The sequence below is a fragment of the Pelodiscus sinensis genome, chromosome 6 (assembly GCF_052426305.1).
Source record: "Pelodiscus sinensis isolate ZL-2025 chromosome 6, ASM5242630v1, whole genome shotgun sequence".
Classification (NCBI taxonomy): domain Eukaryota; kingdom Metazoa; phylum Chordata; order Testudines; family Trionychidae; genus Pelodiscus; species Pelodiscus sinensis.
In genome coordinates, this window is record NC_143057.1 from 110,731,277 (window position 1) to 111,019,634 (window position 288,358).

General features: G+C 43.7%; 2 protein-coding genes and 2 long non-coding RNA genes across 15 annotated transcripts in view; 2 read left to right on the plus strand and 2 right to left on the minus strand.

Moving 5' to 3' along the window:
- Positions 1 to 25,805: 25,805 nt before the first annotated feature.
- MALT1 (MALT1 paracaspase) lies at positions 25,806 to 146,573 on the minus strand. Of its 8 annotated transcripts, XM_075932620.2 has the most exons (18): positions 124,284 to 124,571; positions 117,157 to 117,323; positions 87,084 to 87,205; positions 85,642 to 85,792; positions 76,599 to 76,777; positions 75,906 to 76,008; positions 75,128 to 75,160; positions 73,006 to 73,032; positions 62,149 to 62,184; positions 56,314 to 56,517; positions 43,189 to 43,366; positions 40,214 to 40,288; positions 38,615 to 38,742; positions 35,680 to 35,829; positions 32,754 to 32,911; positions 31,100 to 31,225; positions 29,200 to 29,338; positions 25,806 to 29,103 (listed from the first exon to the last, which is right to left on the minus strand). In XM_075932620.2, exons 1-18 carry the CDS (start codon positions 124,421 to 124,423, stop codon positions 28,892 to 28,894), a joined length of 2,328 nt encoding a protein of 775 aa, XP_075788735.1. In that variant the 5' UTR covers positions 124,424 to 124,571; the 3' UTR covers positions 25,806 to 28,891. The 8 variants fall into 8 exon arrangements, with proteins under 8 accessions (XP_075788735.1, XP_006116610.3, XP_075788727.1 ...); XM_006116548.4 differs by lacking the exon at positions 124,284 to 124,571 and adding an exon at positions 146,497 to 146,573 and having other exon boundaries at positions 25,806 to 29,338; XM_075932612.2 differs by having other exon boundaries at positions 25,806 to 29,338; positions 124,284 to 124,564.
- On the plus strand, positions 130,478 to 213,422 carry ALPK2 (alpha kinase 2). Its single transcript, XM_006116549.5, has 12 exons — positions 130,478 to 130,781; positions 147,448 to 149,148; positions 173,877 to 174,099; positions 174,886 to 177,432; positions 179,058 to 179,205; positions 182,180 to 182,307; positions 182,406 to 182,441; positions 187,828 to 188,102; positions 188,225 to 188,313; positions 192,696 to 192,913; positions 198,798 to 198,846; positions 211,768 to 213,422. Exons 2-12 carry the CDS (start codon positions 147,808 to 147,810, stop codon positions 211,982 to 211,984), a joined length of 5,271 nt encoding a protein of 1,756 aa, XP_006116611.2. The 5' UTR covers positions 130,478 to 130,781; positions 147,448 to 147,807; the 3' UTR covers positions 211,985 to 213,422.
- Positions 213,423 to 234,885: 21,463 nt separating this feature from the next.
- LOC102458974 (uncharacterized) lies at positions 234,886 to 247,686 on the minus strand. Its single transcript, XR_331582.4, has 3 exons — positions 247,422 to 247,686; positions 243,065 to 243,171; positions 234,886 to 238,372 (listed from the first exon to the last, which is right to left on the minus strand). It is a non-coding gene; the product is annotated as an uncharacterized LOC102458974 (long non-coding RNA).
- A 24,818-nt stretch (positions 247,687 to 272,504) lies between these two features.
- Positions 272,505 to 288,358, plus strand: part of LOC149524204 (uncharacterized) — a 60,155-nt gene continuing 44,301 nt past the window's right edge. For all 5 annotated transcript variants that reach the window (XR_016349953.1, XR_016349950.1, XR_016349952.1 and 2 more), the window contains exon 1: positions 272,505 to 272,818. This is a non-coding gene — a long non-coding RNA (uncharacterized LOC149524204). The remainder of the gene's footprint in view (positions 272,819 to 288,358) is intronic.

Genomic DNA, 288,358 nt, shown 5'->3' on the forward strand with positions numbered 1-288,358 from the left:
TTCTGGCAAGAGGCCAACTCAGCCTGTGGAGGCAAAATGCATGTGCTGCTGGAGTGAATAGCCACCTACTGTGCTTTTTAGACAGGTTTCAATACAACCGTTTTCCCCGTCTTATTCTTCAGGAGGTAGAGGATGCAGCTGCATGCTCACACTGATATAACTATTGAGTTCTATGGGGTAGGTAAAGGCAGATGCAGATTCAACATTTCTACTGTTCATATCACTTTTACCCCTTTCTGCCCCTGGTTTCCATTCAGAGATTTTCTATCTTTACCTCCCTCTCCTCTTAAGAAGCTTTAAATAATCAGTGATGTCAATATCTAGTCTGGATCATAGCTCAGGTTTGCTTTGAGATACACTGAATGCCCTCATCAATTGGACTCAACACCTTCATAGAGGCACCTTACAGGATCAGACCCTTTGTTAGTAAAACTGCTTCTGTTTAGTCACTACAGGGAATATGAATGCACAAAATCTCTGTCCTACACACACAAATCAAAAATGGCTATTTTTAAAGGGTGTTTACAGATTTGTCCAGGGTTACATGGAAAATGTGTGAGAGAAATAGGAACAGAATTCAGATCTCTTGATTCCCAGAATTGTTCTCCTATTTTTGGCTTGAGTGTTAAAATTCTCAAATTTAATATTGGACTTAATAGACCTTTTTTGCTAAAGAGCTGCTTCAAACAATGAGGCTAGAAAATTCTAGCTTTCGGTGCATAATCTTGATATTGGAATAATTGGGCATATGACAATGGGAGGCAGTGTTGCATCAAAATTATGTTATGGTGGCTTGCAACACGGTGAGGCGGAATAGTGAAATCTAAAGTTAATATGTATCTAAATTTGCTGCATATAATATCTATGCTATTTGCATCTAATTTCCTTCTAATTTGCATATATGCATACAAAAATATGCAGCCCTCACTGACATTAACAGCAATAGCAGTAGGTGAAAATTAGATTTTTCAGATGACAAATGCCAAGGAAAAGGACGAGCTGTTAAATTATACATTAGATGAGATGGAACAAAATAAATCCTTTAGAGGGAGTTTTTTTGGTGCATGTGAAGCATGTCAGATTGGCAGAAGGAAAAGAATGTGCTTCGTTTAAACCCTCTGCAGATTAGAGAGCAGCATGAACTCTCCTGTGCTGATTTGCCCTTAACTTTGACCTGGATGGATCTGGTCTCCACTTCCATTCACTCCTTTCCCGGTGTGCTAATTGTACATTCTATGATAGAGAAGCCACTCAATTAGGAACTGAAGAGAGGTCACTAACATTTCAAACAACCCATCTTTCGAGCTGTCAGATGATGACTTCTGATGGCTAGCTCCATGAACCAGAGGCCAGAAGTTCTGTGTATATGTGCGAGAGGTCCCAGGTTCAAATCCTGGATGAACCCCACTTGTAACTACCACCAAGGCACATTTGAACTTGGGACCTGACTGTAGGAGTCTCTACCCTCTGAGCTAAAAGCGAGCTGGCTCCCAGCCCATGCAGTAGAGGTCTCTTGATCTTAACTGTTGCAGTGGTCTAGGTGCCACTTGCAGTACTCAGTAACCACATTAGGTGTGTGGGTTACAAATGCACCAGTGCCAGTCCACAGAAAACAGAGGATTCTGGTATGGTAGTTCTTGTGTTCTTTCTATTCCTTGCAGCACACTGTGTTCAATGGCCCAGGTCTGCATCAATTCCCCACTATGTCTTTTAGGCTGTACAGACACTCAGGAAGACATGATTGTTGCTTTAAAGAATTAACCTAGACAACCAACACTCTGGTCATCTGAAGAAGTGGACTGTGCCCACGAAAGATCATGATACCATCTACATGTTTTGTTAGTCTTTAAAGTGCTACCAGACATTTGTTGTTTCTAAATAGCTCAGTGCACTATTACAGTGTGCGTGTTACACAAGTTGCTATATCACCTACTCATCTTGCATTCCAGATTGATAGAATCATTACATGTGTTTTTCTTCAGCAACCATAGCCTGGGAAGCCAGTACTTTTTTGGGTAAGATGCCAACTTGTTCTCGGGGAATCTCAGTGTTCACTGAGGAGAGGAACAAATGTTCAGTACTAGGTTTTCCTCCATGCACATGCTGTTAGAGCACAAGGGGCCTGCAAGGAGTTAGTGGTGCACCAGTTGGCCCAGAGATAAGTTGGAGCAGTCATTGGAGAGCAGGCCCTGTTGTGTTCTCTTATGCCACGCATGGGGGGAATTGCAGCTGGCACAGGAAAGGGATGGCAGGTCTTCTCAGTTTTACTCCACCTGAGAGTTTCCTCCACAAGGAGAATTCTGTGTTGGCCACAATACAACTACTTAGCACTGTCTATAGTATACAAATCTAATTGCCACCGGGCAGAGTTGAACCTGGGACCTCTAGAGCTAGTGCAAGAGCCTCTACAGCTTGATATATGAAGCCAACTGGCTCGCAGCTTAAGCTGTAGAGCTCCCTTGTTCTTATCTCACTGTAAATGGTCTAAGGGCCACTACATGGGACAGTGAACCACACTAGATGTGTGGGTTACATAAGCACCCATAGCTGACTAGAAAAATACAGCCCTTAGCCTCTGGAACTGCAAACAAACCTGATCTGTGTGCAGATGATGCAGTAATAACTTGCAGCAGCATCTCAATAGAGGCCAAGAACAGTCATTTAAACCTCAATATTGTGAACTATTTCATTCCTGTCTGAAGTGCGAGAGGCAAGAGGAAAGATCAGATTATGAAAATCTGCCTAATTTGCTAAGTGCTGTGTCTTGTTTGGGTGCCACAAGTGGATGGAGCTTGCAATACACAGAGCCCTTGTGAGAGCATCACAATTCCCCTGCTCCACTCCACAGAGTGACCATTAGAGCCAGCAAGTCACAGGAGAGGAACAGAGCTCTTGGAGGGCATCTAAAGTCACCACTGGATAGCAAAGCCCAAAGCACCCAGCCAAGCAAGGGAAGCAATCAAGCCTCACCAAGATGGAGCAGAGCCCAAGTTGCCTACTGGAGCCAAGGGTGCATATCTGAGTCCCACTGCATGGGAGCCAATCTCAAAGAGCCCAACAGAACAGGTATGGCCCTATTTATGATAGCTGCATAATCTTCATGCCCAATGCAGTGCAGTTCATGCAGGCAGGGCTTTGATAAGCACCATTGGGGTTTTTAAGTCCGATCCATGGACACCAGCTTTATGCTTGCTAGAACTGATCAGATTTTTATATTCTGAGCTCTCTCCATCCCATCACACTTGTTTCTATTGCTTCTAGAGGACTTTATAGATGCAGATTACTCTCCTTCTCTCTCACAGACAGTCTCTCTCTCTCCCAATTGATTTTGAGTATTTGTTGTGAATTTTAATAAACATTTCAATTGCATTTAAAAAATACCTATGGTGAACTCATCACTTTATAAAAGAGTGTACTAGGCCATGTGAGGTCCCGTGCCCCAAATTCAAATTACACCTTCCTCCAGAAAGGAGCAGTGAAAGGAAGTTCTCCAGGCCTGACTAGAGAGGCTGCACAGAAGCAGCCAATCCAAGCCCAGTAAAAAGGAGTTTCAGGGCCTTAACAGGTCATTTTCTACCTGGGACCAGAGGAACAAGGAATGATGCCCCTGCCTGGCCAAAGGGACAACCAGAGATAGATTCTGGCAGAACTTGCTGAAGCTGGGAGATCAAGTACCTGAGAATGAGGTAAGGGATGACAGTAAAGGGGCCATGTGGGTAGAGGCCCAGAGAAGCAGCAATCCACGGGAGGGCATGGTATATATGACTATTGTGTACAATGTCTCTGGGTTGAAACCTGGAGAAATGGGCAAAACTGGGTCCCCACACTGGCGAAGTGGTATAAAACTCAAGTCTAGTTTGGAAGCAAGGGCTGAATTTAAAGGACCCAGGGCTGGAGAAGAAGACCCTGGTCAGGGGAGATAGTTTTGTTGGACTCTTTGCTACTCTGAAAGCATTGTTGCATGACCTGGTTGGAGGGATGAGTCACTGAAGGCCCCCCAAACAAGACTGGCAATGTAAGGGAGGACCAAGAGCTAGAAGAGGCCTGCAGAACTGCATGCAGCAGCAAGAGGTGCTCAAGAGGTGACTGTCACCTGTAACTTACCTGAAGACACAAGAAAAAACTGTTCATCAAAGACATGGCAAACAGCATATACAACTGTGTGAATTAGCCAACAAATTTAATAAAGCAGAGGGGAAAATATAGACACCTTATATTGTTAAGGAATTAAGTTCCCTTCCATTATCATCCACCAAGGAAAGAAAATGGACTGCCAACATCTCTATTACACAGAGCACAAAGGGATGAATTTAATCTACAGCAGCTCCCTTGGAAGAAACAAACAGCCCTCCTTGCAGTTCAGAAATGAAGCATGCTAAGAACAAACACAAAAGTGATGGATGTTAAGGGACGTATTCTTTTCAAGCAAGATAAAATTGTAGACAGGATATTAAAGGTTAAAATGTCCTGCCCATGTAACTGAACACCATGTTGTTGACATCTTCCAGCAGTTGTGTTCATGGATCAAGACTAGTTGGCTGGCAGTTGTTCCTGTTGAGTTTGAAATGTAATTTTAAACAGATAGTGCGAACCTTGGGCCATGATGCACCCTTTGAGAGAACAAGTTGCCAGGCACATACACTCTGCACGTTACTGCTACGTGATTTTCCTCTTATTAATTTTAGTCAGCCACATGGAATTTTTTTAAACACTCACAGGTGGGTCATTTATCTTCACTTCTAAATGAAAACTTACAAACTTACAAAAATCCTAAGCAATGTCAGTATCATACTGTGATAAATGTGGGGCTACCTAGGCCTTCTTGACATCTTGCTGCACAGCAAGTAACTCACATCAGCAATGAGGCTGGAACTCAAGTTTTTCCGTTCTAAGAACACAGGCCCTTATGACAAGCTAAAAGAGAATCTCCCATTAGCTGTGTAGGGGCTATGAGAGACGGATTCACAGGTCCCATTCCCTCCATATACACTGCCTAGCTCATTTCAATACAGAAAGTTAAGCACCACATTTTCAAAAGATTTGAATGTGAAACTTTGATGCAACTTCAAATTCTGGAAGGTCAGAGCAAGCAATAGCTCAGAGCAGCAAAGAACTTTAATTTAAAAGATCTTTTTAGATTTGTACTCCTGGAAGGTCTGACAACTCTGTCCCCTACTGTCCACTGCCAAAACCAATGTCACAGTCATTAAAGCAACACAGCGTCCTTGGAAATAGGAGGCTAACATTGCTACCTCTTTGACGGTCTCTTGAAAAGCAGAGAAAGAATGTGCTTTAGCCATAGCAAGTGTAACATATACAACAATTTACTTTTAGACCAGTTGGGGCACTACAACACAACTCAAAAGTTTCTCATTCCACTCATGCTCTAGATTAGAGAGCACTCACTACATTTTGGGAGAGAGTGACTGAATATAAGACAAATGTCTCATGATAGGTTAAATTCCTCCCTTTGCCCTACCCCATATGTTTTAATAACTAAGAACCTACGTACATGTAAGATTCTATAGCTGCAGTCACAGCAGTATCTCTGGACATAATTATGCTGTAACTAACACCATCTTGAGACACACATGCCTTGCTGTCACCACACAATGTTTCAAACAGCCCCATCTTGGGCCATAAAGGGGGATCAAATTGTATGTAATCATGTTCCTAAATCATGCTACAGACTTACTAAAAGACAATGCGAACAATTCAGAAACATGGTTAATTTGTCATTCACACCTGTTTACACCCTCAGAGCAGACTGTGTTAACATGTCAGTGCCTGCCATGTTGTAGCCACAAGTACAGCTATTTTCTAATCAATTATTTCCACTCCGACCAGGTCTGCTAATCAAAGAGCTCTTTCGAGCTAATTTCTTTGTAGATGCAGTGTGGAAGCAGAGGTTACAATAGTCTTTCATATAGCACACAGATGGGTATAAAGCAAAATCTGTCAGGCTCTGAGGGTCAGCCAATCTCTGTTTAATGGGCTGTAGAGTACTGCCTAGGGGGCTGTAATTAACAGTCCTTATAAAACAGGTGTAGCATATGCTGATAATCTCAAAACACTCTTCCTGCATCATTCGACTAAGCCCTGGGAAGGAAGGTGTATTTTGTAGATTTCTCACATTTCACAGAGGGGAAACCAAAGCATGAGAAATAAAGGTCAACATTTTCCCATATGGCCTCTGCTTTTGGGTCCTTTGATGTTTTGGTGCCAGTGGTAGTCTTTCGAGGGCTGTTTTTCAGAGGTGCAAAGTACAGCTGCCACTGCCTTCAGCTGAAAATAGAGCTGGTTGAGCACTTCTGAAAAGCCGGCCCTGGGTGTCTAAAACTGAGCATCCAAAAACCGAGGTCCTTTTTTAAGACTTTGCCTTAAATGACTTGCCCAAGATCACACATTAACTCAATAACAAAGCTCCTGCCTCCTATTCCCATGATGTTTTTCCTAAACATAGGTGGGCCTCTAATAAGCAGAGGTTTCTATTACCTTGGAAACAATACATCATATAGGAACATAAGCCAAACAACAGCTAGATGTTACAAATGGTGCAAATGTGTACTCTGGGAGTTACTTAATGATGAACGAGTCTATACGCCAAACAGATCATGTTCAATTTTTATTCATAACTGTAGCTAAACTAACAAGAGTGTCAGAGGTTTCAGAGGGGTAGCCGTGTTAATCTTTAACTGGAAAAACTTAAAAACCAACAAAGAGTCTCTAAGGTGCTGCCGGACTAACAAAAAATGTAGATGGTATCATGAGCTTTCGTGGGCACAACCCACTTATTCAGATGGAGTGTGTCTGGCAGATTCTGTCATGAGGTAGGTAGCCTGTCCCCCCTGGGACATTGGGCAGGGTGCCTCACCCCATAATCTGGCCCCGGCTATAGCCTCTATCAGCCAGATGTTATGACTCAGGGGCCTGGTCTCTAGTGCCCTCAATCAGTAAGGCCCTATGCTTAGTCTCTAGTAACCCCCATCAGCGGAGCCGTAAGACCAAGTGGCCAAGTTTATAGCACCCTGGTCTGCAGGGCGGTAAGGCACAGTGGCCAAGTCTCTATTACAATAGATTCACCCCTCTCTGGGGATCAAGTGAGGTGGGGGTAGGGAGGTCCAGGCCATCCCTCTCTACTGGGCCCCAGCCCAGGGCCCTGTCAGTAATAGGTGTATCCCACCACTGGCTCAGTGGGAAATCTGCCTGAAACATGCCAAGCTCATCGGGAGGCCTCCAGCTCCCTGCCCTGGGCTACTTCCTACCCTGGCTGCTGGCCAGCATGTTCCCTACCTGTGTCCTCCTGGTTAGTTGCTCTCCTGGTCACCTGTTTGCCATGATAGCTGCTGTTGTTGTGGTGGCAGTGGCTGTTGCGGAGGTGGTGGCGATGGTTGCTGCTGCTGCAGCGGCGGCAGTGATTGCTCCTGGGTTTGGGCAGGAGTTCCTTCCCCTCCCATGGTCAACCCTGACTGAGCTGCTCCCCTGGCTTTTATACTAGGCCAGTAGTTGGAGCATGTCCAGCAGAGCTGTGGGGGAGGGGCTTTCTCAGCCCAGCAGGCCTGGTTAATCCCTCCCCGGCCAGTGCGGAGTTGGTACACCCCGTCACAGACTCCAATTGTGTGGTCACCAGGATTCCATAATTTTATCTTCATTTCTCCTGCCAGAATTGTATGGGACTTGGGCATTGAAGTTAATGGATCCAAATCTGTTCTTGATACATCACAACTGAAGTTAGGAGTTTTACAACAGGGATTAATCTGGATCATTGAGACAGCAGCCTGGGCAGTACCTTCCAAAACTTAACTCATGTAAAGGCAGTCACTTGAGTGAGGTTAAAAAAAAAAATTATGCGTGCTGAGATGCAGTCAAATTTTTCACCCAATTTCACTTAGTGGCAGCGTGACTAATTCAAAGGGGCTGCATGAAATTCAAGTCCATATAAAATATGATCCAGAAACAGAAGCATTGATGTTTGAAAATGAAGTACTAACAAGTATTTAAACTGCTCTTGCAATCACGGCCAGGCCAAGGCCAAATGGCACCCTACGCAAGGAGCACCTTCAGCGCCTCCCTCCATTTGTTAAGCTTTTGAACACCTTATTTTGTATTGCATTTGTAATTCACTTCATGAATTTCATACACAATTTATCCCTGTCATATAAGAAGGTACATTTTCAGGCTAGTATCTGTATATCTGTATTCATGGGAAATATAAACAAATAAAAAGCAATAATTTTCTCAAAGCTCATAGAAACTTTTTAAGAATAACAGAAATGTACTAACATCAAGAAGTTGTACAGTGTACCAACATTGGTGGGACCAATATTAAATAGCATAACAGTAGGTGACAGCCTTCAAATGTTAATCCTAATGCTTTAGTTCAAAAGGTCTCTTTTCTTGGTTTTGCCCTTGCGAACTGAAGTACAACATCAGAGAGCTCCAAAGCCTGGCCAATGGCATTTTCCAGTGACAAAATGAATCCATATACAGAATACCTGAAACATTTTACTTCAAACATTTTATTTTCCTCACTCCCACCAAGCTTGGCACTGCAGAATGTTACATGGGTCGCCTGCCCTGAATCTAACCCGCTTGCACTGGGAGTTCTGCCATGCAGCCCAGCAATATATATTGTTAAATTTTAATAAAACAATAATACATAATCTAAGAACATTGTGGACTACTGGGGGCGGAGCGGGAGAGTCAGGGGAATGGAAGAATACCTGTTGAAACTCAATCAACTCTATTGACTATTCCCCACACCTAGTTAAATACAGACATAGACCACATTGCTGGAATAAGTACAGAACTCCTTGGATTATGTGATGAAACCAAGTAGAGGTACATATTACTAAGAGATTCTTCCTCCCTCTGGCAAGCTTCCCTCCATTTTGGGCTCAAAAGCAGACACTATATATCATGGCAATCTTGAAAGACATCATGACTTCAGACAGCACTTTCATTGGTTAACAAGGGAGCTGGTCCCAGTATGCCCAGTGTTACATTTTCCACACTCATCAAATAGCAGCCACACAGTTTCCATTATTATTATTTTAGACTAAAGGAAAACAACTGAGAAATTCAAACTCTAATGGATCGGGAATTCTTTGTGCACATCTCCTCTGTCTGAGGCTGCCTCAAAACAGCACAGAAAGTGGAGGCCAAGGCGTAGATAGAAGCCTAGTGGAAATTTAAAAGTGCAGTACACAGAAAAACACTTATATCACAGTGTCAGTTTCACACTCCACACCCAAAAAGGAATTAGGATTCTGAGAAATATAGCTGGGCAAGACATGGTCAACAACACCTTGAGTAACTGAGCCTAATTCACTTCTGTAACCCCATTCTATGCTGGCCTAGCCCCACTGATGCAATGCAATTCTTCCTCATAATGAACCAGAGCCATCCCTGGGGGGCACAGGGCAACTCCCCAGTGCCTCAACTACGGGGCACAGGCCAAGCCACCCTACTGCAGGTCCTCTCCCCACCTCTGCTCCACTCTTGCCCTTGGTTCAGACCTTCCCACGAGCTCCGTCCTTGCTCTGCCCCAGCTCCATCCTCTTACCCACTCTCCCCAAGCAACGCGAGCTGGGCATTACTTGGGGGAGCCTGGGACAGGGCAGCAGCAGGGTTCAACCCCTCCCCCTGCTCTAATCATGGGAGCAGGAGAAACCCTACAGCTGGCTCCTCTCCCAGTCCACTGCACTTCACTTCACTGTGGTGGCAGGAAGCAGAGCATCCTGGGGCCCGGGCCGGCACGTTCTGCTTTCTGTTGCCATGGTGAAGACAAATGCAGCAGGCCAGGAAAGGGCTGCGCGGTGGAGCGGAGCAGAGCAGGCTGCTGGGTGGCTCCATCTCCAGCCACTGTGGTGGGGAGGCGGCCCCTACTGCTATCCCCCACCAGGCCCTCAGGTTATCCCTTAGGTCCCATCCACTGGATGGTTGAGATGGCAATCTGCGCCCCCCCCCCCCAAGCCTGGGGTCTGGGGTAGACACCCTGGACCATCCTTTCGATGGGACAGCTCTGTAGAGAACTATTTGAAGCATTAGCAAACCCCATTGGTGAATGCAGAGAATATTCAGCTCATCAAAACTCAGCTAAGGAAAGAAGTTAAAGTATGTAGGTTCAAACACCAATATAACCTTCCAATATAGCGAAAGAAAAAGTGAAAGAAGATTGAATTATACAGATGCCGTCATCACTGCCTTTCACACTTCTTGAAATGAAATGTTCCTCTTTTTTTAAAAAAAGTTCCTTTTTGTTAAAGTAATTATTTTCCCTTCCACCTGTTCTGCCTTATAACCATCTTGCTTGTTCCTTAGAGCTTGTTTGCACTTGAAATTCTGTGATGTACCAGTGTCGCTCTCAGCTGCAAACCCTACCTGCGCCTTTGGGGGGTGTTCTCTTGTCAGTGCAGATCATCCATCTTCCTGAGAAATAATAGCCGTGATTCAGAACCTTGAAGGAAGGGATAACAATGAGGGCAATCTTGTAGAAAAGGTGCCACTTCTCATCAGAGCTTACGGGTAACTCTACCCAGCTTCATATTTCATGCATGTCTTTCCCACCTACGTTTGTGGCTTGGCCCATTTCCCAGCATCAAGAATAAATGTACAAAATCTGTTTATTGGAACTATGACTTTTACCGGCTAAGGGTTTCCCTCTCAGTGCAGTGGGTGTAGCTCTAATTCTGCATAACAATAAGCAATAATAATGATAATTTGCTCCATTACAGCATCTTTTATCTGAACATCTCAGGCTCTTGTGGAGTAGAGAAATATTTACAGATATTCTGTGGGAGAAAGAGAAACAATTTGTTCCTGGGAATGAAATCAGTATCATAGCTGGGGACAGATCCCAGAAATCCAACACCTGCTGTACCAAAAATAATCACTGTATCATAAAAGTGCCTCTTCTTCCACAAACCATTTGCAGTTAAGATACAATGATGACTTTCACAGGCAAGTCAAAAGGGGCTTTGATACTGGATATCAAAATTATATCACTATTGTTGGTGCATATTAATTAATTAATTATATTATATTTTTTATTTCATTTATTTTTTATTTTATCATATCATATCATATCATATCATATCATATCATACATTTAGATTATTTAAATACTTAGTATCTGGAAGCACATTTTATAAGTCAGCTTAGTATCAGGAGGTATGTACAGTGTCATATATTAGATACGTGTCATACTTGTTTCAAATGATAAGAAAATCACAAAGTTGCCAATATGATGAGTAAATTATTTCTAAGTAAAATCGGAAAAGGAAGTCATAGTCATTTCCTCCCACATACTTTTGTTGCTTCTCTGTGTAACAAAAGTATGTGTGGAGAATGGTTGCTGTGGTAACACAAACCCCACACTAAGAGCGGTTGCTCATGTTGGCTGTGCATGGAAACAGAAATGATGGGAAAGGGTTGTGGGTTTTTTAAAATGGTTTTTAAAATAAACCTAGTGCAGATAAACTGGGGGCAGCAATACAATATAAATAAAAGCCATTTAATACAACGAATGTAGAAAGATGCTTACTGTATCCATAGTCAACTGCACTTAAACTGAAATAGCTAGCAAACTAAGTAAAAAAACCAGAATATCAAAAATTAATAAATAATCCCTCCAAAACCTACCATCATTCAGAGACAAACTATCATTGTTTGCAATGTATTCTAGGAAATAGATAGAGTTGACTTTGTACTATTTGAAACTGGGGTTTTGCATTGAAAGACAATATGCCCATAATATTCAGTAATTAGTGACAATGTAAAAGAAGTTCTGATGCCTAATATATGGAAATTGCTACAAAATTTAACTGGCTGAACAAGATGAACGAAAACGGTGACAGCTATGCAGTGGAACCTGGCTGAGGCAACCACTGAGGGATTGCTGAACAGAGGCAGCCCACTAAAAGGGAAGACAAAATTGTACTCGTATCGGAGGAGATTTTGGGGCAGTCTCTAAAAGAAGGAGGTAGATTAATAGCAGTGGTTGCTTGCAGAAATACATAGAGAGTAACTGTGAAATGTACATGGGGGTGAGGTTTTTGCAGAGATTCAGATGATCTCTCGTTAAGTAGGGAGAGCACGTGGGTTGTGTAGTAACACCTTGATGTTGCAGGAAATAATATCAGTGATTCAGCAGGTGTAACTCTGTCCTCTGACTCAGTGCAGTACCAACACCCCACAGTGCGGGAAGTGCCATCTTTTGTCTTGAAATGAAACTGACGTCTGTTTGCCTGAGGCCATTAAAAACCCACAATATCAAGGAGGCTCAGCTGGGAAGAGAATCATTTTCTGTATTCCAGTAACTCCAATATTAATTCATACCTACTGGCTCTGTGGCTGTGTCCTACACTAACTGGTGCTTTACGTAAGAAGCCTCCCAGTCTGCATTAAACCAAAGGTGAGATTAAAGCAATTCTTTACCCAGTCCCTACAACCAGACTTAACCTCTAACCAGACTCCACCTGTTTTGAGTTCCAATCAGACGTTAATGACATTTGGTGCCTTTGCTAGGTGGCAATTGTTTTGCCATCTCTCCTGGTGTTAAATAGTTACAAACACCATAGGAGAGATCAGTGATGGGCAGCAAGAATCTTTCCTGTTAAATCTTCCTATAGCACCATAACCTTAGATGCCATTCTATGGAGGATTCAAAATGACACATATCCTACCCCTGCCCCAGAACACATGTCTAAATTAGAGAAACCAGGAACACTGAGCAAAGTAACAGCGAAAGAGGTGTACATAGTCCTAGCAATGACAGGCTAATTCATTGCTGGTGCTCTAAGTTATTGTGCTTCCCATTGGCTACTTCTCTCCTGTACTAAGGTATACAGAAGGAGGCAGGGAAAGCAGGACTAAGCACCAGCATTAACATATGTGGATAAGACAGGGATAAGCTAAGGCTGAGGGTACCTACAACTAAAGATCCGAACTCCATGATTCCCAAGCCATCCACTTCCAGGAAGGAAAGGAAGTAATAAATATTCTGAGAGATTGGTCTTGCAGAGTTTATGAACTCTGTCAGCTTTGCCCAAACAAGCTTGAATTAATTTATTAAACCCCCTATTTTAAAACTCTAAGGCTATGTCTACACTGCAGGCTTTTTGTGCAAGAATGGCTGTTCTTGTGCAAAAACTTGTAGAACGTCTACACTGCACGTGCATGCTTGCACAAGTAAATGTACAGTACAGTGTCAGAACAGAGGGCTTCTTGCGCAAGAGTTATTCCTCTCCCCATGAGGAATAAGCCCTCTTGTGCAAGAAGGCAGTGAGGATGGGCAACAAGGGTTTCTTGCACAAGAAACCCCTATGGCTAAAATGGCCATCAGAGCTTTCTTGCACAAGATAGCGTCCACACTACCATGGACACTCTTGCACAAAAGCACATCTCTTGCGCAAAAGCACATGGCAATGTGGATATGCTCTTGTGCAAGATCTTTTGCGCAGGAACTCTTGTGCAAAACAGTTCTTTTGCAAGAAGCCTGCAGTGTAAACATAGCCTAAGTGCTTTCAGAAACACATAACATACATGCTTTTAAAATAAAAAAGCAAATGCTATGACAAAAAATCAGCTCCAACTGTAGTATAAAATTCTATTGTAGCTATATTTAAGTTAGGATAATGTTGTAATAGTGGGGGAGGTTTACACTTCTGATATTAGGAAATACTATTTCACTAGGAGGGTATGTCTACACTACAAAGTTAATTCGAACTAACAGGCGTTAGTTCGAATGAACTTTAATAGAGGCTATACATACAAACCACTAGTTCGAATTTAAATCAAACTAGCGGAGTGCTTAATTCGAATTAGGTAAACCTCATTCTACGAGGAGTAACGCCTAGTTCAAATTAAGTAGTTCGAATTAAGGGCTGTGTAGCCACTTAATTCGAATTAGTTGGAGGCTAGCCCTTCACAGGTTGTCCTGGTGGCCACTCTGGGCACCACCAGGGAAACTCTTCTGCCCCCCTCCTGGCCCCAGAGTCCTTAAAGGGGCACGGTCTGGCTACAGTGCTTGTGCCAGGTGCAAGCCTGTCAGCACCCAGCCAGCAGACCCTGCACCTGGCACGGCATGAGCCAGCCACCCGCTGCCACTCAGCCCTCCGCCTCTTCCCAGGACCAGGCTGGCGGCTCGCAGAAGTCTGCCCAGGGCTGCAAGAGGCAGGTGTCCGCCTGGCCTACTGAGGAGATCGTGGACCTCATCGAGGTTTGGGGGGAGGCCTCCAATGTCCACAATCTCTGCACCAGGCACAGGAAAGTGGCCGTCTAGGGCAGGATAGCTGCCAGCCTGGCCACCAAAGGCCACATGCGAACCCAGGAACAGGTTTGCATGAAAATCAAGTTGGTCTAGTGAGACCCCCCTGCCCCTGAACCCTGAGCTTAGAACATAAGAACATAAGAATGGCCGTACTGAGTCAGACCAAAGGTCCATCTAGCCCAGTAGCCTGTCTGCCGAGAGCGGCCAACACCAGGTACCCCGGAGGGGATGGACCGAAGACACTGACCAAGCAATTTGTCTCGTGCCATCCATCTCCAGCCTTCCACAAACAGAGGCCAGGGACACCATTCTTACCACATGGCTAATAGCACTCCATGGACCCAACCTCCATGAATTTATCTAACTTCTCTTTAAACTCTGTTATAGTTCTAGCCTTCACAGCCTCCTGTGGCAAGGAGTTCCACAGGTTGACTATGCGCTGTGTGAAGAAGAACTTCTTTTATTAGTTTTAAGCCTGCTACCCATTAATTGCATTTGGTGTCCTCTAGTCCTTATATTATGGGAACTAGTGAAGAACTAATGAAGAACTTTTCTCCACACCACTCATGATTTTATAGACCTCTATCATATCCCCCCTCAGTCTCCTCTTTTCTAAACTGAAAAGTCCCAGTCTCTTTAGCCTCTCTTCATATGGGACCTGTTCCAAACCCCTAATAATTTTAGTTGCCCTTTTCTGAACCCTTTCCAAAGCCAAAATATCTTTTTTGAGGTGAGGAGACCACATCTGTACACAGTACTGAAGATGTGGGCGTACCGTAGTTTTATACTTCCCCTCCTCCTTCTTCCCCTGGCTTCCCCCTTCCAGCTCCCTCCTCCCAGGTTTCCCCCTCCCCTCTCCCACCCTCTCTCTTCCCCTCTCCCACCTCCTTTTCCCAGTCTCCCCAGAGGTTAATCCCCTCCCCCCCAGTTTTGGTAAATAAAGAGAGTTTCTATTTTTGAACACACGTATCCTTTATTTTTTGCATCAGGAAGGGGGGCTAGGGAGGGGTAAGTGGAAGGAGGTGAGGGAGGAATGGGGCACGAGCCCCCAATGGGGAGGACTGGAGTGGCTCTGCGGGCTGCTCGGGGTGGAAGCTCTCCTGCAGGGCCTCCTGGATCCTGACAGCCCCCCGATTGACCCCCCTGGATGGCAGCCTGCATCAAGTGCAGCCGGGCTGATGGCCGAGTGCTGTGATGTGCCGAGTGTGGGCACTCTGGGCACTCCAAACCAGGACTGCTTTGCTGTCCCTCACTGAGGTAGACAAGCAAGCGGGGAACCCCTGAGAACTGTCTGTCCGGGGTGGGAGTCGGGTTCCTTTAAGCACAGCCCTCGGCTAGCCTGAGGCAGCAGCTCCACGCTCTAAGTCCTAACCTGATGCTCTGCTGGCACTGTTTCCAGCCAGCCTTAACTTCGGTTCAGGGTCCGCTCAATGTGGACATTCTATTTCGAATTAGCAAAACACTCATTCGAATTAGTTTTTAGGTCTAGATGCACTAATTCGAATTAGCTTATTTCAAATTAACTAATTCGAATTAAGTTAGTCCGAATTAGTGCTGTAGTGTAGACATACCCAGAGAGTGGTGAAGTACTGGAATGGGTTGCCTAGGAAGGTGATGGAATCTCCATCCCTAGAGGTTTTTAAGTCTCAGCTTGACAAAGCCCTGAGTGGGTTGATTTAGTTGGGATTGGTCCTGTCTTGGACAGGGTGTTGGACTTGATGACCTCCTGAGGTCTCTTCCAGCCCTACGATTCTATGATTCTGTTATTCTAAATTGCTTATATTTGTATCTGTCATTAAGGACAAGAACAGACCCCTATGATTATTATTTTAACTCAGACTTGACATGACTATTGTGCAAAAAGATAAGCATCTGTTAAAACTGTAACTTGATGTCCTTGCCCAAAGGTTTATATTGTTTCTATGTTAATGAACGCTCCCTGTTGTATGAATGTGGAATGTGTGTGTTAGGAGATAAGTAGGAAAGCCATCACCAGATATTCTAGGGAAGGACCAGGACAGATGAGTTGCCTCATCAAAACATGAGAAGGGGAAATATTGACGACTCTGAAGGAAGAAGGCAGGCAGGAAAGCTACGCTCAAAACCAGCAAAATGGGTTGATTTAGTTAGGATTGGTCTTGCTTTGGGCGGGGGGCTGGATTCGATGACCTCCTGAGGTCTCTTCCCGCCCTAGAATTCTATGATTCTATAATAGATAAAGGATGAGAAGAACAACTTGAGAAAACACGCACTCATCAAGACAGCATGATGATGCAAAATCCACTGGTACCAATGGAAAAAAAACAGCTATAAGAAAGGGCTACACTGCCACAGACTACATCTGCCACTTCCACTGGGATCTCAGCCCATGCTGAAAGGAACCCGCTCCTGATCCTTGTACTTCCTTAGCTTGGGCGACTAGTGAAGGCAAGCAATAGACGGGTACAGTAGACTTCCGATAATCCGGAACCTACAGGATTCAGGTGGTGCCGGATTATCATATATGCCGGACTATCAGGAGGTGCTATAAACTGGTTATATATATACTGTATACATTATATACTGTATATAAAGCGTTCTTAACCCTTTTTATTGTACATACTGTATACAGTATACTGTAATGTTTTAGTTTTTTTAAGCCTTTTTTACCCTTTTTGCTCAGTTCAGCTGCTGCCGCTGTTACCTTGTGACTCTTTTTTTGCCGAAGCTCACTCACTAGGCTCTTGCCATTTTGATGCCGGACTATCAGGAGTGCCGGACTATTGGAATTTTACTGTAATTATAAACATCAGCTGCTGAGAGAGAGAGAGAGGCTTTTCTACTGTATTCTTAATAAACTCGGCATATTGCCTTTTCCCCTGAAAAAGATCCCAAGTGCTTCTTATAAGCAGGGCTCACCAAGTGGCGGTGAGTCCCACTTGCCAGCCACGCAGTTTCGCGCAGTTCTGCATTCTACGCATGTGCAGATCATTCTATCCTCTTGCCATAATCACCAGATAGCTTCTACCCCATAGTCAGGGGGGCAAAAACTACACATTGCCACCAACCAGAAATCCCCCTTCAGGAAGACATTCCTATTCAGGAAGTGGACTTAGGCACATGGTTCACATTGTGTGTATACTTCACTCCCAATTAAGTCATTGTGACTTAAGCTTGGGTTTATAGTTAAGTATATGTTGAGGAGGGGTTGCTGTTTGGTTTTGTTTAGCTATTTATTTAGGAAGTATTAATAGGTTTGCAAATCTTTGACATGCAAATATGAGATACAAAATAATCATTGCAACAGTAACTTTTGTTTTAAAGATATTATACAGGAATAGAGTCATCAGATATCTCTTTAGCAGAGTATTACCATATTACAACATGAGTACCATTACCACACCTATGAAATCAAACGTTAAGATATTGAAAAAATGGGCAGATGTTGTAGTATAAGTATACAATAAACGCTACCTTATTGATTAAGGAAATATTTGTGTGTTGCAAAGAAAGGCCCTGATGAGCAAACAGAGTGAAGGCCTTGAAAATAAGTAATAAGGCCAGAAGGAATAAAGGAGGGAGGATATCTGCTTCAAAGAATAACTAATGAAATAAGGGGAAGTTTCTAAAAAGAGTGCCTCTGACCAATAGGGATGACTATCAAAGAGAATCTATTTTTAAATGAGCCCACATTGCTCTTTCTGAGCCCACACACCAGTGATAAAGTCTATGTGAACTCAGGTATTCTTCAAGGACAGGGTCCGGTTGCGGCCCCACCCTGCCTTCCGAAGGTGGTGTCTCACTTTCATGTGTTTTTCACCCCATTCCCATGCTTCAGGTAAGGAACAGGTGTTACACATGTTAGATATCAGGAGAGTCTTAGCCTTTTATGTGAAAAAAACAAAGCCCTTCTTCTGTAGGTCTCCACAGCTCTTTGTAGCAACTGCAGAACAGCCGAAGGGGTAGCTGGTCTCTGCGCAGAGGTTTTCCTCTTGAATTATGTCCTGTATCAAGGAGTGGCATGGTCTGGCTGGGGTGCCAGGGCCTTCCCTCACAGCCCACTCTACTAGGACCCAAGCCTTCGTAGCTCAGGTCCTGATCCTGGACATCGGCAGGGCTGCCATGGGGATCTTTGATCCACACCTTTGCCAATCATTATGCACTGGCCCACCAGGCTAGGGAGGACACAGCCCTGGGTAGGGCTGTCCTCCACTCAGCTGAAGGTTAGAACTCTGACCCCACCTCCTGTGGTTTCTGCTTTGGAGTCACCTACATGGAATGGACATGAGCAATCACCTCTGTAACTGTTGTTCTTTGAGATATGTTGGCTCATGTCCATTCCATGCAAATATATATGGAAATATATACAAATAGCTTCTTTCACACTGATGGGCATGTGAATATAAAGCAGTGGTCCCCAACGCGGTGCCCGCGGACGCCATGGCGCCCACCGGGGGATTTCTGTGCGCCCGCTGAAACATCTGGGCTGGCCCCACCCCTGGCGAATGGTACATGCATGGTGCCGGCTCCAGGCACGGGACGCATGGGTGGCCCCTCCCCTGGGCGCGCGGCACATGCGCAGGGCCGGCCCGGGGCGCGTGGGCGGCCCCAGCCCCGGCCCCAGGGCACATGTGCGGTGCCAGCCTGGGGCGCGTGGCTCGTGGGCGGCCCCGGGCGCGCAGCACATGCGCAGTGCCGACCCCGGGCGCATGGCTCGTGGGTGGCCCCACCCTTGGGTGCGCGGCGCATGTGTGGCTCTGCCCCCGTGTGCCCGGCAAGTGAGTGGCTCTGCCCCCGGGCGCCCGACAGCCACGCAACGTTGGGGACCACTGATATAAAGCATTTCCCACAATGCCCCGGCACTCCCGGCACCTCCTCCCTGGGGCTAGAAATGCTGACACCCTGTACCCATCTGTCCCAGCCAGCCTGTCTGCTTGTGTCTTTCAATGCTCACCCTGCCTGGGAGACACCGCACCATTGTGGAGCATGTTCCCAGAGGAGGCCATGTTTAAAAGATCCCCCTGCGGGCCGCGTGTTGAGCCCCCCCTTAAACCCAAAGTGCACCACGCGCTGCAAATAAATGGGCCATGGACCGCAGCCCTGTACTAGATGAATGATCCCTTTAAGACATAGCTGTTTATATCTTTTAACAAACAAGCAATGTCGTTGCCAATTACTGACTTCACCACCTCCTCCCGGGTCCACCAGTCCAGGGATTGAAGAACGCGTGGAGGGACTGTCAGCACCTGTCCCAGGAGAACCTGTTCTTAAATGAGTCCAGATTGCTCTTTCTGAGCCCACACATCAGTGGTAAAGTCTATGTGAGCTCAGGTGCAATGGGAAAACTATCAAAGAGAATAGTCTTAATCCAGATAAGATTTACCACCACCCTTTTCCCCACAAGACCTTTCCTCCCCTTCTTGCTGTCCCAGGAGTGGAGGGAGGGGCTGAGAGCCCACGCCAGCCACAGCTACAGAGGGCACATACGGAGTCTGGTGTGCTGAATCACGTGTGTGCGGGCGGCTATGAACCCCAAGAGGTGCGTGCAGATTCTGGCTGTGGTCATAGGGAATGCCCTTAAGGCCAGGATGGCTTCCCTGATAGTCAGGAAATGGGATCTGGGTAAAGAGGTACCAACATAGAGTCCAGACGAGCGCCCACAAAGTATGTCCTGAGTGGGGACAAGGGAGACTTAGCCACATGCAGGAGGAGGCCCAGCTCCGAGAAAAGTTCCTGCACCAAAGCAATGTGTGCTAGCACTTGATTCAAGCATAAGGCCTGCACCACCCAGGTCTCCATTTCTTCTGAGGCACTGGTGACTGGGACCAGTGCTGAGGCCTCCACAGCACTGGAGAGGCATGTGAATGGGTTGGTGCTTCTTGCACCGAAGCTGGTGCACTGCGGGTTGTCAGTGCCAGGTCTGATGCCAATGCTGGGCAGAGAGCAGTTTCTATGAGTATGATCTTCAAACGAGACTCTCTTTCTTGCTTGGTTCATGGTTCCAGATTTTGCAGGATTCCGACGCATGGGCTTCTCCGAGGCACTCATGGCAGGCTTTGGGGGGGTCTCCACAGGGCATAGGCTTCTGACATTTAACTCAGGGCTTGAAGCCTTGGGGCCCAGGCATTCCCTCCTGAACCTGCTGGCACAAAGCAAAATTCCCACCTAAGTAAACTACTAAAACTTAGCAGCTTACAACTGAATGAAGGACTAGAAAGCTAACTAACAACAGAACTATAAAGGGGTGAGTACTGCAAGGAGTTCTTGCTAAGCAAGAGCAGAGCAGGTTCCAAGGACTGTCAGGAGCAGAAAGAAGGAACTAAGGGGGTGGAGGGCCAGCAGGGGTATATATTATCTGATATAGTGGCGCCACTCCTGGACATTCCCCTGCTGGCCTAAGGGGGGTTGCTAATGGAAAAAACATCCGATGATGCGTGCACACCCACATGGAAGGGACATGTGCAATCACTTGAGGAACACTGCATTTTTTAAAAGTAAAATTATATAAACCAAGTATGTACATTTTCTTTTTATTTTCCAAAAGAGCCCCTAATTGAACAAAGGACCTGAGCAACACCAGATAAATATTCTAAGTATTTAGGTATTTACTGATACCTGCCTGACCATGTTGAAGCCGACCAATATGGTTCTAAACACCCCAGGGGTTAGTTATTTCTTGGTCAAATGCATGTAAATGTTTGGTTAGTGTCTGGATGTGGTACATTGCCTATTATTGAAGCTTTTTAGGAATGTTTAGAGCAACCGTATGAAGTAGCATTTTGACTTAGGATTTAATAAAAGAATTGATGGTTAAATTGGCGATTCCCCATATTAGTAATTTCAAATATTAACAAGGGGGCTATGGCCCCTGCTCACTATGCTCTCCAACGTCCCTCTCTCAGGAGGTAGGCAACCCTGGCTCTCCCCCCAGCCATTGGGTAGGGCTGGGTTGTGGCCGCTCTGGCCCTTTCTCTCCCTCCTCCCCCGGCTGTGCCAACATGGTCCCTTTCTCTCTCTCCGCCGCCCCCCCACACCCTCCTAGACCCTTTCCCTTCCCCTCGGCCCAGGTCCTTTCTCTCCCCCTCCCCACACCTGCCCCGGCCCTCCACCCCGGCCTAATGCAACCCCCCACTCTGTATGGGGAGATTTCAGCAAATCCAGTAATGTGCCTGAACCACTATTGCTTACTGCTTGAACTTTAGCAACTAAGCTAACAGGCCCAAAATAGGCCTAGACATCATGACCAAGTCAGGGAGGGGGAAGAAGGGAGAGTTTGGGTGCCACAGAGGCAGCAGCTTGACCCAGTATCCTTCCTTAGGCCCAAATCTCTAGTGAAATCGCTGAGCTTTACATTAAGAAAAACAGGAAGTTTGTCTAAATGCCCTAAGACATATATCTGTCAGGGCCCCCAAGCATGGAGTCTCTGAAAAAGAAAAAAATACATCTGGTTAAAGTGATGATCAGAAGAAAACCTCTTGCCTAACCTCTAAAAAGTGCTTGCCTAACAAGTTTTTGAGTGACATGTTATTGTAATATTAATGGATAAATAGGGAAGGAAAGTTTGAGTTAGGGGGGACAATTTTGGGAACACTTGGAGGGACGCCTCGAGGACTCTTCACATCTGGATGCATCTTTGTCCCCACTGGCAGATGGAAGACTGGCCATTGGAAGCCTGCTCGGTGTCACTCGAAAGCCAAAATCAACTTCGGTAATTATCGAGGGTGGGAGTGTTTTACTAACCTGTTGAGGACGTGTGTAAGTGCTTGAGACTAAGTAAAGTTTAGCTTTAAGTGAAAGCACTCTTGTGTTGTCCTGTTTGTACCATCCATCCATCGGTTGGACGACCGTATCTCCCCTGAATTATTTCCTGACACCACCTCACAGAGAGTAAAAGTTACCAAGAGGTTTGGGTTGAAAGAACGCTGGGTAACAACTCCTGCCCCCCGGCTGAGGCCACGCCAGGCCCAGCTCTGCCCCCAGTGACCGGAGAAGACCAAGGCTGCAGCACCCCAGCCCCAGCTCTGCCCCTGGCAGCCAGAGAAGGCTGAGGCTGCAGCACTCAAGCCCCAGCTCTCCTTGTGGCTGCCAGAGAGGGCTGGGCTGGCACTGAGTGAGGCTTGGCTCCAAGGACAAAGGAGAAGGGTTCGGGGCTGAGCTTTCCCCGGCCATGCCCATCCACCAGCCTGTGGATGCTGTGACGTGATATCACTCTGTCATCCCACAGGAAAAAAATTTTCATCTAGAGAGAGATTACAACAGATGCCCTTTTAAAAACTTTGCAAGTGAATGAATTTAGATGTCTAAGTAATCGTACCTTAGACTTTATTTCCTTCTGTGCTGTTGACACATTGGACAGTCCAGTTCCGTCAGAGATTAGTCACTTATTCATTGTAGTACTTCCTAGGTGGAGCAAGCATCTGTCAGTTCTTCCTTGAGTTTCCTCGCAAACTCTTTCCTCCCTTAAGTACCCAATTCAAGGCTTTCTTATCATGTCTCCCATCTTCCATAGTGTTTGTCCCACCCCCCTGAGAGCCCACCTCAGTGATTTAAAGGTAGCATGTACATTTTCATTTTCCAAACAAAACCATTAAGGACATGAGCAAAGTCGGGCAAATCTTCTAGTATTGAATAAATGGCAACCAACTATGTGTCTATGAGTCTTCTGTCTGTTTTGCAGAATATGTAATTAATGCATAACTACCATCTCCTCCATTCATTGAACCATTCCCTCTACAGTTGAACTACTTGCAAGATGCCCTTTGCAAATCAAATAATCTTGCTCTGTGGGACCAAATAGGTCATTTTCTCAGTGAATCCTCCATCTGGAGACTCTCTTAACTCTTCCTCGATCTATTACAAGGCTCTCCTCTCTCAACTCAGGATGAGTAGACTGCAGCATATCACGCGAGGGAAGTGCTGGTCTACCAAGCAGGTCTACCAAGCAGGAGGACTTAAACCAGCTAGAGCTTGTAAATTCTTTGATCAGGAGGCATAATGAAGCCAAATGACCCTAACTCCAGTCTCCATAACCCATTAGAGTTTCAGTGATGTACCACAACCTGAATAAATTTTTCAAACAATTTGAGGGTTTTACGCTTCTTGGGCACTAGAGTGAGTTAACAGCTTCAGTTTAGACTGATTACAAATTAATGGATGACAGTTTGGAAAGTGGTAAAGATCAGATCTTTAAAGATATTTAGTTGTTATTCTGCCCAGCACTGCAGAGCCTAACTGATTTAAGAGCCTAAATATAATTTCTTCAAAGGATTTAGGTACTTGAACCACAGTTCCATCAACTTCCAATGGGATTTTGGCTTCTAAGGCTGTGTCTAGACTACATGCCTCTGTTGGCAGAGGCATGTAGATTAGACACATAGGCAAAGGCAAATGAAGCCGCGATTTAAATGATTGCGGCTTCATTTACGTTTACATGGCTGCCACGCTGAGCCAACAAACAGCTCATCAGCTGTTTGTCGGCTCGCGCGCTAGTCTGGACACTCCCCTGCCGACATCAAAGCCCTTTGTCGGCAGCCCCGTTATTCCTCGTGGACTGAGGTTTACGGGGCTGCTGACAAAGGGCTTTGATGTCGACGGGGGAACGTCCAGACTAGCGTGCGAGCCAACAAACAGCTGATCAGCTGTTTGTCGGCTCAGCGCGGCAGCCATGTAAATGTAAATGAAGCCGGGATCATTTAAATCGCGGCTTCATTTGCCTTTGCCAAAACAACAAATCTACATGGCTCCGTCGACGGAGCCATGTAGTCTAGATGTACCCTAAGTGTCTAAATCCCTTTTGGAAACTGTATTTAAGTCTAGTCAGTTGAATATTGCAATGCTGAGTACAATAATAGATAAATACTTAGACCTGGTTGGAGGTTTCCCAGTGGAATATTTTCCCTTTGGATAATGCCCATTTGAAGTCAAAATGCTGTGTAGGAAGATGCCAAATTCAATGAGCCTTCTGATACATTTCTGGCAGGTTTCCATCTAGCTTACCCAGCTGCCCACTGCCCTCCCCAACAGCTATAGCTGTGCTCCTGGAGGGGAAGCTTGAGAGGCATCCAGGGAGCTTGGGATAGCATATTTCATTTCAGAAACACCGAAAAGCATCCCCCTGCAGCAGCATTTTCATGGTTTTTAAAATATATTGTAGAATTTCACTTCTGAAATATCTCTCTCCCCGTCTGGATTTCCCCATGTTCTTTACTCCTTGTCCTTATTAAGGATACAATGTTTTCCAAAATATCAGGTGTTTTTTTTTCAAATAGACGTGAAATTCAATTTCCAGCTAGTTCTAAAGGTAGTTAGTTACCTTTCCTCCCCACATTTCCCTAGTGCAAGGAAGGATCAGAAAATGAGGCATTTCCTGTGGAGAATTTAGACTTTTTGTTCAAAACCTGGCAAACAATCTTCTAGCTTTTGTGAATAAAAAACCAAATTTCCATGGAAAGCTGACATTTTCCTCCAACATTTTCATTGAGTTAAAAATCCAAGTTTCCGTTCAGCTCCACAAGTTACTACCCTTGTTTTAAAGAGGTGGAAACTGAGGCTCAGAGAGATTATCTCACCTGTCCAAAGTCATACAATACCCACAAATAGCTGGGAATAAGACCCAGAACTTGACAATCAGTTCTACTTTTACATTGCTAACTGGCACAACCTCTAAAGTGGAAGAAGCAAATTAATTCTGTACCTAATCCAAAATACACATAAGATGTTAAAAAAAGTCAACATTTAGAAGTTGAAGCTAGACAAAGTCAGACTAGAAACAAGATGTAAACTTTTAAACAATGAGGGCAATTAACTATTGAAATAATTGATCAAAGTTATGGTAGATTCTCCAGTATAGACATTTTGCTCCCCATCTTCCACTTGTGGCTGCTCGTCAATGGTCAGTTTCACCTCAAGCAGACGGATCTGCCTTTGGAGACCATTCCTGTCATGAGCTAGCTTATCTTGTAAATGTGTATAAGTATGCATGTGTGCGCGCACACGTATTCATACGGGTTTTGTCTAGTTCTGACCAATTTAATAAGTTTTATTAAATAATAATTTGAACATCTCTAGCACCTTTTATTCAAATATCTTAACCAACTTTATAGGTATCAATTAAGCTGACAGGAAGTCAAGAACTTTCATTCTCATTGTAGATAGGGGAATTGAGGTACAAAGATGATAAAGTCTAAGTGTGCAAACATGGTCTCCAGTTTTGGGTGTCCAACTTGAGATACCTGTAGGGGACTGATTTTCAGGAGGTACCGATCACATACAACTCCAGCTGAAACTAAGGGGAGTTTCATTCCGATAGTCAGGCTCTCCCCCTCTCTAAAGTTGACCAAAACCAGACATCCAAAAATATTTGTTAATTTTGCAGAATTGGAAATGAGCCGTGAAGGAACAGACAGAGTTCCTCTTATTTGTATGACTGTTACCAGAAGATACAGCTGCTTTTCTTAATATTAAGTTCTCTTTTTAAATTACTATTCCATTATCTATGATTTGCACTGTCTTTAAGTTCAAAAGGAAGAGAAAAGGAACACAAGCTACTAATGAATCTTTTTGTGAATTACATTTTATTGCAACAGTAGCAAACAATTAAAAATTGTAATAGGAACAATAAAACAATGACAGACTTTTAACTAAGTACCCTATTAAACTAGATCATTTGCAAGCTATGATTTTCATTTAAAATTTAGTTTATACAATATATACACAAGTATATTTCAAAAATATTTTTTTCACTGTTTTATACTCCTCCAGAGAAGACTAAAAGTGCAAGTCCATTTGCATTTATGTTAAAGTTACTTGTCATCTAGTAAATAAATACATTAATACAGAGGTAACTAACATGAGGGAATAGCCATCTATCAACACAGATGAATTTATAGATTTCCATTTCTTTTTCATTAAACTCCTTCACATAATAATGCTATGTATCATTTTCATGTGGGATTAGAAACATTAATATTTCTACCTTCACGTAGAATTATCATATATAGAGTCTACTCAATATTCCAGACAAAATATCAGATGGAATTTGTTTTATAGAATTACAGATCTTGTAACTCCTCCCTTCTAAATTATTTCTTTATTCAATGACATCTTATCTGAAAAGCTTGGCTGTATTTCACCTAAACCTGTGCAGCATTTTAAACTGAATTTTAAAGTAGCTTCTCAAGAGCAATAAGCATTTATTCTTACCAATGGGCCAGCCTTTATTTTTTCCTACCTTTTCATTTATTGTGAAGGTCTGCAAAAATTTTACTAATGCAGAAACTATTTCATAATTGCATACAGTGTATAAAGGAAAAAACCGAAAGGCACAGTTACTCAACCTGATAGCATCATTCCTCTCCAGTAAAATGATGTTAATTTATGACTATAGATAAGAATCCACTTGAACAGTGATATCATGCTTTTTTTCAGAGCACCAAGATATTTTATGACATCTTTAAAAACCTCTCCCTTACTGCTTTGACACTAGTTTCCAGTCACACACATTAAATTATGGCTAAGTCCCTGAAGCTTTAGTTCTAGTACTGAACATGAAACGTGTTGTCGTGCAGTTTACTGAAGCAGGACAATTTTGTTGACATCAACAAAATACACACAGGTGTGCTGGTGCACTGTAAATTTCAAGGTTGGTACCTAAGATGGAATGTTTGTGCAACCGTGACTCTGCATCTCGCACCTTTTGAAGCCAGAGTTGGATGAGATTCTTATCCTTCAAAACACTTAGATGAGTTTGCCTTAGTTAGCTGGGAACTGCACATTTGTGCAGAATGGTTTTATTTGGAAAATAGAATGGAATTAGTTCTGGCCTGGAGGGGATTGTGCAGAGCTCCTTCTGTAACAGCATGGCATGTGCATGTATGATTCCAGAGCAGAGCCTGGTATCCAGGAGCATCATTCATATATTTTAGTGCAAGTCTTTACCCAGCCATCAGACATAAGGCACAAAGTGCTCCTGCTTTTACCAGGTCTTACCAGACTGATGGCAGGCCTCTACGTTTTATGTGTGCGCTCATATTAATGCTAAACAAACTTAGGACTTAAATTTATCCTCATATCTCTACTCTAAAATAAATAGGGTAATGCTTATTTAAAAAAACTACTTGGTACTCTTGGAGAGGAAATGACCATCTCTTCAGAAATCAGTTGGAAACAAAGTTGTAACACTTTGGAAGAGCGTCAAAATATTTGATCAAAAAATGAAAGAAAGAGTTTCTCAGCACTGCAAAAATCTGTAGTGAGGCATCCATCATGATTTTGTAGTTTCATTTTACCTCAATGATTTGTGGTGCAGTGTCCTTAATAAGTGGTGATATTACTTTATCTGCCCATTTCCCCCTTTCCGACCAATTCTGCTTTTTATATTTCTTGCACTGAGCTTGGGACTACTGCTCTTCTGTCATTTGCTGGATTCTTCCAAGCACTGGACATCAAGGTTCCACAGAAGGCTGCTGATAAATAGCAGAAGGTTCACAAAAGAACGTGAAAATGATTAAAGCAGTATTTGAAAACATGCCTTAGAGTGAGAGACTCAAAGAGCTTGATTTATTCAGTTTAACAAAGAGAAGGTTAAGGGATTACTTCATCACAGTTTATAAGTATCTGTATGGGAAACAAATATTTGACAATGGGCTTTTCAGTTAAGCATTTATAACAAGATCTAACATATTCTGTTTCAAATAAGAATGATTTTGGGGAAGTTCTATGTATCATATTATAAAGGAGGTTAGACTCGATGATCACAGTATTACCTACCAGTCTTGGAATCTATAAATGGTATTAAATGCCCAGCTTGCACACTTTTTAAAGAAATGGAAGTTTCCATTTTTAAATAAGTAGAAAATTGGAATGTTAAACTCAACTAATGATGCAGGTTAGAACAGGAAAATCTAAAAAACCTATTTAACATTTAGTGATTGCTATGCTATTTTAATTCTCTGTATATATAAATATAGCTTAGTTTCATTAATGTGAATATTCTGTTTACTGCTTTCCTTCATTACTGCTTATCCCTTTCTCTCTCTTCTCCTCTAACTACTATTTTTTCCATTTTGTTTTTGCACAGCTAAATCAATCCCTTTGTCAACTATAAATAAAGATTAGAAAGAGGTATATCATGCAAGACTTTTAAGACTGGTATGTCATTAGAGACACACATCAAGATTAGCTGAGGAGATTGAGGCTTCAGTATTCTTAGAGAGCCTGTGATACAAGAACAAAGCCCATCTACTCCCTACCACAAACATGCAACTTCCTCTCAATGTTCCACACTTGTTGCTCTCTTCTTTTGCAGCCATAATAAGGTGCCTGCTGGTTAGCTCCTAGGGGGCTCCCATGGACCCAGTTCATGCTTCTCTTCACTCCATCTCTCTTGCCACCAGCTCCCCATGATAACCCCACACTGCCCTCACCACTGAAATCAATTCAGGGATAAAGAAGTTGTTTATATTCCATTCTTATCTCTTTGGATCCACAAAGTTTCCCAGGAGAGAACACCAACCCACACCCAACCCACAAAACCCTTGTACTTGTTAAGCCCCTTCTCTCCAAACAAACACATTGTCGAGAATGTACAGCCAGTGCTTTAGCTCAGGACTGATGCTACTGTACATTCTGCAGAGATCACAGCTATTGCTTTTTAGACAATCTGAGGCTGTTGGAGAAGCTGAGTCCCAGGTCAACAGTGTCATCAGTTGTCTCTACTGGTATATTATTCTCTCTTATGTGGGATGAGTTATTCCATGCTTCTCGTCTTGAAGTTATATTCAAAGCCATAATGCAATGGCATGCTTCTGGCTGCCTGAGATGGTCTGAATGAGCAGAGTTTGGATGGTGAACACCTGGATAGGAATTTGATTGACAGTGATTAGGTGAGAGGTAGTATTCAGCTGCCACTGGAGTGGATGCTTGGGCAAGGAAAGGTCTGTCAGACATACAACAATTTTTCTTGAATCCATGATGAATGCCTAATTTAGCAATAAGAGGCTTCCCAACATTAACCTCCTTCCTTTCATCAAGGGAATCCTCTATTCCAGGATATTCATAATGCAGACAAACTGTGAAGATCAAGTGCTCCTATGAATGACAGACAATAAAATTACTTCTTCCCTCAAAAAGGCAGTGAAATAAATTTTTTAAAAAGTGATTCTCTGAGGTGGCAATTAACACATTTTAAGTAAAATCACAAAGACATAAGTACAATTGTATAAGTGCTAATAGCTTTGCAGTTACATGTATGCTACACACACCGGGCCAAATTCTGCACTGATTTACATTCTCACTGGAATCAATGAGGCTGAAAAAGATGTAAACAAACTCATTGCAAAATTTTGCACACTCATTTCATAGTATACCTAACTATACCTAAGTATAACCACCCTGGGATTTCTTGTCCCCAAATCTTCCTCCTGTGCTCTTCAAGATTTCCCTCATCCTATTCTCTCCCCTCAACCATGTGCACTAACTGTTTCTTTAACAGAACACACTTTACCCATCCACAGTATGGGTGAAATTCTGTTAATGAAACAACTGTAAAAGCACTGGGGCTACATCTACACTGCAGCCTTTTGTTGGCAGAGACAATGCAAATGAAGCACTCATTAGCATTTGTTGCGCTGTAATTTGCATATTCTCTGCTGATGCTTTTTGCAGAAGAGGTTTTTGGCAAAACCAAGTAGGGTAGACGGGGCCATTTTGTGCACAAAACCCCTTTTGCGCAAGATCTCTGATGCCTCAAAAAAGGAGGTATAAAGGATCTTGCGCAAAAGGGGTTTTTTTCCCCCCCACAAAACAGCCGCATCTACATTGCTTGGTTTTGCACAAAAACCTCTTCTGCGAAAAGCATTGGCAGAGAATATGCAAATGATGCTGCAACGAATGATAATGAGCACTTCATTTGCATTGTCTCTGCCAACAAAAGGCTGCAGTGTAGACGTAGCCCCAGTGGACCCTGGGAGGAGTATTACACATATATTCACTTTCTTCCCCTCCAAACTTCATTTGAATTTTAGGTAACCCAATTCAGCAACATCTTTCCACCACAAAAGAAATAAGAGCGTACAGTGCCATGTGCACCTTGCTTGAAATGAATATGGGTTACTGGGGTAACTATCTCATGGGTTATCCTGATTTATAAACCTGCTGGCAGCAGGATAAGAAGGTACTCATCACTATGGCACTCTTCATCCCATCCACCTGCACAAACACTCCAATATTTTTCTGTTTCTAATAGTGTTTGTGCTACGCTCTGGTAGATCATATACAGTAGAAATGCTCAAGTCATGAAAATCCTATAGTCCACTTCTAATCTTTTAACAGCAACAATTAACTATGCAGAGTAAGAGTACTTTTAAAACACAATGGTTTAAGGGCATAGGTTAGGATGCAAAGAGGTTATATATAACATTTCTACTTTTTATTAATAACTTCAATTTATGTCTCTTCTTTATGGCATAAGTTTGCTTAGTGATCAAACAGACATGGAAACATGATATGTACAAGGTGCTGTGATTCCTCCAGAGAAGTCAATTTATCATTCAACCTATAGGGAACATTTTCCAGAGTTGTGTTTAAAAGGGACATGTGGAATAATATGATTTCATATTCTCTGGCTTGCTCTCTCTCTAAAGCAGAACCAAGTCACTGAAGTGTGCTCTTAGCCATTCTCTCTCTAAGCAGCTAGAATGAATGTTTGAGTGAGTATGCTTTGGACAATTATTGAAAATATTCAGTATATGTTATATCAATTACATATAGAATCTAGCTCTTTTACTAGAGTTGTGCAGCAACTGTACTTTATAAACAAATGGGTGAAACGAGAAATAACACATTAGCCACCTTTAGTTTCTGCAGTGAACTTAGTCTAGTGTAGAGACAGTGTTTGGGAAGATCCTTTGATACTAAATAGCTGCCAGTTTCCTCAGGAGTCCCTTTATTTGCCTCTTTAGGATCTACATCCAGGTCCTGTTACAAAAAAAAAGTGAGAACTAAGTTGCAGGTATAAAAACTAGTAGAACATTGTGAAAAGGAAAATAAAAAGGAACGTTTAGATTTTATGTGAAATAGCTTAAGATTTTAGTTCAACTTGCAACTTTTATTTCTACGCAATTTATTAAAATTTAAAACAAACCTAGTATTTTCTTTTTCTTAACAAAAAATTTCACATACAATATTCAACTGATATTAGAAACAGTCACCGAGGCTGCATAATACGCCAGTCACATGGAGGAGTGCTTGTTTGTGTTTCATCTCTTGCATTTCTAAATTACAACTCAAGGTAGATTCCTGCCCCATGTCTTACAATTTTAAAAAAAGGGCAAGTTTTGTTTTCCTCCCTTTTCTTCTCCCATCACGTATTTCCTCCTCTCTCTAGTCATCACTGTTACACGTCAAACTAAGAGGTCAAAACTCAGTGTATTGTCAAAAGCAGCTGGACTGCTACCTATTACCACAGCTAATAGCATAAACAACAGAGCTTTCGTCTTCTAGATTTGAGTATAGTAAGGTAGCATTAGAAGAATTTATTAGTTTCCCTTAAATGTGTCATTTTCAGAGTACAATTGTTCTAGTAAATTTTGATAAATTCAAATTAAAACACCATTTCTTGCACGATGCCCTGGTGTTCTTGTGCCTATTTCAGGGAAGTAACAATAATCTTGGCATAATGAAATAAACAAGTCAAAACAAAAAATGTGGTGTCCAATAAGATATAGAATAAACTTGATCACTTAAAATCTTGGCTTTGTCTATTAAGGCCTGATCTATCTTTGGATCTAAAACGGCAGACCCCAATACTAAGGTTCAGCCATTGATCTGTATGGGGCTCTGATCATGAGCTTCTTATTGCAGGATCAATCTGCAATAAGAAACTTATCTGCATACTCTTAATACCAGGTGTGCTGAACACTTTACAATATTATATATGATGGCACTATAGTAATAGTACCATAGGAGAGAAAGACACTTAATATGTTAATTCACAAATAGGTAATTCTCTTTACAATCACTATTTAGCCAACACCAAGAGCAAGCCAGGCACTTTGAAAGAATAAGAAAACACGGCTAGAGAGTTTATAATTTAAAAGTTCGAATCCTGCAATTCACTGTACTCTAGCTACAGTGACTAGTGGGGATCTGTGAGGATAGTAGTGCACTTGTAGGTAGTGACTTGTAGGAGCGTGGCCTAAGAGATCGATTCTTTGAGGTAGTGAGAGTTCTCAGCTCCCATTGATTTCAACAGGCACTACAGGCATTTAGTTCCATGTAGGACCCAGCCTAATTTAGATCTAGCAAATAAGAGAAATCAGAATGTGATGGGAAGGGGAAGAATAGATTTTCAGCAAGATAACAGGATTTGTTTTATATATGCAACCTGCTTGGTTCAGAATTAAATCCCAAACCCCAAAAGGCATAGTCTGGCACAAGAGCAGAAGCAGATAGCCACTAAGTTAAATACAGAGCAATCACTGAAACAGAAACAGGAAACACTTACAAGCGGGAAGTCTGTAACATATGCTTTGCAAAGTGATATTTCAGGAGGTTTCTTTACTATCCTTGTGTAGATGATCATGACGTTGGAAAATTCGGCTGCAAACCCCAGCTGAATTTGAACACCGCATTTAAATTCAAGATACATACTTTCTGGGAGTTCTGCAAATAAATATTTTGGAGGAACAGATTTAAAATATTCTGATGGAGGCCTAACATGCATCTGCCATTGTTTTAGCAATCTAAAATTATGTTTTCTTCCCTTCCTATTACTAACAAACAAACAGTAAATTGCTGACGCTGTGCTGTAGAGCTACCTCTTCAACTCACCTTACAGCAGTGGTCTCCAACCTTTTTACACCCAAGATCTCTTTTTAAATGTCAGGGCAAGCCAGGATCTACCCCATCCCTTTCTTGACCCCCCCCACCCTCTCCAAAACTTTCCACAGACTACCCATTACTAATGGAAACTCACCATTAATTACATAATTATACCTGAGCCATTTTGCTAGTGCTGCAGCTGGGGAGAACGATTTAATTTAAATTATTAAACAAATTAAGCATTTTAACTTTCTCATGATAGTTGATCAAACTTCATCTTAAATAAAGTAAAACATCACGTCCAACACAAAAACTTCCTATGTTTTCTTTATTTATGGCAGGTGTGGGGAACCTTTTTTGGGTTGGGGGCCATTGACCCACAGAAAAATCAGTGAGGGACCACACAAGTGAGAAGCAAAAAAACTCCTCCCCAAACCCTCAACCCTCACTGATGTGGCCCCCAACTGAGACACCTCACTCTTCTGGCATTCCAGCCCCCAGAGGTGAGAGGAAGGGGCAGGGAGGACTGAGGTTCAGGGCTTCCCGTAGGCCAGATTTATGTTTCTGGGGTTCCAAAGTTAATGGATTTTGTGGAGCCCCACAGGCTCTGGGGTGGAAACAAAAAGGAGGGGCTCAATATGTGGGACAGGGCTGCCAGCGAGTGGGATAGGGATGCCGGATCTGGATGGGAGGTGGGGTGCAGGGTCCGGGAGGGAGGTTAGTGGCAGGAGAGGGTATGGGATGGGGGTACGAGAAGGAGTTTGGGGGCGAGAGGGGGTTGGGGCAGTAACGCAGAAAAGCTGAAAGGGTGAAAATGCAACCAAAAGCTATTTGGGGAAGGAGGCAAAGAGGCTGTATCAATAGAAGAGGCTTTTGTCCAGGCCAGGCACAGGGGGGTGGCCCAAGGCTGGCTTCAGCCAGGCCAGGCACAGCGGGGCACTGGGGAAGGGGCTCCCTGAACCTGCACACAGCGTGCCCGGGTGCAGCAGGGCACTGGGAAGGTGGCTCTCTGACCCCATACACAGCTTGCAGAGAACAGCGTGGCCTAGCCCTGTCTCCAAGGCACTACATGTGCCAACCGCCCAGCCCTCTCCCAGAGCAGGAGGCAAGAGCGGGGATGCACAGCACACCTCTTCCCCTCTTCCAGCTTGCAAGTTAAAAGAGGGGCAGCCACTCTTTGACCCAGCTCAGCTGGAGTACGGCGCATCCTCGTGGGCCACAGCTTTCAGCCTGCCGAGGCTGTACCATGATCCAGCTGGGCTGGATCAAAGAAGGGCAGCCACCCGGGCAGCAGCCATGCGGCCACTTGGTCGGGCGGCTACCCCTCTATGATCCAGCCCAGCTGGAGTGCGGCGTAACCTCAGCAGGCTGAACGCCGTGGCCAGCTGGGCTGGAGCAAACAAGGGCAGCCACCCGGGCTGGTGACCACTGCTGTACAAGCACCTTTCCAAATGGGATACAACTAGAGTAACATTTTGCATGGCTAGAATAAGAACATAGCTATATAATACTGATGTAGCTAGGTTGACAGAGCCCGGTAACAGGGATGCAGGTCATGCTGACAGAAAGGTTTTTAGTGTCAGTGTAGAAATGTTACCTCCCCATACCATGTTGACGAAAGCCTCTTCTACTGATATAGCTATATCTACGAGACGTGCTGCTGACACAGTTATATGAGTCGCACAGCTATGCTGATTTAGCCTGTATACTGAAAGTACTTGATCCAGTCAAGTTAGCTTAGGGGCTTATCTTAGAAAGTAACACTGTACCACTTCAACTACGCCTTTATAATTACAGTGGCCTTAGTCTGTACACAGTTACACTTTGCACACAGGAACAGAAATAGAAATTGTAGGGGTATAGAAATATATCAATAAAACAAAAACAAACAAACAAAAATCCTGTTTACATTATGTCTGTGTCTTTGGTGGCCCACAAAGGTTTGTGGATTTTTTTTCCTATGCATGAAGCAAGGCCTACAATAAAAAGGAAAAATTTCAGAGAATCGAGTAGTGCCTATGAGCACATTTCTCTATTCTGTGCCGATTTTAAAAATAGGCACAAGGATGAAATCACTAAACCACATAAGTATAAAGTGCAAATTGGGGGTACATGTTCAAATTCCACTGACTTTCAATAGATATTGGATACGATATAATCTGCAAGTTTGTAATAGTGGCAAAGGGTTTAGTAGTCTGATCATTTTTCTTTCCTCTCCAATTTTCTCAAATACATTACAAATAATTCAGTTCCACATTCAAACCTATCAGGAAAAATATTTAAAAATTCTTGTTTTTTAAAAAAGGGAAGTCAGGGATAATGTCTGGTATGCTGCTCTTGAAGTTAGCTCACCTGAAGTGAATTTGGCATCTCTTGTTTCTCATAAAAATTTCATCCAGAAATTGACCCAAGCAAAAACCTCCCAGAGCCTCAAAACTCTGTATCTTGGGAACATTTCTATTCCATATAATATAGCCAATGAAAAAAAACCCAACACTAAGGACTAGACACTATGCCCAAATATATTTTCAATTGAATTATTGATGCATATCAAGTGAGACAAAGGACTATTAATGAAATTAATATTTTGGAAGAGATGTTTACTGTACCATGAGCTTTGGCCCACTGTAAGTTTCGTGCCAAGGACTCTGCAGATGATCCTGTTTGCTGAATGGGATCAGTTAATGCTCTCTTCTCAGATAAACTGCTGCGAATCTCCAAAGCCTGCTTGCCTTTGGTAAGATGACATTTACCCATATCTGAAGATAAAATGCAAATAGTTTTCTAGAAATCAAAGCTGCTAAAATTATAATGAAAGCAGTTACATAATTAGTGAAAGCTGAAAGTTAGCATGAAAGATTCCTCAGGGAAATGTTTTTTGTTTTCTGTTTTTCAGCATGTCTCCACATTTAAGAATGTGACTAATGTTAACCTTATTCAGTCATATTCTTCAGCAGTGTGCTGAATGGAAACCTTTAAAGATCAATGAAACAACGTAAGCTCACTTTTTCTTTTTCAGCTGTTTTTGCTGTGTTTAAAATTAAAACTAATGGGTAAAGAGTGATTTGAATTAAAATCAAGCTTTATAATTATGAATTTATATATGTGGATGACTATTCAAGTTTGGGATTAAATATTATATCTATTATTGAACAATGGCCTATGTATTTTCCTCTGGAATGTAATATTTCCATACACGATGAATATATCAATACACCTAGTCCAATACGTTGTCTCTGACAATAATTAATTATTCTATCACATTACGTGTTGTGACCCATACATAATCTGAACTAAAACATCTTCAAGCTAAGAAGATGTGCTTCATTCTCTTCTCATGTACATGGGTATGAACACATTACTTTCACCACAGTTATTTTAAAATTCCAGCCAGCATGAGAGGAGAAAAAGACCCTGCATCTTCATTCTGTGCACTGTGTCTTCCTTTGAAACTACGTAAGTGTTAAAATAGTAAGTAAGAATCAGCTTAAATCCTGAAGTCTGTAATCATCATTTTAAGATATATAATAGCTAAATCTCTTATTTGTCTAAAATACAGGTCAAGATTTTCTTATGATGACAGTCCTGTGCATGTACAAAGCTTGCCAATAAACTTAAAAAAAATATTAAAACAGTGCCCTACCATTCCATATTTTCATATCTAATTAAACAGAAGATAAGCCATGTGGGAAAAAAATGTAAAATAGGTGATGAACTAACAATTGAGAAGTAACTATCATCTATAGATCCACACTTTAGTGGCATGGGTAAGTCATACGCCAATTGGCAGTGACAACATTGTTTATCATGCAGCATATGTGCACTTCATGTGCTTCTGCTGCAGCTAGTGACACAATCATCATTTCCTTTTTCTCCCTGTATTGCTGGTACATTCAAACTGAATTGTGTCAACTCTGGTAACATTTTCTACAGTCTGTCTTGTCCATGGCATACCAATTTGGATGTATATTTGATATCTGGTTTGGACATTTCTGATTTATGAATCCTTGTCACATATGGACACTGAGCCAAATTGTGTATTCACTTACAATCCTGGTGCCTCACTGAGTTCAATATGCAGGTGGAACTGATAGCAAAATGTGACCCATTATCCAGATTGTAAATGTCTAGCTGTTGGGAGATCTGGACATTTTTATTGAGAAGCCAGAGGATTTTTGTTAAAAAAAATCTGTGCATATAATCCAACATGTAAATGCACTTGTCTATCCTATGCTTTAAGAGAATGCGCACAACTAAGACAGTCTCTTCCGTGCTCGTCACTCAGGCAATATTCCCATCAACAACCAAAGGCTATTAGCCAGGGGATAAAATGGTGTCCTTGGCCTCTGTTTGTCAGAGGTTGGAGAGGGATGGCAGGAGACAAATCGCTTGATCATTGTCTTCGGTCAACCCTCTCTGGGGTACCTGGTGCTGGCCACTGTCGGTAGACAGGATACTGGGCTAGATGGACCTTTGGTCTGACCCAGTACGGCCGTTCTTATGTTCTTATGTTCTAACCAGAGAGCTTTGCTTCAGTGACAAAAGCTGAATAGGGTCCTTCATTGTAGTCTAGTCATAAATAATGGTTATGTCAACAAATGTGGCACTGATACGATATGTGGCACATAGGATTCAAGCATAATTAGTCTGTCTTCAGGTTAAGTTAATTGGGATAGCGGTCACATCCTGAGACCACATGACCCAGGAGAATTATTTTCAGTGACACTCATCTGTAAAATCTGATGAGAGTTGTATACTCACAAAAATTCAGAGTAAGAACAAGCAATGGGCTTAAATTACAGCAAGAAAAGTTTAGGTCTAGGTTGAACATTAGGAAAAAACTTTTTTTAACTGTCATGGTGGTTAAGCATTGGAATAAGTTGATTAGGGAGCTGGTGGGAGGCTCTCCATTATTGGAGATTTTTAAGAGCAGATTAGGCACACACATGTTAGGGATGGAATAGATAGATGGCTCTTGGTCCACCCATGAGTGCAAGATAGTGGACCTGATTACATCTCTAGTTTCTTTCCAGTTCTATGATTCATATTATAGTTGCTCATCAATAGCAGAGTTATTATGGTAAGGGCTGCTTCTGAAATGCTTCAAAGTTAAATATATGCCATTTCTGTCTCACTTTGTAAAAATGAAAGCCCTTTTTTGCATAATAAATCCTAGTCACATTCAGAAATATTGGATATTAAACATACTTTATCCTTTATGCACTTAAAGATTTTCCTGCAGGGAAAGCCTTAAACATGCTTCAATAACAAGATTTGAAGCAACAATTGAAATATAAACTCATACAACAAACTACCTTTGAATGGATAGCACCTTGTGTCCCACAGGAGCAGGTCAGTTTACAGACAGGGATTTTATTACACAAGAGATAACTGCATTTTGATGGTGTGTTTACACAATGCAGTAATAAGAATTTAGAGAAGTGAAGAACACTCAGTGTAGAAGAGAAGATTTAGATAAGAAAGAAAAAAGGATTTTTGTATAAACTGGAACTTAAGGAAAGCTTAAATTCAAGTTGCTTTTACCTTCTGCAACTTCATCAAGAAGCACAGTAATCTTCTTGTCTTCCAACATGCGTTCCTTCAAGAACTTCATGAAAATCCCATTGGCTAACCCAGAGTGCTGAATTTCAAAAGCTTCTGCTCCTTGGCATCTTTAAAGTATAATAAATATAAGTAAGAGTCGTAAAATGAGACAGACAGTGATAAATTAATAATATTAATTAATAATAAATTATGTATCAATGTGAAAAGAATGCTAAATGTGAAATAAGAAACTGCTGTATGAAGACTAGTCTGGTTTTAGAACCTAATCAGTCTGGTCGTCACAGAAATGTAATATATATTTACAAACTATTCATTTGTGAAGAGTTCAGAATCACCACCATATCACAGGAATGAGGCAAGATCAACCTAAAGTACAATATTATTCCTCCTTCAACAAATTATCTTGGAGGACAGTCCCAAAGCTGTGCCTGAAAAATGTTAACAGTGCAAATTCCATCAATACCTACCATCGTGTGCAACACTTTGGCAAAACTCTTGGCCACTTACCAGCTGAATACTTTTGTATTTGCCATATTAAATCAACAATATAATCACTTCAGAATACTAGAATTACAGAATTAACTTTGGGTAAGTCTACACTTGCCCCCTAGTTCGGACTAGGGAGGCAAATTTAAATATCCCGCGCTTGATTAGCATATTTGCAGCTGGTTGCCATTTTAAAATGCTGGTAGCCTGAATTAACTCACCGTGTGTGGTAGTCCGATCCAAAACCCTTCCCTCAAATTAACTGTTACTCCTCATTGCATAACATACTATCTGTAACCGGACCATTTTCTATTCATGATAGAAGCAAGCTTTTGAGCTCCACAGAGTTGTTTTTAGCTCAACAGAATTTGGTCCAAAAAAAGATACTTGTCTTTCTTATGTCCATCTTGTCTTTCTTATGTCCTGAGACCAACACGGCTACAGTATGACATGAGACATATGTCATAGTTCAGGGCAACTGCATCTGTATTCTCCCTGTATAGTTCAGAAAAGGTCATCACGCTCAGCTTCAGGTTTCTTTGGGCATCTCCTCTTTTAAGTGGATATATGCATCTCCCTTCCTCCCGACTAAGCTAGTTCCAGGTTGCACAGCTCTCTGATTATACTGTGATTTCCCCAGCAAAGTCAAAATAAAGCACTTCAGTGTACATACAAACTACAGCAACCGGAGAGTTTCTCCCATTTCTATAATTAATCCACTTGCCTCAGAGACAATAGGTAGGTCAAAAGAAGAATCTGTCCATCAATCTTGAATCATCTAACCAGGAGTTAAGTCATCTTAGCAATGGTCACTCAAGGAGGTAGATTTGCCATACATCTGAGTGACACACTTTGGTCGATCTAACTTGTTTAGACCTGACCATAGCCAGTACATTTCTAACATATCAAGATAGAATTAAGGGCAATTTTAATCATTCATGTAAACAGCCCAGTGATAGCATAAGAATACATATTAGAGATGCGTTACTGGTGCTCTTACTCTACAGAATAGGCTATTTTTTAGAAAAGGTCAACTAAATGACCACAACAGTTCCTTCTGGTCTTGAAATGTGGTGGGAGAAGCTTCCTTACGTTGCATATCCAAAAACGATGTTAGCTGTAACCTTCAGGGCATCCAAGATTAGAATGGTATCATCATACTCATTTCTATAACAAATGGAAACAAAAGTTTAGAACGTGAATCCGACACCACAGTCACACAAGTATTGCAGTATATATTTCATGGAAAGCAGTTAACTTTCCAAAACCGGGTCTGAATCCACCAATGGAACAGGTCCTATATGAAGAAAGATTAAAAAGACTGAAACCTTTCAGCTTAGAAAAGAGAAGACTAAAGGAGAGCTATGATAGAGGTCTATAAAATCATGACTGGTGTGGAAAAAGTGAATAAGGAAAAGTTACTTACTTGTTCCCATAAAAAAAGAACTAGGGGTCACCAAATGAAATTAACAGGTAACAGGTTTAAAACAAACAAAAGGAAGTTTTTCTTCATACAGCGCATGATCAGCCTGTGGAACTCCTTGCCACAGGAGGCTGTGAAGACCAGGACTTTAACAGGGTTGAAGAAAGAACTAGATAAATTTAAGGAGGTTAGATCTATCACTGCTTATTAGCCAGGATGGGTAGGAATGGTGTTCTGTTAGAGGCTAGGAATGGGTGATGAGAAAGGGATTGCTGGGAGATCCCCTTTTCTGTTCCCTTCCTCTGGGGCATCTGGCATTGTCCACTGTCGGAAGACAGGATACTGGGCTAGATGGACCTTTGGTCTGACCCAGTATGGTCATTCTTATGTTCTTATGTTAATGAAAAAACAGACAGAATTAACTGCATTAACATTTTCATGAAAACAATACTGAGACACAGCCAAATACGATACATTGGCAAGATGATAGCACCTCATATTAATTGCTGTTGAATTTGGCCTCAGTCTAGCAAGAAGAGTCTTTGAAACAACTGAAAACTGCCAGTCATTTTAGGCTAATGGAAACTTGATGAGTTTTCCTTTCATAATGCAACATCAGCAAGGCTGAGATGTGAAAATCTGCCATAGTTCTTAGAGACATATTTTTAGTTCAGTCAGTAGAATGTGATGTTTAATTGAGTTATTAATGTTGCATTAATAATGAAATTCACAGGCTCTGGAATCACTGTAGCAGTCACGAGGAGTAATCTCTCTGGTAATAAGTCACTAGGACCAGATGATACTCCCTCAAGAGTTCTGAAGGCACTCAGATTTGAAATTGCAAAAATACCAACTGTGATATGTAGCCAGATGACTGGATGACAGCTAATGTAACACCAATATTTGAAAATAATTTTAGAGGTGATCCTGGAAATTACAGGCCAGTAAACCTAACTTCATTATCAAACAAACTGGCTGAAACTATAGTAAATAACAGAATGATCAAAACACAGAGATAAACGCAATATGCTGGCAAAGTATCAACCCAGCCTTTGTAAAGGGAAATCACACCTGAGGGTATCAACAAACATATGGACAAGAGTGATTTTGTGGCTATAGTGTGGGATATTTTTTGAAAGCCTTTGACAAGGTTCCTTATCAAAGGCTCTTAAGCAAACTGTATAGTCATGGGATAAAGAGCAACATGTTGCCTATCTTTTAACCTATGGTGGGAATAGAGTATCAGTTTCAAAATGGAGAAAGCTAAATAGAGGGGTCCTCCCAGGATCCATATTTGGGCTAGTGATGTTCACCATATCGATCAGTGATCTGTAAAAGCAGGTAAAAAGTGAAGTGGGAAAGTTTGCAGACAATACAGAATTATTCAAGACAGTTAAACCCAAATCAATATTTATCATCTCGCTGTTTCACAAAACTGGGTGATTGGGTGTTGATAAACACACAGTAATTGACACTGGAAAACATGAAATAGTGTGACCTAAATTAGCTGTTACCACTCAAAAATGATCTCCAAGTCATCATGGATAGTTCTCTGAAAATATCGGCTCAACATGCAATGGCAGTAAAAAAACAAAAACACCTCCCCCCGCAAACCCTTGCCGAAGGTTAGGACCAATCGGGAAAAGTGAATGGTGAGGCAGAAAATATCATACAGTAACTATGTAAATCCAAGCTACACCCACACCCCGAATATCACATGCCTTTCTGGTCACCCCATCTCAACAAAGACAGTAGAATTGAAAAAAGTACAGAAAGGCAACAAAAAGTATCAGGAGTATGAAACAGCTTCCATATCAAAAGATATTAAAAAGAGTTGCACTGTTCAGATTAGAAGAGAGATGACTAAAGTGGAAGGGGATATATTAAAGGTCTATATTAAAGGTCATGAATGGTGTGAAGAAAGTGAATAAGGAATAAGGAAGCATTATTTACCCCTTCGTGTAACACAGGAACCAGGGGTTACCTAAGTCAACATAATGAAGTACTTCTTCACATAATGCACAGGCGACCATCCTACTAATTATCAGGGGATGTTGTGAAGGCAACCTCTGCTGACTTCACTCTCTTCTTCTAAATTTTACCTAGCTAGTCTGATGTTTTAGTATGTTTCTCTTTAACCTGTTGAACTTTATGCAAAAATACATAGTAAGCTGAATTACCAACTTTATGTTTTCACATGGGGTCTGATACAAACCACAATTCAGTCAACTGAAAGATTCCAATGACTTCAATAGGATCTCTCAAATCTCTCAGAACTCATTGGCACTAGAAAGTCTCTGTAACTTCCATCCACTTAATTACAGTACTTTCAAAAATATTTATAGTATGAAGTTTCACATGTGGTTCTAGCTTCCTCTCTGTCCCTTATGATTATTTGGTGTTGGTTTATTGGGTTTTTTTTGGGGGGAAGGTGGCTGGATTTTGTTGTTTTTAAGTAGACTCCCCCCTTCTCTATTGGCAATTTACTGTTGCTATGGAAAAGCTAATGAAAAAGAAGACAGTTTCACACTTTGTGTCTGAAAGCAATGAGTTCTATGGTCACCCTAGCCTTCCTCACCCTCCCAGGGAACTGATTAATCCACAGTTACAATTTACAGTGATAATTTCAAACTAGAAATCTTACCTTTTTCTGCACATATCCAGTAAAAAGACATTGAGCCCGGTCTCTTTTTCCTGCATAAGTTTGAGTATATTCTGCACACACAAACAGTTTGCAGACCGATAGGGATTTGGGGCATCAACAGGAACCATAAAACTGTTTCCATAGTTTTCATAGCCATGGCCAGCATAATATAATAAACCTATAAGGAAAAAGCCAAAATGATTATATGGCATATGTACACACACATCTGAAAGCCACCACTGAGTGCTGAAGCCAGAATTTTATCCACTACATCTACAGTATGTGAAAAAAAATCTCAGAGTAGCAGCCATGTAAGTCTGTAACTTTAAAAACGAGTGGTCCTGTGGCACCTTAGAGACTAACCAAAATATACAGAATCATGAGCTTTCGTGGGCAACACCCACTTCATCAGATGAACTGGAGTACAAATAAACAGAAACCAAGAGATATATGTAACAGCAGCAGAAATACCCGCCAACTGTAGGACCTGTGTTAATAAGGCTAATTAAGTGGGCTGGATGTGTCCCATACACAACTTTTGATATGGAAATGCAGATGTTAATGGCAGGAGAAACTGGCTTTGAAATGCGCCAGCCAATTATTGTATTTGTTTAAACCCAGTGTATTGGTGTCAAATCTGTAGATAAATTCCTGGGAATCTGCTTCACCGGGATCCCAGGGATGGGGGTGCTCAGGCCCAACTCGGCGAAAAGCACCATGCTGCGGGTGGGGAGACTGCTCCAGCCAGCCTAGGTGGAGCACTTCTTGCCTGCACCGTGGTGCTCTGGGCCTGGTGGGGCTGCAGCTCACTCCTCATCCGCCACATGCGACACGATATAGCTGGAGGGCTGCTCCAGCCTGGCCAGGCCTCCAGTTAACTAGTTACCCCAGTAAGCATGCCAGTAAGGCTGATGCTTACCATTAACCCTTTACATCTCTACATCTGATATCAAATGTTGAAGGGATGCTTCAAGGGCGTCTTTGTGTGGTTTAGGAAAGAATACCAATAAAACTCTATGGACTCATTAACGTGGAACACACAAGTCGCTTTTAGCAAAAATTTCCAGTGTGGACATAATGTGACTCCATCCTTTCTGAAGATAGTGTTTGCCATAAGGCCTGCTATTTCTCCCACCTACCTGGCCAACATGATGCTACCAGGAATGCTACCTTTATGGATATGTGGAGAAAGGAGCACAAGGCAAAGGGTTCAAATAGAGTTCTCAAGGCAGTTAAGGTCCTAGTGTGATGTAGGGTTCTGGATATCTGTAAGAAAATATTTGGTGATCATATGGGAAAAGATGGATGAGCCATCTACCAGTTTGTGAAAGGCTGTGATAGCCTCTAGGTGAACTTTAAGGAAACTTAGGGATAAGCCAGATTTGTGAGAGCCAGCATATAGTCAAGTATTGTAGAGAGGGGTGCCATGGTAGAAGACAGTTGGTATTGCTAGCACCATGTGAAGAATCTTTCCCATTTATATAGGTAACTATATCTCACTGTGGAATTACAACTATTGAGTAATATTTGTTTTACTCTGTTGGAACAGGTTTCTTCTCCAGGTCGGAACTACAAAGCAGCCATGCTTTGATCAAGAGTTGCTGGATTTGGGTGCAATGTGTAGCCCCAGTGTTGTGATAAGAGATCCAATAGTTGGAATAGTCTACATGGATTGCACAACACAAGTCGTATTAAGTAAAGAAACCAGGTCTGTTTGGGTCTTCTTGGTGTGATGAGGATAACGTATGCCTGGTCTGTGCCTATCTTTTGTATGACTCATGGGATCAGAGGTAGGGTGGAAAGGCATTGAAGAGGTTCTTTCATGTAATAAGAAAAGTGACCCTGGTTTGGATCCCTCTCTGAAACAGAATTACCAACATATGCTGTTCTTTCAAGTTGTGAAAAGGTCAATCTGAGGGTAACCCCATTTATGGAATATTGCCTCAAGGATGATGGGATTGATCTCCCATTTGTGTTGCTCTAAGACAGCTGAGGTTGTCTGCTGTGGTATTTTGGGAGCCTGGAAGATAGGACATAGCCAGGGCTACTTTGGGGGTGGATATACCAATTCCATAGTGTGAGGGCTTTGCTACACAGGGAATGAGACCGGGCACCCCTGTGTCGATTAATACAGACATGCATGCAATGTTTTCTGTGAAAATTCTTATTGTTTTGTATTAATGGTAGGAAGTAATGGCATGCATTCCACACCTTGCCGAGTTCTTGGAGGCTGACGTGCAGCCGGGACTCCTGTAAGAAACATTTGCCCTCGATGACATGGTGGTCTAGGGGAACATCCCAACCTATAAGGGAGGAGCCTGTGATAACACACACTAGAGGAACCCGTTGGAAGGTGATGCCCACCAGCAAGTTTCAAGGTTGTGTCCACCAGTATAGGGAAGTGAGTACATAGGGGAAGGGAGCGAGAAGCATGAGACTCTTGCACAGGTTGTAGTGGGCAGGCATACATACTGTAGCGAGCCAACTCTGGAGGCAGTGCATGTGAAGTCTGCCATATTTTACTATGTAGGTAGCTACCATATGTCCTAAGATTGGAAGCAAGTTCTTGCTACTGTGTAAGCGCTGTGTGTAACTGTAGTTATGAGTGTTGTCACTGCATCGAATCTGTCTGGGGAGTATTGTTCTGGCTGCTGTGAAATATAGGAGTGTTCCTATGAATTCAAGGGTTCATGTGGGCTTCAGAGTCAATTTCTGTGTGTTGATCTGGAAGCTGAGACCCTGGAAGAGGTCCATAGTTGTGTGCACCATGTGTCTTATGCTGTGTGGTGCCCTTGATTAAGCAATGATTAAGGTAGGGAAATAGTATTATGCCTTGTTGTCGAAGGCATGCCACCATCACTTCAAGTGTCTTTGAGAAGACTCATAGGGCAGTGAATAGGCCAAATGGTAATACCCCATATTGGTAGTGTTTAGGGCCTACCATGAACATGTGGAAATATCTATGTGCAGGATAGATTGTGATGTGGGGTTCTGTGCTTTTGGGAATAATATTTTTCCCTTTTGTCCACAGGTTGTTGCTGTTGTGCATTGAAGGAAGTGTCACAAGGTCTCTGGTACAGTGTGTAGAGGTATGTCTTGTTTGATGGGGTGTAAATGACCAGAATGCACAGTATGGCTTAGGAGGGCTTCATCTGTTTATGGAACAAATGTGTTTTATCAAAGGGAACATCTTCCACCTTCATCTGTAACTCCTTAGTGATCCCAGAGGCCTGTAGCCAGGATGCTCAGTACATGACAGCAGCTGTAGCAGTGAGCCACTGTGACCACAAAATCTGTGGCCGCTTGAAGGGTAATTCACGCTATTGTTTGGCCCTCTTGAATGATGGTTTGTAGTTTAGTGTGTTTCTGTGTTCTGGCAAGTGGTCAAGGAGTTCCTGTAGTTTAGCATAATTGAAGTGGTCATAATTCACTAAGGGTATGTCTACACTACCCTCCTATTTCGAAGTAGGAGGGTAATGTAGGCATACCGCACTTGCAAATGAAGCCTGGGATTTGAATTTCCTGGGCTTCATTTGCATAAACCGGGAGCCGCCATTTTTAAATCCTGGCTAGTTCAAACCCCGTGCCGCGCGGCTACACGCGGCACAGAGTAGCTAGTTCGGATTAGGCTTCCTAATCCGAACTAGCTGTACTCATTCCACGAGGAGTACAGCTAGTTCGCCTAATCCGAACTAGCTACTCCGTGCCGCGTGTAGCCGCGCAGCACGGGGTTCGAACCAGCCGGGATTTAAAAATGGCGGCTCCCAGTTTATGCAAATGAAGCCCGGGAAATTCAAATCCCGGGTTTCATTTGCAAGTGCGGTATGCCTACATTACCCTCCTACTTTGAAATAGGAGGGTAGTGTAGACATACCCTAAGAGTACTGAGTACTTGGCAACCTGGAATTGGAAGGTAGCCAATTAATGTATTTTACATCTGAATAGATCGAGATGTTTGTGGTCTTTATTCTGGGGAGAAGGGAATTGTGGTTGCTTTGCTTGGTGGTGGACAACATCAACCATGAGGGAGTTTGGTGTGGAAGTGGGTGTTTGCCTCCTCTATTTGGAGGGTGATCTTGGTGGTGACACATGGTTGGAGGATCTGCAGGAGTTTGTGTTGTTTTTCTTGCTCTTCTTGTAATGTGACTTCCTGTGCTGTAGCCACTTTCTTGAACAGTTCTTCAAATTGTTTTAGGTCATCCACTGGTGTTGGCATAGACGAGATGATTGCTTCATCCAGTGAAGAAGCGTTGCTGGCCAGAGACACCTCCTTACTGTTTGTAGAATCCAGCTCCTTGTCATCAGGGAGTTCCTCATCCCCTATGTCAGAGATCATCTCATGGGTCTGAAGGGGAAGGCACCGGATTGCCAGATTGGGCTGGTGTAGACTGAGCCATGTAGCACTGTCTTTAGTTCACCAAGGGATCCCATGGTGGCCAGTGTATGGAGGTAAGGTGGTGATAGATACGACAATGATTGTCCCTAAAAGGATTGCACCAGGCCCCCCGTGCCATCTTTCTATGGCTAGGTTCCAGGGGAAGTCTCCTTTAAGTAAGTGACGAGTGTTGGCATGAGAACCTGCAGTGTTGGCAGGTCTTGTTTCACTTTGTGTGAGGGAGGGGACAGGAGATGGAAGTGAATGGTCTGCTCTTTGGGTTAGTGAATGATCCATGCCAAGGAGCAGAGATTGTGGTACTGATGTGATCTCTATATCCTTATGACGGAGGAATTGCTGACTGTCATTTGGGCATTTATGTTTCTGTACTACCTTATTGGTGTCAGTCAGTGCCAGATGGGATTTCTCTACCAGTACTAAAGTCTGGGTTGTTTCTGGTGGAGGCGGTACGTCTGTGCACTTTGGCTTTGGTACCGAATTCTGAGTCTGTATCGATGGTGCCACAGAAGGGACATTGCATCTTGGCTCCAATTCACCATGTTTTGGTACCAACAATGTCCATGCCAAAGGTACCCACTGCGTCAGTGGTGCTGACTCTTGAAGAGCTTGGCACTGAGAGCAGGAATCTCGCTGGAGAAGTTCTTGTCTTGTGGGAGACCCAGTTTGGAGATGAAGAGGCTTGCTTCCTGAAACTACTTGAGGGTTAAGCCTTGTCTCTGCTGGAGCTTTCAATGGGAGTCTGTGGAGGGAGTCTCTTCAGAGGGCTATAATGACTTCTCCGGTATTATTATTTTGAGGCAAAGCTCTCTATTACGCCTCGCTCTCGGTTTAAGATTGTTACAGTGCAACACTTATGAGGGATATGGGCTTCTCCTAGGCACTAGACATAGGAAGAGTGTCCATTGGAGACTGGCATGGTGTCTCGACAAGTATCGCTTTTTTTTTTAAACTGGCATGATGACCAGAGCTGAATGGAGTTGTCAGGTGGGAGAGAAAGTTTCAGATAATAAAGGATTTTTAGTTAAGTAAGGAAGTTTTTAATGAAGTTTTTTAATAAGGAAGCTAGGGTCACAGTTAAGTGAAAGAAATTTTAAGTGGTTTTAAAGTTGTTTTCTTGATTTTCAGAGAGAAGAAGTCAGCACTGCTGAGTACAGCAAAGAAGGAGCTGAGGGAGCACATCACACATGTAAAAAGCAGGCACCAATGGTACCATGAGACAATGAGCGAACATGCGTAGCTTGGCCAGCACTGTGAGGGAAAATCACCAATCACTGGTGCTAGGACACACAGATATCTACAGTGGAGCACCCACAGGGACGGCACTCAAAGAACTATTTAATTTCAGTATCAAAGATGAAAATTACAACAGTGTATTTGATTTCTGCCTCTTGTAAATCTTTATGGTATATCAATCCTTTATATAACTCATGGTCACAGCCTCATATATTATTGAAATTTTCCCACTGCCTCTTCCTGGTATTTCCTTAGCTTATCTATTGCAGAATTGCTTTTAAAAGGGCCTTTAGTCAGCAGCACATTCTAATTGCCAAGGTAGGTCCTGAGTTGATGAAAGTTATTATAGGTCAATTGAAGTCATTGGAATTATGACAATATATGCCAGCTATGGATGTTCCTCGTAGTCTGTATGACTGCGGTTCTATGCAAATAAAATAAATAATTGTAATAATGAATAATTTTTGGAGAAGAGTTGGAAAGGAATCTTCTTCCACCAGCTCATCCCCAAATCTGCTAGAACTCCATCTCATCCTGATTCATCTAGTGACATTGAGGTATGGGGAGTCACCAGGCCCTGCACCCCCATCCGCAGTCAGATGTGACTCAGCCAACACGCATAACAGAAGGTTTATTAGTCCACAGGGATACAGCATAGAACTGACTTGTCATCTTAGAAACCTTCAGCAGTCAATAAAATCCACGTTGGGGAGAAGGGGCTCAGAGTCAAGGGCCCTGCCCCCCATCTCTGTACACCAAGCCAGTAAGACTAACACACACACGCTCAGAAGCCTGGCCCAGCCCTGTCTCCCACCTTTTTCCAGCTTCCTGGGCAAAAGAAGTCATCCAATTGCACTCACTCCCAGGCTCAGGTTACAGAAAGCATCAGCCACTGTGTACATGGGTAAGGCTATCACACCGAAATTTCCATCACCATCTAGATATTGGTGTAGTGCCTAGGGAAACCGTGGCCCACACCCGGGGTAACTATAGGACAGTAGAAATCACATGCAACATAACAAGTGAACAGAGCTAATACAATCCCCACTTCATAACACAATGACTTTCTTCCTGAGAGGAAAGCCAGCTGGCCGTGCACTTGTTTGTTTTGAAGACTGTTTATTATTACTCTATTATGACACACAATCCTCGCAAATGAAAATAAAGTCCCTTAAACAAGAGCAAACCCAGATAGCCACTCTCTCAGGAAGAATGTCTTTTATATGAGTTGAGGTGAGCTGCAGGGATGAGCTGGAGGGGGGAAGATTCCTTTTCTCCCTCCTTTCCCCAAGTCTTTTTTTAAAAAAACTTGAAACAGAATCAAGATGGGTGGCATATTTTAACATCATTACATTGTCCACTATTTTGTCATAATTCCTTCTTCTTTCCTCATCAGCATACAGAAATAGCCACTCTAGATCAGACCATGTGTCAATCTATTTCATACGTTCTCTAACAGCGGCCAGCCCCAGATACACAGGATGATGTAAGAACTCTGCAGTAGGTAGATGTGGGATAATCTCTCTCTCTCATGTATCTCATCCTTGTCTCTAATAAGGAGACTGGCTTAAACCAGGGGTGGGCAATAATTTTAGAAGGGGGTCCACTTTCTCAAAATTTTGAAGTGGCCCCAGGCTCCCCGGAAGGGGCAGGGCCTTGGGCGGAAGGGGTGGGGCCAGGCTGTTCCTGTGCTCCCCTGTCTACAGACCCTGATTTGCCTGAAGGTGGGAGAGCATGTGAAGTCTTTGTCTCCATGTCCCCCAGAGCCCAGAGAGAACCACCAGCTGTTCTGAACAGCTGGCGGTTCACTTTAGGCACCATGCGCCCATTACAGGGCAGACTTTGCACGCTCCGCTGTCCCCAGGTCTCGACTGGCCTGGAGCAGGGAAGCGGCAGGGCAGCCATGGACCATATCAACCAGATTGGCAGGCTGAATCCAGCCCACAGAGGCTCTCTTGCCAACCTTGGATTAAACTCTGAAGGATGAGGTTTAATATTCCTTATTAATTTAATTAATTAATTACCTTACCCATTACAAAGATAGCTTCCCCAATTATCACCTCTAATATCATTAGCTCACAGACATTTACCTCCCCCCCCATCCCCCTTCTGTTCTGAAATTTGATTTGTGCTTTTCATATGTGTTCATTTTTTTAAATTGTATCCTTTGGTATATATGGTTGGGACAATTTTCTTCCACTATTTGATCTGAGGAAGTGGGTCTGGCCCATGAAAGCTCATCACCTAATAAACCATCTTATTAGTCTTTAAAGTGCTACATAGTCCTGTTTTTTGTTCCTTTCAAAACCAACCACTAATTATGACAACTCGGGATATTCTTAATAATAAATACCTAACCTTCCTATTGCCGCACATGTGTATTTCAAGAACTGACAACAGTTTTATTCTCATTGTGCCTTTATTAAGGTTGCTAGATTTCAAAAAACAAAATTTTACAACAACTCTGGACAAATAAACCCTGTTGTTCCATAATAGCTAGAAACATGGCAGCTAAGCTTTGGGAGTTTATGGAACTTTTTTTTCAGGATGAGTATATAGAAACAGTAAATTAGGGTTTCTGTCAAGGAAGACTGGCTCTAATTTTATATTATGATATGTAAATCATCATCTATACATTGCAGATGTTTCCAAAATTTCCAAACAGCAAAGTAGGACCAGTGAGCCAATCTGAGCCTCACACTCTATAAAACATACATAAAATGTACCACATTCATCAGCTTTATATTTCTGGAAAATAGTTTATTGCAGAAGTTCCCAAGTTTTTATATCATTACTCCATTTTGATGAAATGTATCCTTCCAGGACTCCAGACAGCCTGGAGGATGCCACTTTGAAGACCAAAAGAGAGTCCTCTACAGTCACAGTGTGACCTCTCACACATGATATACGAGAGGTCATGTCCCATGGGGGATGCCATTTCACTCTTCAAACTGGCAACTTCTGCATTCTGTGGTAATGTATGATGCATGTAAAGTCATGCTTTGCAGAGCAAAAGGATTTCTATTGCACACTAGGTATTGCCATAACCCCATCTGCTGATAACATGACTCCATGCAGGGTTATCCCAGTATGGGAACCACTGCCTTGTCATCTCTTGATACTTGGATTTGTTTGAAGGATTTGCTGAAAAAGCACTCAAAATGCCTATGCAACTTTGATGCAAACCCCAGCATGTATGCATAATAGTAGCCTTTAATTACATGATCACAAACAATGTTTTCCATAAGGAAAAAGTAACAAAATCAGTGGAAAAGTGACTGGGCTAAGGCTATCTGATGAGAAGTCAGCACAAGTATTTAAGATAAAATGGTCACAAATAGTTATTGTACTATTTAGTACAATAGGATCAGAAGTGAAGATCTTCCCAGAAATCAACATTTTAAATGATCTTAAGAGTTTTTACTAAGAAAACAGCCAGATTACTTTCGGTTTTTAAAATATATGCTTCTACATCTCTTATCTCATTAATATATGATAAGTACAATAATTCTGCATTGCATATAACAACAAATATATTGAGGAACTAAAGTACCAAGACTACCATCACCAATTTGTTTATCAGTTCTGCTTTTAGGGAACAGTATCTGAAATGCCACATTCCTGGCAGCAAGCAGTAATTACACAATGTCATGGTAAGCATCATGAATATCTGTAACAAGATCTAAATGGGGATAGCAGCTGTGCCTCTTATGTTTGGAGCTGTGCCCACTAAAATGCAATAAATCACTAGCAATTTATATTTTGGCCTGACAGCATATTTTATATTGCTTCTGAGACACTACTAGCCACTATCCAGAATGATAATTTAAATGATAAAGTAGTTTATAAAGATTTATGCTAAACTTTTCAGGGAGATGTCATGCTTGGCTTTCACAGGTATCAGCTAGATGGTAAAATGAAGGTTAAAATTGTAAAAACACACTTTGCAAGAGCTCTCACATGGAGCCAACATGAATTACATCAAAGCCTCTGGTCACTAATTTTTTTAAATTTGTGTTAACAGCTAAGGTAAACAGAAAGCCTTAAACAGGAGCCCCAAACACACAAGAAACAACATAAGTATTTTACAGAGAGGAAAATGGAAGTTATACCATTAGAAAGTCTGGTGAATTTTATAGCCATCATTTCAATGGGATTGTGAGTCTTTGCTCTGATATAGAAATATTGTGAATTTCAGATTGGCCAGTCCTACATTTATCAAGCATCAGTTATCACACGAGTGTGAAAACCACACTAAGAAATATCTTCATGTGGGCCTGGCACCTGTTGTTTTAGTAAAATACCAGTTTAAGCAGTTTCTTGGCTGAGTTTAGCTAGGGGAGGCAGTGGGACAGACAACCACTACAGGCCTGGAGGCAAGGTGCAGGGTGGCCTAGCTCTGCACCCCTGGAAGAGGCAGAGGGAGTGGGGCAAAGGGCAGTCAGCTCTTAGTGCTGCCCGGACTGTGGTGCTGAGCTTCCCCTCCAGCCCTCAAAGCTGCGTGGAGTGGCACTATGGTGCTTCTGCGGCAATTCAAAGGTGCCCAAAGGTCCCAGCTGCTGCCATTGCTGCAGTAGCAGTGTTGGCAGCCAGGAATTCTGGGGTTCTTTGAAAAACCATGCCACAGGGTAAGTGCCTCTTTTGCATCCCCTGTCAGCAGGCCTGGGAGAGGGGTAAGGGGAAAGAATTCTAGAGCTATTCGTATAGGACTCATAAGTTTAGTATTCTAGCCTCTGTCCTAAATAATTATTTTAAAAGTCATTTATACAAATCTAGCTAGTTAGAAGCAGATCTCTCTTTATACTCTGCATCAAAAACTCCAGGATGGCCTGTTCCCTAATAAAGAAGCAAATTTTATGCTGAACTGGCCGATTACACTTTCAAAATAGCAGTAACAGTAACTCAACTTTCCCCATCAAGATGAGATTTAGTAAAGACGGATCTATTTTCCAGATGTGGTTGCCTCATCTCAAAAAAGATATATTGGCATTGGAAAAGGTTCAGAAAAGGGCAACAAAAACTATTAGGGATTTGGAAGGGGTCCCATAGGAAGTGAGATTAAAAAGACTTGGACTTTTCAGCTTAGAAAAGAGGAGACTAAAGAGGGAATATGATAGAGGTCTATAAAATCATGACTGGTATGGAAAAAGTGAATAGGAAACGTTATTTACTTATTCCCACAATATAAGGACTAGGGGTCACCAAGTCAAATTAATAGGCAACAGGTTTAAAACAAACAAAAGGAAGTTTTTCTTCACTCAGCAGACAGTCAACCTGTGGATCTCCTTGCCAGAGGATGTGGAGAAAGCTAGGACTTTAACAGGGTTCAAAAAAGAGCTAGATAGATTCATGGAGGTTAGGTCCATCAATGGCTAGTAGCCAGGTTGTGTAGGAATGGTGTCCCTAGCCTCTGTTTCTCTGGAGGTGGGTGACAGTGGAGGGATCACCTGATGATTACCTGTTGTGATCCCTCCCTGTGGGGCCTCTGGTATTGGCCATTGTCGGCAGACAGGATACTGCACTAGATAGACTTTTGGTCTGACCCAGTATAGCTGTCCTTACGTTCTTATGCCACACTCTTTTGAGAAAACTGGTAATATATTTTGCCAGTATAGCTTAATCGTCATCTCTTGCCAATAATCTCAGTAGTGGGCAATGAACATTTTTATGACCAAAAAGTATACCAGAAACTAGCATGCAGTTAATATGTGACTTACATCATAAACCGGTCAAGGGGGAAAGGAGAAATTTAAGCTCAATGTGACACTAAATGTGCAATATTCATCTTGCAAACTAGCATGCACATCCATGATTTGTCAATATCTAGAGACATCATAATAGATTTTGTGTTTCAAAGTATACTTTTACCTCAGTCCTGAAAGAGCTTTCAGTTGACATTTCTAACTTATTTCTTCCTGTCACTACCCTACACAATTTGTGAAGATATTCCAAGGGGCCAATCCTGCAATTTTTATTCGGAGAGGGGCGCCACCAGAAGTTTTCACTAACAGTTCTCTTTGAGTTCTGCCTGAATTGGAACCTTAACATTTAATCCTATTTGATGAACCCTAGGCCACCTGAAGTTGCATACAAGTAACAAAATCAGGAGTTCATGGCATACTTCTCACTAGAGTTCTTTGCTTCTTCCACTATAATCTGGAGGTTACTTATAAAGACAAACAAATTGAGTTAATATCCTTTTTGTTTGTATACAGAAAGCCTATAATAGTGGTGGTTGCTTTAAAAAAACCAGCGTATCAGCTTGTTTTTCAACATTAGAAATTCAGATTTATTTTCCATTTCCCGGCCCAGCCCTCCTCCCAACCAAGAACTACTGAAAAACTAGAAGGGCAATATCACAAGTACCAAGGAAGTGAAAACCATCACAACTGGGGGAATGGAGAGGGAATTTTTATTGGCAGCTATTTAATCTAAAAGCTTTACAAAAAGTTGGGACGAAAGATCTTTGCTAAAGGTTCAACACCCTGTTCCATTTATAAACATTTGGATAATCTTTATTTTCCCAATCCTAATCTTGTTTATTTAGATTGAAAGTCTTCAGGGCAGGGATTGTTTTTTAGTCTGAGGACGTACAGCACTTGGCTTAACAGGGTAAACAGCTGGATTCAGGCTTCTAGACATTACTGTAATACAAATTAAAAAATATTATTACCCTGTAAAGCTCCCTCCTTCAGTTTCCTGGTTTTCCAGAGATCCTCAGCAAAAAAGGGAAAACAGGACCTCATAGTCCCAAGATAAACAAACACACTGAAAAGGAACTTATTTTTAGGTCTTACAGTCTTTTTGCATCTTCTTCTCCATTTGCACATTCTCTTTAAATTGTAGTACAAAGTTAACAAAATACAGGGAGTGTAAAGTTGCACATATATACAACACAGTGACTCAAAAGGCTCATTTGTGATTTTATAACCAGTTAATGGCAGACACCTCTAACCAGTTACAAGTAATATTGTTTCTTCACAGCTTCTTTCCTGCCTTTGCAAGTAGGTTTGTGCATTTACATTTGCTACACTTCCTAACTGTTCTGGTGCATTCTGGAAAACGCTACACACCACCGACTCTCGCGTGTTTTTTCCATTCAATCATAAAACGTATTATGCATGACCCACTGCCAAAACAAGCATATAAATGCAGCAATCTTTAGCAAATAATAACCTTTTAAGCAAATATTAAAGTACAAAGCAATATTTAGCAGAACAGTATATATACATTTAGTGTGGTTAAAAGAGGCTCAAAGATTGCATCTGTTCAAATAATAAAAGCAACAGTACCTTTTAGCCAAAGCCACAGGATGTGTTGGTGGGTGTTTAACTCACTTCCCTCCCACCCCCAACTCCATGTATAAGTTATTTACAGTAAAGTCTGCTTTACTATCAAGCAGTACTTAATGATCTGGAAGAGAAGTTTAAGTTTATGTCTGAGTATTAATGACTCTTTTTTTATTAAATTAGTTGGTCATATCATGACTTTCTTACCATAAACTCCTTTGTCCAAAAGAAGTAAAAATTCATCCACTGCATTCCGCATCTCAGATTCAGTAAGATCCAGCAAAGAAACAACTTTGAAATCCAGCTGTCTCAGCAAGTTGGTCAATTCATAGACATCCACCATTGGAGCTTTCAGCTGAGGGTGATTCCAATAACTCATGTTTCCTATCAACAGAGCTACCTTGTCAATTGCTGCAAAGAAATTAACACATTTATGTACATTCTTCAGTCAAATATAATCAGTTTTTTTAAAAAAAGATTAGCTATTTTCAAACCTAAGTGCATGTGTAATATTTAGTATATTTTTAAAAAAATCAAAAATTGCTTCTGTGCCAAAGGACTCCCCGAAGTGCTTGATTTAAAACTTCTTTTTTTTTCCAGTCACTTGTTTTCCCAGGCCCTGGTTCCAGAGAGTGGAGGGCTGGCAGCTGGGAGCCAGTGTGCTCAGAGCTGGCTTGTACTGAAGAGCCCTTAGTGCAGGACAGCCAACTTCCTGGGAGCAGGACTGGCAGTTGCATGTTGTTGCACACCAGGAGCTGACACGCACCTGCACAGTCTGCAGTCCAGGGCAGCCGTCTCCCCCAGAGTGAGGCCAGTGCCCTGCGAGTGGGGCTGGCAAAGCCTGCAGCATGGGGCAGCCAGCTCCCCTGAAGGGCAGAGTTTAACCTGAAACAGAAACCGATAAGCATCAGCTTATCGGTTAATCGTTAATCAGTTAAGCTCATACATCCCTAAAACAAATAGGTTTTGCGGTTTGTCCTGAGGGCAAACAAAGCTAGGTTCTAATGCATCCAAAGCTTCTTAAACTGGCTGTTCTGTCTAAGTTAGTCACTATTGTATCTATGATTCTCTGCCTTCCTCCCCAATGAATGAGCATCTCTCTTGAAATGCAAGAAAGTATTTCACCCTCCAGAACAGTGATCAAATGTATCTGAATCAGTATTTTAGTGCCTGTGCCTGCATGCAAATAGCATGCTAAAATTTCAGATACAACTATTCACAAACAAGTAAGTTCCCAAAATATTCCCCCCTTAAATCTTCCATGCTTGATCTCCCCCCAAAATGTTAAATTTGGAAGCTTGAGTAAGAGTTGCTTCAGCATTTTTGGAGAATTAGGGAGACTGAGTGAGAAAGGAGCCCCTTCTTCCCCATCAATCGCTTGCATTCTTTAGACCAAAACTACATTAAAAACAGCATATCCTATCTTAAAGGCCTATGATGCTGTGTCCATGCATGTGCAGCTTGGGAAAATGCACACCTTCAAAAGTGCTTTGGAAGCAACTGTCTAGTTTTGTCTGACTACTACTGCTTATTAACTTGTACCCTTTCACTCCTCCCAAAAAAAGATTCACAACATTTTTATCTTTGAAATATTTTTTGCAGCTGAAAAGCCTCCAAGGCCTTGAATAAGCATGACCTATTCTAAAGCAACAAAGAAGCAGTCACTCAATCTGCTTAACAGCCTCCAGAACAGAAAAGTGTTCATTTGTGTCCACATTTCACCACATTTGTTCTGCATACTGATAAGACAAATGTCAAATTTTCAAATGTGTGAATAAAAATCAATGAAGGCTCTGTAGATAACTGCTCAAATGGCAGAAAATATTAAGCTATTTGCTACAAATTTGATTTACTGTTGGAGCTGTCCATATAGTTTTGGTGTGAGAGAAACAGGTCATTTATAAAAGTGATGAGGAGTCCTGTGGCACCTTATAGACTAACTGAAGTGTAGGAGCATAAGCTTTCGTGGGCAAAGACCCACTTCGTCAGATGCATGTAGTGGAAATTTCCAGAGGCAGGAATAAATATGCAGGCCAGGATCAGGCTGGAGATGACGAGGTGCCTCGTCATCTCCAGCCTGATCCTGTCCTGCATATTTATTCCTGCCTCTGGAAATTTCCTCTACATGCAGAAGCGGGTCTTTGCCCACGAAAGCTTATGCTCCTACACTTCAGTTAGTCTATAAGGTGCCACAGGACTCCTCATCGCTTTTGCAGATTCAGACTAACACGGCTACCGCTCTGATACTTGAGGTCATTTATAGACGGTGATATAATAAGACAGGTACAATGAAAGCCATTTTAGATAGACACTTAGCATTGGAAAAAGCTCAGAAAAAGACAACAAAATGATCACAGGTTTGGAACAGGTCTCATGTGAAGAGAGATTAAAAAGATTGGGACTTTTCAGCATAGAAAAAAGGAGACTAAGGGGGATATGATAGAGATCTATAAAATCATGACTGGTGTGGAAAAAGCAAATAAGGAAAAGTTATTTACCTGTTCCCATAAGAACTAGAGGTCACCAAATGAAATTAATAGGTAGCAGGCTTTAAACAAACAAAAGGAAATACGTCTTCATGCTACACACACAGTCAATCTATGGAACTCTTTGTCAGATGATGTTGTGAAGGCCAGGACTTTAAAAGGGTTCAAAAAGATAACTAAATAAATTCATGGAGAATAGGTCCATCAATGGCCATTAGCCAGCATGTTCTGGAATACTGTCCCTAGCTTCTGTTTGTCAGAGGCTGGCAATGGGTGACAGGATCGGTTGATGATTACTTGTTCTGTTCATTCCTTTGGGGGCACCTAGTATTGGCCACTGTCGGAAGACAGGATACTGGGCTAGATGGACCAGTATGGCCATTCCTATGTTCTTAAAAATTTCACATTTCTACAACTGCAATGACCTCCTATTGATATGTTCTGTACAATTCTGTATCATTAACTCATACTTATTTATGTTGACAATGCTGAATCTTGGATTATTCTTACTTAATTCAAATTAGGAGCCATGAAACAACAAAACAATGTGCATGTCATCAAGTTTAATTAAATTGCTTAAACATACACAAGTTCAATTTCCATTTGCTATGCTCATGGTAAGAGACTGAAAGGTACTAGTCTATTATGGCAGTAGGGTTTATGAATATCTTGGAAATGAACTCAATGCTTTTTCTAGAAAGGGTTTAGTGCAAGGATGTTTGAGTTAATCCATGCAAAGAGCTTCTACTTGGGTCATAGAAGCACTGTCTCAACTGTGATTTTATTTGCAGAAGAGGTTTTACCCCGATTTTGTATATTAGTTACTAGTAAACTGGCTCTGAAAAATAATCATACACAATTTAATATCCGTAATCGTGACATGCTAAACTTTGGTAATAAGCTTATTAACTGTGGTCAGTGATCATTCAATACTGCTGATAAGAAAGACTTAAAAAAAGACTGGATTGCATGATTGATCACACAATTTCTGCCCGATATCTATGATACTGGCAGAGGTACTGGTAACAAGGAAAACCACAATATTTTAATGAGGTACTAAGTTTCAACTTGCGCTGGGTGTCAAGAGGTTTCAGATCCATTTTATTTCTACACTGTTGATTCTTCTGTATAAACACAACTGAATTGTCTCAGGCATAAACTGCAATCTACTTCTCTGTAGTGCTTTATTATGGCATAGAAGCCTGTCATTAAGTACACAGCTTGTATCTTGTCGCATCAACAAAATGCTCTGACCTTTTGTTGTTAGAGTCTATGTTTATTCCCTTTCACAAGGAAGGTTCTGAGCCAAAGCATCCAATTTCAGTGAAAGTTTTCTAGCATTGGTTCAAGCTACCTCAAGTCTAAATCCCATAAAATGGACAATGGAGTAAGAATTTCCCCTTGTCTAAGGGTACGTCTAGACTACATGCCTCTGTCGCCAGAGGCATGTAGATTAGGGTACCGGACATAGTAAAATGAAGCGGCGATTTAAATAATCGCCGCTTCATTTAAATTTACATGGCTGCCGTGCTGAGCCGACAAACAGCTGATCAGCTGTTTGTCGGCTCAGCGCGATAGTCTGGACACTCCCCTGCCGACATCAAAGGTATTTGTTGACCACCCAGGTAAACCTCATCCCAGGAGGCATACCTGGGTGGTCGACAAATACCTTTGATGTCAGCAGGGGAGAGTACAGACTATCGCGCTGAGCCGACAAACAGCTGATTAGCTGTTTGTCGGCTCAGCGCGGCAGCCATGTAAATTTAAATGAAGCGGCGATTATTTAAATCGCCGCTTCATTTTACTATGTCTGGTACCCTAATCTACATGCCTCTGGCGACAGAGGCATGTAGTCTAGACGTACCCTCAAATAAACTCAGCATCAAAGTTGTTGTTTAACTTAAACATTAGTAATTCCATCACTAGGCACATGGTACGAGTTCCTTTTAATTGTCTGTTTATAGACTTTATGATTTCTAAGAATCAAATGCTCAGATCAGGTTGAATAGGCATATATTCTTTACCTGCCATTCAGGACGCCTATTGATCAAAGACAGACTACCAAAGCAAACAGACTGTCAAAATTATATAATGTAGAATGTTTGTAATCAAGATGTAACATGTTCTTGCTCTCTCTCTCTCTCTCTCTCTCTCTTTTTCTGTGCTGATCAGAGATTTCCAGCCCAAATACGAGTCCACACACAAATTAGAGTACTGAATAAAGCCAAATAGCATTGTTGTTAGAAAGACAGTTTTTTCAAGGAGGAGGAAGTTCAGATGTGCTAACAGAACTGTTTCAAATTAATAAAAAAGATATATCCCAATTAAATAGGTCCCTTATAATGTTTAGAGATGTCCTTTCACTATCTCTCCCCACATCACCTTTATTTTATCTTCGAAGAACAATCTCTACTTACAAGGTTAAAAATTACACAATAAAGTTAGCAAATGTATTACAACTTTAGTAACGCATGGCAGGACTCATCTAATAAGTGTATTGAAGCACATAACGGTGACACACACATGCATTTCTAGTAGAAAGCAGTTATTGCAGCCAACATGTTCATGTAATGACTGAGGAACAGCTATTATTTACTATGCTGTTTGTTTTTATTTAATAAAAATAATCTTTGCATCTTAATCTGCAGGAAGTGAACATGTAACACAGAGGAGGTATGAGGCAATGAAAGGAGTTTCACACAATACGCCCTTTGGTGCTTGTAAACAGATTTATAACTCAGGTGTCCCATGCTAAGAAAAAAACCAGGGAAAGTGACATAAGTTTTCACTTACTGGACAAACTACAAACACATTGGCTGTGTCTACATTGGCACCCCTTTCCGGAAAAGGGATGCTAATGAGACACTTCGGAATTGCAAATGCCACGGGGGATTTAAATATCCCCCACAGCATTTGCATGAACATGGCTGCCGCTTTTTTCCGACTCGGGGTTTTGCCGGAGAAAAGCGCCAGTCTAGACGGGATCTTGCAGAAAATAAGCCCTTTTCCGGAAGATCCCTTATTCCTACTTTCAAGGGCTTATTTTCCGCAAGATCCCGTCTAGAATGGCGCTTTTCTCCGGCAAAACCCCGAGCCAGAAAAAAGCGGCAGCCATGTTCATGCAAATGCCGCGGGGGATATTTAAATCCCCCGCGGCATTTGCAATTCTGAAGTGTCTCATTAGCATCCCTTTTCCGGAAAGGGGTGCCAATGTAGACACAGCCATTGTATGTGAAACAATTCTAATATTACCATCTTAGATTTTCAAACCATTCAAATACTGCACCAGCATTCATGATGAGACCACACACAGGAATTAGAAATTATGAGAATTAAAAGGCAATTTTCTATCAAATCATTTTAAATACTTAAAGTTTGCAAACAAAAGCACCAAAAGGTTGCAACGATTATTATGCCTTTCTGAATATAGCCATTAAGTATACTGCAGACCATTGCCCTAGTATTGGTAGAAAAAGGTCACAATAACCAATTTAGATTCAGATGTACATTTCTTGTTCAGGGTATACATATTTATAATGGATATGAAATGACTCACCAGAAGGCCTGTCAACTGATTGTTCTTCAAGGTCTACTTAAAAGAGAGGAAAAACATGGATCATCAGTAGTTTCAAAAGTAGTTGTGTACACCAGAGAAACAACTTATGCATTTGTTTACTTTAAAACAGCCCCTTATTTCAGCTAGTTCTTTCTGTAGTTTGGTGTACTCTATTTCTTTTCTCAGTTTGCAGCACAAGTTTTCACTTTTAATGCTTAGCAATATGAGTTATTTGCAGATATCCTAATGATCCACCCTCCAGTGCTCTAGTAGGCTATGAGTATGATGGGGGGGAGGGGAATTATACCCTGGACTTGAAATGGCAAGGAAGTGTGGATTGTGATCTTACAAACTACATGTTCAAATTTTCAATAAAATCTGAAATACAGTATAGCCTCTCTGATCAGATGTATTACAGGGAATCACACAGATCATGAGTTGGGGCCACTGTTCCCTGTAAGCTGAGTACTTGGGTGGCCACACAGAAGAGATTAAAATGCTATCCAGCTGATTAGCAGAGCACCATGGTGCCCATATCTGGCAGCTTGTGTTTTACTGGTGGTTCATGTAAATTTATTTTGCACATGAATGGAAAAAATTAGAGGCAACATTGGTTGGGGACATGTCCTATATTCAACAAGGTTGAGAATTTACTTTGTTAGACATTCTTTTATTTTTATTTCACCACTCACAGTGTTATGGCAGCACTAATAACAACATTTAATGTTGAGTAACAGGTGGGTGAAATGCCTATCCCTTTCGTTGACAGGGTTGTTGTGATGCATACATGTTAATAGAGTTTCTTTGAATGTAAATTAACTCTTGGCAAAAGTAAACATGTCTTCAGTGTCCAGCACAGGAATTACATGGCCTTTATATGACACAACGTTTTTGGGACATCAGTGCCTGAGATAATCTCTAATAGAGTAATATTTGAATCTCCAACACAAACAACAAATGTGTATCAAATTACATTAGATGATCTCCAACCAGATTGACACGATAACATTGCAAACATTTTTGTTTGGCAGCTAGACACCTCAATTCAATAAGACTTAACTGAAACCACACAATCTGCTAAAAACAGCATCACATTCAAACCTCTCAGGAACAAAGATCACATATAGGAAGCCAAAAAACATTTATTTTTTAACATTAAGCGTATTGCTGCAATTTTGCAACAATATACATAGACTTGCTGCATTATCTTCAAATTATATTACAGGTTGCACCTCTATAAATTGAAACTCTCTGGTCTGGCAATGGATCATGGATGTTCCAGGACGAGAGAGTCTCCCTGCTGGGGGGAGGCCGGGAGCCCAGTACAATGCAGTGGGAGGGGACGATGTGTAGCCCAGCTGGGCTGCAGGGGAGAGGGAAGGAGGTGGGAGATGGGAAGCTGGGCACACAGCTTAGTTGGCTGCGGGTGTCCAGGAGCCAGTGTGTAGCTCAACTGGGCTTCAGGGAAAGGGAGGCTGAGAGCCGGGAAGTTCAGCAGGCAGATCAGCTGGACTGAGGGGGTCTGGGATCAGCATGTGGCCCAGTTGGGCTGCAAGGAGGTGGGAGGGTGGAGACCAGAGCTGGAGGGCAGCTCAGCTAGGCTGGGGGGGGGGGAAACCAGGAAGCCCAGTAGGAGGGTGGGACAGGGGATGGGGCTAGCAGCAGGGAGGCTAGAAAAGACCTTCCCTAGTCCAGCAAAATCCCTCATCTGGAACCAGTTTTATCCTGAGGTTGCCAGACCAGGGAGGTCCAACCTGTAATTTATTTTAGTGTCCTTGACATGACAGCTAACATTTTCAATAGATATACATGTAATACTGGTAAAGAAGGTGCCAGTTTATGACAAGGTCCCCATGACACACTTGAATATTAACAAACAAATCACTGAAATCAGTCTGGGTCACCTGTGTATTAGCATTGGTAAACTAGATTCAGGTTGAATCTCTCTAGTCTAGAACCCTTGCACCAGTGCCAAAACAGAGAGTTTGCTGAACAATAGGAGGCCAATGGTGTCTAGCAGCATTACCAACATTTCCACTGATTACTGGGCACTTAGAAGACATTTAGGGGTAAATTAGACCTAAATAATAGCACAGAACACTGAAAACCAGGACTGGTGGCTGTAAACAAACTTTATGGGACTATGGGAAACTTGGCTATAACCATGATGAGTGGACATCCAGCTAATCATACCCAACCATGGATATTGCGGGATTGGAGTGTGCTGGTTTAGAGAGGTTCAACCTGTATTAGAGAATTATAAAAATATAAGTAGTGTTTAGACTTTATTGAATTCTTATAAACTGCTGCATCCATTAATCTTACTTATAGCATCATCATCTGTATCTCATATTGCAAGGTAATACAGTAAAACTCCAATTGTCCGCCATCCAGTGGTCCGGCACTCCCGATAGTCCAGCACCAACTGGAACCCGGAAATGCTCCGGCCAGCCTAACAATTGGAGTGGGCTGTGAGCCCCATGGGTGCTCACGGCTGGGAAAGGGAAGGAGAGAAGAGGGGAAGGAGATTATATCCCTGTGACGGGTCTGCCGGGACCCGTACTGCAACTGGCCAGGGGGTGGGCACGGAACAGCGCAGCGAGGGGCGAACCCTCCGCCGTTTTGCAGGAAGGCGAGGGAAGCCCCACGCCACTGCCAAAAGTTTCCAGGAGGGGAGCGGGCTCCCCACCCCCCAGACTGCAGTACTGTAGTTATCGCGGAGGAGCAGGGTGAGGGGCGGCGCTGCGGGACCAACCAGCAGCACCCCAGCTGCTCTGCTCCGTGCCACTTCCCCAAGTCCGCCGCTGCTGCTCTGAAACTGATGAGCAGCAGACTTGGGGAAACTGCAGAGTAGAGCAGCTGGGGTGCTGCTAGCTGGTCCCGCAGCGCCGCCCCTCACCCCCCTGCTTGGCGATAACTATAGTACTGCAGTTTGGGGGGTGGGGAGCCTGCTCCCCTCCCGGAAACTCTCGGTAGCTGCGCACGGCTTCCCCTGCTTCTGCAAAATGGCGGAGGGTTTGTCTCTCGCCGCACCATTCCCGGCCCGCTCCCAGACGCAGTGCGGATCCTGGCAGGCCCGTCACAGTCCCCCGCCAGAGTACCTCCTGATACTCTGGCATATCCAATAATCTGGCACCACCTAGGTCCCAAAGGTGCCGGATTATCAGAAGTCTACTGTATTTGAGCATTTGCATTGCAAGCCTCTATAATTGTGTAAATCATCAGACAGGAGAGAAACATTAACTAATGTGAAATACTAGTCTCCAATCATAATGTTATCTACCCCCTCACAAAGAATACCATCAACATAAAGGAACTATTAAGGAACAAAGGACAAAAACCATTGTTGATTGTTCCCCTCTCACTCCTTTCCCCAGGAAAAGGAGAGGTGCAAGTGAATACCTTCCACCTTCTAAGTTTGCAACTCAGATCACATGGGGAGAGGGAAGGATGGGAAAGTTACTCATCTGGTGCAGTAACTGGAGTTCTTTGAGATGGTTGTCCCTGTGGGTGCTCCACTTTTAGGTCCACCAGTGCCACTGCACCTCTGATCAGAGATTTGTAACAGCAGTGCTCATGGCCAGCTGCACATGCAGAGTGCCAGTACATGTGATCTGAAGAGGCTACTGCATATGTGCAGCCGGCCACCTCCTCAGTTCCTTCTTTGACCTGGACATTTTTTAGTCCAAAGCTGAAGGGAGAAGGGAGGGTGGTGAAGCATCCATGAGGACAACCATCTTGAAGAACTCCAGTTACTGCACCAGGTGAGTAACTTTCCCATCTTCTTTGAGGAGTGTCCCCATGGGTGCTTCCTCTTTAGGTGATTACAGAGCAGTAGTCATAGTAGGAGGTGGGAGCTTTTAAAGGTGAGAGTCTGTGACCAAAAGTATTGTTTGGCCGAATCTCATTTCTGCTTCTGAGAATGTCTGGACGGCATAGTGCTGCATGAAGGTATACATTGACACCCATGTGGTGGCCAGGTGAATGTGTTCTGTCAGAACACCACATAGGAATGTTGTTGTGGCCACCATGGCTCTTGTACAGTCAGCTTATATGCCAGGTGTGAGCTTTCTCTGTGCTAAGGTATACGCTAGTTATATGCAGCCAGATACCCATTTCACTTGTCTTTGTTTTGATATGGGTAACCTCTGTGATCTCTCTGTAGATGAAAAGAACAATTGTGGAGTTTAGCGAAAGGGCTTCTGCTGTAGGTAGAAGGTGAGTGCCCTGCAGACATGCAAAGTATGGAGAGCCACTTCCTTGTTGTCCTTATGTGCCTTCAGGAAGAAGACGGGTAAGAATACGGGTTCACTGCAGTGGAATGAGTTAAGAGCTTTAAGGAAGTAGGGATGTGTCCACAGAATCACCTTGTGTTTATGAAATATTGTGTATAGGGATGGGGGAGCCAAGGGTGCCATTTCGGGCATGCAGGAGCAGCTGTGCACTCTGGGCAACGGCTAGCTTTTCATCCCCTTCCCCGGATGCTAAGGGAGTGAGGGAAAAGTGTTTTCATTCCGTGCATTCCTCTCACACTTGGCTGGTGAAGGGAGCTCACCAGCCAGATGTTAGAGGAATGCGCGGAATGCAAGCACTTTGCCCTCACCCCCTTAGTGTCCAGGGAATGGGATGAAAAGCTAGCCGCATCCCGGAGAACACAGCTGCTGCTCCTACCCCTACACACCTGAAATAGTGCCCTTGGGGTGCGTCTGCCATTAGAGCTCCCATTTCCCTGATTTGTCTGGCAGAGGTAATTACGACAAGAAAGACCAGCTTTATGGATAGATGTAATAAGCAGGGCTCGCCAAGTGGCGACGAGCTCCACTCGCCAGCCGTGCGGTTCTGCGCATGCGCAGATTGCTCTGTGCCGGCTCTTCCGGGTTGCAATCTACTCACCACAGGCAAGTAGATTACATTATTTGTCGAGCCCTGGTAATGAGTATGTGGCTAAAGGCTCGAATGATTTACCCATGAGAGCTTTTAACACTAGGTTCAGGTCCCATGCTGGAATTGGGTCCTTGAGCTGCAGAAACATGTTTTGTAGCCCCCATATGAACCATTAGATGGAAGCGTGTGTAAAGATTGAGTGTCCTTGTATGGGAGCATGGAGATCAGAGATGGAAGCAAGTGTAACAGGTATTGCAATATCTGTGATAGCCCCATGTGGGTCGTACACCACTAGACACCCAAAGGTGGTGGGAAAGAGGGGGTTCAGCTAGGTTCAGCATTAATCTCTTGGTCACCAGGCCGTGCACCAGACCAAGAAATGCTTCCATTTCTGCAGCTGTATCTTTCTCGATGTAGGTCTTCTGGAATTTGTGAGGATGATCTGCACTGATTCTGGGAAAGTCCTTTCCATGGTGTTCAACCAACCAGCATCCACACTTGGAGATGCAACATGTGGATAGGAGGATGAGGTATCTGACTGTTGCACTGCATGAGCAGAGATGGAACAGGTGGGAATTGATGCAGTGGCCAAGTACTCATCTGTAAGAGATACAGGTACCATGTTTGTCTGGGCCAGTTGGGTGATACTAGGATTACTCTGGCCCTGTCCTGTCTGATTTTAAGGATCACTCGTTGTATCAGAGGAAACAGTGGAAATGCATATGCTGAAGGCGTCCCCCAGGGAGTGGGGGTCTATGCCTACTCTGTAATAGTATTGTGGGCAACAAGCATTTTTGTGTGTGGTGAATAGGTCCACTGTTGGGAACCCCCACTTCTTGAAAAGGTAAGTCAGCACTGATTGGTTTATTTCCCACTCGTGCTTTTGTGGGAATTGCCTGCTTAAGATGTACATTGTCCCTGCGTGGGAGGTAAGTTGTGACCAGGTGTATGTTCCATGGGATACACTATTCCCACAGATGGATTGCCTCTTGGCAGAGTTAGTATGAGCGTGCTCCTCCCTGTTTGTTGATGTAATACATTGTGGTGACATTGTCCATGAGAATTTGGACTGTTCTGTTTTGGATCAGGGGAAGAAAGCGTAGGCATGCATTTCTTACAGGCCTTAGTTCTAGCAAGTTGATGTGCTACCTGGTATCGTTGTGAGTCCATTGGCCCTATATCACCCTGTGGTCCAGGCGTGCCTCCCAACCCAACAGTAAGGCATCTGTCATGATCGTTGTTGATGGTGAGTTGCATTGGAAAGGGACATCTATGCATATGTTGTCATGTAGGGTCCACCATGTAAGAGAGGATTTTATCTTGTTCGGCAAGGTAAGTTGTTTGTTTAGAGGATGAATGTGTGGCCAGTAGCTTGTGGGTAGCCATGATTGTAATGGCCTCATATAAGCAAGTATGGGGGACCAAGAATGTGGCTCCCGCCATGTGCCCCAATATTTGTAGGCATAGGTGTGCCGTTATGACTGGGCTGGTCTACGCTGTTGCTATGAGGTCCTTAATTGTGGCCTATCTGTGGCTCGGTAATTGAACGGTAGTACTCTGTACTGGAAGTGCCTGTCCTTTATTGTAAAACGGAGAAATCTTCTGTGTGACGGGTGTATTGATATATGAAAGTAAGCCTCCTGAAGGTCAAGGGTAAACAACCATGCTCCTTTTTCCAAGGCAGGTAATCATGGCAAGCGTCACCATCTTGAAGCATTGGTACCTGACAAAACCGTTGAGCTTGCAGAGGTCTGAAACGGGTCTCCAATCGCCCAACTTCTTGGTGATGAGGAAATAACGGGAGTAAAAACCCCTGCCTCTGAGATGCTAGGGTACCTCTTCTATGGATCCCAGACTAGATGTTCCGCCTCTTGTACGAGCACATGCTCGTGAGATGGGTCCCTGAAGAGGAACAGGCAAGGGCAGTAGGTGGGGGGGGGGGGCACTAAAAATGGGATGCAGTAACCGGTTCTCTCAATTTCCAGCACCCACTTGTCGGTGGCAATGGCATGCCAAACTGGATAAAATGCAGCTAGTCTGTTGCCAAATATTGTGGATGGTTCGGATTGCTGCCTCAGAAATTTCAGGGTTCTCAGACCCTTGACCAGGACTTCAAAATGTTATCTGGATGTTGAGGGCTGTTGAGCTGATGACTGGTCGGAGGCCTGTCTACGCTTATTTTGGTGTGGTCTGTTGTCACAGTGTCATTGCTGTTGGCTGAATAGTTTTGGTCTGTACATTTGGGTGAATGATATGTCTTGTTTTCTTTTTGTGACAGGTATGTGAATGCCTAGAGTCTTCAGTGTGGCCCTTGAATCCTTTAAGGTATGCAGAGAAGTGTTTGTGGACTCCGCAAAGAGCTTTGTGCCCTCAAACAGTAGGTCCTCAACCACCAAATGGAAGCTCATCTCATTACCACTGCCAAGGCCAAGGATTTGGCTGCTATCTGCTCAGTCCAACGTGGCCTGTAGGGCCATTCGAGATATTTGTGTGCCCTCAATGTTTGATTTTAACTGTTCTTTTTTTGTAGTCTGGGAGGGACTCAATAGAAGATGTTAGTCAAAAATGTGGTGTGTATATTTCACTAGTGATGTGATGTAGTTTGCTATTCTGAGCTAGAGGCTTGCTGACAAATATACCTTTCTCCCCATTGTGTCCAACCTCTTCCAATCCCTGTCAGAGGGAATGGTACGTGTAGCTTATTGCTTCCCTCTTTGACTCATGGCTTCCACTACAAGGGAGTTTGGTGTCATGTGAGAGAACAGGAATTCTGCTCACTTTGTGGACAACATAATATTTTCTATCTGCTCGTTTGCCTGTTGGTGAGATTGTGACAGGCATTTGCCAGATATTCCTGGTGAGATCCATAAAAACCTCATTCATGGAGATAGCCAATTTCGCATGGAGAGATGTATGTAATATGTTTATCAGCTTATGTTGTGTCTGCGGCATATCTGACAGGGAAATCTCTCAGGTGTCTGAAACGCTCTTGAAAAATTCCTGGAACAATTTAAAATCATCCCCTGTGGTTGGTGGTAGGGACATGATCTCTTGTCAGGAGGTGAATATGAGGTGTGGGTGGATATCTGTTCCTCCTCTGTAATATCCACATCCTGCTCCTCTGTGTCAGAACTATAACACTCCAAAGACTGCACTGTTGGTGCATGGGACTGAGGTGCCGGAGGTGGCTGTTGTGGCTGTTGCACCTGCTGTAGTCTATAAGCTGCCCATGGGTCCCAGTATGGCCAGTTAGGCAGAATAGGTAGTGAAACCACTGTAGAGGCTGCCATTGTTGCATTTATTGTAGATGCTTAGGTGAGGAGTGTCCCGGTAAATATGCTTGATTAGACATCTCCTCCTTGTCATCGCTGAACATTGGGGCATCTGAAGTGACTGAAGTGAATGAGAAGCTCTATCTTGCGGTGTTCAGGGTATCGTCCGTGCCAAATAGAGAAGTCCCTGGTACTGAGTTTACAGAGAGCTCCGCTGCTGTTGTCAAGCGTGGTATAAGCAGGGAGGAGGTAGTAATAGAGGCTGAGAGACATGTGAAGTATGCAGCGGTGTAATTTTGAGTGTCAACTGCTTTTTGTGTGAGGTCAGTACTGAGTGTTTTGGTGGTGCTAACGCTGACGCCTCAGGCAGAGCGCTCGTGTTCAGTGCTGCTTGGGGGCGCTGTTTATTATGCACCGTGGCTCATGCTGAGGGTGTTTTAGCCAGTGCCAACAAGGAGGCTTTGTGTTTTGCCTCTGTTGGTGCCTTAGCTGAAGCACACTATTTGTGCTTGGGGTCACGGCTCCTTACATTGCTGGCCCCACTTATAGGCTACTTGTCCGACCCTTTTTGTGCTGGGGGTGGGCGTGCAGCATTTTTGTGGAGAGGAGACTTCCTTAGGGAAGAGTCAGTCTCTGAGGAAGAATAGGACCTTTTCTTTGGGTAAGTATTATCCTGGTCCTTTGGACTCAACCCGATGGCAGCCTCTCTCTCTGACTCCGTCCCAGGTGATTTCTGTTTGGGAGAGGTAGATTGCTCAGGGTCAGAAGCCAACCAGGTCTTTTTCTCCAGCTGGAACATTTTTAGTTCTCTTGATTTCCTTGTACATGCTGTCAGTTTCTGACAATGAAGGTGGTGTTCTGTGCAGTGCTCTTCCCCCAGACAGTGGACGCATTGTTCATATCTGTCTGAGATAGAAATGGACAGCCTGCAGCCTGTACACTTTTTGAAGCTGTGTGAACCAGGCATGTCCCAGATACCCGTCCAGTTTGCGTGGAGCTGCTATGTCCGCTTAACTGCTTATCTAAAAAAAAAATTAGTGACAGTTTAAAAAAAAATCTTTAAGTCTAAGAGAAAGTTTAATGAATTACAGCTAGGAAAGGATTTCTGAGGTACTAACTATTTAAAAAACCTGACTAACTATATAATTTGTCAATGAGGTAACAGATGACTGCTGAACTGTGACCGAAGCTGGTGGCTACTGAGAAGGAACTGAGGAGGCAGCCAGCTGTACATATGGCATATCCTCTTCAGATCACACACACCAGCACTCCACATCCACAACTGGCCACAGGCACTGCTGTCACAAATCTCCAATCAGAAGCGCAGTGGTGCGGGCACACCTAAAGGTGAAGCATCTGTGGGGACACTCCTCATGGAAGAACAAAAAAGTCCTGAAGAGGAACTGTATCTCTTTGCAGCTTCAAATCCAAGGGATTGAGATGCAAGATTTCTAGGGATGCAAGAAATCTTAGGGATGCAAGATTTCTAGGCATAAGTAAGGAATCCCCTGCTGCGTAGCTTGGATTAGCCTTAAGGGACATATAGAGCTTGCTTATTATAGAAGCTTCTATTACTCTTTGAAATTTAAGATAAGAACTCATTGGGTATACCTGGTTTAGACTTGTAAATAACACTTATTTCCTTTTCAACATTAGTAAATCTTTAGATAGTTTATTATAGGATTGGCTACAAGGGTTGTCTTGGGTTGGAAAGCTAAAGTGCAATTGACCTGAATAACTGACTTGTCCTTTGGGAGTAACCTAAATATTATTGTGATTTTGATGTAAGAAACCATCTATAACAAAGGCAAGCTTATCTGTGTGGCAAGATAAATCAGAGCACCCAAGGGGACTGTTTGGGATTCCATGTTAAGGTTGTTGTTATGCCTGGGAGTTTATACTTAATAAATGGTTGGTGAAATTTAAGTATACAACTCTTAGTCAGTTTTGGGTTTGTGCCCTGTTTCTTATCAGTCTGACCACAGGTTCATACCAGGGATGTTAAATATTAGTTAATTGAATAATCAAGTAACTTCATGAATTCTTATCGGTTAGTCGAGTATTCTATAGTCCCATAGGATGGGGCTGGCAGCCGCTGTATCAGAGGCAGCAGCGCGGGGTGTCAGGCAAGAGCTGGTGCTCAAGGGGAGCCAGTTTAAAACCAGATTCCTTTGTGGACCAACTGCCTGTTGCCCAGTGCTACTGCCTCTGATAAAGAAGCAGCAGTGTGGGTGGCAGCAGTCCCTGTCTAAGGTGGGTCTGAGCTCTTGGATCCAGAACAAGCTGGAACTGATCCAGGCTGCCTGCCTGCCTGGCTCCTAATACACTTTAAATGCAAAGCTGCAGCAGGGGTAGGTTCTGGACCTGATGCAAGCCCAAACTGAGCTGGGCTGTAGACCAGCCTGCTAAAAAATTTACTGGGGGGAGGGGGGGGAGAGGACAGAAATGCGTATAGTCTATTGCATTAACCTATACGATTTTGCTTTTCGGTTAATCTACCATACTATTACATCCCAAGCTGATACTCATGCTCTTGAGTGGCTGCAGCACAACTTGACAGTGTGACTGAATCAAAACTCCAGATATAATATACCTGGACTATGCAAATGAATTTTTTTTTGCAGCTTAGAGCTATTTAGTTTTTAATGTACATTTCAAATCTGAAATTAAAGCTGTTTATTTCAAAGTGTGTGCTACTTACCAAGCTTTCCAAGAGTACTAAACTCTTCTGTGAAGAATACATAAAAATAATGAAATTACAATTTTGACACACAAAAAGGAAAAGAAACACTGACCTTAAAAAGATCAGCTATTGTATTCTGTATTTAACAGAAGCTGAGGGCTAGAAAAGCAGGCTCTAAAACTTGGACAAACTATAAAAAAAAAATCTATTTTTTTTATAGCTTAGTAAATATATCCCTTCACAAGCTTCCTCCACAATACACACACAAAACAAAAAACTACAAGTTGATTTACAAGAAAATAGGAGATATCATTAGAAATGGTACTCGGATTTTATTATAATTTTTATAGCAAAAAATAGACACAACAGAAACACTAATGGGAAAATATATAGTATATACTTCACCCAATTAATCCATGAAGCAGCTTTAATGACAAGTGAGAAAAAACACACATTTGAAGATATTGTTTTTTATGAACGATATTAGTTTTATGAAAATGCCAACATCCTAAACAAGAATTTATTTATTTAACAAAGATAAATTAAGATATTTCTGGGATGATTTTCAGAAATGTCATATATTCACAGGATACATGGATTTTTCATTTCTGGAATTTCAATGGGAGCTAAGGGAAAATATATTTCAAATCTTATGAGAGAGAAAAGCCTTCACGACATTTTGGTGAAACTCACACCAGGTCTATCGAACTATTTTTTTTAAAAACAGTGACAGTTAAACAATAATAGAATACAAATTTAAATTTAGCATGAAAGTATGCCCTCTGGAATGGTGACTGAAACATGAAGGGGCATATATGTGTAACACAGCTAACACATATACCTTGCAACATTGACTACAAAAGTACATTGCAAATGTCAGTTTTCATTTTCAAGTGACATTGTAAATAAGCAGCAGATATCTCCCATAAATGTAAACAAATGTGACTGTTTTAGCAATTGGCTGAATTGCTCCAAATTTATATGTTGATTAGATTTTGGGTGTTCGTATATAAAAAAATTATTTCTACATTTGTAAGTTGCACTTTCATGATAAAGAAATTGCCCTACAGTACTTATAGGAGGAGAAATATTTCATTTATCTTTTCAATAAAGTAAAAATATTTGTAATAAAAAATAATATCAGGTGAACACTATACATTTCGTATTCTTTGTTGTAAATGAAATCAATATATTTGAAAGTATAGGCAAAAAATCTGAAAATATTTACTATTCATTTAACATGGCATTCTTTTATTAACAGTGTGATTAAAACTTTGATTCTTTGTGACTTTTTTAATCTAGTTATTTTGTTGTTAATCTAGTTAATCGCTGGCATTAACTGCAATTATTCAACAACCTTAGTTACTATATATATATATATATATATATATATAAAAATTATGCTATGCCTGGTTTGATTGGAAAAGGCTAAATAAAATCTCCTAAATTCTCTAAGTAAATTTCCTTTTTGTACAGAAGCATACCATAAATAATGGATAGTTTAAGCAGTCAGTGTATGATAGAGACATTAAGGGCCTGATCCTTGGCTTTCAGTACATCTCCTCTATACCACAGAGGATACAAAGAGGAAGTAAAGCTACCGTAACAGAACAGATGGGGATACCCCTTGTGTGGACATAAAGCTGGTGTAGAACTGGCAGAACCATAGCAATAGCATCCTCAACACAGAGGGCAGAACAGTCTCTGACAGCACAAACCATTGCCAACCAACATAAATGGTGGGAGTACTGACTTACACTAGGTCTGAATCAGCAGCCACTAGGAGCTATGCTTTTCCCAAGGATGTTACACCTTTGCCTAGCTGAAGACATCCCAGCACCCTCAAGTTTCATAAGAATCTGGTAACGTTTTCAAGCTTTGCAAATGGGGATAGTACAGAACCAAAATATTTTTGATGCACAAATGAAGAAATAATTTTGTTTAAAATGATAGCACCAGATGCAAAGAAAAAATGGAAAGCGCATGCAAAAGTATTCATTAATGTTGCAAATCAATATGCTAAAGCACATTAAAAGCCTTTAATTGCACAGATTATTAAAATGATAGCTCCAGCAATTTCTATAATTCCCAGAATCCAGGATTATTGTTAAAGTCACCAACAACCAAAGATTTACTTTACCTTCAGTGCATTCCACTGCCATAGCTTTTCTTCCTTGTATTTTAAGAGAAAAGTCTGAGTATAATTCATGCACTCAATTAGCATTAACTGCCAGAAGACAACAAAGGTTACTGGCAAACTGTATTGCTAAATATGGATAAATATTCATATTTTAAAACAGCTCCATGTTGGTATTAGCATGGAAAAAATATGGTTGCACAGTTTAGATATATACAATAATAGAGTGAAAAAACCCACAAATGAACAGTTATATGTCTAAATTCATATTTATAATTCAATGTTTAAAAAGACCAGTCTAAACATTATTAAAATATATTTTCCCTCTCCAGGTTTCTTGTGCGTATGTACCCACACACACACACCATTTACACATTCATTTGCCTTTACTGTGATTAATTTCATTTGGCGCTATTTGTGATTATAAAGAAGTGATTATTAAATCACCACAACCATTAAAATTTAGAGATGAAATCTCAATAGTCAGACAAATCATGCTCTTGTCAAAGCACTGGCCCTCTCTTCTGTTCACAAACTGGATGAACTGAGTGACTTTTCACTAGCATTTTCAGAAAAGTAAATTGCACAGAGATGCCAGCAGAGATTCTCTAAACACTTTCAAAATGTTAGGTTTCTAAACATTTCTGTGTGCTGGCAAGTATAAATATTTTATAACTAATGTACAAATTGGAGCAACAGAAAGGTTAAGTGTTTTTTCTATGGTCATGCACTGAGCGCTTCAAATAGGAATTCTAATACTAAGTCATATGGTATTATTTACCAGCTTTTATTATGACTTCTATCTTCTTGCTTTCTTGATTGTCTTGGTCATTAAATACACGACACCAATAGGTCCCCTGATGTTCCATGTCCACATAAGACACCTATATAAATATCAGAACCACAGATCACAAAATACATAAAATGCATAAAAAATAAGTCTAAACATCCGTTACAGGACTTGAAATACAAAGGCCCTGATCCTGCAGCATAGGGTTCTGTTTACATGAAGCACTAAAAATCTATCTTGTTAATTTGAGCTGAATTAACAAGAATGGCATACTACAGCTGAGATAAGTTTAGAAAAAAAAAGCCATATACAATATTCTTTGGCAGGAAATACAGAGAAGGTGCTGCAAACATTTAGTAAAAAATACAGTCACACCTCATCTTTTTGTAGCCTTCTGTTAAGTTGATGTCACTCTAGACTGGCATATAAAAGGATCTTCCATTGCCTCCAACCTGTTAATATCACCAGGGACCTGGTTCTCCTAACTAAACTTACATTAGAACTTTGCACTTCAAAGGGACTCAAAACCACTGTGGAAATACTAGCAATGGGACCCCAGAAAACAGAAAGGATTATTTATGTTATCTCAAGGTTACAATGATTTTTATAATTTAAAGTCTGTTTTATAACTAAGATAAAAGTGGTCAGGTTAGTGTGAGAAGTCAGCATCCCTCAATGACTTACCGTATATACTTTTCTGTTCCCATTTGTCAATGGAAATCCATTTCTGAACCACTGGTAATGAGGAACTGGGTTTCCAATAGCACCACACTCTAGAACTAATGTATCCCCTACCATCAGGTTTTGTGATTGGGGTTGACTGTAGATATGTATCTTGTTTTCAGGCAAACCAACCAAGCTTCCTTAAAATTTAAAAGACAAGGGGAAAAAAAAGAATTCACTGATTTTTTTTTAAAACACTGAGAAGCAAGCCTAAGAGTTTTTACTGTTCTGCCTTAAATAGGGGGGAGTCTGACAAAGGCCTTGTCTACACTACTAGTTTAGGTTGAACGTGGCCATATTAGGTCAAATTTATAAACAAAGCATCCAAACCACCAAGCCCGTTCAGCTGACTTTAAGGGCTGTTAAAATCGATTCAGGTACTCCTGGTTGTCAATTTGACCTTGCATGGTCGACTTTAGGGTAGTGCTGTCATAGTGCTGTGAAAGCCGACATTCTTGGACACCGGGAGGTATCCTACAATACTTCAGTGTGGCCACTTTGACTATCACTTTCAACTCTATTGCTCTCCAGAAGCATGGAAAAAGGTCTGGAAATTTGAATTTTGTTTTCTGTTTGGCCAGCGTGGCGAGCTGAGTAAGCAGCAGCACATCTAACCATGAATCCCCAGGGTAAATGAGCTCCAGCATGGAGTGTGCAGGAGACTCTGGACCTAATTGCTATGAGGGGAGAAGAATCTGTGCAGGCAGAACTCTAATCATCAGAAGAAATGCTGATATCTATCCCAAAATTGCACAGGGCATGGTGGAAAAAGGATATGCCAGGGACACCCAGTGGTGTTACATGAAAAAAAGGAGCTGAGGCAGGTGAACCAGAAGAAAAAGAAGGCAAACAGACAGTCTGGTTCAGCGCTGCAAAAATGCCACTTCTATGAGCAGTTCCATAGGATTCTAGAGGAAAAGCCCAACCAGTGTCCCACAGTAATCCATGGATACTTCTCAAAATATTCTTCAGGTAGCCACAGGCAACAGCCCCCTATAAGTTTACTTGAATGTTTAACACTATATTTTAATAGTGTTAGTTGACAACTCCCAATAATATCAAAAGCCCCATTTTTTATATAAGACAGTAATTCTACCACTGAATATTTAAGGCTGAATGTTCTTCTGTAGGAACCTCCTTCAATGTTATGAACCTGAATGCTCATGATATACTGCTCTCACAGTATATAGGGATCAGCATCGTAACTGAAAATTTGACCACTACTGCTACTGAACCAGAAGTACAACTATGTGCCATAGACTCCCAACTGCATTTATATTCTGACACTTTTAGATGCCCCCAAAGTATTTCTTCAGTGCAGTGGAGCATAAGATATGCTACTGTTGACTTTATTTGCTGATTTTGACTTTTAATGAAACAAGAGTAAGTATTACCAATGTAAAATATTTTGATTACAGATAAATCAAACATAAGATTTTGTTTTTACTTTTAAAAAATAAACAACAACATTATTCCCCACAACTCCAATGCAGGACACAACTTGCTTGCTTGCCTATATTCTTGAAGTTCAGGAAAAATGAAAACAAGATTCAAACAACTCTTGGATTGTTTTTACAAGACCCCAAAGCTTAACTGATTATAGTTTTGTATAACCAAAATCAAGTCTTCTTGTTTCATCTTCAAAACTTAATTGACAATATTTATAAAACAGATGCTTTTTAGCTTACAGCTATAATCTGCAAGACATTTAAAACTGAAAAGAGGGATCTTAAAAATAAATGATTAACTGCTTGGTACCTAAGAAATTTATTCCATGTTAGAGATTCAAATATAAAGCAATAGAAATTACACATTTGGACTATTTACTTGCACCCTTTCACCCTCTCAATGGAGGCTTGTCATTCAAGTTGCAGCTCTATACACACACAACAAAAGTCAATCCAACAGCTGGTATACTAAAAAGTAAGTCATTTTATCCCTTGAGCAGAACTGCTAGATTATACTATCATTAAGTTTTAATGAAAATTAAATTTCAAAACTGTCTGATAGTGGGACTCAATACACAGTAATAGCTACTAAAAATGGTGATTGTGAAGAAATGTATAGCATTTCTGCCTTCAGGGATGTGCATGCATGAATTAAATTCCTAGCACCTCTAGTTTACATTACTGCAGATGGCTGGAAGTGAAATTTTTAGAGGGTTAGAATGAAACAACATTATTGTCACCAAGTTTAGTGTGTCAATATTTCTTCAATTCAAATAGTCAAATCTGACACTGAATCTATTAACTACAACAACAGAAATAATGTGCTCTTCTATAGTACTAGAAGTGCTTTATAAACATCAGTCACCTCTTCGTTCTAACTCATAGATAAAACTTCTTCCTAAACATGACTGTGTCCACAAATGTATTAAAATAGAAACTGCTAAAATATAGAGATTAAATATATTTCTACTGTACACACAGAAGCAACTTCATTGTGAGGAATTCAAACTTGCATGGAATAGATAGTAAAATTTTTAAAAATGATAGCAAGTGCAGACTTCCCTAAAAATAATATATAATGAAGCTTTGAGCTCAGCTGTTGTAGTCACTCATGTCAGAGCGTTTAGATTAAAGGTCCATAATATGTAGACACACGTTGGCATCTAACCTGTCAATCACTTGTGGATTAAGGGCTCATAACAATATGTATTGTATTCACTGACTCCATTTGGTTTCTCTTTGTCTCATTATACAATGTCTGAGCAACACAGCACGTACAGCATGGTGTATTTCAGGGATCATACAACACAGTTCCTCAAGGCAGAGATAGGAGAGTTAAAGACTAACACAACTGGAAATTTCAACTACATTTCACATTTTTGGAGGAATTAAGTTAGACCCTCTAATTTATTTCCTTAAGGTGATTTGCAATGGCAAACAAAACTTGCCCTCTTTGAATAGAGATTGAAATCTTTTATGGGCATCCCAGAAACAGGACTGAAAGAAAGATCCAAGTCCTAGTACTGTATTCTACATTAGAAAGTAAGATCTCATCTACTCTAGTTATTCTTCAGCCTTCTGGAAAATCAGAGAGCAAGCAGAATTATGGCTTCCTGAGTACAAAGGAAACAGCACTGGCTGAAAATTGACTAACAACTATTTTCCATCATAAAGTGTTGATCTGATAAAACTGAAACATTTCTGGAAGTCTGAAGGGGCACATTCACTTTGGTAGGGGGACCAACAAGACTAATTCAGTCCTAACAAAGCACACCTGTAAGGCTTGCTCTGCATGAACAGAGAGGGGTGGAAGTTTAAAAAAGGGAAACCTGCCAAAAGAAGGCTGCTATACCTCAAAGATTGCTGATCATAGACACAGATCAGCTGAGAGAAAGAGATACTTGCAGGCCACAGAAACCTCTGAAACTGCATGGACCTGCTGTCAAGCAAGGTGCCCCAAGAGGGAGTACTGGAGGTAGACCCTAGTTAAAGACAGTAGACCAGAAAACTGCCTGACTAGACAGAGAAAAAAACAGGAACTGTGTAGCACTTTAAAGACTAACAAGATGGTTTAATAGGTGATGAGCGTTCGTGGGCCAGACCCACTTCCTCAGATCAAATAGTGGAAGAAAACTGTTTTTTGTTTCAGCTGCACCAGACTAACACGGCTACATTTCTACCACTGACTAGAGAGAGATCACCTTTGCCTTTTTTTCGCTTATTTCCCTCTCTCACAAGAGGAGAAAGAAAAGCACCTTTTTAGATTTGGGGAGGACATTATGAACAACACGGATCAAGATTTGGTTGAGTCAGACACTCTCCAGCACCTCCCACCCCCAGAAATGTATTAACTTCCCATGACATTTTTGATGAAATGATCACATTTTCATTTGACTTACTATTTTGACTTAATATAAACAAAAGATTAACATGTTTCATTTGGATAAGGTTAAAATGAAATATTTTGGTAATATTTAATTCCATAGCAAATTCAAACATAGACTTGAATCGTCCTGATTTGGGACAAAACAAAAGTTTAAAAACCTCAGAATTACATACAGAACAGAAATTCAATTGAGCAGCTCTAAAAGGAGGCGAAACTTGACCAATTATGATGAGTAGGGATTTTCAGGCAAATTATTTGTATTAATTCCTCAGATGCCTGACAATCAGTTAAAGGCCAAGAAAACTCCCTATAGTGCTCTTACAACTCCAGTAAAAAGACAAGGTAGGACTGACTATTACAGAAACATGATAGAAAAGATTTTTATCCCTTTAAAAGTCACACACATCTTCAGCCCTTCTTAATATGTCAGAAGGAAATAAAGAGACACAAAGAAGGCTGTGATGGTGAACAGCCCCTGCCTGTAGCAGGCCAGGGCACTCCATAGGCAGGGGATGCTTTGGTGTCCTGGCTGGAGCAGCCCTTGTCCACGGAGAAGCACCCTGAACATGACTGGTGAGGAGCTGCTCCGGCTCCCACCAGCTGACCTTAATTGGTAAACCTCATCCATTAAGGTTAAACATTCATATCTCTATGCCTAACATCCAAATCTCAACATTGGTCAACTTTAAAACCTAGGCAGACACTTGCTAACATAGTTGCTAGTGTTACTGAAGTATAGAAACACACACCCATTTAAGGAAGTCACACTGACAATTTAGCATTTGCTATCAACTTGCAGCTTCTTATTGCTTCATACACTTTGTAGAATTTTCATCTCTTGGCCTAACAGACGTGTATGTTTTCAAGTTCTTTGGCTTGGTACAGATTTAAATTGTGGTCTCCCTGTCTGTGGATAATGTGAGGCAAAACAGTGGTACCCCACATGCTACAAGGCATGTTCTAGGCAATCATAATCAGAGTTCATTTCCTGAAATAATTACCATTTATCCAATATCCCACAAATTCCAAGACAAACTACTTCTCTAACTAGTCAAAGAATTAGTAAGAACATAAGAATGGCCATACTAGGTCGAACCAAAGGTCCATCTAGCCCAGTATCCTGTCTTCCAACAGTGGCCAATGCCAGATGCCCCAAAGGGAGTGAACAGAACAGGTAATCATAATGTGATCCCTCTTCTGTCATCAATTTCCAGCCTCTGACAAACAGAGGCCAGGACATCATTCCTACCCATTCTGGATAATAGCCACTGATGGACCTAATCTCCATGAATCTAGAGGAATTGGCATGGGTTGCAGACAGAGAGGTTCAAAGCCTCTGAGCATTTATGTCCTGACTGCTCCAGAAACAAAACAAGTCTGAATGTAGCAAAGGAGTTGCTGCCTCCTCCTTTGGCTTCATTATTTCTTATTTAAATTTCATCAGAATAACTGGATAGCACTTCAGTTGCTTAGCTTAAGTCATAGAAATGGTAAAAAGTTTGTCCTTTCTGTGCTAGGGATGGGTGGAACACATTTCTTAGGTAAAGTCGTGAGCAGAGATTTTCAAAAAGGCCTGAAGAAATCAGTTGTCCACTACCCATTAGCCTTTGAAAATGCCAGCTGGCAAGTATAAAAACCAATTACATATTCAATAAACTCAAGCACATAGTATTATGTAAAGCGGAATAAATATCCTACTGGATTAACACAGTATTTCCAATCTCAAAAGATTTCTTCCCTGCCCCTAGGCTCAGTTTGTCCTCTCATTGTATCTTACAATATCTGGAAATACTAAAAGCTACCTATCATCTCCCTTCCTGCACAGGTTTCTTGCTTTAACTATGGTTTTAATTTCAGGGGGTAAGATGAAGAATGTGAATGTTTTGTTGCCAATGTGATACAGTGCATTACTTTCTATTTGTATATATTCAGGCTAGGCAAAATTCAACTTTTTTAATAGTTTCAATGGATATAAATGTTTTTGTTATCTTAGTTTTCACATTTGGGCAAAATATTATAGGTTTTTAAATGCACATTTTTTATTCATTTAAATGTTCTCTGTGTCACCAGGAAGCTGAGGGAAGTGAAATACTGTTTAATTACAGAAGATGTTGAGATTCAAAAAGTAAAAGCTTTATAACCACTCAAACACAATTTGTCAACATCAATTCTCAGTATCATATGTCAAAACATATAAAGTAAATACCCTTAAATCGACTTCTAATTTCTCAAGCAGCATTATTATTACTTTGTGTATCTATAAATTTCTGTGATCAATGGAAACTTTGTGTAAAATGAAATAAATGTTTACAGACATTTACTGATAACAATCTAATCTCTCAATCCTAAATAGATCCATTGCTGTTTAATTATCAGAACTTGTGCCACTTAGAAACACTTTTTGTTTGTTTCTCTCCATAGTATTACTAAATAGCCATGAGCCAATCCACTATGGGAGCCAATGTTACAATATGGTTGATTTAAGACTGTTAAAATACAGCTACACTTTGGTGAGGAGAGATAAGACCATTGTTCAGGTAATATCAAATTGAGTAATTCCTTAATTTTCAGACGTGAAAAAGGTTGTTTTAGCATTATTCCTGGCAACATTAGTGAAAGTTTGATCACTGTTCCTTGCACCCTTATCTTGCCTGTAGTAATATTATAAGCAGAACACTATAGTAGTTCAAAAAGTCTATAGAAAAGCACCACCTATCAGATATGTGATAACGTAAAATAAGATATCTTTTTAAAATAAGACAATTTGCTTGCTTTTTTTAACTTTGCACATTTCATCTCTTACCAGAACGTCAGTGAATGCCAAAATTTCCAAAAACTTAAAAAACTACAAATAGTCTTGCAGCACCTTAAAGATTAACAAAACATGTAGATGGTATCATGAGCTTTTGTGAGCACAACCCACTTCTTTCATCTGAAAAAACCATGAAAGCTCATGATACCATCTACATGTTCTGTTAGTCTTTAAGGTGCTGCAAGACTATTTGTTGGTTTTTAAGTTTTTCCAGTTACAGACTAACTTGGCTAAACTTCTGCAAAATTTCCAAGCAATGGAGTTAAGGAACAGTAAAAATGTGACTATTAGTTGTTCATCTGTAACATTCATTTAAAAAGTTCTGTGGATTATCCTGCCAAAATAACCACCAAAACCACACAGCCTCTGAAACAGGGAGAAATAAATAGTGTTAAAACAATAAGACCTAAGAAGTGGACTGCAAACTCTACTTAACTTTGGTGCTAACTAGATGGATTCAAGTGAGCAGATTTACTAAACTCTGAGAAGCTACTAAACTCTGAGAGGCTCTGGGAGACAGACCCATAGTCTCCTATAGACAACCACCTAACCTCAAGATGATTCTTACCAACAACCACAGGACATACCACACTAATACCAACGCTGGTACCTTCCCTTGCAACAAACTCTGTTGCCAGCTTTGTCTACATATTCACTCTGCTGATACCATTATTGGACCTAACCAAGTGAATTATAAGATCAAGAGCACATATTCCTGCGCATCTAGAAATATAATTTATGCTATCATGTGCCGAAAGTGTCCGTCTGCTATATACATTGGACAAACGTCTCAGACACTTCGCCAAAGGATCAATGCCCACAAGACAGATATTAGACAGGATCACAAAGAAAAAACAGTTTCTTGCCATTTCAACCAGAAAGGACATTGTCTCAATGACTTGATTACCTGCATCCTGCTTCAAAGGCCTTTTAAGAATACACTTGAAAGAGAATCCTCTGAACTGTCATTCATGCTAAAATTCGACACTTTACACTTAAGTTTGAATAAACACTCTAATTATCTTACCCATTACAAAGATAGCTTCCCCAATTATCACCTCTAATATCATTAGCTCACAGACATTTACCTCCCCCCCGGCATTCCCCTTCTGCTCTGAAATTTGATTTGTCCTTTTCATGTGTGTTCATTTTTTTTAATTGTATCCTTTGGTATATATGGTTGTAACAATTTTCTTCCACTATTTGATCTGAGGAAGTGGGTCTGACCCACGAAAGCTCATCACCTAATAAACCATCTTGTTAGTCTTTAAAGTGCTACATAGTCCTGTTTTTTGTTTTAGTATCATTAACTGTGTAGTTGTAAACTTACAAGAATTCTAGTCACACAGAAAGCATTATTTCACTCAGTTTATAAAACAGACAAACACTGGATGCAAAAATTACTTGTCTACATAAAGTCACTTTTTTTAACCTATTGCTCAACACATATATAGTGGTTTATATTCTCAAAGTGCTGAGTATTAGGGCTAGTTCACAAGTTAATCTCCTCTCAATTTGCTTGGTGCAGCATATGTCTGTTGATGTGCCACCACAGCTATGCTGAATCATGGCAGGCATATTAGGAGCAATGGAGTCAAGGCTACACCATTAATTCCCACATTCCCACTTACTTGGGGGACAGGAGGACAACAATACATAGCAAGCTCTGCAGAACCTGTTTTCCCTCTCTCTACCTCTCTGTATGTCATAATGGCTGTGTCTAGACTGCATCCCTTTTCTGTAAAAGGGATGCAAATTAGACACATCGCAATTGCAAATGAAGCGGGGATTTAAACCCCCCCCCCCCCGCCCTGCTTCATTTGCATAAAAATGGCTGCCGCTTTTTCCTGGCTCGGAGCTTTGCCAGAAAAAAGCGCCAGTCTAGACGCGGATCTTTCGGAAAATAAAGCCTTTTCCGAAAGATCCCTTATTCCTTATTCTAGACTGGCGCTTTTTTCCGGCAAAGCTCCGAGCCAGAAAAAAGTGGCAGCCATGTTTATGCAAATGAAGCGGGGGGGATTAAATCCCCGCTTCATTTGCAATTGTGATGTGTCTAATTTGCATCCCTTTTACGGAAAAGGGATGCAGTCTAGACACGGCCAATATGTATGGGTAGCCAGCTCAAGGCAGAGAGGCATAAAACACCCCCTTCACTAATGTGTGTAATTATGAATACTGGCAGACAATCTAGGCTTGAGCTAGTGAAGTCATTACAGCAAGTGAAAAACACTCTCCACAGCAGACTGAATTTATCAGATGCATATTTACATTATGCCTACTGAATGATGAGCTAGTTCATCTTTCCCACCCCAAAATCTGCACAGAGGGGACCCATTGTGAAAGCCATTTTCAACTTACCATAAGACATTCCCTGGATATCACAAACGTCGAGTTGTGCCCACCGACTGAACACAAAGGAAGAATCGCTGTTCACTCGACAGATGTAAAACCCAGAATCACTTACACTCACTGGGTTAAATATCAACTCTGGGGAATTCCCATGTGGAACCTGTATTACATATGAGCCACAGAAAAATTTAACTGAAACTGACTGGTGCTGCTTTGGAGAAAACATTAGAATATTTATTTCTAGCAATGACAATATGGAATACTATCACATTTTCTTAAAGTCTATTTCAAACTAGTTTTGTCCTCAGCCTTTAATGTTTTAAAGACAAATTTTGATTCAAGGACAGATTGGTGTTGCTGCTATTAAATAAAAAGGGACATTAGAAATTTTCTTAGAGTGCATGTTCTTTCAGGAACTTCAATTCTCAATCTTTATATCTTTTCCACAAATAACTAGATGAGATTCCCAAAGCATTATTTCAGTTAGCATTTATGTCATATCAGTACTGTCATAAGCAGACATAATCAAATCTGAACTGGAAACTGTTAGGCTACGTCTACACTGGCCCCTTTTCCGGAAGGGGCATGTTAATTTCAGAAGCCGTAATAGGGAAATCCGCGGGGGATTTAAATATCCCCCGGGGCATTTAAATAAAAATGTCCGCCGCTTTTTTCCGGCTTTTAGAAAAGCCGGAAAAGAGCGTCTACACTGGCCCCGATCCTCCGGAAAAAAAGCCCTTTTCCGGAGGATCTTATTCCTACTTTGAATTCCTTTGAAGTAGGAATAAGATCCTCCGGAAAAGGGCTTTTTTTCCGGAGGATCGGGGCCAGTGTAGACGCTCTTTTCCAGCTTTTCTAAAAGCCGGAAAAAAGCGGCGGACATTTTTATTTAAATGCCCCGGGGGATATTTAAATCCCCCGTGGATTTCCCTATTACGGCTTCTGAAATTAACATGCCCCTTCCGGAAAAGGGGCCAGTGTAGACGTAGCCTTATAGAACTCTTGCTGGGCAGGGGGAGGTGAAGGAAAAGACAAGGAAAATACCTTTATTAAATAAGAATCAAAAGTATATAGTAAATACTGCATTGATTATATACATTTCAGTAACACAGAGACAAACTCTATCTGGATCAAACTAATCTAACATATTCCTTAAGGCTTAAAAGTGATTTAACTTTACATCTTTTACAAAGGACTTTAATATCATTGCTAATATAAAGGTTCATTAATAGGCATTCCTATTACAGGAAAATATGCCTAGATAAAAGATTGTGCTCTGCTTTAACTGGGGAGTGCTACTCAGGCTCTAGAAATATGGAGCATATGCAGCAACTTTGAGCCAGTTGTAGAAGGATGGATGACAGTTTTTTGGTAAGGATTTATATTCTGCAGACTGACTTTTACCCAATACCTCCGTTAAATCCCTGAGATTTCCTATATTTGGTTATTACCTCTTTTTCCTGTTTGAACCACTGATAGTGCACAAATGGAAGTCCAGTTGCCCAACAACATAGCTTGACCGTTTGTCCAGATAGTACCGCCTTAGGGTCTGGCTGTACAACAATCTTTATTCCTTAAAAAAAAAAGAGAGAGAGAAAGTTAAGACATCACAAGAATGAGCTTTCTTCTACTTATATTCTGAAAGTTAAATATTGTTGCACAATTAGAACGACACTGCTGTACTTTTGCAGTCAATCTACCTACTACGTGTACCTTACAATTGTCTGACTTGTTTAACTACAGTAATTAAGATTAGTTGTAAAAGGTACATTGATGGTTACATACTTTTTTAATATTAAAAATTATTACTTTATTTCACTTTTTAACTGCCACAGCACTTTTTAACTGCTCAACTGAAGGTTGAGGGTCTGTTGCCAGAGAAAGGATTTAACTTTTTATAGACTAGACAAGTTCTTTCAAAATATGTATCAAATACAAATTCACAAATCACATTTAAGGCCCCAATACACAGCCACAGTGGAATGTAGGGGACTCAGTGTGAACAAGAATAAGGCCTTTTAAATGTTTTGTTCTGTTCTTGATATGTTGCTGTTTGATATCTCATTTTTATTACCCATTCTTGAATTTATCCAATAAAATTATTTTAGCCAAACAGGGGCATTTCTAAACTCATTTCTTCATAGAGACTTGTTTTTTTCCCCAAAAATTGTTTTTCCATTTTTGACAGAAATGGGTGATCCTTACTGGGTACCCAGATTACCACCTGTAGCCCATCACCTTGGGGGAGGAGGCGGGAGCAGGAGTCGGCCACCCCACACTTGGGGCAGCCAGCTCCAGCTGCTGGCCCCCTTTGTGCAGGATCCTGCTTACTCAGTTAACCAGTTAAGTCTAAGGTTTAACTGATTAGGGATGTAAAATCCTGGTTAATCAGTTAAAGTGAACATCTATTTATTCTAGGGATGTAAGTTGAGTAGTTGACCCCAGTAAGCCTAGACTTATCAGGTAATCAAGTCACGACTCGACCACTTGCTCCTCACCTTGCTGCCTCTATATCAGGAAAGTGGGGGAAGAAGGAGCTGGTGCTTGGGGGAGCCAGCTTAAAAACCGGTTCCTCCCCAGCACCATCTCCGCACTGCATGGACAGGGGAGGCAGACAGCAGCTCTTACTACATTTAAAACACAGAGGCACAGCAGAAACTGGGACTGCTCAGTCCTGGATTGTACCAGGTCCCAGACCTACCTTGCTGCAGCTCTGCATTTTAAATACAGGAAGAGATGAGCTCCCTGCCTGCATGGCTCCTACTGCATTTAAACTTCAGAGCCACAGCGGGGGTAGCTCTGTCTTGCACCTCTCCTTTGATACAAATTATATCAACTACACTATTAGTCAATTACCCGCTTCTCAACATACTTAATTCATTCACCTGTTGGTTTTTCTATGAACATGTGTGTTTACGGCCTTTTCCCCTATTTTGATTGATCATCTGGTGGGAATTTTTTCCAGATGAGGAAACTAGACATGAAGAAAAGTCCAGTGTTTAGGGCACTAGCCTAAGATTTGGGAGACCAGCACATAGTTTCCTGCTCTACCATACTTAGTGTGATCTTGGACAACTCACTGACAACTTGTTTTCATGGAGAAATTGACTAGAATAGTTACTATGGAATAAACTATTCTGCAATAATTCCCCATCTGGATACTCTTAAACAAACACAGAAGTCCCCTGGGGAGTTACTGTGGAAAAGCTATACCACTCTAACTTCACACTAACTTATCATAAAATAACCTCCCCATGTAGACAAGTCTCCCATCTGTAAAAATGCACTTCCCTCCCTTACAGGAGCATTGTGTATTGAGTATACGAGGCATTGGTGAGACCCCATTTGGAATACTGTGTGCAGTTCTGGTCTCCCATGTTTAAGAAGGATGAATTCAAACTGGAACAGGTACAAAGAAGGGCCACTAGGATGATCCGAGGAATGGAAAACCTGTCTTATGAAAGGAGACTCAGAGAGCTTGGCTTGCTTAACTTAACCAAAAGAAGGCTGAGGGGAGACATGATTGCTCTCTTTAAATATATTAGAGGGATAAATACCAGGGAGGGAGAGGAATTATTTAAGCTTAATACCAATGTGGACACAAGAACAAATGGATATTAGCTGGCTAGTAGGAAGTTTAGACAGATTAGAAGAAAGGTTTCTAATCATTAGAGGAGTGAGGTTCTGGAACGGCCTTCCAAGGGAAGTAGTGGGGGCAAAAGATCTATCTGGCTTCAAGACTGAACTAGATGGGTTTATGAAGGGGATGGTTTGATGAGATAACATGATCTTGGTAATTAATTGACCATTCATTATCAGTGGTAAATAGGTCAATGGAGGGATGATAGGAGTTACTATAGAGAACTTTCTGGGTGTCTGGCTGGTGAATCTTGCCCACATGCTCAGGGTTTAGCTGATCGCCATATTTGGGGTCGGGAAAGAATTTTCCTCCAGGGTAGATTGGCAGAGGCCCTGGAGGTTTTTCGCCTTCCTCTGTAGCATGGGGTACAGATCACTGATGGAGGATTCTCTGCATCTTGGGGTCTTCAAACTATTTGAAGGCTTCAATATCTGAGATATAGGTGAGAGGATTATTCTAGGAGAGGGTGGATGAGATTCTGTGACCTGCATTATGCAGGGGATCAGACTAGATCCGTGGTCCCCAACCTGGTGCCCGCGGGCGCCATGGCGCCCGCCGGGCCCTTTACGTGCGCCCGCGGAGCAATCTGGGCTGGCCCCGCCCCCGGGCGTGCGGCAGGTGCCAGCCTCGGGCGCATGGCCGGCCCCAGCCCCGGGTGCGCCACGCGTGCCTTTGTCGGCCCTGGCCCTGCCCCCAGGTGCGCCGCGCGTGCCCTGACCCTGGCCCTGGCCCCAGCTGCGCGTGCCCTTGCCGGCCCCGGCCCTGCCCCCGGGTGCCCTTGCCGGCCCCGGCCCTGGGGGCGCCGCGCATGCCCGCACCGGTCCTGGCCGCGCGGAACCTGGGCAGCCCCTGCCGGGGATTGCAGCACATGCTGCTGTCAGCCTCGGGCGTGCGGTGCATGCTTGGCCCCACCCCAGTCACGTGGCCGGTGAGCGGCCCCGCCCCCTTACGCACAGCACGTGAGCGGCCCCACCCCCAAGCGCCCGGCAGCCCCAAAAGGTTGGGGAACACTGGACTAGATGATCATAATGGTCCCTTCTGACCTTAAAGTCTATGAGTATTGTGTATCACAGAATAATAGAAATGAAAGGCAGGAAAAAACCCTGATAAGTCACCGAGTTCAGCCCAAGCATTGAGAAAGGACCAGCTAAACCAAGACAACCCTTGACAACTCTTTATCTAACCCGTTCTTAACAAACTGCCAATGATAAGTATTGCACAACTTTCCTTGGAAACCTATTCCAGAGCTTAACTAATCTTATAGTAAGAAAGCTTTTCCTAATATCTAACCTAAATCTCCCTTCTGCCAATTACTTCTTGATCTATCTTCAGTGGATATGAAAGAAAATTGATTCCTCTATTCTTTATAACAGCCATTAACCTATTTGAAAATGTATCAGGTTTCCACCAAGTTTTTTCTAAAGACTATATATTTCCATTATTTTAAATCTTCAGGTTCTCTAATCATTTTATCGTTTCTGTTATTCCCTTCTGGACTCTTTCCAATTTGTCCATACCTCTCCTCATTCAAGCTGAGGCCTTCTAAGCACTGAGTAGAGCATGCCATATTTTACTTACAACACATCTGGTAATACACCCCAAAATAATAACTTTTTAACGACTGCATTACATTGTGGTGTATTATAACCTCAGAGTACTACCACAAAATGGTTACTTACCTTCCCATAACTATTGTTCATAACCATTCCAAATCAGGTGTTCATGTGCACGTTAGCTGGAAGATTTTCCCCTAGCAGCTAGCTGTAGGGTTAGCCTGGGTGCCCTCTGGAGTTGGGGCTCCATGATGAGCAATATGGTGCCCCACAGATTCCTACCTCCTTCCATTACTTCCTGTTGGTTGCTCCTATAGAGGGATAGGAGGGAAGGTACTGGAATAGACATGAACAATACATCTAGAAGAACAACAGTTATGAGAAGGTAAGTAACCATCTTCTTTGTGTATTTGTTCATGTGCATTCCAAATCAAGTGATTCCAAAGCCAAGATTCAGGCAGTGGTGTTAATGCAGCATGCTCTTCCAAAGGCTCTCTCATCCTTGGACTGCTGGGTAATCACATAATGGCCTGTAAAAGTGTGGATAGAAGACTATGTTGCAGCTCTGCAGATTTCTTGAGTGGGAATGAGAGCCAGAAAAGCTGCTAATGAGGCATGTGCCATGGGAGAGTGTGCTGAGAGTGGTGGCAAAGATAGGCTCACTTGGTTATAATAGTCCTTAATACAGGCTACTGCATTAATCCACGATGAAATGCATTGGGACGACACAAGATGACCTTTCTTTTTTGGCCACTGCTATGAATAATTGAGGGGACTGTCTAAGGATTTCATTTGGTCAGTATAAAAAACTAGCACTCTGTGCATGTCCAGAGAGTATAGCCTCTGCTCATGGTGATTAGCATGAGGTTGAGGCTAAAACACGGGAAGAAAAGTCCTAGTTCACATGGAACGGGGAGATCACCTTTGGTAAGAATGCCAGATGAGGTTGGAGCTAGCTGTACCTTGTCCTTATAAAAACAGTATTGGGGGGTTCTGAGGTGAGAGTTCTAAGCTTTGATACTCTTCTGGCAGAAGTTATAGCTATGAAGAATGCTGCCTTGAATGACAAGAAAAACAGCGTGCAAGTGTTGAGTAGTTTACATAGAGGACACACAAGTTTGGATAGGATTAAGTTAAGGTTCCAGGGAGGAACCAGTTTACGGACTTGAGTGTTGTCTGTTTTGACCCTTTAAGAAGAGGTTAACCAATGGGTTTGTGAACATTGAGATCCATGATTAAAAGTCAATATGGCAGCTAAATGTAATCTGATAGAAGAGAATGAGAGCTTCTGTTGCTTAAAATGGCAAAAAATAATCCAAAATGAAGGGTACTGGGGCATGCAGCAGGGAGAAACCATGTTGACTGGACCAGACTAAAAATCTCTTCCACTTTGCAGTGTAAATAACTCCAGTGGAGGGTTTCCTGCTGCCCAGAATAACTTGTCTAAGCTTGTCCAAACATAATAGCCTCAAGGGGTTTTGCCAGGGAGTTTCCACATATAGAGGTGGAGAGACTCAAGGTTCAGGGGGCATAAACAGCCGTGGTCCTGTGTGAGAAAGTCTGGGAATATTGGAATATGTCAGAACCTCCACTGACATATCTATAGAGAAGTATGCCAATGCTGACAGGCCAAAGCTGGGGCTACGAGGATGACCTGTGCTTGGTGCTGTCTGATTTTTAACCGCACTCTATAAACAGTCGTAGCGGTGGAAAAGCATACAGGAGATGCTGTACCCAGTGGAGGAGAAATTCTGGAACTGAATAGAATTGGTGACACTTTCTGTTGTGATGCATTATAAAGAGGTCTATCTGGGGAAGTCCCCACCTCTGGAAGATTGAATGAGCCACTTCCAGATGAAGGGACCATTTGTGAGACTGGAAGAAGCAGCTGAGACTGTCTGCTAAATCATTCTGTGTACCTGGTAGATACACAACCTACAGATGTATTGAGTGATCTGCACAGAAGTCCCATAACCTAAGGGCTTCATGACACAACAGAGAAGAGCATGGACCACCTTGTTTGTTGATATAAAACATTGCCATTGTGTTGTCTGTATATGACCTGACAAGTGGGGCCTGAATGTCTGGCATGCTATTCAGACTGCTCTTCATTCCCTGACATTTATGTGAAGAACAAGATTGGTAAGGGACCAAAGGTCTTGATTCCTGAGCTCCCCCAGGTGGACTCCTCACCCCAAATCTGATGCATCGGTCAGTAGGGTCTGTGAGTACTGCTGTATTGTGAAAGGGACCCCAGAGCAGACTTGCTATTGGTTAAGCTACCACAGGAGGGAATCTTCAGGAGAGGCATTAATAGCCTATCCCAACGGTAAGTTGATGCTAGCCATAGCTGAAATAGTCTGAGTCTTAGCCTCATGTACCTTACCACATACGTGCATGAGACCATGTGGCCCAAAAGTTTGAGGCAGATCCTGGCCGTGGTTGTGGGGAAAGTTCTGAGAGTCTGAACGATGGAGGCCATGGCCTGAGACCATTCCACGGGCGGTAGGATCTTGCATAGGTCAAATCCAGAACTGCTCCGATAAACTCTGTTCTCTGAACCGGGAGGAGAGTAGATTTGGATTCACTGAGCAGGAGGCCTACCTTGTCAAAAGTGCTTCTGATGAATGTCACATAGGCATCTTCCTGAGTCCTGGACCAACCTTTGATGAGCCAGTCACCCAGGTACAAAAAAACCTGCACCCCATATCTGTGGAGAAAGGTGGAAACCAAAGCCATACGTTTCATAAATACCTAAGGGGCTGAGGAGAGTCTGAAGAGGAGCACTGTGAATTAGTAATGCTTGTTGACTACTACGAATCTCAAGTATTTCCTGTGAGTTTGATAAATCAAGATGTGGAAGTATGCCTCCCTCAAGTCGAGAGGGGAGTATCAGTCGTTTTTCAGAGAAGAAACTATGGATGCCAGGGAAAAAATTTGGAATTTGAGCTGAAGAATTTGTTGAGCTCCTGCAGGTCCAAAATGGAATGAAGCTTGCCTTTGGCTTTTGTAATTAGGAAGCAGTGGGAGTAAAACCCCTGCTCTCTGCTTTCTGAAGGAACCTCTTCTATTGCCCCCAGAGATAGAAGCACATGCACTTTCTGAATTAGGAGTTGCTCATAGGAATGGTTCCTAAAGAGGGATGGGGAGTGGGAGGCCGAAAACTAGATGGAATGCCCCCTGTCTACCATGCACATTGGTCTGAAGCAGTTTGGGACCACGCACGGTAGAAAGGGGATAGTCAGGAAGAGAAGGTAAGATGGGGTGGATCCAAAGAAATAACCAGGACTCTGTCCTCAATCAGACCAACAAAATTGCTGCTAATGGTTAGATGAAGGTATGAGCTGACCAGAGTCTTGCCCTGATGATGGCTGTTGGAGTCTCCTTCTAGGCCCCTATTGATGGCCCTGAGGTGGGTAAGAGTGGGACTGTACCTGAGGCGTAAAGTGTCTATGCTGAGTAGCAGGGGCATAGACTCCTAAGGATCTAAGAATCATTCTTGAGTCTGCTAGACTGTGCAGCCTCTTGTCCATTTTCTCAGAAAAAAAAAGGGATGTACCCTTGAAGGAAAGTTCCTGAATAGCATCCTGGACCTCATAAGGCAGTTCCAAGATTGTACCCTGGTTCCCCTTCTCATGGCTGTGTCAGGGGCCATGACCCTCATAGCGGCATCTGCCATATCTAAAGCACCCAGCAAGGATACCCTAGAAACTAGCTTTCCTTCCTCTAGAGCAGTGGTCTCTAACCTTTTTAACCACAAGATCACTTTTTCAATTGAAGTGCAATGTAAGATCTACCTCAAACCCAAATAGCCTTACCCCGCTTCCTTCCCGCTCCTTCTCTGAGGCCCCCACCCCTGCTCCACCCCTTCTCCGAGGCCTCATCCTGCTCATTCCATCCCTCTTCCTCCCCAATCCTCACTCACTTTCACCAGGCTGGGGTAGAAGCTTGGGGTGCAGGCTCTGGTCTTGGGCCAATATGTTTGGAGTGTGGGAGGGGCTCCGGGCTTAGCTCAGGGTAGGGGAGTAGGGTTCAGGAGGAGTTTAGGGTGCAAGCTTTGTGAAGGAGTTTGGGTGCAGGGGTCTTATGTCTGGGGCAGGAGGTTGGGTGCAGAAAGAAGTTCAGGAAGCAGGCTCTGGCTGGGCACTGTATAACTGAGATGGCTTCCGAGTAGTGGAGCAGTGTTGTTAAGGCAGGCTTACTCCTGCCTTGGCCTTGCACCACTCCTGAAAGCAGCTGGCATGTACAGCAATGGCTCCATGCACCTTGTGCTGCCTCTCATCCATAGGCACTGAGCCCACAGCTTCCAGGCAAGGACAGCACCCCCTGCTCTGTCTTTCTCAGGGGCTGCAGGGACATGCCAGCCACTTCCAGGAGCAGCAATTTCCATAGGGTTAAGTACTCCAGCCACAGCATGTTGGGCATTTTAGAACTTACTACTCAAATAATTAAATTTAAGAGTAAGAAAGAAATTAAAATTATGAAATGCATAGACCAGTCAAAACCCAAAACTAACCCACTTGGCAAGCAATAAAAGTAGTAACAAGAACCCCCAATGTACGTGTTGGGTCAGGAGAGGAGAGGGAAAGACTGTATGTGTTGGTGAAAATGACAGAGTGTGAGAGTGACAGAGATTTGCATTGCCACGCTCACTCCATCCCCTTCACTCTGTGTGGAGATAGGGTACAGAAGTGGGGGGAGGAGGGACACCCTGACTTAGGGCCCCTCTTCTCCGTCCCACATCCTGCACAACAAGCAGGAGGTTCCCAGGGGGGTAGCTCCAAGGCAGAGGGCAGGAGCAGCAGGACAGAGGTTGGAGAGGCAACTGAAGTGCCAGCTCTTGATAGCTTCCAGGCCAAACCAGTCAGGATCCCCTGTCAGAGGCTCCAAGATCTACCTGGTTGGTGACTGCTGCTCTAGAGTTGTCAAAAATTTGACACAGGAGTCTTGGGAGAGTAGCTCCATAAATTTTGATAAGGTGCTGCAGGTATTGAAATTTTATCTGCTAACTGGTGCTTGCTGGTTAGAAATATGGAATTGAAGACCCCTCACAAAGTAGACCTTCCTGCTCTACAGGTCCAAGCATTTCACCTCCCTGTTCTTTGGGGATGGGCTGTAGAGACACATGACATTCCCAGTGGTTCACTGCATCCACCACTAAGGAATCTGGGTGAGTGTGACAATAGAGATGTTCAGACCCTCTCAATGGATCAACAACATCTCTTGTTACACTTGGCAGTAGGAAGCAAGGAGGTTGGTGTCATAATGTGTTAGTAGTATTCGAAATGGACCCAATGAGGGGCAAGGCAATGCAGCCAGGGGTCAAGGAAGACAGAATATCTACAAAAGGGTCAACATCCTCTCTACCACCTTCTCCACTTGTATGTTGAGACTCTGAGCCACCCTTCTAAGGAGTTATTGAAGGGCTTTATAGTCTTCCAGAGCTGGGGATGGAGCCAAGCCTATACGCACCTTATCAGGAGAGGAGGGGGAGGAGAAGGTGCCTGTCAGTGGCTGGAGCTTTTGTTATATTGGACCTGTTGGGATAGGTGGTTGAATTCCCATGCCGGCATACACTAAAAGCATCAAAGGTGGTGCTGACATCGGCAGCAGTTCTGGGGCTGGTGTTGGTGCCAGTGGTACTGGTATTGTCATTGTCGGTACTGAAGAGGGAGGTATCGGTGCTGGTGCCGTTATCAGTATCGATGCCAATGTCAAAACTATCTGCAGTGCCAGGCCTGGCAATAGAATGGAAGCCAAGACAGTTATGTGCACTGAAAATGTTGGTAGCTCCGCCCTGCACACTGTCAGTGAGGCTGTCAGTACCTGTGGTGGGACAAAGGTGGCTGATGCTACTGATGATGCCTTTGAGTATCGGCCTTGGCTCTGACTCCAGCCTTAGTGAAAACCTCAGGGAGTCCAAAAGGGCCATTGGGTTTGGGGTTGCCACTGAAGCTATGTCTAGACTGCAGGCTTCTTTCAGAAAAAGCTTTTCCAGAAGAGATCTTCCGAAAAAACTTCTTCCGAAAGAAAGTGTTCACACTACCAAAGCGCATCGAAAAAGCAGTCTTCTTTTTCGAAAGATAGAGTATGTCTATACTACATGGCTCCATTGACAGAACCATGTAGATTACCTTTGTAGACATAGGAAAATGAAGTGGCAATTTAAATAATCACTGCTTCGTTTAAATTAAAATGGCTGCCGTGCTGTGACGATCAGCTGTTTGTCGGCACAGCGCTGTAATCTGGACGCTCCACGGTTGACATCAAAGGTATTTGTCAACCTCCCCGGTATGCCTCGTAGGATGAGTTTTACTGGGGAGGTCAACAAATGCCTTTGATGTCGACTGCGGAGCATCCAGACTACAGTGCTGTGCCAACAAACAGCTGATCGGCACAGCGCAGCAGCCATTTGTAACGCAGAATTATGTAACTAACCTCAATGCCCATGTGTTATCAATGTTGCAAATGATTATGTAGCAACAAGTTATGTAACCATATGATTGGATATAACTGTAACCACTGTGTAAGGAAGAGTGTAATGTCACTTGTGTATCCTTGGGAAAAAGGAACTGTGTAAAGATCAAGAAAAGTCTGTATGCCCAGGATATTTGATATATGTCAATCAACTGTCTTATATCTGTAAAGGTGATCTCTCAAAATGGCTGCCAAAACTCCATTTTGGATTAATTCTATTATCTGGCATCCATCACTGGTCTGGTTTGTGGCACGTACCACACGTCCCACAGGTATGCCAGTTACCTGTTAAGATTTGAATATAATGGGATGTGTGGTATGATGTGTCAACCAATTAACTTAAAAGTATGCTAATATAGCATCCTTTAATAACCGATCACCTGTATTTGTTTTCTGAGCTGTTATCCAATCAGTTTAAAGAAGCATCATCCTGCAACCAATCGGTTTAAACCACGGAACTCATGAATATTCGCGAACCCAGGCTATTTAAGCCTCTGCCACGCAGCAGTTGTGGTTGCGTCGGGCTGCTCCGGGTTCGTCAGGTTCCGTCGGCTCTTAGGCTAGGCTAGGGAGTGAATGAGGTCCAAGTCTCTGTCCTAGATTTTGGTATGAGAGAGGTCTAATTAGTCTTTTAGGCATAGCTGGGTGGAAGGCTCATGCTATCCTACTACTTAGGCTTAAATTAGTGTAGTTAGCATAGGTTTTAGATTAGATTTAGATATCGTCGTCGTGTCTGTCCGGCAGGCTGCATCGGTTCGAAGCATTTTGGCCGTCTTCGAGTCTGTTTGGCAGGTGCATCGCGATTAGTTTAGGTTATATTTTAGAATAGCTTAGAATAGGAACAGAGTCTACTACCGCCAATCCTGCCGCTCCGAAGTGCGGAGAAGAGGAGCCGAAGGCCAGAGGCTTCGTGGAAGACGAACCAACCGCCGCCGCACTCAACCTACACTTCGAGGGATCTCCTTGGTAGATCTTCGCCTGAGGCTCTAAAACAGCCAAAGGCTAGAAGGTCACCAAGCGTCAGGATCGTCCGCCGAGGGATGCCTAGCTGTTCCTCACCCGAGGCCCTAAAGGACCAATGGCTTGAGGTCGCTAGCACCACCACCATCATCCTAGCGCCAATAGACTCTGTAAGTAGGTATAGGGACCTTGGAGGGACTGCCCCTCAAGGTCCACGTAGTATAAATTGGGACTGCCCCCTATAAGTTTAATTGACGTATATACTGTTAAATTTGTTGTAAATAATATAGTCTTGTGGTTTAAATTTAATTATCGTGTTAAGTTTTTATTGGTGCGATGTCCTCTGATAAACAATCTCCAGGTGATTAGATACTGGTGGACACCTCGCACCTGAGATACCATCCCGTAGCAGATGAGCCCAGTTACTATGTAACTGTCCGGAGAGCTAGTTTTCATAGCTTCTCTGAATCTGTTAAATTTGGTAACACATTTTAATTTAAATGAAGCAGCGATTATTTAAATCGCCCCTTCATTTTCCTATGTCTACAAAAGTAATCTACATGGCTCCGTCGACAGAGCCATGTAGTGTAGACATACCCATAGTGTCCACACTGAATGGACGCTATCTTGCATTTAAGCTGTGATTACTATGGATGGAGTGGCCACCATGGCACCGTGCTTTCTCCTCTTTTCTTTCGAAAGAACTCCCATCCACACATGCCTTTTTCCAAAAGAGCTCTTTTGGAAAAAGGCATCTTCCTCGTAGAAAGAGGTTTACCAATGTCAGAAAAACCCCTCTGTTCTTTCAATTATTTTTGAAAGTACGCAATTGCAGTGTGGGTGTAACTGGAGTTTTTTTGGAAAAACGGCCATTTTTCAGAAAAAAATCTGCAGTGTAGACATACCCTGAGTGGGCCATGGTGCCATGTACCAGTACCAATCCCAAATGGAAGTTGCTGGTACTCTGACAGGATGTGCCGGAGGTATCTGTGCACAACCAAGGAAGAGCTATGCTTGCAGGCAATGAGCCCCAGTATGAAGATTCACTTCTCAGATCCTGTTGTGATGTAGGGGAGTGGTGTATCCATGAGTGTTGAACTATCATTAGGGTCATGCTATACATCAAGTCCTGAGCTGCTTGGAAGGCCTTAGGCATTGAAAGGCACAACAATATCCTTTGGTGGCTCCAGATATCAGGCTGGATGTGGAGTGTTCAGCCCCTGGGATCTTCCCCCCCAATTCAGGTGCCACTGCTGATGCCTGGTGGCCTGACTTGGGTCTCACTCCTAGCATGTCCTTGGATTTATACTTGCATGTGGGAGATCTCCCTCTGTCTGGCCTCTTTTTCTTCTGTGGCATTGGTGACTGTGAATGGTGCTGCAAGTCCTTAGACAGTGTCTTAGGCTGAGTTGACTGCACTGGGGCATTACACACCACAGAGGAAGGACTTGGCATCAAGTCTGGGACTGGAGTACTGCTTTCATGAGCAATATCTTCAGTTGTTGATCTCTATCCGTGAAGGTATGGGTAAAAAGGTTTTGCAGATCGCACAACTGTCTTTCTGATGATCCTCTCCCAAACTCTTCAAGCAGGAAGTGTGGGGGTTGCTTCTGGGCATGCACTTACCAACAGTCACAGGCTTTGAAGCCTGGAGACCCAGGCATGCCCTGGTGCTGAGGCACAAGGGAGGAAAAAACAAACCTCCCCACTAAAACTTAACTATGAATAAATTACAACTCAAACTATTTTATTATGAACTACCAACTATTTAACTATTAAATAAATATATGAAACAACAGAGAAGCTACTGCCCTTCCAAGCAAGAGCACTGGGGAGTTCCAGCTAACCATCACTAGCAGAAAGAAGGAAATGAAGAGGGAGGCAGGATGTTATGTTGCACACCATGGAGGGGTGACTCCAGGGGGTGTTCAGGCTTACTCTACGGCTAGCTACTAGGTGAAAAATCTTCTAGCTAATGTGCACGTGCATGCACAAAACACCTGATCTGGAATGCATATGAACAAATGCTCAAAGAACTAGTAGTTATTCCCCATTTTTTGTAACTGTGCATTTGATTTGTTCTTTGTAAGTGAAATACTTTGCACTTGTCTTTATTGAATTTTATCTTGTTGATTTCAGACTAATTATCCAATTTATCAAGGTAATTTTAAATTCTAATCCTATGCTCCATAGTGCTTAAGTCCTCTATCAACTTGCTGTCTTTGACAAACTTTATAAGCATGTTTTTTACTCCATTACCCAAGTCATTAATGAAAATCTTGAATAGTACTAGACCTAGGTACTGACCACTCTAGTATCCTAGTTTGACAGGAAACACTTGCTAACTGCTCCTTAGTATGGTCTTTCAACTATTGGTACACCTACTTTCTAGTAATTTCATCTAGACCACATTTTCCTAGTTCTCTTATAAGACTGTCATGTGAGACTGTATCAAAAGTTTTTCTAAAATCAAGATATAATCACATCTACTGCTTCTCCCCATCCAGGAAGCCAGTAATTCTGTCTAAAATGGAACTTAGAAAATTTGTTTGATATGATTTATTTTTGACAAATCCATGCTGACTATTTCCTATACATCTATTATCTTCTAAGTGATTACAAAGTAGTCACTCACATTAATGGATTGTGAGACACATAGGGTACGTCTACACTACAGCGCTAGTTCGAACTAACTTAGTTCGAATTAGTTAATTCGAACTAAGCTAGTTCGAACTAGCGCATCTAGAACTAAAAACTAGTTCGAACTAGCGTTTTGCTAGTTCGAACTAGCGCGTCCACACTGATTGGACGCAGGGGGGCATTTAAGGGCAGCTGAAACCGGTTCTGGCAGGGCATCAGGTCAGCAGTTGCTTTGTGTGGCTGCTGTCTGAGGCTATCTGAGGCTCGTGCTTAAAGGGACCCCCCCTGGACAGCCGGTTCTCAGCTTTTCCTGCTTGCTTGCCAACCTCGCCGAGGGACAGCAAAGCGTCGGTCTCTGTGCCCGTCTGTGTCGGTGCTTCCCTTCGGGGAGGACCGCCGCAGGTGGCAACATGGAGCCACAGCTCGCCCTGCACCTTCTGGTGCACGTTCTGGACTTGCTACTGCAAGCCTGCCAGCAATGGCTCGAGGCTGCCTGGCACCACCTGGGGAACGTCAGCCCCCTGCCTCTCCGCCTGGCCGCCCTGGGGGCCGTGGAGGAGCCGCGGCGGCGCCCCGGCACCGGCGTACCCCGCCGCATCTGGCGTCTGGACACCAGCAGCGACTGGTGGGACCGCATCGTCCTGGAGCGCTGGGACGACCGAGAGTGGACCCAGAACTTTAGGATGAGGAGGGACACCTTCCTGGAGCTCTGCGAGTGGCTCGCCCCTGCCCTGTAAAGAAGGGACACTCGCATGAGGCCCGCCATCCCCCTCCAGAAGCGGGTGGCCATCGCCCTCTGGAAGCTCTCCACGCCGGACAGCTACCGATCCGTCGGGAACCAGTTCGGCGTGGGGAGATCCACTGTCGGAGCAGTGCTCATGCAGGTACGGCGCTCGTCAGCCACCGAGCCGGGGGGGAGGGGGGCTGCGAGGAGGGGATGGGCCGCCCCAGGGACAAGGGGGGGGCGGGAGGAGGCGAAGGCGCCCCGTACCGGAGGGGTCGGGCTGTCCCGGCCGTACTACACGCCGCCAGGGGGGTTGCTTCCGGGAGTGGGGCGCGGGGCACTGCCAGGGCATGAATGCTCCCAGCCACCCGGGCGCCCCACTGATTGACGCTTTGCTGTGTCTCTCTCCGCAGGTGGTCAAGGCCATCAACCGGGTGCTGCTCCGCAGGGTGGTCCGCCTCGCCGACCCGGATGCCGTCATCCGGGGATTCGGCGCCCTCGGCTTCCCCAACTGCGGGGGGGCCATCGACGGGACGCACATCCCCATCCGTGCCCCGGAACACCAGGCGTCCCGGTACGTGAACCGCAAGGGGTACTTCTCCGTCATCCTGCAGGCCGTGTGTGACCACCGGGGACAGTTCACGGACATAAATGTGGGCTGGTCCGGCAAAGCACACGACGCCCGGGTGTACCGGAACTCCTCCGTGTGCCAGCGGCTGCAGGACGGGACCTTCTTCCCCGACCGCCACATCAGGGTCGGGGACGTGGACATGCCCGTCTGCCTGGTGGGGGATGCCGCCTACCCACTGCAGCCCTGGCTCATGAAGCCCTACACGGGGCACCTCAATCCCTCCCGCCAGGCCTTCAATAACAGGCTGAGCAGGGCCCGCATCGTGGTGGAGGGGGCCTTCGGGCGACTGAAAGCCCGCTTTCGATGCCTCCTCACCCGTCTGGACCTGGCCGAGCACAACATCCCTCCCGTGGTGGCGGCATGTTGTGTGCTCCACAATTTGTGTGAGCGGAAGGGGGAGGCTTTCTTGCCAGCCTGGATGGCTGAGGCTGACCGCATGGCTGGACACTACGGTCAGCCCCGCACCGCCGCCGTCCGGGAAGCCCAGCGGGGGGCCATCCGGATCCGGGAAGCCCTGCGGGAGAGCTTCCAGGTGGAGGAGGAGGAGGACTGACCTCTCCCTGCATGCCCCACCGGGGCCTTCTTCCACCCTACCCCCCCCCCCTTCCCCTTTCCCCTCCCTATCTACTGTACAATAAAGACACCTGTTTTTCAAACAAAAACGTCTGTTTATTTCAGAGAACTGGGGTGGGGGAGGGAGGAATGAAGGTGGGAGAAGGGAGGGGGAAACCTGGGACGAGGGAGCTGGAAGGGGAGGGGAGGGAAGGGAGGAAGGGAAAGGAAAGCTCAGGGGTGGGAGTCTGGGTGCCTCTCCCGTCTCGCCACACTGCGGGTCCGGGGGCGTCGGTGGGGAATGGTTGTGGAGGGGGGGGGCAGAGAGGACAGGGGGTGTGGAGGAAGCAGGAGCGGAAGCAGGAGCGGAAGCAGGAGGAACAGGAGGAGCAAGAGGGGGAGCAAGAGGGGGAGCAAGAGGGGGAGCAAGAGGGGGAGGAGGAAATGGAAAGCGGTCTAGCAGGCTCTGGAGGTGGCCTCGCAGGGCACGGCCCTGCTCCTCCAGGGCCTCCAGACTCCTCTGGCGCAGCCTGAGGTCCTCCTGGACCCAGTGGTCCTGGAGACGGAGCTGTCGGTCCAGGAACCGGAGATGCCGCCTCTGGTAGTCCTCCTGGTTCCTGGCTGTCCTGCTTGCCCGGGCGCGGGCGGCTGCTGCAGGCGGTGTGGTGCGCCCTGCAGTCCCCGGTGCTGCAGCTGTGGTGCAAGAAGACCAGCGGTCAATTACCCCAGGGGCCCAGGTGTGTGAAACCCAGCTCCCCTCTGCAAGGCCAGGGCCCCTGCAGGATCCCCAGCTGCTGCTCCGTAGTGGGCAAGGCCCAGGCGCACGGTCCCGGGGCTCCCTCTCGCCCCAGCCCCCCGTACACATAAGGGGAACACGAGGGTACTCACAGGTGGACGCCTCCCCGGCCTCTGATGATGCAGGCGAGCGGCTCTGTGGGGTGCCTCGGGGGTCCCGGGTCCTGGGAAGGCTGGCGGCAGGCTCCTGGCTCTCAGAGCCCTCTTCCTCCTCCTCGGTGTCCAGGAGCGGTCCCTCTGCCCCGGGGTCAATCACGTCCCGGGGGGCAGGGACGGCATGAGGCCCCAGGATGCGGTCCAGGGCATGGAAGTGGGGGCAGGCCTCCGGGTCAGCCTCTGGCAGGCAGGCCCGGGAGTAGGACTGCCGCAAGTCTTTAATCTTGCAGCGCACCTGCTCCCGGCTGCGCTGGTGGCCCCTGGCGGCCAGGCTGGCAGCCATGCGTCCATAGACGGCCGCGTTCCGGTGGCTAGTGCGAAGATCGTGGACATTTGAGGCTTCCCCCCAAACCTCGATGAGGTCCACGATCTCCGCACTTGACCAGGCGGGCGCCCACCTTTTGCGCCCCCGGGCAGGCTCCCGGGAGCCGCCAGGCTGGTCGTGGGGAGCAGTGGAGGGCTGGGAGCCCTCGGATGGCTGGCTCATCCTGTGGCAGGTGCAGGCTGTGCAGGCACGGGTGCTGGCAGCCTTGCAACTGGCACAAAGTGAGTAGCCAGCCCGTGGCCCTTTAAGGGCTCCGGGGCCGGGAGGGGGGCAATAGAGTTTCTCTGGTGTTGGCCAGAGTGGCCACCAGGGAAACCTGGGAAGCCTTAGCCTCCCACTAGTTCGAACTAAAGGGCTACACAGCCCTTAGTTCGAACTAGCTAGTTCGAACTAGGCGTTAGTCCTCGTAAAATGAGGTTTACCTAGTTCGAACTAAGCGCTCCGTTAGTTCGAATTAAGTTCGAACTAACGGAGCGCTAGTGTAGCGCATAGGAAAGTTAGTTCGAACTAACGTCCGTTAGTTCGAACTAACTTTCTAGTGTAGACATACCCTTAGATACAGCAGTGATGAGGTTCTTATCATATATGGAAGAAGTAAAACATTTTACAAATATAAAATTTGAAAAAGAATTTTTTTAAAAAGTCAATACTTCTACAGAAAAATTTAAATGTACACAAACATTAAAAAAAGTTTCAAAAATGTTCAGGAATTTCTTTTAAATCAGCACCAGTTTTTGCTGACATATGACAAAATATGTAAGAAAACCAAATTCTCTGAAAGACTAGCGTTTCCCATTCTGTGGAGATATTACAGTAACACTAGCAAGTTCTGAGAAAACTAATTTAAACATTTTTCAGAAATTAGTTTGTTTTCCTGTAAAATGTCTATAACTTCACCTTTAAGTAAATATTTTAGCATAATATAATTGCCTCTTACTACAAGAAAATTGTTAAGATGCAAATTTTTGGTTCTATAGGTTGGATATCCATAGACTAGCACCCTCAGGACCTGACAAGTCCCAGCCAAGGGAGCTTGTTGGACCAGGGGAAGACAGGGTTCTCCCAGGAGCTCTGGCCTCCCAGATGGCTCTCCTCCTGGCTGTTGCTACTCCTGGCCCCCGGTGGCAGCTGGGCTGGCCCTCCTATCCCCCAGTGGCTACTGAGCTGCCAGCCCCCAAGGGCTGCCAACTGCCAGCTCCTTGCTAGACATCCAGATGACAGCCACTGGAGCTCTCTAGTCCAGCAACATCTGTATTGCAACTGAACCACAGATGTCGCCAGACCAGAGAGTCCTAAACCAGAGAGATTCAATTTGACTTTGTAATAGATTACAAATGGGTGTTACAGATTCTTGAATTTCCTTTGAAAGAGGACATGCAGAAGTCTTAAGGTGTGGTTTTACCCAGAAAAGTGGCTAATAGTGATATGTGTCATGGTTTCTGTTTGTCATCTTTTACTCATTTCTATGTAGTTTACAAGTGAAAAGATGATTTGACCCTAAGTGTCCGTTCTATGTAAACTTGACTTACCACTGACCTGTCTACATTTCCAAGGGAAAAGGGGCAATCACCTTGAAGAGGCAATCACTCTTCCTAAATTTCAAAAGTATGGCTCACTAAGGTTGCAGAAGGTTGAGCAGTATTACTGCAGACAGTCTGCCAGTTTAGGCCTTCTGGATAGGAGGTTAGCAAACCAAGGGAGATTGGGAAGGGAGCTTCTTCGGATCCGGTTTGCTTTTGATGATTTTACCGCAGAACTCTGGGAGAGAGAACTGACAAATGAATTACATAGGAAAGGAAGTTACTGTTTGGATTTTTTTGTTATCCCAAAAGGGGAAGGTTAGTATTTTTTAGTTTAGCTGGGGAAAACAGAGGCAATGGGCAGGTAATCCATTACTACAAGCATGTGTAACAGCATTTTATACATATGAACATGATAGATAAACCCGCCTATCTTCTTGGGCATCATCCCCAGTAAGAAGATTTTGCCAGCAAAATTCTGCCCTCAGTTACCCATGTAACTCCATTGTCTTCATTGTATAGGTGCATCACTTTCAAAGAGATTTTCCCCCATAGTATTAATATTTACATATTATTTAGATGATGTGAATGTTCAGGAAAAATGCTTAGGATAAAACTAGGATTAGCAAAAACAATTTATAGCAACATCTATGATAACGTAAAGACATCTGTCACAACTGAGTAATGATCCAGCCACAAATTTTAAAGAAAGAAACATAGAAAACATTCAAGTAAATGTGTAAAATCAATCTTACTGGGACATCAGATCAAAATGGCGATATTACCAATACATTTTGACCTCAAAGTTCAGTGCCAATCCAAGTTTCTGCAAACCTGAATAATTATCAGTTATTTTTTCTTTAAAACAACAAAATAATCCAATCCATGCAAATTCTACCATTTTAAAAAGCTATTTTGTTATATTCAGTCTTACCACAGACTTTGTCATTATCAAAACCTTATGGTCTGAATTATCAGGGTAACTCTAAGCCAGCAGACCTAGCCTTAGTTAAACAAGATAGAGGAGGTTTCCTTTTTGATGTATCATACTGTCCTCACTCTGGTCTGGAATATGCTACATATTGTTATAGGCTGACATATCAGCAGAACTGTGTGTGGGTCCTGGAAAGTTATATTAATTTGGCTGTACTGCCTCACATGGAATCATAGAATCATAGAATAATAGGACTGGAAGGGACCTCAAGAGGTCATCGAGTCCAGCCCCCCGCCCTCAAGGCAGGACCAAGCTCAGTCTACACCATCCCTGACAGATGTCTATCTAACCTGGTCTTAAATATCTCCAGAGAGGGAGATTCCACCACCTCCCTTGGCAATTTATTCCAATATTTGACCACCCTGACAGTTAGGAATTTTTTCCTAATGTCCAATCTAAACCTCCCCTGCTGCACTTTAAGCCCATTACTCCTTGTCCTGTCCTCAGAAACCAAGAGGAACAAATTTTCTCCTTCCTCCTTGTGACACCCTTTTAGATATTTGAAAACCGCTATCATGTCCCCCCTTAATCTTCTTTTTTCCAAACTAAACAAGCCCAGTTCATGAAGCCTGGCTTCATAGGTCATGTTCTCTAAACCTTTAATCATTCTTGTCGCTCTTCTCTGTACCCTTTCTAATTTCTCCACATCTTTCTTGAAATGTGGCGCCCAGAACTGGACACAGTACTCCAGCTGAGGCCTAACTAGTGCAGAGTAGAGTGGCAGAATGACTTCACGAGTTTTGCTTACAACACACCTGTTGATACAACCTAGAATCATATTTGCTTTTTTTGCAACAGCATCACACTGTTGACTCATATTCAACTTGTGGTCCACTATGACCCCTAGATCACTTTACGCCATGCTCCTTCCTAGACAGTCGCTTCCCATCTTGTATGTATGGAACTGATTGTTCCTTCCTAAGTGGAGCACTTTGCATTTCTCTTTATTAAACCTCATCCTGTTTACCTCTGACCATTTCTCTAACTTGCTAAGGTCATTTTGAATTATGTCCCTATCCTCCAAAGAAGTCGCAATCCCACCCAGTTTGGTATCATCTGCAAACTTAATAAGCGTACTCTCTATCCCAATATCTATATCATTGATGAAGATATTGAACAGTACGGGTCCCAAAACAGACCCTTGAGGAACTCCACTTGTTATCCCTTTCCAGCAGGATTTAGCACCATTAACAACAACTCTCTGACTACGGTTATCCAGCCAATTATGCACCCACCTTATCGTGGCCCTATCTAAGTTATATTTGCCTAGTTTATCAATAAGAATATCATGCGAGACCGTATCAAATGCCTTACTAAAGTCTAGGTATATGACATCCACCGCTTCTCCCTTATCCACAAGGCTCGTTATCTTATCAAAGAAAGCTATCAGATTAGTTTGGCATGACTTGTTCTTCACAAACCCATGCTGACTATTCCCTATCACTTTATTACCTTCCAAGTGTTTGCATATGATTTCCTTAATTACCTGCTCCATTATCTTCCCTGGGACAGACGTTAAACTGACCGGTCTGTAGTTTCCTGGGTTGTTCTTATTCCCCTTTTTATAGATGGGCACAATATTTGCCCTTTTCCAGTCTTCTGGAATCTCCCCTGTCTGCCATGATTGGAGATGCATTCACTCTAGCTTCATGTCCCCTTTCTGACTCAGATCCAACGCCTACACTGAGTAGTTATTTACAGCCAGGAGATGCAATAGGGATCAGATTGCTAAAGCTGTCACTGCACTTTCCAGACTCAGAGACTGTCTCTAATGCACAGTTAACTTGAGTGTTGCCCCATTTTGACTTGTGCACACATTCAACGTCTCAGCTTTAAGTCCTGCTCTACACTACAAAGTTTTGCCAGCACAGGTATAGGCTAAGAACATTTGGGAGGTGAGAGGGGACAACAAACCACACAGTTGTGAACACTTGTGAAAACGGGTCTGATATTCCCCTGCTCCTGGAAGCATCCCAGCAAAGAAGTTCCTAGCTGTGAGTCCCTACTGGACTAGAAGAGACAGGACTTGTCCTTCCCTTGCATGGTATCTGGGGAGGTGAGAAAAAAGGAAGGGGAGGAGATCAGACCTTCTTCCAGGTACCTTTTGAGTTAGCCCATGGTTAGAACACTGTGAAATTTCAGATGTAAACAGCTAAAAATGAGAAACTGATCGCTGGCTGTGAAATGTATCAAAATGGACCATGAATTTAGTAGAACCTTACTCATATGGCTAGCATTCCATCCCTTTAATCATCTTTGCCATCTGGTCAGTGAGGAGGGAGAAAGAGCAACAAGAAACTTGGAAATGGCAGAGATGCTTAATGACTTCTTTGTTTCAGTCTTCACCGAGAAGTCTGAAGGAATACCTAACATAGTGAATGCTAGTGGGAAGGGGGGAGGTTTAGAAGATAAAATAAAAAAGGAACAAGTTAAAAATCACCTAGAAAAGTTAGCTGCCCGCAAGTCACCAGGGCCTGATGAAATGTATCCTAGAACACTCAAGGAGCTGATAGAGGAGGTATCTGAGCCTCTAGCTTGGAAAATCATGGGAGACAGGAGAGATTCCTGAGGACTGGAAAAGGACAAGTATAGTGCCCATTTATAAAAAGGGAAATAAGAACATCCCAGGAAACTACAGACCAGTTAGTTTAACTTCTGAGCCAGGTAAGATAATGGAGCAAGTAATTAAGGAAATCATCTGTAAACACTTGGAAGATGGCAAGATAGGGAACAGCCAGCATGGATTTGTAAAGAACAAATAATGTCAAGCCAATCTGATAGCTTTCTTTGATAGGATAACGAGTCTTGTGGATAAGGGAGAAGCGGTGGATGTGGTATACCTAGACTTTACTAAGGCATTTGATACAGTCCAGCATGATATTCTTATCGATAAACTAGGCAAATACAACTTAGATAGGGCTACTATAAGGTGAGTGCATAACTGGCTGGGTAACCGTACTCAGAGAGTAGTTATTAATGGTTCACAATCCCGCTGGAAAGGTATAACAAGTGGGATTCCGCAGGAATCTGTTCTGGGACCAGCTCTGTTCAATATCTTCACCAACAATTTAGATATTGGCATAGAGAGTACACTTATTAAGTTTGCAGAAGGATAGGGTCATAATTCAAAATTATCTGGACAAATTTGAGAAATGGTCTGAGGTAAACAGGATGAAGTTTAATAAAGACAAATGCAAAGTGCTTCACTTAGGAAGGAACAATCAGTGTCATACATACAGAATGGGAAGCGACTGTCTAGAAAGGAATACGGCAGAAAGGGATCTAGGGGTTATAGTGGACCACAAGCTGAATATGAGTCAGCAGTGTGATGCTGTTACAAAAAAAGCAAACATGATTCTGGGATGCATTAACAGGTGTGTTGTGAGCAAGACACAAGAAGTCATTCTGCCGCTCTACTCTGCACTAGTTAGGCCTCGGAGTATTGTGTCCAGTTCTGAGCACCGCATTTCAAGAAAGATATGGAGAAATTGGACAGAGTCCAGAGAAGAACAACAAGAATGAATAACGGTCTAGAGAACATGACCTATGAAGGAAGGCTGTAAGAACTGGGTTTGTTTAGTTTAGAAAAGAGAAGATTGAGGGGGGACATGATAGCAGTTTTCAGGTCTCTAAAAGGGTGTCATAAGGAGGAGGGAGAAAACTTGTTCATCTTGGCCTCCGAGGATAGAAGAAATTGTTACTCACCTTGAGCATTAGCATCTCTTCTTTGAGATGTGTGTCCCCGTGGGTGCTTTACTATAGGTGATGTCCCCATGGGTGCTCCACTATAGGTGTTGGGCTCATTCCGGCGCCGCAATCTGGAAAGTTTTCACCAGCAGTAGCCCCCTCCGGAGGACAGCGCATGCGCAGAGATGTCTTGCGCTGTTCGCGCCTTTTCTGCGTCACTCAGTCCGACGCACCAGTTCCTCCTAGCTGGAACATGTGAAATACAGAAAGACAAGAGCTCTGAAGCAGGAGGAGGGCAGTTCGTGGAGCACTCATGGGGACACACATCTTGAAGAACAGATGTTAGTGCACAAGGTGAGTAACAATTTCTTCTTCTTTGAGTGATGTCCCCGTGGGTGAGTATGAGTAACCCAAACGGCGGATCGTGCTTCGGAATTATCTGTGCACAGAAGAAAGAACTGCTTGAGCGACTGCTACATCCGTAGCTCTGACACGATCAAGGGCATAATGCCTAGCAAATGTGGATGACGACAACAAGGTTGCCGTGCGGCATATGTCTCGTAGCGGGACGTTCTTCAGGAATGCTGTGGAAGTAGCCATGCTCCTGGTCGTGTGCGCTGTTGGTGTACAGGGCAGGGGCCTGCCCCTAAGGGAGTAGCAGCAAGTGATGCAGTTCACGATATACGATGATATACGTTGTGACGACAGTTGTTGACCTTTAGAACAGGTTGCCACTGATGATAGTAATCGTGGGGACTTCTGGAAGGGACGCATTCTGTCCAAGTAGAATGCAAGCACCCTTCTGATGTCTAATGTATGTAAACGCGTCTCCTCGGGCGTAGCATGTGGTTTACGATAAAAAATAGGAAATACCATAGGCTCATTGACGTGGAATGACAAATTAACTTTTGGCACAAAGGCTAGGTGACATCTCAACGTGACACCCTGTTGAGTGAATAATGTGTAGGGAGGATCAGCGGAGAGTGCAGCGAGTTCGAAAACTCGGAGGGCTGACGTGATCGCCAGGAGAAAGGCGACTTTAGTGGTGAGAGTCTGTAAGTCACAAGTTGCGAGCGGTTCAAACAGTGGATGAGTAAGAGTGTCCAGTACAAAGGTATGGTTCCATGGTTCTGAGGTAGGCCTGTGTGGTGGGTAGAGATTGGAAATATCTTTAAAGAACCTCTTCGCAAGTGGATGCGCGAAGACAGAAGAGCCCTCTATCGGAGGGTGAAAAGCCGAAAACGCTGCCAAATGGACTCTTAGGGAAGCGACCGAAATGATTAGGGGTCTGGAGCATATGACCTACGAGGAGAGGCTGAGGGACTTGGGTCTGTTTAGTCTGCAGAAGCGAAGAGTAAGGGGGGACTTGATAGCAGCCTTCAACTTCCTGAAGGGAGGTTCCAAAGAGGATGGAGAGAGGCTGTTCTCAGTAGTGACAGATGGCAGAACAAGGAGCAATGGTCTCAAGTTGTGGTTGGAGAGGTCCAGATTGGATATTAGGAAAAACTATTTTACTAGGAGGGTAGTGAAGCATTGGAATGGGTTACCTAGGGAAGTAGTGGAGTCTCCATCCCTAGAGGTGTTTAAGTCTCGGCTTGACAAAACCCTGGCCGGGTTGATTTAGATGGGATTGGTCCTGCCTAGAGCGGAGGGCTGGACTTGACGACCTTCTGAGGTCTCTTCCAGTTCTATGATTCTATGATAAGGGGATGGTTGGATGAAATAACATGATCTTGGTAACTAATTGACCATTCATTATAGGGAACTTTCTCGGTGTCTGGCTGGTGAGTCTTACCCACATGCTCAGGGCTTAGCTGATCGCCATATTTGGGGTCAGGAAGGAATTTTCCTCCAGGGTAGATTGGCAGAGGCCCTGGAGGTTTTTCGCCTTCCTCTGTAGCATTGGGCACAGATCACAGCTGAAGGACTCTCTGCATGTTGGGGCCTTCAAAGTATTTGAAGGCTTCAATATCTGAGACATAGGTGAGAGGATTATTCTAAGAGGGGTGGGCGAGATTCTGTGGCCTGCGCTGTGCAGGGGGTCAGACTAGATAATCATAATGGTCCCTTCTGACCTTAAAGTCTATGAGTATGAGTCTATGAGACCGCCAAGCCTTGCGAATGCAAATGGAGTATAGTCTAGGATGTATTGGATAGTCGCCTGGAGAGGGTCAATGCCCTGTGAATGGCACCAGGCGTGGAAGCGGCGCCACTTGTAGAGATAAGATCTCTGAGTGGTCTGACGCCTGCTTTGTACCAACACGTCTCTGACTGCTTGGGAGCAGGTTAGTTCTGGCCCTTAGAGCCAGTTAGGAGCCACGCTGTTAGATGCAAACGGGCGATGTTTGGATGGAGAAGATTGCCGCGTTGCTGCGAGAGCAAGTTGTGCAGCTGTGGAAGTCGTTGAGGTCGGGATAGCGACATCTTCATAAGCTGTGGCAGCCAGGTCTGACGAGGCCAGGATTACTGTTGCTGCATCGGCTAGTATCTTTCTTATCACTCTGGGTATCAGTGGAATTGGGGAAAGGCGTCGAGGAGACGGTATGTCCCCCAATTGAGCAGGAAGGCATCTCCCTTCAATCGGCTGCCTATGCCAGCTCTCGAGCAGTAATAGCGGCATTTCTTGTTGTTCTGGGTGGCAAAGAAGTCCACTTCTGAGTAGCCCCATAGCTGAAAAAGATTGCGGGCTACACAGTCGAGGAGTTCCCATTCGTGCTGGGAGTGGAAGGATCTGCTGAGTGCATCTGCAATGATATTGTTCCTGCTGGGGAGGTAGGAGCGTGACGCCATGGCAAATCGCCCAGTTCCAAAGGCGTATTGATTCCACACAAAGTTCTGGATCTGGCCCCGCATTGGCGATTGATGTAGTATACAGTGCATATGTTGTCCGTGAGAACATGTAGTGTGGTTCCCTGGATCTGGTGGACGAAGTGGCGGCAAGCATTGAAAACTTCCCTGAGCTCCAGGAAGTTTATATGGAGTAGGGATTCCTGGTGGGACCACAAGCCTTGGACCTGATGCTGTCGCATATGTGCTCCCCAGCCTACAAGGGACGCGTCTGTGGTAAACTGGATTGACAGGGCTTGAGCGCAGAAGAGAACACCCGCGAGAGTATTGGCAGGGTCGAGCCACCATGTGAGCGAGTCTTTGACGCGGGCAGGAATAGACGTGAGCTTGTGGATATTTGTCATACCGGGTCTGTAGACTGCCAGAAGCCAATGTTGCAGGCACCGCATGCGAAGACAAACGTGTGTGATGACATACGTTGTAGACACCATAAGGCCTAACAACTTCAGGCAGGTAAGGTAAGAAACTGCCAGAGCAGTAAGCAGGATGATCGATAGGTCTCAGATGGAGTGAACTCTGTCTGTGGGTAGGTATGCCACAGAGGTCATAGAATCCAGTCTGGCGCCAATGAATTCGATGGACTGGGCCAGGCCCAGAGAAGATTTTGGAAGATAGTTGATTAGTCCAAGAGTCTCGAAAATACCTCTCGTAACGGTAACTGCGGTCTCAGACCCCAGACTTCTTTTGGGTGAGGAAGTACCAGGATTAGAAGCCTTTCACTCTGAATTGATCCGGTACCCTCTCTACTGCCCCAATGGTAAGTAGGCACGAGACCTCTTGGTGCAGAAGAGGTTCATGAGAGGGGTCCTTGTAGAGGGACAGAAAGGAGGGGAGGGAGGGGGCCGAGTAGAGAAAGGGATGGTGAAGCCTGATGTGAGGATCTCTCAGACCCAATGGTCTGTGGTTATAGCAAACCAGCGCAGGTGGTATGGTCTCAACTGGTGATGGAATAAACTGGCCATGACATGTGGCACCTCTGTAAGGGAGATGGCACGCAGTCCCTTAATCGACACGTCAAACCTGCTGCCGAGCGTGCTGCTGGCTGGAAGCTTTGCTGGGCTGTGATTGGCGTTTCTGTGGTCGTTGCCTCTGTCTAGGCTGATCGTATGGCCTGAAGCGAGGCGGGCATAAGAGAATGGTCTCTGTTTGTTGTAGGGCCCAAATCTCTTGCGTCTGTATGGTGGAGTGTACGTCCCGAGCGTCCTCAGTGTCATGCAAGAGTCTTTGCTAGAATGGAAGACTTGATTGATATTTTGGGCGAAAAGCAGCTGACGATCAAAAGGTAAGTCCTCCACTTTTGATTGAAGGTCCTTTTGGACAAATGCCAGGTGGAGCCAGGAGGCACAGCGCATGACCACTAATGTCGCTGTGGTCCTAGAGGCTGTGTCAGCAATATCAAGGGTGATTTCTAGTGCTGTGCGGGCTGCTCTGTAGCCCTCCTGCACTACAGCCTCAGGTAAGTATTCCAGGATCTCAAGATCTGCCTCTTGGTCTCAGATAAGTATTCCAGGAGAGTGACCAGCTTGGAGAGGAGAGGAGAGCCAGTGAGGAGAGCCGCGTAATTTGCCATCCTGAGGGTTGCCGTGGCAGAGGAATAAATTTCTGCCCGACAGATCCAAACATTTCGCGTCCTTATCAGTGGTCACGTTTCTACCCTGTGCTATCTTTTCTCTCTGTTGTGGGGCATCCATGACGATGGAATTGGGCTGAGGGTGCGTAAACAAGAACTCCGTATCCTTAGACGATAAGAAATATTTCTTATCAGCCCACTTGTTCGTGGGCAGTGCAAAGGCTAGAATTTTCCAGATGTCGCTGGCAATCTCCAGGATGACCTAGTCAAAGGGGAGTGCTATCTTGGATCTTTGAGACGTGGTCTGCTATTCCTGGGACTGGGTTACTCTCTTAAAGAGTTCCTGGAACTGTTTGTAGTCGTCTGGAGGGGAAGAATCACCCTGAAATACTACATTGTCTAATAAAGAGGATGACTGATCCGTGGGGTAGTCCATGTGCTGCTGCTCACGGTCGGAGGGCAGATTATCATCTCTCTCATCTTGACTAGAGGTCGAGGGCGCATCACCTGTGGGCGTTGAAGGAGCCTGCCGAAGAGGTGGGATGTCCTGGGCCGGATGCTGCGGAGACTGTGATTGTCTGCACCTCGGCGATCTGCAGGAAGAGTAAACTGCGCTATGCAAGCGTGGATATTCACACCGGTAGTAGGTGTAATGGTGGCTGTGACAGTGATATGTGTGATGGGAGTACCTTGGGGAATAGGTACTTGCACTCCTATAGTGACGAGAGTACCGAGAAGGAGTTGGAGACCTGAGTGACCTTGATCGCACTGTACAGTGCAAAGGTGAGCGGGAGCGGTAGGATTGATAGTAAAGCCATGGTGAGTGGGATTGACGCGGAGATCTGAGATACCACTCTTGATGGCTTCCTGAACGATAAGAAGCTGGAGGAAAAGGTTCAGGAGAGAAGACAGCTATCTCAGGGCTCAGTGTCAGTGTGCGTACGTATCTAGACTTTCGTTGTGCCTTGGTAGGTATCAAAGAGGCACGCAAAGGAGGTGGAGCCATGCCCAAAGGGCTAGTCGGTGCAGAGGTAAAATCTCTTGGTTCTGACATCTCCCAACAGCAAGATGGATTTAACAGCGTCGGTGTTGGCGATGTCGGTGCTGCCGTTATCACTGGTGCCAGCAACTGCGCTGGCGTCGGTGCCGAGGACATCGGCGCCTATGGTTGTTGATGTGGCGCTGTCGGCTGTTGATGCAGTGCTGTTGGCGCCGATGGTTGTTGATGCGGTGCCGATCGTTTCGGTGCCAGAGGTATCGATGCCGAGGCTGGCGGTCTTGAAATGGCACGAGGCTCTCTCGGTGCTGCCGCCGGTGCCGATTCTGGTTGCAGCACCGCGTAGACCGTCAGTGCCGGGTCAGTCAGAATAGCGGGGCTCAGAGCTGATGTGCTACAGTTCTTGCATGTCCTGCCAGTAGCATGTCTCAGTGGCAGACCCAAGGTGCCCGGTGCATTGCCCGCACTGACACTCCTGGAAGGAGCGGAACTCCTCTTTTCATGGGACTTACGCAGCCCAGAAGTCTCATCTGCTGGCTTCTCCGTGGTCAGCAGCTGTAACGCTCTATTAAAAAGCAGCATTTTGAGCCGCATCTCTCTATCCCGCTTGGTGCGGGCGGTTAATTTGGAGCACTGCGTGCACTTTTGGGAGATACAACCATCCTCAAGGCACTTGAAACAGTGCAAATGGCCGTCTGACGCAGGCAAGGCGTCTTGGCATGTCGCGTACTTCTTGAACCCGGGGGAACCAGGCATGGTGGCACTGGAGGAGTCTGTCAGGCACAGTCTTTCTTAATAATAAGGTGGGGTTTTTTTAAACTGGCAACGTTGAACTGTTGAAACTCTAAATACCTATATACATGAACTTCTTCTTTTTTTTAAGAGAACGATATAAACTAGAACTATGACTACCGGGAAGGGGCTAAACTGGAATGAATAACAACACTTTATATCTTTTTAGTCATTTTGTGTTTCTCCTCAGAACGAAGGAGGAGCTCATCCGGATTCCGTCTGCAGCCATGGACGGTTAGGAGGAACTGGCGGGGCTGGACCGTGCTATGCGAAAGGGTGCAAACAGTGCGAGGCAGCATCTGCGCATGCACAGTCTGGCGGGGCTACTGCTACAGAAAACTTTCCAAGCTGCGGTGCCGAGACGAGCCTGACACCTTCAGTGGAGCTCCCCCGAGGACACTACTCAACGAAGAATCTTCTGTTCCTAACACTTTATATATTTTGAGACTTTAAAAAAAATAATAAAAAGCTCACACGCACACACTACACTTCAATACTTCTGTAGGAAGAGGAAAGACATTGATTATGGACATTTATTCAGTTTCCAAATTGGAAGTGTAGAATTACTAGCTTTTAATTATAAATTCTTTTATCAACTATAGGATCCTCCCTCTGGTAAATTTCCAGAAAAAAATATACATTATATATAAAAATGAAAATTAACCTGGTGGACTGAGGCACTGAAGAGCTTCTGTGTGTTCCAGGGCCTGTAAGAATTCCATCAGTTCTATCACAGTACAGCCTCTTTCACCCATTAGTCTCAAGAGACTCCAACTGGGGCTTCCTTCTGGCTCCAGTACTTTGAGAGAACATTGTTCCAATTCCAGAGAACTGCAAAAAATTAAAATAAAACAAATATGTTAAGTGCATTTGTATACATACTACATGATGTGATCAATTTAAAATGGAGAAAGAGAAACCCAATCTTTGTGCAATACTCATGTCTAATTTTGCCCACAATGAGATTGTCTTTTAAGGAAATATCAGTAAAGCTAAATATATGAAAATAAATAATCATTTTACTTATAGGAATCTGGTGTTCATTGCTACAAATACAAAGTCTTCTGAATGTACATTTCTGATTCCCATTAAGCAGTGGATTTACATATACGACTCTAGAAGAAATTACTCCACCTATGTGAAGTATGTTCCCAGTTCTATGTTATATTGTTTCCTAGAAGTATTTAAAATATCTTACACACATGCAGCATGTCTTTCAAAAGGATTTCAAAACACATGACAACTGTATAGAAAGCATACACTATTACTTTTATTAAGCTGCCTGAAATGAAGATGAACTGCATATCACATAACAGAGGTATTTGTGTGCATGACAATTCTAATCAAGACACTGGGCGGACACCTATCCTTATAAGTCGGACTTTACTTTTCACAATTTCCACTGAAAACCAAATACAGAGCACCTTTCCATTTAAGGGATGCCAATTAAAGAAACAATAAACAATGAGTCACCAATGGCAGGATTCAAACTGTGGTTCCAGGAAGACTGTGTTTCAGAAGTGATGCTTTTCATCACTGATGTACTGCTATATTTTAAGAAAGATTGTCTGGTGAATCTTGCCCACATATTCAGGGTCTAAATGATCACCATATTTAGGTCAGGAAGGAACTTCCCCACTCAGGGTTAGACTGGGTGAGGGCCGGGGCAAAGATGATTCACCTTCCTCTAGGTATGTTAAATAGCATGTAATTGAATAGTCGTGTAACTGCATGACACTTTATCTGTTACACGATTATTCGATAGTCCCTAGAGGCGAGGTCAGCAGCCAGTGTGCTCCTGGACCCACATTCAGGGAGACTTCTGCCATCCTGTGCTGCTGCCAGTCTGCAAGGGGAGCCAATTTAAAAACTGGCTTCCCGTGCAGATCAGCTCCCACTTGTGGCCCCATGCTGCTGCCTTTGATACAGAGGCAGCAGCAGCCTCTGTCCGCAGGGGGTCCGAGGTCCCCATGGACAGAGGCTGCTCCCATGAACAAGGGCTGCTTCTGCACTAGTTAGGCCTCAGCTGGAGTACTGTGTCCAGTTCTGGGCGCCACATTTCAAGAAAGATGTGGAGAAATTGGAAAGGGTACAGAGAAGAGCGACAAGAATGATTAAAGGTCTAGAGAACATGACCTATGAAGCCAGGCTTCATGAACTGGGCTTGTTTAGTTTGGAAAAAAGAAGATTAAGGGGGGACATGATAGCGGTTTTCAAATATCTAAAAGGGTGTCACAAGGAGGAAGGAGAAAATTTGTTCCTCTTGGTTTCTGAGGACAGGACAAGGAGTAATGGGCTTAAAGTGCAGCAGGGGAGGTTTAGATTGGACATTAGGAAAAAATTCCTAACTGTCAGGGTGGTCAAATATTGGAATAAATTGCCTAGGGAGGTGGTGGAATCTCCCTCTCTGGAGATATTTAAGAACAGGTTAGATAGACATCTGTCAGGGATGGTGTAGACGGAGTTTGGTCCTGCCCTGAGGGCGGGGGGTTGGACTCGATGACCTCTCAAGGTCCCTTCCAGTCCTATGATTCTATGATTCTATGTGACAGCCTTCCCTTCACCCACGCAGCTGCCTCTGATACAGAGGCATTGGGAGGGAGGGGCCCATGGGTCCGTGGAGCCAGTGAGTCCATGGAGCAGGCACACATGGTGCTTGAAAGCCAGTTCCCCATGCTGCTGCCTACCCACCTCACCTTCCGCACTGCTGACTCTTTTTCAGAGGCAGCAGCACAAGTGTGGGAGTGGGCAGGTGGATCCAGTGATCATAGAGAGCCGGCTTTTAAGCCAGCTACTCATGGGCACTGGCTTCTCCCCTTGCTGCTTTCGATACAGGGGCAGCCGGCAGGGAGGAATGCATGTAGTTGAGAAGATAAACCGATAAGCCCAGGCTTAATTATGCAGTTGTCTACACCGGGGTTCCCAACCTTTTTATACTGCAGACCAGCAAATCCATTCACAAACTTTTGGCAGACTGGTAGCATTTTATTTGTATATTTGTTATGCATATAATTAATATGAAAATATGAAAATAAAATGTTACTGGGTCGCCAAAAGCCCTGGCCCCCAGAGCTACCGCAAACAGACAACTTCAGCTCCAGCAGTTGCCACATGGCGGGCAGCTGCTGCAGCTGAAGCCAGCTGTTTGCAGCGGCTCTGGAGCACACCCTAGCACCCTGAGCCCCCCAAATGTCAGCCCTAACCCCTAGGGCCCCCCACCTCTACACAACCCCATGCACTAGCCACTGGCCCCAGAGCCCCCTGCACATAACCCCTGGTGCCAGTCTCCCACTCTCAAAGCCCCCCTTGCCATTTCCCACCCCAAATGCCTCAATGCCAGTCCCCCACCCCTAAGAGCCTCCCAACAGACCCCCCCAGTGCTAGCCTCCTGTTTCCAGAGCACCCCACTGCACCCAACCCCTCAGTCCTTCCCACTGCCAAACCCCAGACCCCAATATTAGCTCTGCCCCCCCAGTGCCAGCCCTGCCCCCATAATCTCCCACTAGCTCTACCCCAGAGCCCTCAAGTGCCAGTTTCCCACCCCAGATGTCAAAGTGACCCCCCAGTGACAGCCCCTCTTTTTAGAGCCCCTCACCCCTTAGAGCTCCCAAATATTAGCCCTGCCTCTAGAGCCCCCCAGCACTAGTCCCCCACCACCTCCACCTAGCCCTGTGCTGCCTCCCAGATGCCAGCTTAGCACTACTGCCCAGGTTGTGGCTACTCTAAGGCAGCTGTGCCACGAACTGCTTTTCAGCATCCAGGAGAAGACCCCACCTCTGCTTGGCACTTGTTGGCTGAGAGGCAGGGCAGGCCATTCCCCTCTCAATAACAGCAGTGGGAAAGGAGGCAGTGTACCCTAACCCCAGCCCACAGAGCCTCTGCAGCCTGGCCACCAACAATTCGTGGCCTGGCGCCAGTCCACAGACCAGTGGTTGGGAACCACTGATCTACATATTGACATCCCTACCTTCCTCTGGAGCATGGGGCACGGGACACTTCCAGGTTTAAACTAACACAAATGGTGCATTCTCTGTAACTTGAAATCTTTAAACCCTGAGTTGAGGACTTCAGTAACTCAGCCAAAGTTTAGGGGTCTGTTTCAGGAGTGGGTGAGATTCAGTGGTCTACAATATGCAGGAGATCAGACTAGATGATCATAATGGTCCCTTCTGATCTTAAACTCTACGGCAATGAAATGTAAATACAGTGGTCCCCAACCTTTTGGAGCTGCCGGGCACCCAGGGGCGGAGCCGCACATGCACCGCATGCCCGGGGGCAGCGACCCCATGCGCCGTGGGGGCGGGGCTGCTAATTCGCCACGCACCCGGGGACGGCGCTCCCCATAGCTGCACGCCCAGGGCCGGTGCTCCCCATGCGTCCGGGAGCGGGCTGCCCATGTGCCGCATGCCCGGGGCCAGTGCTCCCTGTGGGGACCACTGTGTAAATAGATTCAATCTGTAATTCCAGATGTACAGATCCATGCATTTAAACTTCCGTATTAAGCTCTTGGAGTCACCTTTAATCACAGAGTACTATAACTTTTTCTGGTTAGTCTAAAAATGTGAAGAATTAGGAGAAAACTAAAGTTATGGAAATATTATATGAAACCATGTCACCACAACAAATTTGTGTTTAGAAATTCTTTATTTAATTAGCGTGTACTTGCTATACATTAACTGAGAAGATTGTGATGGGAAAGGATTTTATACTCGGGGGAGGAGGAAGGGACAGACGCTAATGTGACCTAAAATCCAATAAACTTCAGCAGCAGATGAGTGTAAAGACATCCTGGCAAGACTACAAAGCACACCAATTTGTACTAGTATATTTTTCCCTAACAACAATTTTCATGTTTGTCTTCCTGTTTGGTCTAGGGTTAGTTATCCTGCACATCAGTTACATTATTAAACTTCTTCACCAAACTGCAGAGGGTGCAGCCAAAAGAATAATTCATCCACCTTACAGAATAACAACAGGCATTTTAGCCACAAGAATGAAACCAATAAGACAGTACAGCCCATCACAACTGATTTTCATATTTTACATACAACACATCTGTTGGTCACAAAGGCCACTTGCCCCAAGTGACTTATGCCTCTCAAGCCTCGCATGGTACTTGAACAGCTATCCACCCCTGCACTCAGCTAGGAAGCTAATGAGAATCTGCACCTGTCACTATGGAAGCACCACCCAAATGTCCATGCCAGGTACTCCTTGCCCAAGCACTCACCTAAGCATACAGGCAGTCGCCGGGTTACGTACAAGATAGGGACTGTAGGTTTGTTCTTAAGTTGAATTTGTATGTAAGTTGGAACTGGTACATATTGTAGGGGAAACTCCAGCCAAACATTTCTCCAGGGCTCAGTTTTATTCTCCCACACCTCACTTCCCTCAGTCCTTTATTCTCAAGCTGAGGTGTCTGCTGAGAAAAGCCGCTCCATGACTCCCTGGTATGCTGGGGGGGGGGCACTAGCTTCGCGTCTCCCTAGTCTGCTGGGGGGAAGCAGCTAGTGTGGGGTTGCCTCACCCCGTTTGTAAGTAGGGATCCGATGTAAGTCGGATCCATGTAACCCGGGGACTGCCTGTACTGTAGTTTCCTCACTACATGTTCCAAAGTCTAAGAGTTGCAGCTCTCCCACTGCTTGTGCCAGAACTCCCCTGCCTCCAGCCACACTTTCACCTAACCCCCATGGCTCTCCCTCTGCCTGCGCCAGTCTCCCCAGTCACTCCCTCACCTAATACCCCCATGGCTCTCAAATTGCTTCTGCCAGCCCCCAGCCACTCCCTCACCTGAGCCTCCTCCCCCCATGGCTCTCATATTGCTTCTGCCAGCCCCCAGCCACTCCCTAACCTGACCCCCCCCATGGCTCTCAAATTGCTTCTGCCAGCCCCCAGCCACTCCCTCACTTGAGCCTCCCCCCCATGGCTCTCAAATTGCTTCTGCCAGCCCCCAGCCACTCCCTCACCTGAGCCTCCTCCCCCCTCCCCCCTCCCCATGGCTCTCATATTGCTTCTGCCAGCCCCCAGCCACTCCCTCACTTGAGCCTCCCCCCCATGGCTCTCAAATTGCTTCTGCCAGCCCCCAGCCACTCCCTCACTTGAGCCTCCCCCCCATGGCTCTCATATTGCTTCTTCCAGCCCCCAGCCACTCCCTCACCTGAGCCTCCCCCCCATGGCTCTCATATTGCTTCTGCCAGCCCCCAGCCACTCCCTCACCTGAGCCTCCCCCCCATGGCTCTCATATTGCTTCTGCCAGCCCCCAGCCACTCCCTCACCTGAGCCTCCTCCCCCCATGGCTCTCAAATTGCTTCTGCCAGCCCCCAGCCACTCCCTCACCTGAGCCTCCTCCCCCCTCCCCATGGCTCTCATATTGCTTCTGCCAGCCCCCAGCCACTCCCTCACTTGAGCCTCCCCCCCATGGCTCTCAAATTGCTTCTGCCAGCCCCCAGCCACTCCCTCACTTGAGCCTCCCCCCCATGGCTCTCATATTGCTTCTGCCAGCCCCCAGCCACTCCCTCACCTGAGCCTCCCCCCCATGGCTCTCAAATTGCTTCTGCCAGCCCCCAGCCACTCCCTCACCTGAGCCTCCTCCCCCCCCCCATGGCTCTCAAATTGCTTCTGCCAGCCCCCAGCCACTCCCTCACCTGAGCCTCCCCCCCATGGCTCTCAAATTGCTTCTGCCAGCCCCCTGCCACTCCCTCACCTGAGCCTCCCCCCCATGGCTCTCATATTGCTTCTGCCAGCCCCCAGCCACTCCCTCACTTGAGCCTCCCCCCCATGGCTCTCATATTGCTTCTGCCAGCCCCCAGCCACTCCCTCACCTGAGCCTCCCCCCCATGGCTCTCATATTGCTTCTGCCAGCCCCCAGCCACTCCCTCACCTGAGCCTCCCCCCCATGGCTCTCATATTGCTTCTGCCAGCCCCCAGCCACTCCCTCACCTGAGCCTCCTCCCCCCCCCCATGGCTCTCAAATTGCTTCTGCCAGCCCCCAGCCACTCCCTCACCTGAGCCTCCCCCCCATGGCTCTCAAATTGCTTCTGCCAGCCCCCTGCCACTCCCTCACCTGAGCCTCCCCCCCATGGCTCTCATATTGCTTCTGCCAGCCCCCAGCCACTCCCTCACTTGAGCCTCCCCCCCATGGCTCTCATATTGCTTCTGCCAGCCCCCAGCCACTCCCTCACCTGAGCCTCCCCCCCATGGCTCTCATATTGCTTCTGCCAGCCCCCAGCCACTCCCTCACCTGAGCCTCCCCCCCATGGCTCTCATATTGCTTCTGCCAGCCCCCAGCCACTCCCTCACCTGAGCCTCCTCCCCCCCCCCATGGCTCTCAAATTGCTTCTGCCAGCCCCCTGCCACTCCCTCACTTGAGCCTCCCCCCCATGGCTCTCAAATTGCTTCTGCCAGCCCCCAGCCACTCCCTCACTTGAGCCTCCCCCCCATGGCTCTCATATTGCTTCTGCCAGCCCCCAGCCACTCCCTCACCTGAGCCTCCCCCCCATGGCTCTCAAATTGCTTCTGCCAGCCCCCAGCCACTCCCTCACCTGAGCCTCCTCCCCCCCCCCCATGGCTCTCAAATTGCTTCTGCCAGCCCCCAGCCACTCCCTCACCTGCCCCCCCCCCCCTCCAGGGCTCTTCCCTCTCCGTGCCAGGCTCCCCGCGGCAGCTCGTTTCACTGAAGCCTGCTCCCCTGTGCCTCCTCCCCGCCCAATCCAGCGCCAGCCCCTGCGACCCGGCTCGTCCCGACTCCCCCGCTCCCGCCGGTGCCTCGGCGCCCCCCGGGGCTGCCCTCACCTCAGCTTGACCCTGCCGTGGCTCCCGGCTCGCTGCGCCAGGTCTCTCCAGCCCCGGCCCGGATCTGCGCGGTCCAGCACGCCACTGAGCCGCCGGAGCAGCGGCTCCCCCAGCAGGTTAATGGGCAGCGACCCCGCCATCGTGGGGAGCAGAGCGCTGCCGTGCGAGCTCCCCCGCCGCCGAGCCTCCCACTCCGGGCACCGAGCGGAGGCGGCGCCTGAACCCGGAAGCAGCGAGCCGGGGATTCCCGCCCCAACAACAACTTTCTGGGCGCGCAGGGAGGGGCTGGGGCGTCTCTGTCCCCGACCCCCGCCCGCCCCTCTCCTCACTTAAATCTGTCCGGCCGAGGCCTCGCTTTTCTGTCAGCCCCTTAGGCTCTGCCCCAGCCTAACCCGATTCTAGCTCCCACAGCGTCACCTAAAGCTGAGGCGCCCCTGTAGCGAGCAAAACACTAACTTCTCAGAATTTGCTACTTTGGGCAAATTGAGAGATTTTTCTACCAAAAAACACAGTTCCTCTGAATTTGTGACCCATGGACCAGGAGCAAAAGGCCCCTGCCCAAGGCAAAACACCAGCATCCCCTGAGTCCGTTAGCAAGGAGGTAGCAAATTGAGAGATTTTTCTACCAAAAAACACAGTTCCTCTGAATTTGCAACCAGCCAGCAAAGGTAGCAATTCCTGAGCAGTTATACCGAATGTCATGTTTGTTTGACAGAAACTGTGACCGTCACAAAAACGGAGCGGTTTCACTTTTTGCCTATACACCCCCCCTATTTGCGCCTTTCCCAAGCCTGCCCTCATGGGAGCCTGATCCTATCCTAGTTCTTCCTGGCGCTCTGTGCCAACTCCCGCCATCCTTTCATCTCACCTCTGTTTGAGCTGCTCGTCCTTCCACTCACTGTGCCAGTCCTGCCTCAGCACTTGCCCTCCTCTCCCTTTCCCTGAATGACCACCTCCTCTGTGTGCCAGTCCCCAAAGGACAGTGTCGTGATCCTCACCCACATATACTGCACCAGCTCCCCACAGCCTCCTTCAGTCTAATCATGCCATGCCATAACTGCCCCCACTCTTTCAACCTGTCCTGACCTGTTCTAGCTCTGCTATGGCTCCCCTCACAACCACTCACCTCAATTCCGCCAGGTGCTGGAATGGCTTCCCACTCCTTCTACCATTTTCACCTCTGGCTGATCCTGATCTTTGCTTCTCACTCCAGATCCGAATACCTCTCAGAACTAAACTGGCTAGCAAGTTGCTAAATTGTAGTCGTTGCTAATTAGTAGACGGAGACACACTCTTCCCTCCCCCCAGGTGGGTATGGGTGAGACTTCTTCACCAAACAGTAGAGGGTGCCAGCCAAAAGAATAATTAATATCCATGCAGAATAAGAACATCAGGCATTTTAGCCACAAGAATGACACCAATAAGAGTGCAACCCAACACAACTGATCATTACCACGTGTTGTATACACCAGATCTTGTTCAAGAATGCTGTTTGCTCCAAATGACTTATATCTCTGTCAAGCTTGCATAGATCCTGTATCTTAGCAGCTACCCACCATCCACACCCTCACCTGACCCTCTATGGCTCTCAGACCAGCTTCAGGGAGAGCTTTGAAATGCTATGAAAGAACATTGCCCTACATCTGGGTGGGGTGGAACATACATAAATATCCATATGTAAGTTTTTTGATACTAGAAAGAGGCTATAACTTCAATCTGTGAAGAAAACTTCAGCTGTTCAAACAAATTAAAGAGAAGTGATGAAACCAGAAGAGTTTTTGTTATGTTTCTCAGGAAACAACAAAAGCCTAAAGCAAATTTTAAAGGTGGGAGTCATAGATATCCTCATTCCTGTTCTGTTTAGGCCTGCTATGAGTACAAGCAGCTCCTGGCCCTGCCATTTGTCATGATGGGGTTGAAACCTACCTAGACTTGGGTCACAGGCTTTGGCAAGAAAAGAGAAAGGGGAGAGTCAGCCTGATCTTTAAAATAAACTGCATTACATTTATATTTCTGGCAACACTAACCATTTATACTCTTGGGCCTTCAGTTTTATGACAGATGACTAGCAGTTAAACATGAGTTTAGCCACACTAAGTTGAATTCTGGATGCCATGTGAGAATCACTGCCAGAGGCTGCCCTAATGTATTTCAATGTAGATTGCCAATAATTTGTTTCAAGCACTTAAAATGAATTCTCTGTATTTTACCATCTATTTTAATTAACCACCAGTTTTTCAAAGTTGGGAGTTGGTTACATAAATAAATGACCTGGTTTTCAAAGATGCCAAGCACCTGCAACTCTCATGGACTTTAATGGATATTGAACACCTGTGAAACCAGGCTACCTGTTGAGGTGCCTAAATATGTAGGTAGGCCTCTACATGTAGGAACTCAAATTGGATGATTTTAACCAATATCATGTACTCTGGTTCTCATTTGTTTTCTTTGAAACACTACAGCCGTGTCTACATTGGCAAGATTTTGCGCAAAAGTGAATGCTTTTGCACAAAAACTTGCCGCCTGTCTACACTGGCCGCGAGTTCTTGCGCAAGAACACTGATGTTCTGATGTAAGAAATCAGTGCTTCTTGCGCAAAAACTCTGATGCTCCCACTCAGGAATAAGCCCTCTTGCACAAGTGTTCTTGTGCAAGAGGGCAGTATAGACAAGCAACATGAATTTCTTGCGCAAGAAAGCCTGATGGCTAAAATGGTCATCAGAGCTTTCTTGCGCAAGAGGGCGTCTACACTGGCACAGATGCTTTTGCACAAAAGCACATCTCTTGCACAAAAGCACATGCCAGTGTAGACACTCTCTTGCGCAAATACTTTAGCGCAAAAACTCTTGCGTTAAAAGTATTTGCGCAAAATCTTGCCAATGTAGACGTAGCCTACAGGTTGAACATCTCTGAACCAAGACTCCCTGATCTGGAAGGATCATGGATTTTGCTGAACCAGAGAAAGCTAGTGGAGGGCCAGGAGCCAGGAACCCAGCCAGGCTGCCTGTGGGTAGGCCAGCAGATGGGAGCCCTGCTGCTGAATTTGGACTGAGCCTGTGGCAGAGTGGCTGGAATGCCAGCAGGCTCTGGCAGGGCAGCAGTCTTCTGTGGTGTGGCCATGAGCCCCGGTTGGGCTGGTGCTGCCCCAGTAGGACTAGCTTGGTCGGGAACCCCGGCTGCTGAGGAGCAGTGTGTCACAAGGGGCGGGAGGGCAACAGGGCAGGTGCATCAAGATTGAAAGCTGGCGGGGCTGGTGCTGTTGCAACAGGGCTGGCAGGGCAGGGAGTACCAGCAGAGGGACAGTGGTTTGCCATGGTGAAGCTGAGGGTGTGTCTAGACTACAGAGTTTTGTTGACAAAAGTGGACTTTTGTCGACAAAACTATACCTGCGTCTACACTACCGCTGAATTCTGTCGACATAACGTCGACAGAACTCAGCAGTTTTGTCGACGCTGGTAAACCTCATTTTACGAGGCATAACGCCTTCTGTCGACAGAGTTCTGTCGACAGAAGGCGTTATTGAATGTAAACTGTCCTTGCGTCTACACTGCCATGTCGACAAAGCAGCTTGCTTTGTCGACAGAACTGAATGTAGTGTAGATGCTCTTTGTCGACAGAAGCTTTGTTGACAGTATCTGTCGACAAAACTTCTGTCGACAAAACTCTGTAGTCTAGACGTACCCTGAAAGCCCCAGTGGCGGGATCGCAGGGCTGGTCACACATGGGGAGCCTATTAGGAAGCCAGGCAAGGAGTAGAGCCAGGCTGGGGGGCCGGTGGGAGGGGGGCAGAAATTACCTCCCCTAGTTCAGCAAAATCCCTCCTTTGGGACCATTCAGGTCGGGAGGTTCAACCTGTACTAATCTGAAAGCAAGAAAATTTAGTGGTTGAACAGCAATACAGGTTGGCCTCACCAGGGCTGTCACCCTGGGGACCTGCCTGGCCCTAGACAGGGGAGTTTGCAGGACCAGGGGAGGTCAGGGTTCTCCCGAGGGCACTGGCCTCCTGGCTGGCTCCCTTCTAGCCACTGGCCTGCTCCCGGCCCCAGCAGCTGCCCAGCTGGCCAGACTCCGCTCCCAGCCTCGAACCTATACTATGTTCTTCAATATTACTTTCTGTCTCTACCTTCTGGAAACCCAGATTCCTCCATTTGTGTGTCTTGTATAGTGTCAAGGTCACAGCAGACATTTAAAAATACATACTTTTAAAAAGACCTTTTAAAGACAGCCCCCCTCCTTGTTAACTTCTAGATTGTCAGATGGTTGGAATCTTTCCTGCATGTTGTTTTACTGAATATTGGCATTTCTCCCCATCTTGGTGTTTGTGTGCTCTTTAACAGTAGCATGTGCAATAATGACCGCTCCTAGAAAGGATGAGAATTATAATAAAGCACTTTTCATAAACACGGCAGGGTACCCATACCTGTGACTGGCTGTTATAGGGTGTGTAGTGCTAGCAGTTTAGGTTTTGATTGGTTTCAGTGGTTCACTTCCAGGTGTGTCCTTTGTTCCCTCACTACTACTGCAAAAGAAGTTTTAGCAAAAGTTGCACACCTTAGGCAGTTTTTAGAGCCTTTTTTTCTCTTCTAATAAAGACATTATGGGTTGAAATCCTAACCATATTAAGGTTAATGAAGCCTAGATTTCATCCCTGATATTAAGTTACATTAATATGCAAATATCTGCATAGGAGGAAGACTTCATTATACTTTGTGGTTAATTACATTCCATATGATTAATATTTACATTAGATGTCTTTCAAAGTAGTTTTATGTTAGCCCTACAGTAGACACTTCATCTATAAGTTATTTTTTCTAAATTGTCAATCTGCAGACAACATGCTATAAAATATAGTTAAGGAAGGGCAGTGTATGAAAGTCTAACACCTCAGTGGCCTTGAAAAGAGTTTGATAGGTCTCAGTCCAGTTTCTGCTGAGCAATGACTGACTTGATCACAAAAACTGCCTCAGTCAATACTAATTAGTAGTCTTGATGGCAGTGGTTAGTTCCAGTGAATAGTCTGTTTAGACTATGCTTATGGAACAACCAAGAAAAAGATTATCAGAGACTCCCATCTAGGTTTTATATAAGAACTAGCCATCCTGAGACAGGACTAGAGATATACTTAGCCACTACTTATGACTATACTGTGGTGGAAAGTCGACCTAAGGAGTGCAACTCCAGCTTCGTGAATAACGTAGCTGGAGTTGACATACCTTAGCTTGAGTTACTGTGGGTCTACACCATAGGGGAGGTGATGGGAGGAAACCCTTGTGTCTACTTACTCTTCTTGTCAGGGGGTGACTGCGAAGTGATCTGCAGTTAATTGGCAGGGTTTTCACTAGACCTAGTGATCAGGCTAGTGATAGACTAGATCAGGGATCTCAGACTCATGGCCCAGAGACTATCAACGGCCAGAGCATTTTTGCAATCTGGCCCAGGAGTACTGGTGGCCTAGGGGAGGACATGTGTCCCTCCCCATCCCCCAAACCTCACCCTTTCCCTCCTATTGCACACTGTTCCCTCTGCAAAAGTACTCTAGCCATAGAGGAGTTTGAGACCCCTATACCAAATTGATCGCCAGCGAATCAATCTCAGAGTGTCAAACTCAGCTGCTGTGTGGCTGTTGTCTAGGAGTCATAGCAGTAGTCTCAGCAGATTAGTCAAGAATAAAATGATCACAGAAACAAGCCTCTCAACTCTGTACAGAGCCCTAAGGCAATGTGGACATTCATCAACTTTCACTGGGTTTCCCCTATGGACAGGGTCTTCCTTTGAGGCACTCATTGCAGGACTGGAGCCAAAATCACAAAATAATGAATCTGTTAATCATTTTGTTAAAAAAGTGTGAATTTTCTGTGACTGTTAAAATTCACCGGATACCCTTTGCTTTCTTTAGCCCACTTGCTACCGGTAAATCTGTAGATGTTCACTATTAAATAGATGTGAACACTTGCAGTTGTTTTGTCCTTTGTAACTTGAAACAGCAAGTCCCTGGAGCTTTCAATTTACTAACATTTCCAATTTAGTCTACCTCAGTTTCTTAGTGAGCTCATTGACATTACTGCCATTTACTTCATACAAAACCCTCTATGGATTCATCAGAGACTAGTGACGCCTTCATGGTTCAGCAAAGCATATAAGTAGTATGTAATAACTTTTAACATCCCTACTTAGCAAAGCACTTCAGCATGTGCTTAGGAGACTCAAAGCAACTCAGTACCTTAGTATGAAAACTTAAGATCAACTCTTGCTCCCACAGAAGCCACAGGGAAATTACTTGCCTTGCCAATACACTCCTTCCAAAATTACCCTTGGAAGAGGCACCTGCTGCAGTGTGATGAAATAGACTCTCTTTAAAAGACTCACTGTACTATGATCAGACCCAGCCAACGAACACTGAAATATTCAACTACACACAGCACTGTGGATTGAACAGACACCATATTTGTCAATTTTTCTTTCAAGCCACTAGCCTGACCCTGTAATAGCATTCCAAGTGTAAGTACAAACATTTACAGTTTCAGACATTAGATTAATTACCTGAAGTTGCTAAAATAGAGCATATGGTCAAAAAAGAAAAAAATCCAGAGAAGTGGAGCATATTTATTCTTTTTGGAATCCATCTGTAGTTTATATTGCTTAAATATAGGAACTGTTGTTTGCTTGTGCTAATATTTAATCATTTCTTTTTAGCTTGGTACATTTTGCTAGCACTTTTGTTTTTCCCAGTATTTTGGGCCAATTCCTGAAATCCTGACCTGAGTAAAATTCCCTTTGATTTCAATGGGACAAAGGAGCTTTCCAAATGCATAAAAAACAAGGTGCATGCCCTGAAAAGCTTCTGATCTATCCTAGATGGGCAGATATTCAATAACTCTTTTCAAATAAATATTGTGTTGTTTGCTTACTACTTTGTTCCTACTCACCGTGTGAAAACTTTGGGGAAATAATATGAACATTTTGTTACCATGTTTATAACACTAGCCTCGAAAAATTGCATGTGTTTAGAGTGTCAGATACTGTTACTTGATAAACCTTTAAAAATAGATTAAGACAGAATCAGCAGTAAGGCTGCTGCTGTGGTTGCTTACTTTACATTAGTTCTTCTTTAGTTAAAGCAGACAATCATGTATTCCTGTCAAAACTAAGCAATTAATCATAGTTCTGGTGATTCCCTTGTACTAGGTCAGTGTTTCTTAAACTTTTTAAGACTGAGGAACACCAAACAATATTTTTTTTATGAGGAACACCAAGGATTTTTTGTAGAGGAAAAAAAAAGTTGGGGGGGGAGGAAGGGTCGGGGGAAAGTTACTGAAGAAGAAAAAAAGGGTTGGGGGAAAAGTTATTGTGGAAAAAAAGGGTGCCTGTTCTTTTAAGGGTGGCCATTTTGAATTCTGTTCTCTGTGGCACACCTCCGATGCCATGGAACATAGTTTAAAAAACACTGTACTAGGTGCTGTCTGGAACACAGACACTGTAGGAAAGGGTTTGCTGGAAAATGATTTATATGCCACAAGCATTACTAATTAAAATACAGAATAATTGTCTGTATTAAGTGCTATACATGTATGAAATTAACATGATTATCAGGGCCATATGCAGGAATTTCTGTGGGGGGCTGAGAGCTGTGGGAAGGGTCCACGGCCTCACACCAGTCTTGCTCCTGGTGGGGAGAAGGAATCAACCCCAGACTTTCCCTGGCCAACCAGAGCACGGTGGGAGGGAGGCTGGGGCAACACACCACCCCAGCCTCACACTTACTTGGAGGACCATGTGGGGGGGAAAGTTTGCACCCTTCACACCTCCCCTGTGTACAGGCCTGACTATGGAGGTAAACACTGGTGCAAATGTTAGCCATTTAAAAGCAAGTGTCTGGAACACATTTCATTGACTTAGTAAAATATTAATGTAGTGAGTAGTAAGCATTTTCAAAATATACTACCTTGCAATTAGTTTGCTCACAATCCCATTAAGATAATAGTGTGATTTATTATTTGTATTACGGTAGTGCCTAAGAACCCAATTGTAGACCAGGATCAATTATGTTAGGCAATATACACACATGCAAGCATAGAAGTGTTAACTCCTAGAGGCAGGAACTACCTAAACTTTGAATTTAACCCATCTAAGATGAGTCTGCAAACTGCCATATAATCTGTGGTTTAATAAAATTATTTATTTTATTTGAATTCAGTTTAGAAAATTCAGGATAAAGTTTAAATGTATCCTGTCAGGAGTCTAGATTCCAGCAGTCTGGTTTAGTGGTTAGAATCAGACCCAGGGGGAATCCAATCCAAGAGTCAGAAACCAGGAAGGGAATAGGACTGAGGGGGAGCAAGGGAATCCAATGACTGCAGTTGCAAGCAAAAATATCAAGGAATTAGCAATCCACTGCTTCTGCCGAGCTTAAAAGTAGGTCTGCTGTCTCCCTTCAGCACATCAGGCAGTCCTATGACAATCCAGATGAGCTCATCTATCGATATGATGGCTAACCTTGCTAGTCCGCTGGTTTAGTTGAATGTGATCCATCATGACAGATCCTACAAAATTCTAGTTTTTGTTTCCTGGGAGATCTTACCACTTCAAAGGTGATCGCTCTGAGGAATGCATAGATACTTCTATATTCTGGAGGTAAAATCTTCTTGTGCTGATGAATACAGCAGGTAGGAAATTTTCCATGGAACATTTATCAGTTGGAAAATACTGATCAAAGATGAAAATATTCTTTTCCAACCTTTTTTCCAATGGAACTTTTAAAATATCCTGTTTCAAAATGATTTTACATTTACAATGATTTTACATTTCAATTCTGTATTATACATTACTAGAAGACTTGCCTGGGTCCTTCAGGGCAGGGGCTGGCAGTGTGTGTATGGCAGGGGCGGTTGTTGCAGGAGTCAGAGCAGGGCCTTGATGATGTGGGAGATTCAGGGCAGAAGGCCATTGGCTAGCAAGATGGCATCCCCATGTCCCAGCTAGCCACTGTCTTGGTGGAGTGGCTGTCTCCAGTGGTCACTCTGCAGTATAGGTGTCCCCCACATTCACTGCGACCAATGGTCACTATGCAGTATAGCTGTCCCTCCAATCAGCCCCCTCCATTTCCCTGTTAGAGAAAACAATCCCATTCCAGGCAGATCCCATTTTCCTGGTGCAATCAAACTCAGGAAAAGTTAGGAGAAGGGAAACACTCATACCAAATTTGGTGGTCCTAGCTTTTACCATTTATGAGGCATTCTTGAACAAATGGACTCACAGACAGATACACATTTCTAAAATATATAGTTATTATATAATAACAAGTTAAAATCAGAATGAAACTTTTTGACTGTGTTGAAACAAAGCTTCTTGATTGACCCACAACTAATCGTTTTTTTTTTTAAGTTTGTTTAGTGAGAAATTTTAAAGCATTTTGCTTTTCTTCCATTTCAGATTGAGAACAAATTTCAAAATTGTGGAATTTCCCATAAATTGAAAAATCAATTTCTCACACACGTTGTTTTCTTTTTTTCATAGTTCCGAATCTCTTTCAGCCAGCACTCTACCCAAAAGCATTCCCTCTTAACTTTTCAGAATCATACTACTGATGTTTCTCAAGCTATTGCTGGGGCTCCCTTAATGTTTGTTTTGTGTGTTTCTATAGTATTTTTCCTGCTTCTTTGTCTCACACACATCACTTTAAACAATACCTAACTAACCCATAGTGAAAATCCCTTCACCTCTATCCAAATAGCTTACATCACTGACTGCTCCTGCATGACCTGTATTTTGGGTGGTGGCTCCTGTCTATTATATAGAGGAGGTTAATTGTTTTGTTTTGTTTTGTTTTACATTTATCAGAATGAAGGGTGGTGGTTATGTTCTCCAGCTTCAAAGAGGGTTATCCCAATCCCCAGCATAACATCTCTAACAAAAAGATGCACAAAATTCTACTTCATGATCAGCTGACTATAGAACAATTAGTTCTTACTAGCAATGATCTAGTAGTAAACCGCAGTTTCCTCCTATTTTCCTATGACCAAATTTTGTTTCATGAGCGTAGCCTGAGGAAATGGATGGAGTGAAAGGGAACTACACAGAAGGCTGAAGAAGCTGAAATCATAGCCTCTCAAAATAACAAAGAGCTTGGCTACACTGCAAGCCATTATTTCAAAATAATGGTGAGCTGTAGGACTTCTTATTCTGACTTCTGCAATCCTCATTTTACAAGGAGTAAGGAAGTCGAAGGAAGTGTTCTTCTTTCAATTTCTTGCTGTGTAGACAGTGCCAAAAACCAAATTAAGCTATTTTGACTTAAGCTATGCAATTCACGTAGCACAAGTTGTGTAGCTTAATTCAATTTTATCCCTGCTGTATAGAGGTACCCAATGTGGGAAGGGAGGAAGCAAGCTGTTTCTCTCTCTCTCTGATTGTGTTTCCTGGTAATATATCTCCCTACTCTCCCTTTGGGAAGTGGTTTTCTGGCCAGATGTGTATTAAAAGAACCATCTTTTCAGCAAAATCACACACAAAAAATTAAAGCCTTTCATCATGACAATGACACTTTGAAAACTGACAGACATAACCTTCCTATACCTAAATCCTTACCAAAACCAGAGGAAATTATTTTTTTAAAAATCCCCAAACCAAAAACCTACACTAAGCAATGTTTTTACCCCAAAATGGTAGAATCCTGATTTTGCTTGCTTTGTGAAGGATAAAAGGCAAAACACAGTTTGTGGGGGAGGGTTTACAGTTATATGAAAAATGTTGCTTTATGTAAAGAGGAATAGCAGATTTACATTTAAATTACCTATTCCTTTATTCCTGGCTATGAAAATTATGCTGGGGAGAATTCTAAATAGTTTAATTAGGGTTATCATATTGGGATATATAATGTTTTCTTTTAGCTGATTTTGCTGGTTATTTGCATTCTATTGTTTAATATAAATCATTCTGACAGAATGGCATAATCAGCATCTGTCCTGTTATAAGGAGACACTCGTTATGTTGCTGCCATGATTGCCTTCTAGCAGTTTAGCATATAATATGTTTAAATAAAAGTTCTAGTCTTAAAATAACAATTTTAGAAGTAATTTTTTTCAAAGGAAGAATTTATAAAATATAAATGTATAAATGTATATGAACTGGTATCATTTGACTATTCTCCCATTGTAAGCACACAAAAAGAATCACTTAACTGATGAGTACCTGAAGCAAGATCCATTGAAGTCAATGGAAAGAATTGATTTTAATGGGGTTTTGATCAGGCCTTGAGAAATGCAAATGTGCACCTCATAAAAATAACTGTGCTGTTTCCCTAAAACAACTTAGCATCTTAATTTACCTTCTTCCATACTGCCCAAATCACTGGATAAACTTTCCTTACATGGTAGGTCTACTAACCACTCTAGTCAATTCATATCTTAAAACTCACTTCTATCATCAGTCTTATCCATTGTAATTTTCTGTAACGTTAAATATACAGTAGTTTATTGCAATAGCCTGATCAGGCACAGTGCTATAGCCTACTGCAAGATACTGGACACCCTCAGTTCTCAGTATCTTGCAGGATGGTTTCTTATCAAACCTCACCAAGAAAAATAGAAGTACAAGTTGCACCTCTATAACTAGGATTCTCTGTTTCAGCAACATCCAGGATCAAATTGTCCTGGTGCACTGTGGGGCGGGGGGCAGAAGGCAGACGGGAGCCCAGCGCCATGCAGAGGGGATGGGAGCTGGGAAGCCCAGCATGCAACTCAGCTGCAGGGGGAGGGAAGAGGCCTGGGAAGCCCAGTGGGGGAGGGGAGAGAAACAACAAGGAGGCCAGAAATGACCTCCCCTGGTCCAGAAAAATCCCTCATCTGGGACCAGTCAGGACCTAAGGGTGCTGATCAGGGAGGTCCAACCTGTACTAAAAGGACAGTCCTACATTCACCCATTTGTCTTCTCTATGTTTTGCTCTAAATTGCCTTTGAACACGTACATTCAAGTCATCCCTTTGTAGTCAGTGAGGCAACAAATGTACTTAAATTAAGTGTGTGCTTGTTCCTTCCTAAGTAGAATACTTTGAATTTGTTCTTATTGAATTTCATCCTAATTACTTTACATCCTATTTACTTTTCCAGTTTGTCCAGATCATTTTAAATTTTCATCTTATCCTTCAAAGTACTTGCAGCCCCTCCCAGCTTGGTATCATCTGCAAACATTATAACAGGTGTCTCGAATTCCTGGCCCACAGGCCATCTTACTGGAGCAATTGCACAATCTGCCTGGGACTCCCAGAGCACAGTGGAGTCAGTGAATTTACCCATTGCACTCTGCTTCCCTGAGGTACCTACTGCCACAGGAAGTATGATGGCAGGGGGGAACACAGCTGCTGCACCATGCCAGGCCTCCCTGGTGATTCCCTGAAGCTGTGTCCTCAGGGATGGGGTGCCATGGGGGGAGAAGGCGTAGCACTGTTGGGAAAGGGTAGGGTTTGGGGGCCAGACAGCCCCTCCTCGCAGCCCACAGGGAGTCCCAGTCTGACTTGCACAATCACTCCAGCTGGGGATAGCCTGTGGACCAGGAGTTTGAGACACCTGTTTAATAAGCATACTCCCTATGCCATTATCTAAATAATTGATGAAGACATTGAACAGAACAACATCCAGTACGGACCCCTGAGGAACTCTACTCGTTACGCCTAGGGTTACCAGATGGCTTAAAAAAAATACCGGGCACTCTTGATCTCAGATCAGGGAGGGGGACTGCCTGGGAGGGGAGCGGGGCTGGCCAGGAGGAGGTCGGGGAGAGCAGAGCTGGCCAGGTGAGATTGGGGGCAGGGGGAGAACCAGCTGGCGGAAAGCTGGGCTGGCCAGGAGGAGGTCGGGGGGAGCGGAGCTGGCTGGGGGAAATAGGGGGGGAACCAGACGACAGGAAGCAGGGCTGGCCGCGGGGTTGAGCGAGGGGAAAGAATCAAGCACAGATCCCAGGGTGCTGCCCGTCCTGCGCACAGTCCTGGCGGGGTGCACTGGCGAGTCCAGCCCCAGAGATTCCATCTTGCCCCGGCCTCAGCCCCGGCCCCGGCCCCTCCTTTCTACTGAGTAGTTCACACTAGAAAAGTGTGAGCGTGTCTACCAGCTGGGCAGTGCGTAACTACGTACTGATGCTCATAATAATAAAACTAACTTAATTAGAAAATACCAGACATTTATATGTTTGTTTGCCAGACAGAAAGCTATTTCTCTATTTGTTTCCCGGACAGAAAGCTCAAATACCAGACTGTCTGGTTCAAAACTGGACATCTGGCAACCCTAGTTATGCCCTTCCAGCATGACTGCGAACCATTTATAACTACTTTCTGGAAATGATTAACAAACCACTTATGTACCCACTTAATAGTAATCCATCTAGGTGGCATTGCCCTGATTTTTAATGAGATGGTCATGCAGGACTGTATCAAAAGCTTTATTAAAATCTAGATATACCACATTGTGAGGGGGGTCACTCACCACCGTAGCGGGGGTCCATCGTCTGTCCCCGGAATCAGTCCATTCCGCCCGCACAGGCCTCCGCTTACGTGGCGTTTCCCCTCTGGAATCTTCTAGTCGCGTTGCTCTCTTCGCCACACTGCCCTCCGGCAGTGCCCAAGTCACTCGCTCTGAGCCCCCCCTTCCGGGGGTTTGGTGTCTGTCCAGCAGGCCTGTCCGCAGGCCTAGCAGGCTGGCCGGTTGGCTGTCCAAGCGTCCTGGCCCAGCCTGACTCTCTAGCCCTGCCCTAGCTCCAGAGAGCGTCCTGCTCCCTCGGCAGCCAGGCCCACACTCTTGCCGCAGGCCTAGCAGGCTGGCCGATTGGCTGTCCAAGCGTCCTGGCCCAGCCTGTCTCTCTAGCCCTGCCCTAGCTCCAGAGAGCGTCTTGCTCCCTCAGCAGCCAGGCTCACACTGCCTGGGCTGAAGCAGCCCCGCCCTTTTATAGCCCCAGCTGGGCCTTAATTGGCCAATGCCGCCCAGCTGGGCTGAACTCCCCGGGCCTGCTCCGGGCTGGGGTTTGGCTCTTAAGGGGCCAGTACAGGGCAGCTGCCCTGTTACACACATCTACTGCTTCTCCGCTAACCACAAGATCTGTTACTCTGTCAAAAAACCCCTACAGGGTTGGTTTAATATGATTTGTTCTTGACACATCCATGCTGTTATATATCACCTTATTATCATCCTGATGTTTGCAAACTGATTCCTTATTTGCTCCATTGTATTTCCTGACACCGAAGTTAACCTGATTGGTCTGTAATTACCTGAGTTGTCCTTATTCTCCTTTTTCACAGATTGGCACTATTTTTCCCTTTTCCAGTCTTCTAGAATCTCTCCCTTTTTCCATTACCTTTCAAAGATAACAGCTAATGGCTCAGATATCTCCTCTATCAGCTCTTGGAATATTCAAGGTCAGTGTTTCTGAAAGTGCTCCATGAAACCACTTTGAGAAACACATTAACTGGCCTCCCTGGTTTGTTTATTTATTGGTGTCACGGCCACCGAGCCTCTTGGCTCCCATTGACTCTGTTTCATCCTTTGCAGCAAAGAGGGCCAAGCCACTGCTTCCCGCTGCTCCAATTGGCTGCAAAGGGCGAAATGGAGTCAATGGGAGCTGCGAGGCTCCTTGGCCATGGGATCTTACCTATAAACTCTGAAATAAAGCTTGCCTTCTTGAAATCCATTATCTTTACTTTGCTAATTTCCCTCCTATCATTTCTTAAAATCATGATAATTTCATGATCACTTTTATGCAAGGTGCCTTCCATTTTCAAATTCTCAACCAGTTCCTCCATATTTGTCAAATTTAGAAGAGCCTTTCCCTTCCTTTGTAGCATTCTCCACCTTCTGTAATAAAAAATAGTTTCCAATATACATTTTCTAGCTTTCACCACAGTTCTGAAATGTGTGTGGCGTTGTTTTTAATCCAACCTGATATTTCAGATAAGAACATGAGTCTAGGAATTTAAACCCTATCCAAAAACAAATATCACGAGACTTGCAATAAAATCACAAGAGTTATGGAACCAACTACTGTTCATAAATTCCGTGATAGAAAAATCCATATGGAACACAAAGATCTAATCACCAGTTTTGTGCTGTTGATGAGAAAATCATCAATAAAAAATGTTCCTATATTGCACATGTGGCTATTTGAGTCTTTTATGCATTTTCATGTTTAGTGTAGATAATTCATTACCAAGGGATCCAAGGCCCATTTGACACACTTTGTATATACTCATACATGTAGATAGCAGCAGGCAGGTTTACTTATAATAAAGTCTGCATTGTCCATCTTCTGCCATGATTACAAACCATTCTACTATTATCCACATTTTCATTCACTTCTTTAATCCACACTTCCAGGTAATCCCAAATCAGAGGTAACTTGTTATAAGAATGGCCAAGATATTAGAAGGCTGACATTTCTAAATATGAACTACTGGAGGAAAACCTGGTTCACACCTTATATTTGTTTAGGTAAGATAACTCACTGTGTAGTATAGTGCAGCTTCTTCTTTTTTAGAACTTAATTTCTTGAATTTCTTTGGACATGTGTGGTTATAGGTCAACCAAAAGAAGTTATTTGTGTTGCTATACGGAAGTTCATGATATAGTGTGTCAATCCTTTGGCTATCAACATTTTTTTAAAAAAAATTATTATCCTTCCCTTTTACATCAAATCCAGAACAATTTTCTGCTTGGGTAAATCAGTGAGCTTTGAAAACATTTTGTTTCCATTGTAACCTTTTAAAAAAAACCTACAATTTTTAAACAAAAAGTCATTTTGAACCTGAAAACTAAATTTTTATTTTGAATATGGTCAAGCTGGGACACTTACAAAATTTCTAAACGTTTTTCAAAGGATTTTTGAATTGAGAAATTTGTTGAAATCAACCTTTTCTATGAACAGTTTCAGTTTTGACAAATCAACATTTTCCAACAAAAAATGTAAACATTAACAGAGTTTAATGAGAAGCTAGATAAATTCATGGAGGTTAGGTCCATAAAAGGCTATTAGCCAGGGGGGTAGGAATGGTGTCCCTGGCCTCTGTTTGTCAGAGGCTGGAGATGGATGGCATAAGACAAATCGCTTGATCACTGTCTTCGGTCCACCCCCTCCGGGGCACCTGGTGCTGGCCACCATCAGCAGACAGGCTACTGGGCTAGATGGACCTTTGGTCTGACTCAGTATGGCCATTCTTATGTTCTAACATTCCCAATCAGTTCATTGTCTGAATCACCAAATGAGTCAGTCTCTTGCCATTCACTGCAGTGCTACACATCCATCCCAAATAATTTCTAATAATTGTTCTCATCATGGCTTTTTCATATTCATATCCCCAGTTCCATGGAATTAAGCTTTAGCTCCCAATGCCAACAGTATGATAACTGACAGAGAAACACTGCAGTAATATATAGCACAAAGTAGGCAGTGAGCAGTGGTGCTGGAACGATGGGTACTGCTGCACCAGCTGGCATGAAGTAGTAATAACAAAACACCAAATACTTCAGCAGCATCCCCACTATAAATGTTGTTCCAATTCTCCTGGCAGGGAAGGTAAAGCGTTAGAGCTATGTAAACAAAGCAATTGACAGTCACAAGCCTTCTTTCTTGACCCTTTATTATACATTTTGTTTCTGAAGATTGTTTCTGATTATTTTTTCTTGTTTAATCTTTTGTGCTTTATAATAAAAAATCAAATCTGTTTGTAGGCAAGAGACAAAATCAGTTATTAGTCATGGGGTCTGCTTAGATTAAGCAGCACACCAGGGGAGAGTCATTATTTTAAAAAGGAGCTTGATGAGAAAATACAGTTTAGCTAGCAGAATTTTTATGCATCAAAGGAACAAAAACAGGACGCATATTATTTTTCCTTAGCAGATTAAGAGTGTTGTTTATTCCTACTGGTCAGGGCCACTGGAAACATAGGGTCAGAAATAGCACAATGACAGTGGGTAGTATTTTACTCACAAGTAGCCACATTAATTTCCAAACCAGAATTTAAGACAAGCCAAATTCTTCAAATGACAAAACCCTGTATACATTTTAATCAAGTTAGTATTACCACTGCTGAAAGCATTTTTCAGCACAAAATATACTAAGCTTATTAGGAGGATAGGGTTGGATGTGAGGTTAGAGGTGGATAGTTAGTTTCTTTATTGGTCAGTAACTTGTAAATGACCACAATTTATCTTTCTTCTGCAGCTCAAATTCTTGTACTGTTACCTAGCTTATTACACATATACTCTCCTTTTCTTTAGAAGCTAAGAATGCAGATATTTTTGCTTAAAAGCTTTTTTCCAATATAGCTGGAAATTTAGTACCATTGAAATTTTGAGACTGTCTAATATATTCCATTTTACTCCACAAATGGAGGGAAAAAATGCCGTGTCTTGATGTCTGAAATTATATGCCGTTTTCTGAGTGGCACATAAGTATTTTTCTTGTAATAAAAAATTCCATTGTTGAATCTGACAAAATGTGCAGCAGTCCAATTTATATGTATATCATAACTCTGACAGCTTTCCCCATACATGGTGAGATGAAGCTGCAATGCAGTATTATGAACTAAGATTATGATAACTGTATAATAAACCTGCTTTTGGTTAAAAAAAATCATGAGTTTATTCTGCATCAAAAGTAGTTTCTGGAGCTCTGTTCAGCTGGGAAAATTACTAGGTATTTAAAAACTTAAATCCTCCTAAGGAAATTCAATGCAGCTGATCTTTTGTACAGCAAAAAAAAGACAGATTCAAGAGAATTTTGCAGGGAGTTTGAGATGAATCAGTTCAGCATAGGGGTGGGTGAGTATATGTATGTGGTGTGCATGTTTACATTTCCAGAATACTGTTACAAATTTATCAAGAAGGTATTCAACTTTCCATTAATATATTAACTTGCTAGGGTTTAGTCTTTCCAAAGATGAAACTGAAAGGAAAATGCATTCCTAGACCTATATGTCTCAGGATAAGGTTATAAATGCTTTCCTCTAGGTTATTGGTTCAGGTTGCCAAGGCCAAAAAATTCATTATTGTGCAATGGTCTATGTGACAAGAGTGTTAAGTCTTGACTGGTTTACTAGTGAGCAGGTCATCACTTCATTAAACCCCACACCATCCACAATAATCATCAGTCAGCACCTTGCTATCATACTCAGGAGAGATCCCAAGAACTCAAGGGGTTTTGAACTCAACTCCCTTCTTAGAATTAGATGAAGGCACTCCAGAACAAAGGAGAAGCAGCTGACAGAGGCAGTGTGTGGAATCTTTCATTCAAACTGCCTGGACTGTATCTATTGTATTATCAAGTTGAAAATGCAACATGACCTTCCCCCTCCCCCTTACAATTCTCCCCTCCAATCTCTTGTCACAGATGAAGACAGTTCTCTGACAGTTGGGACCTCCCTGAAGACGGTGGCGGCTGCTGGAGGAGCCCCTGTTCATGGCCAGCCCCAGCCACTGCAGACAGGGGCTGCATCACAGGATGCAGAGCAGCCGCTGCTCACAAAGAGCCTGGGTGTGCTATGGGCAGAGGCTGCTTTGCAGCAGCCTGTCCTACCCCTCCCCCCCCCCAACTACAATGCTGCCTGGGGGAACAGGCTGTACTGCAGAGATGGAGCTGGGGGGAATTTAGCAAGAGAAGGAATGCAAGTAATCAACTAGTCCTACATTTCTATGATTCTCACTAACTTTGTCAAATGCAAGCTTACTGTGCTCAGATTCATTCATAATGCTGCTGCACAGTTCATTGTCGTAGCCCATTGCTTTTACCATGGCATCCCTTACTCAGTATCTGTTCAACTGGCTTTTCCTTCTCTTTTGCATGAGACATAAGCTGCTTATCTTCATTTTCATGGTCCTTCATAATCTTCCCTCATCTTTCTTATCTCGTTTACTTTCAAGATCATAGATTCATGGAAAACTAGAACTGGAAGAGACCTTGAGAGGTCATCGAGTTCAGTCCCCTGGCCTCATGGCAGGACCAAGCATCTAGACCAGTGTTTCTTAAACTTTTTGATACCACAGAACACCAAACAATAATATTTATTTATGTGGAACACCTATGAAAATTTTCTTCAAAAACAATTGTTGTCAAACCAAAAAAGACAAAAACAAAGAAGTAACAAAAACAAAGAAGAGGTCACGGCACACCTGCGAGTTGTTCACGGAACACCAGTGTTCTGCAGAACATAGTTTAAGAAACACTGGTCTAAACCATCCCTGATAGATGTCTCTCTAACCTGTTCTTAAATATCGCCAGAGATGGAGATTCCACAACCTCCATAGGGAATTTATTCCAGTGTTTAACCATCCTGACATTTAGGAAGTTTTTTTCTAATGTCCTATCTAAACCTCCCTTGCTGCAGTTTAAGCCCATTGCTCCTTGTCCTATCCTCAGATGCCAAGGGGAACAATTTTTCTCCCTCCCGCTTGTAATACTCCTTTAGGTACTTGAAAACCACTATCATGTATCCCCTGTGTCTTCTCTTTCCTAAACGAAACAAGCCCAATTCTTTCAGTCTTTCCTCATAGCTTATGTTCTCTAGACCTTTAATCATTCTTGTTGCACTTCTCTGGACCTTCTCCAGTTTCTCCATATCTTTCTCGAAATGTGATGATCAGAACTGGACAGAATACTCCAATTGAGGCCTAATCAGCGCAGCACAGAGCAGAAGAATGACTTCTCATGTCTTCATAGAATCATAGAATCATAGAATAATAGGACTGGAAGGGACCTCAAGAGGTCATCGAGTCCAGCCCCCCGCCCTCAAGGCAGGACCAAGCTCTGTCTACACCATCCCTGACAGATGTCTATCTAACCTGGTCTTAAATATCTCCAGAGAGGGAGATTCCACCACCTCCCTTGGCAACTTATTCCAATATTTGACCACCCTGACAGTTAGGAATTTTTTCCTAATGTCCAATCTAAACCTCCCCTGCTGCACTTTAAGCCCATTACTCCTTGTCCTGTCCTCAGAAACCAAGAGGAACAAATTTTCGCCTTCCTCCTTGTGACACCCTTTTAGATATTTGAAAACCGCTATCATGTCCCCCCTTAATCTTCTTTTTTCCAAACTAAACAAGTCCAGTTCATGAAGCCTGGCTTCATAGGTCATGTTCTCTAGACCTTTAATCATTCTTGTCGCTCTTCTCTGTACCCTTTCCAATTTCTCCACATCTTTCTTGAAATGTGGCGCCCAGAACTGGACACAGTACTCCAGCTGAGGCCTAACTAGTGCAGAGTAGAGCGGCAGAATGACTTCACGAGTTTTGCTTACAACACACCTGTTGATACAACCTAGAATCATATTTGCTTTTTTTGCAACAGCATCACACTGTTGACTCATATTCAACTTGTGGTCCACTATGACCCCTAGATCCCTTTCCGCCATGCTCCTTCCTAGACAGTTGCTTCCCATCTTGTATGTATGGAACTGATTGTTCCTTCCTAAGTGGAGCACTTTGCATTTCTCTTTATTAAATCTTATCCTGTTTACCTCTGACCATTTCTCTAACTTGCTACGGTCATTTTGAATTATGTCCCTATCCTCCAAAGAAGTCGCAACCCCACCCAGTTTGGTATCATCTGCAAACTTAATAAGCGTACTCTCTATCCCAATATCTACATCATTGATGAAGATATTGAACAGTACGGGTCCCAAAACAGACCCTTGAGGAACTCCACTTGTTATCCCTTTCCAGCAGGATTTAGAACCTTACTTACAACAGCAGGATTTAGAATCTTGCTTACAACATTCCTGTTAATGCATCCCAGAATCACATTTTCTTTTTTTTTTTTCAAATGTCACACTGTTGACTCATATTTAGCTTGTGGTCCACTATGACCCCTAGATTCCTTTCTGAAGTACTACCTCCTAGACAGTCGCTTCCCATTCTGTATGTATGAAACTGATTGTTCTTTCCTAAGTGCAGTACTTTGCATTTGTCCCTATTAAACTTCATCCTATTTACTTCAGACCATTTCTCCAGTTTGTCCAGATCATTTTGAATTATGACCCTATCCTCCAAAGCAGTTGCAACCCCTCCCAGTTTGGTATCATCTGTAAACTTAATAAGCATACTCTCTTTGCCAATATCTAAATCGTTGATGAAGCTATTGAACAGAACCAGTTTGAAAACAGACCCTGAAGAGGAACTTCACTTGTTATGCCTTTCCATCAGGACTGTGAACCGTTAATAACTGCTCTCTGATGTAGTGATGTTGACTTCCACCTCTAATCAGCCCATTAGGCCAGCCTCCAGTGCCCACTTGTTAATTTTTTAAATAAGCACCTTTATGCTTTCTTCAGTGACATCCCTCATATTTGGGAGGCGCTACCTTTTAACATCTTCACAGCTCTTTATCTTCCTTGAAATCCTTCCCTCAAAATTCTTCATTATGATGCCTAAAAACATGGCCAGCAGAAGGCAGCTGATACCCTGAGACCACTGCCTATCAGTCTAACCAGTACTCCCCCATTTTTAATTTGCACTCCCCCATTTGTCTATCTATCTGTTGTCACCTAATCTCATTGTGAGTTCTTTGGGGCAGAGACTGTCTTTTTTATACTGCACCTAGCACAATGGAGTCCTGGTGCATGAGGGGGCTCTTAGGCACTATGATATTAATAAAATAAAATAAAATAAAATAAAATAAAGCAGGAGAAAGAGCATGTGGCAATGTTATAAGGACATGTGAAGTTTTCTGTGACTATGCTATGAATGAGGGTGTGTCTAGACTACATCCCTCTGTCAGCAGAGGGATGTAAAATGAAGCACTTCGAAAGTGCAAATGAAGCAGGGATTTAACTATACCAAGCTTCATTTGCATAATCACGTAATGGTGCTCTTTTGAAAAATGAGGTTTACAGGATCTTTCAAAAAACCACCCCATTTTCAAAAGAACAGCGTATAAACTGCGGTTTCAATTTCAAAACAGCCCATACACATCTCTTGCTACAGACCCACTAGACATTAATCTAGCTCATCCTGTGTCTTCATGCTGACTGACTTTGATCAGTTCCTACAATGGGACATGGCACAGATGGCAGCTGACAGTACTACTGACTGCTCTGCTTAAGTCCCCATTACAGCAACTGAAAGAGCTTGTAGGGACAGCAGGGAAGTTTGCATGCAAAGAACATAAGAGATTAGAGGGTTTGGGAATCTACAGCACGTAGTTCAGAGAATGAAGGAAGATATTTTAACTGAAAAGGACTCACCGGTTGGGGAGCTGTGCATCCTCAGAGTCATTCATCAGATCATACAGTAATCATACAGACAGGGCTCAGACACATTAGGAAAATAGTGTGAGTAAGATTTCATTTCAGCTCTGCATGCCACACCTGTTCTGAGAATAAATATAGTACTTTATTTTTCAGGGCTATTAATCTTGTTCCTTTCTTGAGCCCTACATTCAATGAGCTCAAATCTGCCACCATTTTTTATTCTGGTTAGTAAGTACCTTACTCTCACAGTAGTGCCACTGAAAACAGAGGGGGGCTGCTCAGGCATATAATAGCACTGCTCTGAGTGCCTGTTTTTTAACAGAATGATACAACCCAAAGATTGGGGTTGAGCTTGGTTTATTTGTTTTGTATTTTTCACATGCCCACGAGGATGTATTTTTGCTGCTGGAAACGACTAACGCAAAGCAAACAGTATTGTTTTAGACACTGTCCAGCAACTAAATGTAAAATTTAGAAGTGTTTTCTAAAAGCCCAAAAGGAATAAATGTTTCATATTTTTTTTCAATTTTAAATTATAAGAAACTTTTGAGTATTTTGTTTTTCTTTTAGCTATTTTTAAAAACTTTGTCTATGAAGCTACACACTGTTGTACTGTTTGTGCATGACAGTAAAAAAGTAAAATGTAATATAAACAGGAAATTGAAACTAAGTGTCATTTCAGTGTTTCAGCTGCATCAAGCAAACAAGAAATAAAAACATAAAACATTAAAAAAATCATTTAAAATCCCTTCAGACTGATCATTTCAAAGTGCTACTAGTAATGGGTTTATGGAAATTTCACTCAGACATTGCAATTTCAAAGAATAATGATTATTGCCTCTGAATAATTGACAAAATAGCAAAAATGTGTACACATGCAAAAACTCACATGTATATCCTATTTACACATGGATATTATAAATTACAGATTTATTTTATTTACAGATTAACAAAGCAAGATGATGCATTTTGTCCAATCGTGGCTAGAAATTACTTCCAAATGATTCACCGTTAAGATTTTGTTGCAGCGAAATCAGACACAAAATTCACCAAAAATTATTCTTATACCAAAATGATGATGTAGGAGAAAGAAGAAAGAAATAAGCCAATGCATTCAGTGTGAAGGTTCAGATCAAGCCAGGCAAACTGAGAAAACTTTACCTGGGAAAAGGAATTGCTCCAGTTGAATTTCACCTGGGTCAGCCTCTACAAAAATCAATAGTTTGTCACTAGAGCAACCTATAGAAATAGATGTCATCCTCATAGGAGAATCAGTACAGAATCATACATATCTTGGAAGACAATATGAATGATAAAAAAGTATTTAAACCCCCAAAAAATGATGGTTGCACAATGTGTGTCTCAAAAAATGCAAATGAGTTTGTTTACTTGAACACTGTAGCTAGTGAAATAGCTGGAAAAGCAGCCAAATACTGCAGCAAACAAGTGTATTCCAAACCAACAAGTCTAGTCAGTAATCATACAGACAACTGTTGCCTTAATGCTGAAGTTTCTAGTCACACCGCTGAAGATGCCAAGGCGTATGAACAGAGTAGCCTCAATAAACTTCTGACTGAGAATACCCAGTCCAGTTATCAGGCCAACATTCCCACAGAAAATCAGCATAATGTTGTAGCAGATACCTCTCAGATCTGTGACACTAACTTTGAGCTTTATCCAGGTAAAACTCTAATCACAGCTGATGAGTTTTCTAATGACCTTGAGTTCCTGGAATGTTCTGATGTGAAGACAGACCTTGTAAATGAAATTTGGGGAAAGAAATTACAATTTTTATTAGAAAGTGATGATGAAGATGATATGAAGTTGGGCAAAGATTGTGATGGGTGTGATTATTTCCTCAGAGGAATGCCTTGCCTGTTTCAAGTGTCAGATAACACTGTGCCTATGGATACCACCATTGGCTTCTGTGGTCATCACTCAAAATCCAAAGAAGAAGCTGTAAGAAGAGATCTCTCCACAAACAGTCAGTCAACCTTGCAAACAGGAATGACTCTTACTGTTGGGCACCATCAAGATAAAACCACTACAATGAAAAACAAGGAAAAGTATAAATTGCCCATCGCTTCTACAGTGATTGAAAACGATTATCCTAGACTTGAAGAAAACAGCGCAAGTAACCACTCGGTGGCAGATTTCCCTCTTGACAAATCATCACAGAACATGGATGGCGTACTTGCAGAAGTCGATTGTGGCTTAGATAGTTTTCTAACAAATCAAGCCTCGGAGACAATGATAGTAAATAGTATGTCAAATCAGAGTTCACAGCAGTTTAATGGGATAAGGAGAAAACTGGCAGAAGAAAAATCTAAAGATGCTGTTGTCAATTTGATAGAGAGGCTTAGAAGAGACCTTTTAAATCTATTAGACCCCAAAGAACTTTGGAAACCTTTAAGAAACACAAGAGACTCTGTTCAAACGGGAACAAATGTAATGGATACCAGTGCACTGTTTCATGGTCCAGGAGGTGCCATTTCAACACAAATGCACCAGGTGACAGAAAGCTTTCTAATCCAAGCTGGTTTATGTCATAGACAAGAGACGGATAAAACCTGTCATTGGGAAAGGAAATGGACTAGTGGCCTGTCTGAGAAAAATCAGCTGCCAAATGAAAGTGTGTCACCCAGGGTAAGTAAAGCATTTTACAATTTAACATAAAGAGCTTGTCTAACACCTTAAATGTACTTTATTCCTCTTTGTTGCATAATAATGCAAAATGTTAATTCCTTTAAAAGATATCGTTCAAACCCTTGTGAATGACAGCTACTGCTGTGAAGGAAATCTGGTTTTGAAAAAAGTCCAGATAAACCAGAAGCTGTCCTAATTATAGAGAGAGACAGATAATAGTAAAAGGCATTAATGGACAGCTGGATAGGGAAATCTGATATTTAATCTATTGCATGTGTCTTATCCAAGAAATGTCTCTCTTTGCTTAGAAAGTTTCTCAGTTGATGAATGTTGCAAGTGGAGAATACCATCAGTTACTTTGAGCATAATTTGAAAAGTTCCACAGAAGGCATTTAAGAGTTATTCTGTATTTACCCTAGTGTAACTGAGATGGGAATTTGATCCAAAGGGTTTATGTTAGAAAGAGAGACAGATTTTTTTTCTTAATAAAAAAGTGAAAGATTTAAATGTTCTAGGGTAAAGAGGCTTATTTCCCTTTCGCGAAGAGAGTATAACACCAAGACTTCTCCTCATGCTGCTGTATTAATTGGGTAAGATATTCAACATAGATCCCTTGATTTACAAGGAGGTACACCAATTTTTCCAGTAGAGAGTTTGGCACATTCTTTTTATTTCATGTAGTTAATACTGAAGGAAAACATTAACACAACCGATTGGGCAGTTTGTGTTCCTTTATCAATCGCTTAGGGAAATGATTTTAAAATGGGTGGCAAAATGCACAGGAAATCTTACTTATGAGAAATGCATATTTTAATTCACAAAAACATACCCTACTCGTGTATACATGATTGTGCATCCTACTGGGTTCAATGAGAGCTGCATGAGTTTACCTCAAAACCTACTTTGCTAATCTTAGACTTTTGAAAATGAAACCATGAATAAAGCAAGAAGTGATGCAACATTCTGCATCTCAAAGGTAGGAAATGGAAAACACTCTTTAGGTGGATTATTCTTTTCACCCTTTTGAGTGAAATTGATTATGAGGGGTAAGCAGCACTACGCCTCGGTGTTAGCCAAACATTTTTAAAATGTGGGTGTCCTTCAAGCGTCCCATTATTCATATATTTGGACCTCAGAATACAACTCCTGACTACCTAAATATCCACATTCTTCTTCTCCTTCTCTCTCTCCTCCTTCCCTATAACTATCTGCTATCACAGCTGTGAGACTTCTTTCCTTGCTTTCACAAGGTATCCTCTGGCATGTCATTCAGACACCCCCATGACATTTGATTTAAATTTACTCATTTCCCAGTACATTTTGGCATGCATGCATTCTCTCTCTCTCTCTCTCTCAGACACACACGCACACACACATTTACACAGGAGGGAGTATTTTTAACTGAACATACTTTTCTTCTCATATTTCTTTCTAACGAAAAAGAAAACTGCCATTTCAAAGCAATAGCTTAATTTTGAGTTCAGTCATTGGTATTTCTCAAACAATCAAAAATAGTCAAATTATTTCACTTGGAAAAGCAGCTATAGTGCCTACCCTACAATCTGTATTCCTGGTGTTCCTTCATTACACTTTGTGTATAAAAGGTTCAGTAACATTTTAAAAGTGAATCATACTCCTATGATGTAAAACACCCCATTAAGAATATCTACAAACAATGTAATGGCATTATGCATAGTCATTATTTGGCGGAGACATTAAATCTAAGCCCTGATGATCTGCAGTCACTAAGATCCCATGACACTTTTCTCAAAAGCAGATTGTTAAGTTGAATGTCAGGGCCAGATTCTAAATTAGCTAGTTATATTTTCAATACGTGCACTTCTATGGTGTACGGGTGTGTGTTTTTCAAGGCTTTATTACATTTCACACAACATAAATAAGTAAAAATAAATAAAACAAAAACATACAGACAGACATCATAAATGAAGATAACCCAAAGCCCTAGACTCAAACTCCCTCCAACAGGAGTAAAGTTTGGGTCCACATTACTAATGGGCCAAATTAAAGCCTCAGATCTGAAGGCTATCAACTGTGGCTTTGGGGAAGTGTAGATTGGAGCTTTGTCCTAGAATTAATGAGCCATAGTCTCTCAAAGTAATGTAAAAAAGGAGAGTAAGAATCAGCAAGGGTTGGATTTAAGGAAAATAGAACCCTGGGTGAACTGTCTTTGGTGCCCTTTTAGTACTGGTCCCTAAGCATGGGGTTGCAGCTCGGAGGGCAGAGCAGCAGTAGCACTGCAGGTGTCATGCAGCCAGGAAGATAGAGAAAGGATACTTATGAGCTCCTGGCTGCTACCTGTAACCCCCTTTATCTCCTCTCTCTGTCTCCTGGGTGGGCACAGCCCTTCTGCAGCCCCTTGACCATGGCAACCCTGACCACAGTGCCCTTGATGGTCGTCCATATTGCCACCTGTGGCTACATTGTAGCATTAGTTTCAGTCCTGCATTTAGGGTAGAAAAAAAATGATTGGGCACAGAAAAAAACATCATTGGGGAAGTCCCCAGTTGAGCTGGTGGGAAAGAAATTTGCCATTTCAAAGGATTCGGATGGCAGGATCATAGTGGCATAACAACTGTGGCTCCACCTATCCTTTGTCTCTGGTATTGCCATTGTTATACTGCATGGACCTCACTTTCAGGAGCCATGCCAGGTGAAAGGCTCCTTATTCTCTCCCACATTGCCTCAGGAAACGTATTTATTTAATTCATATTGATTAACAACACATAATGAAAGCCAGTGGCAGAACATTGCAGACAGCACTGAAAACTAGGGCACTTCAACTACACAATGTACTTACCTTCAAGAGGAAGCAGCGGGTTGTGTTGTGTGCTCCACCTGCTCTAAATTCTGCACCAGGTTTTTAGAGTGTTAGTGAAGTGCTTTTGCAACTGGTGAATGCACAGGGTTTGGGGGACATGAGCACTACACAACACTTGCCTTTTCATATTTTTTTAATTGTATCCTTTGGTATATATGGTTGTGACTATTTTCTTCCACTATTTGATCTGAGGAAGTGGGTCTGGCCCACGAAAGCTCATCATCTAATAAACCATCTTGTTAGTCTTTAAAGTGCTACATTGTCCTGCATTTTGCTTCAACTACCCCAGACTAACACGGCTACATTTCTATCACTTGCCTTTTCATAGTTCTGTAAAGGTTAAGGACAGAAGGGACCGTTACATCGTCTAGTCTGACCTCTTGTATATCGGAGGCCATGAATTTTCACCCAAACACCCTTATGTCAAGCCCAGCAACACTCTCTAGACTAAAGCATTTTAGTCCATGGGAAATTAAGTTGTTTGCCACAGGAAAAGAACAGGAGAGACCAAAGTGTAGAAGCAACATATAGAGGGAACATAGGGTCATTTCTGCCAGACTTCAAACCAGAACCTTTACATTGTGCATGCACCCACCCCGAAGCTATGTGTCACCTCTGCCTAGCAGAAATCAGTGAGGTCTGAGGCATGGGTGGTTTCCAAGGCTGGTTCACAAGGCTTATCTCCCCAGTGCCGCAATCAGCTTGCTCTGCTCCAGCAGCATCTCTCCCCAAGAGTCACAAAGCACTTTAACATGGAGCCAGAAATAGAGCCTTTGGGGGCTGGGATCCTGCATCCAATGATCAGAAAGGACCAGGAGCCTGTGGATAAAGGTGGGGCTGGCCAGGAGCTAGCTCTAAGCTGGGAGGTGCAGGGAAGTTGCTCGGCTTTGCATTGAAGGCGGCACAGCGAGAGACTGTGAGCCTATGCTGCAGCTCACAAGGTCATATTACATGCTGTCCCACATTCTGCTGCCAGAGTTCACACCAGAACCTTTAAACTGTGCCCCTCCATACACACACTATCAACAGTTATGCATCACCTCTGCCAACGTGCCACCAACGCACACATGGAAACTAGATCAAATTGCAATGGATGAATATAAACAAACAGAAGCATGTAGCAAACAATTAGGAAGGCCAAGTCACAACAGGAGATTAAACTAACTAAAGACTTAAAGAGTAACAAGAAAAATTCCAGAAATATATTAGAAGCAAGGGGAAGACCAGGGAAAGGATAGGCCTCTTATTCAAGGGAGGGAGGGATGAACAATAGCAGAAAATGTGGAAATGTCAGAACTGCTAAATAATATTTTTGTTTCAGTTTTCACCAAAACTGGATATCTAACTTAGTGAACACCAATCAATTGAAGTAGGGTCAGAGGCTAAAATGGGGAAAGAACAAATTAAAAGTTACTTAGACAAGTTAGATGTCATCAAGTCACCAGGGCCTGATGAAATGCATCCTAGAATATTCAGGGAACAGACTGAGGAGATATCTGAGCCATTAGTGATTAGCTCTGAAAAGTCATGGGAGACAGGAGAGATGCCAAAAGACTAGAAAAGGGCAAAGTTAGTGCCAATCTATAAAACGGAGAATAAGGACAACTCAGGGAATTTACAGATGAGTCAGGTTAACTTCTGTACTTAGAAAAATACTGGAGCAAATATTCAAGCAACCAATTTGCAAATATCTAGAAGAAAATAAGGTTATAAGTCACAGTCAGCATGGATTTGTCAAAGTCTGTCAAACTAACCTAATAGCTTTCTTTGACAGGGTAACATTAACAAGCCTTGTAGAGAGGGGGTGAAATGGTAGAAGTAGTATACATAGACTTTAGTAAGGCCTTTGATACTGTTTCTCATAAACAAATTAGGGAAATACAACCTAAACAGAGCTGCTGTAAGGTGACTGGTTGGATAACCGTCACCCATCAAGATGGAAGGGTATATCAAGCAATGTTCGGTCCTGAGTCCAGTTCTATTCAATATCTTTATAAATGATTTAATTAAGGCATAGAGAATGCATTTACAAGGTTTGCAGCTGACACTTCGCTGGGAGAAGAGGTTTCAAGTGCTTTGGAGGATGGATTAAAATGCAAAATGATCTGGGCAAACTGGAGAAATAATTTGAAGTAAATAGGATGAAATTCATTAGGACGAATGCAAAGTACTCCACTTAGGAAGGAAATATCAGTTGCACACACATAAAATATGAAATGACTGTCTAGGAAGGAGTATTATGGAAAGGGATCTGGGGGACATAATAAATGCAAGCTATCAACAGTGTAACATGACTGCAAAAAAAATAACAAAAAAGCAAACATAATTCTGGTATATATTAGCAAGAGTGTTGTAAGCAAGACACAAGGGCTGTGTCTAGATTGCATCCCTTTTCCGTAAAAGGGATGCAAATTAGACACATCACAATTGCAAATGAAGCGGGGATTTAAATCCCCCCCCCCCCGCTTCATTTGCATAAACATGGCTGCCACTTTTTTCTGGCTCGGAGCTTTGCCGGAAAAAAGCACCAGTCTAGACGCGGATCTTTCGGAAAATAAAGCCTTTTCCAAAAGATCCCTTATTCCTCTTAAAATAAGGAATAAGGGATCTTTCGGAAAAGGCTTTATTTTCTGAAAGATCCGCATCTAGACTGGCGCTTTTTTCCGGCAAAGCTCCGAGCCGGAAAAAAATGGCAGCCATGTTTATGCAAATTAAGCGGGGTGGATTTAAATGCCCGCTTCATTTGCAATTGCGATGTGTCTACTTTGCATCTGTTTTACGGAAAAAGAATGCAGTCTAGACACAGCCTATAAGTAATTCTTCCACTGTGCTCCACGATGATATAATCTGAAGTATGTGTGTCCTGTTCTCTCGCCCCAGCCCCTCCCCCCATCTGTGGACAAACTGGAGAATGTCCAGAGGAGAGCAACAAAAATAATTAGTGGTCTAGATCGGGGTGGGCAAAATATGGCCCAGGGGCTGGACCTGGCACATGACCTACTGGGTCCGTGCCTGCCACAGCCCCATACTGGTCAAAGCCCCAGCAGCCAGCCATTATGTGTCTCCATGCACTGGGCCCCTTTGCTGGGGATGGGAGCAGCATGCAAACTCTTCTTCCCACCCCAGCAGAGTGAGACACATAGCTCCAGCAGCCAGCTGCTTTGAGCAGCCTCGGGCTGTGGCAGGCAAGGAACCTTCCTGAGGATCCCACTGGGCTGCTGGCTGGGTGCTGCTGAGGTAAGCACTTCCTGGCTGGAGCCTGCATCTGGCACTGCACCCCCTCCCACATCCTAACTCCCTGCTCTAGGTCACAACCAAAACCTTCTGCACCCATCTTCCCACTCTGCACCAGATCACAACTTCCTCCCAGGCCCTCTACCCACTTCTTCATCCCTCCCACAGATCCTCTTCTGTATCTATACTCCCTCCCGGACCCTGCACTCCCTGCTGTACCCCAATCCCCTGCTGCAAGTCTGTACCTCCTCCTTCACCCCTCCACCAGGCCAGAATCCTCTCCTGCAGCCAGACTCCCTCCTGGATCCTCCACCCAATCCCCTGCCCCAGGTCACAACCCCCTCCTTCACCCAAACTCCCTCCTAGACCCCACACCATCTCCTATGCCCCAGTCCTCTACCCTGAGTTCCCTTCTGCACCCAACCTCCATCCCAGACCCCAATCCTCTCCATAGAAAAGTGCGGCCCTTTGCCACTGACAAAAATCTTAAAGTGACCTCCCCCTGTCAAAAATTATTGCCCGCCCCAGTCTAGATAATGTGACCCATGAGGAAAGATGGAAAAAATTCAGTTTGCTTAGTCTACAGAAGAGAAAACCAAGGGGGTACATAACAGTTTTAAGTACATAAAAGGTTGCTACAAGAAGGAGGGAGAAAAATTGGTCTCTTTAACCTCTGAAGGTAGGGGAAAAAACAATGGGCATACACTGTAGCAAGGAAGACTGAGGTTGGACATTAGGAAAACATTCCTAATTGTCAGGAGGGTTAAACATTGCAATAAATTGCCTGGCATGACTATGGGATCTCTATCACTGGAGGCTTTTAAGGGCTGATTAGACAATCACCTGCCAAGGATGATCTGGATAATACTTAATTCTTCCATGAGTACAGGGAACTCTCCAGTCCCTTCCTGTCCTATGTTTCTATTCCAGTGCAATGGCCAGGAATTAAGTGTGATATGCCCAGATGATTGCAAGAAAGGTGAAAAATTCCCAACATCTCAGACAATCTGATGTAGGGGAAGGTTCATTCCCAACCCCAAATCTGGCAATCATTATAACCATGTGAACAAGACTCACTATTCAGATATCTAGAAAGAGGATTCTGTGCATCCCATCTCCTACTGTGGTCAATCTCTGACACTTCAGAGTAAGGTGGGGGGAAGAAAACATACATATCTGGCCAATTTGTGCACTGGGGAGAAAAGTTCCTTGCGGATCTGGACAGGCAACTGGCTGAATTTCTGAAGCACTCGAATTGATTATAATCATTATCTTCATGCAATGCTGCAGGTGTTGATGAGTATGCTGAAGGCAATGCATTAGAGGCTGTTTTCCCCAGGCCTAGGAAAGGAGGGAATGAACAAGGAGATTCACATATATTCAGAGTCCAAGGTCAGAACAGACTGTCACTATCATTCAAACCAAACCAATTTCAACTCCCCTCACCCCAAACATACAGACCATAAAATTCCTCCCAGAAGCTGTATATAAGCATCTCTCTTAAGAAGAGACCTATTCTCATTTTACAGACTCCAGGCAATGATGAGTCCATCTCCCCCCTGGCAAGCTATTCCAATGTTTAATTACCTCCACAGCTTGCTGACAAAACTATGTCTTATTTCAAGGTTGAATTTTTCAAACGTCACGTTCCAGCCATGATTTTGTCAGCAAGGTTGAATCCGTGCCACACTATCAGATATCTTTTCCACATATGATCAAATCACTTCTCAACCTTCTTTCCAATAAGCTGAATAAACTGACCTCTGTAAGCCTCACATTACAAGGATTGAGGCAGGGGCAGAAAAACATTTTTATGGGCTCCTCTTTGAACTCTCTCCAATATTTTTACATGCTTCTTGAAATGCGGGCATGAGAACTGGACACAGTATTGCATTAGTGGTCTTACCAAGGTTTTGTATGGAGGCAAGATCACTTCTCTGCTTCTACTGAAAATTCTCCTTTTGCGTTAAATATTCCCTAAAAAATGCAATGTGTAACTATGAAACATTTTCCTTATGGGTAGGATCCACAGCTTATGCCATCTGAGGGGCATGCATTTCAGAAGGACTATTAATTACTAGGAAAAGTCAGAGATTTTCTAACAAAATGAAATTTTGTCAGAAAATGCCACATTGGCTGGTCCCAAATGTTTCACCATATGTATTGCAGATTCAACAAAACTTGTTTCAAACACAGTTAGATTTCCTTTGAAAACCCACAAGTGGTTCCTTCCCTAGAAGGAAGCCTGACGGCCCCCAGACCATAGCTGGATCTCTCTGGGCTGCTAGACTCACAGGGCACGTCTAGACTACGTTTTACTTTCTAAAGAAGATACGCAAATTCGGTGGGAATTTGCATATCTTCTTCTCATCGCTTTTTCAAAAGAGGTTTGTTTTTTGTTTTTGTTCTTTTTAAAAAGCAAGCAATCTAGAGGCAGAAAGAACCTTCTTTCTCAAAAATTGAGCCAGGTTTCTCAGGAATGGTAGGCTCCTTGCTGCAAGGCAGAACCACCATATGGACAGCCCCAGGGACAAGGACCCCAGTGCTTCCCAGGTCTGCAGCTCTTGGGCAGACTGCCCAACTGGACTGCCCCAGGGCTGGGAACCCTGCTCCCCCACATCCCCCCAAAAAAGTATTTGCTGAGCTCTGTTTCTTCCTCCATTGTGACTAGGACCTTGTTTATCCTGTTCTTGAACACTTTCACTGACACTTGCATTGACTTTCTTCACTTGTATTCACACCATTTCTCTTTGTCACAACAAAAGGGGCATGTCGCACTCTGGGCGGTATGGAGGGCTGGCTGCCCTGGCCCTGTTCCTTCTGCTTGAGGCCCCACCCCTTCTAGGAGCACAGAACTGCCCTCCCACCATGCCTGGGGGCCCTTTGAGGCTGTCGGCTCCCCTGGTCATGAGCAAAATTGATGGGCAGTGTAGAGTAGTGGGCTGCATTGCTCCTGCTAAGCTGCTGGTATGGGATCAGTTCTCACCTGGAGACCAGCTGGACCTAGTCCTATTTCCAACAATCCATGTCCTTTCTTAGGGATGGGGATTGGTTCTGTATCTGGCTGGAAAGTGGGGGCTGAGCATGGCACAAACTCATCAGGCAAGGTGATGGACCCAGCTCATTAACAACTGCTAGTGGGTCAGAACTTTCTGGGGGTCTTCTGGGTGGTACTAAACACATTTGGGAGGAAAGGAGGGTCACCACACTGTGGCAATGAATATTTTTTCTTTACATGGAATCTCTGTTGCTAGAGAAAGGCATTGACCAAAACTCAGATCCATACACTCCTTTGCTTGGAGGAAGGTCTGTTCTGGATACAGATCTAAGTGTTACTGTATTAATTATGTTTATTTATTATTTATTATTATTATTAATTATTATTATTATTATTTACTAATTGCCACTTTATGCTAGACTCTGTCCACCCAAACAGGATGGCACAGTCTCTGTCCTAACGAGCTAACAATCTAAGTCTTTATTGAGACTAATAGAGAGAAATTACATTAATTGTTCCCTCTGCAATCCATTGAACAGCACTTTGTATTTACACACACAAGTGGTTTAGTCAGTTTTTGGGGAAGCAGCAATCAGTGTAACTTAACCCAGAATTTTACATGGGTAAGAACAGGCATCACTTTTATTATAAAATGCTCAAGCTATAATGTGGCTGGGTGAACGCACTGTCGACTCTGACAGCTGCCTTCCATGACAGCTGTTGAAGCTGACAGTTCCTCCAGCTAATGAATGTCCCAGTTTACTAGCTGAGAGTCCCTATCTGTTGTTGTCCTTCCACTTCTCCCTCCCCAGATATGTTCCCTAGCCATTGTACTTCCCATGCCCTCCAAATTACCTCCCACACCCACACCCACAGCCAGCTTCTGCTACATGGCTCCAAATCCCAGTCACCTGCAATTGCTTTGTCTCCCTCCTATCCCACTGGCCCCTGTAGGAATGCCCTTACTCTGGAAGCTGCACTCCTCCTCCTCAGAGAAAGCCCAGTACATTTTGGGGAAAGAAAGAAGCATCTTTGTCCTACCCACAAGAACTCTCAGAAGGTCTTCCAAGTAAATGGGAGCTGGCTCCAAGGTGTTATGTAGGAGGAGTCTGGGGTCAGGACTGGGCACCAGTTGTTCTCTTCAGTATCATTCCCTGCTACTCACATGGATACTCATGTGAAAATCTCATAAGGAATTAGTTCTGCTTTCTGCTTCTCTGTTGGTCACTTTTTCTTCATCAGCCCAACTGACCAGCATGTAACATACACCATTATTTACACCACCCCCTGAATCTTGGTCATAGGGTAGTGTGATAGTTTATATTTGGATATTACATAAAATGTTTTATGATACTGTCAGAAAATAGTGTGGTGACTGGCACCATGGGAATTCAGGTAGCAGTGAACACGTGTACCAGGTGAATCATGGACACTGCAAGCTGTTTGCAAGCTGTTAAAACTTTTCCATTGGCAAACACCTAATCTACAATGTATTTGTACCCAGCGATGGTAGCTTTGGGCAAACAACACACAGGTAACTAAGGAAACCATAGTTTACAGAGAAATTGATGCATTTTTTGTTTCCTTCATTTGTTTGGAAGCACCAAATTAGGCAGCACCACTCATGCTATGGAGCTGAAAAAGGAATATCTTGGAATAGAATGACCCAATATGATGGAACTACATGAATAGAGCACCTTTCATCTGCAAGTGTAAGAACATTTTGCCAACAGTAATTAATCCTTTCAACAGTCCCATGAAGTAGATAAATAAGTACTATCATATCACTTTTACAGATAGGGAAAATGAGGCATGGAAAAGTTAAGTTAACTGCCCAAGTTTACACCGTAATTGAATGGTAGTGCAGCCATTGGAAACCATGAAGTCATCAACATCAACCTCTGGACCACTCACACAAGCTGAGAAAATTAAAGTGTATAATATATTGGACTATATAAAACCATTTGTAAATGCATCCAATTTGTATGATAAGTCTTCCCATGGATGACTGACATAGCTATGTGTTTTTGAAGCAGCTCTATTTATTGGTATGTACAGGTTTCTCACATTACTCTCATTATAATGGGCTAGAAGGGTTTCATCTGGAACAAGTGCGTCAGTTTTTTTCATAGATCTGTCTCTAAGATGAGAACATGTTGAGAACACGTAGTTAAATGAGGGAAAAGTCATGTCACAAACATTTTAGGTCAAAGGACAAGTTGCAAGAGTGGGAAGAGCTGCAACAGGATAGACTGTTTCCTCAAGGTTTTGAAAACCTAGAAACATTGCTTAATTCTGCACTGCTCTGTCTGATCAATTCAGCAAAATAAGTTATTTGGGAGGATCTATGTAGAGACAACAGTAACAAACAGAAAGACTTCCTAATACAACAAAGTGTCCATTTTAAATGCTATAGCAAACATTTTCAAAAGCCAAACCTTTCAATTCCTGTTTAGGTAGCTGCATGAAATTAAACTGATTTTTCACAGCAGCTCAACACCAGGCAACTCCACATTAACTTCCCCTGGAATCATGAATGCTTATCATCTCTCAAGTGACCAGTACTGAGGTGCCTACCTGTGGCTTTAAATGTCTAACTTTAGGCACCCACATTTGAATATTTGTGCCTATATTTTGTGATTTGAGAAAAATATATCAGGAAACATCCTGGTCCTACTGAAGTCAATAGGAAAACTCCTGTTGACTACAACAAAGATTTCTCTCTCTTCCCCAACCCTCTAATTTTATTTATCATCTGTTCCTTTGGTATACATTCTACTCCAGCACCCTTGGGACCAAATCAGAGACTTGCTGAACCATGGGATGTCAATATTGTCTAGCAGCATTACCAACACTTCTACTGCTTACTGGGCTAATAGAAGACATTTTGGGGTAAATTAGAGCTAAATAACAGCACAGAAGACTGAGAGCCAGGACTGATGGCTGTCAGCAAACTTTATGGGGCCATGGGAAACTTGGCTAATCCATGATAACCGGACATCCAGATAACTAAAATCATGCTGGACCATGGATGTTGCCAGACCAGAGTGTGCCGGATTAGAGAGGTTCAACCTGTAATATGAACTTATCGCTGTTTTGCACTCTTTTCAATATTGACATTGACAATAGGCCTGAATACTTCCAAATTTCGCTGGCATTCAGCTCCAGATGCAAACTTATCTGCTGATACCATGAGTCAAACCATTACCTCATTTCCTAGTTTGAATAAAGCTTGGGGAAGTTTGAGTCCAAATATGAGCTTTGTGCTCAATCCCCCCTCCGATTAAAATATGGAATACAGCTGTGCAACAGGCAATATTTGCCACATTTTAAAAATAACTGCAGTTTTTAAAACAATAAAGCCATCCCTGTTAAATTGTCAAATTATCACGTGGGACCCTATGCAGCTCTTTTTTCAGTGCCATAGAGAAAAGAACTGTTCCAGAAAGTTATACCCTATAAGGCCTATTGCCAAGAACAAGCAACAAGTGAATATGATGCTATGTAAAAAAGGCAATGTACATAGTGGCACCAATAGGGTTGGAAGGTAAAGGGAAAAATGCATCATTCATAAGTGTATAGTTATTTCCACAGTGTCAGAGTGGAGTTAAGGTTTGGGTGCTTTAAGTGTGCGATTCCATAAATTAAGCCTAGGATTTCTTGTCAATTTTATCTGAGTTCATTTCCTGGGTTTATAATACTGATTTGGGGAACAATTATAATATCCCGGTAATAGGTTTATTTTAGCCTGAATTACTTATATATACTTTCAAACTCCATCTTCACATCATTATTATCTGGAATAATATATTTAGTTTATTTGATCATTCTTTATGAATCAGTGTCACCAGCCACTTCCTATTTTTGTGACACCACAGTTATATAGAGAGGAAATATTACTTCCCTGCCTCATGACAGTATGCCTTCAAATTATATTGGTTTGTCTTACTTCCTTGCACACACAAGTCTAATGTGCTTTTCACTAATATCTGTAAGTCTCTTTTAGTATTGTAGCTTTCCAGGAACCTTCTTCTCTTACTTTGGTGTACTCAGGATTACTTTTGCTCCAGGGCTATGTCTACACTGGCATGAATTTCCGAAAATGCTTTTAACAGAAAAGTTTTCCGTTAAAAGCATTTTCGGAAAAGTGCGTCTAGATTGGCAGGATGCTTTTCCGCAAAAGCACTTTTTGCAGAAAAGCGTCCGTGGCCAATCTAGATGCGGTTTTCCGCAAAAAAGCCCCGATCGCCTTTTTCACAATCGGGGCTTTTTTGCGGAAAACAGTACTATGATGTCTACATTGGCCCTTTTGCGCAAACGTCTTTTGGAAAAAGACTTTTGCCCAAACGGGAGCAGCATAGTTTTTCCGGAAAAGCACTGATGATTTTACATGAGATCGTCAGTGCTTTTCCGGAAATTCAAGTGGCCAGTGTAGACAGCTGGCAAGTTTTTCCGGAAAAGCAGATGATTTTCCGGAAAAACTTGCCAGTCTAGACACAGCCCAGTTGTATTGGCTTGTATTTTTCAAAGTTGAGTCTGATTTTATTTGCTGCTCATATTTCTAGTTTCTGATCCCTTTTGTACATTTTTCTGGCCTCAAAGGTGTTCCCAATATAGCATCTGTTGTCAGTGTCATAAATGTGCTGCCTACTCTTTCCAGATCAGTGATGAAGTTAAATAAGATCAAAGCTCCACAGAAGCCTACTTGTCACCTCCTCCTACTTGATATATTGAAGAAACCCCCTAAGAGTCATGCATCCACATCATAAAACCAGTAGATTTGGCATTAATTTTGTTCTATTCTATTCTGTATAGGTTCTTATACTGCCCTCATTACCATAGTGTCATTCTTTGTGCATTCTTGTGTGAATTTTCATTAGAGAGATCAAACATATACGGGTAATTAACTAAACTACCCTTCAGCCCCATACCAGCAATCCCTCCTTAACACTGCTGCTTCCTCTTTTTTGTGAATACAGGACATCAGAGCCCAAAAACGTTAATCCAGCATTTTTCACAAACATTAAAATTTGCTATTTAAAACCCCACTCTACATGCAGTAACCAAGTGACATTTACTTTTATGAAACATGTAACTGAAGTCTCTTCTTGGGCAATCCTAATGTACACACAACAAGTCTAGAATACCTGTCAGCATCGTTCTTCATGTATTATTAACCACTCCTGTTTTTGCCGATGCACTCATTCCATAGAGATAAATATTACTAATATCTGCCACAGCGCGATCCATATACACAGGTTTTTCTATGCTAGGAACACCAGTGTCCACAAATAAGTTTTTTGTTATTGTATGTTTCCACACCAAGAAATTGAATAAATGTGTATTTGCAATTGCAGGTATATTTATTATTATTCCATGCCAGCTAGTAAAAATGTGGCATTGCTCTGTTCTTTAGACTCAGAACATAACCAAGCAATCAAGCTGAAGTCCTGACCTAAGCAGAACTAAAAGACACTATAGACTGAGCCAAGTGATTTATCAAAATAAAGGTATCCATCCAAAAAAAAACCAAGGATAAAAAGATGGTAGAAAATGCAAATATCAAAAACATAGAAGAGGTCCAAAACCCACCTATCAACATAAATGGGATTCGTATTTGACCATAAGGCAGAGAGGAGCCTCATAACCATAAAATCAGGGGTATACGGGAAAAACTCTGCTGCGTCCAGGGAACGTACCTACTCTTCTGACTTTTTTTTTGGAAGAGAATCCCTGTAAACCTCGTTTTACGAGGAAGAAGAGATATTCCGAAGAAGGGTTTTTTTTCTGATGGTTCACAATTGCGGTTTGCAATTTGTGCAGCCTTTTCCGGAAGAACAGTGTAGTGTAGGCATAGTCTAAGAGACCCTCAGAAATTTGGGGACAGCTGGCTTAGGGCATATTATGCTGCTTAGGTCAGCTGCTGGGCATGGACAAGTGTATAGTCTATATCTTTTCCTCTCCTGATATCTTTCCTTGAGGAAGGAAACACATTTCTTCCACAGTGCATGAAGTCATTTCTGGTCAGAAGTCTCAGACCTCTTATTTTCTTTGCTGGACTTTGCTACCTTGTATGGCAGTGGAGCACACTTGCTATTACATATGGAGCAGGCTCCACACTGTCTCTGGTACAACAACATGCGGTGGTGTCAGTTCCCACACTGCCTATCAGGCTGCAGAGTGCTCTGTCTCCAATATGTAGTCTGAAGAAGGCAAACATGCTCCAGCTGCCTTTGAAAACAGAAGGAGGTTGTTAGTATTCTCACTCTGCCCCATCCAGATTTTGTTTGATCTCAGCGTCTGTGTCTGTGGTGCACAGACAGGCTGACTGTTTTGGATACATTTTAAAACTTCTTTTTATGAATACTGAGTTCAGTTGTGAGTAAAACCCCTGCGATTCAGTGTGTTAGCATTCATTTTCTTTAGGATAGATTTGGCATTTGGCTCTGTGAGTACCGTAACAAAGTTCTGTGCCCTACTGTAGTATCACAAATTATCACTGAGATAAAACAATGTGTGCAGTTGCCTTTAAGAAAGGGGAATGAATACAGATGGCTATGTTTCAAATGACCACAAGAGAATCTCAGAGTTACAAACACCAGTTAGACAGTTACAAACTGTTACAAACTGACCATCTCATTTGGAACTGGAAGTACACAGCCAAGCATCATCAGAGACATACCCACACAAAAAGCAAATACAATACTATGCTTGTTGTAGTGATGTGTTCAATGTAAACTACTAAAACAAAGGGAATTGTTTTTAAAGATTTGACAAGCTAAACAAACTGTTTCTGAGTGTGTTTCATTTAAATCAAGATGGTTAAAGCAACATTTTTCTTCTGCATAGGAAAGTTTCAAAGTTGTATTAAGTCAAGTTTCAGTTGTAAATTTTGAGAAGACAACCATAGTGATTTCAGACTTATGAACATTTCAGAGTTACAAACAACCTCACTTCCTGAGGTGCTCATAACTCTGACGTTCTTCTGTTTTTTGAAAATTCACAGGAAACAGAAATATTGTATGAGATAGGGACACATTGCATTTTTATAAGGTGGGAGAGCAGTACCCTTAGACAATTTCCATTTCTCCTTTAAGTCCTTTGATGAGTCCTGCTAGAGTCAGTTCTTATGTGTTCTGGGATGCAACATAGGGCGAGGTATATCTAGAGACAGAACATGTGAGAATTGACATTCTCATCTGCCTACATCATGACAAACAGATAACCATCATGCAGCAGATCTTCCAAAATTATGGCATGGGAGATTTTAATGTTCAGCAGGGCAGACGGTGCAATCAGCAGAAGTTGTCACTGGAGATTGGATGAACTTGCTGGTTAAAGAGAAATACCCATTAAAAATAAAACACAAGAGCTTCCATAAGTTCAGAAGCCATCTGGCAAAAGCATCTATTCCAGACTACAAGTGCTTGATGCCTGTGTTCTTCAAGATGTTCTTTAAATCATTGATATGGCATAAGCATTCCACTCACTATAAATTACCTACCTATGATATAGAGCATATCGTATTCTACCTCAAATGCTGTAGGGCCTAAGTGCAGCCCTGTAGCAAAGGATAAAAGATGGGTATATTTAGAATATAATGGTGCAATATAAATATTAATTAACGTTTTAACATAGACCTATAGTACCCTTTGGTTTTTCAGTGGAAAGAATACCCCAACCAATGGAAGAATGTGGATGGAACACCCACACACCTCTTTTACAGGTTATCATCATGGGAGAGAATAATCTGAAACGTACTGCTTATGCATGTGTAGAAGGGAATAGGTATCTACAAACACTATCCCACCAGCATCTCCTCAACACACTATCAAACATGCATAAACATTGCAACAGTAAACAAAACAAGTAGTCTTCCTTATGCTACCTTTCTCCTTTACAGTAAAGGATAATTGATTATCAGAGCTTTGCTTCAACAAAAGTCAAAGTGATGCTACTTTTTAAAGCTTGAGCTAGTGCAAAACTGAATGGCTGTGGAATAACATAGTTATCCTTTCACTTCTAGCACTAAGATTAGCATCCAACCCTAGTTAGTAGGGATTGAATATTATTACCATCTGATGGTCATTTAGTGGTCTATATGAAATGAATGTGAGTCACAGCTGAGGCCCCAATGTGCAGATGCTCAGATACCATGCAGACGGACACGGTATTAATACCAGAATAGACAGGGTTAGAAAATAATCACCATCACACTTGACACTAATTGGCAGGTTCATCTAAGAAGCCAAGGATTTAATGAATAGGACAAGAAGCAATGGGCTTAAACTGCAGCAAGGAAGGTTTAGGTTGGACATTAGGAAAAACTTCCTAACTGTCAGGGTGGTTAAACACTGGAATAAATTATCTAGGGAGGTTAAGAGCCAATTAGATAAACTCCTGACAAGGATGGTCTAGATGGTGCTTGGTCCTGCCATGAGTGCAGGGGACTGAACTTGATGACCTTTTACATTAGGTTCTTTCCAGTTCTGTTATTGTATGATGTTGACTTGTCCCTTCATCCCTAGCCATGATGCCCTTATTTCACAGCCAGGGACATCCCTAGGGGCATGTGGAGCTCGGGAAACTGTGGTAAATACATTACTTCGAGGATTGCTATTCTGGCCAATCATGCCACCCACAGCACCCTCCCGCAATCACAGGGCCCAGAACAGGCATCCTGATTCTCCCTACCCTAGTGGTGGCTCAGGTCAGAACTGACAAGCTTCAAATTTTCCTTGTTTCAGGGAACACTTATGGAATAGAGGACTTTTTTTCCTTTATTTCTCTTCATTGTACTCTTCAATGGCCCCAGCCATTTTGCTCGTCAGGGTGGAAAATGTTTTCAGTTCCCCTATGAGTGGTCAAGCAAGAAAAAAAACCCATCCAGACAGCCTAGCAGAGCAAAAACGGCTGGCCAATCGCAACAAAGAAAAGCAGCCATTAGCAGTACAGGCCTCCTTGGAAATGACCTCTCTGCTAGCTCACTCCAGCAACTAGCCAGACCTCTAGCTTCTTTCCTAATTTGAAAGTAAGTAGAACAGACAGACCATGCACACACTTTCCACTTTCATTTAAGTGTTTCTGTCTGGCCTTTGGTCCAGACAGGATTTGTCAATAATGTGGCAAAGCTAGAGAACTGCTGACATGCCTCTGACTTGAAATTATCGGGTCTGAGGTACACCTAGGGAAGACACTTTGGCTGCTTTGTGAGTGGTTGAATCCATCTCTTTTTTGTGTCATTACTGTGTCACTCACTAGACAAGAACTATGTATTTCAGAAGAGAGTCAGAATACAGAATTATCGTTTACCTTCTATCTACCATCTCATCCCAGGCAGTATCTCTCTCTCACACACACACACACACACACACACAAATTGAAATAACTTGTATTGCGGGGGGCACATAAATAAAAATTGTACTGTTTTTAGTGCTTTTTTGATCTTCCGAAACTCAGTGCGGTAATTGAAGGAATTATTGACATCTATCGCAGGCAATAAAGCATAGTAGTTTCCTACCAGAAGGGGGGAGAGGAGAATTAAACCATGATTAACAGTTCCAGAACTATGCTACGTGAAATGACTTGTTACAAAAAATATGTCAAGTGGCAACATTGAAATGCTCCAAGTTTGTTACAAAAACTTGATTTAAATACTCAAAAGTATAAAGAGCTCAGGTTTCTTAGTCAGACACAACTGGGATCATCACATTCATAACCAATCAATAAATCCTCAGTGTGGCCAGCACAAGACTGAAAACAATTTTCCACAACCAGGTTTTTTACTTGAGGTCCTTAGTTACAAGATCTTTTATATTATTATTGCATTATTTACTGGCAATCAAGGGATGTGTTGGTGCCTGGATACTACAATAATGAAAACTTATAGACACTCGAGGCAGACACCCACAAAAACAAATACACTAGATAGGCAGAAAGGAAAGTTCTCTAAATAACTTGTTGTTTGCTTGTAAGCTTCTAGTGGCCAAGAAACCACGGTCTGTTTTCAGTTTCACATGTGCAAGAAGCAGGGACTGACTGATCACATGATGCCAGACTTTCTTAGCAGGAACTCAGCAGACATTGGTGAAAGATCAGCTGTGATTTAGGCTGTAGTGGCTGTAAGTCTGGGGTGGGGAAATTTTTTTGGATTGGGGACCACTGAACCAGAGAAAAATGAGCTTTCCCACCCTGCTGTATGTCTACACTACAGCGTTATTTCGAAATATTTTATTTTGAAATAGTTAATTCGAAATAAGTTTTTTTGAAATAACGTGTCTACACACAAAATGCATTTCGAAATAGTGTTTTGCTATTTCAAAATAGCTCGTCCACACTGATTGGACGCTGAATCGCATTTAAGGACAGCAGGGCAGCAGGTCAATAGTTGCTTTGTGTGGCTGCTGCCTGAGGCTATCTGAGGCTTGTGCTTAAAGGGACCCCCCTGGACAGCTGCTTCTCAGCTTTCCCTGCTTGCTTGCCTACCTCGCTGAGGGACAGCAAAGCATTTTTCTCTCTGTCTGCTTTGGTTGCCCTAATTCAGGACACCACAGCACTCAGCAACATAGAGACGGAGCTGCCCCTGGGCACCCTTGTGCTCATTTTGGATGCGTTGCTGCGAGCCTGGCTGCAATTGCTGGAGACTGCCTGGCAGCATCTGCTGCAGCCCGACTGCCAAGCCCTCTTCCTGACCCCCCTGGGGGTTGGGGAGGAGCAGCAGCAGTGCCCTGCTGCCAGCGTGCCCCGCCGCATCTGGACACCATCAGTGACTGGTGGGAACACATCATTCTGGAGCGCTGGGGAGACCAACAATGGACCCAGAACTTCAGGATGAAGAAGGACACCTTCCTTGAGTTCTGTGAGTGGCTCGCCCCTGCTCTGCAGCAACGGGACATGAACACAAGGCCTACCCTTCCCCTCCACAACAGTGTGGCCATCGCCCTCTGGAAGCTCTCCACGCCGGGAATAAGGGTGGGAGAGGTGAGGGATAAACCTGGGAGGAGGGAGCTGGAAGGGTGTGGAGAAGCTCAGGGTTGTGGGTCTTGCTGGTCCACCTGTCTCCCAGCACTAAGGGTGTGGGGGCCTTGGCGTCCCTGGGGGGGAGCGGGTATGGAGGATGGGAGGGGTGTGGGAGAGGATGAAATGGGAGGGAGAGCAGGAGTGGAAAGAGGAGCGATAGCTGGGACAGCCACCGGGGCTGGAGCAGCAGCAGGCAGCAATCTCTGCACCAGGGTCTGCAGGTGGTTGCAGATGGCATGCCCCTGGTCAACCAGCTCCCACAAGCTCTCCCACCACAGCTGCAGGTCTTCCTGCAGCCAGTGCTCCTGGCAGTGGACCTGCCTTTGCAGTAACCCCAGGTGCTGCCACTGGTACTCCTCCTGGTTCCGGGTGAGCCTGCTGAGGGCCAGGGTGCAGGAGGATGTCCTGGGAGCAGTGGTGCGCCCTGCACTCGCAGCTGCTGCGGCTGTGGAGAAACACGAGAAGTAGTCAGTTCTCCCTGGAGACACAGTGGGTGAAGCCCAGCCCCCCTCTGCAAGGCGAGGATGACAGGTCTCCACCATCATGTCCTGCTATCCCCAGAGTGTGAGCTGGCCCCTGTGCTGTATATAGTGTGGGTGTGGGGGGGAAGGGGAAATGTGCCCTGCCTCTGTGTAGAGGAGGCTTGTGGAGAGAGGGCATCGTGCAGTGTCCCTCCCCGGGGTCAGGAGTATGTCATGTGCCTTCATACATACACGCATGTGGGTAACAGGTCAGGGTCCCTGTGTGGCAGCCAGCTGGGGCCACATGCCCAGGGTGGCACGGCACATGCACAAATTGCTGCGTGCTCTGTGGTCAGCAATGACCACAGGCACGGTCCCTGGTCTCCTTTTCCCTCCCCGCCCCCCATCCCGCATAAGGGGACAGTGATGGCACTCACATGTCAAGGCCTCCCTGGCCTCAAATGACACAGGTGACAGGCTTGCTGGGATGGTTCGAGGGTCCTGGGTGCGAGGCATGCTCCCTCAGGCTCCTGCAGCTCCTGGCCATCCTCCTCCTCCCTCCTGGGTATCATGGCCAGGGCCCTCTGCCCCAGGGTCAATGACCACCTGGGGGCACAAACCATCTGACCCCCCCAGGATGTGGTCCAGGGCATCATAATAGGGGTAGGAGTCTGGGTCAGCCCCTGGTTGGGAGCTGCCCCCTGAGGACCTGGCGTAGACCTGCTGCAGCTCTTTTATTTTTATCCTCTGGGTGTGCATGTGGCCTTTGGTGGCCAGGCTGTCAGCCTTCCACCTGTAGATAGCCGTGTTCTTGTGTCTAGTGTGGAGATTGTGGACTTTGAAGGCCTCCCCCCAAACCTCAATGAGGTCCATGATCTCCGCACTAGACCACAAAGGTGCCCGCCTTTTGTGGCCCCTGGCAGGCTCCTGGGAGCTGCCAGCCTGCTCCTGGGGAGTGGGAGGTGGCTGAGTGCCAGTGGGTTGCTGGCTCATGCTGGGCCAGGTACACGGACTGCTGGCTCTGGGCTGGCAGGCTTGCAGTTGGTACAGGCACTGTGGCCTGAGTCTGCCCCTTTAAGGGCTCCGGAGCTAGTGTGGGAGCAGAAGAGTTTTCCTGGTTTGGTCCAGAGTGGCCACTAGGGCACCCCGGGAAGGGCTGGAGGCCCCATATTTCGAAATAAGCATCTACACAGTGCTTATTTCGATTTTGGCGTTATTCCTCATGGAATGTGGTTTACCAAAATCAAAATAAGTGCTCCACTATTTCGAATTAATTTTGAAATAGCGGTTTGGCTGTGTAGATGCTAGGAAAGTTATTTCGAAATAATGGCTGTTATTTTGAAATAACTTTGCTGTGTAGACATACCCAAACTGAGCAAACTTTAAGCTTATAGGTGGTAATGAGAAAAAATAAGGTGTTGGAGGTAAAACTGTAAATGGATGGAGTGCTCAGGAGTGGATGAAAAGTAACAGAGGGTTGGGAAATGAAACTATACTTAGAAGTGGGCCCAAGCCCAAACCCTAGATTAAAATCCCCTGAATGGTTAGGAAGGTTTAGAATCAGAGACAAAGTGTGAGACTAGCACCTCTCTCTGTAGAGGACATAACAGACTATCAAGTGAGAGCAGGAGTGGGGCTGGCTATGTGTGGGGGAGCTGAGGGTTCCAGGTTCTGTAGAGTGCAGGGTCACTAGGAGCTTGATGAGAGATGTGAAGTTTGCTAGGTGCTGCTGGGAGATGAGGGTCAAGGCCATGAAGCCTGAGACAAAAACCTTCCTCTCCTGTCTTCAAATTATACAGACTTCTAGGAAGTAGGTGGAGGAGAAAACACTTCCCTCCCTTACTTCTCTCAGCATGCTGTCAATTCCATATCCTACTGAAGCAGAGCTTCTTTGAAGCTGAGTAAAGAAATAGGAGGGAAAAAGCTACTGCAGTAGAAACTGCATGGCAACAGTAGAAGGGATTCCACCCCCCATCTCTGACACCCTGAAACTCCTGTCCCAATTCCCTGACAGTCCCAGTTAAACAAGGGATATCAAATTTTGATTATTTGGCTAATCAAATAGTCGATTCAATTAGTTAATAAGGGCACTTCTGCCTTTGAAGTGTAGCAGGGTTGTTGCTACACTTCAAAGGCGAAAGTGCCGCAGAGAACCCGGGAGGCAGTGGGGGACTCAAGCAGTCCCTGTGCTCCCCGCAGCATTTCAAAACAGCAGCACCATATGGAGCCTGAGGTCAGCAGGGGAGTCCCCAGCTGACCCCAGGCATCAAGCAGTGCTGCTGCTTTGAAACACCTTCTTGAAACATAATCTGGGTCCAGCTGGGGACCCCAGGCTGCATATGGTGTTTCAAAGCGGCAGACCACAGGCTCCACACAGCGCTGCCACTTTGCTGCACATAGCATTTCAAAGCAGCAGCGCCACATAGAGCCCGGAGTCTGGCCCCAGGCTTCACATGGCGCTACCACTTTGAACCCCCTCCCCCAGTTCCTGCCTCTTTCTGATAGCAGCAGCAATGTGGGGGGAGCAACCAGTTAATTAGCCTGTCGACTATCTGATAAACATTTGCTTATCGGATTGTCGACTAGTCATTCACATCCCTAAGTCAAGCACCAAGCAACTAATCCAGGATAGGTCTGGACCTACCTGTTCCCCACTAAACAGATGCAACGCTGATCTATTTTCAGAAATCTTTACTCTGCACCACCTGCTTATTTATCAGCACCTACTTCTGATCAGCCCTAACCCAGAGACCCCACACCACTATGCTTCCTCAGCTCCCAGCTCTATCCACCCTGCCCCTGCACACATACCAAACACAGGTTAGAAATCACCTGTTGCAAAGAACAGTAGGTTGGATTGAATGAGGTTATGCGAGGACACTGTGGCATATTTTGAGTTCATGGGAAGAGAAAAATTGATTCAAATACTCAGAAGTTCAAGTGAACTTAAAATTCCAGTCTGATTTTTGCACATCCACCATCATAACCAGAAAGTTATCGCATATTAATAAAACCTAGGGGTGGCAGAGGCTTACAGAAACATAGCAGGATATCCGGAAGTATATCAAAGGAAACACTTGGGGATATTTTGGTGGGGGGTGGAATTTCCTGGGAATGTGATTTTTTGCCTGTATATCAACCAATGAAGTCCTCAAGATTTCAGTGACCTTTTCATTGGCAAAAGATTGGATATGCCCCTCTCTACAGAGCCATTCAGTGCCACTCTAAAGAATAAGAAGCGAGCCTATAAGTGACATAAGGCACTCCCTTTCCTGTAAGGCTGAGCATGCTGCCTCCACCATGCCCAGCCTTGGATGAGGACTAAAGCTCAGAATGTCGTGAGTTTCCAAGGTGGCTGACTACTCAGCTAGATAGGGAGTGTTGCTCTAAGTGCTCTCAGCAGGGCCTTTGTGTGGGAAGCTAGTTCTTCCTTTGATGCTTTTCACGACTGACTTGTCAGTGCTGAGGAAACATGATATTTATGTAAGAGTAAGATGCAAGGCCCACAATAGAAAGGAAAAAGAAGCACGGCCCTAGAGAAGTACTTGATGGGGGCGTGAGAAAATGTTGTTTACGCTCTATTGATACTCTACTACTCGTTTGTTATGTTTAGAAATTGTTAGAGACGTGTCAGAGCCACAGGCTCCTCCATAATTATGTTTCAGGGATTCTTGTACCTCCTTCCAAAGCATATCGATTCTATCTATGCATTCGTTTTATATTGCCACCCATCACCGGAGAATCTGACCAGTTTAAATGTAAAGTAGATTGGCAACAATGAAGTCGCAAGTGGATTTCATGGAGTCTCTGGCTCATCTCTATTAAAAGTTATTTGGGTCAAGTTAAACTGTGTGTGATTGATTTGTTAGTATATGACAGGGAAGAGGGTTGGGGTTTGCTTGTTTGTTTTCAAGGTGCTGATCTTTGATCTGCTCCAGTATCACAATTCTTATATTCCACAATGTTTGAATCCAGATCTAAATTTCACCTGAATTCAGGGTTGTTTATATCAAGAGATTTTATTTTGCCCAGAACAGAAATAGGTATAAACCAGGAAATTGAGATATTGACCAAAATTTGTCCAAAGATCAGGGCCATTTGGATCCTGGATTCTGGTTCAGGTCTCTCTGGCAGTTATGTTAATATTTTGTGTTTCTCTTGCCCCTATATTTCCTAGATAAATAAACAAGAAACAAACACAGAAAGCTTCATTTTCACAACTTCTCCAATAAGGGACATCGCAACAACCAGACTTCCAGTCCTGGAAATGATCAGCAGTGAACATGGATTACAAGCAGAACATGTGACTTTACAAAGCTGCACTGCTCACGATGTGCTCCATGATCAGAAAGAGAGAAATCAGCAACCACCATGCTGGGAACAAAGAGTTAATATTACAAGTAACAACTTTTTTTTAAAAAAAAGTCTTTCGAAGCATCAGGGCTGGAGCTAGGACTTGGGATGCAGGGAGCCAGAGCAATTACATGGTACCAAGCACTCTCTCACTCTCTCATGTGCTTGGCTAACTGGTTCTTGCTCACATGCCCACGGTCTAACTGATCACCATATGTGAGTCAGGAAGGGATTTTTCCCCAAATCAGACTGGCAGTAATCTTCCATGGGGATCAGGGAGAGGGCTCACGTTTCTCTGCAGCATGTGGGTTCAGGACACTCGCCATGATTGTCTAGGTACCATGTAATCATTTTCCTGCTATGGTGGGAGCCTCATGCCAATGCCATAAGTAGGTATTTTTGCACCAGGGGCAAAATATTAATCACCTGAGGTTAGCATGCATTACGCTCATTGCTTTTGCAGCTTATTATTTTTACTTATTGAGTATTTGCGCCCATGATTATGATGCATCCAGGGTGAGCACCCCACTTGCCCCACCCTTGTTAAAGCCCTTCCATAAGCACTTGTGCACCTCCGTCCTTCCTATTCTCTGCCCATGGCACACTAGTCTCATCTCCAGTGGGCTGCAATGTTATGTTCTTGTTTGGTGGTTGGGTTTAACGTGCGGGTGCTGGGCGGTGTTAGTGGCCTGTGAGATTACAGAAGGTCAGACTAGAGGATCTAGTCCAGTCTGATCTTAAACTCTATAAGCTTGATCCATTAGCTTGTTTTCTTCAGGCTGTTGCTATTACTCATAAGTAAGATCTTTTATATGCTGTTCTGACCACAACAGAGCTAAGTGACGGACAAGGGGACAGAGAAAAAACGCGTGGTGCTCATGAAAAGAGTGGTACAGATACCATCTGTGATGAGCCTCAGTGCGGAATCTCTGATTCATCTTCAGCCCATGACAAGCTACTGAAAGCTCTTTCTGAAGAGGATTCAGAATGTCACCTCACCTGTGAAAATAGGGAGCTCAAAAGCTTAGAAATCAGTCCTGGTGTGGTCAAAGCCACAGTACTGACTTTTAAGGCAGAGGCCTGTACTGAATATCCTGTGGCGGTGAATATAACAGAAGACAATGAATCTGTGTCAACACCAGCAACTGAACTAAAAACAGCAATGGAGAGTTGCAGTGATTCTGGCAGCCTATTAAAAACAGATGAAGCATATAATGGTACATCCATAAGAAACACTGCTGTCAGACAAACTCTAGAAACAGGTGGCATGTACCCATGCTCTAGCACTGGAAATAAAATAGAAGAACCATCCACTCCTATTTTAAAAAATGATATCTTAAAAGCTGAGGAGAGGCTGGAACAGAAGCCAAACAAACCATTAACTGATGATAACGGAGCTATTCAAATGACTACTGCCCAGGGAGGAAAGCTTGCTTCTAATAATTCTTCTGAATCTCATAATGCAGAATCTCCTCTCAGATTAAAAAAGGCTCAAAATAGTCATTTAGAACAAGACCAAGAACACTTAACTTACATACCAGATAGCTATATTGGTCAATTACCTTATACAAAACAGAATATGAGAATAAAAGATCAGATCATTAAATGTGGAGATGAACTCCCTACTAAAGACTCTCATGTTATACACAGCTACCCAGATTCTATTTATCTCCACGATCTTGTGCAAAAAGTGGATTTATCCAGTAATTCTTCCTGTGAAAATATCAATCACTTTACAGGTAAAAAGTACTTTTCTGCTGAAGAAGTTAGTAAAAGTTCTGAAGAGAATTTTCGGGGAAAAGGAAATGAGTCAGATCTAAATGCACAAAATGACAGTAACTGTAGCACTTACTATCTTACATTATCTCTTACAAAAGATAACAATAGTAAAGATTTCCATTGTGTATCTGATGCACAGGACTGCAGTTACATTAGACAGCTAAATAATTTAATTAGGAGCCCTGAAACTGTAATATATGAAGACAGACTGAAAAATCCAGATCAAAACAACAATAGGGCAGAGATAGATATGCAGCAGGTAGGGGTCAACTCATTGTCTGAGGAGCAGTTTTTAACGGAAATGTTGTTAGGAAATCCCAGAGATAAAGAAAACACAATGGGTAGAGAAAAGAGAGATGTTGGAATAGATGAGGGACAAAATATTACAACTTTAAGTGTCCCAGAATTGGACAGTATTTCAGAAATTCAGCCTCTAAATTCTCAGCAGGGAGCATCAGAAGGAAACACAATTATCCTTGACCATGGCTGCAAGATTGTGAGAAAGTTAAGAATGGATTCTTCAGCAGGCTCCACTTATGAATCTGTGTCTGTAGCACCAGCTAGCATCTTTCAGCCTGTAACTAGTGTTGGGAATGGAAATAATAGTTCTGCAAGTCAAGACTGTGGAGATGTTGCTGACAAGGTGGCTAGTTCCATCCTTTGCACCCAACAAAAAAAATTACAAGAAACTTTATCTGTCTCTATAGAACCCATGAGCCAAACAGAAGGATCTACTATTAATGCACTGGTAAAGGGATACTCAAGCGTAGAAAGCCTAGTGCCGTCTGAATCCTTGCAAATGGTTATTAAGGGAAATGAACATTTGAACCAGCTGGAAAGAACAACTGAACTATTGCAGGGCCAATGTCATACAACAGTCAAAGAAAACAAGGATGAAACAATCTTGTATGGAAGGAAAACAGAACAAATTCAAGAAGCCGTTGAATATAGCCTAGATGAAGGTGAAGTGGAGCCTTATATGCGTGCTTTGATTACTCCAGAGGAAGAGGAACATATTATCAGTTATAATAGTGGACAGTCTGATCCACCCCTGCCTCCTTCTGATCAGCAAACTGGAACACCCTGTCATGCATATGGGAATGAAAATACAATTAATGCCACTGAACATCACAAAACCAAACAATTCAAAGGTGATGGGAGTCGAAACATGATTTCATCAGATGCTGTAACAGAAAACTTAGTTAGTATCCCAAGATATGCCTCAGAGAATAGCCAACATTTTCAAGAGGAGCTGCCAGAGAGCAAATCTCAGCAATTCTCTTTAGCATCGACCAAAGCTGATCCATTCACAGCAAGAGAAGTGGAGACAAAAACTCAAGAGGCACAAAAACCCTGCAAGCCCTTACTTGTCAAGCCTGAGTATGGTAAGTGTCAGCAAGAAACAGAAAACAGTGAACATTCCACTGATGGGGATAAGAAGAAAATGTTGTCAAAGGTGCTGTCTAAGAAACCTCATCTAGAAGCCAAGGAAAACCCACTCAGCAAGAACTCCAATTGCACTAAAAAGGCCTGGAAAGCCAATGCAGGCATAATTCACAGGGAAGAGCAAAGAAAACTACCTGCTAAAAAATACAGCAAAGGTAGGAGGGAACTGTCTCTCTATTGTTTTCCCCGTTCACATCCCTCAGGCTACAATATGAATGTCAAAGAGATTTCCAACGCACCACAAGACTCCTTCAGCTAAACTAAATCAACTAGAGACGTCGTGCATGAATTTATGAAAAATTCCATTCTCTGAAGTAATAACCACTGCTATCCCAGGCTGCAAATTTGCTCAGTCCCTGGCTACCCTTAGTTGACAAATGTATCTCATTTTATGAATTGATTATATATGATGATTATTCAAACAGAATCCTTGCAATATGATACCAAACAAAGTAGTATCCTGTTATTCTATCCTGCAGCGGGTTGGTTTCACAATTGTGCCACCACCCTGTGGCTCTCCAGTGAAATTACACTGTATTATGGACCTAAATTGCTTATATTGCTGGTACACTGTTCCTGTTAGTTATGTATTGCTGTGCATATACATAACAATTTGCAGAAAAGTAAGATGAAAAAAGGTCGAGTTCTGCACTTGCTTACAATGAATATAAATCCTGAGTGATTCTGCTGAGTTAATGAAATTAAACTGGCATTAAATCAGTGTAAATAAAACGAGGCCCAGTTTCTGACCCAAAGAGCTTACAGTCTGGAAAGATAAAACACAAAGAGCCAGCAGCATAAAAATAACACAATTAAGCATTTATGGTTTGCATAAGACTTTGCTAGGTCCTTTTCATTTTTTAAAATTACATTTCACATTCATGTTGTTAACCCAAACTAAACATAAATCATTAATAGGTCAGGCATGGGACCAGGAATGGAGAGTGACTGAAAAGAGGCTAACAAGCCATTCAAAGACTCTAAACAAACTAGTAATCTATCTGAAAGCTCTATAACTAAGATGGAAGTCGACCTAGCCAAAGTGCTCAGGGCTGTAACAAATTTCAGAGTCTGTATGATGTACCTAGGTTGGCCTACTCTTCAGTGTAGATGCAGCTAGTTTGATGGAGGAACTCTTCTGTCGACTTAGCTACTGCCTCTCAAAGAGGCCAGTTATCTGCACTGATGGAAAAATCCCTTCACTCAGTGAAGAATGGGCCATTTAAGTCTCTGCCAGAGCACTACGCCATGCACTCTGAGGACAGGTTGCCCTTGCACCTTCGGCCCTACCTCTTCTGGGTGCACAGAGCCACCTCCTGCCTTGCCCAAGAGGACATGGAGGCTGTTGGCTTCACTGATAATAAACCAAAATAGAGAAACCTGGTCCATTCCACTTTGCAGGCTTAGGCAGAACATTAGCATTCACCCTTTGTTTGTTATATTTCCACATGAATGTTAATAGTGAGTCCTGAACATGTTTTTAATGTCATTTCAGGGATATCAACAGGGAGGCTCTGAAACAAAAATAATAACTTTGGGAGAACATTCATCTTTATCAGGGCTACTCTACCTAGCCAAGAAATTTCATATTTGTTCCATTCCTCCATTCCTCTTATTATTTTAGTCCACATTGGAGGGTAATTTGCCTTAATATTTATTCTTAATATTTTAGATTCTTTTACCCATTTATATCTATGTAGCTGACATTTTAGGTCCCTTTAAAATGGCAAGGTAGTAATATTATTTTCTGATCCTAAACTGTCAATATTTAATTTTTAAGCCCCCACGTTACTGAAGAAAATCCATGCCGAGCTGTTCTCTGATTGTTCTGGAAATATTAAATTATGCTGTCAGTTTGGGGAAATTCATGAAGACTCCATCATTACATGGACTAAAAATTCAAAGTTAATAGCTCGAGTGTATAAAAGGTAAGAAGGGATCTTAACTGGAACTTCCTAAAATATTTTGAGATTATAATTTGAGGGGAAAAAATTAAATGGTCTAATGATAGGCTCTTGGTGAGAGAACTGAAGTGATAAGGTGGGGAAAATATACGGAAAAACCCCCACAAAGTAAGCAGATTTTACAGAGCGTATTGATATCAAACATTATTTCCCTCCTTCGAGGTAGTTCCTGTCTGTTCACATTAGCTGTTTTATATTTGTTCCATTACACTGTCAGCTACTGTGCAAGAACGTGCTAAGGTGAAATTCCAGCAGCTAGGCCAAATGATATAAACAAGTCTGGCAAAGATATGAGAAACTGGAAGATATGAATCTCTGAGTTCTAATAAAAGCAGCTAATAGGCAAGGAGCAGCTTTGAGGAACAGGAGAGGTTACATCTCTTAAACTTTTAGTTCTGTTTAAATGAACCTTTAAGCTGACAGGTACTGGATATGAGCGAAAATTGTCTCACTCCTTAACACAGCCAATTATATTATATCTGGGTGGCTGAGCAGCAGTGCAGTGAGAAGAGTAGAAAATAAAAGTTTTATCTATGCAGGAGAGTTAGATACCTGCCCCCTTTTGAAGATACCACTAAGGCCAGATCTATATTGGGGGGAGATAAGCAAGTATGAGCATAGCTGGAGTTGACGTACCTTAAACTGAATTTCTGCAGCAGCCCCACAGAGGGAGAAACTCTCCCATTGACTTCCCATACTCCTCATGACCCCTTGGAGTACCGGGATTGATGGGGGACACCATCAGCATTCTATTTAACGGGTCGTTACTAGACCCACTAAATTGAACTCCAGAAGATTGATCTCTGCTGCATCAATCTCTGGGTAAATATAGACATGGTCTAAGCATATGTAGGCACCTAAATACCTTTCCAAATATGGCCCTTCGTCCCCAATGAGACTTAGACTCCTTAGTGCTTATGTGACTTGAAAATAGAACTTAGGATGGGCTCTTCTGGAATTTTTACTCCCTGTCTTCCCATCCCTTCAGCCTTTTCATTATGCCCTTTCAATCCACCTCTCTGGTCAGTCAGAGTACATCTACACTGCAATAAAAGGCCCACGGTGCAGCTGCAGCTGGCCCAGGTCAGCTGACTGAGGCTTTACAGCACAGGCTGTGGCGCTATAAAACTGCAGTGTTGACATTTGGACTTGAGCTCTAGACCTTCACCTTACACCAGGTCTCAGAGCCAGGAGTCCAGCACTTTTATAGCTCCACAGACTGAGCGCCACAAGCATGAGTCAGCAGACCCAGCTCTCTGAGACTTGGTGCCATGGTTTCTTTTTAAGAGCCATGTAAACATATCCATAAAATCACAGAAATGCAAGAACGGAAGATACCTTGTGAGATCATTTAGCCTAGTCCCCTGCACTGGGATATAACTAAGTAAATCTAGAACTTGTACACCTAGTCTCGTTGCCATATAGATAGTATGTTCTTCAGTTTACAGACTGTCATAGACTACAAAATGGAGCCCTACGTGGATACAACATTTGTATCTGCATCCATATCCACAAAAAATGAGCCACAGATATCCACATCCATCTCCATGGATGCAGATACAAAACAATTTTTCGGGGTTCTAGTTACAAAATTTGTATCTGCATCTACAAAAATGAGCCATGGATATCCTCATTCATATCCATGGATGCAGATACCTGAGGATATAAAGCAGATAGCCACAGATTTGCAGAACTATAATTATACATTAATATAATACCCAGTACAAAGGACCCACAATACTAATGGGGCTTCTTTGGACACCATCGTAATACAATTGGTGAACAGCAAATAGTGACGTTATCTGATGCCTGTTCCTGAAGGCAGCCCTTCCAAAAATAGCATTGCGGCACTGGATCAACAGTGATCCAAGAGTGGCATAAAACTGGTGAGCATAACTGAGGGCATGTATGAGAACATGAACTGAGCAGGCCTCCAAAACTCATCAAATCACAACTGATGTACCATTCTTAGCTCCTCCTTTGAAAATGATGCTGTGGAGTGACAAATATATAATACAAATGAAAAGTTGAAAGGGAGAATAGCTGATAACATATTATAATAAAGCTTTGTTACCCTGTATGTTGGAGGATTTGTTTCTAAGTATACCGAAAAATATAGTTTTGGGGTATGTCTACACTACAAGGGAAATAAGTTATTTCAGAATAATAACTCACGATATAACTATTTTGAAATAGCATGTCCACACTACAGGGAAGCCTCAAAATTAGTCTGAGGCAGTCTCTCCTAATGTGGATGCGCTACCTTGACTTAGAGCCCTACGAGGCACTGGGGAGTAATTACTGTGAATGCCCCCCTGGGAAGGAGCTATCTCAAAATAGCAGCAGTAGAGCATACACGCTACCACTATTTCGAAATAGCTATTTCAAAATAGGCATTATTCCTCATGAAATGAGAGTTTATTATTCTGAAAAAAGAAGCTTGTTATTTCAAAATAATGGGCTTGCTGTATGGATGCTTACTTTGTTATTTCAAAATAATGTGAGTATTTCAGAATAACTCTGTAGTGTAGACGTGCCCTTTAAGAGACTACATAAAACATTCCGTCTTATGACTGCTAGTGCCATGTTCCTCAATACACAGGCCTTGCCTACCTTGGCATGTTTCTCTGAAAATAATATGAATGTTAGAAACTGACACACATTTCTAATCTTTGTTATAAAATCAAGTTTGTGTAGGTTTGGTAAAGTATTATTTTCTCTTGGAATACGATCAAAAGAATCCACTTGGCAATACAAAAACAAGCTGAATGCTTCCAAGTAGGGTTTGAAACGTCATATCAAATCTATCTACATCCCCTCTGAATCGCACTCTTTGCAGCAACTGTTAGTCCAAAATATTGGATGGTACTGAGCATGTTGGTTAGAAAAAAATATTTCAAAATACTAAAAATGTAAATGTTAACAATTTCTATTCCAGTGCAGGGGATGATTCGCCAGTGTCTTTAGCAATAGTTCAAACTAGTATAAAAGACCACGGATTTTATTATTGCTGCTTGAAGAATATTTATGGAAAAGTGACTGCTGAATTTAACCTGACCTCGGAAGGTAAATCCCAGCACTCTGACTTTTAAATTATAAGAACAATGACAGATGCCATTTACATTCTATATTGCTACAGTGTCTTCCCTTTCATTCCCTTGCAGTAGTGAAACATCTTTCAAGTTACCAGGATATCGAAGGTAAATACATGTATGTTTGTTACAACTTGGCACATTTTTGTCAATAAAATATAAATAAAAGCAACAATAAATTCATAAGTAAAAAGGTTATCAGAATTCTCATGATAAAAAAACAGGTTTGTTAGTTCTTTACATTGATCTGGTGATGCAAAGCAGCTGTAAAATGATAACCGGCTAGTTAAACCAAGATGACAGATGCTTGCAACATCAAAGTGGTGTAAAGCAGCCAGACTGTTCCAGTGAATCTGGCCCAACATATTTTATTTCTCTTAATGTGACAATAAATGAGCAAAACTGCCACTTTATTGATGATCCCAGAGATAAACCTATTGAACAAATTGTCAAACAAGAAAAACCAAAAATGTACAATTGCAGAGGTTTCATATACAAGTCGGATTGCACCTGCAAATCATAGAATACTAGGACTGGAAGGGACCTCGAGAGGTCATCGAGTCCAGTCCCCTGCTGTCATGGCAGGACCCAATACTGTCTAGACCATCCCTGATAGACATTTATCTAACCTACTCTTAAATATCTCCAGAGATGGAGATTCCACAACAACTTTAGGCAATTTATTCCAATGTTTAACCACCCTGACAGTTAGGAATTTTTTCCTAATGTCCAACCTAAACCTCCCTTGCTGCAGTTTAAGCCCATTGCTTCTCCTTCTATCTTCAGAGGCCAGGAAAAACAAGTTTTCTCCCTCCTCCTTGTGACACCCTTTCAGATACTTGAAAACCGCTATCATGGCCCCTCTCAATCTTCTCTTTTCCAAACTAAACAAGCCCAATTCTTTCAATCTTCCTTCATAGTTCATGTTCTCTAGGCCTTTTATCATTCTTGTTGATCTTCTCTGGACCTTCTCCAATTTCTCCACATCTTTCTTGAAATGTGGTGCCCAGAACTAGACACAATACTCCAATGAGGCCTAATCAGCCCAGAGTAGAGCAGAGGAATGACTTCTTGTGTCTTGCTCACAACACTCTTGTTAATGCATCCGAGAATCACATTTGCTTTTTTTGCAACAGCGTCACACTGTTGACTCATATTTAGCTTGTGGTCCACTATAACCCCTAGATCCCTTTCTGCTGTACTCTTTACTAGACAGTCACTTCCCATTCTGTAGTCGTGAAACTGATTGTTCCTTCCTAAGTGGAGCACTTTGCATTTGTCCTTATTAAACTTCATCCTGTTTACTTCAGACCATTTCTCCAATTTGTCCTGATCCTTTTGAATTATGATCCTATCCTCCTAAGCAGTTGCAACGCCTCCAAGCTTGGTATCATCCGGAAACTTAATAAGCCTACTCTGTATGCCGATATCTAAATCTTTGATGAAGATATTGAACAGAGCCGGTTCCAAAACAGATTCCTGCGGAACCCCACTTGTTATTCCCTTCCAGCAGGGTTGTGAACCATTAATAACTACTCTCTGGGAATGGTTATCCACCCACTTTATAGTAGCCCCATCTAAGTTGTATTTGCCTAATTTACTAATAAGAATATCAAATGCCTTACTAAAGTCTAGGTATATCACGTCCACCGCGTCTTATCCACTAGACACAGCTTCTCCTTTATCCACAAGACTCGTTATCCTATCAAAGAAAGTTATCAGATTGGTTTGACATGATTGTTCTTTACAAATCCATGCTGGCTGTTCCCTATCACCTTAAATGGTATATTAGGTGCCTGAACAGCTATGTTCAGACATTCAGTCACGATTCTAACAGTTCTCTCCCCCTTGATCAGAGGAATGAGCTGTTCTGTGTGATGCTGGGTGTTCTAGATTTAGGAACAGAATCAATCTTTTCACCACATCCTTTCAGTAAGAAAGTTATTTCTTTTAAATTAAAATCAGAGCATCCACAACAACTTGCACTCATCTCTTACATCCCAGAATCCCTTCATTTACGCCCACCTGTCAAGATTGCAGTGGATGCAGTAGGAGTAGAAACATTTCAGTAAGCATACCCTTTAAAGCCAGCTACAAAAATGTGAGCCTTTTGTCTGTACTTACGATGAGCTTATGCTTTCAGTAAAAGCTACATGGGAGGAGAAAAACCTGAATATTTTAAAAATACGAGGCTTGTTTGGGTTACTAACACTCAGATTTACAATTTTTATAATACTATAGAAAAGCAGAGGTGGAAGGAACCTGGAGAGCTTACCAAGTTACCTAATCATACAGCAAAATCATCATAATAGATATTCCAATACATATTTAAAATGTCACACAGCTTGCTTTTCAAAAACTTTGATTAACAGAGGTAGGGTTTTTTGATCATATAGGCACATACTCTAATAATCCAAGATACACAAAGCATTTTACATTATCTTGGTGAATGCAGTAAATGTTCTTATCAGTAAAATTCAGGTCTGGAGTTTAAACACACCAGTATTCAGTAGCAGCTGAGCAGAGAATTTAGCCCATTTAGCCAGTTACAACAGTCTGATCGGGTTTGGGATTTTTTTCAAACTTCAGAGGTGTTCAGCACCAAAACTGTGACTTGGGTACTAACAGTTGCATAACTTCTATAGGTTTGACAGTTCTCCTTAACACTGAAGATAGGACAAGAAGCAAGGGGCTTAAATTGCAGCAAAGGTGGATATTAGGAAAAGCTTCCTAACTTTCATAGTAGTTAAGCACTGTAATAAGTTGCCCAGGGAGGTTGTGTAATCTCCATCCTTGAAGATATTTAGCAGCAGATTAAACAATTAACTGCCAGGGATAGACTAGATAATACTTAGACCTGCCATGAGTGCAAGGGACTCATAGATGTGCTAGGAATCTATGCTAGTGTTTCAAGGTGCAGCCAGACACACAGCACTCAGATTAGATTATTTTTGACCCTGAATCCTCTTTCATTGTACCATCAATACATGACAAATCATATTTTCCTCTTGTACCAGAAATGTCTTCAGACCTTATAGATCAGTCAGCAGTACAACATTCCTTGATAACATTGCCCCTTGCTGTCCTAATAAAGGCAAAATTCCCCTTAAAGCTAATGGGAGTGTGCAGAATTGTGCCATTTATGGAATTCCTGTAGTAGAAAACAGTTGGAGTTAATGCACAGATACTTTTGATGCATATCACTTCACACACAGTAAATAGTGAAATACCACTGCAATGTGTCATAGTAATAAAGATGAAGAAAAGAGGAGCAATAAAATATTCAGGCATAAAATTTTCCAGTGCTATTTGAACACATGGTATTTGCATTGCAAGTTGTCTGCTGTGTAACTTTACCCAAGGAGAAGGGCAAGGATTGAGATCTGGAATATTTTCCCCATGTGTTATCTTTTATTTAATCAGACCGGCACATCTTGCTATGCATGTGCTAAAGATAGACAACACTTTGCAAATTGGTTTATCATTTCTGAACATACTGTACTAGTCATCTACTTCATTAAGATGGTTGATTTTGTCTTGTTTCTCTTTGAAGAGAAATCTTTCACTTCCTCATTAAAACAAATGCAGAGCTTTTCATCTAGCAGTGCTGTATAACTTGATAAAACAACTGTAATTGGAGATAAGGAGCTCTTTTTATAACACAGTATATTTACCTACACTATTCATTCTTTGTTTCAAAGGAAGCCAAAGGTTTACATAGTCTAAATCAGAGATAACCACTATTTCTAGGTGGAAAGTCTGTACTGCACACTTTAGGTTTTCCTCTCTCACTTTTCTTCACATCAGGATAATTTGTACACACAGAGAGATGAGAGTAGTCCTCATTTTGCACAACTCTGCAGTAGGGTGACCAGAAAGCAAGCATGAAAAAATAAGCCTTTTTTCCCCAGGGAGTAAGGAGTATAATTGCCTACACATCCACTTCCCGACTTATGAACACACCGACTTACGACCAACCTCCCGTTAACCCCATTATAATATTTTTGAGTTGAGAACCATGTACGTCAAGTTTTTTGAGCAGTCCAGGCAGCGCATTTAAGGGTATTTCCTACTTATGACCAAATCGAGTTACGACCAGGTATTCAGAACGTAACCTGTTTGTAAGTCAGGGACTGCCTAATATCCCCCTAATATCAGGACAGACCCTATAAGATTGGGAAAGTTCAAATAAAATTGAGACATCTAGGTCACCCTACTTGGCAGATCTGAAATACAGGTCAAATTTTTAGTTCATTTTCCTCTACAATCTTGCCCCTTCCCCCCATTTCAGTTTTTTTCTTCTACTTTTTTTTTATTATTATTATTATTTCCCTGCTTCTTCTTCCTTCTTCCTACATTTTGTCTGTATTTTCATGGTAATATTATTCCAGACATTTAGAAATTAAAGTCAGTAACTCTGTGATTTTATTCAATTTTAACAAACACTAAGCAGATGTTCATCATCTTGTTATGACCTCTAAAATCCAGAGGTGACTGTAAAAGAAATCAAGGCTCTGATTTATGCCTAGTGAAATCAATTGAGTTACCGTATGGATAAATGTGACAATATTTTATGGAAAACCCGAGTCTACACAAAACCACCTGTAGAATATAAGTCACAGAACCATGGAAATGTGGGACTGGAAGGAACTTGATAGGGTCATTGAGTCCAGTCCCCTGCACTGAGGCATAACTAAGTATTACCTACTCGACCATCCCTCTAGTCCTTTTTTTATCTTCTCTCATTTCTAATCAATCCTTTAATCTGCTGCTTATCAGGTATAAAACATAGCTACTCAAGAGACATGATTTAGCATGTAACTTTACAACTCTGGGATTATATTGTAACTTTACAACTCTGGGACTCTGAAAAAATATTATTGATGTTCTAATTATTTATATTATGGTAATACCTGGTCAGATTTGGGGCTTCCTTGAACCAAGTGCTGTATAAACACACACACACGGATAACTATGGTCTCTGCACTGAAGAAATCTGAAAGCTAAAATTAATATTTAAACATTGTTTTTCAAATTGTAAAATAAGCTAACGCAGAATTGAGAACTCCCACCTGACTTCAGACTTTTCTAAAAAAATTAGGCCCGATTGCCAGGCAGGCAGGGTGTGCAGTCACCCTGGCATACAGTTAGGCATGTGTGTCTGTTTTGTATATTAAGGTTCTCAAGCAACCCTAGTAGCTTCACAGACATTTGAAGATCTAGTTCAAAATTGCTTTTTAAAAATCCATTGTGGATTTGCTCCAGCCTACATCATAGAACTTGTAGCTCTCTCCTGCCCTCTCAACTCCATATGACTCCCTCTCTGTCCCTTCACTGTATCTCAGCATTGCTTTTCTTCTGTCTCTCTCAATCAAAATAGCCTTTTTCCCACCTCTTTCCCCTTTTTTGTCCTCACTCTTCACAGTCTCTTGCTTTGCAATTTACTTTGTACGTGGAAAGATGTTGTGCAGAACACAGTTTCCTTGTGATTTAGGTTTGGAAGAGATTGAGTTCATTCAGCTCATATTCAGAGAAGACTTCATCACTGATAGCTATTTTGGTGGCAACCTGCATGGAAGAATAGCAACAGAAGAGTTACACTTTGGCGAAGGAGTGCACCGGAAAGCATTTCGAAGTAAAGTGATGCAAGGCCTTGTGCCTATCTTCAGCCCTGGTCATCCCTGTGTTCTTAAAGTGCACACTGCTATTTCATACGGGACCAAAACCAAAGATGAACTTGTTCAGAAGAACTACAAACTAGCAATGCAGGTAAAGTCCATTTTCCTCTGTCAACCAATGTCGTGGGAAGAGCTGGCTTTGAAATTTTCAAACAGCTGGCTGTGTTAAATGTTTTCAGTAATACTTTGCTGGCATTCCTGTTTGTAATTTAGGAATGCTATGTTCAAAATACTGCAAGAGAGTACGCCAAGATATATGCAGCAGAAGCAAAGGCTCTGGAAGGCTTTGGAGAAGTGCCTGAGTATGTATATTATTCTGAGCTATACTGGCCATCTGGGGAAATTTTGCTGGGGAAGAAAAAAAAAACAGGCATGCTGAGAACATATGGGGTACCACTGCAGTCATATCTTAGATCGTGCGTGGTAACAATGAAATGGTAAGAATGATTCTTTCTTCTATGGAGAAAAGGAGTAAAATCCAATGAGTGGTGGAGATTTAGAAGCAAAGTGCCCAGTTCTGATCTCACACTAATATAAAGAGCAATCCATTGCAAGTATCCCAGTGTAAACATGGTGGAGATGAGAGTCAGACCTCAAAGATTTCAATTAAAAATGAAACCTAGCAAAAAAAATGTAGCAATTCTGAAAGCCCGTGTTAAGTTCTTCTTCTTAGTCAAGTCACCTGAGCTCATCTCTGCTTAAGCAAAAAAGTTTAGCTCTGGTTATGGAACATCCCAGGATTGTGATGTTCATGTGGAAGGGTTGCCCCAGCGTAGAGAGAGAGTTTGTCTCTGTATACAGATCGGAGGAGTAGTTCTAATAAAGACCCATCTCTGTACCTGAGGCTGTAAAGTGACACCTCATAACTCAGATCTTTTTCAAAGGATTTGCTGTTCCTGTGTGTTGCTACCATACATAGTCAGATGCCCTGAGGATGGTTGAAATTCCACCTGTCCATGACTCATCTCAAGGATAAACCCCACATGCCTGTGAACAGCCTAAGTCCACATTTCCTTCTAGATGATATAAGATATCTGCTTCAGCTGCGTCTGAATCACTGAAAAAGATTAGCATGGATGAGAGAACTATTTTCCTGGTAGCCTCTCTATATAGAGGGAGATGATTCCATTTGGACCCCAATCCAGAAAACAGTGAAATGAACCATATCTATATTAGGGGTGTAAAATCTGATTAATCAGTTATCTGGTTAAACCTTAGCTCCAGCTGCCAGCTGCATGGGGCTAGCTGCCAGCTCTTGGCCCTGCATGGGACTCAGTGGGTCTGGAGCAGCTTTCTGCCCAAAGCAAGCTGCAAGCAGGGAGCTGATCCTGAGGAATGGGTTAATTGTTACCTGGTAAGCATCACCTGGTATGGGTGATGCTTAGCAGATAATGAGTCACATCCCTAATCTATATGCTGCCCTGAAGTGAGCTAAACATAAAACCATTGCTTTATCTAAAACAGCAGGTGGTTTTGGATTCACAGCATCTCTTTCATCTTTACTAATTAGAACCATTTATATACATGCCATTGCCTGTGTATATATGTCAACTATTTCATACAGCACCAGAAGGAAAGATAAAGGCTGGACTGCTTTCTTTTGGTCACTGTGTGTGCAGTATGTGTGCTGCGCATGACTGGTTTTTATATTCTTCATAGCTCCTAGATAAAAACAGTCAATGCTGGGTTTTTGTGGGGAATGAACAGCAAAAAAGGGGCTCTCGCATGGAGTGTAAAGGGAGCTACAGGTGTGAGACTGCCTTAAAGAGGATTTTCCAGTGGAACCTTTTGGAATCATGCAGTAACAAAGGACTATAAGCCTTGTGGTTTTTACTGCAAGCTGCTGCCGCTGCTACTACTTTGGCCCCTATAGTTTTCCAGTTGGTGCTGCACAAATTGCAGCCTTTGTAATTCTCTGCTAAATCATCTTGTTCAGTACTACATGCTTTCCTTAGAACATGCTCCACAGAAGGGTTTTTATCCATTTAACTACATTGGTTAAAACACACACACACACACATACACACACACAAATTAAGTGTAGACTAGGCCTGAAAGAGCAATAAGGAAAAGTTGCTGCATGACCAGTGCCTGATCTCCAACCATTTCAGGCCTCTGTATCTCTTCGGTAATATGGGCAACAGTGCAATTCATTTCAATAGGAGCTCTGTGCACCCAAATTATGCTGGAAATCAGGCCCCTTAAACACTGCTGTTTCTAGAAGGACTTAGGTGAGACCACTACCATTTTGGCAGGGTTGCTTTAAGGCAGGGATGGGCAATAATTTTTGACTGGGGGCCACTTCAGAAATGTTTGAAGTGGGCCCAGGCCACCCCAGAAGGGGCAGGGCCTCAGATAAAAGGGGTGGGGCCAGGACACTTCCCCACCTGCAGACCTTGATTGTGTTGGGGGTGGGGGAGCATGCAAAGTCACCCCACCCACCCCACCCCAGAGAGAACCTCCAGCTCCCTGCCCCCACCCTGCAAGGAAGCACTGTCTTTAGAGTCAACCGCCAGCTGAGTAGCAGCTGGTAGTTGACTTTAAACACTGAGCCTCTTGCAGGCCGGGAGGAAACTTCACATGTTCTCCCCACCGCCAACCCCTGAAGTTTCCTCCCTCTCTGCCCCCGTCCTGCCTGGAATGTGTGGTTCTTAGAAGTGCCATGTCCCTTGCAGAGCTCGAAGAGACTTCATGCACTCCCCCCACCCCAGGCCAATCAGGGCTTGGGGGCCAGGGGAGTGCACAAAATTCCTTCTGCACCACACACTCCTTTCAGGGTGGGGCTGGGCGAGAGGAGACTTTGTGCACTTCCCCCCACGGCCAGGCCCTTATTGGTCTGGGGGTGGATAGAGTGGCAGGGCCTCTACGGGCCAGATCCAGTTCACAGAGGCCCTTTTGCCTACCCTTGCTTTAAGGGATGATGGTGGATCATGCAGTAAAATATAGAGGACCATACTTCTCGGGGGGTATGTCTACACTACCCCGCTAGTTCGAACTAGCGGGGTAATGTATGCATACCGCACTTGCTAATGAAGCCCGGGATTTGAATTTCCCGGGCTTCATTAGCATAAGCGGGGAGCTTATGTTTCACGAGGAGTAACGGTAGTTCGGAATAGGACCCTAGTCCGAACTACCTAGTTCGAGCCCCGTGTAGCCGCGCTACACGGGGTTCGAAGCAGCGGGGATTTAAAAATGGCGGCTCCCCGCTTATGCTAATGAAGCCCGGGAAATTCAAATCCCGGGCTTCATTAGCAAGTGCGGTATGCATACATTACCCCGCTAGTTCGAACTAGCGGGGTAGTGTAGACATTCCCTGGGGTTTGCAATATATTCCTGTAAATTGGTTATCACTGGCCAGGAGATCTTGTGAGCTATATAATAAAAACATGGCGATTCTTTGATAAACTCCACCTGACTTAATAGTTTTCAAATTGCATTAGCACAATGAGATACTGGGGCTTGATTCCATTCAACTTTGCATCACTGTCATTCAACAGACTAAAGTGGAATTATGCTTAGGGCTTATCCTGCTGCCCTTCACTGTAGTAGCAGGGCACTCCTCCTGAGCATGCCTATGTTACTACAGTTTATATGTGAACAGGATCAGGCGCACCGTGAGGTTTCAATGCACTTCTCAGAGTCTGAGATTCATCAGCAATGAATTCTGGTAACCAAGAAGTTTGTGTTGACAACAAGACAAGTAGTTTCTCTAGATCATCACCACCCTTAGCAAATTCAAATATGTGCAAGCTAGACATGCAAAGTTCATCAGTTTCACTTTATATTCAATATACGCCTTCGTTGTTTCTTTGAGAAGACTCTCAAGCTCAAAGTGAAACTGCTGCAGTTTGCATGGTTTTAGATTGTAGTCAGTTTCATATCTATTCTATTTTCATCCCTTACCATAAATAAGCCTAGGGTCTGGAAAATCCAACCCAGGTTCATGGAAGGCTTTGCAAACCTTTTAAGGAAAATTAGTTCAAGTTCTGAGTTTGAAAAAACTAATTTTGAATTTCCATACAAAACATCAGCTGGAGTTGGCTGACAAGTTCTGAACTAGATACAAACTTCACCACAATTTTATGGATTTTTTATATCCAAGGCTTTAGTTTGAGCCATTCTATACTAAGAATCTAAGGATCCTCTAAAAAGAAGTTTTTGTATTGCATCCTCTTATTACCTGGAAAAACAGTTATTTTAGTCTAAATTTTCAAATGTGCTAACTACCTGGATGCTTCAGGCTTTAGATGTGTGGCTTGAGAAATCAAGCCATGAAGTGTATCAAACACTGATCACAAATAACGCTCCCCTGGAAGTCACTGGGAGATAAAGGGGCTCAGCAACTCTAAAAATCAGGCCTTTGGCTGCCAAAATTGACACCATAAAAATAATGCACCCAAAATTAGTTAAGATTTTTAAAATGTAGACCTTCATTTTCAGAATGTACAAGGGCGGCATAAAACTTAATGCAGAGGGGTTTAGAATTGACCCAAGCGAATCAACATAATTTCTAGATCATTGCATAGAAAAGGATCCAATTCCTACTAAAATGATTTATGGTATCTAACTTGACTCAGCCCTATTATTTTTTCTATTGACTGTCTGAAACTGCATGTTGCTGGACAAAAAGTCTCTCTCTTCACTTTCCCTGAAATCATTAAGGTTTTTTGGGGTTTAATTTCAGGATAATTCCTATTTTCCTTGTGCATCGTCCTGAGAATAATATCCCTTATGCAACCGTGGAAGAGGAACTGATTGGAGAATTTGTGAAGTATTCTGTCCGGGATGGCAAGGAAATCAATTTCAAGAGAAGAGACTCAGAAGCTGGTCAGAAATGTTGCACCTTTCAGCACTGGCTATATGAGAAGACCAACGGAAACTTGCTTGTTACAGATTTCCAAGGTGAAAGCTCTGATCCTTACATGAGAACTGCCATACTAGGTCAAAGCAATGGTCCATCTAACCCAGTATCCGGTCTTCTGACAGCAACCAATGTTAGATGCCCCAAGTATGTCACAGTTACACCATGCTATCACTCTGACAGCCAATCACTCTGTATCTCAGTAGCTGGACAGATGTTCATAGTAGATCTATGCAACTGGCAGCAGTGAGCCTCATAGCCTTGTCTGAAAAAATTGCGGGGGAGGAGGGTTGGCATGTTTGCACAGCTGAGCCAACAGCCTCCACCGGCCTCTGGGCAAGGTGGGGAGGACCAGTCCTGCACTCCCAGAAGATGCAGAAGGGGCGGAGCCGAGGGCAACCATAACTCACTGCTGCCTGGGGTGCAGCATAACCCTCCCAGAACACGTAGCACTCCAGTGACAATTTAAAGGGCCCAAGGCACCAGCTGCTGAATTGCCCCCTTTTTGCCCTCCCCCGCCCATCGGTGAGCTTGCGCTTGCACTCTAAAAATAGCTATAGCCATAGTCTGATCTGAAGTTGCAAAGTGGGCACAGCTCAGACTCTGAAGCCTGTGGATGAGGGTAGTGCACTCTGAAGTGTTGTCCACATAGACATTTTTAGCGCTAGCACAAGCCTTGCGAGCCCATGTCTGTTGACCCAGGCTAGGAGTCTCGCTGCCACAAGCTGTGGAAATATACCTTCAGGGCCTCATTCCAGCACAACTCTCTTCTTTGCTCTCCTCAATATGCTGAACTTCCAAGTGTGTTCACATAACACCGACAGACCCCAGTTGTCACTGGCCAACACAAGCTTCCCCTGGGGGAGGCTAGCTCCCTGTCTCACCTCTTCCACCCTACCCTCATTCCACCTCAGGCCCCTTGACTGTTCCATCCTGCTTCTACTTCAACCCTCCTCTCCTCCGCACCTGTCCACCATGTCCTCCTTCTCTTAGGATCCTCTCCCCCATGATGGCAGGAGGGTGAGGAAGGATGCAATGGGGTGGGGAGGTCTCACAGAGGAGGGGTGTGGAGAAGAGGAGGGACAATGCAGGCAGAAGATGGGGGAGTGTCTTGTGAAGGAGGGGGTGGAGGAAGGACTCCGTGGACAGGCAGTCTTGTGGGAGGACTGAGGAGGGACATGGCAAGTGGGGAAGCCTCACGGAATGGGTTGGAGAAGAAGAGGGATGTGGTGAGCAGTGGAAATCTCTGAGGAGGTTGGAATGGAGGAGAGGAGCAAACGATCCTCTATTCATGAGCTATAAGACACGTCTATTAGCTAAGACTGTAGCAGTCCCATCAATCCCTAGCTAGTCTAGCCACCACTAACAGGGGAGAGAATGCCACATTAAGCGGGCACAGGTTATCCTCCCTCGCTAACCCTACCACGTAAAATGACTTCTCGTAGGCAGGGACCAGAGAGATTGCTGTTGAACAGATCATGTCCAGTGCCCTGGCTGCACACCTGCTAGCACACTTAGGCTATGTTTAGACTACATCCCTCTTTCAAAAGAGAGATGTAAATTAGACATATCGAAATTGCAAATGAAGCCAGGATTTGAATTTCCCATGCTTCATTTCATAGTATCATAGAATACTAGGACTGGAAGGGACCGCGAGAGGTCATCGAGTCCAGTCTCCTGCCCTCATGGCAGGACCAAATACTGTCTAGACCATCCCTGATAGACATTTATCTAACATCCTCTTAAATATCTCCAGAGATGGAGATTCCACAACCTCCCTGGGCAATTTATTCCAGTGTTTGACTACCCTGACAGTTAGGAACTTTTAGCCTGAGCCATTCCCACTGGAGTCAAAGGAGTTTTGCTATGGGTTCAGTGGGAGCAAGAGAAAAATGTAGGGCATGAGGAACTCTTTGATCACACAGAACCCATCCATTCAATCGACTGTACATTATCTAGGAGCAGGAGGACAAAAGGGACAAGCTGTATTAGTAACCATAGGGTGAAATAGCATGAAGCCTACTGCACCACTTAAATATTACTATAGGCTTGGAAGTCAGACTTCAATGGTGCACAGTCTGTGCTGCTCCTCTACACAAGGAAGAATTTCACTTTCAATGATTTGTCCTAGGCTATAGATGGAGACCCACTTTCAGCTCCCCATTACGCTGATGTCTGGCGGGACTGAAAGAATCTACCACTCCAGGATCTGGCCCCCCCATACAGCATGTGTTTTGATATGTGAGTTCTGAATGGCCCCAAGATATGTTTCCATGACTGCTCTCAACCATTTCCTTGTCCTACTTGGAGCTCTAAACTGGGTCTCAGAGAGGAGTTTATTCCTGGGAGCCGTAGGCAGCACTTCTCCTCACTCTGCCAGATGTTCAGCCTTGTTTTTATACTTTCTCCAGACCATTCTGGACAAAAAGAACCATATGGTACTCTCACCTGAGTCTACCTGTATCATTCCTGACATGCTCCCCTTGCTGTGCTGGTCTCCTTGCAATGCTGCTGGCCTCAGTAGTGAGAGACTGGAACCAGGAATCACACCTGAACCTCTCAGGCAAACCAGGAAATCACATGCCTCTGGCTTCCAATGAATATGTTTGTACAGTGTCTCAGACAATGGGGCCCTGGTTCATGATTCCTATGCTTTATTGCAGTACAAGTAAAGAACAATAACATCATTCACAAGAATTAGCTAATTAGATGATACCCTATCAGTATAAACATGTCTGTAAATTACTGTTATCAAAAACTAATTGTAATAGGCTTTCCTCCCCTTAAATAGCAATTCAAACAAGTATTATGCCCCAGGACCTCAGACAAATTATTAAATAGGGACATAGAATTTTTTAAAGTATATTCTTTACAGTCTAATTGAAGCACTGAGATCCACCTAGTTATTACAAAAATATCAAAAGTAATTATAAGCGCCTTTGACAAAGTGACTGGAGAATGATACAAATATGGGTTTAGAACAATTAAAATGCACAGCCTTTTGATATGGCATCTCACATGGGACAGAATAAAAGCTTTGCAGAGAGGTTTCCAATTTTTTCTTTTCTGATCTCTAACGCAGGCCCTGTAAGCGGGTGCTCTGTTGGCCGTGTGTTCTCCACACTCACAGAAAAGAAAAGAATTAGCTGCTTGCTGTGCAAAGTACTTTAAATAGGCTCATTGGCACCCATGGTGTGGTACTGTGTTCAACTGAAGGAGCTGAGGGAAGGGACATTCATGCCTGTGTTTCTGGAAATAAACAGCTTGGGAAGAAAAAAAATAGTCTCACCATCTTAATAAGAGATTTAATTTTACCACAAATGCACCTTAGTAAATCAAAACACTCATTGCAAGGCTGACTATTGTCTGCTTGTCACCTCACACTGGGATTTATGAATTGCTTTGTGAATTAAAAGACTAAAAACAGCACCCTGTGCCCTCACTTTGCCTTACATTTCAATATCTGACACCTGTCTTCAAAACCAATGGAAATATTCACACCCAGGCGCCTGACCCTGTCTGAAGAAATGCCCTCCTTACATCCAGAGAATGCTGCCATGACACTATTATGTGCCTCGCTCACCCGCAAATATTTGGCCTTAAAAGAAGCACAGTCTGTCTTCACTACGTTGATGAGGGAATAAATAGAGCAACAGCCCTGGCTTGTGTTCTGCAAGGAAAGGTGGAATATTTTAAACAGCACCATGCTCTACCCTTTAAAATTAGAAAGCTGGAAAAAATGCAAATGAATTAAGAGGTAAAAGCCTATAGGGCAGGTCGGAGCAAAATACAGTTCATGGGCCAGATCCAGCCTGACCAGCCACAGGATCCTGTCCACAGACATAGCAGGGAGCCCCTGGCAGATTCCCTTGCTTGTCCCACACACCGCTCAGTGTCATGGCAGCAGGGCCGTTTGTCTTTCAAAATGGTGATCCCGGAAGCAAGGGGGGGGGGAAGGCTTCGGGTGCTGCCCCTGCCCCCAGCACAATACCATTGGCCAGTTTCTGGCCATAAACTGGCCAATGGGAGTTGCCTGTTTAAACAACAAGCAGCACACAAAGCACCATGCCCACCTCCCCTTTGGCTCAGTTATTCACGCAAGCACATGGCCCTGCAGGCTGTGCAGGCGTGGGGCAGGTGAGTGGGTGGGCGGGCAGGCAGGCAGGCTGAGAAACGTTTTAAACTCTGCAAGCATTTAGCTCTGCACGAAGGCAGGCTGGTTAGTTTGCTGGCCAGCACTTGCCTCTGGCACCCTAGCCCCTCTCTTCCCCAACCCTCTCCCCAGATCACAATCCCTTCCTATCTTAGGTTACAACCCAAACTCCTGTGCCGCAGTCCCCGCCCATAGGTCACAAACCAAATCCCTGCATCCCAGTCCCCTGCCCTAGGTCACAAATGCTTCCTTCATCCAAACTCCCTGTCAGACTCCACTCTCCCTCCTGCATCCCAATCCATTATCCCAAGCTCTTTCTGCACCCAACCTCCATCCCAGACTTCATACCTCTTCCATCAATATCATGGAAGAGTGCTGCCCTCGACCACTTTCCAAAATCTTGGAGTGTCCCCCCTCAAAAATTGTTGCCCACCCCTGCTATAGGGCAAAGTCCTGGCCTTATGAGTGTGAGGCATTCTGGAGTCAGGAAGCAGAGTGGCTGAGTTATCATGTGAGCCTGGGAGCTATATCCTCTGTATCGGTTCTTACCACTGATGTTCCAAAAAATGAGCATGTTGTAAATCCTGCTGACAGCAGCAGCATCACAAACAGGGACCAGGACCCTGTACATGCTCCAAACTTGCTGGCCACATCCACTTAGAGTGGCGTGGCTGTGGAATGGGTATCCTGCAGTATACCTGAGGAAGTGCTAGATCTGCCCTATACTCAGACACCTGCTCGGAGGAAGAAGGAGGCTCTCTGTGTCACCATCTCTGCACAAGACAAGTGCACAACACAGGGACAGGACAATAGCCAAGTGGGGTAAAGTAGGAGGTGGAAGGGCTTTTTTGGAAACACTGAGCAAAGAGTTTAATTTAGTTCCAAGTGTCACTCAAAAGACTAAACAGAGCAAAGATTGATGGACCATTTTGATATTCAAAGAGATTTCTCTACCGGAATACATGGTCTCTTTCCCTCCTCTCTCCTCCCACTTGCAAACATCCAAATACCAAAATCCAAGCACACTAAATGACCCACATTTGTCTCTTTGCAGATGTAAATATTCTGATGCTGGATTTAGATGTCCTCTTAAGGGTACATCTAGACTACACACTTCTTTCGAAAGAAGCTTTTTCAAAGGAATATTTCGAAAAATCTTCTTTCAAAAGAGATCATCTAGAAAGCCACAACTTTTTTCAAAAAAGCGAACCATTTTTTTGAAAGAGAGCACTCAGGCAATCTGGATGCTCTCTTTCAAAAAAGCCTTGTTTGCAGTCAAGAACGCCTTTTTTCGAAAGATCTCTTTAAAAAAAAAAGGTGTTCTTCCTCGTAAAATGAGATTTACCCTGTCGAAAAAAACCACTGCATTCTTTCAATTTAATTTCGAAAGAAAGAGGCAGCAGTCTAGACACAGATGACGTTTTTTCAAAAAAAGGCCACTTTTTTCGAAAAATCCTGTAGTCTAGACATAGCCTGTGAGGCCACAGTTAAAGTGACACTCTCAGCTACCGTCCAGTATAGGAAACACTCCAAAGCCTTAGGACTCCACTTATCACCCTGTTTGTGAATCACTGGAATGCTACTGACTGCTACTAGAACCACAGACCAAAAACACTGTGTGTGAGGGGAGAATGTTAAAATATTGTCACTACACAGAGATGACTGAAACAATCAATCAATAAAGAATAACTAGCTGTATATACAAGACTATATGTCTGAAGGCAATCCTAGAAAGCCTGGTTTAATGAAAGCTCCCTATTTTTGTTTTGTAGGTGTAGGAATGAAGTTAACTGACGTTGGCATAGCAACGTTGGCCAAAGGGTGAGTGAAAGACATTTCTTAATGGAATATATTTGCATTGTGCTTCAAATTCCTCATAGTGTAAACCCAATGGGGGTTGGTGCATTGGAGAGCTATTTCTCATCATAACTTTAGGAGAAAAACAATCACAATGTGACTTCTGTTAACCTCCTCATGTTCATAAAATATTAATGGGAACTTTCCTATCAGGAAAATAAATGTGTTTTATTCTATGAAGGAAAGCAAACATACTTGAAGTTTTGCTCTGTTGAATTTTTTCATAAACACTTTATCTTGGAAGAAATAAGATGTCATTGGTATTCCCCACACAAATAATGTGGTCAAGATTTTATTTTCTATTTGTTTTTCTCTCCAACACAATACAAATAAATAGAATTGTCAATATTTAATGTTTTAGTTCCTATCTTACCCATTATACAAAATTATTTGAAAAATCCAGGAGATGTAATGATTCAGGGAATAGGTAATGGGATACAGACCTACATTTTCAAAAGTGATTTTGGGTACCCATTTTGGGATATTTTGAGATATCGATTTTTGAGATATTGATTTTCAGAAGTGCTGAAGAATCACCTTCTGAAGATCATGCCCCATAAGGCACATCAGTTTGAGCATCTGTGCATCTGTGTCCAGGGCCGGCTTTAGGAAGTGCGGGGCCCAATTCAAACCAAATTTTGATTGAGAAAAAAAAAAAAAAAAAAAAAACCACCCCCAGCACACAACTAACACACAACTAACAGCTCCTTTAAATCCCCAGCTACAGGGCAGAGTCCCGCCTTCCAGCCAAACTTCCCCTCCCGTCCTTCCACAGCGCACAGAAGCCGCTGTGCTCTTCCTCCAGGGCCAATGCTCGCTCCCGCAGCACGCCCGGCATGCCAGCACACTTCCGGGGTTAGGGTGCTGGGCCCTCTGGCTTTAGGGTGCGGGGCCCTTTTAGGTGTGGGGTCCAATTCGGGGGAATCAGGCAAATCGGCCTAAAGCCGGTCCTGTCTGTGTCTGTATCTATGTGTCCAATGCAGCTATATATAGGATAGTAACTTGATGCACAAAAGAAACTCATTTAAGGGTTTACTAACATTTATTTCATTGCAAAGCATCCCCCCCTTCTGGAAGACAAAAATTTCTTGAAACAGTCAAACAGTATCCATGGCAATCAAAAGCAACCTGTCTCCTAGTGACTCTGAAATTATTCTAGCTGTTCTTAAGAAACAAATATAGGGAATCCCACAACAGCAATAAAAAGCTTAACCCATTTATGTTATAATTCTTTTCAACGTCTCCCAAAGTCCTTCTCTGTGTATTTTGCTTGTGGAATTTGCCTGAAACAAAATGGTGATATGGAGATCCATTAATGAGTGTCCAGGTAGATTAAACTGTTCTCCAACAGTGTATTGCCTTTTCGGACATCTGATTTGTGTCCATTAATTCTTTTCCATAGAGACTAACCAGTTTGGCCAATATACATGGCAGTGGGGTATTGTTGGCATTTGATGGCATAGATCACATTAGTGGATGTGCAGTTAAATGAGCCTCTGATTTGGTACTGATGTGGTTGGGTCCAGTGATGTACATGTGTGGGCAGAGTTGGCACCGGGGCTGATTGCAGGGGTGGGTTCTTGGATGATTTTGATGGAGGTATGTTGTGTGGTTATTGGAAAGAATTTGTTTAAGGTTAGGGGGTTGTCTGTAAGCAAGGATTGGCCTTTCCCCTAAGGTCTCAGGTAAGGGATCATTTTCCAAGATAGGTTGCTGATTGTGTATAATGCGTTGGAGGGGTTTGAGCTGTAGACTGTAGGTAATGATAAGAGGACTTCTGTTATTTTCTCTTTTGGGCCTGTCTTGAAGTAGTTCATATCTGGGTACTTTTTTGGCTCTATCAATCTGTTTTTTCACAACTACTTCCATATGTGTTTCACCCACAACTACTTCAAGTCAGCAGCACAGCCATAGGCACCCGCATGGCACCACAATATGCCAACTTCTTTATGGTTGACCTTGAACGTTTCCTCAGCTCTCATCCCCTAGTACTCTTACTCTGCTTACACTACATTGATGACATCTTCATCATATGGACCCACGGGAAAGAAACCCATGAAGAATTTCACAGGGATTTTAACTACCTCCACCCCACCATCAACCTCAGCCTGGATCAGTCCACATGAGAAATCCACTTCATTGACACTACAGTACAATTAAATAATGGACAAATTTCCACCACCCCATACAGGAAACCTACTGACCACTACATTTACCTTCATGCCTCTAGCTTCTATCCCAGACACATTTTTCAGTCTATTGTATACAGCCAAGTCCTAAGATACAACTATATTTGCTCCAAACCCACAGACAGAGACAAACACCTACAGGATCTATATAGAGTATTCATAAAACTGAAATACCTACCCAGAGAAGTGAAAAAACAGATTGATAGAGCCAAAAAAGTACCCAAGGCATGGAGTATATTTGCTTCCCTTGGACGGTAAGTGGTCATGCTTTACCACCATGATATCACTTGATGCTAAATCATGATGCTTCAGGGCACTTCATCCCCTAGAGTCCACTTCCTTAGTCCTACAAAGACTTTTAAATTCTGCCCATTTCCTGAATAAGGAAAGTTCTGAGTGTAAATCTCAGTACTTTCAAATGAATAATTCTGCTCACCTCAGGCTACCGTGACATTTTCTGCATCTTAGCACCTATTCCTGGGCTCTGCAGAGATTCTATTATGCTGCTTCCTCCCAGCAGACTTTCCCTCATTGCCGCCCCTCCCTAGGACTTCTCACAGCTTCCCTCAGAGAGATCCCTGGTCCTGAAAGGCCCTATTTCAGTGCTCCTCCATAAGGGCCTAACTTGTTGGCTATGGATAGGCTGCTTCCCACCCATGCTCCTCTCTCCTGGGTCTCTTCCCCAAAGTGAGTTCACAACTCTGTTTAAGTTGTCCTCTCCCTGCTCCCTAGCAGCTGAGGTGAGTCAGTATAATTAAGTCTCCATCAGCCTTAGATAGGGGATAGATGTCTGGTCACTGGCAAGTCTGAGCCTGGGTTGCTTTAAGGGGTGGAGCAGCCTGTGGCAGTGGCTTAAGAGCATTCCAGAGTTGCAGCATCTTGCCTTCTGTCCTGTTCAGATTATATCAAGGAGCACACAAGCAGTCATACCAGGTCAGAGCTATGATCCATCAAATCTTGCATCCCATTTCAGATACTGGCATACACCAGATGCTCCACAGGAAATTATAATAGCCCCATAATGAACAACATAGGTATCTGCTGCAGGCAGTTAGTTGATGACTCATCTCCAGAAGCCTGGATGTTGTTATCCCTTATACACAATATCTTGGGGTACATCCAGAGCTGGACCGAGACATTCCGGCACCCCGGGCAGACAGGTTAATTGTGCCCCGGGTTGGGGGAAGGCGCATCATAGGGGACAGCGCATGCGCGGCCCCGCCCCTGCGCCAGTGTGTGGGGAGGGTGCATACACAGCCCCGCCCCCATGCTTGTGCATGGGGGAGGGCGCATGCGCTGCCCTGCCCCTGCCCGGTGCGCGGTGCAGGGTGAGCGGAGCTGGCGGCAGCAGGACGCACGTGCCTATCCCAGCGCCGCCCGGCTACCGCCGCTGGCGTGCAGCCTGGGGCCGCCCAGGGCGGGCCAAGCCTGGCCGTGAAGATCCCTGCAGCTGTGGGGGGAAGGGCGTTGCTGGCCGGCACTGCGGGGGTTAACGCGGCCCCCACCCTGGGTGGCCACTGCAGGATTGCCGCTGGGAGCTGCTGCAGCCCACGATCGAGGAGCTGGGCGCATGGTGCCTGATGGCAACTATAAGGGGCACTGTGCACCCCTTACAGCTGCCATCAGGCCCCCCCCAATAGGTTGGAGCCCGGCTAGCCCATGCCTTAATCCGGCCCTGGGTAGGTCTATGCTGCACAACTATTTCAGGATACCAGAAGTATCCCAAAATAACTGCCCCACATTTTACCAAGCCACTCATTAATTCCAAATATTTTTCGAAATGTGGGTCTGCTATTTTGGCATCCCTGTATCCCTCATTTCACGAGGGTTAAGGGATGTCTCGAAATAGTGTGTTATTTTGAAATTTGGCACTGTGTATACATGCCAAATTTCAAAATAAGCCATTTTGAAACAGAATCAAAATAAGATATGCAATTTGCTTAGCATATCTTATTTTGAGTTTAGGGTACTGTGTAGATGCACCCTTGCAGAAGTGAGTTGTGCAGATTAACCATACATGGAGAAAACACAAATTTCCTTGTATCTGTTTTTAAATGTCATTCATCTGCTGAGATATTTAGCAATTCCAACCCTGCCTCCCATAACTGCTGTGAAATTTTGCACCAGAGAGAAAAGAACACTCCTTTCAATATTATTTTAACAAGCCCGTTGTTTCCTCAATTAATGCATACTATTATTTTCTCTGACTTTATTGTGTGTTGTCATAGTTCTGTTCCCTTGCATTCTTCTTGGATAGATGATTGTGACAACCCATTTAAGTTGGGTTCTTCTTTGAGAAATCTGTACAAAAAATAGTCTTTGTACATATTGCTGAGATAAGTTCTATGTGGTTCTCTATATGCCAGAGGCACAGAAAAAAGAACAATGCTTTTACTCCTCCTCCACCTCCTTTGTAATATCCCAGAATATTCTGGGAAACCCCTTGACATTTTGAGCCTGGCACTTTTTCAAATTTTAAATTGATTTTTTTTTTTTTTTTTGCATTGGCTCCAAAGCGAAATTATTTGAATTAGTCTCTCATCATCGAGCTAGGAAATAAAGAACTCATAAAAGTTTTAATTATGTAAGACTGTGCTCTGGAACCTGATGATTTATAGGAAGGTTTTAATGAATGTTATTATACGACACACTATGGGAAATTATGCTGATGAAAACACATCTGGGACAAAGAGACAGGAAGATGAGGTCAGACAAAGAATGTACAGTAAAGTCTGAACTAAGAATTACCACAAACAGACACTCTTTGTCTTAAGCAACCACCTCTTCAATTTCTAGTGCCTTTTGTTTTACTCATGTTATTTCTACAAGGCACCAGATTTTTGCTAGTCCTGTAGGTGGATGCCTCTGACTTAATTTTTGCCAAGCTGATTTTAAACCATGTTGGGCTATACAGAGAAAAACAAATAAATAGGTAGAAATTGATCCACATTACAGCTTACTGCTAATGGCAATACAATGCAAACAAAAGAGGTGCTAAATCCAATATGTCTGGGAGAATGCACACAGTCATAGTGGGTTATAATTCTAATAATGATTCTATTTTTTGTGACTGTAAGACAGAAATGAAATGAAACTAATGTATCAGTGTAATAGCCAATGCAAATGGCATTAGAGGCATTAACCTGTCTTTGCAGGGGAGACAGACTCATTAATCAAATAGGTGTTTGGCACATCTAATTCCTTTATACATATAACTTCGGAAAATTTTACCAGCACCATGGCTGAATGGAGACTGTTTAATGGAGTTTCTATTTAATTCCGGTAGTAAATAAAAAGCTAAATTCACTCTGACAACACTATGATTATGATTAGCAAAAAAATAAAACCTGCATTCTAGTGCTGATATTAAGTTAAAAATACTCTAATGTCATGCTATAAAGTGTTATTGATGAATTTACAAAAGCTGCTATGGCAACCATCAGGAATTATTTATGTTCATTTAATTTTTGCCCCTAGTATTACTTTTAAAATAAGCATACAATACCTCTAGCAAGAGACAGCCCAGATTAATATTCTGCATAACATTTCTAGCATTGCCCAGTGCCATTAATCTTTTTAGAAGCCAGAGTGTAGGAATCCAAGCAGTTAAGGTCTGAACCACAAAATGTGATGTCCAAATTTCTTTCTCTGTTCTCCTCTTGATATCCCTGTCCCCTTCCCATTTTTTTTATTGGTTATTAAAGAGATTATTAGCTCAGGAGTCCCCAAAATATCAGCTGCCAGGGCCATATTATTCAGCCTTGCTGTTATGGTGGGCTGGCACAGGACAATTATAGAAAATAATATATACATTTTGTACATAAAATTTCTCAACAGGAGAAAATACATATTTTCAAGGGTATTATTAATTTTAGAGGAAGAAAATTAGTAATCATCAGATCGATATACAAAAACAAGCACTGAAAATTATTTTTTCTTCAATTGTCTTCTCCGAGCCACTGTATTTTATATGAAGCCCTGACAGTGCAATTGTGGGCAACATGTGGCTCATCAGGCTAATCTGCTGGCAGGCCATGAGAGTTTGTTACATTGAGCGTTTGCAGATATAGCTGGCCACCGCTTTCAGTCACCGCCGTTTACCATTCTCCTGACAATGGGAGCTGTGAGAAGCAGTGGCCAGCACATTCTTGATGCCTGCACTGCTTCCCGCAGCCTGGCTGTTGCTTTCTGCTTCTCCCATTGGCCAGGGAGAGCAAACCTTGGCCACTAGGAGCTGCAGGCAGCTTTGCCTGCGAATGCTCTATATAAGCAAACTCTCATGGCCTGCCAATGGATTACCCTGATGTAATACAACTGGATTCAGCAAGCTGGTCAAAATGTATCGATAGGCCTGATTTGGCCTGCGGAAAGTGTTCTCTGTAAACTGAGCGCTTGAGTGACTCACCCAGGAGAAATTAAAACGCCGCCTGGCGGATTAGCAGAGAACCCACAGTTGGCAGCATGCATTTCTACTGGTGGTGCACACTCACACATGCCTCAGCGTACATAGCAAAAATTATTCTGCACATGGATGGGAATATTGCCCATGGGCCATAGCTTGCAAAACCCTGGGTTAGATGCTTATGATATATAAACACATGTCTGATTAGTTATTGTTTTGTGCATCTCATATACTTGTTTTATCAGCGGAGTGAAAAGTCACAAAAGCACAAAGTTATTACAGGTTGAACCTCTCTAAACTGGGCCTCTCTAGTCCGACAGTATCCATGGTCAGAAGCATCATGGATGTTCCAACGGCGAGCTGGTGGCTGAGAGCCCTGCATGCTGACAGGGCAGCAGGCTTCCCCCAGCAATCTGCCAACCGGGCCAGGAGCCCAGTGCACAGCACTGAGGCTGCTCAGTAGGGCCGGGAAGCCTGGTGGGGCTGGTAGGGTAACTGGGCCAGCTGCAGGGGGAAACCAGTTGGGAGGCTGGCAGCTGGGCCAGGACTTGCGGGGGGTTGGAAGGAGGTGGAGGTGGGCCAGGTATGACCTCTCCTGGTCCAACAAAATTCCTCATCCAGGACCAGTCAGGTACTGAGGGTGCGAGACCAGGAAGTTGCTGTATAATCGGTGTGCAATAGTAATGGCTGTGATACATTTTCTACCACTAGAGGGCAAGGCTTTACTAGAAATAGAAAAACAGACCTTGAAAACATTTGTAATTTAACCATTGGGGAGCACCAAAGTCATAACTTAAACTTTGTAAATATGATAGCTGAGTCAATTCTTCCTTATATTTAAACCAGAAAAAAGGTGAAATACAATGATCTGCTTTCTAAGAGCTTCGCAACAATCAACCCAAATTTTAGATTAGATTTTAATTACCAAGGAGTATCCAGGGTGTGTAAAAACCATGAGGGAAATGAGAGCGTAATATTTTTTTTTACCCCCATAGCCATTATAATTTAAAATGCCTCCAGATACCAAATGTGGAATCTAAAAATTCCCTCCGTGTTTTGAAGCATGGAGAGCTATGGGATAGCCCTCTGTGGAGAGAGAAGGCACCACAAAGTTTGAATTTGTATCCAAATCCCAACTCCTCTAGATTTCAGGAATTTTGGTTCGGGCTTCTCCCTGAACTTGAAGGCATTTTGTCATACCCTGCCATTCATCAGTAATCTACGCGTTAACTAACAACACATCACATGTTAAATAACAGATTACACATTCTTTCAGGAGGCTGGAAAGGTCATTTGGTGCTATTGAACACAGAACCTATGAAAGCAGCATGAGGATATTTCCCATTTAGAATCCATTTGCTGAAACAGGCCTCCTCCCCCGTTACATATACCCACAAGCTGTAACAGCAGCAGAATGTTTGAATTAGCCTCACTTGTCCTGCCAAGCTCCAGTTAGACTATAGAACAAATTATACATTCTAGATGTGTAAGTGAAGGAAGGCTCTAGACAAGCACTGAGGTACAAACTGTTTTTTGAATATCCCAAAGGTTGGGACTGCTCAGATGCAAGGATTTAATTCTCTGATCCTATGGTGATGGATACAGTAGAAAGGGGTAAATAGGTAGCTTTCGATTACCTGCTGTAAAGATAGGAACCATTTATAACATTCAAATCCCTCCAGAGATTCTGAAGCCTTTCAAATCCAGTGGTGTTTGGATCAGAGGGGAAAAGTTGGTTTCATATCATCTCTACATACAAAAGCAAACAAAAGCCAATTGTGATAGAAGAAGGGAAATGGGGATGATTTTATTTGTGAATAAAATTGGTGGAATAGTATTAATCAACTTTTTAAACTCCACAATATGTTGGCCTCATTTTTCATCCATGAGCCATTGAAAGCCCAATCCCATTTGCTGTCAATAGGTAGGGGCTGAATATACTTTCACAAAACGAGACACTCATTTGCTGTCACTGAGTTTCTGGGCCTCATTTTAATGAATGCTGAGTACCCAAAACTCCAGTTGAACTCAGTGGAAACTCAGAGTGCTCAGAACCTGTGAAAATCAGGCCCCAAAGGTCTCAGGCTGGGCCCCCAAAGTTTGAAGAATCAGTCATCAAAGATGAAAATAAATAATGTCCTGGTTGATTCCTTCCAATATGTCCCCTGGGATCATTGGTTAATGGAGGTATGTACTGATCCTGCAGAGACATTATTGACATAAAAGTTAATAATTTATTGCCATACACTGGATAATTTTTCTAGTTTCATGAGAAGAGAGGATAGATTTTTAAACGTTACCTTTTTGTGCCAAAACTATTTCCAACTGTTAAACTATTGGTCTCAGTTCTATAGAGTGAATAAACTTCTTGCAAAGCAAGTGTGCAGGAAAAAGCATGTGAAAAATTCCTACCAGCAGCAACACAATTTCCAGTAATGTGGCATCCATGGAAAAGGAAATGGTTTTCCCCTCTCAATTTGAAAAATAGGCAATGTCTGCCAGAAGGAAAACCCACTACATTCATGCCTTGAAAATGGTCATTTTGCACAGACCTACAAGAGCAATCACAAAGGAAAACAACTATCATTCATGGCAGTGAAAGCTGTCAAATCACTAATGGCCCTGGAGATTCCTAAGCATTTACATTTTGCTGAATAGAACAGCAGCCCACTTCAGAGTGGAGGAGAAATGTGGCCCCTCTTTCAGTCCTGCAACGGAAACAAGATATTTTAAATATTAAAGCAAGCAGATGTTATCCAAAGGCCCTCTGCATCACAGAGGCTCATTATTCACTCAGACATTGGCACCTGATTCTCTTGACACATACAGTGCTGCAAGCATGCAGGATAGTAACACAAAACCACTATAGAGTGAAGGGGTTTTAACTAAAGCTCATTGAATTATTTGTAGTGAGTAATAGTCCCAGTGAATTTGGCCTTTATTTCCCACAAACACCCAGTGATTGGTTGAATATTCATGATTAAACCTCTATTGGAAGGTGAAAGAAGACTGGCCTTCAGGCACAAACAAAACACAACAAAAGGAGGAACAAAGTGCTGTTTCTTTAAGGCCTGCCCTTTGGAATGAGGAGTTGCACTGCCCTGACCAATTTCCAGTCAAACCCAAAGTTCTCCTCAGCTTGATCCAAAGGGGAAGCTCTTGTCAATGTCAGGCAGGCTTGCTGGTGAGAACAATTCTCTCAGGGGGTCTTCATGCTCCCAGGTTTGGGATTTGGTCTGGGAGTCTCCTTGGCTGTATATCATCTATAGACTTAATTTCTGCCCCCTCTGGTAGAAGGAGCTGGGCTGAGGCTAGCCTTCCCCAGGCATCCCCGCCCCCAAGAAGCAGGAGAACATTTTGTCATTCCATCCCCGAGCTACTTTGCCTTTCTGTTTACAACCTGCCTATGGGCTTGATTGAGAGTACAGAGCCAGGGAGTATAAACGAGTGAAGGCACAATGTCAGGCTACCCTAAACATGAGTCAGGACCAGGGGAAGAGCACAGACTTTGTGCCTGATGATGATGCTCGGAGCCAGCAAAAGGACAAGGCAAGCTGCCAGGCTCCATCCTTACACACCAGTCAGTCACACAGGCTGGCAGAGATGAAAGCAGGGTGAAGTACATATGATGTCCACCCCCCACCTAGAACTGAATTGAACCAGAGGCCTTCTGCCTAGAACCATGTTTCTCTACAGCATGAGCTGGAGAGCCAGCTGCAGCTGAGACCAGAAATAGACACATCCTCTTGGGACTGGGTGCAGATACACACACAACTAGTGGATTACATATGCTGAATGAGATTATGGTCAAATGCAACATACTCCTGGTATGCAAGAAGGCATTGTGAAGCAATTGTAATTCAGAGGGAGAGTCTGAGTTGCATTTCATTCAGGGAACTCCTCCTGGAGCTGCTCAGTGATATATCATTGCTTAGTTGGGGATGGGAATACACTCATACTCTTGGCCCTTAAAGAGTCAAGCAGGTGATTTCTCTTCTTCCAGCAGACAGGCTAACTAGGCCAGGGCAGGCCCACCACCTAGTTCACTTGTCAGGCAGATAAGCCCTTTCCCACATGGCTCCGCTGTGGTATGTTCACACCACTAATAAAAGCAACCTCTGTGTAGAGCTATTATTCACTAAAATTGCTGCAAAAGATTTTTTTTTTTTTAATATTCAGGCAGCTCCAACTTTAAGGAAGGAGCTGAGATTGTACAGTCATCACGACAGAAGTGGCCAAACCCCACCAAAAATTAAAAGGCTGACTTCAGTACTTCTCTTGCCTCTTGAAGCGGATCACCATAAAGGTGATCACTTACAAGCTGAAGAGAGCTTGTTATCTTTTATCCACATACTTTCCAGACTGCAATGATTTGCTTAAAATCATTTAAGTCAAATGTGTTTGTGTGTGTGTGTTTAAATGAAGCAACAAAGTCTATAGATGATATATGTATGTCCCTAAGGAAGCAAGGGAGCCTGCCATTATAAATGTGTGGGTATGCAGAAAAGCGTGACTTAATTTTTTCGGTATGTTTGAGAAACGGTAGGATTTGTGTGATCCATCAAAGAGTTTTTTTCCACCCTACAGTGAAACCATGTGTTCCATCATGATCTGACACATGGGAGTTCCCGGGAGGCCTTTTCATCTCATATGAGATTATTGCTGTTAGGAAAGCAAATAGCCTGACATTTTAACCTCCCTGTTCTGTCACCTTAAAGTAACAATAGAGATGCAAAAATGAAGCTGTTAGATGTAAACTGAAAAAAAGATATTGTCACCCTGCCTTAAGAGAGAGTTTTTGGTTTCTCTGCCACCTGCTTATCTCCTTCGGTGAATTTTATTCTACGGAGCACGTTAGAACGGACAGGTCCATCCATCATATGGAGATTGGGTTTTTCTCCTTATAGCAGGCAGCATCTTCATTAGCATTAGGTTGCCTGGGAGAAAAATGAATTGGCCACATTAGAACTGTACAGTATGTTGCCGCTCAGATATTTTCATTTTAATGCTGCCAGCTATATTTGTTCATGCACAGCTCCCACTGGAGACTGTTTGCTGACTTGGATAACAGGACAAAGATCATACTCCTGTTACTGTTACTCACAAAGTAAAAAGATGATCCCTGCCCGTGGAGTTTACGATCTAAGCCAAGCAACAACAGATAGATACAGAGAGCCAGGGAGACCACAAGACAGCTTCACAGGTGGGCAGCCCCCGTCCCTAGCTCTGCATGTGAGCAGTAGGGACACTGCTTCAGAGAAATAATGATGATACTTGCCCACTTCTGTATCTTCTTCTATCTGAGGTGCCCTAAGCATTTTACATAGATTACTCTGAAGTTTTTCTTCATTTACAAATTTCTCTAACTAAGAAGATTAATGGACACTTATATTAGCCAGTCATTGAAATTATAGATGGAAGAGGAATAGTTGGAACACAGGGCTGAAAGCCAGATTCCTAAACCATATTTTCCTCTCTACAGCTTTTTGATTGGCCTTGGGCAAGACATTTAACCTCTTTGTGCCTTGATTTATCACATATAAAATGGGGATAATACCTCTCTCCTTCAAGCTGTCTACACAGCAGCATTATTTCAGAATAACTGACCTTATTCCAAAATGACATAATCTGTGTCTACACATAAGCAGTTATTTCAACATCATGTTGAGCTGGAGGACTGCTTACTCCGACTCCTGGAACCCTCGTAGTATGAGGATAAGGGGAGTCGGGGAAAGATGCTCACTCTCGAAATAACTGCTGTGTAGACAGAGCCAAAAGTCAAGTTTAGCCCGGCTATGTAGACGTGCCCTCAGAGAGGTGATGAGAAGCTTATTAAATGTTGTAGTGTTATCAGGGGGACCAACAGACTAGGCCGGGCCCCTGGGCAATGTGAGTGTGTGTGGGGAGGAGGTGGCTTCACAACCCTGGAATGAGTGGGTTCTTGGGCAGAAGGGGTGGGGCCAAGGCTAGCCTCCCCCTGACAGACTTCTGTGATGCCCAGAATGTGCCGCGTCTCCACTAGCCAGCCCTCAGCACTGCCCTCAGCATGCTGCATGGAGCTCTGGCAGTGATTTAAAGTTCCCAGGGCTCCAGCCACTGCTGCTGCAGCAGTAGCAACATCCAGGAGCCCCAGGCTCTTTTGAATAACCCGGCCCCAGGCCAGTTCCCCTGCACTGCCTCTCTTCTCCCCCATCAGCAGTCCCAAGTGTTAGTCATGAATCCAAAGTCATACTGTAAACCTGTTTTGAAAAATAAAGGTTGAAAGCTCTTTTTTGTTCTTCTTCACTGCTGCAGATACAAAGGGTTTAAAGGCAACTGTGCCATTTCCTTCATTGACCAGTTTAAAGCTCTCCACCAGTGCAATAAGTATTGCGAGATGTTGGGGCTGAAATCCCTCCCAGGCCAGCGTCAAAAGCAGAGGAAACCAACAGCCGTGAAAAGCAAAGTCCCTCCCAACTCACCTCATGTGCAGAACGGAGCGGGCATCACCCAGGCCACCAAGACAACATAGGCTTCCTGTCTTCCAAGCACCGGTAACACTGTACTACTTAGCACGAGCTCCGCTCCAGAAGTGCACAGGTACTGAATGACATGACTGCGGAGTTAGCTGGCGCCTTCTGCAGTGTGCCATAGTTTTGAAGCCAGTGCTTTGGTAACAGCCACAAGGGAACCAGCTGTCTCTGTGGCTAAGCAAGCTACAATCAAGAAACAATGGAGAGTTTTCAGAGCCAAACAAAGCTCTATCAGTGTCTCACTTGACTTTCAAGCATTTTTACATATGTCACCGTGTCTGTGTGTATCTGTGTATTTGCACATCTTGTGTCTTGATCTTTGTGCAGCAGATGGGTCACTACTGGAACATTTCTGTCCTCCCATCACAACTCCAAGATCCTTCCACCAGTGATACTGTGGCAGTCAGCAATTATTTAAGCCGTCACTTACTAAAGTTTTTGGACTAGAACTGAATACTGACAATGGGGTCAAGGATGTACGGGAATGACGGCTTTATTTCCTAACTCTTTGCACAGTTATAATCCTTACTAGACTCAGAGTCCTTGTATTTTTCCAATTAAATTCCTTTTAAAACAAGAGTAAGCCACATGGTTATTTGGATCATTGTACACCCCAAGGACAAACTCAAGGAGTTAGCAGCCACCTATGTTGCTTTCCTCATAAAGTTTGGTCACCCACCTGGAAAAATCCTATAACTGGTATTCTTATCCATAGAATTTGTTTTCTTTCTGAAACTCATCCTGTGCCCAGTCAGATCTGGTTGCAAGATGGCCCTGAGGATCCAAGCTGTAGGATGCTGACCCCGATGCATACTGAATTCACTGGAAGCTGAGCATGGGCGGCAGATAACATAGGCTGGGGAAGGCTGAGCCTCTTTAAACTGCTTGACGTGGCCCTGTGCACACTCCACTCCCAGACTCCCTTCTGCCTGCATCCAGTTCCCATTCCTCTCTTCCATGTCAGAGACTAGGGCGAGAGTCTCTGCTGCTAGGGCAGGCAGGCTCAGGGGGCTGGAGCCACACTGTACCACCTACCTGCCCGACACAGGTAGAGCACATTGCCTGCCTGCTTACCAGTCCACCACCCACCCGACACATTGGCCTGGGGGCACTCTGGGGCTGAGTGCACATGGGGGGTGGGAGTGGCAGTGGGGTAGGTGTGCTGTGGGCACTGGTGCACTTGGAGGGGGCAGCTGAAGGACAGGGGAAAGTCCTCAGACAGAGGAGGAAGGACTGGGAACTGCCCCTTCCCCTTAGGTCCTGCCTCTGTGCTGCAACTTACTCCCTAGAGCCTGTGATAGAAATGTAGCCGTGTTAGTCTGGTGTAGCTAAAACAAAATACAGGACTATGTAGCACTTTAAAGACTAACAAGATGGTTTATTAGATGATGAGCTTTAGTGGAAGAAAATAGTCACAGCCATATATATACCAAAGGATACAATTTAAAAAAATGAACACATATGAAAAGGACAAATCACATTTCAGAACAGAAGGGGGATGTGTGTGTGTGGGGGGAAGGAAGGTCCCCCTGCATCCTCCTTCTGTTCTAAAATGTGATTTGTCCTTTTCATATGTGTTCATTTTTTAAAATTGTATCCTTTGGTATATATGGCTGTGACTATTTTCTTCCACTATTTGATCTGAGGAAGTAGGTCTGGCCCACGAAAGCTCATCATCTAATAAACCATCTTGTTAGTCTTTAAAGTGCTACATAGTCCTGTATTTTGTTTTCCCTAGAGCCTGTTCCTCTTCCCCTCCCCCTCCCAGAGTGTTTTTTCGCCCCTACAGCCAGCAAAAAGTGGAAGGTCATTTTCTCTCCTCCTCTGACAGTAACTACGATAAAGTTAAATTTCATTTTAATTTAATAGAGACAATTCCAGGAAAACCTACCACTGTAGCATTTAACTTCAAAAGGGAGAGCTATACAAAAACGAAGACATAAACTAGAAGGTAAAAGAATAGAATACAGCTTTCATATGTTTATATTAAAACACCATAATTAAGGTACAAACTACAGGTTTACCCTACATTAAAACAAAACAAAAAAACACAGTAAGAGGACAAAACATGCCACCATGGCTAAATAGCAGAGCAAAAGAGATTGTAAAAACATCTTTTAAAAATTGGAAGTCAAATCCTGGAGAAGATATCAGAAAGGATTACAAACACTGTGAGCCAAGCATACAGAGTAATTCAGCAAGGCAAAAATGAATTGAATGAGCAATTAGCCAAAGACACACAAACTAACAGTAACAAATAATTTCAAGCACATTAGAAGCAGGAAATCTTCCAAACAATCAGCAGGGCCACTGGACAAGTGCTAAATTAGCACTGGTAATTGAATTATTTTCACCTGCCATCCTTATTGCCCAGGATGTGAGCATGGGCGGCGGGCAAAAGCCCAGCTGGAGAACCCAAGGTTTTGCCCCTGGAGCCAAGCCCTGCATACCCCCAGCCCAATCCTTCCTGGCCATGTGGAGAGTCAGGGATGCCATGCTGCAGCCCCAGTCCCTTTCCTCCCCAGCAGCAGGGGGAAGCCAGGCTACCACGCCACAACCACATCCCTCCCAGGCAGCTGTGCAAAACTGGGCTGCAATCCCTCAGCCCTAGCCTTCTCTGGCAGCACCCCCAACCTTAGGAAGTCCGGCGTGTAGGCAGTTTTAGGAAGGCTGTGCCTTCCCTTGCCTACATTACCGACCTCCCGTGGATGTGAGGGAGATTCCCAGATAAGAATCATTTCTTTTAATTCATCAGAACCAGATAGTATTCACTCAAGGATTCTGAAGGAATTCAAATATGAAATTGCAGAACAACTAACTGTGGTATATAACCTATTGCTTAAATCAGCCTCTGTACTAAATGACTAGAAAGCAGCTAATATTTAAAAGGGCTCCAGAGATGGATCCTCACGATTACCAGTAAACCTAACTTCAGTACCAGGAAAATTGTTAGAAATTATAGTAAAAAACAGAATTATTAGAACCAAAGAAGAGCATGATATTTTGAGGAAAAATCAACACTACTTTTGTAGAAATCATGCCTCAGCAATCAACTATAATTCTTTGAGAGTGTCAACAAACATGGGGGCAAGTTGATAGAGCTGATGAATTGCACTTGGACTTTCAGAAAGTCTTTGACAAGGTTCCACACCAAAGGCTCTTAAACAAACTAACCTGTCTTGGGATGAGAGGGAAGGCCCCCTGGTAAAAAATAAATGGTTGGTTTTCACAATGGAGAGAGGTAAAAAGAAGGGTCCCACAAGCATCTTTACTGGACTTCAAATATCATAATTGATCCAAAAAAGGGGACAAACAGTGTTGTGGCAAAGTTTGCAGAATATATAAAATTACTTAGTTCAATCCAGAGATGACTGTGAAGAGTTACAAAGGGAATTCACAGAACTGGGTAAGCGGGCAACAAAGTGGCAGATGAAATTTAATTCCACGTAGTGAAAATTAGGAAAAAATAATCCCAAATATACATACAAAATGGAAGGGGTCTCAATTAGTTGTTACCACTCAAGAAAAAGATCTTGGAGTCATTCTGGATAATTCTCTGAAAGCATTCACTTCAAGCCAGCAGCAGTCCTAAAAACGAACACAATGTTAGGAACTGTTAGGAAAGAGAGAGCATGACAGAACACATCATAATGCACTATAGAAGTTTTGGTTTGCTCACTGCTTGAGTGCTGCAGGCAGTTCTAATTGCTTCATCTCAAATAATACTAGACTAGGAAAAGATACAGAGAAGGGCAACGAAAATGGATAGGGGTATGGGACATCTTTTGCATTCAAGAAGAGATTAAAAAAAACTAGAACTGTTCACCTTAGAAAAGAGATAGCTAAATTGGGATTGGATAGAGGTTTATAATATCATGAATAGTGTGAACAGACTTGCCAACAGCAATGCTGGGTCCAGGACAGGATAGTCAATGGGCCCCCATGCAGTCCACCTGTCATTTGGGTAGTGCTGTACCTCTGCTGGCTGGTGCCCAGAGAGCTGCCGCTTGAACTGCTAGAAGCACTCTTCTGGCACATCCAGGGCTTCCATATGCCGACTCAGTAGGGTTGCCAACCGTCTAATCAGGCAAACCCTTGCTCTGCCTCTTCCCTGAGGCCTTACCCCTGTTCCCACCCCTTCTCCAATGCCTCACCTCCCTAATCACTCCATCCCCCTCTCCCTCCATTGTTTGCTCTCCCCCACCCTCACTCATTTTAAGGAGTCCAGGACTTAAGGAGTCCAGGACAGCTGGCAGGATTTTAAAGAAGCCTTATTGAAGGCACAGAAAGAAACCATCCCGACGCATAGCAAGAGAGGCAAACATGGTAGGAGACCGGACTGGCTTACAGGGGAAATCCTTGGTGAACTTAAGCACAAAAAGGAAGCTTACAAAGAGTGGAAATTGGACGAAAGACCAGGGAGGAGTTTAAAGGTATAGCTCGAGAATGCCGGGGGGTTATCAGGAAGGCGAAAGCGCAAATGGAGTTGCGACTGGCTAAGGATGTGAAGGATAACAAGAAAGGTTTCTACAGGCATGTTAACAAGAAGAAGGTGATCAGAGAGGGTATGCGGCCCCTAATGGATGAAGGAGGTAACCTAGTGACAGATGATGTGGGGAAAGCTGAAGTAGTCAATGCTTTCTTTGCCTCTGTATTCACGGACAAGGTCAGCTCCTGGACTTCTGCGCCAAGTGACACAAGATGGGATGAAGATGGACAGCCAGTGGTGGGTAAAGAACAGGTTAGGAACTATTTAGAAAAGCTAAATGTACATAAATCCATGGGTCCGGACTTAGTGCATCCGAGGGTACTGTGGGAGTTGGCAAATGTCATTGTGGAGCCTTTGGCTATTATCTTTGAAAAGTTGTGGAGATCGGGAGAAATCCCGGATGACTGGAAAAAAGCAAATCATAGAATCATAGAATAATAGGACTGGAAGGGACCTCAAGTGGTCATCGAGTCCAGCCCCCCGCCCTCAAGGCAGGACCAAGCTCCACCTACACCATCCCTGACAGATGTCTATCTAACTTGTTCTTAAATATCTCCAGAGAGGGAGATTCCACCACCTCCCTTGGCAATTTATTCCAATATTTGACCACCCTGACAGTTAGGAATTTTTTCCTAATGTCCAATCTAAACCTCCCCTGCTGCACTTTAAGCCCATTACTCCTTGTCCTGTCCTCAGAAACCAAGAGGAACAAATTTTCTCCTTCCTCCTTGTGACACCCTTTTAGATATTTGAAAACCGCTATCATGTCCCCCCTTAATCTTCTTTTTTCCAAACTAAACAAGCCCAGTTCATGAAGCCTGGCTTCATAGGTCATGTTCTCTAGACCTTTAATCATTCTTGTCGCTCTTCTCTGTACCCTTTCCAATTTCTCCACATCTTTCTTGAAATGTGGCGCCCAGAACTGGACACAGTACTCCAGCTGAGGCCTAACTAGTGCAGAGTAGAGCGGCAGAATGACTTCACGAGTTTTGCTTACAACACACCTGTTGATACAACCTAGAATCATATTTGCTTTTTTTGCAACAGCATCACACTGTTGACTCATATTCAACTTGTGGTCCACTATGACCCCTAGATCCCTTTCTGCCATGCTCCTTCCTAGACAGTCGCTTCCCATCTTGTATGTATGGAACTGATTGTTCCTTCCTAAGTGGAGCACTTTGCATTTCTCTTTATTAAACCTCATCCTGTTTACCTCTGACCATTTCTCTAACTTGCTACGGTCATTTTGAATTATGTCCCTATCCTCCAAAGAAGTCGCAACCCCACCCAGTTTGGTATCATCTGCAAACTTAATAAGCGTACTCTCTATCCCAATATCTACATCATTGATGAAGATATTGAACAGTACGGGTCCCAAAACAGACCCTTGAGGAATTCCACTTGTTATCCCTTTCCAGCAGGATTTAGAACCGTTAACAACAACTCTCTGACTACGGTTATCCAGCCAATTATGCACCCACCTTATCGTGGCCCTATCTAAGTTATATTTGCCTAGTTTATCAATAAGAATATCATGCGAGACCGTATCAAATGCCTTACTAAAGTCTAGGTATATGACATCCACCGCTTCTCCCTTATCCACAAGGCTCGTTATCTTATCAAAGAAAGCTATCAGATTAGTTTGGCATGACTTGTTCTTCACAAACCCATGCTGGCTATTCCCTATCACTTTATTACCTTCCAAGTGTTTGCATAGGATTTCCTTAATTACCTGCTCCATTATCTTCCCTGGGACAGACGTTAAACTGACCGGTCTATAGTTTCCTGGGTTGTTCTTATTCCCCTTTTTATAGATGGGCACAATATTTGCCCTTTTCCAGTCTTCTGGAATCTCCCCTGTCTGCCATGATTTTTCAAAGATCATAGCTAAAGGCTCAGATACCTCCTCTATCAGCTCCTTGAGTATCCTGGGATGCATTTCATCAGGACCTGGTGACTTGCTGACATCTAACTTTCCTAAGTGACTTTTAACTTGTTCTTTGTGTATCCTATCTTCTAAACTTACCCTCTCTCTGCTTGTATTCACTACGTTAGGCACACCTCCAGACTTCTTGGTGAAGACCGAAACAAAGAAGTCATTGAGCATCTCCGCCATTTCCAAGTTTCCGGTTACTGCTTCTCCCTCCTCACTAAGCAGTGGGCCTACCCTGTCCTTGGTCTTCCTCTTGCTTTTAATGTATTTATAAAAGGTCTTCTTGTTTCCCTTTATGCCTGTAGCTAGTTTGTAGTGCCCATCTTCAAAAAAGGGAAGAAGGATGATCCAGGGAACTATAGGCCGGTCAGTCTTACCTCGGTTCCTGGAAAAATCATGGAAGGGATCCTTAAGGAATCCATATTGAGGCATTTGGAAGAGAGGAAAGTAATTAGGAATAGTCAGCATGGATTCACAAAGGGCAAGTCGTGCCTGACCAATCTGATTAGCTTCTATGATGAGGTAACTGGCTCGGTGGACATGGGGAAGTCAGTGGATGTTATATACCTTGACTTTAGCAAGGCTTTTGATACGGTCTCCCACAGTATTCTTGCCAGCAAGTTAAGGGATTGTGGATTGGATAAATGGACGGTAAGATGGATAGAAAGATGGCTAGAAGGCCGGGCCCAGTGGGTAGTGATCAATGGCTCGATGTCAGGATGGCGGTCGGTTTCTAGCGGAGTGCCCCAAGGTTTGGTTCTAGGACCAGTTTTGTTCAATATCTTTATTAATGACCTGGATGAGGGGATAGATTGCACCCTTAGCAAGTTTGCGGATGACACTAAGCTGGGGGGAGAGGTAGATACGCTTAAGGGCAGAGATAGGGTACAGAATGACTTAGACAAATTGGAGGATTGGGCCACAAGAAATCTGATGAGGTTCAACAAGGACAAGTGTAGAGTCCTGCACTTGGGACGGAAGAATCCCAAGCATAGTTACAAGCTGGGGACCAACTGGTTAAGTAGTAGTTCTGCAGAAAAGGACCTAGGGGTTACAGTGGATGAGAAGCTAGATATGAGTCAACAGTGTGCCCTTGTAGCCAAGAAGGCTAATGGCATATTAGGTTGCATTAAGAGGAGCATTGCCAGCAGATCCAGAGATGTCATCATTCCCCTTTATTTGGCTTTGGTGAGGCCGCATCTGGAGTATTGTGTCCAGTTCTGGGCCCCCCACTACAAAAAGGATGTGGACACATTGGAAAGGGTCCAGCGGAGGGCAACCAAAATGATTAGGGGGCTGGAGCATATGACTTATGAGGAGAGGCTGAGGGATTTGGGTCTGTTTAGTCTGCAGAAGCGAAGAGTGAGGGGGGATTTGATAGCAGCCTTCAACTTCCTGAAGGGAGGTTCCAAAGAGGATGGAGAGAGGCTGTTCTCAGTAGTGACAGATGGCAGAACAAGGAGCAATGGTCTCAAGTTGTGGTGGGAGAGGTCCAGGTTGGATATTAGGAAAAACTATTTCACTAGGAGGGTGGTGAAGCACTGGAATGGGTTACCTAGGGAAGTAGTGGAGTCTCCATCCCTAGAGGTGTTTAAGTCTCAGCTTGACAAAGCCCTGGCCGGGTTGATTTAGTTGGAATTGGTCCTGCCTAGAGCAGGGGGCTGGACTTGATGACCTTCTGAGGTCTCTTCCAGTTCTATGATTCTATGATTTTCATCAGGCTGGGGAAGGGGGTTGGATACAGGAGGTACGTGCAGGGTGCAGGCTCTGGGCGGGAGTTTGGGTGCAGGAGGGGGTTGGGTTCTAGGCTGGGGCAGGGGGATGGAGTGCAGGAGTGGGTGTAGGTTCTAGGCTGGGGCAGGGGATGGAGTGCAGGAGGGAGTGTGGGTTCTAAGACAGAGCAGGGGTGGAGTGAAGGAGTGGGTGTGGGTTCTAGGCTGGGGCAGGGGGGTGGAGTGCAGGAGGGGGTGTGGGTTCTGGGTAGGGGGATGGAGTGAGTGCAGGAGGGCATGTGGGTTCTAGGTTGGGGCAGAGGGCTGGAGTGAAGGAGAGGGTATGGGTTCTAGGCTGTGGCAAGCAGATGAGGTGCAGGAGGGGGTGTGAGGTGACGGCTCTACGAGAAAATTGGTGTATGGGCTCTGGACTAGGCCAGGAACAGGTGTGTGGGGTGGCACCTATCTGGGGCAGCTCCTGAAAGTACTGGCACACTGTCTGGCAGTGGCTCCTTGGTGGAAGGGCCAGGGTGTCTCCACACGATGCTGCCTGCAGGCACTGCAGCTGCAGTTCCTGACCAATGGGAGCTGCAGAGTTTGCAGTTGAAGTGGGGGCAGCATGTGAGGACACACACAGGCCGCAGAAACATGCTGGATGCTTGCAGGAGTGGCACAGAACAATGGCAGGTGGGAAGCCTGCCTTCGTCCTGCTGCAACATCAGCAGCCATGGGGCTCTGGGCCCTTTTATATCACTTGGGCCTCTGGTCAGTTACCCTCTTTGCACACACACACGATCAGCAGGCCTGGATTTGGAGAAAGAGAACAAGGAACTGTTGTTTTACCTCGTCACATAACACAGGAACTAGGCGCCACAAAATAAAATTAATAGGCAGCAGATTTAAAAGCAACATAAGGAAATACTTCTTCCCATATTGCACGTCAATCTGTGGAATTCATTGCCAGAAGATGACGTGAAAGCCAAAAGTATAAATGGATTTTAAAAAAAAAGAATTGGGTAAGTTCAGAGGAGAGGCCTATCAATAGCCTTAGCCAAGCAGCTTTTGGGAGACTGGTTACTAGGTGAGGTGGATCACCGGTCTGACCCAATCTGGCCACTGTTTTGTTTTTAAGTGTTGACTCTCTAAGATTTTGCTATGAAAACTGTGCCTGGTTTCTGCCTCAGTCCTCCCAAAAATGAGGAAGCTTATCTAGGGAATATTGTTTGATCCAGATGGTGAGTATGTGTAGGTTCATATACATCCAGGGCATACTCACTTCTGTGAAGGCCATGCCCTCTTATATCCCTTCGGACTGAAGCAGATGCCTGAGCAAGTTAGCTTTGCCAGGTGCCTTATGGCACGAGGCCCAAGCATTTGCCCTGTTTTCTACCCATTTGTGCTGGCCTTGGCTTTTATAGACATAAAGCCAATTGCTATGGCACAGGTGGGCCATGCAGTTTCTATAGCATGTGGGGAGTGGATCTCAGACAGAGAGAGAATGAGAGAACTCATGTGCTAGCAGGACATTTGTATCCTTCTGCTTTTCCCCTACCTGTTTCTGGTACCTCACATGTCAAGGTGGGGTAGAGTTGGGAAGAAAAAAATATTAGTTTTATTGACACTTGATATCCTCCTAAAAAATTTCAGTTCCCCATTACACTTACCTGGTGCGCTCACTTCTGATCAGAGACTGATGCAGACGACTCCATATGGCTAGGCTCGATCCCTGCAGAGCTAATTGAAGAATTTGCCCTTATCTCTTGAAAGCAGGATTGTCTTGTATGTTCTGTCCTTGCCCATGCCTGGGTCTCATAGGCATTATAATAATGCAAACCCCACAATATTGTTTTTTCTTATGAAATAATCAATCTTAGCATATGTTGTTATCCAACTATTTGATCAATAAGTGGAAGGGATTTGAACCACAAATCTGGTTTAGTTGAGATGTGCACATGGAACACAATACCTTGAAAGTCTCTTTGTGAAAGATTTTTCCCCAAAGAAGAAAGCACATTCTCCCCACCAGCAAGCATCCAAAGGGAGTTTTATAAAATATTCTCTCCTGGGGGGATTAACATTATCAAAGTCCATTGATGGATGGTTAGTCAATGGCTCTAAAGAGTCAGAGCCTGTTCTGGCTGGGTATGGGCATTTTGATGGGTTGATAATTTTCAGTTGCCTGTTCAACCAAGTACTGACATCACTACTCAAAGACTAAGTATGATTTTCTTATTATTGATCTTGCAGAACAAAAGTGCGTGTGAAGCACTGTGCAGTAATGATCCACATTAAGGTTAAATTAACATGTGCATCCTTCACAGCTATTAAAACATTTTGCTTGTCTATTGCCCAAGACTTTATTGATTTTTATCATTCTTCCCAATTATTAAGCACATTAGAGAAAACATACAGCGGTAATACATTCACAATGTAAGGCATGTAACAAATCTTAAAGTATTTGTAGTGTGCCCATTGGTTCTTCCCCTCCACCCTCCTCCACTTAGGTAGGAAAATTCAGCAGTACACTCATTCTATAAAATGATCTACCTGCAACAGAACACAAACTAGTTAAAAATCAATGACTGTTTCCTAACAGAGATTTTTTTTAAATCTTTTGTGGCATTTAAATTCAGTTTGACATGCAAGCACATTGAAATAATTACTCCTTGACAGTTTCCCACAGGGGGGAAAAATCAATTTTCTTAACTTGTTCTTAGCTGAAAACTATTCTGATTAGGTTTTTTTAAAGTATCTCTGCCATGATGCCTACAAATCATTACCATCTGGAATTGGCTAGGCAATGGGCGAGCAGAGATTTCTGCTTTTTTTTAACTCAACTCTGTCTTATTATCTGAGCCTCTACCTCTCCCCAACCTGCTTGTCTGTTTCAGCCACCTGTTTACTGTGATACAGATTACTCTGGGGCACTGTCAGCCGACGGTCAGGGCAGTGAGTCCCTTATGACCGGCTGAAGTTCTTTTAAATTGTGCTTGGTTCTGTTACAGCAACTGAAGGAGTCAGGTTAAAGCTTAAACAGTTACTATTTATTGTTACAGGGTAAACTTAGTTGTTAGATGCTACTACTGTGTTACAGATAACACAGACACTACAAAGGACAGGACAGAAATTACACTAATAAGTCACTTACAGGTACCATGAAACCCTTTGGTTCTCTGAGCTCTTATTAAATGCATGCAAAATAGACACATAGCAGGTATATATTCTCACCCCTGCGTTCCAGACTTGGCGTGGCCAGCGTCTTTCTCTCAATCCCTCGGGAAGAAGTAGGGCGAGGTTGGGCGTCCCACAGACCTCGGGAGACAATCAATACCTGCCAGCAGGTATAGATGATTGGAGCTCAAATGGGGTGGGCTGCTGAACCTCTTTTATACCCCTTGGGTCATGCAGGCTTCTTCCTGATCTCAAGTGGCCAATTAGGAAAAATGGCTTTGAACGCCAAGTTTCCCACGAAGGGTGCAAAGCATAATTTACACCTGGGAAAATGCAGACAATGGGCACCTCTGGTATGTGATGGGCGAAGATTCCTCTCCTGGGACAGTGCAGGCGTGTCAATTACTGGTACTAGCCATCAGGGCGACGGGAGGCCCCGGGTCGTCAGCTAGCCCATTTACTGTCTGGTTTCTGTTTATGGTAGAGTCAGGGACAGGCAGCAAACCTGTGTTCCCAGGGCATCAAAGGCTGACTGCCTTTCTCTTGCTCTGTGGGGGGGGGGGGGGGGGGGAAACAAGATGGGGTTTTGTGTCTGGCTACAGGCACTTCACACTATCTTTTTCTGTTACCATTTTATACAGTGTCTAGCACAATAGGGCCCTGTTCTTTGGGGTTACTAGGCATTAGCATAATATTAATAGCAACTTTAAAAATTGTGAACCTATGATCCATGCTGACAGAGTGTACACCTTCATACAGTGTGAAGAGACTGTCTACTATATATCTGAGACTTAAATATATAGATTTTCATTCACTGAATACCGGCTAATCTAGCATTTCTCAAATTTGGCCCCCAGCGATTTTTTTCTCTCAGCCACAGCCTCCTGACTATGAATGGGGAGAAGGGGTAGCAAAGCAGCAGCTTTGGACTACATCCCTGAACTCTCTCCCTGCCCTCACCTAGCAGCCTCCTCCAGACCCCCATTGCCTCTTTACCTATCTCCTCGTCTGGGGCTAAATTTGTTTCCAAGCATGCTAAGGCTGAACAAGACTCTTGTGAAAAGTGATATTAAATATACAAATACCATTTTTTCACAGTAGCAAACCTACTAACTAGCAATCTAAAAACAATCAGAACATGCAAACATTTTCATTTGCATTCTGTTTAAGTCCCATAAAGAACAGAGACAATTTTATATATTATTTTTATTACCGAGTCTGCAAAAAACCCGCCATAAGTAAATTACAATGATTTGGACATGTATATGTCCATATTCAGTTATTTATTCTCTTGAAGTTACATATTTAGGAAAAATTCTCAGAGCAGCCACCAGCAAGAGTTGGTGGCTGCATGCTGAGGCCACCAAAAGTATGTTGTGAAAACCCCTGAATTAAACACACTGTGCATGAGCTAATAGTTTTCACCACATGGCCACATAAGGAGAAAAGAAGGGGTGACACTCTATTTAACGGTTCCAGGGTAGTGCAAATGCTAAAATAATAATCAGTGAAACCATTAGGAATGCTGATATTGTATGTTTCATTGCTAGGCTTCAGAGTGAACATCTTGCTTAGATTATCATTTTAAAATATGAGTTTAAATTCTGCATAATCTGCCAGGGTCACTTAGGGAAGTCTCAGCATGGAATCCTAATACATATTGGTGGCTTGGTTTCATCCCCAAATTTCACATCACAGAAGCAAAACAAATACCTAAGCATTCATCAGATGTATCTGTTTTCTAATCCCAGCAAATATATCACATGCTTAAGAATGCACTTTCTGAACGGGATTTGTGTCAGGTGAAATCTCACCAGTGACTATGTCTCCAAAGCAGAAAACAGCATCTTGTGTATCTGCTAAGAGTGGACACCCAGTATTACACTCATCGACATTCTCAGGAACATGCACAACGAGCGAGCTGCACTGTACCCTATGAATGATTTTGCAAAGTTACGCTATTTGCTTTCCATAAATTTCAAAGCCAGAAGCAACCACTGTGATAATCTAGTTTGACCTCCTACATAAGAGAGAGGCCACCAACCTTCCCCAAAGTCATTCCTAGAGCATAACTTGTGAAGAAACATCCACTCTGAATTTTAAAAATGAACAGTGATGGAGACTCTCGCATGACCACCAGGATCTTAGCTGCAATTTAGGTTGAGGTACTATTGTTTCATGATTTACATTCTTATCACAGACATTAAGAGAGATAAAATATTTAGGCATGGATGATCAATGAGGCCACTCCCGGATGTTTCCTTTTGTTATTCATAAAGTAATTAATCACATGGCCAAGAAACAGAATTGAAGTTAGAGGTGTACATGTAACTTCTAAGCAGATACCTATTGTTAATGAAAGCTCATGATAAAGTCACAGACTAACACAGATACTCCTCTGAGACTTTTTACCATACAAGGCATTGCATTTAGCTAAATGAAGTGGAAATCCATCAACTTCGTGAAGAAACGCACACAGGTACAAACAGACATCTTCCTCTCCAAGTGCAAACAGTTGAACATCATACCCATTGGATAGAAAGTGAATCTATTACAATCAACATACTGTAGATTACAATAAGAGATTGTGCCACACACTCTCCAAGAAACTGAAGAACCACCTAATCAGCATCCTATGCAACAAATAGGACAAAATAAAAAATGAGCTCCCAAAACTAGAGACTCATAAAAAACCCAAGCTTTCACCCAAAATTCCATGTGACTGGACTTTACAAAAACAAGATAAGCCATTTACAATGCTCACTCAAAGAGGCTGACAAAAGGGATGCAGTAGTTAACAGGAATAGGTCAGATTAAGAACATGAGACCACCAGACAACTCACCAACGCCTCTTTCTAGAGGCCACTGTCATATTATTGGATTTTAATGGAAGCAGACAGATCACTGCTGCACCCACGGGGAGGTGTTTGCCCCAAAGTCAAGGGGGCCATGTGAGGTGTCAAATAAAAGCTTAAGTTCTACTGATTCTATGTATGCTATTCATGTACTTATGCGATATCTGTATGTAGAGTTATGAATATGGATTCTGTGCTTATACTGGGAATGTTCTCTGCCTGAGACAGAGCAATAGGCTCTGGACTGCCTGTTGTGAAGAGCAATTGTTCAGTCAATGACTATGCTAATTAGCAAGGCTCCAGGAATAATGGCTCTCAAGGTGCCCAATACACACCTAAGGGATATGTCTGGAGACCTGCAAACCCAATGTCATGGCTGTTGACATGGGACATAGGTATAGGTCACTTGGCCATGTGACCCACTCCAGCTTGGAAGGTACCAGGGATGGATATAAAGTGCCATGGAGTGGACTCCATCTTGTCTTCAATTCTACTACTGATCCTAGATGCAGCCTTGCGAGGGACAGAGAGCCAGGAAGGATTGTTGGCCTATCCTAACATAGGATGTACACCAGAGACTTTTAAGCTAGCGGTTTATAACATCTCTGCTGAGAGCCTTCATCAAGAACTTGGTGATTGATGCATGTAATGTATTTTCCTTAACAACCTTACTCTCAACCTTTTCTTTCTTTTATTAATAAAACTTTAGATTTTAGATTCTAAAGGATTGGCCCAGCGTGTTCTTGTGGATAAGATCCAAAGTGTAAACTGACCAGGGATTTGTGGCTGATTCTTTGGAGGACCCGTTCAGGGTAGGTGAGATTGCGTTCTATAATCCTCACCTGTGTGTAAAGCCCAGAGCTGATTGTGGCACAGGGAGAGCTGGAGTGTCTGAGAGGTTTTGCTCGTGAGGCTTCCTGCTGGCCCAATTGGCAGCTGAAGCACTCGGTGTGACTGGTTTGTGGCCTATTTGGGAAAGGTCTCCAGTCAGTTGCTGTAAGGAGCCCTAGTTTTGAGCAATTCGCCCTGAGCGGACACCCTCAGCTATGCCCAGAGCCGGCCCGGTCTGTCACAGCCACTTTCCCCTGATCCCACGGAGAAATACCAAAAGAAACGACACCATCTACTCAAGCAATTCCCTGCTATAGCTCAGGATCAAATCTACACAAATACACCCTCAGGGTGCATCAACACAGCACCCTAAACTCGAAATAAGATACGCAATTTGCGCTATGCAAATTGCATATCATATTTTGATTGAATTTCAAAATAGGCTATTTTGAAATTTGGTGCGTCTACACAGTGCCAGATTTCAAAATAACACTATTTTGAGACATCCCTTAACCCTCATGGAATGAGGGTTACCAGGATGCCAAAATAGCGCACTACAACCTGGAAAATGATCTCTCACTCTCACAGACCTTGGAAGACAGCCATCTAACTCCCAACCTTAAGCAAATTCTTACCAGCAGCCACATACCACAGCACAGATACACTCACCCAGGAACCTACTCCTGCAACAAATCCCGTTGCCAACTCTATCCACTTATCTATTCAAGCAACACCATCACAGGACCTAACCACATAAGCCACAACATCAGGGGCTCAATACAATTTGCACATCCTTTAATGTGATATATGCCATCAAGTGCTAACAATGCCTCCCTTCCATATATATTAGCCAAACCGGACAGTCTCTATGACAAAAGATAAATGGACACAAATCAGATATCAGAAATGGTAACACACATAAACCTGTAGGGGAACATTTCAACCTACCTAGACATTCAGTAATGGATTTAAAAATAGCCATTTGTCTATAAAGGAATTTTATAATTACAGAAGGTGACTGTTGAACTGGAATTCATTTACAAGTTTAACGCTATCAACTTGGACTTGAATAAAGATACTAATTGGTTTAATGCACAACAAAGGCAATTTCCCCTACCTTTGATATTCACAAGCTATGAATGGGACACATCCAGCCTGACACGATTAACTTCACTAACACTGGTCCTACAATGATAGGTAACTGTTATATATACCCTGGATTCTGTAATTTCCACTCCAACTGTGATGAAGTAGGCTTTGCTCATGATATAATATATTTGTTAGTGTCTAAGGTGCCACAGGACCACTCGTTGTTTTTAAAGTTAAAGAGTAACATAGCTATCCCGCTAAGACTGTTTTTTCCAATCCGTTTCCTACAAATTTTTAAGAACCAGAGTGGGTATGATTAAGAGAAACCCAAGTTTTCAAGGCTTTAGTTACTTTTCAAAAGCTCCTTAAGACCCAGACATTTAGGGCATTATTTCAAAATAACAAAAGTTATTTTGAAATAACAAAGTGAGTGTCTATACAGCAAACCCATTATTTTGAAATAGTGTGTGTTGAGACAGCACAGTTGAGGTTATTTCAAAATAAGTTACCTCCAGGGCTTCCCATAGGTGCCCTGCTGGCCACTCTGACCACACTCATCAGGACTCTAAAGTTCCCCATTCCCCTGCAGGCTTTAAAGGTGAAGCCTCAGGGGAAACAGTGTGTGGCACACAGCAGGCCCTGCTCGCACTGTGCCACACATCAGTGCCCAGATTGTGTGCCTTCACTTACCATCCAATGTTGATGTCCATGAACCGGCCTTGGTGGTCCCCGAGGGCCTTCAGCGTGATTGAAAAGTACCCCTTGCAGTTGATGTATTCGGAGGCCCAGTGGTTGGGGGCCCAGATGGTGATATGGGTGCCATCAATGGCTTCCCCACATTTGGAGAAGCCCAGGGCAGCAAAGCCAGCGATGATGGGGTCCCTGTTACCTTGGAGGATGAGCTAGCAGAGCAGGACGGTGTTGATGACCCTCAGGACCTGTAGAAAGAGACAATCAGAGAATCACAGCCCCCACGCTCCTCAGACACACCAGGACCAACCCCCGGACTTACCTGATCTCCCGTTAGGGCTTTGCGAAAGCAAGACTGAAAACCCTTCCAGGGAGGGAGCCTCCACCACCCCCTCCTCTTTCCTAGGGAACTGTTCCCAGTTCACCACCCTCCTGGGACAATCGTGCCATACCTGCATGACCACGACCCTGACGGTCGATTTCCCCATGCTGAACTGCTTCCCGACAGAGCAGTAGCTGTCTGGTGCGGTGAGCTTCCAGATAGCGATGGTGGCCCACTTCTAGAGGGGGATGGTGGGTCGCACGTGGGTGTCCTGTCACCTGAGGGCCGGGGTGAGCCTCTCAGAGAGCTCAATGAAGGTGTCCCTCCGCATGTGAAAATTCTGGAGCCACTGCTGGTTGTCCCACCACTCCATGACAATCCGGTGCCACCAATTGGAACTGGTGTCCAGTCACCAGAAGCGGTGGTGCACGATGCACAAGGAAGGGTAGGAGCAGTGCGAAGAAAGAGGAGAGGAAGTACCCCATGATGAATGGGGGATCCTGTTCCTGCAGCGCCACCAGGGCAGTCTGCAGTAATTGCAACAGGAAGCTCAGGATGGGGTCTAAGAGCCATTGACTGCTTGGAGACAGATCTGGCTCCATAGCTAGAGTGCTGTGGTGTCTGAAAGGGCAATCAGAGTAGGCAGTGAAAAGACTTTGCTATCCCTCAAAAAGGTAGGCAAAGGAGAGGAGCCTGAGACATGGCTGTACAGGGGGACCCTTTAAGCTCGAGCCTCAGGTACCTCCTGGAGCTGCTTCCTGAGGTTAAGTGCTGTCCTGATGCCCTGCCGGCAGTGCTTCTGGGTGGCCTTATATATGATTGACCATCCAATGGGTGTGGATGCTCTATTTCTAAATAGCTCAGTACTATTTGAAAGGGCATTTGCTGTGTAGACATGCTATTTTGAAATAAGCTATTTCGGAGTATTTTCTCTGAAATAGCTTATTCCGAAATAAGCATGCAGTGAAGACATACCCTTAGGCTCTCAGCTAAGGCTTTAGAGCACACTTCACTCTCCCTTTCTCAGTGGTCTAAGTACCTCTGGGTTACACAATGATAGGCTCTGAAAAATTCACTGTTCAAGTTCAGATTTCAAGGCGGGGAAATAGACGTTTCAGGAGTTTCCAGAATCCAGGGCCAAACTAATCTCTAGCACTAGTCTAGTATGGGTAGGATGATGGATACCAGGGTGCTAGCCCCAATAATCCCACTCACCTGCTTTGTAAGTCATTCAGTCACATGGCGGAAATATGGATGGGACTTAGATAAGTAAAGTGATGTCCCCATCTGCTGTGCTTGGAATGCTACTGGTCTATTTCTTTTCCATTCGATAGGAGAGGTGGCAAGAAAAGTAATGTCGTTAGGAAACAGGCAGCAGGTTTTCTAGAACACTCCTCATAGATGACTTAACCAAAGAAAATGCACTTTTGATTAGGGTCTTTTTTTGTATTCCTTTGGTATTGGGAGAGCTGTTAATAGAGCTCCGGTTGCTCAGCATCCCCTGACCTAAGAATGATTTGCAAAGCTCCATCTCTATTGTTCCTCCTCAATTCTTTTTTGCTCTTCAAGAAACTTCAGCAAATGTAGCTCTTGTGTGGGTGTTGGAAAGGTCACGTAGCTCTGTAATGAAGGCCTCCATAAATGACTTTTCATCTGGCGTTTTCCCAGTGCTACAGTAACAAAAGAGAAAATTTAATCTATACAGTTATTATTCCATACCACAGGGGTGGAGAAGTGTGTGTGTGTGTGTGTGTATGTAAAATGCTTTTCCTTGAATGGGGCTGTGTATATAAGCCAGATCAGCCCTTTGCATCCCCAAAACATAGGCATCGGTGCCCCCTATTATGCATCCCAGTGTTCTGGAAAGGACAAGGAACTATGAGAATGTTGTGACTGCAAGAGCTTATTCCAGGATGACAGGCTTTTAGTTTTCTGCTGGTACTGTCGTTATGGCAGGGCTATCGTGTTCTGGCAGGTATCATACTGGGCTCTGGGAGCAGCAGGAGAAAAATAGCATAAAATGTTCCTCACACACAAAGAATCATCTCCTCTATAATGAGGCAGGATAAGCAACATTGCCATTAACTCCCTAGACAGCACTGCAGGAATGGAGGGTGGGGCTGCTATTTTCTTCTCCCCTCTCAATCAAAGGAGGAGAAGCCAAGCAGCTGCTGCTGAAGTTATCACCCCCGGGGCTTGGCAGAAGGGAAGGAGCCACTATGCTCTCTCATAGCATAGGTGAGGAGAGAAAGCAGGATTGTCCCTCTCACTAGCCTCTAGATATCTTTCTCTCCCCACTACCAGTTTGTTCTCATAAAAGGCTTTTTGAAAAATAAACCATAATTATCAGCAGTTACGTTGATTCCACTTCAAGATTTTGCTGTACAATATTGTGGGTGTGAAATTATTGTGATTAGTGACTCTTAGGAGAAAGGAGAATATTTGCTTTGTGAGCCTTTCTGCAGTGGCGGCTGCTGCGTGGAAGCAATTTCCCTTGAAGTGAGCTGAGGTTGCAGTTATGTAACGGATTCAGGTCCCTGGTGAGTGATTGGTGTTGCTAAGTGGAGTTAGAAAACAGGGTGGCTGTTCTCAAGCACATAGGAAATGCTCTCAAGCACATAGGAAGAATCACAGCAGATCTATCGATCCATTACTGTCCGTGGCACTTGATGTTCAGTCAGGAAACTTATTCTACAGTCCTTGCTTAGGCAAAATGCCCATCAAAGTCAAGGTGTAAAGCAGGGATATTCAACTTTGGAAGCCCCAGGGGCCACTATGATACTCACAGCACATGCTGAGGGCCGCAACTTAAGTGTGGTTGCATATACATGCAAATATATGCAAATATATGCAAATAGCTTCTTTGACACAATACCCAGGCGCTCTAGGCATCTCCTCCCTGGGTGCTAGAAACACGGACCCATCTGTTCTAGTCAGCTTGTCCACTTGTGTCTTTCAATGCTCACTCTGCCTGGGAGACGCCTCGCCGTTGTGGAGCGTGTTCCTCGTGGAGGCCATGTTCAAAGGATCCCACCAGCAGGGCATGTATTGAGTCCCATGTAAACCCAAACTGCACCATGGACCGCAAACAAACAGGCCGTAGACTGCATGCAGCCCACGGGCAACGTGTTGAGTAGCCCTGGTGTAAAGACTGCAGGAGGTAATAGGAGGTGGTGTGTACTGGATACATAGCCCAAGAGGTGAAATGAGGGGAAGTGGATGAGCAAGGGGGCAGCAGTGAGAGAGAGGACGTGTAGCACAGCGGAATGAAAGATATTTATAGATGTCAAGAACTGGATGCTAGCGAGTGTGAGTCAGAGAGTGGAATTAAATAAACGCAGAGCTGTGGGAGGAAGCTGCGCACTGAGCAAATCTCTGATGACTCTGAAAGGAGGAGACTCAGGGAGGCCTTTTGTCAATGAGCCAACTGACAGATGTATTAAAACATTTCTTTTCCATAAGGAAAAAATAGAGGCAATGCAGAGGGAATTTACCGGTTAGTCAGAAAAGTCAGAGCTGCTGCTGGTGCAGTGCTTGCTAACCTAAAAGATAATGGAAAACACCCGCCCCTTCCACTGCATGGTTGCGTGACAGAAGCCATGAGAAAATCCCAGCCATATCCCCTTCCCTCTACAAGTTCAGCCAGAATTGCAGCACAAAGCATTAAAGGGTAGTAAGTTGAGGACCTGTCCCCTAGCCCCCAGCGACATTCAGGGCATGCACTGTGGTGTTATGCAGGCAGGAGGGAGCCATAATACACACCCCACCAGGTGTTTCCCAGCCTCCCTGGGCCATTCTGCTCTGTGTTCAGTGGCAACCACAGCTATACTTCCATTATACATAATACATACCACTGGCAGGTGCAGTGCCACCCACAGGAAGATGGGAAGAGACAATTTGACTTGGGCCCCCTTACTGGGCCCCCAGACCTACCTGACCCAGGTCACAGTGTTATTCATGTGGCCTGGTATCCCCTTCATCACAACAGAGGGGGGGTCACCGTGCCAAACCTGAATGATGCTACAAAGTGAGTGTAGCTCTGTTGTGCTATATGAAAAAGTCCTAGGTGCCCTTGTCTGCATCATGTTTCAGGCCCCGGAGGAAGGGTAGTCTGCCAACTCCAGGCATGCTGTACATCCCCTAATCACCTTGATCCATCCAGCACTGCTTCAGCAGGGTGGCTCTAGTGCTGGCCTTACCTGCCGCTCGATTGTGCCAGACCTCACAAAGGGCTAACAATGTCAGTTTAACACCTCCACGAGACACGGCCTCTGGCTACAGCTCTAACCAATCAGTTGCCATTGGCAGCTGGAGGTGGCTGGTAGCAACAGTAGGGTTGTAGGAAGAGGATTTACTAATGTTGTGGGTCAGGTTACGTTACACCTTGTTTTTGTGAGTCAGAAACAACCAATGAGTTTCATTCAAGAGAAATGTAAAGAAGCCATTGTAACGACGCTGTTGAAACAATGGCAGTAGCACCCAAGCATAGACACATGAAAAATGTGAGTCCACACTGACCCATGTGGCTGAAGGGATTTTAAAACCAGAGACTCTGGTTTAGGCTGTGTCTATACTGGGAATGTTTAGCAACAAAAGTGCTGTCAACTGCAAAAACTGCCAAGAGTGAAAAGCAGTCAGGCCTCCCACTGTCGACATTTCATGGCCATATTGCTAGCACCCTGTCAACAGATAGAGCAAAGCTATGTGGGTAAGCATCCCACAGTGCAGTGTTGTGGGAAGGCAGAGCTGCTTTGTGAATTCTCCATGCTAAGGAATGTCAAAGCAGCACAGTGTCCATTGATTCTTTCACGTAGAGAACATCCAGTTTGACCAATATATATAGTAGAGGGCACTGTTGGCATTTGATGGCATAGATCAAATCACTAGATGAGCAGTCAAATGACCCTTTGATTTTGTGGCTAGTGTTGTTTGCTCCAGTGATGAATTCGTCATTGTAGATATGTGGGCAGAGTTGGCATCTTTTATGGTTGCAGGGCTGGGTTACTGGATGCTTGTGATGTGGTTGTGTGGCATGGTTATCAGAAAGAATACGTTTCAGGTTAAGGAGTTTTCTGTAAGCAAGAATAGGTTTTTCTCCCAAGGCCTCTGACAGTGAGGGATCATTTTCCAGGATGGGTTGTAGATTGCATATGATGTATTGGAGGGGTCTGAGTTGTGGACTGTAAGTAACAACAAGAGGAGTTCTGTTATTTTCTCTTTTGGGTCTGTCTTGAAGTAGTTCATGTCTGGGTACTTTTTTGGCTCTGTCAATTTGTTTTTTCACTTCCCCAGGTGGGTGTCTCAGATTTATGAATGGTATCCTTCCGGCCTTATCCAGCCACTGGCTTTAATCTTTATCTCCTTAGGTTTAGCACCCTTTCTCCTGATACTTTATGAATAAAGGTAGGGAGGTGTGTGACAGAACATCTTTCTTCCCCCCCCCCCCCCCTTTCTCTTCTCCTATTTATTTCGAGTTTCCTTATCCTCTAATCATAACTCCAGTCATTTGAAGAAGTGGGCTCTGCTCACGGAAGCTCATGATACCATCTACATGTTTTGTTAGTCTATAACGTGCTACCAGACCATTTGCTTGCTGTTTTTTTCCTCTAACAGACTAACTCGGCTACCCCCTGAAGGTAATAGAAAGTAATAGAAACTTTCAAGCTTACACAAAATTGTTCTTCGGATTACAATTTGCATCTAGCTAAACATCCGTTCTTCCTTGAACATCCATAAACTTGGAGTCATCACTGACTGCACATCTAAAATATTGTAACTAATTTAAACTACAGGGAAAGCTTAAAATAGGTGCATGGATAGTGCTTTTTATTTTCAAAGTACAAGTCTCCATTAATTTCTTAATCATTTAACAGTAACCTGGTCACAGTGCTAGAGAATATACTTTAAGGAGAAACTTTGCAGGTGCTTTCCATAAGTAACATCCATGATTTTGTGATACAAAGCTCAAGAGCATTTGCCTCTCTTAAAACTGCTCACTTTGCCACCTTTACTGATTATATTTATCCCACAGGAAGTCAGCTTTCTCCACTCTTCCCTGCAAGAGCTGTTCCCACTTGAAACATCAGCTGGATCCCTGTTGACCAGAATCATCATCATCAGCCTCTAACTGCTGCCTCTAATACAGTTGGCACCAGGTGGCTATGGAAGTTTCCAGAATGCAAAAGAAATCAATAAGTGGAAAGGTTTCTGAACAAGCAGTTCTGACGAGGAAAAGCATAAAACTACAGGTAGTATTGATTTTATAGCATCCCTAGGGAAGCAGCCTGTGGTGGCACTATTAAGCTAGTTTGAAGTCTGGAGATTTATTTTATTGAATGATAGTGTAAGGTTATCTTTGTCTCTTCCCATTGCAAACCAATCCAATACGTTGTCATTAATCACTGTTTTACAGGAATACATTATGGACAATGGCCAGGATTAGTAATTTTCAATGCAAAAACTTCAGGAGCTTGTGAAAAATGTTGTGTTCAAAGAGGATGAACAATAGAAAAATTTGGTTGTAGATGGAAATACAATGTATTTTCTATTTCTAAATCACAAGTGTTGACCTATAATTTGTGTTAGAGATAAAGCTATACTTCTGTGAATGACAACTCAGGGAAATTCTCTTTTCTTGTGATCATTTGACTTTCAAAAGCATTGTAGGATGGTATTTTTAAGGGAGCGCAAGGGAAAGTACTTGTTTAATTTCCACTGCAAGCTAATGACAAAATTGTCAAACGTCCCTAGGGGCAGATCTAGACTGCAGATAATAGCCAGGACTGGCCCTTGTCAGTGGATGCAGGCTTGTGGGGCTCCAGCTGAAGGGCTGTAAAACAACCATATAGATTTTTGGACTCAGAGTGGGACCCAATTTTTCAGATCCTTTTCTAATGTCTGATGTCCCCGAGATTAGACTCCAGTCCAAGACCAAACATTTACACTGTAATTTTGTGACCAGCAGCTGGGGCTGGATTAACTCTTCTGCAGTCTCTGGGCTAGATTTTGGAAGCCCCCTAGGCTCCAGGATGGGGCCAAAAATGAGAGGTTCAATGTGAGGGACAAAGCATTGGTTGGGGAGCAAGGTGGGGGTACAAGGTGTAGGTAGCAGGGAGGATGCTGGGAGATGGAAGGAGGCAAAGGATTGGCATAGTTCTCGGTGGGACACAGGTGGCTCTGCACGGCCCTGCACTTACAAGCCCCACCCCTCCACTACTCCCATTGGTTGGGATTCCTGGCCAATGGAAGCAGAGAGGCTGGAGCCTGCAGGCAAGCACTGCTAACAGTGCCAGCCAGGGGATGGAGTGGGGAAATGGCAGCACTCAGAGCCACTTTCCCCGCTCCCTGCCAAGGAAAGCTGTAGAACCTGTAGCCCTTCTCTTGATCTGGCTCTGCCTGCAGCCCAAGCCCCATGAGCCCAAGCCAGATGACACAGGCCAGCTGTGGGTGCTTAACTGCAGTGTAGCCATACCCTAAGTGACTTAGGAGCCAAAGTTCCTACTTGAAAGTAGGAGTAAGGGATCTTCTGGAAAAGAGCTTATTTTCCGCAAGATCCCGTCTAGACTGGCACTTTTCTCCGGCAAAACCCCGAGCCGGAAAAAAGCGGCAGCCATGTTCATGCAAATGCCGTGGGGGATATTTAAATCCCCCGCGGCATTTGCAATTCCGACTGGTCTCATTAGCATCCCTTTTCCGGAAAGAGGTGCCAATGTAGACACAGCCTGGTAGTATAGGGCTGGAGATAGTTTCCTTTCCCTTGTTTGTGGAAAGCCTGATGCTGCATTCATAGTCACTCATTGCCTTGCAGGGTACTCTTCTTGCAAGGATCTTTACAGGCCATGCACGACCAGTCTTGCCTGAATACACCAATATGCAATCACATCTGGATGGAACACTTCTGGAATTCTGTGTTTTCTGATTATTCTGATTTAATTTTTCCTGCTTGTGTTTTCTCTGGAATGAGGGATGCATCCAGCAAGAGATAATCTACAAGCAGCACAATTTATTTTTCATACTTATCCAACATGGGAGCATAGCCAGTTCTTAAGAGAAGCTGTCTTTGATCAAGGATGTGTAGTGCAGCTGCAGTGGCAGATTTATGTCATGTTTAAATAAAGGTAAGTCAAGTGTTAGATACAAAGTTTTCCATCTCCTAATAAGGAGAACCATATAGGTGCTATGAATGAAAGGTAATTGTTCTACTTAGGTCACCACTTACTAATCCAATGCTACAATACAGAAGCAGTGATTATCACTATCTGCTCTTTCCTGCATTGGTTTTACTTAGGGCCAAATGTTCAAACATAGGTGCATAAAGCCCAATGTTTCTAACTTGGGTACTTACAAATAGGCACATAAATAAGGGCCTGATCGTGACATCTTTAGTTATGTGAGGTAGCCCTGTCTTTCCCAAGTTAGGTTCAACAGGAATATGTGTGGGGACTATACAACACAAGTATGGGGCTCACATGCCGACCCAACATTTTGAAAGATATTAAGCACCCACGACTTTCATTGATTTACATGAGACCCACAAGCCCAAACACTATAAGGGCTGCAGGACGGGGATCCAGGTTTCTTCAATTGACCTAGATGAAGTTGCATAGCTTAAATTGACTTTTGGTCTACTGCGGAGAGGAAGAGGAAAAGGAAAAGGGAGAGGAAGAGGGGGAGGAGGAGGAAGAGAGAGAGAGAGGTCAAAATTCAGTGCCACAATGATCAAAATTCAGTGCCACAATGATATCATGGAAGAATATGCTCCAGACTAAAACATGTTAAATAAATGCATGAAATACTCACAACACTGCTTAAATAGATATTGCAGGTTACCAGTTATAATGTAACAGAAATATAAATAAGAGAAGAATGTACTGCCACTTGTATTGCTAAATAAAAACATTACAGTCCATGAATATAAGCATGACTCGGTAAGAGCAAATGGACAGTATTAAGTTCATTACAATGTGTACTTAAAGGAATTTTACAACTGGAATTATGTACAGCAGAGTATTTATTGTACATTATTTTAGCATTGCTTATAAAAGAACAGTCCTTATGACATATGAGAAAAAACTTCACTTATTCCCTCCTCACAGCCAGAATATTTATTGCTTAAAGCTCTTTTCCTTTGCTGACCTGATGGCTTATCTAACAGTAGCTATTTAGTGTGATAATGGCGTTTGATATATTGGACACAAACACCATTGTCACACTCCACAGCTCTGGCAGTAAACAGTCCACAGGAGTTGAAACACAGACAAGTCCTGAACTTCAGTGTTGAGACTGTGGGGATCTGCAACAAACAGAGAAAGGATCACAAATGAAATACGAAGGATGGCATCAAGTTTGAAGAATCAGTGATGAGCCACAGTCTACACTTACATTACAGTATAGTCTAGGCACACTACTATGTTAGAATGCTAAAGCGAGGTGATAATCCAGAATACCCGTAAGGTAAAAATGGCAACTCCTTTCTCCACACAGCTGCTCCCTGTGTGTGTATTTAGTGTTTAGTTCAAAGCTCAGTGTAGACAATAATGGACTTTGAATCAGGCCCTAAAGGCACAGTCCTATACCACTGAACCCAGTGGAAGTTTTGTCATTCACTTCAGTGGAGGCAGGATCCAGCCTTCAGTGATTAAAATATTTATTCTTCTTTTACACCTGTCAGCACCACAGATCTAAGACTGCCCAGGGAGATTGAATTGTGTTCTAGCCCTTCGCCTACATCACCAGAATTATCGCCCACCAGGTTGCTATTAGTTACAAGTGCTCAAACCCATTTCATTTTTATTATGATTTATGTGCATCACAGTTGCACCTAGAATCCCCTGCCGTGGGAAGGGCCCCACTGTACCAATACATAGTAAGAGGGAGTCCAAGTATCGAAGAGCTTACAAGCTAAATATACAACAGGCAAAGGGAATGGTGTGGGTGTGTATGTGGGGTGGAGCTGGTGAAATAAATGTCATTTCCCATTCCACCCCCTTTTGCAGATGGAGGATTGAGGCCAAGAGAGACTAAGTAATTTACCCAAGTCACAGTAATCTATAGCAAAACGGGGAAATGAACCCAGCTCTCCAGCCCTGTGCCTTAACCACAAGGCCATCCTTCCTCTCAAGGTAGGCTCGCATGCTACATGCATCACCATGGTAACGACTACACGCAGGCAACGGGGCTGCACAATTATAACAGCAAGCAAGGTTTGCCCTTCGGGACCTGAATCAATGTTGGTGATGCAGGAGAAGAAAAGACCTCAGATATTCTGTTCTATGCTTTGTACATTTTTACATCACATTCATCACTGTAATATCTGAGTGTCTTCCCACAGCTCATTAAGCAACGTGACTAATCACTGTACTCTGTTTCTTCTCTTGGTGCCAGAAGTGTGAGCGCAAGAGAGCATTTTGTTTCGCTAAGGTGGCTTGGGGTTTGATTGTTTTTTTAATGCCCATGATGATATTTCAGGTCAAAGGTGGCAATATTAGGAAAGACTTTGCACTTGGAGCAGTACATGGTGGGCTGTGTGGTGGTCTTTAGCTACAGGGGGACTCATTCTACACCAGGCGTTCCCAACCTGGGGTACACGTCCCCCCAGGAGGTACGAGAAGCTTATCAAGGGGGTATCAGGGAATATTTGGTAAATAACTAGATTATCCTAATTGAAATATTCCAAAAGTAGTAGTGTTAGTGAAAAAGTTGTGGATTCTAGAGTCTAGAATTTATTTCCTTTCATATTGAATAGGGGGTATGGGAAGGTTTACTAAAAGCCAAGCGGGTACGGGGACCAAAAAAGGTTGGGAACCTCTGTTCTACACTTTCAAGATCTGGCTCTCTAAAGCTCTGTCTCCTACACGGACAAACTTTACACTTGTGCTTCAGATTCCAGACTGATAACAAAGCTGGACCTTAGAAAAATATCTTTCTACTTTTAAAATGAGTTCTTCTAGTGTGGAGTCACTGAGGCTACGTCTAGACTGCACACTTCTTGAGCAAGAAGCTTTTATCGGAAGAGATCTTCCACAAAAACATCTTGCGCAAGAGCGCATCCACACTGCATGGACGCTCTCTCGAAAGTAAGCTCTGATTGCTATGCACTGAATGGCCATCAGGGCACCTGTGGTTTTTTCTCTCTCCTCTTTCTGTGGAAAAAAATAACCCTCTTCTCCATCCACACACACCTTTCTGCAAAAGAGCTCTTTTGCAAAAAGGCTTTCTTTCTCATAGAATGAGAAATCCTTAAGCCAGAAAAAAACCTCTGTTCTTTTGATTTTTTTGTGCAAAAATGCACTTGCGGTGTGGACGCTCCGTGAGTTTTTTTAGAAAAACAGCCATTTTTCCGAAAAAAAAACTCTGTAGTGTAGACATAGCTTGAGTCTTGGTCTGTACTAGGATGTTATTTCAAAATAACTTACTTTATTTTGAAAAACAAGTGGACCATCCACATTATAAAGCCCATTATTTCAAAATAAGGAGCTGGTTATTTCAAAATAATAACTCCTGCTTTCCATGAGGAATAACGCTTATTGCAAAATAGTTATTTCAAAATAGCTGTAGTGTGGACACACCACTGCTACTTCAAAATAATTACTCTCCAGAGTCATGGAATCATAGAATACTAGAACTGGAAGGGACCTTGAGAGGTCATCGAGTCCAGTCCCCTGGCCTCAAGGCAGGACCAAGCACCATCTAGACCATCCCTGATAGATGTTTATTCAACCTGCTCTTAAATATCTCCTGAGATGGAGACTCCACAACCTCTCTAGGCAATTTATTCCACTCCGACAGGAAGTTTTTCCTATAGTCCAACCTAAACCTCCCTTGCTGCAAGTACTTTGTCATCCAAAGTAATTACTCCCCAGTGCTTCCTGGGGCTCTAATGCCCATCCACATTAAGGGAGCCTGCCTCGGACTAATTTCATGGCTTCCCTATAGTGTGGACACGCTACTTTGAAAGTTATTTCCAGAGTTGTTATTTCAAAATAAGTTCTTAGTGTAGACATGCCCTGAGAGCTTTTCCTTCATGCCCTACAGCAGGGCTACTCAACTTTGGAAGCCCTGGGGGCCACAATGACACTCACAACACATGCCAAGGGCCGCAACTTAAGTGAGATTGCATATACAGGCAGTCCCCGGGTTACGTACAAGATAGGGACTATAGGTTTGTTCTTAAGTTGAATTTGTACGTAAGTCGGAACTGGCTCCAGATTCAGCCGCTGCTGCTGAAACTGACCAGGGGCTGACTATAGGAAGCCCGAGGCAGAGTTGCTCTGCCCCCAGCTTCCTGGAATCAGCCACTGATCAGTTTCAACAGAGGCTGAATCTGGAGCCTGGGACAGAACAGCTGGGGCGCTGCCAGGTAGGTCCCCCCAGGACCAACCAGGCAGCACCCCAGCTGCTCTACCCCAGGCGTCCACAACAAAAGCTTGGTCTGCTGGGGGGGGTGCACTAGCTGCACCCCCCCCCTGCAGACCAGGGAGACCCGGAGCAAAGCCGCGGGGGCGGCGGGGTCCCGCGCCTCTGCGGCTTTGCTCCGGGTGTCCCTGGTCCGCTGGGGGTGTCCCTGGTCTGTTGGGAGGGGTCCCTAGCAGACCAGGGACACCTGGAGCAGCTTTTCTCGCCCCGGAGGATGCGGTGGTGGGACCACTGCGCGTCTGGGTGGTCCCACCGCCCGCGAGTTCCGGGGCGAGAAAAGCCCCATTCGTAAGTGCGGATCCGACATAAGTCGGATCCGTGTAACTTGGGGACTGCCTGTACATGTAAATATATATGCAAATATATGCAAATATCTTTTTTCACACTGACAGGAATGAATACAAATGCCCCGGTGCTCCTAGCACCTCCTCCCTGGGGGCTAGAAATGCTGACACCCTGTACCCGTCTGTTCCCCATCTGTTCCAGCCAGCCTGTCCATTTGCATCTTTCACCCTGCCTGGGATATGACTCACCATGTGGAGCGTGTTCCCAGTGGAGGCCATGTTCAAAGGATCCCACCCGTGGACTGCATGTTGTGCCCTATGTAAACCCAAACTGCCTTGCGGGCTGCAAACAAACGGGCCGCATGTTGAGTAACCCTGCCCTATATGTTACCTTTAGAGACATTTTTGAGAGTGGAATCAAACTTTTCAATATTAGAATTTATTCCTGACAGGTCAAAATCATCTCTATTTCCTGTGACAAGATTCTGCAAAGTGCTAAGTGCCAGATCACAGGTGATTTCAGTGGGAATTGAGGATTCTCAACATCTTACAGGATTAAGATAGTTTTCATTCCTTCTTTTTTGCATGATAACAAAACAACAGTGTGCATTCAACTCCTAGAGAAGACTATAAGTGCTATTCCTGCACTGGAGAAGCAAGTGGCCAGTCAGCCTTACCTCCAAGAAAGTTAATCATATATATAGTAGCCCAATGTCTGTGACTCTAACACTGAAATGCTGGCTGTTCCCACTGGGCGGCGCTATTGTCTCCCTGGCTGTTCCCTCTGGGCAGCGCTGTTGCCTGAGTCACGTCCTTCGCCTCCCGCTCTGGTGCTCGGCTGACTTCTGCACTGCTCAGCCAGGCCGCTGCAGGGGAGCAAGCGGCGCAAGTGGCCGTTTGGGGTCCGCGCACCCCATGTAGCCCTGCCCCCTGGCCATGTACGTCACCGCCCCACCCCCCTTCGCCTCCCGCCATGGCGCTTGGCTGAGTTCTGTGCCGCTCAGCCGGGCCGCCGCAGGGGAGCAAGCAGTGCAAGCGTCCATTTGGGCTCCTGAATCTAGGCTGATCACTCAGCCCAAAGGGACAGCAATACTTTTGTAAATAGGGTCCAGTCTTGTTCAACGAATTCCAGGCCAGGCCCATCCTTACCATATGCCACACAGCTTTTGTGAGTGGTAAACATTCCCTTGAAAAGGATATAGCTGAGAGGTTTTGCAGTAGCTGTAGCAATAGCTACTACTCATTGAGTGGGTTACCTTCAGTGCTACAGTGCATGTCATACTTACTGTGCCCTCAGTCATCTAGTGAGCCAAAACTGATGTGTGTTCTTCTCACACACCCCTCAGGCAGAGAAGTTTAGTCTCCATCTTTTCTTGTTAGTCCTCTCTTTTTCCTGATTAAAACAGAAACCATCAATCCACATTTTGTAGAAGTGTTGTGTATATTAGATGTTTATAAATTGCAGAACTCCTCACATAACACATAACAGCAACATAATGATTTATTATTAATAAATAATAAAAATAAAAACAAAAACATTTCTCCCCCCCCCCCCCAGTTTTTTTTTTAAAGGGCAGTAAACTAGGAAGGAACAGGATACATTCTCAAATTTCAATAGGATTCCTTTATCCCTTTAATAGAGAGGGCAGAAGGTTTTCAGGACCAGAACAGTATATGCAATTTTCTGTTTTGATCAGCACAGCATGGGTTTTGATATATGCTGGATACTGAAATAAGTTTTCCTAATAGTTTATTGCAGCTAAGGAGAACTTGAATTGTCTGGCTCCAAAAAATGCATTAGTTAGGTGCTGATCTCTATTCATGGAAGTTTATTTGTATGAAAGGATAAGACACGGACCACCTCTATAACAGATGTAATTTATCCATCTCTATTTAGACAAGTCCTACAAATACATCCCTCTTGTATACATTTTTAACCATGTTCCACCCATAAGTAAGAAAGCTAGCAGTTTTCAAATTCTGCCAGAATCAACAGGCCAAGTGGAGTATTCTGATATATCTAGCACTAGGGTATATCATTTGCTCTATCTTATCTAATTCACCCATTGCTAAGGCACCCGGGTACAATTGCTGAGTGTTATATGAATTAAGGAGATCTGAGGGAGGGGTTCTGTAGATATTCAAGGAACTTTCTTTCTACCCTGAAGGCAATGTCTACACAGTGTGGTAATGCTCATTATGTGATTGTTAACGTGGTTCACTTTAGGACAGGTTAACACAAAAAGTGCTACATCAGCTCATCTGTCAGTGCAATTACTTCACCTCCACAAGAGGTAGAAGCTATGTTGGCAGGAGAGCCTCTCCCGCTGACATGGCATGAGTGTGGACAGCGCTGAGGTCATAGTAATTTTCATTGCTTGGGGGTGTCTTTTCACACTCCTGAGAGATGTAAGCTAGATTGACTTTAAGCAGTAGTGTAGATCTGCCCTTTGTTGGCCCATGTAGAACCTGCTGATTCTCACGAAATGTTCCCTAATGCACTGTAACATAGCACTGTTTCAAAGAGCACTACATTAAAGCACACTAAAGGTGCTTACCGGCAGAGTCTACTGGGACTAATTAATGAGCAATATATTAGTGCACTTTAGAAATCACACCTGCATAGTGCACATATTACCCTTAAATTATTGCTAAAGTCATTTATTCTCCTTTAGTGGCTTTACATTTAAAGACAACACAGCACAAATCCTCATATACACAATATGCCACACAGTCACGTGCCACATCTCCCAGCCTCTCTGAGTCCATAGCACCAGCTGCCTGTGAAAACACAAACCCTCCACAAGTGTGTGCCCTATAAGAGACATGGAATATGGATACAGAAGAAACATCACATTCCACATGTTCCTACACAACATGGTTGCCATTTTAAATGTCAGCAGTTAGCAACAGTTGCCAAGCTGTGATAGCAGAGATCCAGTGGTTGTTTACTATTAAGGAGCTATGCAGTGTTTCCCAACCAGGGTCCCGCAGAACCCTGGGGTTCCACAGACCATTGTCAAGGGTTCCGTGAGAAATTGTGGAATAAATAAATAATTTTTTTTCTTACAATGTAAGCTGACATTATATATATATATAAACAGCTCTTTACAAATACATTTTCTTGACAATAATTTAGCAGTCATTGAATTGCGCTCCCCGCTGTCAACTTTTTCTGGCCAAGCAAACATTTTCATAGGTAGGGGTTCCTCGGGATATGAAAAATTATATTAGGGGTTCTTCCATGGGAAAAAGGTTGGGAATCATTGAGCTATGGCATCACAGACCAGAGATGAAGTATATACATGGAAGAAACAAATTTTGAACCCTTCACTTGTTTGAATACACCTAACACATGAGAACCACAGATACATATTGTGAAAATAGCTCTAAGTGCCCCCTTTGGATGATTGCTGTCATTTTTCTTGATAGTTATTCTAGCTTAACATCTGGATTTTACTGCAATTTCAGGGGAATTTAGTAGGTGAATATCTCATAGAGTATTCATGACAGCCTAAACGGGGTGAAAAGTGCAATAGGCCTAAATTTAATTTTAGGACAAATGTATTCACTGGGGATTTTAAATAGTTGGTGGAAATATGAGATGTACTTGCTGGGCAAGTTTAAATGAATATGTTGCAGTAATTTAGAAAGAATCAGCAATTGTTAGATATGATAGGCCTGACTCTGCTCTCATTTAAGTTCAATGGCAAAACTCTCACTGGTTTCAATCGGAAGAGGAGCAGGTCTGTTTTCTTTTCTCTAAGAGAGATAATGATGGTGCCATAACAATCCAGTCATGCCTGAGAAGACATAGGAGCACCAGGTCATAGAAGAGGGGAAAAACAGGTCACTGTGAGATCCTCTGGATTCCGATAAAGCTTTTTCCACAATTGGCTTCATGGAAGAAGCCTGCCAACATTTCATCCACACAAATGGTGGATTTTTTCTGGAAATTATTTGTTTGAACAGCTTAAAAATTGATCTAGTGAAACTAATGCAAGCCCCTAATCTATATGCACTTCATTTGTTTTAATCCTTACTGAAATCAGTGAATTACCAAACTAAAATAAATTGATTTAAGCAAAGCTTAATTGAATCTAACCTTTGGGTTTTGTATCAGTTTAACTAGACTGATTTTTAAACTGATTTAATTAATTCAGAGCATATTTCTACTGAGAAGACTATTCAACTTCTGAACCAGTCCTTGGCAGATGGACAGCCCACAAGACAATCTAACCCTTCTGATTAATGTGCCAGAGCACCCTCTCTTTTTGTTGTATTAATACGACTATTATGTAATTTCTGGTTTTGTGCACATATGAGATATGCAAATAGATTGGTGGGAATAGTTCCTTTCTCAATATGCTGATCATCCTTAGCTTATTTGTATCTATATGGAGTGGGAAACAGCTGTACAAGTGAATGGCAGCACATTGCTGTCAGGCAGGATAGCAGGTATGCCTAGCCTAATGGCTGAGAAGCAAGCAAGCTCTGGTACAAAGACGGGCCATAACACATACTGTGCATATCACCAGAAAGATGCTGTTTTTGTCATCACATGATGATCTAAGTTAATGAAGTGGCCTTAGTTTAGATGCTAGATTACCAGTTACAGCTAAACACATTTTTCACTTTGTCACAATACAAGTTTTCAGCTATGGAACTGAATTTTATTTTCCATGACCATTCTCACAGACAAACCTTCACTTGCACTATTAGTGAAAAATTAATACAAAAGAGATACAAACACTACACACTGAAATTTGGATTCTAATTCACACATATATACAGTGTAGGTACTGTCATGTACTATATATATATATATGCAGTGCCTAACACAGTGGGATAGACCCAAGCACAGATGGCCTCTAGGCCCTACTGCAATGTAAAAGTTAAAATAACATTTCAGACAAGCAATGTGACTGAAAGTGAAGCATTCTCAAAGCCTCGTGACCCATGCAGAGGAACTCTCAGCAGTTCAGCAAAAATCTTTCAGGGAACAATAGTAATGAAGCAGAAGAGAGAAGATAATTGATTCCTGAGAGGTTGGGATTGTTAAACTAGCAAAAGAGTGAAGGCAATGAGAGGGTGACACGTTGGCACAGGTAGAAGCAGAATGTAAATGCTGTAGACCACCACAAACTTTCTGCTTTCAGTCTCTCTTCTGGTGGATTGGGGTTTAAAGCATAATAGAGCTTTTTAATGCAGAACATCATTGCCAGGAATAGTTTTAGAGCACTGCTTGTGAAGGAGAATCCCAAGATGTATCCTTTTCTAGTACGTAAATTCAAGGTGTAGCTAATCCTTAAAACTAGTAAATTCTAACCAAGCACATTAGCATTATTATTTTTACAATAAGCATTTCGGACTTCTATTGGCTTGATCCTGTACCCACTGAGGTTACTGGCAAAAACCCTCATTGACTTAAAAGGTGTAGGAACAGATCCTAAGATTATAACACAACTTCCATTTAATCTGTGCAGAGAAGCAACAGACTTGTAAGAACATTTTAGAGTATCAGATGCATAAGAGCACTGGCATTTGAAATAATTTTTGTACTCAATTTTTATCAGTACATTCCCCCACCTGAAGAGTTTATTTCATTTTGCTCATGTGAAATATACCCAGGAAAGGACTTACCGTCCGGCATAATTGCTGGTTGTGCCTTGGTTGGAGGTGTGTTCTAATGTTTTGCTGGACACCACTTTATTCTGTTCATTTGAGTTTTAGGCTTCCTTGTTGTGACTTTACAGGTGCAGGCAGGTGTCCAGAACTTCTGTTTCCAATGGACACTTTTCCCTCACCCTTTATGGAATCCTGAGTTTTTAAGTAAACAATTCATTCTCTTTCTGATAAGTCACATTAAAATATTGATCACTGAGTGAGGGAGGAGGTGGCCTTCTGACCACGTAACTGCAGTCACCTTTAGTCAAACACACTAGGGGGAAAAAAAAACCTTGAAAATCCGGTTTTTTCTCCTCCTTTGGAATAGTGTAGTGTGTGTGTGTGTGTGTGTGTGTGTGTGTGTGTGTGTGTGTGTGTGTGTGTCTGTAGGATTGGTGGGAGGGAACAGTCGTATTAACCAGACTTGAAAGAGTGTTTCTTAAAAAGTGATATTGCAACCGTACATCAACAACAACAAAAAGTTGCTCTTCACCTGCCCTCTGTGTTTGCTTAACTTTTTCTCAGATCAAGAATATTTGTTTGGCCACCCTCAGTATCTACTTTAGTTGTTTAGATCTGACCTCCAGAGAGTAGGGCCCACCTCAGACCTCCCGGCTGCAATGCTAATATTACCATTTCCTGCGGAGATCTTCCTGTGGTTTAAGTTCACTGCTCTGTGGAGGTATTTTTGTGACTCATCACCAAAGAACTCCTCAGTCCTTCATGGATTTTATTTCCTAACACTCCTACAAAGCAGAGAAATACCATCCCCATGTTACAGATGGGGAAACTAAGGCACACATTAACCTTATGCACATTCACACAAGAAGTAAGTAGGAGAACCAGGAACTGAACCCAGGTTTCCTGAATCTCAGTCTAGAAATTTAACCACTAGATCATCATACAAATCCCAAAAGTAAAAGTACCATGTATGTCACGTTCCTGAGGTTTTGCATAGGATTTGAAGGTGGGACCAACTGCACCATAAGACAAAATAAGTTTGAGCAGCACCTCTCTCTTACTCTGGGTTTGTATAGCTGCTATATAATGGAGCCAGTGGGCCATTCTTGGTTGCTTGGTTGGGACCTCTAGGTGCCAGCCAGGTAATACAAAGAAGAAATAGTAAAGGAAATCACAGTACAAGTTTTCAAAATGGCACTTGTGCAAAAGTGTATATATGACTTTCAGGTACAGTTATCATAACTGCATGTGCAAATTCTGTATGCAATTCTGAAAATTTGGACCTGTTTTTTAAGCTTATGAGAAGTCTTTGGTATGATGGAAAAAATTTGTACTTAACTGTAAAACAGCAGAGATGGAAGACAACCAAAAAGGAATCATTTATTTAGGATGTACTTTATGACCTGTAATTTCTCTGAACTCTAACAGATTTTTTAGTATGCTGTTATTTTTCGAAGGAAAGTGTCACTAGGTAATGACTGCTGGGTTTGTGTGCATGAGGAAAAAGTTCCTTTCCCCAAATCTCTGTGGTACAATTTCAAATGAGCCACTACAGTTCTCAGAGTCAGACTTTCACACTGCAGATCCTGAATGATCATTTGTAACAATTGCCACGGAGGACTAGCTGTTCCTGCTCCAGTTCTTTGGAATAAAATGCCAAATTGCTGTGCAATTACTGACGAAAACTAATTAGATTGATTAAAGATGACTAAATGAGATCCAAGAGCAGATAAGCATGATCAATACATAACATACACAAATATGTGGAACAAATTCTACTCTCAGATACAGAACAGATCTTACTGACTTTGGTCATTCTATAAGAAGCTTAAATTTGGCCTGCAGTTGGCCTTTTTTTTTTTATTACTTACTTATGTAAAACTGGAACATATTACAAAAGAAACAGATGGACCTCAGGTCATATTCTGTGGGGAAAAGAGACGACAAAGGGTGAGGGAAAAATGTGGAAAACACTGCACTGGCTGAAGGAGTTAATAAACCACTACTAAGGCAGGAAACTGGCTTTTCACAGCACTTTGAAAGAGGTAAAGCAAAAAATAATGAAGCTGAAGATTTGGTTCTGCAATGAGGAGAACTGGACCAGCCCAGCCCAAAGGCTGGCAAGGAGAGAGTTAAGCATTCTCTTTGGGTGCATCTACACAGAAGGGCTTAACTTGAAATAAGCTATGCAAATTGAGCTACGTCAATTGCATAGCATACTTTGAAATTGGGAGCATCTACACAGCACTTATTTTGAAATAGAGCACTCTTCCTCCGACTTCCCTTACTCCTTGTACAATAAGGATTGTTGGAGTAAGAAGTCCTCCAGCCTGACAATATTTCAACGTTATTTCGAAGTAACTGCCTGCTGTGTAGACATGGACCAAGTTATTTCGAAATAACGCTAGTTATTTCAAAAGAATGTTGCTGTGTATATGTACCCTTACAGCCCTCAACTCCAAACTATATATGCAAGGTGAAGTGCCTGTGGCCAGTGATGATGTATTAAACAATTCTCCCAGTCCGTGTAAAATGGATGTGACCCCCAAGGCAATAGTGGACAGGCACACTCTCCGGGTGGGGGGGGGGGGGAGAGGGAAATACTAACTGAAAAGCCCCCAGGATGTGTGAGCTGGTTCAGACATTGTCTGCATAGAGCCACCTTGTGCAGAGTAAAGCTCATTTCCAGGGCAGCCTGGAGAAAGCTCAAAAATCACAACAATAGGAAACTGCTTTGTTTATGCCAAACTTTAGAAAGCTAGTTCAACCACTCAGTTCAACATTGAGTCCTTGGGGTAGTGCTCTCCTTCACGTCACTTAAATCAGGCTCACCTGGATTATTTTTCATATACTTCCAGTCAGAATAATCTTCGTTAAACTGAACTGAACAAATAAACCCATAAGTGAAAGCGCAGTGTGCATGCTGTAGCTGAACACAAAATGGCAGCTGCCACCCCTCCCAGGAGAGAGGCTGCCTTCCATTTCAAAGTGCAGTGTGCAGCCCCAACACACACAAGCTGCAGGCACTAAAACTGGCCTGCCACCCCTGCAACTGAAGCCAACAGCAGTCAGTTGAGTGGACTGATTTGAGGATTGGGTCTTGAAAACTGAAAAGGGGGAGGAGGTGGGGAGCAAATATTCTTCACTGACACATTTGACACTAATACGCAGTGTTTGCCAATGGAGACAGTGAACGTGCTAACACAGGAGGGGTTCAAGAAAGGCCTGATTCTGCAGTCCTTGTCAACATACATGTTTGAAGTCAAAGGGATTTTTTCCTACAGCATTTAGGAATTTCACTATTATGCCAATGGGAACAATGTAAGGAAATATCCTGCATTAATATACGTGAGTTTGATTAGTGCCTTTATGGTTTTATTCCATCTCTATCTTCTATTGTATGTGATGAAATAAACGTGGGACTAATTAAACCATGTCTGCCCTGGATGTTTTGCCTATGGAAAAAAACAACAATTGGGCTGAGGTTACTAATACTCACAATATCTGGGTCAAAATTATGGGCCAAATCCTCAGATTATGTGAAATAGGCATAGCTCCATTCAAGTAATCAAATCTGACTCGTTATGACCCACTGGTCTCCTTGGAGCTATGTTAATTTACATGAACTACAGTTTTGCATGAAAATTGTTAGAGATATTCTGAAACTTAAAACATCTGAAGCTTGATCATTTCAGCTGATTTCTGTTTATTTGATTTGGATCTTTAAATGTATTATGCTATTCAAGAGTCATGAATGCACATGAACCAAGAAAATGGACTGTAGAATACCCTGTAAAGCAAAGCTATAATGTCACATAACTCTTTTAGCATGGTACGGACAAAGTCAATTCATATGCAGTATAAGCATAATAGTGATACTGACCTCCAAATACATACAGAAGGGAAAGTGCCTGTGACCTGCATGAGTCAGTGGCTAGAAGTTAAAAATTATCTATGACTGGGTGGTAATTCAGAGTAGTGGAAAGATAAAAATTAACAATTTTTTTTTTAAAGGATGAAATAGATCAAAGGTGGTTAACCTAGAAACCATGCTCTTTTCCACTGGAGCTTTCAGTAAACTACATTGATTTGAATTTCCCAATGATCAGCTCCCTTACATCAGCTCCTACATGCCAGGCTGGCATTCCTCATAGTGATTCATCACATTAATACACCAACCCCAGGCAACAAAGGGAGACGATTGTCTGGAAATTAAAAATATAGCACCTGATTTTCAACCAAAACTTAACCAGACCTCCCTTTTACACCTTCAGAATAGTAGTGGGCAGATGGTGTAAGTAAAATTTGAGTAGTAATGAGGATCTATACCTTCATAGGACGTCAGTATCATTATCACTACTTTACAGTTGGGGAAACTGAGGCACTGTACAACGGCATGATTTCCCTAAGGTCACTCAGCAAACCAGTGGCAGAACCTCAGTCTGAGGTTCTCAGTCCACAGTCCTAGCCATTAGGGAACTCTGTCTCTCAAGTAAACAGCCTTATATCAATCTGACCAAAATTATACTTGGACATGATTGCAGGTACAAAAAGGGAGGTTGCTGTTTAAAAATCTGGTCCATAAACAGTATTTTTCATTGTCACCCCCTAAATCTTCACAGTGTCAAAGAGAAAAGCAAGCAGCCTACATACTATAGCTGCAGGGAAACACTGTATATTATCTAGCAGTATTTTACATTATTCAGGTTCACTGAACATAAATTCTGGTGCAGATTTTGCTGTTGCTGCCAATGGCAACGGAGTGCAAATTAATTTGCTGGCATAGTACCTTCAAGACCACTATTATTTTTTAGAGGGGCCCATGCAGATTAGAAAGCTGGTGGCCTAGGGCATGTGAACCCACATTCTGGCTGCTCACTAAGCCAGTCTTCAGGGACAAGGTAAAGCTGCCCCCCTCCAAAGATGGGAGTTCTATAACGCACACAGATGAACTTCCCTTAGCAGCAGGGTTCTTTTGTCTCCATCCCACCAGGATATAGGAATTACAACCCATAAGCTATGGCTGCCTCTCCTGTCTACTAGTGGTAGGGAAAGGAGAGGGCTTGGGGTCCATTTTTGTTTTTAGTAACCAATCAACCCTTTCAGCATGTGTTTCCCCTCCCCCCCACCATAACCTGCAGGTGGCAACTCGTGCTGACTATTTAGTATGTGGTGGGGATCTGTGCTAACATTGGAGGCCTGCTTGTCTTTTGCCTTACCCCAGGCTGGTCAGTTCAGTAGGTGTGGGTGTAAGTGTATGCGTGAGCCATAAATTTCACCCTCAGCCGCCTCCTCCTCTCTGAGATCCTTTCCGGGGTTCAGGAACCCCCGATGCCTTTACTTTCAATAAACCAGGGAACCCTCTTCCTAGATGTCAGGTGATGTTCTAAGCATGCTCAGTTCAACTCCTCAGTCTCATGGGCTTAACTGCAGTCTACATTAATTTTGTGGGGAAGTGGTGGATTGATTAAGTGACTGTGCAAATGTATCTCTTCTGTGGAGCATGAAGTAAACATAAAGCAAATCCCCTCCGGGAAGCATTAACTAAGGTCCTTTCTTGAAGGCAGGTTACCAAGTGTCAGTTCATTAAATTGCTGCCTTTCCCCTGAAGGGACAGTTGTTAAATACACTGCTATTGATTATTTCACTGTAACCGGTTCCCTGATCAGGGAATTCTCTTTCCACAATTTCTGATCTCATTAGCAACGTTACAATGCAGATTTTTCTTTTTGAGAGCATAAACTTTACTTACCATGGACATATTCAGCAGGTTAAATCAGACTAATAAATAGGAACATAGGTACTTTTGAGAATTTTACCCTAATGACTCAGTACTGAATGTTCAAAAGGATTAGTTAGTTGTGCCTAGGTCTGGTGTGCAGGGAGGTGCCTACCACTGCATGCCAGGAAGAACTCCTCTTTTGAGTGAGGGCACTAATATTGTTTTAGGAAGGAGGATGCCCTCCCTTGAAACTTTTAGTCCAGTGATTTGTGCACTCACTTGGGAGGCTGGACACCCCATTTCAAATAACCTGCACTTGCTCAAGGAGAGAAGGGATTTGACAATAGGCTCTCTCAGAGTATGTCTACACAGCAGTGTAATTTCGGAATAACTGACGTTATAGTCCATGTCTACACTACAAGCAGTTATTTCGGCAATGTCAAAATAATGTCAAGCTGGAAGACTTCTTACTCTGACTCCTGTAGACCTCATTTTACGAGGAGTAAGGGAAGTTGGAGGAAGAGTGATCTAGCTTGGACTTCCTGCTGTGTAGACAGCACCAAAAGCCAAAATAAGCTACTTCGACTTAAGCTACGCAATTGACGTACCTGATGTTGCGTAGTTTATTTTGGCTTTAGCCATGCTGTATAGACGTTCACTCAGGTAACTGCCCTAACCTTTTGGCTATGGGATATTCTGAAGTTGTCACTCTCTCAGTCCCAAATGACTCCTAAAAAGGAAGAGGGAGAGTGTAAATACAAGCAGAGGAATGAGTCTGTAGTTCAGGGCTTACAGCACTCACCCAGGAGATGAAAGATCCTGTCTCCCTGATCCAACAAGATTCTCCCCTGGAGAGTTGGAGGGGCTTCCTATATTGAAATATCCTTAGCTCAGTGTGTTAGCACTCACCCTGAGAAGTACTAGCAGATCCCTGTTCAAATCCCTTGTCCTCTTCTCCTCCTTCCCAGTGCCCAGAGTTCATACAATGGTTTGGAGTATCCACCCAGCCTGTTCGGATTGAGGTCCTCCCAGGCTGTTTTGTAGAAGCCTGTTTATAGGGGTTTGATCCAGTAAGTAGCACCTTAACGATTGGGGCCCCTCAGGTGAATTAAGCAGACAAACACTTATCTTACCTGGTTTGCGAATCACTCTGGTTTTAGGTGGGAGATAGGAGTCTGCACGCCTACAGGGAGGCAGCAGTGTGCATCGTTTGAGACAAACACAGGTGCCGTGGAAACTTTTACTGTTAAAACTTAGGCACTGAGTGAGTTCAACAGAAGTTTTGTGCATAACAATGATTCCCAAACTGGGACACAGCTGCCTAAAACACAGACTCAGCAGTCTGTTCTTAGGAGTCAAATTTGGGACAGTTTTAACCTTAAGAATTGCCCTAGAGGATCAGACCTTTTCCCCATTTAATCTAGATAATCCAGACACTTCAGAGGAAGAGGTAATAAACTATTCAAGATTTTCCACCGAATCTGTTATATAGATTTATTCATTTTAAAATTTTTACTACATTCTGAACATAATCAAGGCTCTACCATGATACAGAGTCTGCTTCCCATACAAAAACTTGCCAGTATTACAATGCCAGAATGGATTTTTACTAAATTAGGCACCAGCTTTTGAAGCATGCATTATTTATTATAGATGGTACAGCTAATATTCATTAAATCTGCTCCCTTTTATATGGGGTTGCATACTGCGTGTAATAGAATAATTAGTTGGCTACAAACATAGGGAGGCAGTCTTTGATTTGAGATAAAATAAGCAACTTTACTTATTGTCAGTATTTGAACAATTTGCAGATAAAAGCCAATCTCAGCCCAACTCCAAGCACTTGTCAAAGGAAGAATCTGGACTTCAGATGATTTTGCTATGAGTCAGAATTAGACTCCAAATCAGTGAAAAGCCACCTAATTAATCAGAGAAAGCCTGACAAAAGGTGAGGAAATATATCAATAAAGTTGAGATACTGGAGTTATTTTGTTTAATAAAGGAAATTCATGCTAGTTTCCAAACCAAACAATCCTATTAAACAAGTACAGAGTAGAGTTGGATACCTTACTCAAGCTAAGTAGCACCTTACTCTACGAGCACTTCCACTGCAGTCAACAGGACAGCGTGTGGAGTAAAGTGCTATTTAACAACCCCGTAAGGGCATCAGAATCAGGCATTATTCTACAAAAGAGATTGAGTAGCCCAGCTGCAATGTATGAAAAATCCATGGCCAAATTAATCTGCAATTTTAAGACCATAAAAACAGTCATTCTCTACTAGATGAATGGCCCATCTAGCCCAATATTTTCTTCTGACAGTAGCCAGGGCCAGATGCTTTAGAGGGAATGAACAGAAAACGGGGCAATTTTGAGTGATCCATCATGTCATCCAGTCCCAGTTTCTGGCAGTTAGAGGGATACCCAGAGCATTGGAATTTTGGCTAATTAACATAGATGAATCTATGAACTTAGATGGACCATCGTGAACTTACCAAATTCAGTTATACTTTTGGTCTTCACAACATCCCCCAACCAGGGTCAGATTAACTGTTCTGGAGGGTCAGGGCTATTAGATTTTGTAGAACCCCCTATGCTCCAGGGTGGGGCCAAAATGAGGAGTTCAGTACGAGGAAGGGGTCTGTGGGTTGAGGCAAAAAGGTGGTTATGAGAGGGGCTGAGGGCTGCAAGTATAGGTGCAGGCTCTGAGGTGAGGTTGGGGATGAGGCATTTGGAGTATAGGAGGGGGTTTCAGGCTGACAACAAGGAGTTTGGAGTGCATGGGTGGGCTCAGGGAAGGAGGTTAGGGTGGAGGTATGGGGTGTGGGCAGGAGTTAGAATACAGGAGGAAGCTCAGGGTTGGGGCGTGGGGTCAAGGAGGGAGCAAGGGTGCTGGAGCAGACTCTGGAATGAGGCTCTGGGTTGGGTGAGGGGCACTTACCTGAGGCAGCTCAGCTCCCAATTTGAAGGGGAAACAGGTGGTTCCATATGTCCCATGCTGCTCTGCAAATGCCTGCAAGCACCGCCACCACAACTCCCCTTGGCCTCGATTCCCAATCAATGGGAGATGCAGGGACAGAGCTTCCTGGCACTCAGTGATGTGGCTCCAGCCAGAGGGGAAGGGAAGTAAAGGCTGTGCCCCAAACTGCCTCCTTCTGCACCACCAGAAAGGGATGGTCCAGGACAATGGACTGCAGCCTCTAAAGCCCCTTTCTTAATCTGGCCCTGCCCCCCAGGAATGAGTTCCACAGGTTGACTGAGCATTGTGTGATTAAAATACTTCCTTTTGTTTGTTCTAAACGTGCTGCTTATTAATTTCACCAGGTGACCCATAGTTCATTTTATTATTTACCTTCTATACATCATTCATGATTTTATAGACCTAATTATATGCCTACTTATCCATCTCTTTTCTAAGCTGAAAAACAATACTCTTTTTAGTTTCTCCTTACATGGAAGCTGTTCCATCCCCAAAATAATTTTTTGTCTTTCTCTTTACCCTTTCCAATTCTAATAAATCTTTTTTAGAGATTGGGTGACCAAAAATGCATGCAATATTCAATAAAATATCAATATCAATCTATATAGACTCATGGTCATAGCATCAATAAAATATCAATATGCCACTATGTAGAACCCATAGACCATAGGTCTACATTGTGGAATATTGTGATTTTGTGTCTTATTATTTATCTGAGTAGTTCTCATGCTGTGGGTTGTGACCCCCCAAGTGTGTTGTAAACCCATTTTAATGGGGTCATGATGGTTGACTTGGACTTGCCCGAGGCTCAGGGATAAAGCCAAATCCCATGCCCCATTGCCTGGGGCAAAAAGCTAAGGGTTTCAGTCCTGGGAGGCAGGGCTCAGGTAACAGGCACCCAGCCTAGAGTTGAAGCCCTTGGGCTTGTGTTGCTCCCTGCACCCCTGCCTGGGATGATGGGGCTCACAAGGTCTTAGGCCAGGAATGGGCAATAATTTTTGAACTAGGGCCACTTCACAATTTTAGGAAGTGGTTGTGGGCTGTCCCAGAAGGGGTGGGGCCTCCGGAAGAAAGGGCAGAGCCTCATGCAGAAGGAGTTGAAAGGGCTCGCGCCTCCCCTGTGGCTCCCAGGCATCACATTAGCAGGGGACCGGAACTGCAAGCCCTTTCAATTCCTGCTATTGAAAGGGCTCACTGCTCTCAGCCTCACTGCTAATGTGTTGCCTGGGAGCTGGGGACACTAGAGCCCTTTCAACTGCTTCAGCCATGGGGAAGGGGTGAGACCTTTAAATAGAAGCAGCTGAAAGGGCTCGCACATCGCTGGCTCCCAGGCAACACACTAGCAGTGAGCAGGGGGCCCAGAGCTGCGAGCCCTTTCAATTGCTTCTATTTAAAGGATGTGCACCTGGTGGGTGGCTGCCAGGCAAAGCAGCTGCCCGGCAGGCGTGAGCCCTTTAAATAGAAGCAGTTAAAAGGGCTCGTGTGTCTCTGACTTCAAAGCAACGCACTAGGAGCCAGGGCCCGGATCAAAGCCCTAGGCAGGCCAGATCCGGCCCGTTGAGAGGCTTCTGGCTGCCCTCAGACTTAGGCTTTTGGTCCCTTCTCTTGAGGTCGTGTAGTAATTTTTGTTGTCAGAGAGGGCTGCAATGTAATGAAGTCTGAGAACCCTGTCCCTTTCCTAATGTTTCCTAACCTTTTTTTTGGCTGCCAATGCTCACTGAGAAGATCTTTTCAGTGAAGAATCCACAACGATTACAACACCTCTTTTTATAGTAGTAACAGCTAATGCTGACCCCATCATTTTGTATGTATAGTTGGGATTATTTTTCTGATGTGCATTCTGGTGTGTGACACTATAAAAGAATTCTAATAGACTAATGAGGCACGATTTTTTTTTCTTTTTACAAAAGCCACATAGATTCTTCCACTCAACTTGTGTTTATCTTGTGTGTCTAATAACTCTGTTCTTTAATATAGTTTAAACAATTTTGCCTGTAATTTCCAGGCCTGTGTGATGAATGGTAGGATGTAACATGGAATGACTCACCATCGCAGCGCTTCCTGCTGGTCACAAGGGAATTAGCTCAGTACTGGAGTGTCCCCTTCCCCGCGGTGTCTCACCTGTTTGTATGTTAATGGCTCTGCCACCTTACATCAGGGGACGCATATCCCTCCCAGACCATGGCACTTTTCCCTCAGATTACTGCCTTGCTACAGTGCCCCCCACTCTGGGGTCCTCCCCCTGAAAGAACCCCCAATCTGCCACTCCCTATACCCACTGTTTCTTATTGACCCTACTGCCAGTTATCAACGCAGGAGCAGAAAACTTGATTTTTGAAAGAATTCATTTTTGAGTGCTTCATTTCTTAATCTTTGCATTGCATCAAAGTTAATTTTCTCATTTGTAGGAGGGAAAGGATATTTGTCATAAGAGATTAGCTTGTTTATTAAATACATTTATTAAGGTTGGTTGAAAATCTCCCAGCAGAACTGATTTTTAATGGAAAACTGTTGTTTTCTTTTTTACTGAACAATTTTTGTGAAAAGTGTCTGCTTCCTACCGAAATTGGTTGTTCATTGAAAGGTAAACAAAGACCCCAAAACTGAACCATTTTAAAAGAAAAACACAGAGGATGAAAGAGAGAGCGAGACAGAAAGAGTTGGAAATGCTACCGCAGATGATTATAGGAATTGTAATTCACACTCCCTCCCGCCCCCATACTTCTCCATGGACTGGGTTCCCCATCCAGATTTCATCTCCCGTGGTGCACCACATAGGTTCTCCACTCCATGAGCCATTGCGGATCATCCTCAGAGTACCTGGCAATGGTGTATCATGGGAAATGTAGTCTGGCTGGGTAGCCCAGCTCACATAGGAGAATGTGGGCTTGAGGGACCCAAATTATGACTTTTATTTGGCAAATGGTGGTGATGCCAAAATAATGTTTTTGCTGTCAGAGAAAAAAGTTTTCAGCTTTACTCCAAAGATTTTTAATTTTTCACAGGATACAAAACCCCAGATATTTTCTAACCAGCTCTAAAGATTATTTTAAGTTGGGATCTAAATTAGTAAATGTAATGGAAGAAGTTTTTGAAAACAGAAAACAAGTTTATAATTTATGAAGGCACCAAACAATAATTCAGCTAGTTTCACCTCCAAACAAAAAGACTTCTGAAATTTACAAGCATTTCAACACTATTTGCTTACATGGCTTAGAGACTCAGAGATGACTTTTTCTGTTTTCTGCTTATTGATTTTTAAAGCTTGAAGATTAAACTCTATTAGTATGGAAACTCAGGACTAATCAGCTGCTCCAAGAATGCTCTTTAAAACATGATGTGTTCTTCTGAGGCATTTTATCATGCCTGGAAAAACACACAAAACCATCCAAAACTTAGCATTCTATTAAAAAAGAAACCTGAATCATTAACCCCAATGAAAAGTGAGTTATTTCTGCTGTGAAGTCTGTACTGAGCAGCAGCTTTTGAAACTGCATAGGATGTACCATGCTGCAGACATGTTGCACTACGACACTGCTGTAAACTATAACCTATATCTGCTGTGTGTATTCAACACTCACCTGTTTTCATGAATTCGGCTGTATTTAGAAACAATGCAATAAGAAACCAACTCATTGAGCCCAAGCCTTCTCCCAGACTTGATTTATCAGCTCCACGCTGTCGTTTTCTCTTTCCAAGGGGCTCACTTCCATGACGAGTGGTATTTGCAAGATACATATTTCACAGTGACTCAGCAAAAACCATCTGGCATCTCCGAGTCAAGTTCCAATACCTATCAACATTTTCAGTCAACAGAATAACCCTGACACTCAGTTACAGCTACATTTTGATTGCTAGGCCTCAAAACATGAGGCCAAATATAGGTATCTTCCATGCTCCCCCTAGATGAGCATTGTACATATCCTAGATACAGAAGCTCATTGAGCAAATAAACCATATGCCAATCTGGAGAACACTAATATCTATTCAGTCACTGACACTTTATGACAGTCAAATATATGTTCACACTTGTAAACTTGCCTATGAAAAAATGCACATGCATTTTCAGCGTGTCTGGATAAATTAAACTACCATATTCATTTGGATGGCTTGTTTGAATCATTTTAGAATAGAGGCATTTACAAAACATGAACTTGAAAATGTTAAATATTAATCTCTCTTATCAGCTTTCTCCAGGCAGTAGTTCAGTCTCTTCCTGTAGTCCAGGAAAATGCACAAACATTCAGGAGCCTATTAGTTAAAGCAGCAAAGCAAGACTTGTTTTGCAAGTTACACTACAACCCCATGCATTTTTGTTACACTACAACCCCATGCATTTTGTATGAAATTTTCTCAAAGAAAATATGAATTGCACTCATATGTGAATGCCTACAAGGCTTATGTGGAATTTTACCCTGAGGGAATGTCCATGGAGAATTAAACACACTGGTCTGGGAATTACTTTGATACTCAACATGGACCTGAGCTACTCGTTCCTGTTCCTCCCCCCAAAAAAAGCCAATCATAAGAGTAGATGTAGTTTTTTTTAAAGAAAGCAGATAGCCTCTCCTCCTTTGTTCTTACAGCACTTAGTAAAATAGGGTTCCAGGACAACAACTGGGGCTCTTAAGAACTACCACAATACAAATAATTAATAAATGATAGTAATGAACTGATAACTTCAGGAGCCATGACATTTAGCTAGACACTGAGGGTGTGTCTAGTCTACACGGTTTTTCCAAAACACTTCCCCTGCATCTAGACTTCTGCCGCGTTCTTTCAAAAGCAAATTGAAAGAGCGCTGCAGTTTTTTCGACCGCAGAAAACCTTGTTTTACAAGGAAGAATGGTTTTTTTGAAAGTGTTTTCAAAAAAAGGTGCTATGTAATCCAAACTGTACTTTTTCAAAAGAGAGCATCCAGACTGCCTGGGTGTTCTCTTTCAAAAAAGCGGCTTGCTTTTTCGAAAGTACTGGTTGTCGTCTAGACGCTCTTTTTCAAAAGTATCTTTCCAAAAAGCCTCTTTCGAAAGAGGCTCGCAGTCTAGACGTAGCCTAAGTATAATGGCTTTATCACAACTGGCAGGATATTGGCCAGACTAGACCCAGGCTCTGGGTGACTGGAGATTTACAGTGGGACTATATATCGTCTTTTGGCTGGGGCAATTGTTCTGTTTGTTCTTGCCATCTGTTGATCAGTTATAACAGCAAACAGAACAAAGGCCCAGTTTTGCAAAAAGAGTGTGCCCAGGAGTGTTGATATGAGACACTGGGTGGCAGAGCTCAGGCTGCCCGCCCCAGCTCCAGCCCTAGCCCTGAATGCTACAAGACTCAGGTAGTCAGCCCTGTGTGTGGCATAGGAATCGGGCGATCAGCCTCAGTTCCAGCCCAGGGCAGTGTGGAACTGGGGTGATCAGCCTCAGGCGGTGCATGGCTCAGGTGGGGTGGGGTGGGGCTCAGGTGATCGGCGACACCAGGTGGCTGGGGCCAGCCTCAACTGAGGGAAGGGGCACTCAGGCCAGCCATGTGCAGAGAGCATGGAGCGCCTCAGGCAAGCAGTGGTGCCAGGCAGCTCAGGCCAGCCCTATGCGGTGTCCCATTTTTAATTTGGGAAATAGGGTCACTCTATGGTGAAGCTCCAGCAGTCCAGCAAATTATAGCCCTATCTGGGATGGGCATGGTGGGTGCCCCTCTAACTGGTTGCCTTCCCCACTTGCCTGTGTGCTAGGGCAGACCAACCAATTCAAGCTGAGAAGAGAAGGGAGCTGAAGAGTCCAGCAGCTCCACTCCCTCCTCCACATCTATGGGCAATAGGGATGGCACCTTTGCTCCCCTCACCTGCAATACTCAGCCTGAGTAGAGGCATAAACAGGGTGAAGAGCACCTGGAGCCACACCCCCTCCACAACCTGGAAGGAAGAGAGTGGACCAGGTCTAGGAGAGAAGAAGAACAGAAGTGAGGCCGGCGGGGACTAATAGAGGGGGCTAAACTGGGAGAAAATGGGGCTGAATTGATTGGGGAAGAGTAGTGCAGACTGATTTGGGCATTGGGTGACATCCAGGGCTGGATTACCCAATAGGTAGACTAAGCACATGGTTGGGGCACCTTCAAAACGGGGGAAAAAGAAAAGATTTTATGGTATAGTATTGTTTTTATTTTGAATTACAATGGGGAGGGGGCACCATAATTTTTTTAGTGCTTAGGGCCTCTAAAGGTCTTAATCCGGCCCTGGTGACATCATTAACTACGTGGCAAGTGAGGGGCAGATATGGGGGGGGGGGGGGTATGCAGGTATGTGTTTGTGTCAAAATCCCCTTACTGAAGAAATGTGAGTGAGTGGGCAGCTCTAGGTGTCACACACAGACATATGCTGGAGTTGGCAGAAGAAGTCCAAAAATCAAAAGACAGATTCACACCCTCCAGTATTACATTTTAAAAATTGTCATGATTTTTTGACGACCAGACTCAAGATTTTTGATCTCTTGATGTGTGCAGTACTGCCAATAACATGAGACTCGTGATAAAATTAAGCAACACCAAAAAGAATTGCTTTTCTTAAAGTTAACTGAACCCAGAAGAGATGGCAAATATAATACATCCTGGAGAATGCTAGTGGGAAGGAGCTTAGTCAAGGTAGCTTGGGAAGGACCAAGAGATAGTCCAGATGGTGAGCACATTTTGGGGAATTTGCTTAAATAAAGAATTAATTTTAGCCCTACTGGCTGCTTGCATATTTCAACCAAACTACAACACAGAATAAAAGGGCGTGCATGAACAAATTCACTGTAGCATAGTCCGGCATGTGTGAGCATATGAGTGGAACTAGAAGAAGAGGGTCAGTTTTCAGGAGGGATCTAGTGTGGTGCATCACCAGAGTCCAGGAGCCTCTGAATGGAAGCTGTGTGCAATCTGCCACCAGACAAACTCAGGCCTCTCTTCAGCATGTATCTATAAATATGCTTCAAAATCTCTTTCTTAAAACTCCTCCTGCAGCATTTACTGCCACTGAAATATTGAGGACCATACCCTCGAGCCATTTAATTGGCAAGAAAGGTAAGAATTTGTACCTTAGCTACACTGGGTCTTGGCTAAGATAAGTGTGAAACTAGTAAATACTGAGCATTTTAACCCCCAGCTCAGACAGCTGGCATGCAACTCAAAACAGAAGCTGTGTGCACTTTCATGGAGAAACCCACAAACTCTGGGAATCATTTGCCTGTTTTCAGGACCACACACAAACATGAACTGATTTCCTTTACTTCTCAGACCTATACATGTTTCAGATGAACTAGAGGTAATACTTTTCATTGACTGGATAGAATATTATTTGTGGAGTGGCCATTTTTCATAATACCTGGACTACATGTGTGCTTGCCCCTAAGCACTTTACAATCTTAAAAATAAACTAACAAACAAAAATAAAACAATAGATAAGTATTCAGACAAAGGCCTATGTAACCAAGGACTGGATGCTTCATATCTTGATGCAGTGTTTTATGAGCGCAGCACTGCTTAAAAATTAGAAAAAAATAAGCTATTCTCCAGAATGAGAAAAATGTAGGGATTGAGAAAAAAAAAATACAGGAGAGTGACTTTGAAATAGGAGTTTCCCTAGTTTGCTTCAAGAACATTAGGAAAGGCAGGGGGGAAGCGGGGGGGAATCCGTTGTATTTTAAGTACCATAATAAGTACTCTGGGTCCCTGACTAGTTCTTGAAAAAGCAAAGTTTTCCTTTTCATTAAAAGGTTTTTACTTAATCTCTTCCTCAATGAGTTCTTAAATGCGGTCTTCATGCCCCTCTGCAGCCTACCTGGCGTCTCCACAAGACTTGCAGGGCCAGCGACTGATATGTTTAGAAGCACTGTCTTTGTGCAGTTAGTCAATAACAGAGGGTTTGTTTTGTTTTTCACCCCTGTGGGGGTTCGGGGTGCGATCACCCCCTCTTGGTCCGAGAGGGGGGGTCGGCGAACCCTCGTGCCCCCTCTTGGTTTCCCTCCAACTCTCGGGTCCCCGCTATGGGGCCCACGATAATGGGTGCGATCACCCCCTCCCGGGAGGAAGGGGGAGTCAGCGAACCCGGCAATAGTTGCCCGTCTCTGCGGGGTGGGGCGAAAGGCCCCTGGTCTAGAGTTTCCCCTTGCGGGGTTGCGCCTTGTGCTTTCCCTTCGACAAGGTCTTGGGGAGAGGGATGCTCCCTTCAGGGAGGGAGGGGGACCCGGTCCCACCCTCTCTCCGGGTCCCAGCCCGGGGCCCTAAGCGGCGGGGCGTGTTAATGCCCTGGCGCGGTGGACGAGGGAGTCATTCCCTCCGCAACTCGTCCACCCATGGCCGCCAAAAGCGCCCTGCCCCGGGCTCCTTCCTCCATCCGGGTGGCTCCTGCCGATCGCGCCCGTCGCCCCTGAACCTACCCTGGTTCGGTGTCCTGCGGTGTCCCGCTCCCGGGGGCGGCCTCCGGGGAGAGCTCTCAGTTCCCGATCCGCCTCTGGTTGTTCCGCTCCCTCCAGGTACGGCGTGGTGGGGTCCGCCCCCCGTCCGCCGAGGGGCTGAGCGACCGCCAAGGGCAGTGGCTGTCCCGGAGGCCTCAGGACCAGCGCCGGGCCGACAGCCGTGGGATGTGGCGCTCGGGCTCCGTCCTGCTGCCAGGGCTGCTCCCCCGCCTCCACGTGGAGCCTGCGCCCTGCTCCGTCGGTGGCGGGCCCTTTTAAATTGGCCTGCCGCACCGGCCGCTACCTGGGGCCCCGCACCTTCCGGGCACATCCCGGCGTGCAGCCCGGCCAACCAGCGGCGTTGCTCCGCCCCACCCCCGCTGTCTGGGGCCGCGGGGAACGGGCTGTGCTCCCGCAGCCGGCGCAGGCGCGGGGGTAGTGCCTCCGCCCGCCGCCTCCTACGGCTTGCGCTGGGGGAATGCTGGGGGGCCTGATCCTGGCCGTCAGCCCCCTGCCGGCGGGGGCTCTGGCCGCCCCGCCCCCCGACCAGTGACAGCCCGTCACAACCCCCAATAAAAATTTCCCTAGAGCCAGTGAAAATACACTTTTTTTTAAACAGATCAGGGTTCTGTGACTGTTGGCCCCAGACAACCACAGCAGCAGAAATTTAGCCCTATTTTTGACTCGGGGTGGGAAACCACTTTTCTTAACATCCTTCCCCCGCTCGAGCAGAAGAAACTGGGACAAACAGAAGAAGCATCAAGAAAACAGAATTCAACTCCTCAGAGAAGCTTACTCAGAATGCAAGCTCTTTGAGGCAGGGACTCTCTTCTTGTGTGTTTGTGCAGTGCCTAGCCCATTAGGATCCTGGTCCATATCTGGGGATTCCTGGTGCCACTACTGTACAATTAAGAGATAATAATGACACCATTTTTAAGGGGCCAGACAGGAAGACACCCTCTATAACAGAAAGAACAAGCTGACTGATCAGAAGAGAAGAAGGAAGAAGGACAAAAGCGATGGACATAGCAAGTTATTGTTTGAAATGCTCACTCAGTAGAAAGTTAGAAAAAAATAATACAATTAAATGCATTGTACGTTTGAATTGATAACAGGGTGGCGATTTCCCTAATTTGGGAGTTTTTATTTTTAAATGAGCTCTAATTTAGAATACATTAGACTGCCCCAAGAACATACCTGTGTACCGTCAACAGCAAAGTATTTTAGGGCAAGGGTTCTCATCCATTTCTTTCTGAGGCCCCTCCGAGCATGCTATAAAACTACATAGCCCAGCTTTGCGACAACTGTTTTTCTGCATATAAAAGCTGGGACTGGTGTCACGGGGTGGCAACTGCTCTAGGACCCCACACCATATAGCTAAGTGGTGGGGCCCCCAGTTCTATGCAGTGGGCCTTTCTGCCTTGGGGCCTTAGCAAGTTTTAACACCAGCCATTCCTGTTGGATCCCCTGAAACCTGTCTGCCATCCCCTGAGGCCTCCAGTTCCCTGCTTAAGAACAACTTTTCTAGAGGAGATGCTTTCAGGCCCAGAAAGGGCTACAAGAATTTTCACTCCCAAAGATTATTATGTATTTTGTAGTCTGCTCAAAAAATACTAATCACTCTGCCTTTACCATGTGGGGTAGAGGAGCAGGAGTGGGGGGGCAGAGGGTTAGAGGGAGGGAGATACTGGGGTACAGGTACCATGTGCGTCTGAATAGCTGCAAGCAGGAGAGGAGACAAACAGTAATGCTTTGCACTGCTGAATGTTCTTCAAACAGATAGCTCCCATTGGCCAGACTCTGTACCTCCTCCATTAATATCACGGAAGAGTGTGGCCCTTGACCACTTTCATTCTTTGAGTAGTTCCCCAATCAAAAATGATTGCCCACCCATGGCCTAACGAAAGGAGAGTCTAAGGCTTGATCAATACTTAAAACTTAGGTCGACACAAATATGCCACTTAGGTTTATGACAGATTCACACCTCTTGGAGATGTAGTTATGCCAACCTAAGCCCCGGTATAGACATTGCTAGGTTGATGGAAGAATTTTTGTCAACCTAGCTACTGCCTCTTGAAGGAGTCGATTTACTACATCAATAGAAAAACCTCTTTGATCACTGAACCTGTGGCACTGTAATGTAAATATAGCCTAAGTCTAAGTAAGTAAGGGAGCGCATGGCTATACTAGAGAGCTTACAGAAGCACAGCTGCACCAATGCATACTTGAACAGCTTAATCTGCCAGCTGTGTGAATGGTCTGTAAGACAAAAAGATTTAAGATGAAAATGTCACTTTCAAACATTTTTAGTAATTTATTTGTCAGCTTATGACTCATGTGAAGTGATCACGTGGGTTCAGTGTAGAGCAAGCAATTAGTGAAGAAGGCATTAACTTTGCTGCTAAGTCATTTTAAGAAGCAAATATCACGATTTCTCACTTAGGTTTAATTATGTAAATGTCTTGGTTTTCCTTTATGAAAGCCCAGCACACTTGCAAGGTGATTTAAATTTGACCTTCTCTTGCAGTTCATCTTACCACAACTTTATCATTCTTAGTGTATAATTGCTCATTATGGAGTCAAAATGCATTATAAACAAATTATTCTTCTAAAATCAGCACTATCCAATAATGGCCTCATCCATCTTTTTTTTTTTTTTTATCTAACCCTTCAGCCCCTTTACATTCCTTCCATAGCATGAAAGAGCCATACTGTGGCAAAAATAGCCCTTGAACAATATCCTTTGTGTAGAAGGGCTCCTCAGACTGTGTCTAAATTAAGAAAGTTTTGCTGCTATAGCCATACTGATATGTTTACACTGACAAATCCCTCTAGAGTTTTGGTGTAGACATAGTGGTATATACAAAGTGCTCATGTGGGTGTAGGTTATGTTGGTCCATGTTGGTGAAAAGATCAAATCCCTAATTGACACAGCTCTGGCAATCAAAACTTTTAATTGTGATTTTCCTTACAGTGTAGTATGTACAAATGATAATAGCCTGTACATTGGTGGTGTCCTTTAATTGAGGCCATTAAAGAGCTCTACAAATATTAAGGAAGTTAGTCCCAGTAACCTGGTAAAAGTTATGGTCTCATCATACAGATCAGGAAACAAACACAAAAAGGTTAAGTGTCTTACCTAAGGTCACATAGAATTCTTGTATCTCCGTTGGGAATAAAACAGAAAAATTGTTACTCTATGCCCTTAACCACCAGATCAAAATAAACACAAAATCCTGACCCCTTATACCTCTGCAAAGTTAATGGGTTAATTCCTGAAATAAGGAAGGCAGAATCGGGCTACATTTTATAAATCAAACCATTTCCAACATAGAATAGTGCCCCATTTACATACAAGAATCAAATTGCACATAAAGGGCCTAATCTTGCATTTCCTACATACCCTACATACTAGTAGTTTCAATAGACATTTGCAGAATCAGACCCCCAAAATCACTCTGTGGGGTTTTATTGCGGAGTTAGCCCAAGACATTTGTCTTTTTTTGTTTTTGTTAAAAAACCGAGCACCTCAAAGCCAGAAATGGAATTTTTGAACATATTGTTGCACAATTAGAATACCGCTGAATCCCTGTTTTTCCAGAGATGAAGAAAGCTCTTTATTTGCTTTGTTTTTAGTCCACCACTGGAAACTGATAGTAGAGGGCATATATCAGCTTCCTGACTAGATGACCAGATAAACTGACCTTTCGGTCATCAGACTCCTGTCCTTTGGTGCATGGACAGATCAGTTCAAACAAAAACTATTTAAACAGATACTACCAGAGCAGATAAAAAGTAGCAGAGAAATGTATGTGCACATTGCTGTTTGGTACTGCGTTATCTCAGCCTTACTGTAAGTTTCCAACTGGCTTAGAGGGACGCTTACATGATATAATGGGCTGTAGTTTGAGAGGTTTGTTTTTTAGGGCCTCTAATGGTATAATGGAATATTATGAGAGCCTTTAATATGCATATCTGTCTGCAGTCTGGCTGAGGACATGAAAATCGGGGAACACACCTGGGGCATGTCTTCACAGCAAGTTATTTCGGAATAACTGATGTTATTCCAAAATAACAAAAGCGTATTACATAGTAAGCCATTATTTTGAAATAATGTTGAGCTGGAGGACTTCTTACTCCGACTCCTGTAACTCTCATTTCACAAGGAGTAAGGGAAGTCAAAAGAAAAGTGTTCTTCTTTTGACTTCTTGCTGTGCAGACAGTGCCAAAAGCTGAATTGAACTATTTTAACGTCATTTATGCAATTGACATAACTAAAGTTGCATAGGTTAATTCTATACTTGTCCTGCCATGTAGATATTCCTCTGGAGACTAACTGAGTCTCCATAATGTCACACCATTAAATGTCAATGAAACGACAAGTTTTCTATAGTCACAAAAGGGACTGTAACCTTAGGTTTTAAACAAGGCCTTTGAATTTTCACCCCCTAGTTAGATGTGTGCAGTAAGCAAGAAAGGACCTCTGGCCTCTCAAATGCTCTATTGTTTTTTTCCCCAGAAGTGCAGCTTGATATGGATGGCTGCTTATCTCAATACACTAAAATGGGTTCCTTTTACTACAGTACTTGAAAGCTGTCATTTTCCAACTAGTGCAATTTCCTGGTTTCTGTTTTGGGGAGGAGTAAATTAATGATCATATGTTAAAAGTAGGCATGTAGGAGCTACTGCACAGCAAGTTATTTATTTACTCTGTATCATACATAAACTTATTTTTGCAGCATGGACTATGATAAATAGGGAGTGCTTTGAGTTCCCTATTCACTGGGACTGGTGGTTCCCTGCTGGTTAGGGTCTGAGTGCCTGGGGCTCAGCTTTGGGAATGGTTCTCTGATGGTCAGACAGGAAAAGGGGACGTTGTGGTTTTTTTCTTAGACTTTGTGAATAAGGAACATAAATACAATTTTCCATCCCCGGTTTGAGTTCACCTACTCTGTGACCCTATTTTTGATAGAGGCCAAAAAGTTACACTTCAGAAAAAGGTAATAATACCCTTCACCCCTGCTTATTGCACTTGGCCTCTTGCGCAATAGTTCCTGACCTATGTTGGTAAATTTTAGCCTGAAACAAGAGAAGTGTAATTGAATCTTAAAAAGCTACAAACACAATATTATTGCTGGTGAAATAATTCAGCCCCCTGTTAAAATTTAGCTGCACACTTCGACCCTGTGGTCTCCTTTGGCAGCAAATTCCCCAGGCTCATGGCTTGCTGCACACAGAAGTACCTCCTTTCCTTTATTCCAGATAAACTCATCACTGATTCCCTGGAGTGAACTTTCATTCTCCCGTCATGACCCAGAGGGAAGGCACACTGCTTGCCTTTCATTTGAGATGAGTTTTTATTTAAATGTGAAATAAGTTTTCATTTAAAGATGCTAAAACATACACAACTCAGATCTAGATTTGAGCCTCAAAGTTCAATATTTTAAGCACTCTCTTCCTCTTTCACCCAACTTTTTTCTTTTTCTTTGCTCCCCTCTGTCCCAAATCTGGGGCCATTAAAACCCAGTGTTTTAATTTGGCGCTCTCTCTAGCTGTCATTTTACTTGTCCCAGTCTTAAAATCCTCAGCTCAGTTCCTTTCAATGCTCCTTTCCTGCCAAGGAATGTGAGTTCTTTATCTCCCTTCTGAAGCATGCATGTGTGCGCACGAAGGCTCACCCTTTCATTACTCTGTCTTTCCTGTAAATATCTTTGCCATCCTCTCTATATCTTTTTCAGTTTCAGCAATATCTTAAAGTGAGACAGACAAAATAACTGGACAGGGTACTCTACATATCTCAGGATCAAATGCCTTTGCATTTCCCCCATTGATTTCAACTAGAGTGATTGTACATCTAGTGAAACCCAATTTCTTGAGACACACCTGGAAGTTCTGTGGAATTAAGTAGAGTTACATTACTAGTACTTTTTGCTAGTTAGAGAATGCATTTAGCATTGGCCTGGAAAGATTTTCCTTGTTCTCTTTTTCCCACTCATCCAGTCTTATGAAAGGCATTGTAGAATAACAGTGACTGGATAAGGATATGAAAATTGGCTTCCTGACTTGAAGGAGCCTCTGACTGAGGTGGGAGCCGGTGCCTGCGAGGAGCTGGCTTTTAAGCCGGGTCCCCACAAGCACCGAATCCCATGAAGCCACCTGCCCCCTCCACCTCCACGCTCTAACCTCTGATAGAGAGGCAGCAGCGCAGGGTGGGGGTGGGGGAGCAGGTACACATGGGAAGCCAGCTTTCAAGCCAGCTGCCCATGGCCCCCACAGAGCTGCCTGCTCCCTCATACTGCTGCTTCTCTATCAGAGGCAGCAGCGTAGGGGTAGGGATGGAGATGGGGGGTGGGGCAAGCAGGAGGCCATACGTGTACAGAGCCAGCTTTTAAGCCAGTTCTCCACATGTGCTGGCTCCGCAGAACCACCTGCCCCCCTTGCTGCCTACCGCAGAGGTTGTGGGGGGGGGGGGGGAAGGAGGAAGGCAGGAGCTGGTGCTCGGTAGAGCCAGCTTCAAAGGCAGCTCCCCTCTAGCTCTGGTTCCACGTACCCTACCCCCATGCTGTTGCTTCTATCAGAGGAAGCAAGGGATGGGGCAAGAGGGCATGCCATGGAGCAGCCTTTGTCTATGGCAGCCCCAGACTCAACTCAGAAAGCAGCTGCTCTGTGGGATGCTGCACAGCCTCTGTCCGTAGATAGCTCAGGCCCCCTGCATACGGGATGGTAGGCAGCAACCGGTCTGCACAGGGACCTGTTTTTTAAGTCAATTACCCAATACTTAACATCCTTAATTCAGATTTGGCTGCACTAGCTTGGTTGGAGCTAGCCATTTGTCTAGCTATAACTGAATGTAAACAGGGAATACTAAAGGAGAAGAAACTTACATTTCCACTGATAGTAATTAACTGTGTTCTCACTGACCAAAGGGCTGAAAGGGACATAGGCTTCCCTCTGGACATGATAGAAAAATGTGTGTAGATAATTTTAAGTGATTGCAAGGTATCCCAATTTCCTCCTACAGAATTAAACAAAACAAACTTTCTAAAAACATCACTGAACTCTTAGCTGCTTAAAATTAATAGCAACTTTTTATTGCTTTATTCACAAAAATAAAGTACTAGCACAAAAAGAATGTTTGGAAAAACAGGCTACAGGAAATCAAAAGTCATTAGTATTGAGAACACAGTTCTGCAATGAGCTCTTAATGGACAGTCCTCAGAGAGAGCTCATTGTAAGATGAGTGCCGTAATGGGCAAGACATGAAACTTTACATAGTGCCTTCAGTTTTAAGAGTTTTAGTTTCTAGCAGTTTCAAAATTTTGCTCTTTTTCCTTCTAGGCCCTGTGATATTTAGAGATTGGAAATGTGAGGGTCTTTTTAAAAAATTACATGCCAGTCAGTTGCACACAGCTAATATTTGCCAGCTATTGATCTAGCATCCATCTCTGTTACTCTTTAACTTTGGCCCAAGGTTCAACGTTCTGTCTTTTGTTTAAAAACTGATTTCATTACTAGGGCAAGTCCTCTTGCTAATCTAAAGGTGCCAGAGGGCTATGGAGAGAGAGAGAATGAGAGCTTTTACTGTAATTTAAAGGACATTTTTGAAGTTGAGTTGGGAAACTCATTTTGCCCATGTGGAAGAGTTTTTAGCACACAGCTACTTGTGTGTACACATATGCATTACAGTATGTACATTTCCGGGGCTATGAAAGATTTTAAAACATGGTTAACCCAATGAACAGAACTATTGGTTCAGAAATATACAAAGGCCTTAGCTCAGGTTTGGGCAAAATACAGCCGATAGGCCAGATCTGGCCCACCAAACCACAGGATCCAGTCCAGGGACACTGTGGGGAGCCCCAGGCAGGCTCCACGCTTGCCTTGCCCCACCCCACGCTGCTCAGAAACGTGGCTGCAGGACAGTTTTTCTTTACAAACTGTGAGTCCGGAGAGGAGAGGGGAAAGAAAGTTTTTCTTTATACTTGGAACTTTTCCTGCCCCCAGTACAATTCTATTGGCTAGTTTCTGGCCAGAAACTGGCCCATGGGAGTTACCGGTTTCAATAACAGGCACCCACAAAGCACAAGGGGCTCCAGAGCACATGACTGCAGCCTGTGTGGGGACAGGGCAGGCAACAGTGTTCCCTCTAAGGCTTAGAGTCTAAGCTGTGTGCATGGAGCTGACTGACTGGGCGGGGCTGATTAATCACTTGTGAAGCTATGTTGCCAAGCAGCTTAGAGGAAACACTGGCTGGCAGGGAGGCTGGTTCAGGAACAGGCTGCTGGCTGGTAAGTCTCATGGCCAGACCCTGCCTCTGGCACCCCAACCTCTCCCTTCCCCAACCCTTTTCCCAACCCATTCCTGATACCCAAATCCTCTGCTCCCCTCCTGTACCCATATCCCCTTTCCCAGATCACAGTCCCCTCCTGCCCTAGCTCACAATCCAAATCCCTGCAGCCCAATTCCCTGCCTTAGGTCACAATCCAACCCACTGCACCTCAGTTCAGTGACCCAGGTCACAACTGTCTCCTTCACCCAAACTCCCTCCCTTACCCCAAGCTACCTTCTGAACTCAACTTCCATCCCAGACCCCATACCTCCTCTATTAATATCATGGAAGAGTGCAGCCCTCAACCACTGTTCAAGTTTAGGAGTGCCCCCCTCTCATTAAAAAGTATTGCCCACCCCTGCTTTAGCTTCAGCTTTTATTTATCTAAACTAAGTCTGTACTCCTTGGTTCATGGCCAGAGAGCTCAGCACGTTGCCAAATTGAACCCTCTTTTTCTACCAAAAGTCAATCAGTGTTAAAAACCCATGTAATGACAAAGTTAAGGTTAAAACAACAAGGAGTTTGATGGCACCTTAAAGACTAACAATTTTATTATGGCATCTGCTTTTATGAGTTGACAGATGAATGAAAAAGAAAAAAGGTAGTAGGGATACAGAGACAGGAGTTACAGAGCTAATTCAATCAGGGTGGATGTGGATAAGGTGAGAATACCTGAAGTGGAAAATTACTTATTGTAATGAGAAAGCCATTCCCTGTCCCTATTCAGGCCCATTCTGATGGTGTCAAATTTGCATTGCAGCCTGTTTTTGCTTGAGGATGGCAACTTTCAAGTCTGTAACAGCATGCCCAAGGAGATTGAAATGTTTTCCCACTGGTTTTTGTATGTTGCCATTTTTTATGTCTGATTTGTGTACATTTATTCTGTTGCAGATGGGCATTGCTGGCACATGATGGCATATCACATTAGTAAATGTGCCAACCTGCAGATCCTTCTATTTCAGGATCTGTCACCTATGGAATAGCCAAACAAACAGTGGATTAGAAATAAAGAGGAGACAGCAGGTACAGCGCAAACAAGAGAACTGTATTAAGGGCAAAAATACAAAGTTGGGATGAAAGGGGGAAATAAACCAGCAGTGCATAGTGCCTGATTCTGAGTGTGAAGCTCAGTTCTCAACCAATAATGAAATCTTTTACTCGTTAAGCCTTTAGCAGATTCTTAATTACATAATGAACAGGTTTGAATATTTACCTCTAACATGGTTGAAAATGATGCCATATACAAAATACTAAAGTTGAAATATTCCAATCAAATTAAATGGGAAAGAGACACTAACATTTGGTATTGCAAGAGCATATTAATAAGGCTGTTATACACATATCATTACTGAACACAGTATTTTTTATTTTGCAACTAGTATATTCTGAACTTGTGCTGATGTTGTATTAGACTTTTTTTGAGATATACTATATGATCATGTACTTAAATGCATAGCTAGTATAGAGTTGAGGTTGTGCCAGGAAACTCTGGCATTTGCTGAATTTTTTGTGACATTGATGCAACTTTTATATACTACAACATAGGTTTGTGTGCAACATTTTGACTTGTGATGCCTACCTTCTACCTCTCCTTTCTTAGGAGCATAAGCTACAATGCTAATATCCCAGTTGTAAGCATCAACCAAGTTTTATTATATCTAACTAAATCTCCAGCTCTTTTAATGTTTATTCTCATACTCCTTGCAACTAATTATCAACAAGTGAGTTCCTGATTACTCCTTGTCTGGGCTTGTTAGTCCTGTTTGCTACAGTGCATGTGTCATCTCTTATTCTTCAAATTGAAAGCATTTGCTTGAGCTAATTCCTTGAGCTAATTGTAAGTATACCCTCTACCTCCTTCCTACATAGTTTAAAACTTGTATAATACATCCTGGCAATTATGAAACCTTTTCAAATAAGAGGCTATAAGACCTCTTATTAGGTGGTCTCTTAAGAGACCACCTAATTTAAACAGCCATTTCTCTTCACAGGAGGCATTTAGGTGCCTTTCAGAAGCCAGTCAGCAGTATCATTTGCCTTTTTCTTTCTTGGCTTTCGCACTTGGCACCAGGTATTTAAGTTCAGCATCTACATTAGCTCTAGGTTAAACTCACAAATGTTGCCAAACAAACATCTTCAGTGTGAAAAGGAGAGAAGTGTTTCCTATACAGGCAGTCCCCGGGTTACGTACAAGATAAGTCGAATTTGTACTTAAGTCGGAACTGGTGTCCAGATTCAGCCGCTGCTGAAACTGACCAGCGGCTGACTACAGGAAGCCCGAGACAGAGTTTCTCTGCCCCGGGCTTCCTGGAATCAGCCGCTGATCAGTTTCAACAGCAGCTGAATCTGGACGCCTGGGACAGAGCAGCTGGGGTGCTGCCGGGTAGGTCTCTGCAGCGCCGCACTTCAGCGCTGCAGGAACCAACCCGGCAGCATCCCAGGTGCTCTACCCCAGGTGTCCCCAAGTCAGCTGCTGCTGAAACTGATCAGCGGCTGATTCCAGGAAGCCCGGGGCAGAGCAACTCTGCTTCGGGCTTCCTGTAGTCAGCCGCTGGTCAGTTTCAGCAGCGGCTGACTTGGGGACGCCTGGGGCAGATCAGCTGGGGTGCTGCTGGGTTGGTCCAGTAGCACCATCTGCGGCGCTACTGGACCAACCCAGCAGCACCCCAGCTGCTCTGCCCCAGGTGTCCTGATTCAGCCGCTGCTGAAACTGACCAGCAGCGGCTGAATCAGGACTCCTGGGGCAGAGCAGCTGGGGTGCTGCTGGGTTGGTCCAGTAGTGCCGAGGAGCGGCGCTGCGGGACCAACCGGCAGCGCCCCAGCTGCTCTACCACAGGCGTCTGCGAGAAAAGCCTGGTCTGCGGGGGGGGGGGGGGGGGGGAGAGGAGGGGCGCACTATGGAACAATTAGTTCCATATATACAAGATGGGAAGCGACTGTCTAGGAAGGAGCATGGTGGAAAGGGATCTAGGGGTCATAGTGGACCACAAGTTGAATATGAGTCAATAGTTTGATGCTGTTGCAAAAAAAGCAAATATGATTCTAGGTTGTATCAACAGGTGTGTTGTAAGCAAAACTCGTGAAGTCATTCTGCCGCTCTACTCTGCACTAGTTAGGCCTCAGCTGGAGTACTGTGTCCAGTTCTGGGCGCCACATTTCAAGAAAGATGTGGAGAAATTGGAAAGGGTACAGAGAAGAGCGACAAGAATGATTAAAGGCCTAGAGAACATGACCTATGAAGCCAGGCTTCATGAACTGGGCTTGTTTAGTTTGGAAAAAAGAAGATTAAGGGGGGACATGATAGCGGTTTTCAAATATCTAAAAGGGTGTCACAAGGAGGAAGGAGAAAATTTGTTCCTCTTGGTTTCTGAGGACAGGACAAGGAGTAATGGGCTTAAAGTGCAGCAAGGGAGGTTTAGATTAGACATTAGGAAAAAGTTCCTAACTGTCAGGGTGGTCAAATATTGGAATAAATTGCCAAGGGAGGTGGTCGAATCTCCCTCTCTGGAGATATTTAAGAACAGGTTAGATAGACATCTGTCAGGGATGGTGTAGACGGAGCTTGGTCCTGCCTTGAGGGCGGTTGGGCTGGACTCGATGACCTCTCGAGGTCCCTTCCAGTCCTATGATTCTATGATTCTATGAGCTGCGCCCCCCCCCCCCCAGCAAACCATGGAGACGCAAGCGGCGGGACCGAGACGCGCCGCGGTGCCACCGCCCGCGTACTCCGTGGCTTTGCTCCGCGTCTCCCTGGTCTGCTGCGGCTCCCTCCCCAGCAGACCAGGGAGATGCGGAGCAAAGCCACGGTAGACCCGGGCGGCGGGACAGCGGCGCGTCTGGGTGGTCCTGCCACCCACGTTCTCCGGGGCGAGAAAAGCCCCGTTCATAAGTATGGGTCCAAAGTAAATCGTATCCGCGTAACTTGGGGACTGCCTGTATAGCTTAAACTTTGGGTTGGAGAGTCAGGAATTCTGCAATCTGTCTCCTGCTCTGCAACACAGACCCAAGTATTGCAAAGGCCACTTTCAATCATTTTGTAATGACCGATTAGAGGAGATTAAACAAACCCAATTTTTTCGATATAGAGAAGGCATGGGGAGGCAGGATAACAGTTTTCAGGTGTCTAAAAGGGTGTTACAGGGAGGAGGAAGAACAATTGTTTTCCTTGGCCTCTGGAAGGACAAGAAGCAACGGGCTTAAATTTCAGCTAGGGAGGTTTAGGTTGGACATTAGGAAAAACTTCCTGTCAGGGTGGTTAAACAGTGGAATAAATTGTCTGAGGGGGGTTGTGGAATCTCCATCTCCAGAGATATTTAAGAGCAGATTAGATAGACATCTATCAGGGATGATCTAGACCAGGGGTGGGCAAAAGGCCCTCCATGGGCCAGATCCGCCCTCCATGGGCCAGATCCGCCCTCCAAGCAAGTTGATCCGGCTCACGGAGGCTCTGCCGTTCCCCCCGACCTCAAGCCAATCAGGGCTTGGTGGTGGGGGGAGCGTGTGAAGTCTCCTCCCGCCCTGCAAGGGGCTCAGCACTTAAAATCAACTGCCAGCTGTTGCTTAGCTGACAGTTGACTCTAAGCACAACTCTCCCTTGCAGGGCAAGGGCAGGGAATGAGAGACTTCACATGCTTCCTCTCCCCAGGCCCTGATTGACCTGGGAGTAGCAGGGGGGAGCACACGAAGTCTCCTCCCACTCCAGGGGCATAGATACCTAGAGGGAACCACCAGCTGTTCAGAAAAGCTGGCCGTTCTCTCACAAGGAGGAGAGGAGAACAAAGACTTTTTCACACTCCCCCACCTCCAAACCAATCAGGGTTTAAGGGTGGGGAAGCATGGAAGTGTCCTGGCCCCAGCCCTCCTGGGGGGCAGCAGAGGGCCACTTCCAGAATTTCTGAAATGGCCCCCAGTCAAAAATTATTGCCCACTCCGATCTAGATGGTGCTTGGTCCTACCATGAGGGCAGGGGACAGGACTTGATGATCTCTCAAGGTCCCTTCTAGTTCTAGTGTTCCATGATTTTATGAATCCTTAGTTCTGCCTTGAGTGCAGGAGACTTGTCCCTTCTATGATTTTATGCTTTTAAGAATTAAATTAATTAATTGGTACTAGTAAAGTCACTTCTCAGCAGCATCTGAGTTGAAGTGAGCAATTAAAGTACAATATGGTGAATTGGCACATCTGAAAGGATTCTATTGTGGCACAAGAAGTTTTTCTAATATTTGATGAGAAACTATTTAAATGCTCAGCAGAGCAGCAATGGAATATGTAATTACATACATAGTTTTTTGTTTTTTTTTAAATAAGTGCTTCTCCATGGCATTGGACCAGCTTCCTCATTGCTACCCCCTGTATTTACCCAAGATACAGGTTGTCAGTGCTTCTTGAATAGGGGGCTCACTTTTTTTTTTTTTTGGCTGTGGTTTTTACGTTGGCATCTGTTGTCACATTCCCTATTTTTTGTTTATTAAGATTTCCTGGATGCTTTTCAATTTAATTAAAAACTAAATATGAAAGAGCCCAGTTCTTTATTCTGAATGATTCAATAAAGATATTTAACAAGACCATGAGAAAATAAGAGCTTTGGGGCAGACAGTTTAGTGATGCTCACCAAGAATTTTGAATGTTTGGAGCAGAAGGAATGAAATCACTCATTACATACTGAGCATTAGGACTCTGGATGCATAAGGATTCCAATTACTAGTTTGATTCAAGGCAGCACAAAAAAAATGGTATAGGATATTCAACCGTTCTCATTGCTGTTTTAACTGCTGTTAAAGGAATGAACAGCTGTCTCAAGTTCAAGAGAACTCTCATCTACCAAACCAAATGAACTGTAATGAAGTTGTGTAGGACTGATTTCAAGAGGAGAGAAGATGAGAGAATAGATACTCAACTCCAAACTCATTTAGACCAAGAAAATGGCAACTAATATTATTAGATGTGACTCTTTCTGCTGTGATGTCTTTTTGGATATAGAAAATCGTAGCAGGACATTGACAGAGAGAGCCATACTAAAACCAGTGAACTCCACAAGGGGCTGGATCCCCTACTTCTGCATCTTTATACAGACTTTGAATCCAGAGCAAGCTAGTTCAGTGTGCTATTGGTTCAGCTTGCTAACCCTCCCCCACAGTCCTTAGCTCTCTGCCCTGCATACAGTAATGTGATCCCACTGGAGTAGTTTACAGCTGGAAGTTCCAAGGGCCCATTCTAAAATACTAAGGCCTGTTCTAGTTTTAAGTGTAGCGCTTGAACCGTCTGCATATTACTGCACAAGGATGCCAAAGTGAATGGAACGTCAAGATGCAGCTAGAATTGTGTCTGCTGGCTACCTGAGAAATTCTTCTGTGATTAAAGAAGTGAGATGGTTGTTCATGAAATGCTGGGTCTGGGAGACATCATCACTGCCTTAGGCTAATAAAGACTGGAATGTATTTCCCTTGGGGGCTGGGAAGGGTCTTTTGCTGCACTAACTGGACCTGCTGTTACTGCTTTGCATTAGGAATGTAAGTGATTAATCGACTACCTGATAAGCAGATGAGTAGTGACTCAACTAGTTTCTTCCTCCCTCCCCCGCCCACTTGCTGCCTCTAGCTGAGGCTATATCTACACCACATCCAAAGAACACTTCTTTTTCTAAACAGTTTCTGAAAAAAGCAGACATGTTCTTTTAGCATTCCTGTATTCCTCATCGTATGAGGAATAAGGGATTTTCTGAAAGAGGTGGTTTTTCCAACATTTGGCCCGGTGTAGATGGGCCAAATATCGGAAAAGCCTCTTCCGACAAAAAGCGGAAAAAAATACGCAAATTGCAGTTTGCAATTTGCGCATTGTTTTGCCAAAAAATTCCTGAAGTGTAGACATAGCCAGAGAGGCGCAGCAAGGGGGCGGGGGTGGGGCGGGAAATAGGAGCTAGTGTGGGGGGAGCTGGCTTAAAAGCTCCAGGTTCCCCCCCAGTCCTGTCGTGGAGGGAGGGGAGGGAGGAGTAAGAGGCTTAGCTGGGACTGGATGTGAGCTGGGAATCAGCTGATTCCTTGCTTGCGCCTGGAACCAGACGTCGTACCTCTGCTTTTTATATGTATTAAGAGCCTTAAAAAGCAGAAGCGCAGAGGGGTCAGCGCTCAGGGCTGGGAGCTAACCCTCCTGCTGTGGCTCTGCAGTTTCCCCCCTTATCGACTAATCAAGTTGTTGATGGAAATTCCATCGACTACTCGATTAGCTGATTATACAAAGTAGGGAAGTTAAATTGCGTGTACAGACATAAGTCAGAGAAAATTACTAAAAGAGGTGAGGCTGGGCCACTATGAAATTGGACTTCCCCAGAATTTGAGGATATTTGAATCCCATGGGATCCTGGCTCAGGACAATGTAGCTCCCAACCCTCCAATACTTTGCCAAGCCTGTGTATGTAAATAGGTTTTCCAAATCTAGTGAGATTTTATAGACTCCTTACCTGCTTACACTTAGAACTCAAGGTAAATCTACACTTACAGCAGAGTGTAGAGTACAGACACTGCACACCCAGCTAGCATGGGTGTAAATAGCAGCGTAGATAGTGAGGCATGCAGAATAGTACCCTACATGCCCAACCAGAGCCTTTCATGTCTACACTGCTAATTTTAGCAGCACAGTGTCCGGCAACCTTGCTGCTGCTGAAGCTTTTCAGTGTAACACGTAGCTACACACCACAGTGACAAGCGTGGACATAGCCTACATGTCTTGTGCCTGTACTCTGTATGCTGCTCTAAGTGTAGACCATCTCAGGGAGCATGTCTACACTGGGGAGTTATTCTGATAGAAGGCGAGCGTCCACACTACCAAGCCTGTTATTTCAAAATAAAGGGCTTGTTATTTCAAAATAATGACTTCTGCTTGTGAAGAGGAATATTGCTATTTTGAAATTGTTATTTCGGGAGTTATTATTTTGAAATAACTCCGTGGTGTAGACGTGCTCAGGGTTGTCACAACATTCACTGACTTTAACGGGACCAAGATTTCACCGGAAGTGCATACTATCACTTGTGTCCGTCAGCGATGTGAGAAAGCACTCTCCTGTCCAACATAAATTACACCAGTGATAGTGCTGGTATGGAAGTGCGGTGTTGACAGGAGAGGCTCTCTGGGAGCGCTTTAATTCAACTGGGAGGAATGCAGCTACATGGGTAACTTTACACTAGCATAGCGGTTCCCCTGTAAGGTCTGTAGTGCATGCATAGCTTTAGATCCCTAAATCCACTTTAAAGCACCTGAATAAATCCCTTGGTGCTTGTCTACACTCAAAATGCTGCAGTGCTTCAATAAAAACACTATCTAAACTGATGGGAGAGATTAAATAATCCACTTCTCTGAAGTGGTAGCTAGGTTGATGCAAGAACTCTCCCATCAACCTACCACTGCCTGCACTGGGAGTTATCAGTTTAAATGCATCATTCAGACTGTGGATTTTTCATGACCCGAGCGATATTGTTATACTGACCTAATTTCCTTCTGTCAAGCTGGCCTTGATTTTCAAAACTAGTTAACAGCCAGCAGCTTCCAGTCACTCACTTCATTTAGCACTGCTGGATGTTTAGTACATTTGAAAAAAATCAGGCCACTTATTTAGGCGCCTAACTGGATTTCTAGCCATCTAACTTTAGGCAAACAGGTTGGAAAGTCTTTGACTCATTTCACTCCTTGTTTTTAGTTCTGTATTCAGAGAATGGAGATGAAAGAGACAAAGGTGTAGTCTACTTTATTCCCTACCAATTGCCACATACAGAAAATGGTGACACCACATAATTCAAATAACAGCCTAAGAAAAAGCTCCTGACGCGCACAGTTCTAATTGCCAAGTCCTTAAGGCAAAATACTGTCTGACAATCCAAATAAGCCTATAGTGCTGACTGCAGACCTGTCTCGACTATCTAAAAGATATTACCTCACCAACCTTGTCTCATTTTGAACACTGCACAGTATAAAACCTATTTCATTTTCACCCTGGGAGGAGGAACAGTAGGTTGGGAGTTTGTCTGAAGCAGCACAGAAACAAATTGGATTTCTGTGCTGTGAAACCAATTGTGTCAAATAAGTTATGACCCTCTGAAATGTTTTAATGAGCTATTAAATCACACAGTAGGCATAGACTGTATCATAGTTCACTGTTTAAATTTAAGGCCATTTCAGAGTTTCAGTCCAAAATTCCTAATGGTGTATTGAAATTTTGTTTGCTGGGGAATCTTTGCCGCACTTATCGAGTTAACACATCTTTTGGTTTGCACTAAAACAACATTGAGCAGATGATTCAAACCCAGTCCAGAAACTCAGGCTAGTGAGACTCTTCTGGCAACCTGAAGAATTGGATAATAAAAGCAGAGGCATCAGAGAATAAATTGTGTGAGAACAAGGCTGCTGCCAACCAAGGTTTGGGATACTAATCAGTGACTAATCAAAGGGTTGTTTCTCTCCATTTGAGCTCCGTGTGCAGCCTAGGAACCAGTGGGAGCAGTAGCTCAACCTGTCAAGTTTCCATAGCATAGCCGGAGGTACCTCTTTCATGGCTGCAGTGCTCAAGAATGTGAATGGTACTGCAGCTTTACTCTTGGACTAATGCAGAGTATGAAGGTCAGAAAGCTGTGTCAATAGAATTAACTAACTCAGAATAGGAGGGATTGCTGAGGTAATAGGGGCTCAGCCTTTGAGAGAATAGGAATCAGATTTTAAGTGCCTAAATATGCACATAGGTGCCTAGTGGGATCTTCAAACACAACTAAATGCTTAACTGCCGTGACTTCATGGAATACAGGCGATTAAATACCTTTACAAATGGAGCCTTAACTGGAAAGTCCTCAACATCCTTCCTCTGGGTGTTATGACCCACGGCTGTCAAACCTGGCTCTAAAGGATTTTTAGGATGAGCCACATACCAACCCTCCATCAGCAGACTGCCGATCATTGCTTACCTGAGACTTATGAAATCCAGCCCCAGTTTGAGGCTCTGCCCAAGAGGTCTTATTGGCAGAGTACCAGAGCAGCTCACTGGCCTACTACCCCTTCTTAAAAGCCAGATGGCGGAACAGGAAGCTGTCTGAACAATGGGGCTTCATCCTGCTCTGGACTGTGTGCCTTGTGCTTCCTGTGCACCCTGGCTTGACTTCCTGGCCTCCTGACTTGGCATGACTCCTGGCATCTCACCCAAGGGCCTGACCCCCAGTTTGCCTCCAGCTTCTGACTTCCCTGTATTCCAGGGATGGGCAATAATTTTTGACAGGGGGCTACTCCAACGTTTTGGAAAGTGGTAGAGGGCCGCACCCTTCTATGATATTAATGGAGGAGATGGAGGGTCTGGGATGGAGGTTGAATGCAGAAGGGAGCTGGAGGTAAAGGTTTGGGGTGCAGAAGGGAGACTGAAGTCTGAGAGGGAGTTTGGGTGAAGGAAGCAGTTGTGACCTAGGGCAAGGGACTGGAGTGCAGGGGTTTAGGATGTGATCTAGGGTAGGTGGGGATTGTGATCTGGGGCAGGAGATTGGGGTGCCAGAACTGGGAGGGGGTATGGGTGCAAGAGGGAAATAGAGGGCTTGGGTATGTTGAATTGGGGGGCAGAGGATTGGGGCAGGGAACGGCTGGGATGCGAGAAGTAGGCTATGGCCAGGAATCTTACCAGCCAGCAGCCAAACCAGTCTGCTTTCCTACAGAGCTTAAAAAGTTTCCCAGCCAGCCTGCCTGGCCATGTGCTTCAGTGAATAACTAAGCCAAGGAGAGGGGGCATGGTTCTTATTGGATGCCTGTTATTCTAACAAGCAGCTCTCATTGGCTGGTTGCTGGCCAGAAACCGGCCAATGGGATTGTGCTGAGGGAGGGGGCAGCTCCCAAAGCTTCCTTCGCTCCCTCCAGTTTTGAAACAGAAAGGGAGCCCAGCAGCCAGCTCCGCAGGCCAGATCCGGTGGCGTGGTGGGCTGTATTTTGTCCAGGCCTGCTGTCTCCTGACCTACCCAACACTCAATTCCTATCTCACGAATTTGGACTTTGACTCCTAGGTCTGACCATCCAGGACCCAGCTGTGACACTAGGGAGACCCAATTAAGATGATGTGTTAGAGATACAGATGTCCTTTCACCAGTATCCAGCTCTTGGAAAGTCAACATTGGCACCTGAAGAACTTGTTCATCCTAGGCTACATTTTTTACAAATAGTTCCTTCCAGCGAAGGAGCTTAAAGTGCAATACAACCATTGCTGAACTGGTCCTTAATAATCAAAGTCAGCAAGGGATTCTTACCTCCAATTTACAAGTGAAGATGATGAGGTTGACAGGTTAAATGACTTGCCAAAGTTATTTAGTAAACCTTTGGCAGAGCCAGGAATCCAACCCAGCCCTCTTGACTCCCAGTTCTGCACTTGATTCACAAGGGTATCTGATATGTGTATATCTTTGCTTCTTTCACTATTAGCTTTACATTTTTTTAAAGTAACTATAGAGGGAATGCAGTACAATTTAAGGATGGTTAGTTTTTATTGGATGTTAAGTGTCTAGATCCACAAAGGGACTTGGATGTTGTAGCACTCAGCATTGCAACACCTAATTTTTAGCTCTCTATAATAAACTACAGACAAGTGCTTCTCTCCACAATGCTGGAGCTAGGGCTGAATGGGGAAAAATAGGCACCTAAAAATATGATCCCACAAAAATCAGCATGCTGCGGGGAGCCACCTAAGCTAGCCAATGGCACATGCAAACTAGTGGCGGTGTGGCCCAAGCCCCTCCCTTTCCATGGAGATGGGTACCTCTTTCTGTTGTGAGCCACAGCCAAGAGCCCTTTGGGAGTCATGTGGCATAGGTGCTTTAATAGTGTGAGAATGAGTAAAGTGGAAGGTGGCAAGAGATTGAGGCTGTGCTTGTCTGGTTTTAGCCAAGTGGTTAGAGCACTCATCTTGGACATGGGAAACCCAGATCCAATTCCCACTTTTGAGTCGAGAGAAATTGTGAGTAGGTGGACTCATAGCTCTCCGAACTGTGCTCTAACCCCTGAGCAATGGGATATATGGGGCTCTCTGTCCTGTTGATGCTGGGCCACTGGGAATAAAATCACTGGAGCAGGAGGACCAGCTGGGTGCCATAAGTACCAGGTTACAGTCTTTCACTCTGGCCCAGTGACTGCTTTGTGTGGGTGCCTCCTTCAGCCAGATTTTGAATGGGACCAGATCTGGGCAATGGTCTTGGAGCATGCCTATGGGATTGGGCCCCCGAGGTGAAATAGGCATTTCACTGATAGTGTATTTCACTTAATTTTTAGGTGGGAAATACGCCTCTGGGCACAAAGAGCGAGGCAGCAGTATGCATACCCAGAGGCAGACCTAGGTGCAAAAGGAACTCTTACTTCAAAAATAAGTTTAGATGCCAACAAGGTAGGAAAATTGCTGACTCAGTTTCGTCAATGGCATTCATGCCAAAAATTGGAACTTAGGTGCCTAAGTCTAGAGTTTAACCTACTTTAATGGACCTGGGCCTCAGTGCTAACAACTGAAACTGGCAAGGTCTGTAGAGAGATCTACACAGTACAGTCCCTAGAATGATCTCCATTCTGAACATCAGATTCCCAGTAAAGGCTGCCCCCTTGTCCTTTTGTTGGTCAATAAAATAAAGACAGGATGGCAGGTTTACCACTGGTCACATTTAACATTCTACTACAGGGACATCAGCTCTAAACAGATGCTTCTTTCAAAAATAGTGCACATTTCTGACCATTTGCAATTTGTTCAGCATTTTATGCTTGATGACAGAACTTCATGCAAACCCTTCTGTTCCCCACATGCCTAGGAAGTGAATGGTTTTTCCATATTAAGATATCATAGAACACTAGAACAGGAAGGGACCTCAAGAAGTCATCAAGTCCAGTCCCCTGCCCTCATGGCAGGACCAAACACCATCTTTCAGGGGTGGACAATTTTTTTTAAGGGGCCTCTTCAGGAATTTCTAAAGTGGTTACAGGACATGCTGGAAGTGGTGGGGCCTCAGGCAGAAGAGCTGAGCCAGGAGACTTCACTGCCCACCAACCCTGATTTGCCTGGGGGTAGGGGAGCACGTTAAATCTTAGCTCCTTCCCCTTTCTCCCCCTCCTCACCCCACCAGGGGTTGCAGCACCTAGAGAGAACCACCAGCTGTTTTGAACAACCAGCAGTTCCCTCTGGGGCTCTGAAAGCCTGGTGGGCGAGGAGACTTCGCACGCACCTGTCCCCAGGTCTTGATTGGCTGGGGGAGGGGAGGGAAGGGGGATTTGCAGGGCAGCTATGGGCCAGCAGCTCTTTTAATTGCTGCTACTGACTCTACTTGCGCCTGTTGGGTGACTGCTACCACGTGACCAGGCAGCCACCCAGCAAGCATAAGTGTAACCGTCACCAGGTGATTTGAACCTGGGACCTCTGGAGCTTAGTATAGGAGCCTCTACCCTTTGAACTAAAAACCAACTAGCTCTCAGCCCATGCTGTAGAGATATCTAGTTCTTATCTGTTGCTGTGGTCTAAATGCCACTGCATGGGACAATGAACACACTAGGTGTGGGTTACACAAGCCCTTTTCATTGTTACTATTTAAAGGGCTTGTGCCAGCTGTGTGGCTGCCAGGCAATGTGGTAGCAGCCACCTAGAAAGCAGAAGCCCTTTAAATAGCAGCACTTGAAAGGGCTTGCACCTCCCCAGCAGCTCACAGGCAATGCATTAGAGGTAGAGTCATGAGCTGCTGTGAGCCAGATCCGGCCTGATGACAGCCTTTTGCCCAGCTCTGGTCTAGATCATACCTGATAGATGTCTGTCCAACCTGCTCTTAAATATCTCCAGTATTGGAGACTCCACAGCCACCCTAAGCAATTTATTCCAGTGTTTAATCACCCTCACAGGAAGTTTTTCCTAATTTCCAGCCTAAACCTCCCTTGTTGCAATTTAAGCCCATTGCTTCTTGCCCTATCATCAGAAGCCAAGGAGAACAATTTTTCTCCCTCCTCCTTATAACATCCTTTTCTTTACTTGAAAAGTACTATCATATCCCTTCTCAGTCTTTTTCTTTCCAAACTAAACAAACCACATTTTTTTCCAGTCTTTCCTCATAGGTCATGTTTTCTAGACCTTTAATCATTTTTGTTGCTCTTTTCTGGACAGTCTCAAATTTTTCCACATCTTTCTTGAAACGTGGTGCCCAGAACTGGACACAATACTCCAGCTGAGGCCTAATCAGCACAGAGTAAAGTGGAAGAATTACTTCTTGTGTCTTGCTCACAACACTCTTGTTAATGCATCCCAGAATCATGTTTGCTTTTTTTGCAACAGTCACACTGTTGACTCATTTAGGGTTGCCAGGTGTCCGGTTTTGAACTGGACAGTCCAGTATTTGAGCTTTCTGTTCAGGAAACAAATTGAGAAAATATAAATGTCCGGTATTTTCTAAATAAGATGCAATGTAGATTGTGATGTAATGGAAAGTGTGTCCGGTATTTTTGTTGAAGCCATCTGGCAACCCTACTCATATTTAGCTTTTGTCCTACTCTTGACCCCTACATCCCTTTCTGCAGTACTCCTTCTTAGACAGTCGCTTCCCATTCTGTATGTGAGACACTGATTGTTTCTTCCTAAGTGGAGTACTTTGCATTTGTCCTTATTAAACTTCATCCTGTTTACCTCAAACCATTGCTCCAGTTTGTCCAGATCATTTTGAATCTTTGAATTTTAACCCTATCATCCAACAGGAGAAGGTAACAGAAGGAGAAGTTAAAGATGGGGGGAAAGGAGGAAAGAGCTTGCAGACCATTTCAGAGGATAGAATTCCATTCCCAGCAGTTACAAAACTGTTGCCTCAATTCAGCCCTCTCTCACCTTCCCAAGGCGACAGTAGATGAGAACTTGCAAATGGAGGCACTCATCTGATCGGTTGCAGGAATGCAGGTCAATGGTTCTCAAACTTTTTGGCCCATCTACCACTTGGCTCAATGTAAATCTTTCTGCAGATCACCAGTTGCTAATGGAAACTCAGTTAATGATATAATTAAGCCTACACCATTTTGTTAGTGTAGCAGCTAGGGAGAATGGTTTTATTGAAATTATTAAACAGATTAAGCATTTTAACTCTCTCACCTTTATCATATTCCATTTTAAATAAAGTAAAATATTAATTTATGTCCAGGGGAGGGGAACCTTTTTTTGGGGGGGGGGGGCGGGAGCAAGTCAGAAGTCAATCAATGACACACAAGAAAAAAAATCAATTGGGGATCTCACACAAGTAAAAATGCAAACACACACCTCACTAGCAGCATAAAAACCCAAAACTCCTCTCAAGCATTGCTGAGGCTCAGAGCTTCTGGCCCACAGCACAGAGACTTGCAGCAGGCATCATCAAATTAAACAGGGGACTGGAGATTCCCACCCCTTTCTTAGCACGTAATCATTTCCCTTTCATTTACTGGGGGACAGGGATTCTGACAGTTGTGGAAGATACATGATTTCCAAAGTCTTCTGCTGAGTCAGAAGTGTGAC

Coding starts and splice junctions, on each gene's coding strand:
- ALPK2 (XM_006116549.5), top strand. CDS start 147,808: ATGAATGATAAAAAAGTATTTAAACCCCCAAAAAATGATGGTTGCACA. Junction 179,206..182,179: donor ATAGCTCGAGTGTATAAAAG/GTAAGAAGGGAT, acceptor TTTCTATTCCAG/TGCAGGGGATGATTCGCCAG. Junction 182,442..187,827: donor AAGTTACCAGGATATCGAAG/GTAAATACATGT, acceptor CTTGTGATTTAG/GTTTGGAAGAGATTGAGTTC.
- MALT1 (XM_075932612.2), bottom strand. CDS start 124,423: ATGGCGGGGTCGCTGCCCATTAACCTGCTGGGGGAGCCGCTGCTCCGG. Junction 56,518..62,148: donor ATCAGTTGACAGGCCTTCTG/GTGAGTCATTTC, acceptor ATTTCTTTGCAG/CAATTGACAAGGTAGCTCTG. Junction 29,339..31,099: donor GTTCACTGCAGAAACTAAAG/GTGGCTAATGTG, acceptor TGTCATTCATAG/GAGCACTTGATCTTCACAGT.